The 288,358-nt window shown below is 28.7% G+C and overlaps 1 protein-coding gene and 1 long non-coding RNA gene across 3 annotated transcripts; one reads left to right on the top strand and one right to left on the bottom strand.

Annotated features, from left to right (window-relative positions):
• Nucleotides 1-75,196: 75,196 nt before the first annotated feature.
• LOC139907040 (uncharacterized) lies at nt 75,197-77,202 on the bottom strand. Its single transcript, XR_011783352.1, has 2 exons — nt 76,421-77,202; nt 75,197-76,365 (listed from the first exon to the last, which is right to left on the bottom strand). It is a non-coding gene; the product is annotated as an uncharacterized lncRNA (long non-coding RNA).
• A 59,836-nt stretch (nt 77,203-137,038) lies between these two features.
• Nucleotides 137,039-261,169, top strand: LOC121128022 (putative receptor-type tyrosine-protein phosphatase mosPTP-1). 2 transcript variants are annotated; one of them, XM_040723599.2, is made up of 11 exons: nt 137,039-137,363; nt 208,583-208,957; nt 235,176-235,784; nt 236,138-236,329; nt 247,160-247,449; nt 247,505-247,818; nt 247,879-248,153; nt 248,226-248,437; nt 258,877-259,178; nt 259,612-260,203; nt 260,271-261,169. In XM_040723599.2, exons 1-11 carry the CDS (start codon nt 137,285-137,287, stop codon nt 260,817-260,819), a joined length of 3,789 nt encoding a protein of 1,262 aa, XP_040579533.1. In that variant the 5' UTR covers nt 137,039-137,284; the 3' UTR covers nt 260,820-261,169. The 2 variants fall into 2 exon arrangements, with proteins under 2 accessions (XP_040579533.1, XP_071748929.1); XM_071892828.1 differs by lacking the exons at nt 137,039-137,363; nt 208,583-208,957 and adding an exon at nt 235,057-235,121.
• Nucleotides 261,170-288,358: the final 27,189 nt, after the last annotated feature.

Raw genomic sequence — 288,358 nt, 5'->3', positions numbered from 1 at the left:
ATACGTTTAGCTATCATTTGTTATTTCCTTCGTTTTTATATTCTTTAATCCTAACTAGTAGTAAAGGAAATTAAAAGAATATTAGGACTGTTGAATTGACTAGTCGGTCCATAGGACCGTTAAATTGTAAAAAAAAATCGGTGAAATAAAAACAAAACTGAAAAAAGGGGGAAAAGACTGATTTTGAAGTTAGTCCAATAACCGATTCAACACTACTCAAAATTATATTAAAAGGCTTAATTGTGAAATGAAGGAAGTTGTTATTAGACTATACTATAAAATAAAATTTAAAAAAGATTACGGAAATGTTAAAAATCTACAAGAACATTGCAATATAATTTAACATAACAAAAGAGCTAGCCAGTAAGTTTTATAAGCTCTTAAATTAAGAACTGTTCAACTTTGTATATTAATACATATATATGAGAAATTTTCTCCCATTATTGCTGTAAAGTTTTATAAAAGTTTAAATACTTTTGAGTGAAGGTACGTTATAATTCTTTCCCTTGAGAAATTATAATATTTAATATCCATTCTAATTTGTTGAACAATTATTATCAAATATGCTTAAAAGTTGATCTTATTTTAACATATAATGGTTAAAATGCGTGATAGGTAAATTTTCCTCAAAAATTCCGCTCTGGTAAATTTGTCATGTACATTTTACCGTTTGGTGTGTTTTTTCTAAAGGTAGTTTTGCTGCAGAACATATCATTGCTGCCTTTGCCGATCAAATTAATTATATAACTTGGAGAAGAGGAAAAGACAAAAAATAAAGAATTAAGATTGATTTATAATTAATTAACTATTAATTAATTAATTCTATAGTTAGATATTCCTTTCTTTAATTTTAAATTCTATATATTCAGTCTATCTTTCATATTTTAGGATTTTAAGTATTATCCCAAAATGGAAGAGTTTCTTAAAATACCACCTGATATTGATATAAAATTACAGCTAAGACAAATATTAAACGTTTATAATGGTACTAAGCACAAATAGGATGATTAACAGTAATGATGTTTTCATTCCACCAGGTTGCGTGATTGGAAATTGTGCTCCTCTAGATAGTTTTAAAACTCATTGATTATTCCTTTTTCATTATTATTTATTTTAGTGTTCTTTTTCTTTTTTCTTCTATATATAAATTATCTGATCGAGATACAACAGCAAAGTTTGAAATGATAGTACAAAAGTAAAAAATGGAAAAAAATTATAGATACAAAATTATTAAAAGCAAAAATGTAAGCAGCAAATTTACCCCTAACGCCTTTTAACCTTTACACGTTGAACATTGAATATATGAGTGCAAATATTATTTATTATATTTCCATAACGATACTTTTTCTCTCAAGCACTATTTTGAATCATTTCATAACTAAAAGGAAATGCAAAAATGACTTGATTTTCACGATAAGAATATACTTTAATTTTGGTAGATTTTTTATATGCTAAATTTTTAAAAAACCTTGAACCTAATTTTCCTACTTCTTTACATGAGTTGATAAAAAAAAATCTTTGGAGCTATGATATATTCAAACATAGTGTGTATAGTTTTACTAGGGTTATTGTATCAATGAAGCATCTACATGCTTGTATCAAAAACGATACGTAGTAATAACCATGTAAAACTCCTATTTTTTAATGGTCTGTTTTGATTAGAATCTGTTGGAAAATACTAAGAAGGTGAAAAATGCATACGAAGTTGTATTTTTCCTTGTAAAAAAACATACCTTAATAATTGGTAACACCCATAATATCGTTAGAAAAACATGGTTTTCACTTTTGCTTCATTATCATATTTCTGTATCTATAATCAACAGGATAAACTTATCTTTTTGAAAATTTACCATCATAAAAAATAACAACAAAAAAACCCACATTGACCCATGCATTTTTTCGGAATAATGAATCATTCAAGGATTTTACACATGTCAAAAATACATTAAAGGAATGAATCTATTAAGGGAAAATTCTATAATTTGAAAAAAAAATCTCATAAAATTGCTATAAAGCCATTAAACTGACATCATGGATTGTATAGTAGATCCAATGCGACGACAATAACATTACTAGTTATTTAGGAAATTGGAAATTATTTTTTTTAAATATTAAGGAAACTGTATCGGTTAAGGTTTTAAAATGGAAGAAAAACTAACTTTTTAAAGTATATTATTACAAATTTATGAGATTATATGCCTCTACCAAATTGGTGACAATCAAAATTTTATATATATTTTCTGTAACACTAATTTCAGTTTCCAAATTTTAATTCCACAGACTGGGAACCCAAAACTTGTAGCAGTATGACTAAGTTATGACAATGGGATATATATATGGAATCAAAAAAAAATAACCCAAAACAAATTTGTGATTTGTTTATAAATTATATTTATATGTATTTTGTATTTAATATGTCCTCCTTCACAGGTAATACAAGCCAGCGAATAGATTGGCAACTCTTGACACTGAAGCCTGTTTCCATAGAATACAATGAATTTATGATGACAACTCAAAGCGAATACAAATTTGAATGAGAGGTGCGTACAAGACGTACTATACTGCAAAGTACAGTAGGTTGAAATCAGGGCTTGAAAAGGGCTACAGCAGGTAGTCCAAAAGTCACCCATATTGTGGATTTGCTTTATGGGAACTTTCATAACTGTTTCAGTCCTTTTTGAAATTCTTGATATTGAAGACAGTTCGGAATGATATTCCAATGTATGCTGAACCCAAATGGAAGCTATTATTGAGTCACAAAAAGCGTACATTAAGTAATATACATCCTTAATGTTTTTATATGCTGTTTAAGATTTTTTTTAAATGTTTCTTTAATTGTTAAGATGGAGTTGCGCAGATTAAGTCTAAGTAAACATTATAATATTACATTTACTCCATCTGTGTTAGGAGTCTTGATTGATAAAGTGTACATATTTCTTTCTCTAGGAATTAACTGGTTGCAAACTTAGGCAAATTGAGTTGAAGAAAATAATTTCTCCAAAGGCCTTTGTCCATTGAGCTACGTTGATTACTTTCAGTAGTTCTATTTAGATGAAATCTTACGAAATGACTATTTTATATTAATTTAAGATAGATAATCAAAAGGGTCGTCTTTTTTTTTTGCCATATACAATTAGACCAACAGTTTGATAAAAGAATGGCATTGACTACTTCATAACTAATGTTTTGCCATTTTTCTTTTTCTAGTAAAGATTGCAGGATACATACAGATTATTGTCTTTAGATTGATTCATATCATCAGTTATTTTAATTACTCAAGGGCTTTTTATATGTAATTTTACATAATTCTAAAATAATAATTCGTACATTAACAGATACAGACTACAACTGTCATTGTAGCCTTTTTAACACTAACCCCAGTACAGAGGAGATTGCACCCACGCGTTTTTTTGTTGTTGTTTGCTCCGAGGTTGCTGTTGTTTGGTTGCAATCAAACCTCGTAATCAAAAATAATAGAGATATAACTATAATTATATGCTACTGCAAATTTTGGGCACCCACTTTGTATGCTTTAATATTTCTTATATAACAAAAAAGTTTTGTATTCTGAAAAAAAATTGTAAATATGTTCTATACGTAATAGTCGTGATATGATTTGTATGTACATATAATTATTATCAATGTTGATACATGCTGATAAAACTAACAAAAAAATAAGGGAGGTACCACAAAAACGATAACGATATCTTCATGGTTTATCGTCTTGGTTGTTACACAGAAAAATGATGATCTATTTAGAAACATAAAAACATAACTACAAAATGGGCGAGTCCTCCCTCGCTTTGATGTAGTTTATCATTAGTTGTCATAATGAAAAAAAATATATCTTTTTAAGAATTTTGTGAAAGTGAAGACAGATTAATGAAAAATGAACTCCATATATCATCATTCTATTAGATAATATAATAAAATTTTCAAGGTTTTTTTTTTGTTTAACGGAAATTACTTTGATTACTTGGTAGATTATTTTTTTTCCTTTTTTGGTTATGTTCTAATAAGAAAACGTAAACCCACAATTAACAGACTTATGAAATGACAATAAAATAACTTCCTCCAAATAAAAAATATATCTATATTTTTATACAGTGGTATTATTAAAGTAATTGCTATATACATTATTTATTTATACCAAAACAATTATTTATACAAATCAACCAACCCACGATTAATTTTACGACTTTAAAAAACCTTTTGAAATTGTTAATAAAAATTTGGTAGCAACCATTGTTTAATGCTTATAACATGAGGAGACTACTAATCTTCGACTCCAAATTTGGAAAGAAATGTGCGTTCGTTTAAAGCAATAAAATAACTTTCATGTATTTATTTTTTTTATGTTTTCAGTATGCACATAATTGAATGCTTAAAGATTTTTATTTGATTTTGAAAATGTTTTAATCAGCTACCATGCATTTATGGACTCAATCAAATGTTTTGAGTAATTGTTTGCCACTCCTTGAATGTCATCGTTATTCTGCAAATAATAAATAAAGAAAAAATATCTTTATTGTATATTTTGTTCGTTAAAAATTTCAAATCAATCACGCTGCTGCTATGAGTTTTTCCAAACACCTTCCTCTGTTTCTGCAAAAAGGATAGTCTTCTATATACATGAGAAAAAACATGGACGATGTCTTTTAAAAATTGAATTTCAGTCTTCATATTTTGTCAAATAATGATTCTATCAAATATTTCCCACCCTTCATTTGAAATATCAAATCCTAAAGGTACTTCTTATTAAAAATCTATAGTTTTTAATATTTGGTTATAATCTTCAACCAACAATACTCTTCCCGTAAATAATAATAAGAGACTGAGTGAATGCAGTAAGAATACATAAGAAAGAAAATATCTGCAAAGAATTCTTTAGAGTGGAAAAAAAAACCTTTCATTATCAACTAACGGTAGAATTCTTATTCACAAAACCTCCTAATATTGAAAAAAGACCCCAACGATGACCTAAATATGGAATATTTGTTTCTAGTTTGCTATCAATTCTGTCACTTGTATCTGTATTATTCAAATTAAATTTTATAAGTACCGAAAAAATATCATTACAACAAAATACATAATCAGAAAAATGACAATTAATTTTATACCTTATATCTTTTCCTTTTCGAAAAAGAAAGATTTGAGAGTTACAATGAAGATCTCAATCAACCAAAAATAATATAATTTGATGTAAAGAACATAATTAAGTAATTTGTACAGACCGTTGAGAAAATAAGTATTTGAAGTCTTGACTATTTTGTAAGTTTGCCACTGATAAATATTTTACACATACTTAAGATCCAGAGCCTGGTCATGCCACTCTATTACCTTATTGTGGTTCTTTTTGAATGACCCATTAATTGGTCAGATAGAGTTGTACTGATTTAGCGTACGTAAACATTATTGTATTACATTTACTTCATATGACCTAGGAATGTTCTTTGAAGTCCATATACGTAATGTATATTTCCTTCCTTAGGAATCACCAGGGAGCAAACTTAAAAACATTGATCTCGAGTGAATAATATCTCTCGGGTACGTTGTCTATTCTCTTCTTGAGCCATTTCTTTCTAGCTTTCATTGTATGTATTTGGTCATTGTCGTGATGGAGTATCAATTACACGACCCATTTTCATTACCTTGCCCCGAAAGATGGAGGTTGTCACACGTAATTTAACAGAGGATTTAATAAAGTCTTCCTTTTCATTTAGCAGAGAAATACGACCAGAACATAATGTTTCTAATACAGCACTTGACGGTTGGGATGGTGTTATTGAAGTCATTCTGGGCATTTTCTTCTTTCAAACACAATTTTTTGTTCATACAATGTCTCTCCCTTTTCACATAAACCTACTATTATAGATCGTATTATAAAATTATATTATTGTAAAGAATGATTAAATTATAGAATTTCGTCTCCAATGGAAACAAAGTCGATTAAATGTTACTGATCCTCTAAACATCTATGTTTTATTATGTTTGTTGATTCAAGTTCGCCTTCTTTAAAGTTTTTGAACTCTTTACTTCAACTTCGAGCATCTTCATGAAGATCCTAACCTTAAAACCCGTTTGTGATTGCAGAAGAGAAAACTCCTAATTCCCAAACCATTGTCAAAATCTTTGATACTGCGAAACCGTCATGGTTCTTATAAACAATTTGGATCAAACCCTCACATCATTGACCTTTTGAAATCCAACCACCAAATCATTGTTCTACCACAGGTAAATAAAATATATATTCGATATTTTATTATTAATATGTTAATGTACTCATATATTATTGATATATCATTTTAAATATTCCTAGATATAAATTTTAATGTTTTTATTTTTTGTGAAAGTTTAAAAATTCTAGAATATTGTTTCTGAAGAGGTCTCCAATGGAGACAATATCGATTAAATGTTGCTTATCCTCTGAACATCTATGTTTTATTGTGTTGGTTGAGTCAAGCCCGCCTTCTTTAAAGTTTTTTTGCTTTTATAACTATATATAAAATGTTCTTTGTTATGATATTTTCGCCAATGTTTATGAATAAAAAAAATTATATAGAGATATTTTTTTAGGTAAAGATACCAATTTCAATTTTTCTTTTATTTTATAAAATTTCTTTCTACTTTTTGAATAAAGAAAATTTTCATTCAAGAATCAAAATATCATTACATGTGTAGTTTTTTATAAGTTAATAGTTATATTTCTTTGAATTAGCTGAACAAAAATAATTACATACACCCATTATTATTCTCAAAAGGAATAAAACTTTTCCATTAATAGCAATTATAAAATATATTATGTAAAAAATACGATTTGTACATGTTGCAACTTGAACAGGCAGACTGCGCAATTTGCAAATAAAAACTGAAATTTTAAATAAAGATATTTTATAATAACAAATATACTAAAATACTATATAATATACTTGGTACTAAATTAGTTACTTGATATATTAAAAAGTAATATTATACTTTTCTAATGAAATTTTTTAATTACAAATAATTCTTTTAATATTATGTAATCTGTGGCACATTTATAAAGTTTAAATCACCTCAGATACATTATTCGTAAGTAAGTGAATTAAGTAGATGAAAATGAAATAATTCAAGGTGCTATAACTAAATAAAACGTTTCATGACAAAAAAATTGGAGCTTGTCTACAGTAAATGTGGTTCATCAGCACAAAAGCTTGTAAGAATGATTTTTTTATAAAATAGATTTAGGAAAACATTTGTATTATTTCAGAAAATGCCGTCAATTTTTTTCTATTAATTTTATCTATAAAAGCTTTGTACTCGTCACAAATTGTACTTAAAGGAACCAAAATTGATCGTACAATAAAAGAATAAGAAAGTTTGTTTGAAAGTGTTAATTTAAGTTTCTTAAATCAAATAAAGTTTATAATCTATAGTTAACATTCTTTTATATCTTAATTTATCGCCCAAATTTGAATACAATGCCTATAAATTACTCAAATATGTCAATGAAATATAAGGTTGTATGTAACTGAAGTAAAAAAATAAATTTTCTTGGTTTTTTTTCAATATTTTTTTATATATGGCTTTAATTTATTTCAAATATTTTGAAATACTAGAAGCATGATTTTAATGTAACAATATGATAATACAAAAAAAAATAAACACACACAAATAGTAATAAAACATTTGAGACCTATTTAAAATTAACTATTTAATATAGTTTTTTGTTTAAATATGCACGCACCCGTCAAGCTTGGAGCCGGATACCTTCATTAAATAGATACACAATTAAATTTTAACTATGGATTAAATTTGTCCTTTGAAGCTAGTATGAAAGAGTCCTTTCTGTTAATTGATTCTTCAAAGCGTGCCTTTACCAGTACTTCAATAACAAATTACATAGATTTTAAAACAGGACACTCTCACAGAAAGTGTGAAGCTGTTTATTTTTCTCAATTGAACAAATAACAACTAAGTTTTGGATAGTTATCTTTATATCTCCAGGTTGTGCTTATCAGCCATATGCAGGGGTAATACTAATTTTAATTTTAGTATATATACAGAAGAAGTTAATTGTTCAAGATTGTTTTTATGTAGACGGAATACATATATATACATAAGTGAAAATTTTATTATGAATTATTCGTTAAGATCTTAAAAATGTAATACAAATTTTGTTACCTTGTTATTTATCTGGTTCTAAGCAAGCCATGCACTAATGAATTTTTATGCCCCATGGTTTTATTTGAAAAGCAGAATAGGGGCCAATATAGTATTACCTAATGAGATAAAGGTATTAAACTATAGCCTAAATTTATAAGTATCATAACTAATTCAAGGAATTTGAATGCAAAGCTTATATATGACTAAAGTATGTCCATGAAATATTTGCCTTTATATGTTAATAAAGTAAAAAAAATCAATGGTAGATTTTTTACTTTTCTTTTAATCTGTTCAGTATTATTTTTATGTTTACGCACTAAATATGCATATATATAAAGTCAATATTATCAAAAACAGTCAAAAATTCAAAACATGAGCTTCTTTAGACTTACACTTAATTGATATGACATTTAATAGAACATAACTCTTTGTAATAAAGTATTCATTCAAAATAAAGCAAGGGCAACAACTTATTGTATCATCCCTAACACATTACTTTGTTATCTCTTTTTCTGTACTTTATGGCATACCAGTCTGTCACATATACATACCTTGTAAAATGTATACATAGATTAATTGTCAACTTCATGATAGGAATACATATTTAATAAGTGAAAAAAGGAAGAGAATTCCATATTTGACAGAGATAAATGGTTGTTGCTCTGCATCAGACAAATATGAAAATATGTGTTGTTTTTTTTATTTCATCTTTCTTCTCACAGTCAAGAAAAAAAAAGAATCAGTGTGACATCTAACACCCTAGGTTAATTGCAATTCATCTGTTATGATGATGGTTATAAAGGAATAAATATAAATCATCAAAAATAGTTATCGAATTATCATTATCTGTCTACTTGTGTAGCCAATAAGGTAATAAAAATGTGTTCAATTGATTACTTGACTGATCCATGATGGTATCAAAACAAACTAAAAACCAAGGATCTTAACAATAAGCTTCAAATGAATAACGAGCTCCCCTACGAAATACCATAAAAGAAATTGTGTCTCCAAATTTTGTATGTTTCATTTGGGAACAATGAAATAAAGCTTTAGGGTACAATGTCAAGATTAAGTTTTAGTCCACCACAATTTTATTTTTCTGTTTTTTTTCAATATTCATTTAATTGTTCAAATTAAGTTACACTTAGGTATTAGGTGTTAGTTAACATTATAGTCTTACAATTACTCCATCTGACCTAGGAATTGGCTTTGAAGTCTATATACATTAAGTATATTTTCTTTCAAGGAATGACCGCAGCGCGAACATATGCCAAATAAGGTCATAAGAATAATTTTCCTGAGAGTGTTGTCCATTGAGCTACGCCATTTAATTTAATTTCTCTTAATGAGTGCATATTGTTTTAGTTATATCCTACTTTTTTATTCATTTTATTTTAATCGACAGAAAGGGGACCCAAAGTAATACAGTAGCATTACTTAATTACCAAAAATGAGATTTTTAAGGAATCTAAAGAAGACTACGCAAAACCAATTTTTAAATAGCATACTTAGGTATATTTTTTATACAATATGTTCTCCTTCACAATAATAATAGACTCAACACACCGGCAAACAGATAAGCAGCTTTTGACAATTAAGGCTGTTACATGGTGTACAACACTGCCATGATGTGAGCCTTAATGTTGCTGTATTTCTTGGATGTATGGGGTGGTAATACACTTTTTGAAACTGTAGGCTGTCCGGACGGAGATCCAACGGTCTTTGCTTCCTTCTTTGTACTGACATCAGCATAGAGGAGATTATACATACTTTTCCGTTTATACTCTTGCATGAATATAGATATGCCGGAGTACATGTTTCAACAAGTGAAAATCGTTAGGTGCCAAATGATTTTGCCGTCTATTAGCGTAGAATAAACTGTTTTTGGATAATTAGAATGACTATGACTAAGAAACTTTGTTTAGACGTAGAGTTCACATCCTTTATAAGATACATTTTTTTGAAGACTAGGGTGTGTCAAATAAATAATAGTTTAAAAAAAGTAAAAAAATTATTTAGCGTTCAATTTTGGACAAGAAACAAAATCATAAAAGTTATTGGAACACGTATAATACCATAATTAATTATGCTACGGAGTAATTGATCCTATTAAATATCCTGTCATTCAAAACTTTGAATTAGTCTAAATCAGGTCATTCGAACCATAAATTTTTGTAGGCATCAATATTTTTATGACTATTGTGAATTACCCATGAGAAAAAAATATCCATACAAATATTGAATGAAAAGTATATTTTTTGCCTATAAATTAATTATTTTTGATTGCTTTTTACCCTAAAAATTTATTTATAATTAAAAGGATAAAATTTAAGATCCTTAACCAGGGAACCTTGAAAAGACTTTGACATTTATACTATAAATGTTATTTTTTTTCCAGTACGGTAAAAATGTAGAAATACTCATTTTTTTCTTTCTTTAAATTAACAAATATATGTTAATCCTATATAAAATAACGTATTTTTCAATTTTGTTCAAGTTGTTAAGAGTTTTTATAAAATGAAATCAAGAATAGAAATTATTCAATGATGAAAAGGTTTATTTAATTTTTATAGACATATATCTCAGTAACGAATTTAAATAAGTTTTTAATTTTATTTACATAATATATATTCAATTATAATAATTAGTAGATTTCATTAAAAACTTTAATTTTTTCTCTCTATAACATGGCTGTGTCTACGTATATGTAATCAAATTTACTCATTGTATTAAAATATTAAAAATTTGCTTTTTATATTTTAAAATAGAAGAAAAAAGACAATCGATAAAACTATATATGGGACCCATCAACACAAAAAAAACCTAAAATTATTATTCTCAAAGTAGAGTATGTATTATGTTAGGAATAATGATCCATTTCTATAATTAAATTATACTTATTAACCCTTTTTAGGCGTCGCAAATTGCACTTACACTAACTAAAATTGATTGTCGTAATAAATGAATAAAAAATTGACTTTATTGGAATAGATATATCGGGTAAGAATATAAATTTCTTAACCATTGCTAACATTCTCGGGTATCTTGAGTCATCCCATAATTGTGAAAGAAAGGGATGTGAATTCAATACAATTTATAGTATTTATTCACAGAAATGGTAACAAAAAATTTGGGATTTCTATATCTGTACTTATAGTGCTTATGTACACAAGTAGTTATAGTTTATTAAGACCAAAATGTAGATTTTTCTACATGTCTACATATACCAGCTTTAACATATAATCTCTCAGTGAATATTTAATTTATTTGACTTTTTTTTTCTAACGACAATCAGGATGATCAAGATAATACCTTATTTTATATTTTTTTACATATGACGGACAAATATACAAAAATATTTAAAAATCTTGTTAACCAATATTTTATTTAAAAAAATTTATTTCAATATACAAAATACATTATCATTTTTTTTGTTTGGACATCAACTATAAAATTTTCTTCCATAATTTTTTTAGGCATGTAAATACTTAATCTATAAGTAATATTAAGAGAAATAATATTATGTGCAAATTTTGAGACTTAAAGATTCTTGAAGTCCCTTTAAACTTAGTAGTATTTCAAAAAATATTGTTTTTAAACTTAGTTTGGCCCATTATAAGCTCCTGCGTCCTCCCTTTGACGTTGCGCGAGGAAAAAAATGTATTACAATAGAGTTATCTAGGCGTCTGTAGAATTATGTATATTTTTAGGGGGGGGGGGATTGATTTTTTTTAAATACTCAAAATTCCTTGATTGTTTTAAATCATTTATTTTTTTTGGGGGGAGGGGAGGAGGGGGTACAGCATCCCTTGCGGTCTCCCCTAGGTATTGTCCAATGTTAAAATAGAAATACAAGCCCATAACATTACGCTTTTCCCTCCAATTTTTGACCTCAACTGACCTTATAATTGTGACGTTAAAGATAATAACTGTAACTAACAGTAGCTATATATTGCCTCCCTTGGTTGTTAGAGTACTACTGTTATACTGACAAATGGCATAACTTGTTTGTCTTGACAAGAAGTCGTTACAGTATATGAAATTAAAAATTCTGGTAAGCCCAATTACATGATGGCATTACCTTGTATTTCAATTAAACTTGTTCTGTCTGTGGTTTATCACTTTTTTTTATTTCTAACCACACAATTTTTAATTTTTTACGAATGTAACATGTGTTTTTTCTCCCTCTAAAGGTAGGAATTCCAATTTTAATGAAATATTTACCAATTATAATTAGAAATGAATAAATACTTTGAAAATTAAAATTTTACGAAAGCTAGAATACTCTATTTCATAAAATGAGGGTCAGGCCTAGCAAGCTGTTGATAATTTACTATTACAATATCAAATTCAAATCACTAGTCTTACACTATAATTCTTAGTTACGAGTATTTGAACACAACATTCCCATCGATTTTATTCTATATCTTCGATTTTGTTAGATTAAGTTACTCATTATAGGGCTTCAGGAAAAGCCAATTTAAAAAAATGAAAAAGAAAATGCATATTGGTATTGGGGTTAGCGATACAATCAACCAGGGCCATTTAGAAACAATTTGGCGCCTTATGCAAGATATTAGTCAATAATATGTGTGTTCAAAATTATTTTCCAACACCATGCTGAATATATTATTTGCCTAAGACAATTATTATATGTTCAGAAACAATAAAAACCTTAAATAATATAATAAAAGACAAGTGTTAAAAAAATTAAATTATGAATATAACAACTGCGCGAATATATGCATAACGTTGATATACACTTATTACTCTTATACAAAAAAAATGCAGTTCTAGTCATGGTAGTTCATTCAGGTCAGGTTGGGGCCAAAAATATAGACAAGTGATTTGGACTCATTTGGTCCTCTCACATGGCAAGTATTCAACACACCAAAGTCTTACATTAATTTTTGTAGCTATAAAACAAAAACAGAACCTCACTGTCTGGAGAGGTTAACATTATGAACTAACTAAGAACACTGTGTCCGTATAAGAGATAAGCTCACATAAGGAATATACAGAGTTTTCAAAAATTAGCAAAGCTATTAGAACCAAATTTTTATGTATTGAGAAACAAAAAAACCTATATGTTAATGAGTAGTTTTTAGGTTGGACTATTTATACTACATAAATATTCAAATTAATAAATGGGTAATTCAAAAATGAACGATTCAACAGAAAATTGAACGAATGAACGATGAACAGAAAGTTATAAAAATATCAACAATGGAACAGGAAAAGGCTGAACACATACAAAAAACTAGTTTATTGAATTATAATCGTTTTTATTCTGTAGGATTCAAATAATAAATCAGCATTGGGCCTAGATGGTAATAAGTGTCTAGTCAATCATCAGAAATTCTATGGAATACCCTTAAAAAGATCAACATATTTTGTCTTTTTGTAGATACTAACCATAACAGACACATTAAAATTATATATTCAAATTTGAATTCCTATTGACATAATATTAGTCTTTTATACTAACAATAAATATGTCTAATTGTATTGTTATACTGATCACCTAAAAAAAAGAACCCTTTTTGATCCTCTACGGATTCCTAAAAAAAATATTTTTATGGCAATTTATTGAATTTTGTATGTAATTTTTCATAAACTTTTATATTTTATATAATTTTAATTCACTAAATACAACCAAATAATAATATACTTAAATCATTATTTGACATCCATGTTAGAAACAAAAATTGAAAACTTATACAGACTTTAAACCGAGGGAATTAGTCTATTTTAAATATATAATGGTATATCTGGTGTACCATAGTATGCTATGGGCAATGTGATAAATACAGTAAAGTTATGATATACAAATGGATAAACTATATTAATAAAACAAAGTTTGTATGTACATAGTTTTCAGATTTGGGCATTTTAATAACATCAACTCATGTATTTTTCAATCTTAGAATATATTCCATAAGGGAAAAAAGGGAATTTCATTATTTCACCATGAGATACGATTTTAGTATACATATATCAAGTTGATACAGTTTGATTGTTCTATTGCAAAAAGAAATTGCTAATTATTTGGTTAAACTTAAATTGATTCAACTTCAGAGCCATCTATCATGCTAAAAAAATGTCTATATGTGTGTAATCAATGCCGTATTTTTGAATTTGAGAAATAAAAATATGGGTATATTCATTAAATGTCAAGTGCATTTTATATGAGCGTTGTTTTTGTATAAAAAAAAGTAAAGACGTTAAGTACATTATATACATCAAATAGTAGACATAAAATATGTCTGCCGTATTAAAGTCATATTTTATTATAAGGTTTCTATACATAGCTAATATGATTTTAGATACAGTTTAGGAGCAGGTGTGTGTACCTAAAACTCATTCAGGTACCGTTCTAGAGACTAAAATACACTATAGTACATTAGGTTCTATTTTTTTTTTTTTTTATTAATTTATCCTTGTAGAGAGAGCATCTAAGTATTGTGTGTTCATGAAAAATGGAAAGTATCATTGAGATTTATTGGGAAGTTATCTTTCTTTTGATTTAAGCAAAGTGTCTCTGTTTGTGGACGCCTAATAACTCCAGGCAATGACAGATAAAAATTATAAAAAAATATATTTACTACATGTATAACAGAGCTTAAAATATTAAACAATGAAAGTATTTTTTTAAATATTGAATTAATATATTATGTTTTGATATAAAAGTGTATCTATTTATAAAGCATAATTTTTTATAACAATTCAAATTTTATTCCATATTCTAAGGATGTATAATTTTGTTTAAACTAAAGATTCATAGTGTATCAGCTCAACAACTGCCAATTTTGAAGTTCTAAAATAACTGTTATTGTTTTGCACATACACCAGATGGGGCTTGCATTTTTTTTCTTTCTATTTTTAAGAAAAAAATCAATACACTTAATGTGTTTAATCAAATAATAAAAAGCTCAACTTATATCGTTGATAAATTAGTGAATCAATAGTAAATATTTAAACTTTGAACCTTTGCCATTGACGTATTTGTAACACAATAGCGGAAAGTCAAATATGTACAACGAATTTCTCCCTCAAAACTTTACAACATAAAACTTAGTTCATCACAATTTACGAATTGTGTCACATATTAAAAAATAAAGAAAAGATAATTATAATATATAATTTCTTCTGAATATAAGTAAAACTCTAATTTTAAGTGTACAAGGGTTATAATCGTTTAGTTTAGTTTATTCCTCTTATCCTATTTTATTTTTTCTGCTGGAACATCTTGCTCCATACGAATTCGTTAAGAGCAGCAGAAGGAAAAATCTTCGTAGGATAATTAATATGTTAATATAACAAGGTTAGTCATCTACCGCATTCAATTTTTTCGAGATGAGCAGCACCGTAAAATGGTAGAAAGAATGATTAAAGCATTTAATTAGAAAAAATTTGACCAAACAGAAGAATAATTTTTGGAGGAAGAAAGTGTTACAAAAATAAATCAAAAAATGAAAATACTTATAAAATCCCTACCTCAGATTGAAGAAAACATAGAATATTAAGAATTTGTAAATTGGAAGACTTCATTGGATAATTATGTGTTAGCTCTTTGATTTGTGAATCAGAATAGAATAAAGAAAAAGGTAGCTTTTAAGTGTTTGTGTTGTCCGAAAATACTGGATAAGATAGAACATTCCATGTCAATCGAAATGGATGGAGAAAATTCTTTAAAACAAATCATGGATCTTATTGAAAGTTACCTTGAGAAGCAAATTAATGTAGCATTGGAACAAGTCAATCTAGTTGGAAAGAAGCAGAGTGGAGATGAATGCTTTGATATATTTTATACAGCTTTATGCTACGAAGCAAAAATTTGCTGGATTAAGGGAGATGCCATTTGAGAACTGGATATATACAATAATTATAGTTTAAATTAATGGTGAAGAAACGAAAAAATTCTTGTCTTAATCACCTGAGTTGTCACTTTTAGAAGTTATACCCATTTGCTGGAGCCAAGAAAAGTTTAAAATTCAAGAGGATGCATGGGCAAGAAAAATATTAAAAGCGTAGTGGAAGTCAAACATCACTCTTACACAGATTATGGTATAACCTTGTATTTCCATTAACCTTTATTAATTATTAGAGTGTTATAATACAATATAGTATAGAAATAAGATAATAATAAGACGGTTTCATTATTGGATCGTTCTAAATATAACAATTAATATCCCAAATACAGGAGTATAGCTGTTGATAATTATTGAAACTCTCAATATAATGTTAATAAATAAAGAATCAATGGAAAACAGCACATTTCAATTACTACTTTTTTACTTATTATGTACTACATTTACGCAATCAAATACGCCCAATGACGTCACTACAAAGAGAGAGAGCTATTTGATAAATATGATGTGTTTGTCCTACGATTATCTTGATGCCTATTCTTTTTCTAACAATAATCTGATTATCATTTTTAACATAACTTTTGAGGCCACACACTGCAGATCGCTAGTTCCCCCAAAACCATATAAGAGTTTATGGTTCGATGACGTCCTACCCAATTCGGACTACAGACCCTGGCTAATTTCCTGTACTATACAGAGGATCTCGGCTTATCACGGTTTTCCGAAACAAGAAAAATCCTCGTCATATAAAATCTGTCTTGTACGGGAATTTTTTATGTATTAGATCCGTAAAACAGGATAAATTATTTTTCAATGTCCCCTTTTTATTATTTTTACTTTATTTTTAGTATAGTTGGGACAATAACAACATTTCACTGATTGTGCATTACTCAAGATGATGTATGCCAGACAAGATACATCTAAAATAATTGTAAAATTTTATCTTAATCGGGTGTTTACTTGTTTTTGAATCCAGTCATTTGAATACTGTAAACTTTAAATAATTGGAACTTAACCCATATTTGTACAGCAATCCTTTCAAATGAAAGCGTGTATAATAAGTAATAACATTAAGTTTAAGTCTAAAAATCAAATCAAATACCTACAGGACACTAACCCCCCTCCCTTTTTCCCTTTATGCAAAATTACACTTCTAATAAATGAATATATAGACATACTATGAAAAAACTCATCCACAGCTACAAAAATTATTCTTCCCCTTAACTTATAATTTTTATAATTGATTATCATAATATAAAAACCACGATATGAGAGGACCATACCACACTCTATGGGGAGTCTAAATAATTCAAACAATGTGTTATACGAGATCCACGGTGTTAAAAACCTGCGTTATGCAAGTACCCCTGTATACTTCAAGGAGCTGTAGTCCATAAAATCATGCAATACTGTTTTTTTCTGAATTACATTATTTAAGGATGGGTGTTCGTCCTTAAAAAGACTTGTGGCTATAATACAGTGGTTGAAAAAGAAAACAATACAAGGAAAATGTATTTAAGTGCCACTAAGTAAACTAGAAACTTACAGACGTGGAGAGAATCAATAGCATAACCTACCATTCTTAAACTATAAGTGTAAAGAAATATCTTTATATATATTTTTCTGATGCTTAGCCAATGTAATATTAATTGAAATTGACCGTCATTGGCCTCACAGATGGTGACAAGCCTCTTGTGAAAAGAGTTCCAAATATTATGAATAAAGTTTGGGACCATGTTACCCACTCTTCGTCGAAAGCTTCAACGTTCGAGTGACGGATGATACAGGACCTCTTCTCAATGTCCAACCAGAAAGAAAAGTCGAGGGGTTTGATATCCTGACTGTATTTTGGAGACATTCTCCTATCTTAGAAAGCAAAGTTGTGACCATGAGCCTGTTCCCCTCCGGGTACCAGATCAGGGTCGTCCTTGAGGGCATCTGCATTTATAATAGGCTTATTCTCTATGGGTTTTCTTTGTGGTCTGCATTATTTTTTCTACATTGTAAAAGATCTTACGTGCCATTCCTATCAGCCCACAACATGGGCTGGGGTGTGATCTACATAAAAAAGAATTGATGCCCTTTGCCTTGAATCTCGCTTCGATGACCTATCTCGTCCTATTTAAAGAATTCATAAAGTAACAAGTGCTTGATATACATGGCTATCTATACAATTACATACACTTTTATTTTCCTCAAACATAATTTCTCAAATTTATATAACACAAGTGTCTATGTTTGAAGTTTCCACACCATATAAACAAAAATTCATTTTCAATAGTGGAAAAAAGTGAGCTGAAGTCTCATGGATATTTGTTAGATCACTTTATATTTAGAAATAATGTAATTTACATATTTATTTATGTAAAAATGCCACATTGAATAGGTATAAGTTAATCCAGGGAACTCAGGTAGTGAATTGTAAATAAATCTAAGGGGAGGTACCAAAGTAAAAATATAATTATTGTATAGAAGGGGAATGCTTTATATATTATATTACTTCTATAACTATTGGACACGCCCATCAGGGAAAGATGGAAAATCTTCAGGAGTGGAGGGAGAACAAAAAGTTTTTGAGCAAATATTTTATAACCAATACTCAAAATTTACTGTTTAAATGAAAAGTACTAGAGGTCAAAAAAATTGTTGGAAAACATTGCTTTAATATGTGAACGGGACAATTAAAGTTGGACATCATCGGATTCAAAAATTATTTTTGAACTATATTACTCACTCAGTTTGATGTACTTGAATTTAGTTATCATTTTCTAAAAGTTTTTTTTTTGTTATATTATTAGATTATTGTTTGTCGTTTAATCTATGATAAAAAATAATAAGGTATGTAAGCCACCATTAGTTAACATTCTTTTTATTACGTGGTTAATGACTTAAGTAAAATAGAATTTAAAAAAAACGTATTTAACACGATACACGCAGCTGATTTATATTAAAAGGGACATCATAGAAATTGTATACCTTGTTTTCACTATTGTAAGCATTTTAAACATGTAAATATCAAATATAGTAATTATAACACGTGTATGAACATAAAACATCGAAAAACAAATCTTTATTAGAAAATAATCATAAAAGTATGAGTTTGGGGTTTCAACAAGAAAAAATTTCACATTTCTTTAGAATAAAGTTTAAATTTATATTTTTGATCAAATGATAACTATTTGGGGGAATTTAGTGACTAAAATTAGTACTTTTAAGTTGATGGTGAGAGTATTTATGTTATATGTCTAAAATAATAGCTAAAATATAACAATTTTGTAAATATTATTACCCACCTCAGTCCTTAAATTGAAAAAAAAGACCAACAGATTAAAAAGAAAAATAACACTCAATTAACCTTGATTAAAATGTAAATGTAATGCATCTACAAATAAAATCATAAACAAGACATTATGAAAAATAAATAAAAACTTGCATATAATCACATGGAATGTTTCAGGTGCATTCTAAAGACAAAATGTAGATTTAAAGAAATAAGAAGCATTATTATAAATCACGTGTTGTATCAAATGAATACCGATCAGCTTGTGATGTGGTTACGTATTATTCATAATTATTTTTTTTGTAGCTATCTTTGTACTCATCAGTTTTCACATTCTTGAAACAAAAGAGTCCAAAAAATCAATAGGAAAAACTAAGAATCTACTTTTAACCAAAAAGTGAATTTAATTCACTCAGCCTGAATACAAAAAATAGATAAATATATGAATACATACAAAACAAGGCCTTACCATTATGCAATTAGAATTACAAATAAATAGATGGAGTATTTCCAGAGCATTCTGAACATTACTGCAACATAATGTATATTCGAAGGGTAAGACGCATTTTTATTTATTTCATTGTTTAGAATGTTGTTTTACTAACGGTGAGTTAGTAAAAATGTATGTATTCAAATGTGGTTGGTTCTTTCTTACAAAGAACTCCTAAAGAAAAGTATATCCTTTAGTCACAAATGTATGCTCCTTAAAAGGCTTTTAATATCCAATAAGATAAGACAGCAATGAACAAGAAAAATAAAAAACCTGACAGCGATAAACTCTAACATGTAACAGCATGTTACTACTTCCAACCATCTCCCCCCCCCCTCTTGAAATAAAAAATGGACAAGAACACAAGATAAAAAGTGTGACTTGACACAATGGTCTATTATCATTGAGTACCATCAGTATACAACACATACAAACACAAAAAAGTCCAAGGATTTATTTAGAATATTATTTTTTATCTGTCTCGGTGTGAGGAGAATAGATCGATGGGAGTCTGTCCAAATACTAGCATGACTTAAGTGCAAAAAATAAAGAAGATTGGGTAATGAATAATATATATATATATGTACATACTGGGTGTGGTGCTTAAATCTGAACATCTGGGTATACACAAAATAACAGGTTTTTAGAGACAGAAATACAAAAAGTAAGGCACGTTGAAGATTTCATAAAAACTACATAGGAATTTCATTTGTGCATCTTTTTTTCAAGTGATTAAGAAAATTGTATCTAGACGTAAAGATCTCTTGTGAAGATCTGACCGTTTTTTATGCAGAAAATAAAATCTAAAACGTCACTTCTTTCCATGGGTTTGAACCAACTTCCCAGATGATAATTTGGTCTTGCGCCAAATTGGTGCTACTTGCCACCCTGACAAAGCAGCTTAAAGATGGTTGATCACTAATATAAGTATATACCAAAAATAAATATGGCCTCATATTCACCCAAATCCAACCCTTTGGACTACACCTTATGTTATAAGTAGCGTCTAGAGCATATGCCTTTAGGCAAAAAAAAAATCATGACCAAGAAAGCAAGGATAATTGTACACTGGGGACTTTGTTCAAGGTATACAAAAGAAATACATGCCATGTCTCGTGGATATATTTTGAGGTCATTGTCAAAGTAGCCTATATAGATGATTAGATAAAAAAATATAGCATTACGGCTGGTCTCAAATTTAGTGTCTACAGAAACTAAGGAAATACAGGCAGATAAGAGCATTGGGGTACAATTTTACGAATTAATGTTAAAAAAAGAGTTCATTTGATGTCTCCAATTCCATCATCCATCACGGCCTATACCCAGGGCTGGAAGTAGAAGCAGGCAAAATGTTAGTCATTTTTTTTATTATAGGCCATCAGAGAGTCATTGATGGCATCATATGTTCTATTTGTTGTGGATTCAACGTCGACCCAAATAAACTAATCCATCGGATTAGGATCCTGACTTTAGAGAAACCATATTTCCTTCTCCAAAAAGAAGCCACTCTTCCACGTCAGTGACCTGTCTCAAACATAAAAAAGTGCTTTGTCCTGTTGTTAGCTTAAGCCTCGGGATTCCAGTCGCATTGAATACATCCTAATTTGAAATATCCAAGTTTTTGTGAAAAAAATCATCGTCTGGTCAGAAAATCGTTCCACTTCAATAAATTCAATCATTAATATCTAAAGAAGCTGTTGCCATGATTCCTATAACTTTACTAAAGTTCATTGATACATCGTAGAGACACCGCCATTAGACAGCTCCATTATAACAAACTCTCCAGAGCTCGTAAGCGCAAATTTGATCTTATTGTCCTGTATATTTAGTTAAAGATAAAAGTATTGATGTTCCTATTTCAACGTCACACCTGGTATATATTATTTCAATTCTGCGCCTATCATTGTGTTTTTTTTCTTTTTGTATTTGGGTAACACTCTTTTCATATTGCGTGTTTTTCGTTTATATTTATGTACTAACATTTTTTTTATGCTTGATAGAGGTTGGAATATTTGACTATCTGATATGTATATATTAGATACATTGCATAATTAATCTTTACAAAAAATAATAAAAAAATAATTTTATATATCATAGTTATGATATAGTCTTTTTATCCGACTAATTTAGATTCAAAGTCATCTCGTATATAGATATACTCAGAATTAAGAAAAGAAATAAAATATAAAAATAAACTATACAAATATTTCAAAATTTAAATTTTGTTGTAAATGATGACTCACAGATTAAATCATGTATTGTTTTTTTTATTTACAAATAATAATGCTTTAGCAAGAATGTTGTGGAAAAAAAATATCTCCCTAAATTTTCGATAATATTTTTAAGTATGTGACTTTATATTTTACAAAGTGGGGACCAAAATTTGTAGTAGCATTTAATTATAATTTTTAAGTACAAGGTTTCATTATGCAACCAAACATTAGCTGCATCAAAAATAAAAAGTTTTGTTTTTATTCCACCTCCTTAAGCGTGAAAATACTAGAAACAGAAAATCCTACGCGCCAGTGTCCGTGCCGAGAAGGTTTCAGAGACCATTGGCATCGCCATCCAGACTCCTTAAAACCTAAAAAAATATTTTACAGTCCATACAACTACGAAAAACCAAAACTCTTGGAGTAAAACTGTGATTTACTTCTATCATACTACATGTGGCTCTCCTCCAGATTTCAACCCCTTTGACTTTACATTTTTGAGCGTCTTTAACAAAATTTATACCACACCTCTCATTCAAATGTGGATTATCTCCAAGTTACCATCATAACAGCCTGGTCAACGACATTCATCGTCAAGAGCTATCAATCTGGTCACCGGCGTGTTGAGGCTGTTATTACATGTAAAGGAGGGCATACTGAATAAAAAGAAAGGATTTAAGCTGATTACAAATTGGTAATGAGTTATTCTTTCTTGATTCCATACAAGTTGCGTTTTTTGTAATTTAGTTATTCTACTGCAAGTTTCGGGTCCCACTTTTGTAGACTTATACAGGAGTAAAACCTATTATTAGGTATAAATAGATTGTATATAAAAGTATGGAGCAAGAAAAGAGAAAAACTAAAGAAAATTTCGATCTTTCCTTTCTGAAAGTGTACAAAAATGATGCACGCTATACACGGATCATCAAATTTTCCTAACTTTTTTTTCCAAAGGAGAACTTTTGAAAAAAATCTTGTTTTACATTTTTTAAAAGTTAAAAAAATGTCTATCAAAATTATGGTATGGAAAATAACTAAACATATCTTCTTGGTATCTATATTTAATAAGTAAAGAGTTTTTATCTCTCTTAATTATTTGATCGAGAAGTAGGACAATTTTACTATATTACAAGCTTTACGCATAAGACATAATCGAAATTCGTAAAAAATTGAAAAAAACTGCCTTATGTTACAATCTCTATGTACAAATTAACACTTGTACAAAATTTTGTTAAAAAAGATATACTTTTCTTATATTTTATTAAACATTTTTGAAACTGTAAAAGTACTCGAAGTGTTAATGACGATCTTATATTAGTTTTTTCATTAATAAGTTTGATTTTGGATTATTATAATCCTTCTTATTAATATGAGACAAATTACGAGTAAGCAAAATTTTTGTAAACCTTATTAAGATAAATTCATATTTGCAAAGTTTGATGCTAATTTTAAAAATGTACATATTATTGATGAGGAATTCACGAATTTTTAGAGAAAGCAATTTAAAAATTAGGAAAAAGGTATATGAGTTTTGTTTGAAAAATATAAACATATCGATTTTTAATTGTTTTTACGTCAAAAGAGTTCATTTGAAGCGTAGATAATACAAATTTTATTTAAAAAAAGAATATTTGATTATAAAAGATCCAGCTCACCTGTAAAATTAATTTGTTTTGAATTATATTGAGGAAAGAATGAAATAGAAATTGATAATACAATATAATAAAAAAGCTTTATTTATTACCAATTTCTATTTGAATTAATATCCTTCTTTTTTTTTAAAATATATTTGATTTGCACGATACTTCAAAACTATAACTAAACAATGAGTAATATTGTCGGATTATCACAAGGCTAAATCAATTTCTGAAGTGTATATGCTCAACAAAACTATATACTAGGTCGTGCAAAAGTTTTGAGAATATATTCAAAATTAATGCTTGAGCGTATACTATAATTATTTAATTTTTTTTTTTTTTGCTTAAGTTAAATTTAAAAAATTAGAATTTATTATTATGTCCATGAATAACTAAATCGAAAAATTGCAACTTTGCTTACTGCCGGAAATGTCGCCAAAAACAGTTATTGCAGCCAAATATGATACAAAGTCCCAATATAGCGTATCAGAGAGCGCCTAAATGAGGGTGGGAATCTCGATAAGTCCTCACGAGTGACCATCCAAGAAAATTTAGTACTAAAGTTTTATTAAGAGCCTTTAAAAAGCAGGCGAATCTCTTTATGACAAGGTCCATTGGGGCAAAGTACAAAAGAAACTGATGGTGTCTCTCTACGAGTCCAAAAAGTACCACTCTTGACAACAGAGATGGTAAAAAAGTAAACAATCTACTCATTTCAACTTTTATTGGTGAACTCTTGGCCTCCAAAGTCACAAGATCTGAATACCTGGGATTATATTACATGGTGGCATGTTGAGTCCCAGGCCTACAGAATATTATCCCCAAATGTTGAAGCATTTAAAGACTCAATGGGTTACCATGTCAGAAATATTTATCAAAAGCACCCGTTACAAATTCACCCACCACTTGGAAGCTGTTATTGTTACACAAGATGGTCATATTCAAGATGAATTATAGATAATATCCTTATAATAAATTTTGTATAGATATAAATTATATACAAAACTAAACATCATAGTTTAAATTGTTCTTTTTTTATCTCAAAACTTTTGCACGACCCAATAACTGCATACAAAGTGGTAAACAAGAGGTTTAAAAATCATAAAAAAAGCACATTTAACTTTTACAGCTTTAAAATAAAAATTACTTTTGAACAATTTACAGATATTCCACAAATAATTTTTATTTTCATATACAATGTGATTATAACAATTTTATTTTCTTTACATAATTCACACATAAACGTTTAAATAAGTTCAAACAGGATTTAATTTCCGTGAGAAATATAAGTAGCAATACTTATCAGATAGTTTTTTGGTTTTTTTTTGCCTTGTATATACAATTTAGAACAAGTTTTATTTTCTTTGTTTTTAAGGTATCTAAAAGTTTGTCCTTTAAAATTTATTTTTACAAATATCATCAATGGGTAAAGGTTTGTAAATACAAAAGTTGTCGCAAAAGTTTCAAATCTTAACATGATTATACAAAAGTTATACATGTTAAAAATATGAAATATATTTTTTTGATTACAGAAGAATGTAACACTTGTCTTTCTCATAAAAATATATTTTTGTATTTTTTTTTGTCAGATTTCATCAAATTTTTGGCCTGAAAAATATATTAAATCATGGTAATAATTCTTTTGTTACTTAATTTGTATTAAATCTTATAAAAAATTACTATAGTTTTACTTGTCACTCTGCAATTAAGTTTAAAAATGTGATTTCCCTATAAGATCAATTTCAACCCCCCTTTGTTTGTTTACAATATTGATTATGAGGGTATTAATTAATCTGTGTTTTTCACTAATACATTTTTATATAAAAGACAGGCATATAAATTATTTTTTTGTAAGCCTTCTGAATAGTTTAATGCTTAGTTCGTTCTGATATTAACCTAGGTAATAGCACATATGATATTATAGCTTTATAATTTAAACCAATATATTAAGCGTATTAAAAAAATTCAATTTGTTGATAAAATACTGTTCCTATAGCTTTGATATCAAAGATATATCATACTCTGGAAGGCTAATTGTCCAAAATGCGGATAAAATAATGGAAAACTTCCAGCCATGAAAACACTGTATTGAGTGCAAAGGAGATAAAAAATTATGATTTTTTTATTGTATAAATTCATTAATAACAAAGTATTTCATTTTAATTCACTTTTTAAATATGTTACTTTCAGAACGACTTTTGTACATTTTTTTTTACAAAAAAAGAAGAATATACAGTACAATATTTTTGCCCATACTTTTAGATAGTGATTACTGGTTAGTGGTAGTGCATATTTGTCCTGCCATATCAACGCAATTTAGACCAATCTTACTAACATATAATGCATTTTTTTGAAAAGTTTTCATAGGCCTCATAAAATGCAGTTGAGGGCCGGACTTGTCCTGTGGGCTGCCGGTTGAGAATATTTCTCTAGGCTGCCTTTTAAAATCCACTATGAGAAACATTATAGTGTTTGAAACTTGTATCTATTAAACAAAAATATAAATCAGTAATTGTCTTGACAATCAATTATGTACACAATTTCCAAACAAACACAATACTTAATAATCATTGAATAATTTTAGTTGAAGAATAAGGTGGGAGAGGGTTATATGGTAAAACTGAATGAAGACCCTTGTTAATATCAGCTGCATGTTATAAGATTTTAGAGTGGGATAAAAACTAACTTTTCATTTCTTATCGTTTAACTTACTTTTTTCTTTGGATGGATCCCTTCTTTTATGATAATTTGAGTTGTGCAGTTTAATAAGACTGATCTATTTAATATAATATATATGTACGTGAATAAAAAAGTGTTTTTTTACAATATAAATATTGAGGAACTGTTAATATAATTTCATACAAAATTATTAAAATATCAATAAATGCTTTATATACGAAGAAATGATTTCTGTATGGATAATAATGCATAAAAAATAGAGAATATATTTATGGTATAGCTTATATACCCTTAATTATGAGTATTATTGGTATATTTGTTAATGTACTCTTATAAAAAACTATATAAAATAATCTACCTTTTCTACCTAACAAAAAGTAATATAATTACCAAAAAGTTTTGTGGAATAAAAAACTTTTTATTTTTAGAATAATAGGAGGATATGGATTAAAACATCAGATATTTTTATTATATTTTTGTCTAAAATAGAGTCATATGTTAGTAATTAGTAGAGTAGGACCAAAAACTTTGTGTAGCATGAGGAACATTATATGTCAAGTGTATACATTTTTTGGAAATTTTTGATATGGTAATCACCGATTTTGGTAATTTTTCCTGCCGGCGTTTATCCCAACAATTAAAACACAAGGACTGAAATTATCGACTTATGGGAGCATGAGGAGCCGTTTTGGAGTTCATCAATGGTTGATCATCTTCGAAGGATCCTCAAACTTCAGTGGGACATAATCCCACTAAAAATAAGTTGATTTAAAAAAATAAATCTTCAAAATACACACAAATCATTATTACGAAAGATTAAAAATGGTGCCCAAACCAAGCTTTAAGTTTAATTTTGCCAATTTTTTGTTAGAAGCTTAATCTACTCATTGACTATGAATGTGCAAATAAAAAAAAAGTGGGATCTTAATGAAATCATATTTATTTGAACAATTATATAATTCCATGGTTTATCCTTTTTTCCTAACTTTTCCCTCATATTTATATAATCATGTTAAATTTGTACCTTATTATGTCATTATTTCATCAATATAGGACCGTATTATATGTTTAGCTTTAGCAACTCAGATTAAATTTCGATTTGAATGAGGGGTGTGGTAGATATTTTTCTTCAAACCCACTAAAATGCAAAGGCTATGGGGTTGAAGTTAGGTTTAGAGGAGGACCACATGGAGCTAGGAAATAATTTTAATTTTTTGTTTCCATTGGCGATGAAAAACTCGCCATTCAGTGCTACTACAAATTTTATAGTCTCCACTTTATAACTTTGTAAAACAGTATTCAAACTAAGTACATCAATGTATAAAAAAAAGTTTTTATTATCAATGAGCTTTTATTTTGATAATTGATGGTTTTGTTGTAAGTATATATATATATATATATTTAACACTACGGTTGCACCAATCAAGTTATATTTGACTGATAAAACTGTGTTTTATTAATATATTAAAACAACTATAGATACTTTAAATTAGGTATAACATAAATGAATTTACTTGCCCTAGTTTAATATTTAAACAATAATTATAAAATTATATTTTAAAGATTGTTTGAAAAACTATTAGCTGGTTTTGTTTATAAAAATTTCGACTAAATATATTTTTTGAAAAAATTGTTTAAAGTCAAATTGAACATTCACTATTTTTTTACTTCTTTTGATTTATACACATAAGTATAATTACTTGTGCCTCACAAAAATACAAAAGAATGGAGATTGCTGCTCTTCATCGAGCAGAACACACACCAAAAGAGATCCAAAACTTGACTTAGGCAAGCAAGTAGACGTCAGGAAGGCCATTAATAACGCCATTGGCATCAATACGAATTTCAACAAGATGCTGCACCGGCACAAACAGCAAATTTTACACAGCCATTTTAAAAGATCCAGAATACATTCTAGGGGGGGAATGTGTCCTCCATATTTACCGGATGATATCCAGCTCCACTTTTACATCTAGACGCATGTCGAGATCAGGGATTGTTGGTCATGAGCCAAGAATATCAAGCTCTTATATTGAAGAGCATTGGAACCACATGAGCACTAATTATTTTATTATCACCTGTCAGAGCGTCCACCGTCGTATTCAGGCTAATATCGAGTCTAATCGAATATAAAGTCGAGTGAGACATTATGGAAGATTAAAATTGAAACACATATTTCAATATGTCTATAAAGTTAAATTGATAAGCTGGAAAATCTAAATCCAGAAATATAAATTGTTGTTAAGCTAAAGTTACTTTTTTCTACTTTATTAATCCTCTAACTAACAGATTCATAGTGACATTCATAAATTTATATATATCTAAGTCCATAGTTTGGTTATATATTTTTTTTCTGTTTGATTATTTTTTGCTCAATAAAAAATTAACATATAGACATTTCTACGAATAAATATAAAATATTAAAATTAATTTGGTTGTCACGTTTTTATTCTTTCTCACGACGTATGAGTTGGAAAACAAAAATAACTATTTATAATTCATTATCAAAAAAGGATTTAAAAATTTACAATAAGTTTTACTTGTTGTGTATGAAAGATATAAATAAAACAATTGATATTTGATTGTTTCTATCTATTTGGAAGGTTTGATTTGATCTTAAGTGTATTCATCAAAGTTAATAAATAGCACATAAACTCCAATTAATTTATCGAATAAAAAAATCTAGGATCAACCAAATCATAAATATTAGACTTTAAATTACAGTGTCACAAAATGATCCACTGTCTATGGCAACCAATTCCATCGCTAGGACTGGATGTAACAGTTGAAAAATATTTATTGAACTTTAAACGATAACAATATACCAAAATTGAATTAATTTTTTCAACAAGACTTTGAAGTATAGCTATATTAAATTTCGGGTCAAAGAAAGACCATACACAATTACAGCTATTAAAAGTAAAAATGTTACAACAAATACATATATTCCACAACTATTAGCTTGGGCTTAAAATATCTTGATATTAGAACTATAGATCTTTGCTCCCTCCAGTTATTTATCCAATTAAAAACAATTTCTATAAATTTTATGTGCACTTATCTAAATCTGATATGATTTTTTTTTAAATCTTGTCTGTTTTCACGGCAAAAGCAATGAGAGCAGTAGCATACACATCTGTGAGATTACCACAAGAAAATAGTGTACGATTAATATTACTAAGATTGAGACAAAACCACTCTTCTTTACATAATCATTTTCAATTTCTTTCCAAGAAATAATTCAATTAACTTTCTGTAAATACTCAAATAAGAGTGGATTATTATTAAAATATCCTTCTAAAAAAATAAATAGGCATCATAATTGATACAGTTGAACATAATGAGAAGTGCTTTTATAATTATAGTTCGGAGTTGAAGTGGAGTTCTTGTTTTTTGTTTTGACCAAAAGTGTACAATTAAGTTTATACTTATCATTTGGTTTTAAAGTAATAGAATATGGCTGTCCAATGGCATTTTATAATCATCTTATATGCACTTCAACATATTCTAACTTAATATTTCCATTTGTATATGGCTATTAATTTTTGCTCCTTAGTGTTATGTTTCTTCCAAGGTCTTAAGCTTTTTACTAAAAATAAATTATTTCAGAACTGCCAAGATGTCATGTTCGCTTCTCTTCTTAGCCTCCTTTTTCTAAGATTATGATGTACTATTTCTTATTTTAACCAAAAATTTAAAGGGAAACGACGTAATATTTGAAACTACTCCTATTGAGGTTAAAATGTGTACTTGAAAAAAATATTATATTTCCTGTATATTGATTCAAAATTAAATCACTAATGAAATACAATCTAAGCTCTCTGAGTTCAATAAAATAACATTATCAATGCTATCTTTTTATTGAATCTTTAAACATTGTAATATAAAACATAATTTGGACGTTCAAAATTTAAAAAAATCCCCTTTGACTTTATGATGCGTAGTGTATCTTTTAAATATCATATTGCCTTAAATTTAAAGTATATTTTATTATAAAAAATAATGGCTACAAAATAAGAATATTGTAGCTATCTTTGTCCGCCTCAGTCCCCACGTTGAAAGAAAGAAGAATCTTAGAAATGAAAAGTAAAAATAAAGGAACGACTTTTATGCTAAACAATTAAATAAATTTACTAAACCTCCATTAAAAAGGGCAAAATATACATCAAATTTTAAACAAGGCATTATCAAAATAAATAAAAATTGCATAACATCAGATTTAATATTTCAAGATCTTATTGAGAAGCATTGATGATTAATGGTTAGTTTAAGGGACTATTAATATTTTTATAAATCTTAGGGTATATAATATCCCTGTTTACTATTGGAAATATAAACGGTTCATAAATGTTTTCAAATTATACCCCTTATTTTAATTTTTGGTTGATTACAATAAAATGTTGAATTTACAGTAAAGCTCGGATATGGCGAAAACTTTGACAGTTTTCAACAAATATTATATATATGTATATAAGATTTCAATCAATGAAAATATCAATAATAAGTATTTATCTGCAAAGCCTCATCAAACATACTTTAGCTAATTAAAGAAATCAACTCTAAAAGAAAAATTATGTAAAAGAGAAATACGGTTTTTTTATTTCTAGATATTTTTTGTTGTTTTTTTTTTATGAGAAAAAATAAAATTACTCTTCTGAAACAAAATTTGAACATTTTTATATAAAAGTTCTACAAACTTTATAAAACTTCCTATTTCTTGGAATCTTTAGTAAATTTTGAATGTATTTTTTAAAACTATACTTCTTTAGAGGATCTTAAAGATGGTACAATATTGCATTAAAATGTAAGGATAAATAAAATTTTATCTTGGTAGGATTAGGTTCTTAACAAACTCATCTGAAATGAAGTTCTTTTCCGTATTATTTACGGAATTATTTATGGGAATGAAGAAAACGAACATATGATTGAAAAATATCTCGAAAATGGCTCTTGCTGATTCATTAAGAAACATAACTTTTTGTTTAATTATGTTTCTTTTCGGCAAGATCAACACTTTTAAATGTCTTTTTTTTTTTCACTGAATAATGAATCCTACCATCTGTTTTTGGACATTGTGTTGTCCTTGATAGGGAAGAACGAAAGATCAAATTCAAAATTGGTTGATGGAGTATTTAGTTCACAACTTTTTTTTCCTCATTACTTTTTGGGAAATACAGAGTTCAGATACATAAATGTAGAATTTGTAAATATTGCATTATAAAATATCTTTAATAATCCTGTAAAAGATTTAAATGGACGATAAACAACTGATAATCTCTGGATGGAATTAGTTTATTTATTATGTAAATAAGATATTGGTTTTATGGTATAGTTTTTTTATAATTTATAAATTTTTATAATTTTCAACAAATGGTATTTATCTATCCATATCAGTCAGTTTGGTTTTTTCTCTTTATCTACGTACTCTGATTTAAGATAGTTTAAAAAAATTGAAATTCTATGGAAAATTACTCCTCAATTTACTTTTGACATGTCATGAGATTCTAATTCATCATATAATGGATTAATTTGTGTTAAATACATTTTAATTTGTTATTTTTAATAAGAAATATGGAAAGGAAAATAACATTGAATAAATATTATTGCAGATAATAAATATTTAATTTATATTTTTTAAGTTTATTTCCTTAAATTATTGTGAGGTTTATATTTTAATGAAATCTTACCATTCGGGATATGTTATTATAAATGGAGAAGTTAAACTGTGCAAGAAGAATTCTACAAATATTTTTGTTCTGATGGAAACAATTGGAAATATTTTATTTTATTTAATGTTATTTATCATATAAAATATAATAACTAGTTGCTATTAAAAATAAACCAAACATTTAATTTGTATAATTTATATACCTTTTTTTTTTTAAAATTATTTGTAATTTTTATTAAATCCAAGAATATACCTAAACATAAATGTCAATTGATTTTTCTTATTGAATACTTAATCTAAGTGAACTTATTTTTATACCTAAGTGGTGATAAATATAAATTATATTATCATGCTAAAAAATTATAGAAATTAAGAAAAACATTTCATATAGATATTTCAAAATAATTCACAAAATATAATTAATAAAATCTAAACCTATTTTACCAACTATTTAATTAATACGATGAATCATGTTAAAGTTATGTTTAATGTTTTGGAATTATTTATTAACTGATGAATCATAATCATTGATTACTAATTACCATCATCTTTTGCAGCCAAACATAAAAACCAATTAAAACTAGATTATAGTATAAAATTATTAAAATTAGATAAGAATATAATCGATTATTGTTTTTATTATAAAGTATAAAACCATTTATTACAGATTTCCTTAGTTTCAAATAAAATATGTTCTGAAATCAAAATGCATGTTTAAGTAACTATGTGACTTTAACATATCAGTAAATTTGTATTAGAAAACTAAACCAATATGACATAGAAATACACTGCTCATTTTTATCTCTAATACATGGCAAGGGGGAGGAAGAACTCATATTCTGATCCTTCCAATTATTTATTAGGCAGAATTCATACATGGTTGTCAACTTTATTACTAAGTTTAAATTTACCAAGAGAAAATAACTCTAAAAATGTCAATTAATTGACTAAGAGTGTTAAATTTATATTTTACTGATAATATTAATCAGATAGATAATCATTAAATGATATAATTATAAAAAGTCAAGAATTGAAATTGAGTAGGAGTAGATACAAAGGTAAAGCCATATCCTCTGATAAATTATACGAATTCCATTATACTTTATATTATATTAAAATACAAATAATGGATATTATATTCGGATAGAGGAGGGTTAGCCGACGATTTACATTAGATCTTATCCGTTTGGAGTATTGATTATATTTAGTCAACAATATACGATTCTGGAAGAAATGGTAATACTCGGAAGCAAAATGCATTAATCTTTGAACAACATAAAAATAAATTTTGAAAAATACCACATAATGGGTCTGTGCAAGGCGCATACGTATTCTTTTAATTGAAAACAAAAGACTTAACAAATTTAAGTGACGAATTTAAATAATGTTTATGAAATTTGAGTTTTTTGCAGTTCAATTTAAATAAGACTTAACATGAATTGTTGTTATTTCTCACATTCATAATAAAGACACCTCCTTTTATGTTCCGTTGTATCAATTATTATAGCTACATTATTTTTAGAGATATATTTTTTCAAAAAATTAACCCTAATTTGCACACTCTACAAAAAGTCAATTAAAATATTAATAAAATAGAAATTGTTTTACATTATGCAAAAAAAAAAAAACTAACTTTCTCAGTTTTAGGGAAAAAAATTGTATGATAATTTCGTGTGATGGCCACATATATTAATTGTTATGTATTAAATGTTTCTAATCTTTCATTTTCGATACCAAAAAGGTCAACATTACAAGGATACATTTTCTATTTGATTAAGCTTTAGAAAACTGCATAGTTATAAACGTAAAATATTCTTGATGATTTTTGGGGATATCATCCTTTGTGTTGTAATTTCTGCGTTTACTTTACCCAGGGTACAAGTCCTTCTTAATAATATTGTCAATATTTATTGTCCAATTACCTGAAGTATTATTTTCATTCATTAACTGAGAAATGAGGCTATTTTATGAGAATGATGCAGTTTATGAATTAAATATTTACCCATAGTCATGAAAAACGAAAACAATATTCTGACAAACTCTCCTTCCACTAATTGTGAACTGTAGCTTTTGATCTTCAATTTATAGAACAGAAAAATGCTCCAACACATTGGAATAAATATTTACGAGAAACATGTCAATTCTAGGTACTTCCTAAAAATCACGAAATGTGACGTTTGCATGTTCCAAAGTTCAGATATCAGAAATACTAAAATAAGTTTGCCTGGTGCTGTGTAGATATTTAGATATTAAAAATAATTATGTTTTTTTTTATTTTACTTACAAGAAAAAATATAGAATTATTCACTTTGCATGATTTTATTTATCTTTGCAAATTTTTTTAAAAGGAGATTATAATTTGTATAAAAAAAAAAAGCTTGAACTGTCATTCGCTCAACTTTCATATTATTGTGAAAAATCCTTTGTTTTATGCTCTCTTCGTCTTTTTTTTTTAAATCCTTATAATCTCCTTAAAAAGTTGTACAAATATACATACCAACATACAAGAAGAATAGTTCTTCAAATTTTACGTTTCGTAACGGTGATCCGCAGAATTTTGTCCTAGGGAAGTTTTGCCCAGGACGACTGTCCCTCATAAATATGATAAAGCAAAATTAAATTTGGATGTATAGAATTTATATTAAATACATATAATTTCTTATTATGATGATTTCAAATCGTTTTTTTACAATTGTGCTTTAGTTTTGAAGGAAAAGAGGAAGAAAAAACAGAAGAAAAAAATTTAAAACAACACGGTTTTTACTGCTAATTCTACTTTTAAGATTTTTTTGACTCCGACTTTGGGCAAAACACTTTTTTTCTTTCACATTAAGACTTTATTCGTGATTTTGATATGCAAACAAAATTGCATTTTTTTGATAAATGATCGGATGTTTATTTCAATGTAAAAAGAAAGATATGCCATTTATAATAGCAAAAAAATATTAGCCAAATTGCCCTCACTACTACACTTAAAGTACCGTATCCTTTTTATGAAATTTTCTATCATCAAATTGCAAAGTGGCAGTTGTATGCCCTCAATTGCTTCTCGAAATCAATTTTTGAGGTCTTGTATCGACGCTGGGATATTCGTGTAGACCTAATCTTTCACATGGACTCAAAGGAAGAATTCATGAGGTGTTAAATCACGAGATCTCTGTGGCCAATAAGATAATACGGTTTAGAGACTTTTTCTGTAAAAAAATGAAGGCTTTGTTGATTCTGTGGCACGAAGCTCTATCTTGATGATAGTAAACGTCGTACAGATCAATACCATCTAATTCCACCCATTAAAAATTATTAAATATCTCTAGATAGCTAAATCCACTCACCGTAACTGTTGCTCCAGCCTTTTTTTCGAAAAAGTAATGTACAATTACCCTTCTGGACGAGAACCAAACCATTACAAGTTGAGGGTGGAGAGACTTTTCAACAACATATCTTGGGTTTTCCTAGCCCCAGATGAGACTGTTTTGCTTTTTGACGTATCCATCTAACCTTAACTAATAAGCATTAACACAAAAGCCTTTATGCAAAATACGGTGTGATGACGTTTATGGAATGACAATTCCATAGAATGGCAAAGAATGTAAAAATCTTAGTTTTCTTCGATATAGTATCAATATTCTCAGTTTTTCTTGAGCGACGTGTACGGGGGGTTTATTCTTCACATCTCTAACTTGTCCAAAAAGCTAGAAATTTTACACCAATTTGGGTATTGCAGTCCGACATGGTACTTTAAGACGACCAAAAAATGTTTTAGTTTTACAAACCGTCTCTGCCAGTTTTTCGTCATTTTTATAGTGACTTTTACTCATTTGAATGAGTTGTTGAAGCGTGTATCGTTCCATTGTTATAAATGGCGTAGTTTGTACCTGTCAAATGTAAACAAATTAGAGTTTTAAAAGTGAGGAGATCTGCTGAAATATCGGGCTATCCAAAATAACACCTCTTATTGGAAACCACTTTACATAGACCTCCTTCCCACTCCATAAGTTCTTCTTTTCTCGGCCTTCTTTGCACCCACAATGTATCTATATAATCTAGATAGGTATTTATCGTAACAATGACTTCATTTTCGTCTCCATGTGTTTTTCCTACAGCTTTGACCTCAACCCTCTGAACTTAGCCTTTTGGGGCGCCTTGAATTTGCTTCGAGCTGCTATTATAAAACATTTCACAAATTAGTTTGGAGTTGTCTGTTATAGATTCTGTAAAAAAAATGTCATGTTTTCGCAATTTAATTATGCTCTTGCAAGTTTTGTGTTAGAACTCTGTATATTTGAAGGAAAAAAACTATGAAGCAAGGCTCAATTTATACATATCTATAGAATTTAAGCAAAGTTAGTCTACGTGTAGCAAATTTGAGTATGCCAGTTGCTCGCTCTAGTTCCATAATACAATTGTGAAGCAGTTTACAAATGTATCATGTTTAAATGCGTTTTAATTGGTGAGATTTGAAATGCAGGGCGTCATCCTAGGAGTTTTTAATTGGCTATTCAATTTCAATAATGAAACTGAATAAAAACATAATGAATGGATTTAACTCATCTCTACAAATTTACAATTGAGACCTCTGCCGTCCCAATTAAATAGTTAAAAAGGAGATAAATAATTGACATTTTATCATTTCAAAAATGTTGAATCAAATGGCATTAGCACAGTTACTTCACTAACTAAGGTATTCAGTACTGTTTTTAAGCGATAAGAAAAAATTGTACGAAAAACTAAATAGAAAAAAAAAAAATTATAGGTTACTATGTGCCTATAAATGACCGAATTAATGTGATCGTTTCATACTTGACTTTGGATATAAATTAATTGAATTATTTTGTATATTAAAGCACTTACATTATCAATACTAACTATCTAGAATGGGTATCTTTTAAAAGTAAAGGTCTAGGCTTATTTTCATTTAGATTATTGAAATGATACCTTTAAAAAACATATTTAATAAAGTTAAAATATTCTAATCATTGACCGAATAATCTTTCTATTTTATTGTTGAACATGACATTTTTAAAAGTACATCTTTTTTTTGATAAATTTCGAAAAAAAGAAAGTGACAAACAATTTGAAATTATCAGCTCAGTACCGATTTTACCCGCGATTGCCCGGAGTAACTAAGCATCCGCTAAAAGACTAACTTTCCTTTTAATAATATTGAAGATAACTCTCCAAGAAATCATCAGTGTTAATTTCTGTTTTTCATGGGCACACTACCCAATACTTATATAAATTCATTTGTTTTCTGTCCCAAAGAATGAAAGAATTATGATAAAAGTTTGAAATTTTTTTAATATATATATTTGGATGAACACTGAACACACCAATAAAACAGATAAGTTCACTTTAACATACCAACATTAATATTTTAGTCAAATCTAAGTGGTATACTGAAAATGCACATGAATTATGATATTCATAATAAAACAATAACAGCACCAATGAGAAACAGTGCTGTAGTTATACAAGCAATCACCTTCAATATTTCAAATATAAGACTACAATATTATTTCTTATAAAAACAAAAATTACCTTATTTACATCTGGGAGCACTATATATAGTCCACGTATATGCACGTTGGAAGGTATTTGCCCACGCTAGTAATATTTCATTAATTGAACAACATTGTTTTTTCTGCGACCCAAATATATCAATGATCTGTGCAGAAGAAAGGCCCTTGAGAAAATTGTCCATGGAAGATTGCCGCAGAGGAAAATTGCAAGTTAGAAAAATGCCCCGTATTTTGTTCAGACTTCATGATGAATTATAACACATTAGCGATTTTTTTTCATGTTATTTTATTTATTAAAATATGCATAAATATTTATTAATTACAGTACATATAGGTGCCATAAATTAGCCATGGTATTTAGTAATCATTAGCTAAGTCCAGAAAATATAAGAGCCTATACTGTTTTGCTTGGATTTAAACTTTTAGTTCATAATGAGGGATCCCTGGTTATCATACAGTTTGTTAGCTATCTCCAGGAAGTCAGCAAATACTCATTACCAAATTGTAATATCTTTGATGTCATCTCCATCACTTCTTTACTGGATGGGCGCTTCACTGGCTCTTCTAAGTAAGCTCTCTATCTGATTCATCTTCTGCGCTTGGACTTAATTCTAGTGCTGCATTAATAATGTAAATTACTTTGTCAAAAAATTTAGAATGTGTTCAAAGTGTTAGAGTGTTAAAGGTGTGAGACGACCAGCAGAGTAGTATCAGAAAACTATAAGGGCATTCCACTTCTTCCATTGATTTAATTATTTAGTTGTATTAAAAAGTACCTGCCTTTTCCCTGATGAGAGTTACAATCAGTTAGATTTTTTCTGAAAATAAGCCATAAACCATTCCAATACTTTATTTTTCATAGCAAAGTATTTGGAACGACAATCCACGAAAAGTTTATGCTTACCCGATAGGGAACCATAATTTTAATCAAGGATGATTTTATCTTTATTCAGAGCTTCGTATTCTTTTGTTTTGCAAAGACCGATAAATTCTTGAGTTTTTGTAACCTTAAACCTTGTGACTCTCTTCATAAAGTTTGATGCACTTCAATTGCTGTTCCACCCATCAAAATAATTATCTTTCATGTATTCTTTAACGACATTTCTATAAATTTTAAAACAATTTTCTAAATAAAATTTATTTGTTTACTTCAAATAAGTATGTTTGAAACAAAACAACAAGGTCATGGGTTTATGTATCACGTTATCTGGGTTAACTAGTTAATGACAATCTAGACACATAACTATGAGTTGTTAATGCATCTCATCCATTGGTTCTATAAATACATGTGTACTTAAATTTAAATTTTAAATAATAGGTGGTTCACATCTATCTCGATATTTACTCACAAAAGTTTCAGCCATTTGGGACTCGCAATTGTTAAGTTAGAGTAATTCGAGAGCGTTGATGTAAAGATTTTGTGAGAATGGACCAAATTGAGTATCGTGCTTTAGGCGCAGTTCAGAAAAAAATAATTCATTTTTTGCCGCCAATTAATCACTGTACCAAAAAGTCTACTTAAAAACAAAGTAGCCTGGATACTCCATTGTACGCCTGAAACAAAAATACAGTCCAAACAGTGGAATACAATTGGGGAAACCGGCTCCTAAAAAAGCACAACTTTTTTTTGGGTGCAATAGTGATGATACTATTCGGTCAGGTTACTAAGATGGGGCATAGCTGAGAGATGTGTGATAAGATACAAGGATACTATGATGAAAAATAAAATAAAAATAGGAAAAATGTTTTGTATCCTTGTAAAGTAGAACACTTTTCAGACCACCCTCATACATCAAAAGACCCGTAAGAGAATCTTTGTACTAAAGTCATTTTAAGTAAAAATGTAATAATACCTATTGATAATTTTATATGCTTCATATTATAGGTGTCTATTTTGGAAAAGAAAAGATGTTTAAAGAGATGTCTTTGGTATCCATACAGTCACAAATGTTTTCAATTCTATTTTATTACTCAATGTTTTTTTTTTGATAACTGATCTGTTGTATCTAGGGAGGGAGAGAAAAAAATGTAGGAAGCCCGAAAAGAAAATGATAAAAATAATAAAATTACCATTTTAAAAACTAAAAATTTCTTAATTTTATAAACGTATAAAAGTTTCTTAGTGAAAATGAATGCTATTGTAGAAGTTCCTTTTATTATAATTTAATTTTTGTGTGTTTCAGTATATTTTATTATTAATTTATTTTTTGATAACGATTATGTTTGCTTGTTTAGGGTAAAAATAAATAATTATAATAGTTAAAAAAACCAAGTCTAAAATAAATAAATAAAAAGGTTTTTTTTCGTAGTTTAAAATTAAAAACCTTACAATTTGACCTGTAAAAGGAAATGAGGCTTAAAATTATAAGTTAAAACAAGTAACTATATCCCCATTTAACTAGTTACTATATAGATATGTTTAGATAGTTAATGTTTAATACTAAAAGAAAGGATAATCATCTTTAAGCTATTATTTAACTAAAGCCTATAATATAGCTTTAAGATGCGCATGACGAAACAAGGGCAACATTAAGAATGTATTATAAAGAATACAGGAGGTCCCAACGCCACGTTCTAACTGAAGTAACGAAGACCAGGAGGATAGAGAGTCCACTTATTGCCCTGTACACTGTATGCAAAAAAATAACAAATTTTAAACAGTAAAAAAAACTCACTTTACATACAATAGAGCTTTTTAAAGACTTATTTTCATAAATATTATAGTCTATAAGAAGGTATTATGATATTCTTATTTTGTTTTAATGAGGGGCTTTGAATGAAATAATAATATAATGAAACAAAGACAGTTCACCCCAAAAGAACAAAAAATTATAGAACATAGTTGCATAAATACATATATTCTCACTCTTCCACGATACACTTTAATGTACCATGTTGATAACCAAATATTCTCAAAGAATAATACAAAGTTAATTAAGAATCTTATTGAGTTATATAAATGTATATGTATATTGTATAAACTTAAACTATTTATAATAAGAAATAATAAATTAACTTTTGTTCTGACAAGACATATGCATATACAGGGTGCGCACGCTATGTATGCTGTAACTTTGGCCCGCACTCTTTAGCAAACGCGGACGCTTAGACAGCTGAGTTTTTTAAACTTTGCACCATTTGGAAAAATTTATAATTAATTTACGAATTCGTTGTCTTAAATATTTGGAAAAATCACAGAGACCTACCGTGCGCGACAACATAACGATTGCTCGACCTCTGCGACTCGTTTGTAAGTTTAAGAGGGAATTTGAGGCCTCTTAAATTGATTTTGAGGCAACTACATAGGAAGGTGAGATCAAAGGTCAAAGTAACAATTTCTACGACTTTATCTGGTCAGAATGTTGACTTCCAAACTTTGGTGAATTTATATCCAATTGATTTTTTTTATGTTGGGATCGATTGAACGAAAAGCAACCGAACCTTTTACAAAACCAAAGACGATATTATCAGTCGGATCAATAATAAATTCCAATATTTGCAAAAATAACCAAATAACAAAGACCTTCTTACACTTTTGGCCTATTATAGAGACTGTCAGTGAGGCTGGAGGTGATTTTATTGAAAACAAAAATCACATTTTTTAAAATCTAATAACTGGTGTGAGAGAAAATTGCGTTCGGAAAAACTATTTTTTTGCGGTAAAGACAGCTTGCTTACCCTTAAATAATTATCAAGCATATATGAATCAATTTTTAAATATCAGTAAATCAATATGTAAGGGTATATGCAGAAACGCTCTTGTTTTTACTATTGACGTCCTTCGTATACCAGATGGAAACTAAAAAAAAACAAAATTTAGAATTTGATTATTATGATTCATTTTCTTTACATTAATAATTTAAATTTATTTTCGAAAGATAAATATTATAAATTTATAGCATTACTTATTACATAATGATCGAACAATAATGTTAAATATAAATAAACAATAATTAACATTTCAAATAATGGATATTGTTCCGTGCCTTTTTGGTAAAGAATGAAAGAACATTGAGTGAGTACTTTGTGTATAACCTGGCTACAAAAATTTAACAAAAATATATTTTACATTCCCTTTTTTTCTCTTAATCATCATTATTAATAAAGGAAATTATGTCTGTCTGCATCTATATATGACAACAAGTCACTTGGTACACTGTATATAGTGTTGCCTGATGTTTATCATAATTATTGCATGTATAATTGGAGCACTGTTTCTGTTTGTTTTTGATATTGGTCTCTAATGTTAATCATAACTCGTATTCAATTACAGAAATGGTTAATATCCAATCATATTTTTTTTCTCAAATTCCGATTATTATTATTTCATTCATTTCACAAGTGATTATTAAATCTAAGGATTTCAGGGACAGTTATTTTTTAAATTATTCCAACAAAATTTGTCTTTTAGACGACGCCTAATTACTCTGACCAATTTCGGGTACAACTGTAATGATATAATAACTGAGAAAATAGTGAACTCTTATAATTAAACTCATTAAAATGATTAAATATGAAGTTTTTAGCCAAAATTATTGTTCTATTAAAAAATAAAAATCCTTAAAAACAAAAAATTATAAAAGATCTGAAATAATAAATAATTATATATTCGAGTGAAGTAGGAAAATTATTTATTTACGCCTGTTTATCTTTTCTCTCCTCTTTTCAGAGAGTTTATATTCCCCTACACAAAAATGGTAAACATTTTATAGGAGAAAAATAAAGTATAAATAAAATGATAAAAATATAATAAAAACTTTAGATAAGAGTATACAAAAAATAAAAGATTGAAATGAACAAATTAGAAGAACTAAGAAAAGCAGATAAAGTTTGACAAAAATAAAAAGTTTCTTGCCTTGATATGTATATAAATTTCTTATGTATATTTATTAAGAACACAACATCATTGTAAAGGAGAAAAGATAAACTTTGTTTGAGGGATACAAATATATGAATGATGTATATATGTGTACACATATATATTAGATACAGATTGACACTTTAGAGCCAGGGATTTCTTTGTTTCATTATAGAACATCCAAGTTCTCACTCATCTATAAATAAACAAGAATTTTATTTATAAATGAAGTATTGCACGCATTGTTGAGTTAGTCTAAAGGAGCTAAAAACATGTAGTTCTATAAGTCCAGTTTTAATAAAATGGGGCAATTCAAGGAGCGGTCTTAATTAGTTTTTTATGCTAATTAAAGAGGTAAATACTTTAAAACTCAAGGGAAAAATATTCATTAATTCAAATGAACTAGTTAAAACATTTTTATATTCTTATAGAATCTTATTTCATATTTTTTTACTTAATGTTTGACCAGGGACGCAAACTTTGTGTGACACTTCCAACCAAAAAAAGACCATTTTAATAACTCAAATTGAGGGGGAAGTCCCAAATTTTTTTTATTGTGCCAGCCAAATGTTAAGTGCTAGCAATGTTAGTTTCTAAAGTACAAAGATGTCTATCATAAGACCAATATATTGTTCTTGTTCAAGCTCTAGATTAGTATTTTACCAAATAATACTAATAATGTAAATATACTCTAAGAATTGATACAAATCAATTGCCCAAATTATTAACTTAGTTTCGTTTCAAATTTTACCCAGACAACACAACTTTTCATAGTTCTTTCAATTTTTTTAACAAACATAAACTTTCTTTTTGGGGTGTATGTGACGATTTAAAGAATATTTTTATTTCCTACATATCTCCTTTATAACAAAATAAATACACATATATATATATAGACGAAAAACTTTTTTTTTTGTAGTTTAAGCCTTATGACTTGAATTACTAAGATAATCTATGTACGAACATACATACATATCCTTGTAAATCAGATCTAGATTACTGCACTTAATAATAAAAATGAAAGAAAAGCTTGAACAAAATAAGAAAAAAATATGACAAAAAAATTACTACATTATAAATCAAAGTACAAGTCAAAATGCATTTGCTTAATCTATTATTGTTATAAAGCATTTCTCCGCCCTACCAAAAAAAAAAAAAATATCCCAAATGCAATGATATCCAATTTGCTAACAAACTATAGTTATCTTTTTCTTCTATTTTGTGTTGTGCAGCGAGAGCAGACTCGAGTCAATGATTGTGAGACTTGACTGAAAACGTGATTCAATTTTCAAATTCAAATAAACCTAAATCGATAATATATATTTATTTTTTTTATGTATAATTTGTATCACTAAACACCATTAAATATTTCGTGTTTCCAGGTGCTGTTATAAAGTGATTTTATAATCATTCACGACTTCCACTGAGATTCTTTTAATATCTGAGAAGACACACTAAACAGACATATGGAGAAGAACCACACACCTTGAGCAGGAGCATTAAATCATCTTTTCATTTCCATGATTTACGGGGTTACGAAGTTTTATTACGCAAACAAATGACTGCTGAAACTAAAATACACAAGTTATATATATATATTCCATGTCTCACAGTAATAAAATGTTTGAACAACAACAGAAAAGGCACCGCCTTTACCTCTCTTCCTTGCCGAGAATACAGCCGAGAATAAGTTTAACTTAAGCAAAACAATTTAGATTACTTTTGGCCTGCCTCCTTATACCTTGTAACTACCTAGACTACGTACTTTGAAGGGAATAGGAGACGAAATCTGCTGTACATTTAATCCAAATTTGGAGTCATTCTAAGCTGCCGTATAACAACGTTGGACACTGCATTCATTGTCCAGCCGTACAACTTGGTTCGTTGGTGTGTCAAGGCTATTATTGGTTGTTAAAAAAAATATTTTTGATAGAAAATATATATAAATTTAGTATTTAAACATATCAAAAATTGGTTTTGCGTTGTTTTTTCTCGTTTTGATAAAAATCAAACATTGTTCATTTAGTCCTGCTTCTGCAAGTTTGGGGTTTCCAATCTATATGTTACAAACATTATGTTTTTCAAAGATTAGTGAATAAATAAACAGTTAGTTATTTTAATATGTTATATATTCACCAATAATGTCTGAAATACTTAAAAAATATATTATATGCAAGGTGGTGTAACATTTTAAAACTTATTTTTTGCACTAGTTCTTTAAAAAAAGATTGACGTATACCTTTCACAGAGCTCTCTTAAAGAAGAAAAACATTTATATTTTATACCAAATAATTCTATTACTCAGTGAGTTGCATTACTTTGCAGCAAGATGGCAAGATGATCAAACTGTTTGTTGCTTTTTTCATAAACTAATGTAAGTAAACAACGTTGAAGATCTAGTGGAAAAGATATCATTTTTATAAATCCAAAAATTAGGAAGATATTGTTCCTTAAGATTTTTCAAAAATTTCATAATAACTTGACAACTTTCTCATACAATGTTTTATAACTGTCTTTTGGTGAACAGATACTTTTTTCAACCAGACTTTGATAAAAAAAAAACTATTTATTCTTTTTCAGCTACATTTTATCAAACCAATACTTAATATATAATTAAATATGTATTCCTTTTTTTCCAGTGTGAAGACTGAAGTGTATAACAATACCCAAACAAAAATATATAAAATTTAAATGTATTGTAATAAGCGTTACTATTTATCATAATATTAAATAAGTTTTATTTTTGCAGTTTAAATTTTAAACAGTTTACAAACTACATTATAAAAATGATGTTTAATACACGAGGTTTAAGCTATAAAACACGTTCTATTAGTGGATTTTAAGAGGAATTTTTCTAGGAAACTTGGAAAAAATTATCAGCTTTCAAACAAACAAGACTATATCTTATATGATTAATTAAAAAGTTAAAATAACATTTTCCATATATTCTTTCATTTGGCTATCCTTAGAAAAAAGATTTGAAATTATCTGGACAGATTGAAGACGATCGAACACAAATGCTTAAATGCTGTTCAATGAAGTGCAACTGAAGTAGTTTAAAAATCACTTTTTGTTTTGTTTAGAACATTATACAAAATATTTAAGTCTGTGATTTCTTTGCAAAGTCCTTCACACATAAATAGTAATAATTGTAACAATAAATTATTTCGTTAAAAATTGCAATATTACATATATTTTTTATGTTCAAATTGTGTTTTTATTGCATTTTTTCCCCTCTGCTTCTATATATTTATGAACAAAGATTATTTTTCATAAATCAATAGTCAATAAATTTGTAGTCCTATACTAATAATGAAATATATTGAGTTTGTTTATACATCGTATCTCACATAACACGATGTTTACGTAAAATCGAACGATTATGATAATTTATATTTTATGCAATATAAATAGACCCTTGATTTTTTTTTTTCAATTCTTGCATTATCTTATCACATTTTAGCTTAAATTTAAGTAAATATTTGTGATATTCATTTATTCCAATTGTTTTCCAAAAAAGTATTATTATAAACAACATGGTTTTTGACAAGTGTAATACTTTTTGTAGTTACAACCTCAACTATTTTTTTGAATTTTCCGAAGCTGTTATTGTTATTCATTAATTCTTTAGTAGAAAATATCTAATTTTAAAGTTTGTGGATGTGATCATGAATGAGAGAGATTAACACTGATGATTTGTTGGGAAATTATACGTATAAACGTTTGTGAGGCTCTAAAAAGAATTGAGGATTGACATCAGAATCATTCCTGTTTATACATTTACAAAATTAAAGAGTGGAATGTATGTTTATTTCTTTCTTGCTCTCCCATAGCTACTTCAAACCAATGCAATAAAACGTCATGACATCTGCAGTACTCACTTCCTAAATATTCTTCAAACTGGAAGGATAACCTCATTAATTTTAGGTTTTTTAAGTGGTCATATAGAGTTGCACTGATTAAGTATAATTAAACACTATAGTATTACAATTACTCCACCTGACCTAGAAATTTATTGTCGTTGAATTCCATCAAATAAAGATATATATTTTCCTCGCTTGGAAAAAACTGAGTTTCCCACCAACGCAACTTGTGTTCATGAGAAAAATTACTCCCGTGTGTGTTGTCCATTGAGCTATTTTGCTCCATTTTTTTACATACCAACTGGTCTCATTTTTACAACTCGAAATATTTGTATGTGAAGGTATGTCTAGAGTACATTATAAATCACGAGGCACTTCAATCTGTAGATATATCTCCCTACATATTCATAATTTTACAATCTTTCTTTTTCACATACATTATTAAGATGTAGCTTTATATTTTTCTGTTTTTTTAAATCCACTGCATTTTTGAAAAATACATTGTGAATATTGTTTCAGTTTATTTTAAAAGTATTATATTACTTCATACCAAATTAATCTTTCCCAAGACAATAAGGCATTGAAATCTTGAAAATATTGGTAATAAATAAAAATGTTTATTAAATATTTTACGTACACTAAAGCTAAATAAGAGAGTTTATATTATTTTTATGTATCTTTCAATTAAATTTGAATTATATATTGTTTTTGGAAATAATCAACTAATTAGAGTCTTTTATCAGCATTAAAAAATAGTTTTAATCCTTTCGAATTTTAAGATTATATAAAAAAATGTTTTTAAGTACAAACACATGTTTCAGTTTTCGTGTACAACTTGTGACTATAAATATTAAAATTAGTAAAAATAAACCATACAAGTTGCAACTTCTACAAACATCTTGCAGTATCTTATTTCATAACATTAATGTTATTTACTTTAATTTCAAATAATTATTTTTATTGTGATCTATTTAATTCAATGTAGTTATTACACCTGCAAAGGAAGTCAATCATTGGTTATGTTTTTGACTTGGTTTGTTTTATAGTTAGTTTGATCACCTTATCAAAAAGTACAAAATCTATAAAGCATATATTTCAAGTTTAAGAGAGACATGCTGTTCAGTATTTGCACACATCAATGATTAACTTTGTCAGCAAACCAGTAAAAGTGGAGAAAATTTGCCATCATTATGTGATATAGTACCTTCATATTGAATGACCTTAGTCCAATCAATACTTAAGCTGAAATCTATTATAATGTAGATGAGTTTGCTCCTTCGTTTACATACGTAAAATGTTGAATAGCAGAGTTTTAACAAAGACGTATGAGTTGCCAGAACGAGTATCGTAGAGTTACACCGAATGAGTTGATAAACCTAAATATTGCAAAGAAAATTCATAATGTATAATGATGGATCAATTATGGATCACTGACTGAAAGTGTGCGAGTTAAAATACATTGTAGGCATTCAAAAAAGTGTGGCACATTACATATTAAACAATACTTCGACTTAAGAAAATTGTGTGAAGGATGGGTGCCACTTTCGGTCAAACTCGAGCTAAAACAGTGTTGTGAAAAAGTTTCAATTGAGTATTGAGTGAAATTTCAGAGACATCAATTCAAAAAAAAAAAAGTCATGTATCACAATTTTTTTTTTCTAGAATGTATTGAAATTATAAATTTTTTTTTTTTTTTCACAAATATTTTGTAATTTCTTTGCTGAGTCGAGTACTTCTGGGACTGCACTCGTATGCTAAAATAAGTGTCAATTAAATCTTCAAAGATCAAGGTCACCCAAAATCGTTTTTGTTTAAAGAAGGATTACGGAAAAAGTAACAGATCAATTTTGGTGAAATTTCGAAAGAAATATAGGTATGGTAACAATGAGAGGCCATTAAATTTTGAGAGGTCAAGGTATCACAAAATTTTGAAATGCCAAATTAAAAAGTTTTAGGTAAAACATCTTAGGGGATCTACAGAGTCCAATTGTAGTTTAATATATATTTAATAATAATGGAACTGTAGATCCTTAGGTTATGTTAAATGCTTATCAAAAAGTATTTTTAATCAAAACCGTAAACAATTCTTCTGAACAGTGTTATTTACTATGAACTATATGTATGTTACTCCCATACAATTGAGTACATGCAACAATTATTACAAAGTGCCTGTTTATTTTTCTTTCTGAGTACTTTAAATAATTTATATATTGAAAAAATATATATAAATTAGGTACTGCGGTGCTAGATTACCCAAGAGTACAGCTCTAATTGATAGTGTAGTGCAATTCAAATTTTTTCTTTCCAGGGAAATGTGAATATCTCGTAAAGAATAATACTTCAATATAAAATTTCAAATATAAATGTTACTCAGAATTATTTTTTAAATCGTTTCATGTAATAATTAATTACAAATGTCTTAAAAAAGTGAGCCTTGTTTGGTTTTTACATTAATGACAAATCGCATCTGCAGATGATGTAACTTTAACAGTAGAACTTAATTCAGAGTTACAGGTTCCTACAATTATCAATTTCCTGCTGGACTTCTTCGAAAAGTATGAGAAAATATCTGGTTTAACACTCGACAGACAAAAGACTTTTATTCTTTCTCTTGATTCTTGGAAGCCCTGTGAGGATCAACAAATAAAAAGTTCTCAAGTCAAAAGTAAAATTGAGATCTTGGGCATGATTTGGGAATGTCAAGGCGCTCATATTTCGAATTGACATTTTAAAAATTGTGATATTTAACAAAACCTCTCTAGTTGGAGAATTCGAATCTTGAGAGAAGAATTCATCTACATAGCACAACATGGGTTCCCCTAGTTATATTCAAAGCCACTGCTTTGACTCAATTTGTTTTGAGGGAGATGAAGGAGGAAAAAGAGTCACTTAATGCTATTTGACCCCATAAAAAGGCCTAAATCTCTCATTGTAGGCGGAATTATACTTTTAGTAAATATAATTCTATGAAATATACTTAGATTTTTATTAATACTTCAGGAAACTGGACTTCGAATGGAGGTGACAGGTTTTTTTCCAGCGAGTACTACCGTAGATTCATAATTGGTACTGACCTCACCAACGAAAAAATTACGTCTCACTTCCTGGTATGGGATGAAGCTCAATTCGTTATATGGTCAGCTGTTCCTATATTCAATAAGTATTCAATTCTGGATATAATCCGAGGCGAGGTGTAGAATTTGTTCTTCTTTAGGAGTCTTAGCATTCCAAAGAAATTCAAGGAAAAAGGCCTAGAAAATAAAATATTTTAACTCTTCATTACCTAAAGGCGCAAGCCCCCTTTTATGATGTTCGTTTTTACTCTACTTTAAGAAGAGAGACAAAAAAAATTATTGTTCCTGGACTCTGGCTCCTTAACATGACTTGTATTAAGCCAACAAACGAAGCTCAATTTATTATTTATAAACTATGTCCCAGAAGTTTTTTCTGACTATTCTAACTATTTATCGCCTAGAATGGGTTAAAACCTGAATATTCTAAGTTTGAGTCTCCCCCTTACGTAAATGAATATCCTGGAGACTCTCTAGTAAGGGCATCTGAAATTGCCCGTACCAAAATTTACTTTTTAATTGTTTAAAAAGTAAATATGTTACTCATTTTGGTAATAAAACTGCTACATAAATATTTGTATATATTATGGAATCTCAGAATATTTTATTGGAAATTTGAATATAAAACATATTATATTTCGGTATATAATTTTAATGAAATATGAAATAAATTAAGCTCATCTGGATGAATTTCCCATTTTTATAAGGGTTATAATGAAAAAAGTACAAATCTGAGAATATACTAAAACAATATCGTATCCTTTACTTTCAATTAAAAAAGATATATTACATATAAACAAGCCTCAAGTCTCTACTTCAAGTCAAGAGTGTTTAATGATGAACGAAGCCTATGTAGTTTTTGCAATATAACACAAACATTGGAACACGATTTCAGGGAATTCAAAAGACTAAAGAAAGCGGCAAGTAGACTTGAAGTAGAATTGAGGATCGACGTCGATGTTACTCCTGGCTTTATCATTGATGAAAAACTAAAATATCTTGTAAGTAAATTCTCCTAAAGATACTTTATGTTTTTAAAGTTTGGTTCTTATGGCTCCTCCAACATGGCCGACTATCAGTGAGATGAAATCATTTCAATGTATTAAACATCATAACATTATTTCTTTAGTATTAACAATTTATATATTTTTCCTGTTGTAATGTCTGTGTTTAATTCCTTCCTCTTACGGCTGCTTGCAGCTGATCCAAAATAAACTTCATGACAGCTAAGTTGTTCTCTTCCCTTAATTGACAGAATTACCACGTTCATTTTCGGTGTCTTTTAATTTTACATACCGGTAGGTTATAATATTTAAATCTTTGTCAATATGAACATTATGTAAACAATAACATGAATTAAAAGAGTTAAGATTGGATATATTTACCTACCACCATTACCCACATTGTTATAAAATATTAGTATATATGAATTTAAAAAAGAAAAAAACTTTACTGGATCATAATTTAACGTGACAATTTATCCAATTTTACTTTTTCAAACTATGAATCATTTACAATTTTTCATCATAAAAAAATATATAAAGTTTGACATTTTGACATAATATATTGGTATTCATTTATGTTCATAATTCAAATGTATATTTCGATGCAAATATTTTAAAGTATTTTTTCATTTTTGTATGTGGCATCTTTAATCATTACTTGTGAGTAAATTTGTTTTATTTGAGATAATGTTTGGAAAAACATAATACAAAGTTCCATAAAGAACATTACTTGCATTTTTATAATTTATGTAAAGTTGGTGCAATATCCCAAAAGAGTTCCATATCAAAAAGAGGGTTATTAAAAGGTATGTCTAACGGTAGGAAAAGTTTCCAAAATTTAAAAAAAAACTACCAAGATCGTATGTGAATGCCCGTAAAGATATCTTTAAAATTATGTTTTTATGCTTCCTCCATGATGGCCCATTGTCAGAGTGATGACATCACATTAAAGGAATCTATATTATTAGATTATTTCTATAATATTGACAGTTTCAATTTGTTCCCTGTTGATCTGTCTTGTCAAAGTTCATACTAATACACAGATATTTGATCTAAATAACTAAAATTCTATTTTGAATATATAGTAAATGACCATAATTCTAAATAAATACAGAGAGTTAATCATTCTTGCAACACCTTACATATCGTACTTCATTTTAATCTAACTGAAATCAAATGCGTTTGGAAGTGGGAGACTTCAAAGATAGATTAATTCAATATATACATATATATTTATAAAGGAGCATTATTTGTAAGCCATCAAGAGAAATACAAGCCTCCAAGTATTTTAGAATGTCATGCGAACAACTAAGAGATATATATAGCTTATATTATTAATCCCTTTATTATGGAGGACTTGAGGTAAATAATGGTGCTGTGGCAGACTTGCCAGGCTTTGTACTTCACTTACCACTAGATACTGTAGTCTAGTGATTTGAGGATCGGGCTCTGGGGCTGCCAGAAGTAAAATAAGAAGTCATGAAGAATACACCTACAACACTCCATACATAATTTTCGATGCTTTTCAGTCAAGTAAATTTCTCTTAGTAGTTTTGATCATCTTTGTTACGGTAAAACGGTCCATTCTTCTTGTCTCCACAGGTATCATTACCAACATTAAAACGCTGAAAAACAAGAACAAGAGCCTCGAGAGCTCAAAATAAGCCTCAAAAATGGTGTGAAGGCAAGTTGCTAAATTTCTGTCCTGGTTAATGTTGCTTCCGTCTTTACTAAACTGCAACCCTCTGGACAATGGGATCTGGGTGGTCATCAAGAGTAAGGTCTGTGCTACTTTCCATATGAATGAAGAAGCCCGTAAGGCTGCAGTCGAGAAGGAGTGGGCTAATATATTGGATCAATACGCAAAGAAGACCAGCAAGGCCTTGAGGCATAGGATTGATGCTATGGTGGATACACCATTGATATTTAACTGTTGATGTAAAATAAAATAACTATAAACATTTTCTTTCTAGTTTTACTTCTTGAGAATCTTGATTAAGTTGAATTTAGATAACTTTGTTCAGGATTCGCAGGGACATACTGAATTGTTGTAATGATAACTAAATCTAGTTAAAAATATACAAGTAATTTTTTAAAATCCGCCTATTTATTATCTACTAAGATTCTGCAAATTTAAAAACATTCCCCGGGATCCCACTCAAAGACAATTTCCCTGTAAATAAGAAGTCCTAGTATACAAGTGTGTATATAATTACTTTTTCACAACTAAAAGGTTTTTTTTTTGCGTTCTAACCAAATACAAAAACACATACCTCTGCACAACTACATACAAGACACAGCAGTTTAATAAAAATAAATGCTGTGATCTAAATAAGAATCTTGAAGATTTATGTTTGTTCCCAAGAATTTTTTTTTTCTTTTTCGTTTCTCTTTATTTTTTTTTTACTTTTTCTTTTCAACTCAACATTGAGAAGAGTATTTATGTTGATGTTCAAATTAATGTGAGTAAAAGTTATTGTCGAACTTTGTTAAATGTGACACTTACATTTACTTACGTGTCAAAATTGTGCACAAAACTTTGTAGACAGCAGTATCGATTAAAAAATGTTCTCATAAGGCATTTTAGCTTTTGAATATGATCTGGAGTATAGAGCAATATCAAAACCACTTGAATATGGGATCACTAAGAAGTAATCATTATTATTTTTTCTTATTATGTCAGGTTTGAATTTATCAACAAAACTTATGTATCTATTTTGGTGAAATTAAAATGAAGGCTCATTCCAATAGATGAAAATAATAATATAATAGAATTTATATCATAAATTGTTTTATAATATCAATGGGATTAAAGTTAGCAAACTGAATTCTGATACAATATGGTTATATTATCTTTGCACTCTATAAAAATTCCATCTCTAGCAACTTTTGTGGGATTGAAGTTACATTATTAAGATTCATGTTGTTGTTTTTTCATTATTATTTCACATGGCGTTAGATCATAGCTATATCATAAATTATTATTTTTTAGTAAATAATCAAAATACTATGTTGTAAAATACTAATGCTTTGTTTTCCTAAGATCCGTAAAACAATTTCTTGTTGATCCCTTGTCATATAAAACATGTGCTGAAAAGTCTCGGGTTCAACAAAGATAACACGTTTTTTCAGTTCAATTTTTTTTTTAAATTATTAAATGATTATTTATTATATTTTTTATTCACTTTATGGAACGGAGTTTATCATTGCCAATAGAGTAAAAATTAATAGGATTTTTGTCATAAAGAAAGTAATGAAATTATTGTCTTTCAGAAACATGGATAAAAAGTTCCGGGATTAACAAAGAAAACAAGTTCTTTTCCAATATATGTTTTTTTTTAATTATTTTTTTTATTCACTTAATGGAGCGAATTGCTTTTCTTAAACAGTATATTTTCCCATCAAAAAAGGCGAATAAAGTTAAAAAATGAAATTGTTTTAGATCCATTGTTTTTGAAATAACAAAAAAAAGCGTCACACTTACTACAATAACTAAGAAACTAAACAACATATTTTCATGAAATTTTTAGTTCTACATCTAAAAATTGAATATGAATAAAAAAATGCCATCTATCAGTAATTTTATATTAATCTCTTGTTGTATATATATATTTATTTGTCATTTTGTTATTATTGTTTGGATAAAAAGTAATTTCTTATTTTTCTTATTTTATTTGAATGCTTTAAAAGAAGTGTTATAATCATCCAATTTAAGTCAAGTATTCCCCTTTCTGTTCGATGTCTTGTTGCCAACGAGAATTCAACTTCCTAATGATCTTTTCATAGAACAATTTGTCCTTATTGATAAAAACTTGGACAGCCAATTTTCATAGGCCTTTATTGAGGCCGAATTCGTACCCAAACGCGTTGCTCATACATATGAACAGCTGGTAAAACTAGGTATTTAGTCCAGACTAAAGGGTTGATGAAGAAGAACTTTTAATATGATTTTCTAGAGATTTTGGCGTGTCATTAAAGATATGTGTGACTCGGCGTTGTCTTGATAATGTCTTGTTGTCTCCTATTTATCAATTATATCCACTTCTGTTCAATCGATAGCTTCAAACGGTCAAGTAGAGGGGATAATTGAAGAGGGGGAAAATAATCGCTCGAACAGCTGTTGCTCAACACAAACCGAAGGAGTATCTATCCCGTATGCATCACCAATTTTCTTGGCTTTTTCGTTAGATTTTTCCCCTTTGCTTAAAATGCGAATTTCTTCCTTTGTGACCTCTATACTTGACGAACAATAATTCATGACTAAACCGGTCAAGTGCAATATTGCGTTTGTATTATACACTAAAAAGTTTACAAATACCTTACTTTTATGATCCGATGTGACCTAAAATGAAAAAAATATACCTTGTTAAAAAAAAGTAACTGGAAATACAAAATTACTTTTTCTTCTACCAAATGATACGGTCAGGATATTTCTAGTCACAACTTGACTAAATGTTTTTTTAAGCTTTTTCCATTATTCCTTCATTCTTGCGGGTTGCAAATATGTTAGGTATAAACTGTAGAATGTCTTTCCTTAGGATGACTGAGGGTAAAGCTGAGAAGTTATAAATGTAAGTGTATATTTTACTCCAAGTATAATTATGGATATACATCGGATTAATTCTTCCCTACTTTATTGATGGATACAAAGCTGGGGATTGTGTTGATTTTCTAATGAACTGACATGCCAGCTAAGCTGCACTCCTCCAAAACATTAGTCAAAGTGATAGGTAACTATGTTAATTTTTGGTTTCCTTTTTTTAACATACCGGCCGATCATTTTATTTTTATGACTGTTAATCTACATATTATAATGACCATAGTGATCTTTTAAAGAGTAATTGTTATACCATACGTTTTAGATGCAGGCTAATAAAATAAACAAACTAGATATTCGTTATTTTGGAAGATATGATTTCAGAACAACTCCCAATCAATAGTAGTTAATATAATATTTCAACATTTGCAATGATTCAAGGCACGGCTGAATTCTGACATGTTCTATAGTCATTTCTCAGTTACTCAAACTCATAAGCATGTTGACTCAGACTTGAATTGGTTTGGAACAATACGAAAGGACAATTTAATCGTACTCGAAACCATACGAAATCAGAACTACAGTCATTTGGTTGTGGTGCTCAAAGTTGTTTTTAAATAACTTATATTTTAAGAAAATATTTCGTAAGAAATTTTATCTTTCATTTTCTCCAACATTTATGTATAAGGTATGATTAAGCTAATCAAATGTATATACTACAGGTTTATATTCTAATTTTTGTCCAAGTCAATGTAGATCTATTTTTTTTAATTGGTCGCACTCAAAATAAAATATCAAATATAAATTTGTACATAATATTTTATCTACTTAGAACTTTTGTAGTCGAGTTCGGACTCGGAGAATGAGGGATTGGATTTGACATGAACACCTATGTATGTATAAGATCTGATTTAGAAAATTAAGAAGAATCATCCTTTGTGTTGAAGTGACAATTTGTTTACACTTTGAGAAATAAGTATTGTAAACGAAATAAATTAAAGCCTATATCAAAATATTGGTAGGCACATAAATAAATAAATTATTTTTAGAACATATAATAAAATTACATTACCCTTACCCTAAATCAAATCTTCATCCCACCATTTTTATTGTATTTGATGTATTTTGGATGTGTTATCGATGCTAATAAAAATTGCATGTCAACTCAATAAAGAAGAATATGACTAACGATCATCAAGTTGTTACCTTTATAATACAGAACGGGAAACCAAAATTTATTATAACATTTTATCAATATTTCATCTGCGTTATATTTAGTTACAACGTTTTATTATGCAACCAAACGACAGGTAAAACAAAAATAAGATTGTGTTTTATCCCATTTCTCGAAGTTTAAGAATTTGGAATATTCTTTGCTCCAGTGTATGTCCCAAGAAGGATGCAGAGACCGTTTGTATCTAATTCTGGACTGCCAACAACATCAAGAAATCCATTAAGAGTGGAAATGTTATAACAGAATAAGTAAATAAAAAACAAAACTATACACCAAAAATATGGCTGACATCTGGCCTGCCTCAATATAACCCTTCTCTAGCTCTCACCTTAACCCCCTGGATTTTGCAGTATCCAGACATCTTGGAGAAAAATATCGGCCTTACCTCTCATCCAAATTTGGATTCGTTCCGAGCTGTTATCATCATATGCTACACCATCGACACTACATTCATCTTTAAAAGCTTCCAATATGTTGCGCAGCGTCTCGAGGTTGTTATTTCATTTGAAGGAGGACATAATGAATAATTAAAAAGATACATAGATATAGTATTTAAACATATCACTAATTTGTTTTGAGTTTTTTCTTCTTTATTACATACAATCAAGTTTTTGTAATTTAGTTATGCTATTACAAGTTTTGGGTTCCTACTCTATATAAGGAAACTTTTCCCAGAAAGAGAAGAACAAACTGCACAATATCATTTGGTAGTTAGCCTACTATTCTTAACTACAGGTTTATTTGTGGTTGTATACATCTAAACAAGAACTAATTTCAATTCAACCAATCAAATTTTAAAGCATTGATATGGGAAAATAAGTAAACCACTCTAAAGCTGTCAACAACATCCGTAGTAATTTTTTATGTTAACGAAGATATTGTGGAAGGATTGATATTATCATAAATTAGATATACATACTAGTTCACATTAATTGTGTACGATATCCACTTATTAAAAAAATACTTAAATTTTCGTGCCAGATATTTTTCCGTGTTCGTTTATCCCCCTACCTCCTCCTCTCGTTATCAACATTTGCATCACTAGAAATATACTATGTATATTCCTAATCCACATATATGTTGTTGTTATCTTGGTTTGAGAGACATGCAAACACTAAACATCCTGCATACATATATTTGTTTATCCTTCTACGTACAGTTTAATCAAACATCATTACCCCTCCGTTAGTTCATAGGAATATTTTACACTTTACACAATTACAATGTTTCTTATTTCTTTGAATCTACATTTTATCGTCAATACAATATGCTTCTTAAACGTTCAATCTGGGTACATACTAATTTTTATATATATGGCTAATGTCTTATTTAGAATTTACTGTATATTTAGCAATTTTTAAAGAAGATTTAGTAAATTTTATACTAAAAAAAATTTCACTTCATTCTTTGTTTTTTGTAATTTTCTTCAATTGATTATTAATACTATATGAACAACAAATGATAGCCTGTTCAAACCTCCAATCCCATCTTGATAAGTTTATTTTGAAATAAAAAATAATTTTTTCTCAATTTCTTCTCAACTTCTTTAATTTATTCAAGTATTTTGGGCATTTAATAAATAATTACGAGTTCAAAATGGATGGATTATTTTTTAAAAATGATACAAAATGTGAATCACGTAATTATTTATACCCTTTAACTGTTCATTATGTAATTAAATGCATTCTAATTTTGTGATTTCCTATTTAATTAATTTATTAAGAGAGTAATAAAAAGTTTGTTTACTAACAAAGGGTTAAACTGTTTTTAAAATTTTTTTGAGTGTCAAAAAAAGTAAGATTTCAAAAATAACAGGTCTAGGCATAATTTTTTTTAGAGGGATTCCACATTAATAGTTAGCAGTTTACTGATGAGCTTTTTATCACTAGTAATTAGCTACGTTCGAAAAATAAGGTAACAACTTTGCTAAGTGACTTTTAGCGAAAATATATTATTACAGTAGCAGAAAGATCCGGGCTTTTTCGAGATATTCGGACAAAAGTGTGCAAATCCATCTTTTGGGATATTTTTCTTCGTGGAAATCGATTTACTCGCTAAATGAATAAATTATGAACACATTTTAAATAATCATGTATCACTTAATTGCACTATTAATTTTCAGATTAAACAATAATTGAAGCTTGTCTTTAGATATATTTTTTAATTTTAAAGTAGTTTTAGGAGTTAATAGATATGATAGGATAGAAGTTCCTCTCCATGATATCTATTAAGTTAATCCAGTCATTATTTAGTAATGTCTGGGATCATCTCTCCATCCACGGATCCACTCCGAGAACTGTAACTCACCCCCGCCAATACATATACATAATAAGATACAAATTCACAACTTTTTCATCAATAGTATTCAATTATAGTTTTTCTGCTGTTAGTTTTTATTTCGAGATTTCATAATGCAACCAAATATTTTTTGTAATGTAGTTATGCTTATACAAGTTTTGGGCTCACAATGTCTGTATGTATATTTATGATCCTCCAAAATTTTAGTTTTCCAAATATCTCGAAAAAGTGAATATCTCTCTTCTACTTTTCATAAAATATATTTTTAGCTCCGCTTTACATTGCAAAGTGATTTCCCTATTATAAAAGATCGAGATAATTGTACTTAAAAAATTCTCTGTCGTTGTTTCCTATTTTTAGAAGGAAAAAGAAAAACAGAGAGTGAAATTGAAAACCGAAAATAACTGAAATATTTGAGACCGAGAGTGTTCGTCGAAGATCCTCCTTCTCGTATAATGACAGATTCATTCTCCTGAATTCATACAACGAGAGTCTTTAGTTTTATGAAAAAAGAAAGTGGGTTCGGGAGTCAATAGAAAAAATGACGTGCGAGCAAACTTATACAGTGTACCCGAATGAACTTTGGCAAAGATAATATAATGAGTAATGAGATTTCCCTTGGAAAAAAAAGGAAAAGTCCGATTTTCCATCTCAGCCAAAAAATATATACAATGTAAGTATGATTCATTTATATTGTCATTGTTTTGAAGGGTTAAAAAGTAAGGAAAAAGGGAGTCCATCATAGAAAGATTCCTTCCAAACAATAGAAAAATAATCATTAAGTAACGATCGAAACTAGGGTATAATAATACACACATTGTATGTATATATGTTTCTGGGGGAAAGATCATCATTTAGATGATGATCACCATCTACTAAATATATTAAGTAACTAACAAGGGGAAAAAGTTTTCCTCATTCTTCTTGCCGTTCATTCTCTCCTCCTGTTCTTTCTTTTTTGTTCATATATAAATATAGAATGTACAAGTGAGTAAGAATGAAAAAAGGATCAAACATCAATAATATTATTAATGAATAAAAGTGAATGTATTTTTAGAACTGTACAAAATGTTACACGGAAACAAAAGTTTGATGAGCCAAGTGAGGGGAAACGAAGGAAGACCAAAGAAGGTGAAAGGAATTGGTGGTCTTTATTTTTATAAAAAAGGCAATATGTTACATATATATTATTTCGTAGAATGGTTCTCCATCTTTTTCAACTAGGGATGCAATATTAGAGACCAACCAAGGTTAATAGAAATACAAAGGTATATCATAGCACGTGTACGACTGATGTTTGACTTCCAACACGCTTTGAATATTGATGTCATAGTAGATGAGTCGTAGTATGTTTTGTCAAAATCTGCGTATCCTGCCCAGCAGTAGGTACAATTCATCAGATTGAAAATTCTAGGAGGGCCAATTGTATCAAGGTCTAACCTTGTATTTCCATTAACCTTGGTGACTAACAAAACATTTTTAAAAAAACTTCTTAAATAAATGAGTAAAAGAAGTAGAAAAATAAAATTATTTTTTATGTACCCGTAATTACTTTATATTCATAAGTTGTCTCTTTAAGAATTAACGAAAAATAATAACACCTTTTCAGTTTGCAGTTACAAAAAGTATTCCATAATTACAAACAAATTTTCCATCAATAGTTATAGAAAGTTGTGACCCAAAACTTGCAAATGCATGTAATTAAAAATTTAACCCTGTTATTTTTAATTACAAAGTTTTATTATACAACCAAACATCAACATAAGAATACACCTAAACTAGTTTTGTTTTTTTGTCCCATGTCTTTAAGTGATAAAATATCTGAGCAAAAATATCACTTGCAATCTTCTTCGATTTGGGTTAAGTACCGAAAAGGCTGCAGAGACTGTTGGCTTATCTATCCGGACTGCCTACAACATCAAAGAGTCCATTAAGAATATGAATAGTGCTGAAAGGTGGTTAAAATCAAGACAAAAACAAAACATCTGAAGCAGAAATATCGATAACTTATTACCTTTTTCCATGTTACCCTCCTTCTGCCCTGACATGAACCCTCAAGTCTTTGCAGTTTGGGATGTCTTTGAGAAGAATGTATGCTGTACCTTATATCCAAATTTATATTCGATTCAAGCAGCCATAATGATGGTGTAGTACGCTGTGGACTTAGCCTTCATTATCAAGAGCAGCCAATCAGTTCGAAGGCGTGATGAGGCTGTTATTCATTGTGAAGGAGGACAAGTTGAATAAAATATAGCACTTAAACATATCACAAAGTGTTTTTGTGTTATGTTTTCTGGATGTCTTTGAAAAAAAAAAAATTGCATCCTCAGTAACCTATTCTTAAATCTTAATTAATAAAAAAAAGTTTGTATGCCTGTTTGATTGTCTGAAAAAGACTTTTGTTGAGCAACAAGAAAGAGTAGCAATGATTTATTACTTCATATTAAAAAAGAAAGAAAAAAGAGATTAAATATTTTATTTAGACTTGTAAATACTAAGCAATCTATAAATATATAAGTTGTTTTTTATTGTTTTTACCTACCTGAACAAAAAATTTATGTTTTTTCCAGCTGATATTGTTATTATTTTATTATTGAGGGGGAGATCATCTCAGTATTGAATATTTACGTAAAACTTTACTAATGAAAAATCGAGAGCAATACTGAAATTTTTTGAGGAGATATCTTTTTATGATGAAGCAAAGGTTTGTCTATTTGTAGATACGTAATTACTCCGTTTAACGTTAGTTATTCCCCTAAGTTTTTTAATAAATTAGAGTCCAATGAACTAATAATTTTCATGTAAGGTTTTACACATAATTTTTATTCGTGTATATTACAATAATATTACAATCGTAGGAGAGGATACCAAGAAAGTAACATAATATTATGCACTGGAACATTGCAATTCATCACAAAGTTAAGGTTCCCTATTCAATTTGAAAAAAGACAATTTCTGTCCAAACACTCATAAACTTAATTATTTGCCATGACAGATTTACAATTTAAAATAAAATAAGTAATTTTCTATAAATATTAGTATTATTATCAACACCATATAAGTCGACATCAAGACTTTGAGAGCTCGATAATAATTACTTTTTTGGGGGGGGAGAGTGGTGAAGAATTCAAGAATACTATAAAATTAATTTTGTAAAAAAAAATATATAATCACTAAATTGATATATATACTCACTTATTCTCATCCATTCTAAATAAGTAAATAAGATATTCAAAATAATTTAGATATTTTGAGCTGTTTCCTGATCATATTTTAATACTATCTATTATTACAATAATTTTACAAATACTGCTCACATCAGTAATAATTGTTTTTCTTTGGCACTAAAAGGTATTTTTAGAGCTCACAATAGTAATGCAAGTAGGTATGATTGATCTAAATTTTTGTGTTGTGAAGCAATGTTATACGAATTCTCAAGCATTATGATGAAGCTTTTCCTTATCTTTGAGGTTGTGGTATGTGGCACATATACACAACAATGTGGATAAATATGGATACATTATGTAGAAATAGGATATAAGTAAATTAAAAAAAAACATTCAAAGCTCCAAATAGTCTTTAGATCCTGAATTAACTGTCTATTAAACAAACAACAACCCTATGCTGACTAAAATATAATTAACAAATATGTTAAAAGAATGATTCAACAAGAAACATAGGCAATGTTATGCATTATCGATACAACAGATTTGAATTTGATATACACTACCTTTTTCTTAGAGACAAGATACCTGAAGGTTAACGTAAGAATCGTTTTACTATATTATATTATTAAACTGTTTAGTATTGAATAGTATTTTCGGAGAAGGAAAAATGTGTATCATAGTTGTTATACAACCAAGTCAAAAAAATTTAAGTTCTTCACAATCAACATAATCAATTATTTTAGTCCTTGACAATCTGATTTTTGATTTGATTTTTTAGTTTTTTAATAAATTTAGAGGATAGAACCAACTTTTAAGAATAAAAAAATCAATAACTGATAAAAAAAATAGTTTTTTGTTTTTTTTCAAATTTTATATTAACCTTAAATATGTGAACAATTTTGAATTAATACACATTCTATCCTGAGAGATGCAATTTAAAGATTAAAAAACATTTTTTTAAACATAACGGGAATTTATATTATTTGAGTCTATGGGGATTGTTATGTTTACCTAAATATACAAATAATGTATTACAAAATGCAAATTGTACCATTAGACTAATTGATTAAGCATTATTGTTTAAAAAAAGCTGTTTGGTTATACTTTAATCTTTATTTTGTCAAGTCAAGTCCAGTCCCCCTTGTCACACTGCTAAGAAGATAAAATATATCAGTTGTGACATCATTGAGGTCTTTTTTTTCCTTTTTTTAATCATTCTATTATAAAATATAATAAATTATAGAAATGAGTAAAACAAATTATGTTCTTATTACATTGTTTTATAAGGAAAATAGGAATAGTTTCCCAGAAATGAGACATGATCTTCATACATATCTCATATATCTTATTTGGTTAAATAAACCATCAACATTTTAAGGGAAAACTCCAGGTATAGACAGTTAGGGATTGGTCTCAAGGTCCTTTTAAAATTTTATAGCCTTTTACTGTCAACATCTTCTTTTAAAGTTTTACCTAAGTCGTAATCTTGCTTAAATAAAGAAAAAAAGTGACCTGGATCTCTTAAGATTTAATCCCTTTTACTGTTAAAAAATATAATCTTACTCTATTTTTTTGTTAAAATTAAGTATGTAATTTTCTCCGTAATCCTGCTTACATGCTTTTCCTACAGCCCTGGTTGTATCTAAAATAATTTCATGGACACAAATTTTCTCGAGACGTCACATGTTTTAACTTTTTGTTATCTGACTGTATTTAAAAAAAAAAAACTATACCAAAGTTCGGAACTGAGACTGGGACCGTCGAAGTGAAAGAACCGAGACGGGAACCGACAGAACTGCTTTACCTGAACCGAGCACGACCTTGCTAAATACAAAATTATGGATCAAAAGTGCCATGTTTTTATGGTTATTTATATTGTCCTATGAATATATATTAATTTTTAAAATTAACTCGTATAATTTTGAACCCCTAAAAACAATAGTAAATGCCACACATAATGAAAGCAAAGGAAAGTCAATTGTATACCACAATTAAGTTATATTTTTTCGAATCTAAATATGTAAAATGGAAATTGATGTTAATAATTCAGTTCTAGTCCCTACATAATGGAATTTTCTTCTTTTACAATAACTGAAAAAGTTTGGAATGTTTCGTATAATATATTAATGACTCGTTTTTTTTAGTAATTACTTTACATTCTTTACTCACAAACAAAAAAAAACAATTATATACTAAAAAATAGAACTTTACTGTAAAGGAGAGGGAAAATATAGAAGGGACTTAAAAACACATTGGCTTTAAGAGATTAGCAGAAAAATAGAGATACTCTAAGTAAAAAAATAAGTACGCTTGAAATATGCCTTTTCTCTACTGTCTGCCTACTTTATCTCTCTGCATTAAAACAAATGTACTTTTACCTAAATAATTTACTTGCAGATTACTAACATATCAATAAGATTTTAGAAAAATTAGAGTTAAGGTTCGGTTTTATTAAAAGGACTCGAGGGAAGAAAAATATTATGATTTTATTCATCATAAAAAAGTATTTTCTTCTGAAAATTGTTCGACTTAACCTTCCATTTGTCAATTGAGTTTTTGCACTCCAAAATATACAAAAACGAACTGTTATTCATTATTTTTTTACAATTATTAACCTTTTTTCCATTTGTACATGGATTTTTTGGGGGAAAAAATAAATTATGTTCGGTTATCAAAGCACCCATAGACAGTCCTGAAAGTTGTGTATATGCTGGGTATATTAAAATAAAACAAAATTCAATATGGTAACCCTGGCATTTCAATAACATTAAGGAGGAAAACAGTTACAATTACTTGTCACAAGGGAAAAGAGAAAGAAGGAAATAAACAAAAATATTTGAAAAAATGACTCTAACGTAAATCCTTAATTCTTCTTTGAGTCCAAAAAGGACTTACAATTGCAAATCTGTAAGGTTACTTGCCATTTTTTATGAATAAAAACAAATTTTCAATCAGGTTTCTAAATTTAATTGAATATATAATAGGAAATAAATTGAATAATAAGAAAAACTGTTTAAGAAAATAAAATTCATTCTTCAGATTACCAATTCAAAAAAAAAAGGCCAGCTAAAAATTCACAATATTTACATCACTACCCATAGATTATGATTACTTTGAAATATGGTAGTAAAGAGAAGGATAAAGAAAAAAAAATGAAGGGAACAGAAAAAGATAAATGGTGAAATAATTAGAAATGAAATCATAATGATTTTGTAATCTACTAAAGATGAAATTAAATTAAAATAAACTTAATTATAAATAATTTCTATATATTCAGAGGTATTCGAAATGTTAATTGATTAATAAAAATTGACTTGGTATAAAGATTCATCAAAATTATTGTGCCTAAAGATACATTTTCTGACAAACGTGGAAAAATCTCAATTTTGACTTGTGTTTTAGTATATCAAGTCAGATTCACCGAGGTTTACATTTTATTTTCTTCAAACAGAGTCATAGATTTGAATAATAATGGATGTGGACATCCATAAAATATTTTGCAGGAATTAAAGGTATTTCCAAGTGTATTTTTTCTTTTTTTTTTAATACTTTACGCTTTGTTAGTAAAAGTCCATTTTATAGCACTAATTATCAACTAGGTACAAAAAGAAACCCCAAAAATAAAGTGTATTTATTTAAATAATTACCAATAAAACCATTAAAATTTAGTATTATTGTTTTAATTATTCCGTCCATTTTGCAATCGTAAATATCCATTGAAATGCTTAAATACTTGTATCAATATAAGACATTAAAAACTAAAAATAATAAAATAATCTTAATCACACGGTTTGGGTATTTTAACATGATATAACGTAAAATTTATTGTTGTGGTAAAAATAATTAGTGTTTATTCTTGGTAATAATTTTGTTGAGGTATTCAGATTAGTACTCATCAGTTTTTGATGCAGTTACATGTTTTATATAAAATAATGGTAACGACTAGCATGAACACGTTATTTTAATATAGTTATTAAATTTTTTAAATTTTTAGTTACCTTGTTAATGTTAAAATTGTAACACAAAACGATCTACATACTATAAACTTATTCTTTATAGGTAAATTTCTATGATAAAATATCCTTTTATACAACATTTTTTTTGTGCATTTGTTGTAAATATAATTTAACTTACGCCCCCTTTGGACACTCTTGAAAATCAAACATATAATTGAATATGTCAAAATACTGATTTTGGTAAATAAAAAACTATTTTTTCGAATGTTTTACCTCATAATTTATTAATTGGCATTGCAATTGCTAGCTTGTCATGTTCCTTCTTCAACCATAATGAATATTGAAAGTGTATACTAAGATTAACTTGCTAATCGTCTTCTTCCTTATCCAACCAGTTCCTTTTTTTAAATCTTATTCACCATACGTTTTCCCATTTTCTGTTTGTATATTAATTCGTTTTTTGAATTTTGAATTTTTTTGGTGCATTTTCGAATCTTCACCCAATAGCTTAAAAAACTTTCAGACACTTGTTCTTGTTTCATTAAAAAAAACCAACTTATTTACAAAATAAACAACTTGGCCACTAGAGCCCATGAATTTAATCACACCAGAATATAACATAGCCTTGCTAACGTAATTCAAAACAACTTTTATTATTATGTTTACAGTCTGTATGTGTCTCTGTTTTTGAAATGAATGCGGGTTTATGATGTTTTTTAAGGGGGCGTACATCACACTTACAAAAACTCGCATAATTTATTTTAATTATATAGGATATTATTATAATATTTTAGCTAATGTGATATGCTTCATTCCTCACATTGAAAAAAGAAGAATCCAAGAAAAACAATGAAAATGACTTTAAGGAAACCAGTTAATTATATTTACTGAACCTTTAAAAAAATTACAAAATATACGAGTAACTCTTGAAAAAGAAATTATCGATATATATAAAGAATTGTATGAAATTCAATTAAATGTTTTGGATACTTTAAACTTTTAATACTTTAAAGTATTGCCGTTAAATTGTAGATTCAAAGAAATATAAAGTATTTGTATAAATCTTTGGGTGTATCCAGTTTACCAACGGAGAATTAAAAGTTAACCTCAAACCTACAAGGAGCACAAATGGGTACTCAAATCATTATTTAGAATTAAGTCAGGATTATTGTTATCTTCTCGAGTCACATAAAAAAGTCACTTCTGATATATAGACCCACTTATTTCTACTTATAAGCCGTATCTCCTAATTATAAATTTGTGAATCGAATCTTGCGAGTTTAATTTTAAAGAGATAGCCCATTTTTCATTGTTTTTAAGCTAAGGATACAAAAAAACTAATTACAGAATCGTGTTTAGTGCATTCATTCCTGTTACAATTATATTTCGAGTATAAATTTTTTATTATTGTAAATATGCCTAAATGACGATTTTTAATTTACTTATATAATTCAGGTATTAAATTCGTTAAAATCCCAAAATAGACGTGATATAATTTGCATCTGTTCCCCACCATCAAAATATCAATTATAGTTAAAAAATTCCTTCCTTTCCAAGTCAATTTATGAATCTTTTACCGTATAAATTTATATTCAAAAGAAAACAAAAAGCTTTTTTTTATAATTTAGCATACATGAATAGACTCTATTATAAATATATTATAATTAGAAACGATCACTGAATATATTTAAACATTATTATATATACTTACATACGCAGCAATTGTAAAAATTAGGATCATGAATTCTTAGGGTGAGTTGTATTTCTGCATCTTTGTTTTTTAATATTTTGGTATACTATTACTTGTCGTTTATTTTCCTCTTCAAATTTGATATATTCATCATGTGTTATCTCTTACTGTATATCTACACCTTTCTCAAACTTAAATTAAATACTGACTTACCATCTTTATTAATTTCTTGGCATATATTATTTATTTTATTTATATTCATTCTCAAAATATGACAAAATATACATATATTGTCTTAATAAATAAATAAAATAAGATTCACAATCGCAGTTAGTTTATAACGATAATAAATACTTGTTACTAATATTTTGAACCAAAACATGAATAACATGAAATTTTAAACATTTAGATGTGATATAACATTTCGTGTCAATAACTAGTGATGATAATGGTGTGTATTTTGGGCATTTAAAAACAAAACAAAAATCAACATAGTAATCTTGACCCTTTGAAAAATGGTTAGGGGAAGTGCAACTTGTGATAAACAGGAGGTTCAAGAAATAATAAATATGAACATTGGCAAGAATTACTCTGATGTCCATTCTCAATGGTACTCTGAGTCCAAGAAGGAATTACCAACTTCCCATAAATCTATATGATTACTCTCTTTTTGATATAAGCACACAAAGATGTTTTAATCAAGTATTAAATATAAGTTTTTGACTACTCAGGGAGAAAAGGGATTACTAATTTAAAAAAAAATAAACAGTTGATTTACTACTCAACTAGGAATTAAATAATAACAGCTTAAGAAAAGAAAATTCATTCTTGGGATTACTAATTTAAAAAAAAAATAAACAGTTCACCTAAAAAATAAAACGATTTACATTACTATCAACTATATAACCTAGTTCTTATAAGAGAAGCTTTGGAGTATACTATCTCAATATACAGCAGACACTTTTCAAAGATTGAATCTGATCTAATTTAACTGCCTCAATGCTAAAAAAATATTTGTGACTCTACAAAAAAAAGTTTACTTCATCTCATCTTATCCTCTTCTTTTCTTTCTACCAACACGAATCTATTATTTTAATGCGTCGACCCACGTGAGATCCAATGGTCATGAACTGTCTCCAGTTCCTAAATGAGATTTATATGTTTGCTCTTGGAATGGAAAAAAATTAACAAAAATAACAAATATATTTTTTGAAGATGAAATTTAATGGTTTCACAGTAAAATGCTGAACCAAACTTTTACTTTTTGAACGACCCATGATAAATTTCAAATGTGGGAGACTCCAAAAATGTGGTTATTTCTATATGTTATTTTCAAGTAATTCTGTTTCCAAAAACTAGCTTAAATTAGTCATATAATCCATATAAATTATTGTACATAGGTATCGGTGGAATCAGCCTTATTGAGGCGATTCCAAGAAACGATTTGGTTTCTTTCAACAAGACTGATTCTTGCAGATGCCGATTTTGATGCATCAGTACACCCCTACCCTCAACTTTTCCTTCTAAAAGAGAAGTGAAAATGTCTAAAAAATGTTATGGATGTACTAATAAATAATTTTTTTTTATTCATAGTAGTAATTTACCCCATGTTATTAAACTGTGATTTTCTTTACACAAAATAATATTTAATTATCTTTAATTTCTGCAAATATCCATAAATCACTTATTTGTATTTTCCCGAAATGTTAAATGTCAAACACAAAACCAATTCTGCTGTGTTTTAAATCTAAAATGGTTTTTCTTATAATTATTTCGAATTTCATATAGCTGGTTATTTTATGTATGACACACAAATCCTCATCAAAATTAATTGTAATCAATAAAATTGCTGGTGCATTTTCATTGAGTTCTCTCTGGACCAAGGCTTACATATTTTCAATGGGAGACAAATCAGGACTGTTGGTAGGCCATGTGCCTTTGCCCCAGAAAGAATCCCAGTTGTCTGAACTCCACTTGTGTGCCTTAGAGTCAATGTGTCTTTTGGTTTGTGATGTGGAAGACAACATTTTCCTCTTCAAAAGAGGTCTAGTTTCTTCTGTACGAGACAAAGCTGACATCAGTGACTTGCTCAGGATCTCCGTTACGCAGTACTCGTCCGTCACAGTTTAGTTTTGTGGAATCTGGTGAAGAATTGACACTCCGTGGTGGCTAATAACGGCCCAAACTTGAATTTTTGAGAGGAAATTTCACAGTGGGAGTGGGTTCCACATCTCCCTGATCTCTTTCCCAAAAGAGATATGTTTGGGGATTTGGGGCATGAAATAGCTCAAGTGGAACTTCATCACTAAAAAAGATACATTTCTTGTAATCTGCAGTCCAGTGTATCCGCTCACTACAGAATTGAGGCCGGGCCTTACTTTGGTTTTCTGAAAGTTTGGGTTGCAGACGAGGTTTGTATGGCAAAACATTCAAAATGTGCCTCAAGTAGTTGAGTACAGATTACTTGGATATTGGATAGCCCTTTGAAGTCAATTTTGCTGCAAGTTTCCTTGTGGATCGGCTTTTTTTGGTGAAAGATTTTGAAATCACCAGTTTGGGAACTTCCCTAATTTTTTCTTTCGTTCCTCGACCCTTCTGATTTGCAAGGGTTAGTCCATCCTTCCTTTTCTTACAGCTATTCTCAATGGTCCTTAAGAAAATTTAATATTCCCTAATGATTGTATCAGCAAAATCTCATTTTATTGTTACCAATTTTTTTTATACTATAAAAAAGATATAGTTTATACCACCATCAATTTTTGGAAATACTGTATATATAATCCTGCGGGTGCCCCTGATTATCTGTAGAAAAGGTTGAGAGATGCAAAGATTATATTCTTGTATAACAAGAGGCAACAATAGAATAATCAACATAAAATACAAAGTAATTCCGGATGTTTTAAGAAAACCATTGTGTTACAAACATATTCCTACGAGAATAAAAAGAAGTTGTGAGTCCAATAAAGTAATCGAGGTTATATAATTTTATAATACATGTATGCAAAGTATATTATTACAGCATATACTAACATTGATAAAACCACATATATTAAATATCTCTGATAATGGACATAACGTTCATTGTGAAAAATTGTCGTAACCATAAATGAGTGTAACTTGTTTCTTAAAAATTAATTTCCTACGAATATAAAGATTGAATGGATTAATTAGATTAAGAGGTCTGACGTTCGATCCATGAGACGGTTTATGTCCAGGGGGATCTTGGACATATTTAACTGGGGCAACATTTTTGCGCTAGCTATACTTTGCTAATATTAAAATTGATCTTAAAATAATGCAATCGCATAGGAGATTTATCAACACAAGCCTTTAACACATAGACACTGTAACGTGGTAGAGCTTTTCAATACGCTAAATAAAGCTCTTATTCCTTAATTGAAGAGAGACTAAACAAAAATAAGGATACTTAATTTAGTCCAATGAGGCCAAGAAAAATTTATACACGTAAATTGCCGAGTCCCTGTAAATATTTCAACTTCCTTTTCCCCTCATAAAGAGGGGCAATCTCAAAAACTTATCCACTGAACTCCTAATCTTTGCAACCAGACAAATACAAACATACTTTAACTGAATCCTACCTCTACTAATATGAAGAGCTGTATTATAAATCTACTTAAGACAAACTTAAAAATATTAAAAACACGTTAGGGTTAAGTCAGAGTCTAGAGAGGTCCCGTAGTTGTCATAGAAGACAGTGAAGACGTATTTGAATGATTTATTAAGAGACTGTTATTTATAACGACATCAGCAACTGCTTTCAACAGCAGCTAAGACTATTTGGGTCAAGGGAGACCAGAAGTTGTTGACTTGGTTAGATCATAAACGTCGGTTTGACTACCTTCCCAGAATATTCCCCCCTCGACTAGGCAATTTAGTTGTAAACTCGACATAACCGAAATTAGGATGAAATTAAGACCTTCTTCGAACTACAACGGGTTTCCAAATCCGAGGGTTGTATAAAGAAATGCTTTTACAACTTTTAGACCCAGCTGTTGTAGCGACCAAAGGAAAAATATACAGATATATCAATAAAAAAGTCTGTGATAGAGCCTCAATGTTTTGCTCGTGTTCATTATTACAAAAGTTTACCTTATTTTTTTTATTATTAAAAAGTCCCTAATTGTTCCTCGCAAACTGTATTTATGAAAGATATAGAGTAAACCTGAAGATCGTAGGAGAATTGTAATTGTAAGTCCTTATTTAACTCTGTTTATACTTTGAGGATTGAAGTAATAGTCTGTCTTCGTATTTGTCATTTCTTTCTCATCCTCCTAAATAGCAGCTTGTAACTCATATAATCAAACATCATGGCAGATCATCTGGTCTCCTCTCTAACAATATTCAAATATATTATTGTTAGGGTTACAAATGTCAATTGTTGTATTTTTGACTCATCGAAAAGGCTTTAGATTTACAGCTCTGGATAGTTAGAGCATATCAGTAAAGATGCAAAAAATACAACCAGTCCTTATGTAAAAAATAACCAAAAATAACCTTGTCACCCTCACAATTGGAGATATGTTTAATTGAAGAGCAGTTTGGAAGTCTTGCCTTTTTTATTTACTGAAAGTTGCAATACGATGGCAAATATTTTTTTGTACCAAAATCCCACGTTCTCTATTTAGTAAGGTAATACTTATTACTCAGAGGTCGAGTACAACAAGGGAGTACACTTGTAACTAGTGTTATTTTGGAACTTATTTAGGCCCGAGGACCGCAGTTAAGTCTAGTCTTGTCCTACTTGACGGTCCTTCAAGAAGGTAAATTCAATTCCATGTGACGCCTATGAGGGTTTTTTTCATTTATATAAATGCCCTGGCATATAATATAACAAGTTATAGGACTATTTCAAAATGTAATATCTTCTTTCTATATTTTCATTATAATGAAAAAATGAATATTTTTTGCAAGACATGTGCAATATTCTTTATAGGTTGGAGAGAAAGTAATTTCGTATTCCAAGACTCTTTTATTTAAGTAAGTATATCTTATTCATTATTAGTCATATCGGATCCCACGATAAAGTGTTTTAAAGTTGGGAGTGTATACTAAAAACACTTTTTGGACAGTATTACGCTTGGTCGATTCAGTCGTGAATGATATGATGTTACGTCGAGAATGGTAGTGTCATAGAAAGAAATACAAAATATTTACTACTGAATAGGAAAAAAGCGTTCAAAGCGACCAAGAAAAAATATTGTGATGAATACTGGACAGATACTCTTTGTGTTTCTATTGCACTACAGTGGTTCAAGCGATTTTTTACCACTGGCCAATTCTGACAGTAAATGTTCTGTGAAAAACTCGACTGTTTGAGTAGACAATCCAACAGAAGGGGTCTGTATTGGTGAATAAGAGACAACGAGACATTATCAAAACAACACCAGGCTGCATATATATTTGATGACGCCCCAAAAGGGAGGTCGGTTAGGAAGTTCTAATGCATCTACTCTACAGAGCAGTCCTGGAACCAAGTGAATACCACCTGTTCCTGACCATGGCCACTGCACTTGGCGGTAAACATTTGGCCTTAATTGAGGCTTATGAAATTTGGATGTCCAAGTTTTTTGCCAATAGAGACAAGGACTTCAACAAGAAGGGAATTATGAAGTTGGATCCTCATTAGCATCAAGTTATTGAACAGAACAGAACATACTTGATTTAAAGTGAGGGCTTCTAACATTTCTTATAGAGCATTAAAATAAAGCCAAAAATACAAAATTAAAATTTCCCCCACCAATTATAATTCATACTTATATCTATTTGGGTTAATAAATTATCGATCTTTTTTGGGAAAATTAAAAAGAACGACAATTAAGGACCCGTACTAAGACTGAACTAGACTGAATAAATAAGGACCGATACAACTAACTTATAAATCCCGAACAAATAATTAAATTCACTTTTTTTCTTTTATAATCAGGCCAATTATCTTTCTTCTAGCAATTTCGATCCGAAGAAATTAAATAATTTAGATAACAGATTTGGAAATAAAAAAACTGTTAGGGTAGCAACTTCAAAAAATAATTAATTTTATTTTAAATCATATTTTTAACCACTCTATGTATCAATGTTTTCTTATGATTATCGACATAATTTTATAAGTAAGGATTTAAAAAAATGAAACTAATACACTTCATGAATGAGTAACAACTTTTTTAATATTGGTGTAAAAGTCATTCATATTATTATGACAATTCATCATAAATCTAACATTTTATGAAGAGGAAAAAAATTTCATTACTTATCATGATATATATGTTTATATTAGCAAAAATGATTGGACAAGAATTCTTCATTATAAATCAAATCACGTTCAAATGTTATACTACAGGGCAACAACATATTAAAACAAACTTGCAAACAAAGAATCATTAATTTAACCTGGACATTAGACAACATGGCTCATTCAAATTTTATGAGTTAATAAAACAAAGAAAAACATTTTTTAATGCATATATATAAATATACGTTTATATTAATCGTTACACACTCATACAAATGGTTCATTTAACTGAGCTACACATAAATATTAGACAAGGTGCGCAAGCTATCTATTCCACCACATTACCGCGCTTTTATGTACTTAGACAGCTCATTTTTTTGTAACATAACTTGTTCGAGCGTGTATTAATTGAAATATGGTAATCAATTGAAAAATTTGTTGTCCCAAATATTCAAAAAATAACGGAGCCCTCTTGGAATCCGTACCGGGATTCAACGAGATGGATGTGAGGCCTCAGCATGTGTTCCCCCAAGTACTCAAGGTCAACACTGATGTTGACTTGGACGTGCTAAAGACCAAAGTGAAACCCTGGAGGGGCATTGTTGACAATGGGAGGCCTTCTATTTGGATGCAGGACTCGTATTCTTAACACACTACGAAAATAAAATAAGTCTCAAATGGCTCTAAAACAATTTTGACGAATTCCTCTTACCAGGCAATCGGTCTCCAAATTCTATGATCTGAATCCGATTGAGTTTTTTTTTTCGTGGGGGTGGGATCAAACTATAAACCAATCGAATCCCTTCAACACCATAGACAAACTTATTAATCAAATCAAGAAGGAATTCTAAGATTTGCCAAGTGGCAAAGGCCTGCTCGCAATTTTGAACTCGTATTAAGACTGTAATGGGGACTGGAGAAGATTTTATTGAATCTAATATATCTAGATCCATCAAGCTCTCATGTTTAGTTTTATTTTTCTAATTTGATAACTTGTTGAAGAGAAATGTGCCTTTAAACAAATATCATTTTCGGTGTATCGATAGCTTGTGCACCCTGTACATATATTGATATATAACGTCTATGTGTGTAAAATATGACCTAAAAAGTATTTTTACTAACGGAGTCATTAATCTTTGTCATTTTTATTTTGCAATGTGAAAAAAAAAAATTAAAAAGAAAAGGAAAAAAACATTAGTAGTTTTAGCCTATAGATAAATCGATCAATTTGAAGGCATATAATAGTTAGTCATTAATGATATAGATGACTTTAAACTACATGATTGAATTTTCTTATATAATTTTTTATGCCTGAAATGGGTACTTTTTTCACGTGAATACAAGTCACTATAAAATATGTGGTCTCGTAAATAAACAAACATTCGAGTAATGATTGTGGGTACTCAAGTTATTTCCTCTGGAAATAAATTAAACAAACTGCTATTGAGGCTAACGTGTCAACATTTAGTGATGTGATTCCAAAATGATTTGTTGATATTACTAAAGAGTTGAAGTTTGTGACAAGTCTACTATTTATAAAGAGTGACTTGAATCATGTGACTCCAGTATCTATGGCAGCCAAAAAGTATTGTTAATTTTTAAAAGGTTCTTCTTGACCGAGAAATAAATGTATTTGTGATTGTACAATAAAATCGATATTTTTAAAATGTTAATTAATTATTGGTGGAACGAAAATAATTTCATTATTTATAATTGATGTGTTATTAATTGCAGTGATTATGTTTTTGTACTTAGGAATAATTGTTCACTTCTCGAGTTACTTCTTTATTATATTATCTACACATGATTAATATATATGAAAAAGGAAATGACTATTCATAAAATGTAACGCAACTTAATATACATAAATAACCGTCCAACTATTCACGCCCCCTTTGTTTTTATGGGTAAGGTTATAAATTACATTAAATCTTTAAAAAAAAACACAAACATACACAATTTAGAAATTTATATTAAATTTAATAGTTTTCTTTCTATTCTGGTCAATCATAATCAACATTCTATATTCCATGTTTTCTTCTCCGGATTTGGGCTTTTCAGTCTATATTGCTGATTTTTTTACCTTAGGAACTTCCAATTTCGAATCAATTCACGATTTTTTTATGATCTTGGATATCTTTGATCACGGCTTTGGTGTCCCAAAAATATAATTTTGTGCTAATACACTTTTTCTAATCTTTAAGTCTGGTGCATTTCCGTTTGCATTCTCGGTACTTATTGTTTTTTTTTCGATTCTCTTAAACATCCTTCGAATCGATTTTTTCATGAGTATTAGGTAGTGTTGTCAAATAACCGTGTTATCATCTACTGAACCTAATTTGTGCTGGACTGAGTACATCTGCTCCGGGTGTATTTCTATACACAAATAAATATGATTCTATATTTGTGTGATCCGTTTTCTTGATGATAGACATGACCGCTGGCTCTGCTAAACCATTCCTTTTAGGACTATGTGGTGAACTTATGTTTGTACAAATTTAGTTACATAACACTGAATTATCATCAAATTACCCATCTGACTCTTAAGGTGTGTCAAATACTGGAGCTCTTGACAAAGTATCTGCTCTCTTTCTTGGGATTTACATAGACCCCATTCCAATTCCAAATTGTAATCCGTAAATTTCATTGTAGGCGTTTATTTGGTATATCCATAGACTTTTTTTGACAAACCAACCAGTGGACGATGATCACTAAGAATAAGAAATTTAGATAAGCCGTACAAGTAATCCTCTGAACGAGCAACTGCCCATTGCACTCCCAAATACTCATGTTCCACAGTAAAATATCTGGATTCTGTTGAAAATAAGCTTCTTTATCCATATTGAGTTAGTTTTAAGCAGTTGTAGTTATCTCATAATAATAGAGGAAATCCTATCCATTCAAACGTGAACCATCTGTTAACAATCGAGTACACAACCTGCAGATTAAAATAACGGGCGATTAGCCTTGAAAAAAGTAAGGCTTTTGTTTACTTGTTCTAAAGATCCTGTGTGGTCTTGTACCCATAAAGATTTACCATCTTTCATCAGCTATGATCTTAAATTAGTTGTGCTTGAATAAGGATATCATCAACTATCTTCCAAGCATCACAGACATTTTCAATTGTAGGATCGATAACACCATTCTTATTAAACTAGCATTTAATCCCGTAGGTGTGCGTGTAAATCGATATTGTCCATCTGTTAATATAAATGTAGTGAGATTCTTGCTTTCCTTATCCAAAGGGGATTTGGAAAAAGCCATGAAAAAAATCCATTTTTGCGAAAAATTTCGAATCAGGCTTGACACCTCGCATTATATCTTCACTTGTTGGAAATGGATGTATTGGGCGTTTGACATATTTGTTAAGAGGTGTGTAATCAACTACTAATCGAACTCCTTTGCCATCTTCTTTGTACACGAAAAATACAAGACTTATCCATTTTTGTCGGGTTAGAAACTCGTTCAATAATATCATCTTTAATTAATTAATCGATTTATCTTTGACATGATGTAGCTGCCTCGTAAACACGACCTGCGCCCTTGACTTCTTCCCTGGAGGGATTTTTTAAACTTAGCATTTTTTTTTATATTTCATTGTCTGTAGTTCCATTAACGTAACAAAAAACGTAATTATCAGTAATTAAGAATTGCACCATGATACTTTATTAATTGTAGTGATTAGGTTTTTACAAGTAGGAATAATTATTCACTTCTCGAGTAACTTCTTTATAATGATTACACATGACTAATATATACAAAAAACGAAATGACTAAGCATAAAATGTAACGCAACTTAATATACATATAATCACGCAACTCTTCAAAAAATTATTAATTTCTCTTTATCTTCTTGTTAATCAAAACAGTGCTAACATAACGGTTGCATACAACGATATCTATTATTTTATCCAGCTCTTCGACTACTGGCCTTTCAAAATTTGTTCCTTTGTTTACATCCAAATTACTAAAACCGAGTAGATAAACTATGATTGGTTGTTATCTAATCATGGACTTTAAAATAAAGACAAATATGGTATATATTTTGGGCATGTTAAAAAAATCAACATTTTTGAATCAATTAAATGAATCTATTGATGGGGAGCACATAAAATCCGCTGTGACAAGAGATGACAATTTGCTAGAATGTCCGATGTGGATCGTCAATTCTACTCTGTTTCCAAGAAGAACTTCAAATTATAACACCCTAACATATCCTTAAGATTTTTTATGAGCATACACGAATGTTCAATCATTTAAATATTATTGAAGCTAGTAAGAAAGGGAGTTCACTATTTAGAAATAAAATAATAATGACAACCGCCTGGGAAAAGAATATTCATTCTTCAGATTACCAATGACAAAAAAAAACGGGTTCACAAGATTTACATCACTTCATAAACAGTATTAACAATTTCGGCTGCCGGCTTGCGTTTTTGCCTTTATCGATAAGAAACTGTAAATATGTAATATTTTCTGTTTGCTGAAGTCCATTTTTGACAGTCGCTCATGCAATACTGAGTTAAAAATTACTAAACTGTGTAGTTTTAGTACAAAATCAAAGTGTTTTTGTAATTTTTTTAAATATGTCTCATAATACTTTAATTGTAACTTAATCCTCATCTTTGGTAGTATATTTTTTTAGTTTTCTGAAACATAAATTCTGTTGTAATTACTCTTATGCATTCGTTTCCATATGTCTTACTTTCTAAAATTTCAAATGTTATTTTATATTGATAAACTCCGTAAAATTGATTACACCGTTTCACACCCAGGGGACACCTGTCTTCCATATATTCAATTATGTTTTTGACAGTTTTTTTACCTTAATTTTGTTTGTTTGATGACTAAGATGTCAAACTATATTTTAAAGAATAATTCATTAAATATATATTTGAAATATTTTGTAAGTTTTTGTTTATTCTCGCATATATATATATAAATCAACCCTAAACTTTTATCATTTTTGAAGAAACTAATTTTTAATTAAAACAAATGTTCTATAATAAATGTATATATTATTAAATATGTGACAGTTTAAGGTAAGTTATTCATGTCTGAACCATTTGGGGGAATGGCGTCTCCCTAAGTGGAAAATGAGTTTCTTTATCAACTGCTACATTATGATTACATATATAATAAATTCAGTTGAATTAACTATAAAAAAAATGGCAATAAAATATATTAAAAAAAATTAATGATTGTCTTGCAATATTTTTTTGATATATTGAAAAGTCGTAGATCATTTGTCTAAAAACTTTATTTCTTTAAGAATGTCAAACAAAAAAATATTTTTAAAAAGTAGAAGAACAAAATTAACTCTAATGTAACATAAATTGTATTGTGTTTTTTTTTTTTTAGATGAAACAAAGCTCAATGCAGTTTTATTAAAAATTGATAACATATTTTTATCTTTTATATTGGGATTTGGCTATAAATTCTAAGATATTTTTTTATCATAATTTAATTAATTTTTAGTTTAAAAAAATATCAACTTTCATGTCAGCAAACATTAACTGTTTATTGAAAAAAAAAATAGACATGAAATTTATTTTGAAAGCACATGTTAGAAATTATTTTGTATGGTAGTTTTCTTAGATAAGCATTAACTTGCCTTATCACATAACTTCCTATTTGTAAATGGTAACCTTTGTAGATTAAAAGATAAAAGTTAGAGTTAATATGGAACCCTTGGGTAATATGTAACAGCATAACGCAAAATTTATTATTCATTTTAGAGGTGCTTTCTTTTCACATGCTACAATAATTCACATCATTTTTCAGTCATATTACATTTAAGCTAATTGTGCCACCCATTTGAAGAATATATGTAGATATTTATTATTTTTAACTTTTTTTCATAGATTTTTTTAATTGTACTTCATTTGTGGATTAAATTTGTATTAAAAAAAGAAAGAAAAAAAAGGTGTTCAATTTTAAATATTGAACACAGTGTAGACAACTAGTACTCATAAGCTTTACTTTCTGAGATGATACAAATTTAAGTGAAATAATAAAAAATACAAAATAAATTTGTAAGCTAATATGAGATACACTAATTGTGATATTATTAGCTATGGCTTTGTGGATATTTGTAATATTGTCATGAGGCTTTCAAATACGAAATTTGTAAGAAGTTCATCCAAACCTGGAACATAAACACGTTAAATGTACTACTACAACATTGATGGTTCATATTATACTGTGCTTTATGGGGCTAATTAAATCAGTTTTTGTAAATAAAAAAATCCAAAAATTGAGGGTTGAAATGCGTTCCCTTTGATAAAAAAATACGATTCACAATGTTTGAACATTTTTTATGAATCTTTAGATGTAGTTCAAATGTTTTAAAGATTTGAAATTTTATATATTTTTGGAAAAAAAGTGATTTTGCTTTATTGTCATCTGTATAATACACATTACAGAGTGTTCAAAAATTTACAGAGTTAAACTTCTATCAAAAATTTATATAAATATTTATGATAAACCATTTTTTATTTCTCTAAAAGAACAATAAAATTGTTTAATTGAAATATTGTCTGCTTGCCTATCTGTCTGTCTGTTCATCTGAGTATCAAACAATGAGTGGCTACTAACATCTAAAAAGAATTGAAGATTAATTTTTTTAATTAGATTAACAATAAAAATGCCAATTTTGATGACTATAACATTGATGACCTTTTTTGTGGAAAAACACCTATATAGGCAAAATTAATAAAATAAATCAAGAAATAGTATCTCATAAATAAATATTGTAATGAAAATATAGTAGTAGCTAATTTTACAAAAAAATGACCTCTGAAGTCATTTCATGCCAAAAATTTAGGATATGCTTTCATTGTTCAAAATGCTTCAAAATTTGCAGATTATGTTTCTATACAATGACAACATTTTTGAATTAAACACATTAACTATTCAAAAATTAAAAATAGCAACATTGACCTACTAAGCAGTAGATTGATAATCTAAACAAATGTAAAAGGAATGTGTTGTGACATTACAATTTTAAACACTGGTGGGAATGTCATGCTCGAAAAATTACTTGAAAAAAAAACTCTTTCCATTAGCATGTAGGTACCAACATATCGTGGAATTAATTATTGGGACTGTTTTCCATGAGTGCTGAGGTGGCACATCTTTTCCCAAAGTTTCATGATTTAAAAGATTAAGAATATGAATACGGAATGCCAGATAAAGAGGCGGCTAGGTTAGTTGAAGACAAGGACAAAGTACAATTGACTTTGCTAACAATCATCTCAAAATTATATTCCCAGGGAACAATAATAGAAAATTCTTTGAGCTTGTTATAATATTTAGTGGTGCTTCTCCTTGGTGAGGAGTTCAATTTATTATATCTGGCGCAATGTACCATATACTAGACTATCAAAGTCTTAAGTCAAAGTTTAGATCAGTGTATTTAAGGCCTCAGACAACCATCTTATTTTAAAGAAGTCATTAATAAAATACTTACCTATTAATGGTCAAACTTCCAAATTTACATCTGGCAAGCTATCCAAGCAATTAATGGTACTTGTTGGAGGAACTTGTAGGACTCGCATTTTTAATGGTTGGGTAAGTTTGTCATCCAAAAGGGGAATGCTGACCTCAATAAAAGTAAATAATAGAGAGCAACAACACTTATAAGAAAATATGTATTTAATAATTTAGAAAACTTTGTCACAGATAGAAAATACATATAATGACATTTTTGGAGATTCCTTATGGATCCTACATCATGGAATGCTTTTAAGTAGGAATAAGTAATAATGGTCTTTCGATCTTATTATACGAATTTGCCAAAAAGGCGGTTGTGATCATACAAGAAGATAGTGGCTTGTTAATGAATGACTAATCACAGCTGTAATTTCTTCTACAAGTAGTTGAAGACCATAATAGATTAAATCCTGACATAAAGAAGAAAAATTTAATAAATATGCACTAGCTTTTTTAAAATATCATATATATATATATAAATTTTAAATATGAAATCAGTATGTAAATATAAATATTTTATTAATCAAAAATAAACAACTTTAAGAATAACAATCAATACTTTTAATTTGTTATTAAATCATTAGATATAAGACAATGTGCTACATTGGAATATTACTTATTAACTTAAAAATGGTGATTGTAATTTTTTTATTTGACGCAATTTTTTTGATTTATTTTATAAAACTTGGCTATATAGATGTTTATCCTCATAAAAACATCATAAAAGTGATCACAGTTAAGATAATCATAATAAACACTTTTTATGTTAATCGAAACATTTGCAGATATCAGTAGTCGCTCATTATGTGTGATACGCAGATGAACAGACATACGCATAAAGGCTACGTTATATTTAAATATTTTTATTGTTTTTTTAGATAAGTCAAAAATGATTTAATTATCAACATTTATAAAAAATATTTAACAGAATTTTAACTAAACTAAATTTGGCAATTTTACTAACAAGCTCTAATGTGAAGTATACAGATGATATTAAAGCAATATGAAGTTTTTTTTCCAAAAAAATGTAAATTTCATAACTTATGGCCTTTGAGCTACATTTAAATATTAATAGAAATTTTTTAAACTTTGCTAAACGTATTTTTTTTATCATTTGAACCCTCAATTTTTATTTCACGCAAACTAGTAAAATTGGTACCCTACTGAGCAGAAGGTAATATGGCCCATTTGCCGGCTTTCAAAAAAGGCATCTAACTACAAATATTTTGTGCATTACAGATAAGTGATAAAAATCTTTAATGCACAATATGAAGCTCCATCTAGTGTACATTATTCTCGAAATTGTACAACTTTTTAGATTCGCACCATACTCTGAATTCATAAGGGTAAAAATAGAAAGTAGTAAAAAGCTTAAATGGGGATGATAGTTCTATCATCGACTCATTGCTCCAAAGGAATGTTTGGGTCTGGATTGTGTCGACACAGAAGTAATGCGGATATGTATAAGTCTTAATTAGTTGAAGCATCTCATTAATAGTATTTACGCATGGACAAAAAGAATATTGGCTAATTCTAGAAAATACACGGCTTATAACTTTACTTTAATAATTTTTCAGGGCCCTTGTGAAATATTTAAGATCCTGAAACTGGCAGCAAATATTTTTTCATTTTTACAAGATAGGAAAATCAAAATTTTAAAATGCTATATTCAACTGTAACCCTTTTATAGCTAATGGTTCTCCATTTTAATGAATGTATAGCTGCTAGTTTTTATCTAATTCTATATTATAAATTCATACGAAATAGTTTGTATAAGATTTTGTTTTTTTACTTTGTAGTCCGAAGGTTATAATGAGTTAATTTTTAAAAAAACACATCTAATGCAAATTATAGAATTGCCGCTCTGCACTGCTCCATGTTTTTAGTTATAACGCTCCTATTTCTTCATTGACTTTGCTTATTTTTTGTTGACAGTTTCTTTAAACAATTATTTGCAAGAAAATATTTTGGTAAATATCGAAATATAACTAATAGAAAAAATAAGCACCATTTAAAAAAGTATTATATTTTAGAGGGACGACCTTGTATTAACCCTGTTACCACTACTAGTAAATTATAGTTTTATAAATCAAGATACGATGCTAATAATTAGCGCAAAGGTAAACCTAGACACTCCCTTCTACTACAAATCATTTTAAAATATGTGAACTATTTTTTTCTCCATTGCCTTATATTCTAAGAGAGAATTGTTTTGGATTTATTGTTTTTATGGACTACATAAATAAACTCAAGATGCTTGTTTTCGATAAGTGGCTTATTATTTATTTTTCCGATGCTATAGTTTCAGGTATTACCTACATATTATGTACTTCGAAAACTATACATAGAAGATGAAAAATACAAAAATAATTCAGTTTGTCTTATTCCTTTTCCAAAACACTTTTCTGGTAGGAGTTGAAGAGAAAAACAGGAAATAAAGTAAGGAGGCGAGAAAATAAGATGAATGTTTTCACGGTCATTGATAATGTCAAAACATGTTATGTCTATTTACACTAATGTACAACATAAGTTTGTATGTCTTTAAATGTATTTACTAAGGGGAAAAAAATTAAAGATAACCAACCAACAACGTATGCCCCTCCTAGAAAGTCAAAATTATATAATATAAAATTAAATTCTTTCAATTTAGGGAAATCTTTTTTGGGTCTCTCTCTCTCTCTCTAAAATTACCACCATATTCATGAATATAATTGTAAATAATAAGATCTGCCACAATGATAAAAAATAAGTCCCTAATCAATAGTCTGAAAAGTGATTACAGCCCTTTGATTCAGATTGGTGATTTGAATGTAAGCCTTGGGAAGCGAAAAACTACTTTTGAAATCCATGATCTTAACTTCTTTCATATGTTTGGGAATTCTAACAAAAATGAAAATGTTTCGAGGATGTCTGGCAGACCGTCGTCCAAAAATGATCATGTCCTAGCTTCAAAGATTATTTTCTAATATCACAAAAAAGTGACCTATAGATTTGAACCTTCAACTGATCATAAATTGATTGACTTGGAATTTTATAACAAACCTTCTGTTGTGTATTACAACACCCTCTTTTATTATTTTAAGCCCTCATGTTTATAAGAAGAGTACATTGTATCAGCATATAAATATCCTGGCAGGAAAGTCACTATTAGATGATTATTTAAATAAAGTCTTATAAATATTCTAAGTCTCCTCCACTTATTTTTTCTCTCTCTGGGTTAAAACAAAATTATTCACTGTAATATTGTGCCTTGTGTGTTCCTTTACTTATTTTATCTAGAAGAAAAATTGTTTGATTTATTGTCAGGGTTGATAGGATGTAATTGTTTTCTGTATGCAATAAATAAGACACATCAAAATTGCATGGTACCATGACAATTTGAAAAATGACTTAGATGAGAGCATTTTAGTTATTTTTGATGTTTAATAAGGTTAGCTACACGTACCAATGAAATGGTTGATGTTTATAATTACAAATTCCTTATTAAAAAAAAATCCTTAAAGATTACAAAATAAAGTATATTTTGTTATTGAAATATTATATGTAACAATAACTTTGTATTCATTTACTTGTTTGTAATACACACTAGGTACTATGAATAGATAAATAGTAAGAAGAAGAAGAACAATCACACATCATGAGAGAAAAAATAAAATTAATTTCCACTCCTTATAGAGCAAAGAAATGCGCAAAAGTTACTTCATTTTCGCTCCATCTCCATTTTATTCAACGTCCGATAGGGACTGTAATGCAAATGATACAATATAAATAATGGTAAAGTTCACTGCATTTTGATGGTCTGTATTTGCAAACAGGAGTTTGAGACAGAATAAAGTAACAACTCAACATTTATCTTTCTTTATTTTTCAGTGTGGACATTAATAAGATATAGATACAAACGGATGAAAATACTCACTTATCATTTGAATGATGACATATAACAGTCCCTTCGACTAAATGTAATAAAAGAGACAAATTTGTTGGTTTTATACATATATTATGATGATAATAAGATTTGAAATGTATACTTACATATATATAAACAAATGCTGTGTATACTTTACAGAACTTTTTTATGAAATAAAATTTGTTTTTAACAAATACAAACACAGCATCTAATGTAATTGTATTTGCTTCTATCGTGTTATATTTATTTTTGTATCAATCTTCTATGGATAAGCTGAAATTTATTTATTTTTGTTTTCTTCTTCTGATTCGTTAAATCCTAGGTTTACATGTGAATTCTTATGTTTACAAAGTGGGGACTCAAAAATAGCTGTACCATTTAATTACAATATTATTCGTTTTATTATTAATTGCAATATTTCATCATGCAACCAAGGTACAGCTGAAACAGAAATATACGATTCTTGTTTTAGCACATGTCTACAAGAGTAAAAATGATGGGGAAACACCAAAAAAGACAACACTTGTGAATTCCTCCACACCAAGAAGGCTGAATAGGCCATTGTCATCTCCTTTCGGACTTCTGAGGCCATAAAAATTCATTACTGTCCCATATAGCCTTATTAACAAAAATTATTATCTGTTACAAATCCATAAATATCGCATTTTCTAACAGCAACTGATTTTATTCTACAATTTGAACAAAATATTTCGCTTATTACTCTTAGTATTTTATTTATATTAAATTGTTTAAAATACTCAAGTCCATACAATGTTTACTATTTGATTACAAACAACTCCCCATAACAACAAAATATATATATTTTTTTTAGTTTTGAAATTTGTTGTATACTTAGATATAAATGAAACACGTAACAAAATTATGGTTCACTCATATATATCATTTTTATTTGTTGAAATACATAATACAATTGAGCAATCACTTTTTGATGAAAATAAACACCCAATATATATCATTCAAAGTAACATATGAGCGTTTTGATATATTTTTGAAAATCAGTGTAAAATTTCTCCTACACATATAATTCATTAAAAACACAATTCTTTATTTTATAAAAGTAAATATCGATGAAAATAAAATTAAAATAGTCAAACAACATTACAATAATTGTTGATTAGAATGGTATCATATAGGTTGAGAAAGAAAATTTTTTTTGGTACTCAAAAAAACAACTTTAAAATTTTAGAAACTGATTTAAAAGAAAACAAAATTTGTAAGCAAATCACAGAGACTGCATCTCATTCGATATGACCTCCTCTAGATGCAATAACAGCCTCAATACGATGCCTAAGCTGGTATAGGAATTGACATTTTGATCTCAGCGTAGTTGTGCCGGACGTTGGAGATAATTGACTTCCGGTCATTTTCATTTCGGCGTGGTGTTTTATTTCTAATGCTGCTGTTGGCCCTCCACCAAGAGTAATCAAAGGGGTTCAAATTGGAGGAGGACGGAGAGCACGTTTCCTTAGTCCACAAATTAGCAACGTTTGGGGTGTAATGCCATTGATCAGAAAGTTTTCCTTCTGCACCTTCTAGTTAATCCAATCCAATTTATTATACTTGTTTTCCACATAGTATTAGAAGAACTAATTGGTCCTGGGATTTGAAAGAAACCTCTAAAGAGATTTTGGGGTCTCTCTTTCTCTCTATAAATAAAACTGATTCGAAGAATAAAATAAGGATTGTCCAAGTAGCAATTTCAATTTTAATTTATTAAAATCTATTTAAATCTTTAAGTCATTTTTAATATTTAAGGTAGTGGTAAGCTGTCCTTGCTGGTTCAATCTATATATTTATGCGTAATGTTATCTTAAATTATATGCAACATTCCTTCTATAAGGTTTCGTTAAATCGATGACAATGATCAATGTGTAAGGGCGCCATTAAGGTGGTTCTTATTTTTTGTTATTTTGTTAAAACGTCTGGTTTGCCGGGTCAAATCTGTTCCTATGGATAATAAATAAGATTGGCAAATCAGGGCAATTGAAAAATATTGAGAGGTAGCTCAACGGTCTCAAAATGTGAAAAATTGCCATTTTTTTCGAAAAAAGTCACTTCTTCTTCAATTATCATGAAAATGGTTCAAGATACAGCTTTTTATAAACTATGTTTTTTAAAGATTAACAAATTTAATATAAGATATAATTGTGTATTATATGGGTAAAAATATTTTTGATATGAGTTATAATGAAAAATAGTTTTAAAGAAAAATAATACAAATGGAACGTATTGTATGTAATGTTATATATATATATATAATATATATATTCCCTACAAAACATCCAAATTTTATGACATATTTTCATTTGGTTGAATAATTAGAGATTTAGAGTGACAATTAGTTTTTTTAATTAAAAAGAACACCATCGGGAAAGTGGAGGTTTAGAGCGGTTTTTTATATTAATAATTAAAAAAATGATCTTCTATTATCCATAATAGTTATTTATTTTATTTTGGTTTGTGAGATATATATATTTATTAGTCTATGACTATGTTAACATAAGATAATTTATACCATAAAAATTATAGTATCTAATCTATTCAGTATCATTATACAATTCCCATATTAATTTTTTTATAAAAGTTTAGAAGACATTGCAAGACTTTGGTTATCCTTGTTTCTGAGTAATATGTCTAATATACTAGGGTATCCTAGATAAAGATTTTTTTCTGAGTCCGGATACATCTTTCGATGCTCTTCAACAACTTAACTTGTAATAAGAATTGAAGCTGCAATTTACCAGCTGTTAACTATTCACTGCATTCTTTATTAAGTGGCACTTCTTGTTCAGCTTAGTCATTGACAACTTGAAGAACCTCAATTATTTCAAAGGTTTTTTTTATAATCATTGTTACATAGCTACAATTTTGGATCAACTTTTGAAAACTGTGTTGGGAGTTTCAGCATCGCTATTTTTTTTTTTTTTGTCTTTTTCGTTGCAAACTCTTTTAAACTTTTATAAAAAATTTCGTTGAATGTTGCTTTTGTTTTTCCATATTTTTCTTTTGATATAATATTTCTTTTTTTGTTACCAAATTAACCACACGTTCCAATAAAGCCAAATCAACAACCTTTTCACATCAATACAATAAATGGTTTCAAAAAATTTGAAATGCCACTTTTGAAATTAGTATATTAATCGTGAATAATTATTTAATGGTTTTATCAAATTCAAATCATTAAATGCAATATTTGAAGCTGTTTGAGCAGAGATCCATCCATTCAAATATATTTGTACAATAAAAATACAAATATACGATAATTCCTGTTCCTCTTTTGAGGATATTTTAAATTGTAACATAAATAACCAAATTTTTAAACAAAAACAATACTTTAGACACCAACATGTGTGGTGTATTGAACCTGGAGACATATATACATTTTTTTGCCAAGTATACCCGATAAATATTACTTCGAGTTCCAAAAATTCGTTAAATTATTTCTTGGAAGATTCCGTTGGAAATGATCGTTGGGAAAATTGATAACTTTTTCTCGTATATCTTCAGTTTAACATATTTTTTCACTATTTACATTTTCAGGCTCGTATTTAGTTTTGTATATCATTTGCCCTATTTTTGAAAACTTTTGAAGAGTAAAACCTCAGTAGAAGTCACCCATGTATGTTGTATACACTAAGCTAATTATAAATTTTATAATATTGTGTCTACACGTTAGTTACCTTTAATCATACAATTTCTCTGATATAACAAAAGTTCCAGCTTTTCTGCATGTGTTTCAGCTGGTTGTATCAAAACACATAACTTAAATATTATTTGACTCTCCCCAATCTAAAACGGCTTCAAAAATTACAGTGGCTTGAGCTTAACTTGTACCAGATTGAAGAACAAAGTATATATATATCCAATGTCCTTACAACGAATAGTACTTTGGTTAGAGAAACTCAATTATGTTTTCACCCATACTCTTGACTAATTTTGCTAAAATAAATACAGCTTTTCGATTAGACACTTTTTTGTGATCAAGAGAGGATGCAACTTCTGGAGTACTTCAACATTTTATTCCTCCTTAATGTTTTCGTTGTATAAATATAATAAAATTAGCCAACACATGTCAAATAAATTTAAATTGTAAAGAAAAGTACTCCAGGTGACTCTATCTAAAATTATGCTGCATGGAGGGTGGTGTGATATTTTCGACAAGTTCAAAGGATCGATAAGGACCAATAGGAAAATAGTAAAAATGTAAAAACATTGAAAAAAACAAGTTAATGATGTATTAGTTATCTCTTTAAAAAATCTGCATTATAACTGATATTATGACCTTTTCTTTTCATAAAAACATTAATATATCTTAAAGTATGTTACACCATCTTTAAAAAATTATAAAACATAAAAAGCTGTTTTATTAACTCTTTTCACGATAATCGAGGAAGAAGTCACTTTTTTCAAAGAAATTGGAAATTTTGAAAACTTAGAGGCCGTTGACCTAGCTCTGAATATTTTGCAATTTCCCTGAAAATTTACCAATTGTACTTTTTATCAAAAGGAACAGATTTTGATCCAGTGACCCAGATATTTCAAGAAAATGGAAAATAACAAACACCCTAGTTCCCACTATCCTCGAAATGTATTACAAGTTGTACAAAAATAAATATGAATTTTCTAATTTTTTCTATTTATTTTCGGGGGAAAGGTTGCGTAATACAAATAAGGTTGGACCTTTTTCAATGTGACTTTTTTCATCAAACCTATGCAAACTGATACTCTTCCCATTCTCCAAGATCCAAACTTAATTCATTTGAAAATTATTTTGATTTTGGACATTTGGCATGTCTCCCACATTAACAACTTTTTTCTCAAGGAAATTGCTTATGTTACAATTGTGATTGTGATTTCAAGTCATTTTTAACTTGTCCATACACTTTTGGGCAGCCCTTATCCTATTTTTCTCACATTTAGTTCAATTTTAGAACATTCCCTTGTCAGGACTACTAATTTTAACCAAAACAGCCTGCCATGCAACTCCAATCATTGCCTCTTATATGTAATAAAGACGATTGAATTAGAAAATATATTCTTTTGTTTTTCGTCAATGACCTTCGCTGTACCTATATTTCTGACTTTTTTTGTGCGTTATGGTCTCACGTACTATGACTCCAATTTTGTGAGTAATACCCCAAGTTTCTGTCAGCTCCAATGTGCATTGGACTGTTGGATTCTAGTGAACATCTTTTGAAGGGTACGCCAAGAGCTTTTCTCTTTTAATATTGTAGAACACAAGAAACAAGTACCACAAGACTTTTTACTGAGTATTTTTAATCAATAACATCCCTTTCAATTTGTTCCATCCCACTGTTGTGCAAAATAACCTGGAGTATTTAAGTCTTTCATGTAACTTTGGCACAACTTACATTGAGTATTCATTTTATTATTTTTGTATTGGAGTCTCATACAATCCAGTATTCGAGATATGTGTGTCCTGTATTCAACATAGGATACATCGTGTCTCTAATCTGGGTTTCATAGAGTAACAGCCAATTTGCAGTGATACATCATCAAACAATTTCATCCTTTCCTTGCATACAAAATAGGAGTGTTGGTGCATTAAAATAGTTGATTTTTATTTGCAAATATTGATTTTTTTATAAGCTTTCATTTGGTACTATCTTAAGTGTAATAGGACCAATCTCTGTATAGCTACAATGAAACAAACAAATAAATCGAATTTTCAGCATTTAAAATAAAACTTCTATACCCTGTAAATTAACTTGCTCAAAGTTGTTAATGAATTGATTAAGGTTATAGTCAATTGATAAACGAGTTAAAGTAACTACTCCAAAAATAAAATCATTAATCAAGGAGTATAACTATTTCCGTCATTAATTAAAATGTAAATTCTCCTCAAATTTATGTATTCTTTTTCAAAGAATATTTATATAGTTAGCTGAATCAATGTATTTAAGTACAACACATCAAAGAAAAACATATATATGGTATAAAGTATGTATTTTGCAACATAATTGTGTAAACAATATTTTATTTCTGTAAAATAAGGATATATTGCAAAAAAAAAAAAATATTATAAAGAAATAACTGCATCATCCTGAGAAAAAAACTTTAAAATATTTTTATAAACATAGTTATATATATTACCTTAAATAAGAATAGAGCTAAATTAATGTCTTATTTAGTCTTTGTGAGTAAGGAAAGTTTATTTCAAAAAGGCTTCATTTTGTCTACTGATTATGTTAATCAATTCTTTAATAATTTAAATCTTTATTTATTTATTTTTACTGTGCCTTAATTAGTTTTATATTTGCAATTATTTTGTATGTATACTTACTTACTAAGTATTTTCTTAACTTTTTTTAGTATTGTATAAAACACTTTTATTAAATAACAAGAGCCTTATTCTATCATTTACAATTTTCTTGTTCACTCTTGTAATGGAAAAAAAATCAATATGGGTTTTAATATTATTTACTTATAAGGTAGAGACTTCCATTAAGAATAAAATTAATGAACAAACTACCAGGAAATTCTAACAAAGAAAGTTAAAGTAGTATTAGCTTTTAAATGTGAGTAAGCTTTGAAACTGTTTTTGTCATGATTGATGTTTATAATACATCTTTTTTCGAGTAAAGCTTTTTACGTTAGACTTTCAAAAATTAATTATAGTATAATTAAAATATAATTTATAACTAATTTGAATTTTTTTATGTACATATTTTTAAATTGAGTATAGAAATAAATAAAAAACAATCAATTAGGAATTATCTATTGATAAAATTATGTATGAATGTATATATTAAATCAAATTTAAGCTTTATTGTATATAAAAAGAACTGAATTTTTACCTTCTGTTAGTAAACTATGATATTATATACCCATAGATTAATTAAAATGTTTATTATTCCTTTGAATCTAAATTTAATTCAAATAATCTAAATTATGTTCCTGAAACATTTAATTTATAAAATTGTATGCAAATCTTGATTTATCTCGATAAATTTTTGTTTTGGAACGTTGTACGCTTCAGTCTAATGTGAGAACTGAAGTGTAATACGATATCAACAAAAATATAATAATGAAGCTACTATATCATATATTAACGCAATCTCATCATAAACTTAAGGTTATGAATATTTCATAGAAATATTTAAGAAAAGTATTTTTTTTATGTTATAATAGCCAATTATATGTTATCAGACTATACTCATGTTGTTAGGATTATTTTAAAATAAAGACTATTTTTTCTTGATGTCTTATTTATACAATATTTTTTATCAGTTTAGTTGATATTTCCAAATGCATATGATGGATTAGTTAAAATAAAAAATAAAAACTTATTATCAAAAACGTTTAACTGTTTATTGTGTAGTTAAAAACGTATTATTATTTTTTTTTTAACCAATGCAATAAATGTGTATAAAATTGATGGTTACTAACAAAGGGTTAAATGTAAACATCCCAACAAAAAATATGTCCATTGTATTTACATTTATACGCCGTTAATAGCTTCTGATTAATTTTGACTATACATACATATTTGCGTAGTCAAGTAAAAGAAGCTTTCAGGGCTTTTGATTTTCAGTTGTTAATATATTATCGTTTTTGAATTATTTAATAATGTATAGTCAATAGTAACTTAGTAAAATAAATTGAACTATATGATTACTTACACTATATAACAGCATTTTCATTGTCTCAAATCCACATTTATTATTGTTATTTAAGTCGTAAAATACGAGAATGACCAGTAAATATTTTAACAAACATAGTTTTGGCCTTTATAATTATTTTTTAAATAATATTTTTAAGTATACTTAGTAATGATTCAATGACATAATTCAATTTTCCACGTGAAATAACAATATAGATAAAAATTAAGAGTAATAACATTTGAAAAAGATCTATACAGAATTTACAAGATAAATTATTTATTAAGCTATTTTGAATAAAATTCCTACAAAATGTATACAAAAATCAAGGAAAATGAAGGTTCTTATTCAAAAAAGAATATTTTTTTCTCAATTGCTTGTTGTTATGGCAAGATTTAAAAAATAAATTTTATATAACTGTCTAAAAAGATTTACACAAAAAAAGGTCGAATGTTATTAATTTAAAATTAAATATTTTAATTTTTGTACGGAATAATTAACAAATAAGCAATTTAGGTTGTGTGAAAATTTTTCCAAATTAAATTTAAATAAGTCGATTGTATGACTAGTTTCAAAAAATATTAATATTTAAAATATATGTATTTTTAGATTTGGAAGGAGAGGCTGAATGTAATAGTAGTTACCAAGTAAATTCCATTTGTTTCCACGCAACAGATGTAGAGTAAGTTAATTTTAAGATTCCTAGGTTAGATGGAGTAATTGTAATACTATAATGTTTACTTTTACTTAATCAGGGCAACTCCATCTAACCAATTAAAGGAACATTAAAAAAAAGTTAATTCTAAAGTTTCATGAAAAAAAAACACTTTTAAAACCTATAAATTATTGAAAAGGTATAAATTGAGTAATTTACACAATAACTGTATGTATAACAACGTGAAAAAGAAATCCTTTGATTTTATTGAATATTATTTTTAACACTTGGAAAAGGAACAAAAACATTTTTTTTGGACCGTAACGTTCATTTTTAGATGAGTATTTCTTATTTCAATATAATTTACACTAGGGTTGAAAAAGAAAGAAAGAAACATTATAATAAATGTGCTCGGACTTAGAGAGAGACTTTTTTGACTATGAAACAAAATACATGATAAATAACATGCTCAAAAAATTATTATTGCTCCCAATGTTAATATTAATTTTAAATATGAATAGTTATTATAATTGTTGTACTTATTTTGAACTTAAATCTGAAGTCTTGTCCATTTTATTAATGCATACAAGTTATAAAACTTATGAAGTCCCGTCCTTGATCACTTCCATCAACTTCATTTTCTCTTTTTTTATCAGCTCCAGTATTGGCAGTCCAATGATCAGATTATATAAAAGAATGGTTTATAAGACTGATAGAATTGGTCCTAAGACTGGACCGAATGAATAGGGACCAACAAAACACTACTTATAATACGTAATACTCACGATAAATATATTTTTTAAACTTCACGGATAGAACGTATTTTTCAAATAACGGTATAATAATTCGTCTGTGAAACAAACACATGAATAGACTAGTAAAATAACGCGTATAAATTCATAAGTAATTTTCAGTAGCAGTTAGAGTGACAATAAATTGTATTTTTTGTACAATAGTATTTTTAACAATTGCATTATGAATATCGAGGATGTGTGGATACTAAAAAATATTAATTGTTTTCAAACTCCTTGGGTATAAAATTTTTTGAAGGCAATGTTGATTCCAGAAAGTCATTTTATCAGGTGTAATCCTCACCAAAATTTCAAACAATCTTACTAGTTTGTTTATTCAGCTTTTACACTATTTCTAATATGGAAAACATTTTTGTTAATGCTCGTTGTATTTTTACTTAGATGGATTAATTCCATAGCTTGTATTAAACCCCTTGGACATAAAAAAAAAAATGAAACCTATATAAAACTTTTTAAAGTTGGTGGATTATAGAAGTATGGTAAACCTCAACTTCCTTTATGAAGAAAGGATGTGAATGATTTCATTATATGATTATACAAGGTACTCTTAACTCTAACCGTTTGACAAAATAACATAACATTTTTTTTGACAAAATATATCAACATGAACAATTTTGAGTCTTACAATCATAAGACTTGAAATACTTTTTTTATATACAATCAAAATTGACGATATTGAATCCAAATATCAAAATTATCCTTTTTAAACTCTTTTTTAATCAAAAATAATAAGACTCAGTAATTATCCTGAACTCAATGACCATAGGTTCGATAAGCAGTTACACCAAATCACGCTAAGTTTGCTGGGGGTCCCCATAATTAAATTTATTTTGCAGTTACCATCCAAAAATAAACGAAATGAGAAAAAAAATATAACTAATAAAAAATTCTTCCAGCTTTTGTTTTGAAAATGCATATAACTTGTTTAATTAAACCTCGACCCATCAAATTTTAATCTAAAAATTTCCCAAAAAGCTTTAATTTATACATTTTCGAAAAAGTTTGAATTGATAAATTTTCACAAACTTTTTTGTTTCTTCATAAAAGTTAAGCCACAATCCAAATAAAATTTAGCGGATGCTCCTGTTATGAATACTTATATTAAATCCCCATCTGACCAATTAAAGGAACATTAAAAAATATGTAAAACTGTCACGTATTGAGTAAGAGCTTTTACACCAAAAATCATCAAGTATGTGATATTTTGTAATTTTAATTAGTTGAATTCTCCTTTAATCATAAAAGTGTGGCTCTCTACTCTTTCTGAATAAATTAATATTTTATCACTATTACATTTCGGTCTGATACAAAGCATTAAGTCTGAAATATTTTATTTTTCATTTATCTTAATAATGCCTTGTTCAGAATTCAATCGTATATTTATGACTTATCATAATTGAAATTTTGTTAATTTAATTTACTATTTTCCTTAAAAGCCGTTCTTTTGTTTTTCTCTTTATTTCTTGGTGTCTTCTTTTTTCAATGTGAAGACTGTGATGTTTAAAAAACTAACCTATTACACAATTAATATGAGACATGGTCATATAAGTTCTAAAAAAATATAGAATTTTTTTTTGCCGAATGAGATATCGACAAACGACCATTTGGGATATTTGTGTAAAAAAAAATGAAAAAGAAGAAAGAGAAGAAGAGTGACTAGTCATAATTTTATTTGGCGCTCTGATTTTTATTCTTCAAAATCTAATTATAATGTGATTTTGCATTGAATTTGTGTATAAGTGAGACTCTAGATATATTGTTTGTATATTTAGTGAGATACACATCGTACAGTGTGGAATAGTTGTGAGAAAAAAAGTGATGATGTAATTTCCGCATATCATCATTAATTTCTTATTGACATCGATCAGGTAGTAAGAGGTTGCATATATTTGTTTATAACTTGATATAAGCAAAAGTTCCGAGAAATTTACATTTTAATAATGAAGGAATCATTTGGTGGGCAACATAGCTATTTAAATGCATTAAAAAAAGATTTGGCTACAATAGCAATTAGAAGAAAAATAATCATTGATATTACAAGCAATGATGGAAGTCGTATTCCTAAACGGCCAACTGTTACAGAAGTTGAGCACTTAATTTTTGGAACGTTGAAGATAGACACATTCCTTCTTCAAGGAATTCATATTTGTCTTGTTTTCTCGCCTTATGGTGGTTATAGTACTGAAAAAAGAATTAGATATAAGTATTGCCTTTTCTCACGTAGAGGATACCTTTCCAATAAGGGAAACCAAAGACAGGGATAGGGGAATTAAAGGAGTTTTAAGTGTGTTAAGAGCCCAACGTAAAGACGAGTCTGGAAATCCTATTGTATTTGAAAAGACGATGTACTTAAAGATTTTGGGAAATTGTAAAACCTGCAAAAGAGACTGCTTTTATTGATGGAAGATTAAAAGGCCTTAATAACCGGAATTTTGTTATTAATTTGATACAAAAGCGTGATCTTCCAGAAATTATAAGTTTTAAATGTATAAAAACTGGATATAGCTATGCAAGTCAGTCAATTATATGTGCAAAGCGTTACGAAACAGGTCACTTTGCAGAAATTTTTATGTATGAATCAGTTTGTGAAATGGTGAGATTATCTTAAGTCAGTTAAGGAAGTTTTGCCCAAAGACAATGCAATTGATAATAATAAAACAATTTAAAAAAATTAATAATGGCTCCATTATTTTGACATGACTAAAGATAACACAGATAATGTGGTAGATTCAGATGGGAGGAGAAGTACAACTTTTGAAGAAAACATTCCAGTAAATAAAAGTGTAAATACTAACCATTAAGAGGTTACAATAAGTGAAAATACAAATCCGACAGAGATGTCATTTTTTATTGAATATTTGCAAAGGAATTAGTACAATCTATGATGATATTAGTAGCTCTAAGGACCCAAAAGATTTTTTTTTAAATAAACCCCCAGAGCCTCATATTGATATTGATAAATAACAAATTTTATCTCAGCGTTTTCATTCCAAATCAGTTGGTAAACGAAATAAGCCGGATACATCGCCATCACCAAACAAAAGGGCGTATTGCCTTAAGCAATTGAGGAGCTCCGATTAAATGACGGGTGTTTTTTTATTGATTTTGTTTGTCTTTTCTAAATTCTTCTCTCATGAGTAATACAAAAATTACAGGTAATAGTAGTTTTAATAATAGTAATATTGAAAAGAATATTGGCATTGGCAAGATCCTGTCGCTAAATACGAGATGGGGCAAGATTCGCTTATCACGCCATGTTTTAATGAAAAGATTATTATCATTTTACCCAGATGTTATATGTCTTCTGGACATCAAAGCTAAAGTATCCTTGTGCTTTAAGGATGATCGCGCCTTCTGTCTTCTAAGACAGTTTAACTATTTTTTTACCGGCTCAAGTTCAAATAGAGGAGTTCTGTCCTTGGTTTCTAAATATCTTATTGATCCTACATGTAGCAAATCCTACTCAAATGCGAGTGACTGGCATAAAATCTTAATATCCACTGAACAGGCTAAATTTGAATTAGTTAATGCTTGTGGTCCTAATGTAAAGAGGCAATCATTCTTCCAGACCATTATTAACAATTGTAAAGGTAATAATTTACCAATCTTACTCGTATTAGACCTTAACGTTGACTAACATTTTGTCAGCAAATCATATCAAAATAAAAAATAACTAGAGATACTTATATGTGAATTAAATTTGATTGGCTTAACAGTCTATTTTAGCCCCAGTGATAATGTGTCATGGAGAAGAGGTCAATCAACGTCACGAATTGATTTAGCACATGCGTCAAAATTCATTTATAAAAATACTAAGTATGCCTTCTATCGTTTTGAACCATTGTCCGATCCTTGAACATGGATTCACTTTTTCAACGAAATATAACTTCTAAGTTTTATAATTCGTTCAGGATTGCGGAAATTGCCGAGTTAGAAGCGAAGGCTAAAATAGAAAATGAAAATAATCCCCTTCGAAGGACTAAAAGGCTTACAAACAAAAATAATTCTTCAGCCTCAGTAATAAAGAGAATAGAGCAGGGGAGTAAAACTTTAAAAAAGCAAGAGGACATTGCAGAGGCATTTTGTGAAACCTTCCAGTAGTTAGTTGGTGGGTTCAGAAGTAATTTCCCTGAAAGGAAAAAGAAAAGAACCTCCATAGTCTCTTACGAGATATTATTTGAATATATTACGAAAAACTTTAAATATAATAAGGCCCCTGGTCCAGATGGGATGGGGAAAATGTATTTACAACATGCAGAGAAGAGATTGTCCCGTATTTATATAAAATGGGAAACTTTATGAAAAAAAGGGACTTCTCCCGGAAGCTATAACTGATAAACCAATTGTTTTAATCCCCAAAAAGGGAGTAGCCTTAAACCTTGACAATTGGAGACCAATCACTGTACTGAACAAAACATACAGAATACTTTCAGCAGTGATAGCAAGTCAGATTGAATCTATTTTAAATAAAAAGATAGACCCAGAGCAAAAGGGTTTTTAAAAGGAAGAAAAATATTTCACATTTCGCAGAATATTCAGACAGCAATTGAAGCAGTGGATAGGAACAAGCGTTTTGGAGCTATTTTTGCGATAGATTTTTCAAAAGCATTTGATTCCCTTTCTCATTTTCACATTTTGAGATCGCTGAAAAAACTACTACTAAGCCGTTTTTTAACCCTGTCAGGGCATTGCTAGCTACGGAATCATCGACAGTTACTATTGGAATTTAAAAAAGCACACCAATTCACAGGAGCAAAAGTTGTCGGTGGGTTGTTCTTCGCCCCCCTGCTCTTTATAGCTGCAATAGATGAGCTAAGAACCGTCATGACAAAAAAATATCTAGGATTCGGTGTCAATTTTGGAAATATTAAATATCTAATACATCCTTATGCTGATGATGTGACCGTGATGATAGAAGTGAACTCGGAAGCTCAATTGCAAAGAAGAATATAAATTATCTTATCTTATTTTACTACGTTCGAAAAAAAGTCGGGATTGAAAATTAATAAATCAAAGACTACAATACTCCCGATTGGCTTATGACATCCGGGAAAAGGTTTAAAAATTTAAAATTGATTTACCAAAATGATAACTGTTTTAGGCATTAAATGGGTGGGCTCTGGTCCCTAATAATTAAATTGGCTGGAACTAAAAACGATAGTCAATAATTTTATCAAAGGCGGACACAATTTTAACCTTTAAACAAGAATTGACCTTTTGTTATATTTGTTCCACTTTTGTTGTTCCAAATGTTTTGTATAAGGCTATCTCTTAACCAACATTGGCGGAGGATGCCATATTGAAGGAAATTTTTTGGTTAGAGAATCTTTTTCATCGGATTTACATTTCTGCTTTAAAGAGACCAAGAAATCGATTGGGTGGTGGGCTCAAATCTTTTGTAGACAAAATCACAAAAATATATTCAAAAGTTTTTGTTGATATAACGAAGAATCCCAACATGGAGCAGAGATATGTGATACCATCAAGTCCATACTAAGAATATGTGTGTGATACTTGGAACTGACCTTATAAATGGATTTATCGACGACTTTTCTGCTATGTTTTCTGCAAAAAAAAAGAGTTCCTTGGAAAGCGACTCCCAATTACGACTGTGGATATAATTCTTAAGAATCTTGGAAAGAAGAAACCTTTTTTTATGAATTTACGTGATCCTGTGTCTTATGAATAGGAGGCACTTACAAAAACTCGGCTAACAATACTTTATATTGGTGTTCACTCTGGTTTTTTTTTACCGGGAAGTTTAAATTTTCTCTCATGGGGCATGCCATGCTACACAATGTGCCGATCCCTTGGCATTTGAAAATGACTTTTTCTAATTCAGAAAATGTTTCTGCGTCTTCAAGATGTGATGGATGGATTAGGAAACTAAATATATCTCGTAATTGGATGCATAGGATTATGTGTTCGACTTCCCGAATTGCTGATGGAAGAAAATTCTCACCTCAATTACAGATATCGACAGGAATTTTGCTTTTCAACACTCCATGTAAAGATTGGGGTAAATTATTCAAATCTATTAGACACGCTTTTTCGGAGTGTCCACAATTACATATTCTGAGATCAATAATTAGTTTAACCCTAAAAGGTCTGGAAGACAATAAAGTTAATATAATAACGGCGATAATTCTATTCGCCATGTCTTCAAAAAGAAAGAAAGTACTCTTAAAACTAGGTTGATAGGGAATACTTTATTAAATGTAAAGAGTTACCTAGCTAAGAATATAACTGTAGGACAACCCGTGGTTGCAAAGGATATTCGTGCAATTTTTAATTTCGGCAGTGTCAAGATATGGAGCGTTCGAGTTAAAGATACCCGGGGCGATTGAGGGTACTTGGGGCTGGGCCTCTGATATCATTAGATATCATTCATCAAACACATCTAGACATTTTCAGACTTTACAGAAGATACTCAAACTTTTTAGAAAGAACAAAAAAAAAGACAAACTTGTTGTTGGTTTGAAAGTAAATTTGCTATCAATATTTTATGTTTGTATTTTATTGATTTTAGATGCTAATCTTTTTAATTTAGATGTATGAACATTTTATGTTTTTAGGCCTTAATATTGTGAAGAAATTTTAAACTATAATGTTCATTGATATTTTTGTAAATGCATCTTCACCAAAAAATTTTTAGATAATTCTAATTTTTTATAAATTATTTTCTGTCTAAATAAAGGTTAAAAAAAAAATTATATTTAATTTAATGAAAGATGTGATGATTTATTTTAATTCAATATAATATGATAGTGTGATAAACAGGTTCAATAAATAAGGAAACAGCTCCCAAATTTTTTTTTGTCAATTCCTCCAATCCTCTCATTTGGTAAATCGCGATATGTATGATCAAGGCCAACTCTTTGGGAAGGTCACTACTCTTACAAAATATTGTGCTTACTTGTTAATCCATGGGTATTTTCCAATATGAATAATCATTTATGTCGAATGGTGACTAATTGATAATTAAGACGTAATTAGCACTATTTCTATTAGAAACGTTGTCGTGTTTATAAATTATTTAATTTATTAAATTACTACAAAGGTAAAGATACAAACCACATTTGGACATACTACAGTGTAAGCATTCAACAATATAATTAATAACAATAATATATTCTGCAGAAGAACACTTAATAATTTACCTATACAACTTATATAGTAGTATAGTAAATTAACAATACATATTTATCATAATATCATATTAAATTGAATTAAAATGTACAATCCTATATATATAATCCATTTTAATAAATATTATTTTTCGGCAAAATGTCAGAAATGGTCCTTAAGCGAAATTTCCGTTCAGTAAAAAACAAAGGAAATCGGCCACAAGTCCGCCCAAGGGTAAAATGATATCATTTGGCACTCTTTAAAAAGAAAAAAATAAGCAAAAATGCAATTAAATTACTATGTGTGCGTGATGCATTGTTGTGAGAGAAATATGACTTTTGAATATGTTTCTTTGTATCTCTACAAATATTTTATGCAATCTATAATATTTATTATTTCATTGATATTTTAAAACACAATAGATATTGATAATACGTATTGTATGGCCACAATATAAAAAACCAATGGATTAAGACATTTATTTAAAAAATAATCTTTGTTATTGTTGATACCTTTAAATGCACAATTATTTGGCTATAGGAAATCAATCATGAGTGTTATGGACAATTTCTGTTACCAAGTAGGTATTTAATATTTTGGAATGTGTTCATTTTTTTAATATATATAAATGGTACTTGTAATTTATGTACATGAATGGGCAACCCAAATAAAGAAGTGACTTTTTCCTTTACTCTTTTTTTTAATATATTCACATTATAAATATCCATTATGCATTTCCTTCAATGAAATTATGTATATTGTATGTAATTAAATTGAATATTACTAGCGCAGGAGACCCTATGAATTAAACAACCTTTTGATATGTTTATGTTCAAAAGGCTAAAATTTTATTTTGCATACATATATGGGGTGCAAATTCGTCCTTGTAAGATTAGAAGGATTTTTTTATATGATTCCCTTAAAAAACCAACAGTTTTATTATGTTTACCTTATTCAAATTGTATTTGAACAATTCAAATAAATCTTATAAAGTTTTTATTTATTTAAGAAAATGTTAGCAATTGAAGTCTTGAAAAGCTTTTTTTTTTTTTTTCACGTAAATACATAAAGTCATCCTATTATATGTATAACTCATTTCCAATCTTTGAGTATTTTTACAGATTTGAGCACCTTATTTCTCATGATTTTTGCCTTATTAGTGCAGAAAGATTTTTACAAACGGAAAATAGAAAAATGAAAAAAAAACTGTTTGAAATGTATACATAAAAATAATTTAACAGTTGAATGATATTTAATAGTTCACTGCTTAATACTTTGATAGGCATAATGGTGTAAATTGTATTTATTTTTTAAGAAGCCCATTTTTTATGGAATGGGTAACCTGTAGAATGAGTTTTCTTGTCTTCAGCTGTTGTCATTATAATATAACTCCTGAGTAGTGAACTTCTTTAACTACTACGTTCAATTATATTTCAAGTCTGAATGAACATTAGTGTTTGCTCATAAAAGACGGAGAATAACCTTGAGGATTTGTTGCAGAATTTTAATTGAAGTCCATATAGAACTCAAAATATAAATGAGGATCAGCATTGGAGTAATGATTGCCAATGCTCTTGTTTCGTTCCTTCTTCACTTCTTTCCTTGCCATAGCTGATTGTAGCTGATCTGATAAAAAGTCATGCGAGCTATGCTGCTCTTATCCAAAAAATACTTCAAATTGTCATGATTACTATCTTGATTTTTATCACTTAAAATATCAAATTATGAAGCAATGAACTATTAAATATCCCTCAACCATGAAATGTTTTAGAGATAAAGTTCAGTCCTTTTTTTGCATTTAAAATATAAATCCCATTGTGAGAAATGTTTCTGCATTTTAATTCGTTTTCAAAATGGTAAAGTCCAAAATTAATTTTCATGTAGCCCATCACTCAACTTTGTTATTGTACTAGCGACAGTACCCATACTTTTCCAGAGTTATTATGCGTTGACAAACTGATAAACTTTGCATAAAGAATATAAATATGTTTTATTTATATATGTAGAATATAACTTCCCAACAAATCATTAGTTCTACTTTGCGTTCCAGATACTAAAGTCAAGAATGTTTCTGTCTGCTAAGGATGGAGGCCACATAGACCAGAACCATAAATTTGTAAATTTGTCCTTACACCACTTATGAGTTTATTTTTGGCTTTGTGGCTTACAGGGCTCCTCTCAAGGCTATTTTAGTTGTTTTTCAGCTTTATAATCTTGATAATGAAACCCTAAGAGAGGGGTAGATTTGAAAGATCTTGTATTCATAAACTCACAAACTCTAGTACCAAGAAGCAATAAACATACTATTTCTTTCGGCCTCCATCTCAGATGTTCTTGGTCTGATGAATTTGTTTTGAATGTTTTTTTTTTGTTGATCTACTACATGATATTACGGGGGGATGTAAATTATTAACAAGGAAATTAAAATTGTCTAAAGCTTCAGCAACGATTCGCTGGGACACGCTTTAAATCATTTTAAGGAAATATTTTAATTTGACAGCATTTTTATTAAACTTGTTACCAAATATATGTGTTTTTGTAGATAATCTTCGAAACTTGTAACTAAATGTAGACAAAATTAAAAAAATAATGTACAAAATAATCTATAATTGATTATATTCCATCGATATAAATGAGTAGAAGATTTAAAGAACCTACTTTCTTTGAAACTTTGTACATATAATGATTGTGTTAGGTTTGTATGATTGATATTTTTTTTTAATTGGCATTATCCCTTTGAAGATTTATCCTTGAGGATAAAGTATTATCAGCCTGAGTAATCAATAAAGTTCTTCATTATTAACGAGGTTTGATAAAAAAGAAGCCGTTATTTTCTCACTCTGAATTAAATTATCATTCAATTGGCATTGTTTTGTTGCTTTTGAGGGAATGAAATATTGTATATCTTTTTGTGTGCTCTGCTATTTTTACTATTGCGGATAATGAAAAGAAAAAATCAATTTTTGGGCCAAATTATTAAAGAAAAAAATAGTTTTTCTTTCCAACTTTTCAATTATGAGAAAATTGTTAAGTACACAAATTGAAATCTTACTTGTTATGTGTTAAAAATAAAGTAAAAAATGCAAAACATGTTACCATCTGTTGTGGATATAAGTACAAAAAAAAGAAATGGCGAATCGATTGATCATTACGTGATCTGAAAAGCTTATGAACTGAACGTGAAAATGGTAACAATAATAAATAATTGCTATTTTTATGAAATTAGCATCTGTTGACAGTTATTCACCAAAGTTTCGGCCGCAAGTTGGAAGTGTAATTGTTATGTTACAGTTGTTTTCGAGTTAGTTGATATAAGTGTTTTTTGATAATGGACAAAATTGTGCTTTCAAGCTATTATCAAATATATATTTTTTAAATATAACATTTAATAGATTCTAACAATAACACACATTTAAAAACTTGTTGTTTTAAAATTTCATGCGTCTAAGTCTATCCACCTCGGAGTAATTGATACAAAAAAAAAGTTGTGAACAATTATTTTGCGGAAAAAACACAAAGTACTATTTGGACGGGTTACAGAGATGGGAGCATCGTTGGGGGAAGTGTGTCGAATTGCAAGGAGACCCTGTTGAAAAATAAAATAAAAATCAGAAAAAAAAAGTTTGACTAGACTTAAGACTAAAACAACTAGACCGAATTAATAACTACAGAGACAAAAGTAGTAATAGGTAATTATTTCCATCATTTTTTACAGTTTTATATATATACTTTTTAATTTATACACCTAGTTATATTTAAATTTTGGTCAACGTTGTTTTACCATCTATGCGATATTGTATTCTGAAAAATCATAGTAATGAATAATGTAGTGGAGAAAAGGAAAAGGTTATTTATGTCGAAAAAATTAAATTACTCTGATTAGTGGAATAAATATAAATAGATCTGACGTTCCTCAAGCAAACAGAAAAAGTTATTTGAAATAAAGTTAATTCGTGGCTTTAATTCTAAATTATTCAAATCTTTTTTACATATCTAATATTAATAGATCCCACATATAAATATATATATATATATAGTACTAGAACTTAACCGTATTATATATTTTATTTTGAATTATTTTATTAATGCTTTAAATAACTCCCGAATTTAGTAAAACTTATCAATAAACAATATAAGAATTTAAATACTTTTTTATTAACGAACCAACATTCAACTAAAATAAATTATAAATTAATATAAAAGAGAAGCTGGATATATTGTTTTCATCAGTATTGAGGTTGCGATATATATTTTTAAAAAGTTCCGTTATTTTATGTCTTTTCTAAATTAGTTAGGTTTAATAATATTTATTGATCACTTGTATTTATACCTTCTAACTTTTAGTGACAATTTTTTTTACTTTTCAATTAAAATGGAATAAATTATTTCAGTGTATATTTAAATGTGCGCGTTGTTTTTTTAAATGCTATTTAATGCAAAAACTTTAGAAATATGAATTTATCAACCTATTATAACAAATAATACAAACATTTAACATCTACGAAAAACAATTTGATCTGACAAAATATGCAATAACACTTATTTTCATTATTTTTTGTTATTTAGTTCCTCAATGTTTATTTTTTGAATTTCAATAGAAGGTTTCAATGAAATAACGATAGGATTATTTTCAAAGTTTATCTTTTATAAATGTTTTTATTTATCGTTGTAATTATTTTAAAAATATGGCAATTGTCAAAATACTTTTTATTTATAAAGACAGTGATCTCTATACAAAACTATTTTTTCTAAGAAACAATATTTTTAGTACATAGCGCCTTTATATAAATGCATCATTTTATTATGAATTCTCGGAATATGATTTACTTTTAATGAACAAATAACATAAATTTATTACAAGATATCTATATTCAAAAATCGGCAAATATACTGATGAGTTTTTTTCAAGCTTGTGTTTCTACCATGTATTGTCCGTATTAATCCTACAACCATCCTAGAACATGCACCTTGGTTAATCCAGATATGATACTAGTTACATTAATTTTAATCTCGTTCAAATATTCCGTTTCGTCATTAATTTAGATTTACTAGATCTTATGTAGAAAAAATATCTTTGAAAGGATGAAATGATTTGATAATATTTGTTTCTAATACAAAAAATAGTTTCAACTTGACAGTTCTTAATACAATAATGCATTTATTTATTAACTGTAATATACAGAGAATATAATTTATATTTTAAAAGAAGAATTTGGTTCCATACGTTTTCATTTTATTCAAACTCAATTTTCTCTCCATACGGTTACCATGTAAAAAATATAACCTAATTCTGAAAAGTTCATATATTTAGAAATATTTTATTTAATAAAATCCCCCCCAGCCTCAATTACAGACTTTATATGAGGCCAAGAGTGGGAGTAGGCCTCCTCTATTTTGTCCCTTGCTAAATCCTGGAATTCCTTCTTCATCCGACATATAAGGTCGTTTTCAGTGTTGCAAGAGTTTGGTTCGTTCGTTGTTTGGTCGCATTACAAACAAAACAATCCATCAGATTCAGCAAGTTTGGAGGCCAAAATTACGGCAACATGAATTCATTTCAATTGTCATGGAGACATTTCAAAGCCTTTTTTTTGAATTGTTCTTGAGTTAAAATCACTTTTAGAGGCCTCTAATTTCCTCCTAACCTTGTAAAATAACTCCGAGTTCGAGAAATTGTTATGTAGTCCCTCCTGGCGCAGATTCCAAGGAGGGTTCAGTAATCAGTGCCTTCCCCATATATTTGGGACAATGACTCGTCAATTGATTTTATTTGTTTTTAAATGATGCAGGTTTGAACTACCTATCTAACAAAAAATCGACTGCCTATGTGCCCACCTTTATCTAAGAGAGTGCACCAAACTCAAAATGGAAGCATATATAGCTTCTACACCCTGTGTATTATTCTAGCAAATATGAGAAACTTAGTAGGTACATGACTTAACATAAAATATAGTTAAAGTGAAGGTAGATTAGTGAAAGAAAATTGACAAATATGGCATGTTAATAAATATTTTATTTAAACATATTTGTCAAAGTTGCTAATGACAAAAATTTATCGACATTAAATTGCTCAAAACTGCAAACAAATATTGAAGGATTACCTTATGCAAATGTAATAATTTTCAATGTTGGCCTGTATCAGGACCAAAACGATTAACAAGTACCTGCCTATATAATATTTATTCGCACACATATATCGAAGTTATTAAACCCAGTAAAAATTTTGAATTTTCAGAATATATCATTTTATTAATTATGAATTGAAAAAGTTTTTAATTTTAGAGCTCTAAAGTAGAAATTCGAAACATATGTAAGGGATTTAAAAATGGGCCATGAGTGTTATTTACTTAATTTAGTCCGTAAATAAAGTAAAAGAGAGTCTTATGGAAAAATAATAAAAATATCATAATGACTGATTTAAGCCAATTATGAATATTTGGTCTAACCTTTATAAAGACACTTTGATTGTGTCAAGAATGGGTGCAATTAAAATAAAGCAGTTTTTGTAGATAATTGTGTTATATATATATTATTGTAAAAATAAATCCATTATTTATAAGGCTTATCTTCTTGGTATTCAAAACAATGCTTGCATGACTGTCGAACTGTACGATTTTTATTATTTTATCCACATTTTCGACAATTGACATGTCTATCATAAAAACTATCGGAACGGAATCAAACATAATAAAATTATGCTGCAATTGGATGTCATAGTATCAGGAAGAAAAACAATATTCATGCCTGTGTAGCATTTCAGCTTGTTCGAAGAAAAACTGTAAAATATGGTGTATTTTTGTTGGTGTCCATCTCTGAAAATCGCTCTAACAATACTTAATCAAACAATTACAAAAAAATAAAAGTTTTTCTTTCAAAACAAAACTTAATCTTTCTAACGCTATCAAATATAAACCTACTGCACTTAAACAACGAGGGATACACATTAATTAAACCATCTATTAAGTAAATATTAGATTTCTGTATTTCATTACGTATTATTTATTTATTATTTAAATGATTTATAAAAATATACCATACTTAAAATGTATCATTAACAATAAAATACGAAAAGGAAGGGGGATGGGGTAGGTAATTTGAACAAAAACAATTTTGGTACAAATTATTGAGCATTGTTTTGCCTTTTCCCCAATTTTAACTTTCTTACTTTAGAATTTATAGAATAAATAAATTATAAAGTATAGTTTATATGACTTTAAAATGTAATATTCGTTTCATTTTGATACAATAAATTAACGTTAAGAATCACTTTTATGAAGAAACTGCAAAGGATCTTCAAAATTGGCATTGTAGAGTCAGGTCTTACTATCATAAAAAAACCATTTTTAATACTCTTTACATTAAAAAAATAAGGAAAAAAGTACATAAATTGATGATAAATAACGCTCACAAGTAGATTAACTTATATCTATGTATTTCGAAGAATGAAATTGACAGCGTATCAGTTTGGCTATTCTTATATTTAGAATAAGAACATTTCATGTCAAGTGTACTTTAAATCTCAAAATCTTAAAACTTATGACTCATAACGCAGAAGGTTCTCTCACTTTAAAATCTTCTCTAGTTCTTTCAATTCTCAAAACTTTGCTATCAATTTGTCCTTAAATTTACATTTTAAATTATTTATACTAATGTTATGATTTAAGACATTTTTGGTTCAAATTATTAATGAACTTGGGTATTGGCTTTGAATTTCATATGAACAACAGTAATAAATGAGTTAAAATTTTACCGAATTTTAGAAAATAATCCATAAATATTATATTAATTCAATTAAGAATATTGATAAACACAATGGGAACAGGTAATATGTGTGAAAATGCTCCCAAATAACGGAAAATTTTACATTTCAGTTTCTAAGTCTTACATTGTTAAATTTATATTAAAAAATATAATATAAAACGTATAAACAAGATTTTGGGACTAAAACATAAGATAATATACGTATTTATATATATATATTGCGAACTTAGCAAAAGTTTAGCTCATTTACTCATAAAAAAAGGACATTAGATTATAGTAAAGTTATTTTTGGATTTTTAACGAAATAACTATATCTCAAAAAATGGTTATCAAACTGCTTCTTTTATAAGAAAAGATCATCCAAAAAAAGTTATAAACATTTAACTGACATAGGTTGGCCTATTACACTTTTATAAAATAATCATATTTTCTAAATATAATTTCGATTCAGAGACATAATTCGACGTTAAATAACTACAAGAAGGGATAAAAAACGTGGATTGTTAATTAATTTTAACTTTTTCACGAATAAAGGAAGGTTGAGTGATTATTTATGACTTTCTGTTTCAGCTATCCTTTCTGCATAAATAAATTATTATAAACTTTTCGTCATCTCATCATCATGAGTGAGCAAGAAGCCAAAATGAAGCCTATCTCAAATCTCCTACATGTTGAAGTTAAAGTGGTGAGAATTATTAGACATTGTGAAGTGCCCCTTGAGCTTGATTTTCAGGGTAGCTGTAATGAAAAACAATGAAGGAGACCTCTCCATGAATGCAGGAAGTGGAGGGTACAATTTAAAGAGGGATCCATAGTACCTGTAGAATTTGGAGAAGAAGATCAAAGAAAACTCCCCGAAATCGATGAATTACATCGCTAATTACTAATCTGTTGCTGTAAGGACCGTCAAAAGGGCCGTGAAGGGTGACTTGGGATCGTCCTAATTAACAATGATCCCCCACCACCTGCTGAAAGAGGTCATAAATCCCAAGATTCCCTCAAGTCCTCTTTTTGCTAGCATACTCCGTATATAGTTAAATATAAAAGATTATAACAATTCATCAAAAAACATGTAAGCATTTAAAAAAATTAACTATTCATTCATTAATCTTGAATATATTTCCTAAAAAATGTGTCTAGTCATAAAAAAATTAAGTACAATAAAAGGATATATTTTGAAACTAATAGTTTTTACACTAGTATTATATGCAAAATTAAAGAAAAAACTAAAAAAAATTCTCTAAAAAGATCCTGATAATAATATTCTCTTGATTTCTCTCTAAAACAATGGAGTGGGGAATTGATCATATGTTATGCTACGTTATTGTTGGCTCTTGTAACCTTAATATTAGTATAATGTGTTGTTGTTTTTTTTGGTTTTTTTTAATATTGTGGTATAAACTGCAAATAACAAACCAACGTTTATGCATCAAAAAGATTGTGCAGATGAGAAGTCCATATTTTATTTTCTTCACAAAATTTTCAAATCGAAATTTGAGAAGAAAATTTAAAAAGAACTTTTGCTTAGAGCCTATTTATGTTTTGGTTAGGACCAAACAACAAAGTCTTAATAGATAAAATATTCAGCCAAACAAGGGTTAAATATTGAATACAACTGAGGTTACTGTGCACTCTGTCCAGGTGTTTCTTTATGTTAATTGTGCTATTTTTAGCCGTTAACAGTTCCCTTGCCCTTCCACCAGCATATAAAGTTCACCTTACTGTGAGGTTCTTATATATTACTCTGATAAATTGAAAATAGTGCTAGTATAATCACTTAGAAAATGTTGAATTTTCCGTCGTCGTTCCCATTTTGAAGTCTCCAAACCAAATTGTCTTCTTTTTTTCTTTAAAGCTCGAATTGTAACACGTGCTACAGGAATTAGTAGCTGTAATACCGTAGTAGTGTTAGTAGCACGTTATATTATTACGTTACTGCCTAAATATAATATATTAGGGTAATGCGTTATTTTTGTAACGCTGTACGCCCAGCATTGAGCATGAGCCCCCCTTATATGACCCCCAAAAATTAACACAGCTGTGTTAGCCTGACCAGGTTAAAAAAAGGGACCCATGCAGAATTTCAGCCTCCAAGGCCCTATAGTGTAGACAGGCACAAAGGATACACAAATTATCTTTTTATATATATAGATTATTAATCTCTTATAAATGTTGCAAATAATAGGTTTATTGAATTATTGTCATTTATGTAGATAAACTTAACTTAAATCTGTTAAGAAATTCGATAACTATGTAACCTAACTCTAATCTCCTTGTAACCTTTTGCTACGACCCGTAACAACATGAAGTGACTGATGTCTTTCCAAGATTATATTCTTTAAATATATGTTTTTAACATAAATTAGTAAATATTTATTTTTTCTTAAAAATTATCATTGTGTTCAGAAAAAAGGTACATGATTGTTAATTAAAATAAGAAAGGTTTGTTTAATTAATAAATAAGAAATGACAAATATAACAATTTTAAGTTAAATGAGGTGAAAATAAATTTTAATTTTCAATAAGATATTTAAATAATAGTGAAATATCTGTCATATCGAGCCCACAGAAAAAGAAACAGCTTTAAATATAATTTTATAAGGGTGAAATTATTAAAAAATATTTAATCAATTGAAACTTAAGAGTATTTGTTCTCAAAACAGGTTGGCCCATTAAATTTATGTTTCTACTATATCAAGCTTTGTATCTCAATCAAAATTTACATGACAAGCAAAAGTAAAATTCCTTCAAAATTAAAACGTTCAAAAATTATCTTACTTTCGTTCTTCCCTGAATTGAATAACTTATTCACTTTGTAATATCCAAAAAAATAAGTTTGGAAGTTTTTTCATCTTATTATTTCTTAAAATTTTGAATTCATAAACAATGTCTCAAATATATATAGTTTTATAATTAACTTGAGTTATAATTTTAACCAAATATTCTCCAATTTCCAAGAAATTTAAATTTAAACAAATTAGTGTATATAAAAATAATATTTTTCTAAAATGAAATAATTAATGTTAATGGTTTTACAAAATTTAGTATGAGCCAAAAAAAATTCAAAATATGTTCAAAGTTTCTTTCAGTCTATTAATTTTCTATTTAAACTTTTTTTTTGTATACTTGTTCGGCATAAAGGAGCTAATATTTATTTATACAAAGCTAATAATATTTCCTTTATTTTTCTAGGCTCTTAATAATTTGAATTAAAAAAAGTAGATACTCACAAGGTCATGCATATTCCTTATTTTATACTTTATTGTGTACCATTCGATCAAAAATAAAGTTGACAATTATTTATAATTTAAAGTTTTTGTTTGTAAATAAATAATTTTAAGTTTTAACTTTTTGTAAACTAAAATCAATAAGAATTGAAAAAAAAAATCACCAAACATTTAGGATAATTTGTTTCACAAATGCACCAGACAAATTGATACTGACAACGCTAAGAACTAAAATGTTATTATTTTATCAAGAAAATAATCTTCTTTTTTTTCAGACTTAATAATAAAAACTATAATTCGTAAAACTCTGTCTATGGTTATCAAATATTGATGAAACAGAATCTTGACGTTCATTAGAATGGTTGGATTTTCAACTTTTTTCGAATTGTGATTAAGGGTAGAGTAGAAAATTTGCATTGTTTTACGAGGTAATTTTTAGGTCAAACATCTTGATCAAATTATAAAAAAGGCAAAAACTCTTTACTTAGTAAATATAAATAATAAGAACACAATTTTTGTTACATTGGATAAAATAGTTTTGATTGACATTTTCTAACTAATAAAAAAAATATTATATTTTCTTTTCTGAAATTGTCTAATTGAGCAAAAAAAAAAAAGGTTAAAAAAGTTGGATGATCTGTTTATATTGCAAATCCTTTTTTTTTACATTTTCAGACAGGAAAGATCACAAATTTCTTTTGTTATTGTATCTGTTTAGTCCGTTGAGTAGCTTTAGAATAAAATTTTATGCATAGTTTCGATTAATTTCTTTTATAAATAATTTTTGAAAAATAATTCATGGTACCATATTTTAATTCTTATTGGCAAAATAAAATAACTTTTGTCTCTTTACAAAATTTGAAAAAGATGAGCAACTTAAAAATGACGTAGTAGAAAATTGGAAATTTGAATACCATGAAACAATTTTTTTGCAATTCTCATAATCAAAATTTGATAAAAGTTAAAAATCAAGCTGGTCAACTTCACATATTATTTTTAATAAATATACTGTTTCTAATGTACATTTAGGAGTACATTTTTAAATATTAGCACTGATTTAGGTTAAAAAACCTTATTGAAAGGAATTATAAATTTACCCATTATTAAATTTGTTTGATAATCCTTTAATTGCAGCTTTCACTAGCAATAAAAACAATATCTCAACAGACAACAATCCGTCAAATATCGATTTAACGAGCTTTTCTGCCAGGGTAAAAAAGTTTCTAAAATCGAAACAATAAAAAGTAGTGTGAAATAGATAAAATAAATATTATAATCATTATTTCAATTAGGAGTTGGCTGTATAAGACAAAAAATTTATTTTAACATATGTTGTATTTTTTTACCCTCCAAATAGCCTATCTAGAGATATTATGGCAAAAAATGGTATTTTTAGTCAAACTTGGAATCAAATAATTGAGAAATACATGATACTTGTAATTTTTTTATGTTTATTTATTTTTGTTTATTTATTTTTGGCCAGAAGCGTATCTATATTTCAAATTAATGTAAATGCATCATAAACAACAAATATATAAATACATAACAAGAGTTGCACAGCAAAATAAGTACATCTTTGACTAGACTTACATCAACATATATATACCTATAGTAGAATGTCAATAAAAAGAGGAGATATAGTAATATGAACGCCATAAAATCTGTTCAACAAATTATAGAAAAAATACATAGGCTAAAAATAAATCGAAGGAAAATCATTATTAAAATAAAAACAGCTAAACACATTACATCATTTGAAAATATTTATGAGTAGCTTCACAACAGATAATACACCAGAAAGGTAATTGTCAAAGAAGCTCCGCTTAGCATTTAAATTTTGGTGAACCTTTGGGACTTATAAAGCGTTTATAATTTTTTGTTTATTTCCACTGTTAAAGGTAATAAAATGGTAATCTTCAAATTATAAAAGCCGTAATGTTCGCGTAGAAGATTTCCAACGGCTTTGTTCAAAGGTTCAAGTATGGTGCAATCAAATAAGAAATTGTCACTTGATTCATCATCGATTCGTCAGAAAGAACAATTTTTTTTTCTCCGATAAAAAGTTTGGCTCCTACCTCTTGAGTACCAGAAGAATCCTGTACTTAAGCCATTTCTCTACTGAAGACAAAAGCAAACTTTTGAGAACATTCATACTTTTCTTGACGGTGATGTTAATTTCTCTTTAATCTAAATAGTTGATGAAAGGAGTCATTGTTGGTATCTGATTGTTTTTCGTCAGTAAGGAAGCAGTTGTAGAGGTTAATTGAAACTGATAAGGCACCGCGGTTATTGAAATCTGTACAAACTTTCCGAAAATTACTCCAAAACGTTTAAAAGTCATTTCGGTTATTATGCTACTTGAGCCAGAAGTTTCAGCAGCGAATCGACACCAATGGTCGCAACTCCAATATCGTAAATATAATGTTTGATTGGGAATTCGGACTTAAGATACTTTTCATATGATAAAAGTATTTTACAAAAACTCTCTGAGAGTGCTTACATCCTATCTGAATATACGGACAACTTATGGAGTAATACTTTGAAGCCAACAGTGGGGGCATCTCTGTATTTCCTCCCTATGAATCCGGAAAGGTGGTGGGAAACCAGTAATTTTAACTAACAGGAAAATATACTTTTTCATAATTTCATATCAATATCCATTTAAACACTAAGGATTACTATTAGTTGTTTGAGGTCAATCAGTTGACATGGAAAAATCCTGAGTTAAATATTCCATGATAGACAAAGAAGGATTTCATAGTCGTACGATAAAAAGTTTAAAAATTGTAGGCCATCTATATATCATATTTTAAAATTCTAACTGTACAAATTTAATTTTTTGTAACATTTCTACAGATTATTCATAATATAATTGTTTTAAAGTACCGTGTTCCTGATTAATGGTTACCATAGCAACTTATTGTAATAGAAGTCATTTTTAATGGATCCCTTTATTAGTTTTTCATTTATGACGAGTAATGCTTCGTGCACAATGATAACTCAGACAGTTTATATTTCCTTATTTTCAGAAAAATTTATAAAAGTTTTTCTTTATTGGAGTTTTTGATCAAAAATTATATCTTTATTTTATTTCAGTGGTAGAAAATGGGAGAAAGACATCAAGGAAGTTCATGGATTGAAACCGATATTTTACAATATTATACAAACCATATTGGTAATGAGCAGGGCTCATATGCAAAACATGTAGAGGTAGTTAGCTATCGTTTTTTTCATTATAATAAAAAATAAAATTATGATTTTTTTTTTTGAACATTCCGTCATTAATCTTTCTTGATTAAAAGAACCAAAAATAAACATTTCACAAGTTCTTCATCATGAGTAAGCAAAAATAGCGGATCTCTGATCTCATTGACACAGGAATTAGTGTGGAGAAGATTATGGACATTTATAAGTGCTCAAGAAATCTCCTTTTCAAGATTAACAAAATTAAAGTTAATGGAAAAAACCTCTCAAGGAAAGCCGGAAGTATAAGACACAATTTAAAAAGGGATTCAGAGTTCCTGGCCATTCTGGTGAAAAAAATCAAAGACGATCTCATAAAATCCTTGAATCACCTTTCCAATGAGTTCTTTGGGGTTGAGGGGACCATCAGGATGGCTGTGAAAGACAATTTAGAAATTTTCCTTATACACGAGGATTCCCAACACCTCCAGATAGAATGTTTCAATATCATAAGGCTTGAGAGGTGCAACAAAGTCCTCACATGTATCAAGAACAATGAGTCCAAGGTGAATATTTTTTTAAGCAAGAAGATTTTCACAGTGGATCAAGTTTACAACCGGTGCAATGACACATAGATTGCAAAAGAATATGTTCAGGGGATGTACCAAACCAAACATCTAACCCAAATAATGGTCCTCTGGAGTTGTGGCACTTGACGGCAAAAAGATGCTCCCTAATTTTATAGCCTAACAATTATATTATTATTATTATTAATTATTCTAGTATCTCCCCGGGGAGATATCGCCAAGAATTCGTACTATAAGATGGATGCTCTGCTAAACCATATTAAGATAATTGAAGGAAAAGTACTTAGAGAGTAATTATATATGAACACCGGACGACATACCGTCACACACATCAGCCAAATGCCCAAAGTTATGTACCACAAATAAAGCCTTATTTTGGTTCAAGGATATGTGGCCTTCATCCTGTCCAGACTTGAATCCACTGGACTTTGTTGTGTGGAGCACCTTAGAGTAAGAGACTAACAGAACTCCCCACTCAAGTGTGAACTCGCTAAAGGGCTTTATCGTAGCTACGTACTCCCATATTTGCATAGGCTTTGTCAACAATTTTTTCTATTAAAAAACTTCATTATTGTAGAAAAAATTAATATTGTAATAGGTTATCCTATGCCACTTCATGAATCAACGTTTTGCTAACAAACCCTGTATTTACATTTATAAAGAAGTTGCAACTTGATAGAATTTAGAATTTTATCCCTAGCAGCAAACAATAATTTACAAAACTACAAAATGAGCTTAATACTTTTTTATAGGAGTGAAAAAATAGTACTCTTTTTTTATTTCAAATCTTCATTTTCTTTATTTCTCAGTAGTATATATTATGTACTCTATTTGACTAAAGAAATTAAAAGCTTCCTTAAAAAAATCTGATTTTATTTGGAGATATAATTATCAAAACAACTATAACAGGTACAAAGAAGGGAAAAAACATGTTAGTTATTTTATTCTGTAGATTAAAACTTTAGATAAATGAGAATATATATTTTATTATTAATAAATGTATACATATATAGATATGAGTATATGAATTTTTTCCTAAAACCTTTGTAGTTAAAACATTCTTAAAACAATATGATGTCATAATAAAATTAATTATCATTTTTTTTTGTCAAAGTAAAAGTATGTTATGTATAAAAGAGTCCCCCCACACACACTTCCATCAAAATATTTTATATGTTCTTACTTCCTACTATGTTCTATATATAATACGTCCTCACCTTCATTATATCACGCAACCTTTTACTCGAAAAGAAACATAAAAAGTCCAACAAAACTTTAGAGTCCCCATAACATTTTTTAACCAATTGTTTAGTTTAAATCTAGTTTTTACTGTCAAGAAACAGGGTAACATTAAAACATAAAATTCTTTTTGATCTATTGTTTTGAAAATAACAAAAGTAGGGTCACACTAAGCACAACAAATCACATTCTATTAATTAGAATGTCATGAAATTTTGACATCTGTCTTTTGAAAGTTGGCACTAACTGAAAAAGTATATTACAATTTATTTCCAAAAGTTAATTAAGTAATTTACACAATTTTTGCTCTTACATTACAAGGTTCATAGTTAAGTCAATCGCTCAAAACAACCAACTCTAGCTTCAGATACAATCTCCAACTTGGCCCTGAATCTGACACAAGTCTTGATGAGGAACTCCTGGTCCATATGGGCTAGTAACTTTAGAATGGAAGTCGTAAATGAGTCAATAGTGTTATGTGTACGTAATTGTACTTTTTTCCAAGATGCCTTACATATAGAAATCCAAGGGACCTGTCGACCTAGGAGCACACATTTCTTTTGCCCTCAAACGTAAAGGTCTTAAAAATATTTGTTTTTCCGGAATAAATCCTGTTCTGATTACCAAATTTGAACAAACTGCCTTATTTTGACATTAATTTAAGCTCTCTAGTGTCATTATCACTACAGTTATTTGCATCTTTTGGCGTGTGCCCCGGCACAGAGTAGCATAATAATGGCCGCAGGCCGTATATACGCTGTAAATGTCTTAAAGATTTCGTATTTATTTGTTATACGGGTTTGTCAGATAAATCTGATGAGCACTTTTTCATAAACATAGATCTCAGGGCTGCCAGGATATTGAGGTCTAAACTTGTTCCATATTTAAAATCCCCACCCTGCATATATTTTTGTACGCGTAAAGTAACACCATGAAGGATTGAATCTTCATACATCTCCTTCCATAGGAGAAAATATTATAAGACTAAAAGTAACATATATTTGGGTACATTTTGATCATACTTTTTAGTTTTCCATTGTAGTCCGCCCCTTAATTTTTTCATTATATATATAAAACTTCTATACTTCAACAATCTGAAAATACACGAGTTATGTTTTAATCCAATGTCTCTTAATGAAAGAGTGAAAACAAAAGAACAACACTTAAACAATATCTACTGCTCCAGGAGGCAGTGCCCTACAAAACTGAATACACTGTTGGCATCTCTATTCAGACTGTCTGCGACATCAAAAGTACATTACATCCCCATAATCTAAGAAAACCCAATATTTTACAACATTTGTATGGCTGACTTTTTGCCTACCTCCATGTGGCTCTCCTCCAGCCTTACCTCAACCCCCTGGACTTTTCAGTTTAGAGTGTCTTGGAGAAGAGCATCTGGTGTACATCTCATATAAATATAACTATCATGAACGTGTGAAATGCCATGGGCATAATCTTTATCATCAAGAGCTGCCAATCTGTTTGCCAGCGTATTTAGGCTAGTGTTATATGTGAAGGACGAAATATTTTATACAAAATATTGTATTCAATCATACCACAAATTGGTTTATAGATGCATTTTCTTGAATACATAAAAATCACCTTATTTGAAATTTAGTCAAGCTACTTCGTGTTTTGGGTCCTCATTTTGTAGAATGCCTTGGTTTTTGATGGTAAAGTTATAATCCCTTCTCTCCTATATTCACCCTACTGATGTGGGGATTGTGTTGATGTGTTTTCCCCTAAATGTGCTTATAATACAGGTTTTTAGTATAAGATCTTAAACCAACAAAAGTTTCTTTTTATTTACATTCATACAGTGATTTAACCATAAACTACCAAAGCCACTGACATCTAAAAAATATAATTCAATATGTCCTCCTCTTCAAGGATTTTTCAGATGAAAAAAGAAAAATAATTAGAGGACTGTTGCTACATAGACGTTCAATAGGGTTGTCCTCTAATGGCATTGTCTTTTTTGTTTGGAAGGGCATAAATTAAAGAGAAGTTAAATGTGGGTGTGTTTTTACCCTCTAAATTACCTTTTGATACTACTCCAAATGTGAAACATTAAAATAAAGTAACTTATTTCGAGAGTGACCCCCTATTTATAAATAACATAATATCATTATTGTGCATAAGTTTTTTTGTTGGAATGTCTGATTCGTGTGATTTTTAAATGTATTTGAGGAATAAATGAAGAAAAATAATAAATACAAAAATCGTGAATATTAAAATGAAAAAGAAAAAAATATATATACATATAAAACAATAAAAATTATTTCGTTTCTTATGAAAGAAACGAAAGGAAAATACGTGAGAATTTAAAAATAATCATCATATAACAAGAAAACACGAAGAAAATCCGAAACAATAGACTTTAACGTTCATCATACTATAGGGTACTTAATAACTCATTTGTGGTTGTCTAAAATGTGCTTTATTGTGTGGAAACTGATAATAAAAGAGTAAAAGAAGGGCTTTCTTGCAATTTTTAAACAAATTTTGGGTTGATTAATGTCATAGATCCGCAGATTTTATGACTCAATGTCTATTGCTTCAACACTTGAAAATTCTTCATGTTTTGCCCTTATGAAACAACTTGGTGAATTTCGTGATTTTGAATATATTTGATTTGATTATTATGAGTATAAACCCCATGGAAGGTGTTAAATTACATTTCACTTCATTTATCAAATATAATATGAACTTAAAAAAATATATTAATATAATACATGAAAAGCCAAAGGTTCCCTTTCATTGCTCCACAATATGGGATCACTTATATCTAACTAAGATATTATTGCCTTACTCTGTAAAAGGAAATACAATCGTTAACTATATTATGTATGTTTAATTCGTGATTATAAAGTACAAATTAGTAGCAATATTTTTTGGATTTTTTCTTTGTGAAAAAGTAGAAGCTGACCCTATATTTGAGGGAATTGTTTTAGGACACTCTCCAGTTTTCATGACTCTTGTAAGTTGCCCTAAATCAATAGATATTGCTAACTTAATCCTCCATTAGTGACAATCTTTCTTATTACGCAGTTTGTGAACTGGGTAAACAAATCCCAAGAATAAAACGTATTTGTAATTATTGCAATTTTGAAACTGTAGTTAGTTAAGAATTTATAATACATTATAAAATAGTATAGATGCGCATACATTACAAAACTATACATACATACAGGAAAGAACATAACCACACATACGTGTATCTGTGCCGACTACAGAAGAAATTTATCTTAAGTCCTACTTAATTTTATAGTTAATATCAATAATTTGTCTCATTCTTTTATATTTCATTAATTAAAGAATACAAAGATCTTATTCCTCTTCTTCCATGGATTGGTATCTATCTTATGAGAACGATGGGCATCTGTTAATAAGGTGGTCTGCACTTTGTGGTTCTTCCAAGCCAATATTGCGCATTGCACTTTTATTTTTCCATTTGCTCATATGGACCAAAAATGACCACTGACCTGTATAGCCTTGAGCAAGTAAGTTCATGTTTTGACATGAAAATTTGACACTCTTTTGTTTCGGTGTCTTCAACATGTGATGTATATGTTTCATTCCTTTATCTTGCCTGTATCTGTTGCACTCAACTTCGAAAAAGAAGTCTCCCGCCAACTTCTTTATGTAGCTAGGAGGCTCTGCACCGCATAAACGATTATTTCACATTGTCTGATGTTTAATATTTCTTTACACTTCTTAAATGTATCGCTTTCTGTAAACAGATTTAGAATAGGAGCAATTGCAAATTGAAAATCGGATCGAATTATTACGTTTTGTATGGTATGTCATGGTTAAGAAGAGCTTCCTCTGATTGTGGGATGGCAATTATTTCTGCTTGGAAGACCTATGCTTTGTTTATTTAATAATGCTGATGATTTATGAATTGATACATCACCTCAAGCCCAATCCACTCCTGTGTTGCCTTTGTCATCTTTGGATCTGTATGTATTTATAATTGTATGAGGTTGTTCAACTTGACGGTTGTACGATTGCCGGTGATATAGTCACTTTATTCAATTCAACTTGAGCAATTATTTTATTAAAAGTAAACGATACCCACGACGCCACGACGCCTTGGGAAATCACTGAGCTATCCCAGATGCCCCGGAGAAAATCCCTTGTTCTCCATCTAGACTTCCTTGTTTGTACATTTATGTACAGGTTGGGGGTAGTGGTCCCCAACACTGCCTCTATTCCTGTTACTGGTGTTGATCGGAGGGGTATGATTTTGAAACTGTAAATATCAGGTAAAATGTTAAAAATACTTTTATGAATATCAAACATTGAGAAAAATTAAAACCTTTTTTTACAATAATCTTAACAAAATGATTTCGGGGTTTTTGCAAGATAACATTCGTTATTATTATAGATTAAAATTTTATTTTTAATCAACATTTCTATTAAATAATTATTTTAAACAAATTTTTTATCAATGAAGTGCACATAAGTTTTCCTTGCATCATAAAAGTAATAGTTGCAATCTTATATTTTTGTAGCTATCGTTGTACCCTCTATATCGTAGCAAAAAAGACAAAAAAATTACATAATTATAAGCAAAAACAAACTTTTAAGCAAAACAGTAATTTAATTAAGTGAAACCTTGATTCTGACAAATCGTATTGTTTTTGTGTACATAGAACATTTAAAAAAAAAAATCCTATTATCGAGAATATATATTAATAAAACAAAATTTGTATGTATCTAGAATGAAAATAAGTCATTTTAGAAAATGGATACTTGATCTTAGAAGTATAACTCTAATTGTAAGCGTACATCACAATAATAATGAAAAAAAAAAAAACAGGAGGTGGGCTAACTCTACTATCTTCTAGTATCCCCAAGATATATCAGAAGATTTTTAGTGACATAACGAAAAATCCCCTCTTGGAATGGAGAGTTACTGTATCACGTACTCCTCTATACATGCTTCTGATGATGGCTACTATTTTATCAAATGGATCAGTCGAGAAAATCTCATTTTAATGGAGTGCTGTTCATCCTGTTTTATGGTATGGAACGCCAACGTATAAGACAAACCCTACCATAGATATATTTCATCAAAACGTAGCAAAGAAACATATTTTCAACAATACAGAGGATCCGAATTGCCTAGAAGGTATTGCTATAAATAAATCTATTTTGACTGTTGATGAACGTCCAAAATACCCTGATTCGGTATACGTGAAGGGTAAATTTTGTTTTTTGGGTTTTTAGGACTGCTAAGAACCACACATTCCTCCAATACCATGGTATTTGAAAATGTTATATTTGAGAAATTTAAAGAGGATTGTGACTGTGATATGTAAAAATTTTATAAAATTTTAGATCTCCCGAAATCTTGGGATAAAAAAATAGAGAAATCTTTTCTATATATTTATGACGAAAAAAAATTTACGTCGCAGTTTTAAATCTTGGCTAGTCTTTTTTTTTTTTTTTTTTTTTTTTAAATGCTCCATGTAAAGACTGTGGAAAAACTTTTAATTCCTCCATTCACGATTACGTAGATTGTCACAGTATTCCAATTCTAAAAATATTTATTTCCTTCAATATAAAGGGAATAGATGACCATGAATCAAAATTCACAAAAGTACTGGTTTTGTTTGGGCTTTTAAAACGAAAGGGATCTGCGGTAAATACGAAGGCTTTGGAATTAGCGCTATTAAATTCCAAAGCTCTTATTGCCAAAAAAATTAACAAATTATGAAACGTTAGCTGCTGAAGAGATAAGACCTGTTATCATAACAGATATTGCAAGGTATGCTTCCTTCTCTTTGATGGTTCCTGACACCTCTGGATATGGATGGAACTATGGAGGCAATGTTACAAGGTACTACCCCCCGATGTCTGCAAAATATTTAGACTCTTTAAAGTGGATTGTAAGATCTTACAAAGCTTTCAAAAGAAATAGTCTAACTATGGAGACTGTTTGCACTTTTAATGGTGGATTGCTTCTTATATTATTCTTATTTGCTGCTGTTTTGGTTTTAGTTTTAGGCTTGTATGTGTGTTTTAAATTATGTATGATGCAGGATTTTATTTATTTATTTTTTGATAATTAATATGTATAAAGTGTTTAGGTAGGTTTTTTTTTGGTTTTTTTTTTTTGGCAGGGATAATTTTAAACTAAAATGTTTATTTATGTGATCTTTTTACGTCATCCATCTTCCTTCATTTATTTCTTATGTAATTTATGCATAAAATAAAAAAAGCTAAAGTACTACCTGACTCATCATGTTATATTATTTATTTAACATCTCATGCAGTTATAATTATTATTTTAATATTCAGGATAGAACATCTAAGCAAAGATGAAAAAAGTACTTTAATAGAATAGGGCCTGGCTTTTCGTAGTTCCTACCTACATTCATGTTTTTTTTTAAATTTTCTAAAGCTGTTGTCATTATTATTTATTTTTGAGGAGATAACATCTATGTACTTTAAACTATAAAGTGTTTATACGAATGTGCTTGCTTATGAATGAAAGCAAGTAACGCTGAAGAGTTTTAAGTCTAAGTCCTTGTTGTACTAGGAGTAGAATTGAGGATTGAAATCAAAATAGTTCCTACCTTTATCAGTGGTAGATACGGAGTGGAGTCGTTGTTAATTTTTTTTTCTTATAGGTTCTCTGAGCTTCTTTAAGGTAACATAATTATAGCTTTGCTGCTATTTCTCCTGCTTAAATATCAGGGTGATCACGTAAATTTAAGAATTCGTATCTTAACAAAGCTCTCAATAATTTATTTTTATCGATGGTGTGTATGTTGTAAATAGAAAAATGAGACTTTAAAGAGTGAAGGACTGTTTTTGTTTTTAACACACCGCATATATTGTTAACATACTTAAATATTAATTTCAATGTTCTTAAAATTGATTGGTTGGATACTAATTAGTTCTTATAAATCAGTCAACAATCAACAACTAATATTGATTAATAATTTTATTGTTGGAAGAATCGGATAACTCCTGGGTCATTTCATGTCAAAATAACCTTCAAAAATGGTTTCCAACACTCTCAGAAATGAATAATTTTTGGGACACAAACTCAAATACATAAGTTAATAAAGTGTGCCAAATTTCAGTACATAATTCTTAGTCGTTCATAAGATATAGGTACTAGACCCTGTCCAATTTTGGGACATAAAATTTTCAGTGTCCACAAAATTTTTTATTACCAGACGCTACAGTTTCTTCCAAAATGATTTACTGGGTAGTCCACTGACATCTGAACTTTTACTAATTCAATAATTTATTAAGGTTGAGTGATTCAAAATATTTCATATTTGGATACATTAAAGCGTAAACAAATACATAGTTACAAAACAAAATAAAAATGAGCTAACAATAATTTCCATTGTCCCACTCAAAGCAGTTTTGTGTCTCCGGGACCAGAGTCTATGTTGTCAGCAAGTCCAAAAGGTTAGAGAGGAAAAAGGAATCTGTCAAAAAAACCATACTGAATCCTGAGGAGTATCCCCTCAAGCCCACGAGGGCCCATGCAAGAGATCTTGGGATTTCACACTAGATTGTCCAGAGAGCTAGCAAAAAAGTTCCTGGAGAGAGCCTGGATTGGTTGGAGAGGCCACTTTTGGCACCAGCAAAGAAAAAGAAACCCATTTCCTACGTTAAACTCTACTAAATAAATTTTTTCTGTTCTCTTGAACATTTTTTGCCTCCCTACAGCCCTGAGGCCAACACTTTGTCTACACATTTTGGGTGAATCTTGCAGAGAAGGACTGTAGTGTCTGTCATCCGAACACCGGGGCCCTCAAAGCACTATTATCCAGAACTGGGACGTCATGACAGAGGACTACATATGTCTTCCACTTCCGCCTGGAAGCCATCATTACCGCTAACGGGACTACATTAAGGATTAAGAGAGCTTTTAGATACACATCTATTCATAGTGATAATATTGTTGGTATTTTATCGTTATTTAAAAAATTATATCTTTTTGAAATTCAATGTGTTCTTTTAATGCACCCCTCGATGCCTTTTGAAATTTAGTACTTGACTATTCTAACGTGTGAGGCTCCCAAAAATAAAGACAAACGTTGAGTATTTAAATGTCTTGTCAGCTCAAATTATAGTAAAAAAATTGGGTTCACTGGTAATATTTAAATTAAAAATAATTGAAAAATTTTGCTGTAAAAAGTGACTACTACTAGTATATATATTTCATTAACAACTGAGAATTATGTGCTAAAATTTGGTAAACTTAAATAACTCATAAATTTAAGGTTGTCTCACAAAAATCATCCACCCCTGAGTGGGTCGGGTGACATGCCATGGTCGATTTGGGCATTTTTTTTTTGTTTCTTCAAGGAGGATAGGGCTAGATATACTAAGTGTAAGGACGTTTCCAATGTTTTAATTAGAACAATTATAACAAGGAGTAATTATTACGTTATAATAATCCGCTGTTTATTGTTTGGGCATCAATAATGAGTAAGAATGTAACCTTAGTCCGGATCCTATTACATTAAGGTCAAAACTTTGAGTAAAATGCTTATAAAATTTCAAACAAGCACCCAAAATTTAGTACAGTATTTACAACTAAATATCTCAACCGAACCGGATCCGAGAAAATGTGGATCCATCCTACCATCCTATTTACACCCATTGATCGAATAGGTTAAACACCTTTACACTTCTTGATTTTTTTAAATTCTTCTGTTTACAGAAAATTATGTACCTCAGCAAAATCAGACTAAAGAATCATTTGCTCTGCTAGACTTATGTATATCATTGATTTTAAACACTACTCTGGTGAGACATGACGTCTAATAATGAAGTCAATAATAATTAAATGTTTATTAATTGAAAATGTCACTAAAAAGAAGCCATCTCTAATAAATTCTAGCTCAAATAAATTTCTCTAAAATGACACTCCTTGAAATTAACCTCACTTAAATGACCGGGCACAATTAAAAAGTAACAGAAACACAAAATATATTTTACTCCTTACATAATTTGATATTATTTAAAAATAATATTTCGAAAAAGAATAAAAATAAAACTTTCCTTAATCTTAATCTTTCTTTTTTTCCAAGTTATTTTTGGCAATGAAAATTAAACTCAAATTTATAATAAATTACAAAAAAACTGAAGAGAGATTATTTTAGTAAATGAAAATGATGACAAAGTAGTTATAATTTTTTTTTTTTCATATCAAATTACTTTTTTAATTGTTATTTCATAAAATTCAAAAGCTTAAGACTATATAGTTCAGTTTATTTGATTCATTTGATAATTTATTCACTCTTTTATCTTATTCGAATGTTTGAATAACTTTTTTCGGTGATGGTAAATATTGAAGTAGTAATATGTATTCCTATTTTAAAGTATTTAAAGTTGATGTGCTAGAGCTTCTCTACCAAGCTCTACTTTTTTGAGCCTTTGGAGCAGCCAAGGGGATTACGTAAGTTTTTATGACAAATATATTTTTTTTACAAAATAAATATATAAGTTAAACAAGGCATTATCAAAATAAATAAACAATGCATATAATCTGACTTAATTTCTCAAGAGTAATCTGGAAAGTCTTGGCAATAAGATTGCCTGTAGATTCATAAGAAAAAGAGACAATTGTATAGATTTCAAGATGTATAATATTCCAGTTCATAAAAGAAGGCTTAAATGAGGATAATCTTCATTAAAAAAAGTTTTTTTAAAGACTAATTTGTGTTTATGAATAGATTACTCCAACTCAGAGAAAAGCTATACAGGGTCTACCACAGGATTTTACAATTTTATGGCACTTAATGTTCTTTCGAATTACAAAATCAAAACGGCAATAATTAATTACTCAAAGGTCGAGGACCCATCACTTATAGTTCAGAAAAGAATAAAAATTTAAAACCTTCACAACAATGTTAGGTTAATTTATCATTAAAATTATTTTGAAAAACCATTTCAAAGACTCCCACCAAAAAAGTTTTGCTAAATAATGGTAATATACTTATTGTTCTCAAATAAGACTTCTTCCCATGATTGTCAAAAGGTTCTACTGTAATAGAAATGGTAAAGAGTTTAATAAGAAGATAATATGACCAAAACATAATTCCATTCTGTGTGGTCTACAAAAGTATTTTTTGAGATATATCGAAATATATAGTACTATAACTTTAGACACTCTGTGTCCATGTTAACTAACATAATTTATTCCAGACTGGTAAACAACTTCATGATCATAGTGGTCATGTGTGTTTTAGAGAAAAAGAAAATGGTACAAACTAGAAGATGATCGTCTTTGCGTCAGTCCATTACTTGTTTGGATTAAATAATAATAAATGTGTGTTCAAAAAGGTAGATGCCTTTTTAAATTTAGCGGGCAAGGTATATTTGGTATGCTCGATTTTTTTATTATGTTATGTTACTATATTCGCAAAAAACATATATTTACTGTTTCAGTTATGTAATATGTTTAGTTTGTTTGGAAAAAGCATAACGGTTATTTTACGCTCTCTGCGATTTTTTGCTATTGAAAAATATTAATCAAAGAATTTAAACCAAATTTTGTTTTAAAAAAATTAAGTGATTCAAAACAATGTTGACAATAGCATAAAATAAAACTGTACTGAGTACAAAAAATGTTTACATGTGTTAGTAACTCTTCCAAGATGGTCGGGATGATGCCAATGACAAGCCTTACTCTGGGAACCAAGAGACGTCAACAATAGATAAAAATGTTGAAGCAGTGAAGAAAATTGTTTTGGAAACCCGTAGAATTACTATCGGAGAAGTTTTTGAGGATATTGACATATCAGTTGGCTCGTTCCATAATTTTTTTTGAACGTTTTGGGCATGAGACGAGTGTCAGCGAAGTTTTTTCCGAAACTGCGTAAAACAGCAAAAAAGTTTGTTACTTTTTAAACACAGTTCCTTTATATAATTATATAAATTTTTACCGACTTTCTCAAACAAAAATTGCGCTATTAACATATAATTTACATTTATTCTTGAACTACAATTAATTTTTTGTTTTAAAAAAAGACACAAAAAATGCATTATACAGTACAAAGTCCCTACATAACGCAATTTCAAACATTGTAGTTTTTGTATAAGGCGGTTCTTGGAAATATTCTATTATATAGTGCAATAAATTCACCTCATAACGCGTTTTTTTATATCATTATTATAAATTTTAAAAAAACTGTTTATTGATGCAAACAATAATTTTTGTAATTGTTGATGCGTTCGATCATACCATGCTATATATTCATTTTATAGAATATTAACTTTGTATAGGGTGGAGAAACGGTGTCTTGAAATAATTTGATTTGATACATACACATTTTTTTTTTTTTTTTTTGGTTATTACTTATCATAAAAGTTTAAAAAAAAATGCAGAATAAATATTGGTTCAGTTCTGATTATTGAAATTTTAAAGTATTGACATAAACAAATAACAAACATATTTAACAAAAATTTTCTTTGGCATACATCATCCTAAATAATTTATGATTAACTAAAGGTTTTAAATAGTCATAATTGAAAGCTTTAGAGAATGTTGAATGGCTCTCTTCAGGCTTTTAGGATTTGACCGGATGAGTACATATTTTTAACAAAACCATAAGGAAAATATATAAATATTGTAGTACTGTTAAATTAGGGAAGTTGGTCAAAGGTACACAACCTTTCATCTAGTCTCTCCAGGAAATTTTTTTCAACTTTCAAAAAATTCTTTTAAAAAAACCCGTTAGTTTTTAGGATGTATAAAATGCTACTTTTCACTTATGCCGACAAAGTTGAATGGAAGTTATATTTCCCTCAGTTTGTTAGGTCTATTTTTAAGCAAGATTACAAAATATGTTACTGACATATTTTGATAAAACTTCGTAGGAAGACTCTATATTTTAAAAGTAAGAAACAAAAAATTACAGTTTTTAAGTTGGTAATTTGATTCTTCTAAATCATTTACAATGATTGAAATTTTCTTAACTGGTTCATAGTATGTTTTACTTTCATTTTAAACATTTTTACCTTTTTTTAGATATTTTTTCGACAATGACTCTTAAAATTCGTTATTGTACACAATGCCAGATTATTTTCATAAGTCATTGACGGTCTACAAATCTCGGTTAGAAAAATTTCTTTAATATTCACAAAACTTATAATCATATTATGTACAAAAACTGATCTGCATTTTATTAACTAATACTAAGGTTGATGTGAACTATTTTTTGCCTTAAAAAGTTTCGAACAATTTTTACATTCTTCAAAGTACGTGTTGGCAGTCCTAATAGGAAAATCCCTATCGTTTTCTTTTTAAAAAATACATGTTATTAGCTTTTGAAGTACATTCACTTTGAAAACTATAATGATTGTCATCTTAACATCCAAACTGTAAGGTAAATACTTTTTGATGTTATCAATAAGGCATTTAAGTATATAGAAAAGCCAGATATAGATGAATCTAGAATTAACTATTTTGACCTACATCAATTTAAAAAATTTAAAAGGCAAGCATGTCAGGTCCTATTTCATGCTGTGGTGCTCATATGCCCTGGCATTAGAATTTATTTATTGTATTCTATCTGAAGGGAAAGGGACAAAGGTGTAACTGGTACTTTGGACAAGGCTGAGAATTATTTAACGAGATGCCACATCAATTGAAATTGTCACCTTGTTAAAATATGTATTGCTTAAGATAATTTAATTTTTTCGTTAGGCCTATGGGATAAAATATAAAATGAAGGTATTGGTCTAATTGAAACTATGGGCAATAACAGCCTTAAAGGACTGGATATATAGCGGAAAGGAAAAAATAAAGTTACATCCAAGGAGCTAGAATTGAAGTCAAATAAGGGAAGAGGTATGTTCTAAGATGAACTGATTGCATTCCTTAAACTACATGCCCATGGGGCCTATGGACGTGAGTTGATGTTGATTAAAAGTATTTATTAATCTTAATTAAGTTGAAAAATATAGACACATATTTTAATTTTAAATAATGTTTGGGGGGCAATGAGTGTTTAAATAAGTGCTATTTCGAAGGTATAATACAGGCATTTATTGTCCAAAATAAAATTAAAGGTAAAGGTCATAAAAAAGGGCAAAAAAAATTATCATTGCAAACTTTTAACAAATAATATGGAACAGAAATAAATGACAATTTTTAATTTTTAGGGAAAATAATTTTTGGAGGAGGTTTGCACTTTACTGAGTGCCCATGATAGTTATCGTTATTTTACCCTTAAAAATATTTTTTGGGTAATTTGTTTCATAGTGTGAGAGAACTATAATAATTTGAGTTTATTTGGTACTTCAAACCGTCAATTAAACTGTATAATAGAACGTAAAAAAACGTTTAAAGTATATGCATTAATAGAAATATTTTTGTTTCTGAAAATGAAATTATTAGAAATTAAATTTTTGTTTCTGAAAATGAAATTATTAGTAATTAAATTACATCATTCTTGAAATGATGTAAACAGTCATTATTGAAAGTTATCTGTCCTTAAAATTAATTAAACGTTTTATACATAGATTTTCTGTCTGAATGTAATAATAATTATAACAAATTAGATAAATAAAAAACTTTGTGCAAAGTTCCAACAAGAAAAAGCCAATTCCACTTTCTAGGAAATATTTTATACACCTCTTCTAATATCTGTAGGATCTATTAGTAATCATTCATAATTTTTATTTTAAACAGATTTTTTAGAATTTAATTAATGAAGTGAATTGTTTAAAAATAATAAATTCATTCATTTTGTAATTATAACATATTATGATATGATAATAATTTTGTCCTTATCATTTGAATAAATTATTTCCAAATACTATTGTAAGTATTTTTAATATACATGGTTTGATCTTTTTTTTAATTAAAAGTTAAAATACAGGACTACGCCAATTTCAATTCATGAAGGAACGAAATCAAAAATATGTATTACTAACTATTTGCAATAATATCTCCAACTAAAAGTTCCTTCATTGGATATGATCAATAAATTATAAAACCTGTCAAAATGGTTGTAACATTTTGAGAATAAACAAATCACAAGCTACTTTTTGTGTTGATTCCAGTATCATTCAATGATATGTATAAGCAGCTTATAAGAAATACATTTGTGTAAAATTCAATCAATTCACCGTAAAGGTGGGTTACTACATTCATATTGACTTAGGACGTATATGTACATGTATATACAATTTATTTTTATAAAAACTTTGTTTTTTATATTCTTCACACCTCAACAAATTGCCTAATAAACGATTTTGTGATTTAAAATGTATCTTGTTAGTGAGAGTGAAAATACAATAGTAATAAAAAAATTGAAAGTACGAAAAAATTAACTAAATTTTTTATTTTCCCCAAAAAAGAACATTTTAAACTTGAAAACCTCTTTATTTAGACAGAGAGAGCTGTTAAGGTTTGAAGATTAAATATGCAAAGTTCTATGAAATAAACTGTGTGTAGACATATGATAGATTTAGTAACCTACTTTTAGTAGTGATTGTTTAGCTATATGTAGTAAACGCCAATCATTTTCTTCGCTATTTTCTTGTTACTCTAAGATTATTATTTCTTTGAAACATTGTCACTCTATTTTACAAAAGTGAATTTTCTTTGTCGTTTAACATCATTTTTAAAGATTCAGTTTTGATATTTTCATTTTATTGTTCTCGGTTGAAATATTTTGGGATTATCAATTTAATTGACATATTTCTTTAATTTGAGAAATTGTTCTTGTTGGTAATATTTTCGTCAAACATCTTGACTGGCAGGATCAAAATAGATTCGGCTTAGATATATTTTATTGATCAAATACACTTTTGAAGTATTTACCATCTTTACTTATACATCATAGTTATACTAACCAAAAAAAATATATTTTCTAAATTTAAAGAAAAATATGATTTTTATCTAAATTTGGTAAACAGTTAATTTTATCAATAGAAATTTAGTTTTTTAAATAAAAAAAACTTTTTTGTCAAGTTGATCTATGCTATCACTGCTTCCACTCATGTCAAAAATGTTTTCAATTACTTGAAAATACTTTTTTCAGTATCTTACTTTAAAGAAAAGGACTATGTTTTTAATATAAAAAAATATATAACTCCAATCTATAAAATTTAATCCAGATTTGTTTCTTGAACTTATTATAGGATAAACTATTATTTTTTATAACTGGGTCAAAATGTACTTAGTGTAAAAACTACTATTTACACTTAAACATTTTTTCCGCAATCAAATAATACGAAATATAAAAAGTCTAAAAAATACCAAAAAAAAGATTTTTGTTCGTAGTTTGAAGTTAAGTAGGGGTTGCAGAACGACATAGCTCAATGGATAACATGCATTGAGAAATTATTACACTGAACTTAATTTACGTAGGTTTGCACTCTGTTCGTTCCTAGAAAATGAAATATAACATACGAAGATGGACTTCAAATATGATTTCTAGATCTGATGGATTAAATGTAATACTATAATGTTTCCTTATTCATTACAACTCCATCTGACTAATTAAAAGAACATAAAAAACGAGGGATTTTAAGAGTAATATTAGTATGATATTTGATAATTTTAGAAAAAATTTAAACCTCCCAAAATCTTTACTTAAAAAAATAGAGAGATCCTTATGTATATAATAATAACGACAAAAACTTACTAACCAGATTAAAATCTCGGCTGCCCTTATTTTTTATAATGCTGCGTGTACGGACTGTGGAAAAACTTTTAACTCCTCTATACACACTTTTGTGGATTTTCCACTTGTTCGAATTCTAACTCAATATATTGCTTTCAACGTAAAGAGACTGAATGACCCAGAATCAAAATTCATAATGGTGCTTATTTTGTTTGGGCTTTCGAAACAAAAAGAATTTCCTGAAATGGCGAAGGTGTAACTGTCATCAAAACTACGAATTATTAACTCTTAGCTTCTGTAGAGATAACAGTTGATATCATCTCAGCTTGTAAAAACTGTTGCCTTTTCCTAGAAAGTTCCTTACACCTCTAGATCTAATTGGTCAGATTGGCTGACTTTCTGCGGTACTTAAGCCATTCCTACAAAAATCATACTGAGACTTTAGGAGATCGATAGCTTTATTATATATTATGTCATTTATTGTACATAATTTTTAAAATAAATTACAAATATATATATATCATAAATTCAAAATTCTTATTTTATTCAATACTGTATAATAACAATGATTAGTAATATTTTATTGAAAGCTTAGGCCTACATTTAGATTTTTGATATGATAACCACTTTTTTGCATATAATAGTCAATATCTATACGACAAAGGATCAACAAAGAATTATATTCCTGTCCTTTTGACAACGGAGCATAAGTTTAGAATTACTTACTACTTCGTTTATTTCTCAAAAAGAACAAATTATGAACTACCCATGACATAACGAGTCAGATGAAGGAATCAACAGCTGATAACCAAATACATAGGGTATTTTTTGTTAGTGAGGTAACGACGTGATAGATCATTGTTAATCATGTAAACGTGGTGTTCGTTCCGCGTTTCCTTATGAATCTAATATGACTTTTGGAATTCTTGATTCCTTTAAAATATGATGGATTAGAAAAAAAAAGTATGTTTCATTATGAATATGTAAATATTTTCAAATAATATGAATAATCGAACTTAATTGATATATCTATCAAAACATGTACAGATAATTTACAATGTAACATGTTACAGAATGGTTTTCTCAAACACCCACATTGCTTATGAATCAGCGGCACCGGAATGGATTTTTATTCTCCGAGTGTGTGGAAGGAGAGGTTGAATATGGAAAAGTCATTTTTTCGTTTTTTCTTGGAGGGGTTGGGGGTCTTTTTGAAAATTATAACATAATATTTTTATTTTATAGATGGCAAATTTCAAAAAAAAATAAAAAAATGAAACACTAACTTTAAACGAATATCAATTATTTAAAACAAAAATAATATAATGTTCGAATTGGATATGCTAAATTTGAACAAATAAGATTCTTTTTAAAATGACAAATGGAAGAAAATTCAAAAAATTGGAATTTCATTTTTGTTTTGACAATTTAAATTTTTAAATTACAATAACAATTTTATATTTTGTAAAAGTAGGAGGGTGCAATGACCTGTTTGCTCCTGTGGTTTTGGCGCTACTGCTTCTTATTATTCTATAAGTTGTTATTTGGTTTATTTGTGTCCTCAACATTGATTAACAGAACTCGAACCCAATCCTGTTAAACTATGAACTTTTACTTACTACTTAAAAAAGAACAGTCCACTATTTGGAAAACTGAAGTATATAATTAAATTCTTTCTATTCGTATTGTTAGTTATATTCTTGTACTGAGTTGGTGCCGCAATATTTACTTATTTAAAAGGTGTCATCAACATATAGTAAGAAGGCAAAGTTTGTCTCTCTCTCTGTATGCATATATAGAACGATTCGCCGGGTGCACTCTATATGTTTATGATATACATATCATATTATTTTATGATGTTGTATAAATGAAATATTTCAGGTGTGTCTATATAGAATCAAAGGTCTATATAGGGTGCACTGTAAAATGTGATCTTTGATGTAAATCATATAAATATTTTGATCTAAGAAATAGCAATGTAGTTGTATTAATGAAATATCGGAGGCGTGTGCCCATAGCGTGGGACGTGTATACAGGGTGCACTGTATAAATTGCTCCCTGATGTAAATCATATAAATATATAGATATCAGAAATAATAACGGCGTCTGCCTGTATACCAAGAGCATTGTTTATGTTTTTTTTCTATTATTGGTCTCTTATGTAGATATGTTTTAATTCATTTGCATTTTCAGCATGTTTTAAGATATTATTAAAAATTAACAATAGTATGTTAACATCATTTTTTTATGTTCTTGTTAGTGAGCGCTATAAAGACTAAAGTACTCATCAGTCATCTGAACATTTTTTTTTCTCAAACTCTTATCATTATTTTTTTGAGGAGAGAACACATCTTATGAATTGATATAAGTTTTATTGTATTGTGTAGTTACGTGTGAGTGTGCTCATAAAAAAAAAGTGATACTGAGGATTTCTTGTTGAATTATTATTCAAGAAAAAATTAATTTCTTCATGACCTGAGGAGTATTTGCCCATTTTGTACTAAGCGAGAAAGACTACTGACACAAATATATTTTTCGTAAATTATTAGCATTGTTGAGCGTGTTAGTATTGCTGTTTTTGTCAACGACACCAATAATTTTTTTTTGTGTTACGTTTTTGAGAAGATAATTTCTAAGTATTGAGTAATTACGTAGGAATGTGCCTATGCAAAAAATAAATTAACATTTAGGATTTGTGGGAAATGTGGGCTCTTTATTAGTAAATCATCTATATATTTAAAGGAATCTGTCTGTTACACTGTTGTAAAATATTTATGTTTAGTTTTAAGAAGTCTATTTTTTTTTTTTTTCAAAAATGAGTCCATTGTACAAACTATTTCTATTTTTTTATTTTTTTTTATTTAAAAGAAAAATAAGTTTTGTCTTTTTAGTTAAAAAGTAGTGAAATACCAAAAACAATTATTGTACCATAACAATTTATTCCTGTTTTAAGAAATTTTTTATAGAGGTTTGGTACTAATAATCAACTAATTACTTAAAATTCGTTTCTTTATGTTTTCTTTTGATTTCTTTGATTCTTTTTTTTAATGTGAGGACTGAGCACATTGTTACTTTTATTGTAGCACACAATACATCCTCCAAAAAGAAACAAAAAAGTGGCCCAAAATCAGTGGGTAGTTAGGCAATTCTACCAACTGTGGAATTATTATTAGACAATTGCTGTAGTCTTACCTGAAGATACAATCAATATATTAATATCCCGTCTTGTCGTCAAATCAACGGATAAAAGGAATATAAAAGAGGTGACTCCGGACGAGGGATAGTTTAAATCATAGGGATACACTTAAATGCACGACTAAAATACTTAGGAGCTAAAATACAGGGAAGCAACCCGACCCACGGGTAAAGAGGGAGTGACTATATAAAAATTTATAAATTTGAAACCATAAAATATTAAAACTTACAAAAGGATAACTAATTTATAAAAGGATTGACAAGAAACTACAGTAATTGTTTAAAATTGTTAACAACTTAAGAAGAGCTAATTCTAATTCAACCAATCACTGTTCAAAACATTGAATGGGAGGGGAAAAACCAGTAACATTGACAGCTGACAACAAATTACATTATATACGTTGGTTTCAGTGAAATAACGCGGTGTGAGGCGTATATATATATAGCTATATTAATGCAATATTTCTGCATCCTTTTAAATAATACAGACAATCCCATCAAAAACTGATGGACACTAACTTGTTTCCAAAATTCACATAAAGTAATACCAATTTCATCAAAATTTATATCGAAAATTTAAAAGTAATGTTTTAACTATAAGAATACCAAATTATATCTTTTTGAAACCCAAACTCATATTTTTAATTAACTATTATTTTCCACGATATTTTATATTGATACAAGTGTTTTTGTTATTTTAATTAATTTTTACGAGTGCAAAATGGAGGGGGTGGTTATAAAAATGATACTCACTAAAGGAGATTTATTCATAAAAATAAGAGTAAATATATTTATTTCGATGAGTTTCATATGTAATTCATTTTACTTTATGTATGAATTCCCTCCAATAAACTTAAGTTCAATCAATCAAATATCAATTCTTTTAAAAATTCCCATATTCAATCGAAAAATAATTAATTTTTTTGTTAATTATTGAGCCCTGAAATAAAATCAATAGAAAACAAAATTTGCTTAAAAATAACATATTAAATAATGGAATTTATTTCTTCTATCATTTCAATACACGCGCTCACTTTTATGTACTGGAAAAAATATAATTTTATGAACTGAATATATACGAAAATACACGCCCGTGACATCTTTCTTTTTTCCCTCCCCCTTACTCCTTTTCTATAGAATCTGAAAAAATATATATTCTTCACAAATCAGTATGATATCATTCATCGAGCCGCGCGCCTAACCCTTTTTACATCTTCTCCTCAATTATTTTTTAATTTATAGTTCTATAAAACATTCTTAGCAATGGTAGTCCTACATTCTTGTTCTCCCAGTTTTTAATGAATATTAGACGCATTTCCTTAGTCTTTGCGAATAAATTATTTTTTTAATAAGAAAATATTGGGAAAAAAAAATTACAAAAAAAATATTAATTAAAATTCAATATGAATTTGTGTTACTTCTATGTGTTATTTTTCATCATACTCGGGAATTGGTCCATGCTCGTTTCAACATTTAAATACGGTAAGATACTCAAACAATTAACATAGTAAAGTATGGTTCCAATTGAATTATTTGTGGACATATTATATAAAACAAACAAAGTAATATGACAAATATAGTTTTGAAAAAAGATTAAAGAGATTTGTAATACATGGTTTAGTGGATCGAATAAAACAATAATTTGTTAATAAAAACGATAATAAGCGCGCTACTTTTTATAAATTCATTATTCACTCAATACTGTTTTTTTAGTCTTTTTGAAAAAAGGATCTTCGGCTTTTTCATTCCGTAATATTTACAAATGCTTGAAAATAAAATGCGACAAACTGTTTTTTTCAATTAAGATATCGATGAGTTGTCTTAACAGGACTTTAATTTATAAATAGCTAACTTATTCTCTTGTATTTATTATTCAACCCTGTGGATATATCATTTAGATTAATTGTTTACAAAATCGTCATATCTTAGACAATTGAAAAGAAAAAATACGTATTCTTATTCTTGTTTCAGAAGGGGAAAATTTTATTTTCCCTCCATGTCCCCTCTATAGTTTTCTCCCCTTACTACTCTTGATAAAGATTTTTATGTCTATCCGAGTCATTACAATCATAACTTCTTACGAGCAATCTTCTTCTTCTTTTTTTTTTTTTTTAAAGGGGCTTATAAGATTTGACAATTTTTCAATTATATATATACAGGGTGGACCCTAAATACTTTAAAAAATAACTTTCAAATAACTCAAAGAAATTCCGAGATCTCATTGTAAAAAAAAAATTCTAATATATTATCAATATCTTTTGCTTAAAAGATTTAATGGTTATTTTTCAAGTACAAGATAAAAGAAAGTAAAGAGATGCAAAAAACTTCTCAGTTTTTTAAAGACATTCAAGCCTTTTGAAATTGTTTCAATGATGCTAAATTTTTTTATATTGAAGCTCTATTCAATGCCACAAAAGCTTCAGATTTTGGTCAATAAAAGATCTTATTCACCCTTTATAATCTATTGGATGTAAAAAAAAACAAAAAAAAACAGAGTCAGTAATGGTATATGTGGCCAATAGCTGTTTTTGTATCTTACCTTTGTTTGTACAAAATTAACAGCATTGAGTACGTGTTTACCATATTTGAGAAAATTTTCCAGCGATATGGCAATTATCATTTCGGGTAAGAGATTTAAACCTTTCAACAGGATGGTACTATCTCTCACACGTCAAATAGGATACAAAAATGGTATGAGACTCATTTTTCTTGCTTTGGGAGCAACAACTGTTAGGTTTCATCCATTCTGACTTTAAGTCCGATGTTTTTAGAATCTAGTTCATTCTGGAAAACAGCGTCTCCAAGAAGCCCATCTTAATTAAAATGCACTGAAAGCTTCCCTAATTAGGGAATGTGACATTATTCCCATGGAAATTGGATGTGCCTAGTGTGATACCTAGCCTTACCTACTCAAGACTGTAGTTTCTGCAAAATGGAACCACTTTGAATCTATTTTTCCCAATTATTGATTTTATATTCCGTTTTATTTAAGCGAAATTTTATATTTTATATAACTTTTATTCATCAGTATTTAGGGTTCACCCTGTATGTATAAAATTATTTAACACAAATTCTACACAAAGAATAAAATCTCAATTTTTGTTCTTTACAAATTACATTTGTGAAACAAAAAAATTAACTGTTTCGTATATTTATTGATACAATCTAAATGGCATCTTCATATATATCCAGCCTAAAAAACTCTATAATGTACTTACAAAGTAGCTATATATTCATTAACCATAAATAATTAGAGAAAAAAATACAATTTAGTGCTACAAATGAAATGTACGATAAGCTAAAAAAGAGTGTTTTCTTTCAAATTATATAATTAATAATTATTCGTTATAAAATATTTTTAAATATATCTATATTTTATTAATTATTTCTACATATTTGATGGGATACACTGTATAAGTTTTCCAGTACATCATACTTTCTCTTTCTATCTCGAAATTGGAGACTGTGTAAACACAAAGTTGAAATTTAATTAGTGCAACAGTTTCGACGAAATAATAACTTGAAGAAGTAGTGAATTGGTATTTTATAGACTAATAGGGTGAGGAGAGGGACTCGTAGTCGATCCATGGACGCTGGGATGGGTTCAATATACGAGAAAAAGTCGTAGTGCCTTCCATCATGAGATGTGATATCCTCTGTACTCGAATCCGAGTCCCTCCTCCCTGATAATTCATAAGAAACAGCTCACACCTTCTCCTGATTATGAGGCCAACCATTTACTTATCCTCCAAAGGGATAATTCTCTAAATATCTCTATAGAGTGAAACTAGCTCTTCTCCTATTCCAATAACATATTCTTTGCTTTGCTTATTTTCTATATTTCATTTGGCCATAAATATAGTTTCCGTAAAAATTCAAATGGCGTCTTAGTTAATGAGATGTGATAACCTCCAGCCTCGAACCCGAGTACCTCCACAATAATAGTCCTTAAGAGACAAACTCACAACCTTCTAAATAATGAGGCCCTCTATTTTCTTAATTGATCCTAGTTATAAGAGTTCAAATATCTCGAAATATTCAAGATCCTTCTCCTTGCACTCATATACTATATTATTTGCTACATATTTGCTTTACAACACTTTTTGAATATAATTTTTTTATAATTAAAAAAAAAAAATCACGGAAAAGAAAGTGAAGACAAACTTAAATAGTGTACTTATTTTATGCCTTTAGCGAGTGCATCGATTTCCATGAAGAAACATTTAGAAAGAGACGAATTTACACACCTTAACTTCCGTACACGGTATTCCTGAAAGTAACTTTACAATAATGGTTCATGATAGATACAAGAAAAAGTCGTTGTGGCTCACATAATTAAATGTGATCTCTTTCAGCCTCATATCCCAGTCACTGGATCTACTTCGAGTAGAGACAAACTTACAATTTCCTCCACATGATGAGACTCTCCACCTCCTATCATGATCCTCCAATGTATTGATTATCGGAATATCCTGTAAAAGTGGATATCCCTCTTCTCCTTCTTCGATTCACTGTATTTCTCTTAGCAAAGTTAAAGAGAAAAGTATAACGTGTACGAAAACTTATACGGAGTACCATTTTTTTATTTATGTAAATATCCTATCGGTCTATTTTTTTATAGCAGTGAAACAAAAATTTATAGAAGGGAAAATATTTTTAATGAATATCTTGATTTGTTCAAAGTTTACAAGCAAATGAACAAAAATGGTATGCCCAATTCTTGTTCATATAAATGAATAGATCTAATGTTTATTATGGTGAAAAATTTCCAGACATTGATTTTGAATGATAATCAAGTATTATGAAATCAATTCAAAGAAGCACGTAGGCAATTATTTTTAATCTGTTGTACTGTACTTTTTGAGTGGTTATTAATTTAAGTATATGCATGCTTTCTTTCATTCCCAATGATACTACTGCATTCTCCTAATAATAGCATGGTACTTATTTTTGAGGTGGTCATTAACAACAAAATAAATTTACATTCTCAGTATGGAAAATTTGTAAATACAAATGGCTGAATTCATGCAAAAAGTACAACAAATACTGTTTTAAACACTTCCAAAGTTAAAATATTTGTACTGCATTCAAAGATTTGATATATTAAAAAAATATTAATTCTAATATTAAATTATCAGCCAGAAATAAAGTAGATATGAAAAATTTTCCTTTTGCATTGAAAATTAATTCATCATTGAGTCAATTTAACCTTCTATCTCAAAAATTTTTAATTATTTTCAAAAATTTTTATACAAAATATAGTTTTGTGGGAAGGATCTTTTTTTAAATTTTAGTATACATACAATATTTACATATATAAAATTAGTTTTATATTAATGTTCGTCTATTGTATGATGGAAGATAAATAAAACCCAATTGTATCAGCATATACGTCACTTTAACGTAAATAAAAGGAACCAGTGCATTTTCTTTTGCGCTTAAATTTACAGAAATATGTCACATTTTTGAAAAAGGAAATTTTAAGTGTGTTTGATATATATGCATAAAACTATTTATTGTATCAAGGGGCGTTCACAGGGAGTAGGATGGAGGGGTTTTAGCCCCCCTTCCAAATGTTTTTTTTTGTTTTTTTTGCTTTGCAATAGAAAATTTATATTTAAAATGTTTTTTTTTTCATTTTTATATTTAAATTTAATTTTTGAATTTTTTTTCCAATTTTTTTTAGTGAGCAGCTGTGAGTGTGTAATTTTTTCTTTCTTCAAAAAACACAATATTTGACACTTAATTTTTAAAATTTGTTTACAAAAAATTTAACTTTTTGAGAAGGGTTATGAATTTTTGAAATTTTTTTCCAAAAAAAAGAATATTTTTATTGTTTTTGGTTTAAAACTTTAATGTTTTAAATTTTTTCTTAAAATTTAATAATTAGTGAATGAATGTAAATTTTAGAGATTTTCTTCTAAAATATTTAGCATTTTTGGTGAATAACTATGAATTATGGATATTTTTTTTGCAACATATTGTAATATTTAAAAAAAAATCCAAAAATTTCTAATTTTGGAGTTTCTTTTCTAAAATAATTCTAAGTAGTTCCATTTTTACTTTTTGATGTAACTAATAGCTTGGGCCGGAATACTCAATCAATGAAGAGGAACGTCCTTCTCCCTTTATGACCCAATGTGCCAAATTTGGCATATTTGGAAAATTACTTATAAATCAAATAACTATGTATGTATCTGTTATAAACTGATCATACAGTTTTAGTATACGTTTGGAGCAACACTGACACTGTGTACTGTGCAAAAATACTGCGTGGTATTTCTGTTACATCGAAAAATCAATAGTTGTTCACGTGTTTTGATTGCTCCTTATGTGCTCTAACAATTTTTTGTTATGAATCCTATGAGCTATGTGCTCATGTAATTATTATTTTAAATATTATCAACAAATAAATACATATTATGACATTTTGCATTTTTATCCCCAATGTGATATATTTGGCAATATAATTATATATATTTGAGTGCTTGATGTACCAAATTTGGAAAATATCAACTAAATACGCGTTAATATCAAAAGGAGTAAGTTATACAGAATAAACTTTATATATGCGAGAAAAATTTAAAAATCTAATTCTAAGAAAATTTGGGTCATAGAGAGTTATAATGCTATGAATGAAAATTCATAACTTTACGGAGTGATATAGTTCCTTAGATGAAAAACTACAAATTTTGTCAACATACAGTAATGTATATTTATCTCCTTATAAATCGGAATCCTTGGGATAAAAAAATATTTAAACTTGAACGTCCTACTTTAGTACTGTAAATCATTACACCTTTTTATTGTAGTTTCATCTAATGGGATTCCAACAAATAACAAAACAGCTTAATTGTGACGAACACTTTGCTGTTTTCGTTACTGTCGTATATTACAAATAATTTATGAAAAGATGCATAATTACCATCGACTTTAATAGTATGCACGCTGATATTACAAGGGAAATGTATTTTATTATCCTCTTATATGAAGTCAAACTCTTTACTAAGAGCTGGTATGGTGGTTTGGCGTCTTTTTGTATCAATGGTCTTATTCACTGTCTCAACCTTTTTCTTTGGTCTTTAAGTGCTCTTTGAGATCCTTCAATTGGTCACTTAATATATAGTAGAACGATTACCTAATTAATTTTTGAAATTTATGTTGGTATTTGGATCTGGGCGTGAAGAACAATAATTTAAACTCATCCCTGATCCATTTTTTTAAATTATTTTTTATTTTATGATATAAATATAGATCAAATTTACTAGTGGTTAAAAGTTGATAGATTGAGAGTAAAAAATACCATTAAATGACCAATCGCTGAATCGAGAATCCAAAAAGTTAAAAAAACATTTTACCTGTGTCGGCTTGTATTAATCAAACTCCTCAAATATGGTATAAACGATTTTTGGCTATAAAATAAGTACTATAGGAAATGAATTGGGTAGATGTAATGATTTAATGTATACTTTCATCTATATGGTATGACGTGCAATTCGAATTAAATTAAAGTCACTTCTCTTTGAAATGTAACATGGATCATTACCTACGTATAATAAAACGGATATATATATATAATTGCTTCAAAATGCATTTGTTGCGGATCTTATTCCATAAAATCTGATGATTAATAATTTTGCATCTTATTCACACTTCACAAAGCTGTACATATTGCAAATAATGAACACATAAATCATAGAAAAAATATTATTATTATTTTTTGTGACACGGATGACTAAATGAAATAACATATTTACAACTTGTAAAAAATTTAAGGAATGCCGGAGATTCAATGCACGCTCATACCTATGACAAATAGGTTCAATAATTGATGAGGCTTTAGTCAGTATGAAAGGTAATAGAAAGCAAAGATTATGTCTGTATGTTTGATACCGGGTGCACTCTTTTGGCGAAACACAGGCACCTGAGTAGCTAACTTTTAAATATATATAGATTGTTTGAATCTACAACAGTTGAAAAAAAAGAGCAATCAATTGACGAATTAGCTGTCTCAATATTTGGAAGAGGTACGGAGCCGTTCTTAAAATCCCCCTCGGGAGCGAGAACACCACAATTGATCGAAATATGGGACTCAATGAGACGTTCGTTCGCAAAGTTAAGAGGGAATTTGAGGCCTCTAAAGGCAATTTTGAGGCAACAACAATGCAATATGAAGTCAAATTGCTCCAAAAAAAAAATTGACGACTTCATCTTGCAGGACTTTCGGTTCCAAACTTCCTCATATTAGTCTGATGGATTTATTTCTCTGGAGTACCATCAAACGATAACCCAATCAAACCCCCTGCAACACCAAAAACGGACTTACCAGTCAGATCAGGAAGGAATTCCCGGATTTGCCAAGGAATTAAGTGGCAAATACCTTATTTCGCTTTCAGCCTCGTATAGAGACTGTAATTGATGTTGGAGAGGATTTTATTAAATAAAATAAATAGAACCCATCAAGATTTCAGAAATTGATTTGATTTATTTAATTTCATCACTGGTTGGAGTTAAAGTTTTCTTGGAAAAAAAAATCATTTTAGAAGCACAAATAGCTTGTGCGCCATGAATAAGGTAGATTTTTTTTGTGCAAAAAATTAATAAAAATTAGCATTGCTAATAATTTGAATATACGTATACATAATAGGTACTCTAATATGGTTCTGTATATATTTTCATTTATTATTTGTCAATAAGTTTTATTTTATTCAATCAGAAATTCAATTGAATAATACATATAAACATTAAGTATACAGTGCATAATATTTTTAGATCCCTGAAAAAAATTTCAAATCCATAAATCATTGTGTATATACTAGTATATATTTACAAAATTGCTTGCAAATCAAACTACACACGAAATGTAAAATATATACAGACACAAATAATGTTATTATTAAATTTATTATTGTTTAAAGATGGAATTTATGACTGGAAACATTCCAAAATGCTTTGGAAAAAGATAGAAATCACTACTTTGTACATACTAGTATTTAAAATTTGCATAAATTCACATAGAGTAAAAAAATACATATATTTGCTATAAACAATTTCTTTGGAGTGAAATAAATCTAAAGGATATTTTGATTTGAGATTTTTGGCATGATATTAATTTCCATGTTTTCTAAAATAATTATAATCATTTATTTACATTTTCTTATAATGTATCTTTTGTACATAATATAATGAAATATTGAGAAGCACAAACATTTTGTAGATTTATATCTTAAGTCAAAACTAATATTTGCACATTTTGGCATGCACAGTCTTATATGTACATACATATGTAGATCAAATTAAAACGTCATAAATCATAGTAATTTGTTTTTGTATATAAAAAACGGCCAGGGTTAATTAATTATAAGAAAAGAAAAAACCAGACTACCATTGGACTATGAGAATTATTTGTATTTTGGGTATCCTAAAATAAAATAAATCTAAAATCTACATGTTAACCCAGAAAATTTGAAATATGATAGCTTAGCTGTCATGATGTTTCATTAGATCAACTAGATTCAGTTGTGTGCTACAGAGTGTGCCCGTTGTTAAACAACAACTTTGTTTAAGAGGGCAAGTAAGACGTTGTTGTTGTTTTAGTGGCTAACCAGAAGTTTTTAGCGTCAATTTAAAAAAAAGCATCGATTAGCGAAGTATTTATTTTATTATCTAAGGATAGGTAGTTTCCTTGTTACCATCCATGCCAAACCATGTCCTTTGTCTGTAGAGTCCGGAATAATTAGAAAAGACGGAGGCGATGAGTATTTTTGTAAAACTTAATTAATTTCTCAAAAATAACTGTTAAGACTAAACATTATTGGGACTTGCTCTTTCTGTTTTTTATGAACAGAATCACATGTAACTACTCAAACCTTATTTCAATTCTTACGTGATCTTTTCTCATGAATAAAGTAATAATAATAACAGTTGTATAATTTTTTTGTAAATATGTCTTGAAGACTGATAGGTACTTTAGATTTTAAAGTGCTCAATAATAATAAAAGAATCATTTTTACAAAATAATACTAAATTTAGCAAACGCCTGCAATATTTTATTTATTTTAACGACAATTTTTATTTCGTATATCAAAATATTTATATGATTTACATCAAGCAGCACGTTTTTCAGCGCACCTTGTGTACACGTTCAGTGCTTTACGTACAACCCTTCCATATTTGAATAATACGACTATACATTTATTTCTTATATCAAAATATGTTTATGATATAATCATCAAACATTATATACAGTGGCCCCATTAAATTGTTTTTATTCAGATCTTCAGACATACATACATAATCATAAAAAAAACTAATAATTAGTAACAAAAAATATTACTACTTATTTTTATATAATAACCAACTCCAACATTTAAAGTCATGTCCAAAAAACAACTTTATAAATATGTTTGTACAACGGTAAAAGTGAAATTCATTATAACATTTGAATAACAAAGTTTTTTATTTGTTTATACAACTACTTAGTTTTTTAATTATAATTATACAATTATAGAAAAAATACAGTTGCAAAATTCATATAAAAATGTTCAGAAGGATAAAAAAAATATCCTTCTTTTGTATACCATGTTATGAAAAAAAAAAATACCGAGTTGTATACATAATTTCTATTTAGAGTTCTTAATTAATTTATATAATATTAAGAAAATATTACATTTTTCATATATATATAAATAATAACAACTTCTACAACTATAAATAAAAGTCAGCTGTTGTTATTATTTAATATAAATGTATATATTTGCTTAAAATTCAGTGTATATGGGCTAAATGCAAGGATCATCATAATTTATAATAAAATTTCTCACAGAAAATGCAATTTTTTCCACAAGATTTAATCCAATTTCAGATATTACTTACTATTTGAGATTATTAATAAGAATAATGGAAACAGTTTTTGCTAAGAAATAGTTGTTGTACAAAAATAATAATCATTTATAGTTAATAAAAACTCTGATTATGGTCTCATGAAGGTTGATTAAAAGTTAAAGCTTGTATGAACATATCGTACAAGTTATAATTTCCATGTCTCATTACATTTTCTTTAATTACCTACATCTTCCATTATTTGAATGACAACTAGTAACTATCCATTTATTTGATATATAAATATGACTTGTTTATTTTGGTATTACGAGTAATATAACATTTTATAACTGGTCAATTTTTACTTATCATGTACGTATTTATTTTATTAATTTTGATTAAAGAAGTCACAAGTTAAATAACAAATATCGTGACCAGTGATTTCATACGCAATAAATTAATTCCCTTGTTTTTTTGTTTGTGGGGAGGCTCGGGCAGTCGGCACTGGAGATGAATGATGCCAAAATATTAAAAATGAAGTAGGTTTAAGGGCAATTTTCTTTGAACGCAATATGCATGTTTTAGATGTGGATGATTTGAGGCAAAGGATTTGACAAATATTTTAATAAAATTATACAAACTTTTAAGCCTTATTTGGTGCAATTTTTGAAGAACAGTTAATTTTTTTAATACATAAAAATGATTTTTTAATACATTTTTATTATTTCAACGAAAAAAAACCAAAAAAAAAAACCCAAAAAAAAACCATTACAAATAAGTATACTGAAGCTTTTAGATTGATGCCATCAAATACAGAATTATGCAAGAACTTTAAATTGGTACAATTTGTTTAAATCAAGTAATTAAAACTATATTTATTCTGGAAAGACCAATATTTTTAAGACCTTTGCAGAATCACCATTTATAATTATTTAATCAATTAATCGTTAAAATTTATATAAAAAGGTACAATCCTTATGATGGTTTGCATTTTTAAATATCAATTATGTATACTTTTAAAATATCTTAGAAAATTTATTTTAAAAGAAACAAAAAAAAAGTGAAAAACCACACTAGGTTTTATAAACCAAAGTTCGGTTTATTCAGTTTATCGTCATTTGGAGATATCATCTGTTTGGTATGATTTCTAAAACTTTAATTTTAAATATGTACTATCATTAAGAAAAAAAAATTCTTATGATTGTTAAAACTTTTTTATTTTTTTTTATTTTGAAAAGACAGTTTTGTTTTCACATTCTGTATATTTGTAGATTTAGTGTTACCTTGGACGTTGAGAAAATTAAAAGATGTGCATCTGGATTACATGAACCATGGTTCCATTTATACATGTAGGGAATCTTGTCTTAGAAAAAAAATAAGTTAACTACCTATGGTTACTCAGCTTTTGCAATTAATGACGATGATATAAATTTTCGATTTGTAGCATAATTGTCGCTACGTTTTTAAAAGTGCATGGAAAAAACAAGAAAGATGTACTTTCAGCATATAAAGGGTGATTTAAAAGAACAAAAACATTTAAAAAATAATAAAGGTACCTTAAAAATAATTTTTATATTTTCCAAATGTATCTTTCTAATTTTGTCGCGTCTAAATTCTATTTTTAAGAAAATTTTAGTCAATTTGTTTTTACGCCTGTACATATTCAAAATATTGCATCATTTTTGTTAAAGTTAACTTTACTTGTTATGAATCTCCATTTCATAGGAAATAATGGGATTTATACAGTACAAGTGGCATTCTATGAAACAGCTCTTTAAGATTGATATACATACAAGAACCAAAAATGGAAACCAACAAATATTGCACCATTTCTGAAATTGTTTACCTGAACAAATATAAAGAAAAATACAACAAAATTAAATAACAGTCTTTTTAAAACTTTTAAAAGGGCTGAATAGTATTTTAAAACGAAGGAGGGACCAGTATCAATATGTATTTAAACAAGACGAATAAAAAGCGGAACAAATATTTCGTGTGTTAACATTAAAGGAATCTTGAACAAAAATGAAGAAAATAAGTCGATTTAATATTTTTTTTTTTACTTATATCCTACTCGTATATATAACCCAAAATTTTGTGGACATATTTGCAAGAGTTAAAGGCTTTGTATTCAAATTTGTGCCATGAACTATGATATCCTAGAACTTTAAATATTTTTTAATTTGGCTTTTTGAGAATTGTGCCCCTTCAAATAAAATCTATCAATTTTTCATTCTTTTATTGATAAATTCAATTTTTAGATACCTTCAATGGAATTAGCGGGAGGCACATAGGGTTATTATGAATATTTTGATGAATGCAATTTACAATAACTTGTCAGTAAATACAAATGTGGTCTACACTCAATTGTGAAAACAAAATACCAATTGCTTTTGCGTTAACGATCCATATATATTGTAAAAAGTAAATGGACAGATATTTTTTATTACAAAATGATTCAGTCTACATAAATATAGTACCAAGCAATCTAAGTAGATTTTTATATGGGAGGGTATTGGGCCTATAAACAATGTTTCATTGTTTTTGATCATCCTTTAATTCATTTACTTCTACATACTTTGATTAAACATGATAATACATTATTCATAAGAATCTTAATTAAGCGTAAATAATTTATTTATCATCCCTTCAAGTATAAAAATTATAATTAAATGAAAAGTAAAAAAGGTTGATAGTGACTCAAGTGAATCAGAAGAACATGTACAACGCAATTTTTCAAAATAAGAATCATAATTAGATAGGGTAACAGAATTAGTTACACCTTTGATTCTCTGAGGAGTCTGACCTGCCGCATTGATACATCTCAGATATTTCTGTGGCGTCATTATTCGTTTTATATATAAGCAATACAGGATGTTAAAAAGATGTTAAAACGTATCTACTTATCTATTGATTTCAACTAAAAATCAAATGAGTTTGAGATTTACAAAAAGCCGATTGTCAATCATTATTCGACTGGAACATCAATTTCTTCAATTCTTTAAGGGTAATTTGCCATATACAGATTGGGCTCTAAAACTTGTATTACAATGCAATTTAAATTGTATAATTGTTTCATGCATTAAGATGTTTCATTACAAAACTAAAGGACAGCTGAAAATAAAAATAAACAAATTTCTATTTATCACATGTAAATACAAAAACTAAATAAGCAACGTTTGTTGCGAGAAGGCTGCAGAGACCCTTGAAGTCTCAATGTAGACTTTTTACAAATCAAAAAGTCAATTAGAGCTCTGTACAGCCAAAAAGAGCAAAACTATTCCAGCGACATCCAATTGGTCATCCTCCAGCTCAGCCCTCAACCCACTGGACTTTGAAGTTTGGGAGGTATTTTAGATGAAGTCTGTTCATCCAGAACTGACAATATGATTGCTTGTGTTTCAAAGATGTTATTGCTTTTGAACGAGGATATATTGAATAATTACTATATCTCAATATATAGTAATTAAAAATACCACAAATTGGTTTTAAGTTGTCTTTTTGAGATTCTATAAGAGTCAGGGTTTCGTAACTGAGTCATGCAACTGGAAGTTTTGAGCCTTCACTCTGTACTTATGTTATATATGTCACCAGCTATATATTGTGAGTACCGTAAATAGTACCAAAATATGACTCGTATCAGAACAACCCTAAATCTACTCAAAATCAATGAGACGTTGCGTGGAGACTACATACATTGTGTATATTATTTAAAAAATTCTGGAGATTCCAACTCTACAAAGGATCTTAAAAATGTAATTAAATAACATTATTAAAATACAACACATTAAAACAAATAAAAAATACTTTAATAAATAGTATTTAGTTAATTCTCTTAATTATAAGGCTTACATACACAGACATATATAAATATGTATACATGAATGTCAAAATATATAAGGCACTATTAAAGTATGTTGCATTTAGCAAGAAAAGTAACTTTATAATATGTTCTTAGTATTTTTATTCATAGTACTTTAGACTATATTTTGATCATTACTGTGGAAATTGATACAAATTATATTTTAACAAAACTTTCATTTGTTACTCTAAAGAAGAAAAATTAATACTGGTTGAATATTAATCAAATAACTTATGATCTGCAAGTAATTATCTTCTATATGTTTAATTTCACAAATGAATTAAAAAATAAAACATTTTAATATTTTTCAACATATCCATTTTTGTGTGTTTTTTATATATTTAATCATAATCATTGACGTTGATGCTAATCATAAGCATTTTGGACTTGGTAAAAAATAAACTGAAAATCAACATGCTCTCCCTGATAATTTTGATGAATATTTTGGGGGAGAGCAGTTTAAGTGTCATGCCGTTTCATTAGATTAACGACACACTGCTGTCAAAGGGACATGAGAAGATGGGAAAATACAAGAATATAAGCGAGAATTACAATTATATTTCCGCAATTAATATTTAAGACTATCAGCCCTTGCAAATTTTCAATTCGGTTTCGTATGTATCATAGATATATAAAATGTTGTATGACAATAGCTTAGGTAAAAAAAGTTCACTGTTCAGTTTGCCAACTCCCAAAACGGGCGAGCTAAAAAGACATTCTATTATTATCACTTTGGCGCTCCCAAAAAAAGATGGTGTTAAGATTTCAAACATATATTTTAATTTTTAGAAAAGAAGGATCGAAATTTAAAAAATAAAAAATTGAAAAGTAGAAAGAAACTTTTGCAAATTATTAATTTTCAAAAGATAAGGTATCATTTACATTTTTCTAGAATGAAGGAGGAGTAACATTTTTTTCTTAAATAATATTTATGGGAACACTGCTCAAAAAGTTCGAGAAGCACTGGTTTCACAAATCTAAAACTCCTAAGCATTTTATTATAAAAATTAGACAGAGTAACAGAGTACAAATGAGTATACAAAATGTTGGTTTCTTCATTTTTTTAAAGCAAGATTTTTGTATACAAATGAAAATTATTCACTATTCTGACAAAAAAACTGCAATTATTTATGCCGAATGTGATTCTCTAATTTACTTTATTATTATATTGGTATACATGTCCACATCATATATTGGCAATAAACACAAGCTAATAGGGTTAGTTTGTATTTCACAGATAAACAGATTCAACAACTTTTGGTGTGCTCTGCGATTTTTTACCTTTGAAAAATGAGGAATATATTTAGTTACTGGATTTTTTTATAATAAAGATTCTTGATTCTTTTTATAAAGTAATTCTTCATAAAAGATTAAATTTGGAAATATAACTATACAATTTCTTAGCACTTTTTTTTTTTCAATACTATATATTTGCATAGCTTACAATAAAACTTCAAGACTTTTTATTTGTCAAAAACATACAAATATTGCTAACGCTGAAAACATGTTTATAAGCAAAATACACGAAAAATAATTGGAAAATTGAATTTGTAAAGAAGAAATAACGGGTTATGTGATCGAATATGTGTAGCTGAAAATTGATAAATAAAATGAACTATGTATTATAATACTTGTATGCTCAGGTAGGAAATCATACTAAAAACCTTTGAATGATCTATAAATTGTAACTTTCTGTCGGTAATCATTTAAGACTAAAATAGGTTCTCCCGTGTTTAGGCAAGTTAAGTTACTCTTAAAATTTACAAAGTTCGGTCCTTAATAACGTTATCCAACTTTATTTCTTCTTTTTATAATTAGTTTTCGTACTGAAAGTCTTAAAAGCCAGTCCTTAGACTGGACTGAATGAACACACTGACACACCACTAATATATAGGGGTATTAAAGCTTTACTAACGATCATTTATCAACCAACTTCATTTCGAGATTTTTATGAATTTGACATTTATTATTTGATCATTTCGTTGGAATTCTCATATATGATGTTATTTAATTCGTTTTTTGACAAACGAATATAACCTGTAAAAATTGTATTAGCATGAGAACTCTATTTTAAAGTAAGTTAATAAAGCCTATCTGTCATAGCTTTTCGTAGGTCAACAACCATTTTTGCATATAATCGTGACGAACCATAAGCGTCATACCATGAAATCATATTCATAAACATAATTTACTGGATTTTTTCCCCTTCTATATAAATATTTAGTATGATTTAAGAAAGAAGCTTTTAAAAAATGCATTCAAGTTATCATCCATTGTAAATCGTTATATAGTGGGCAAGGAGTGAGTCCAGCCATAGATAGAGAAGTAGCCTTTTTATATTTTATTATGAACGTTTTATTATTTATGTTAGGCATAGCCCATTGTATGTAGAATGTTCATACATTAGATGCTAAAACAATGTCTGTCGTGCCATAACAGCATATTTAAATCTTATTTTTCATGTTAAACGATACCACTATATTTTATTTTCATTTTTTTCTGTAAGAAAAATGGGTAAACATAGAAACCGAGAATTTAAAACAAACTACATAAAAATTAGTCGCATTTATATTTTGTACAAATTACAACTTATATAAGAAATTGTAAAAGTTGCGACCAAAAAAAATAGATGAATAATTTTAAATGAAGGATTTACAGTACTTTGATGAGGATAATGCATAATCAGGGCATGAACAAACTAAAAATTATATATTATCCGCAAGGTGTCGTGTCAATGTTCAATTAAGTATTAAAGAAGCAATTAACAAGCACCTTTCTTCATCTTATCCTTCGTAAAGAAGAGTTGGTAGGACAAGATTCTGGATAAGAATATTGATATTTGTGTTTCCACCTTATAAGGGAGGTTTTTCTTTCTTATTATTCTATATGTTATATTAAAATTAAAATAACATAGGGGGGGAGTTGATGGATATATGAATGAATAAGAGGTGGTTGTCAGGCTACTACAACTAAGTAAACAAAGCACATTCCCTATTGCTATTATCCTTCTTAGAGTTGTATTTTTCCACACAACACTGCACAACTCAGTCTTCCCTTGTTTACAAACTAATATTAGTAAACATTGCTCATATCTTATAATAGAGAATTTCATGGATGATCGATATACTAATGGTATAATTTTTGGCCATTTAAATACAAATTATTAAAATATATGTATTTGGTCGCACATTATAAGTTCAAATGACCAGTGTTATATTACTCATAAATACATAATAACCAGGTAATTTCAATTTATCAAAATGAAATGATAGGATCAATGTATCGTTGGTAATTCGAATGATCATTGTTAAAACGAATATATTGCAGGTTGTAAAATTTGCTTATACAAGTTACAACTGCTACAAACATGTCAACTTGTACATAATATATACATCAATAATTTATTTCCATTAAAAAAGTAAGAAAAATAAAAAGAATGCGTTGTTATTTAATTTCGGATTCAATTTTCATTCGATTCTCTAATTCAGTTTTTCATTATGTTGGTACACATTTCCACGACGTTTGCATTCTTTGTTTCTTTCGGGCGGGTGTAGAAATTAGACATTTTTTGGTATCCGTTATGATTTTTTTTTAAATTTATTTTAAAGGAACATTCTTTAATATTTTTTAAAAGTATTTTAAAAAGATAACTATTTTTAAAGAATAAACCATTTTATAAAAGTTATAAAGAAACATTCCCCTAAATTGTTTTTTTTTTCAATAGTTAATAAGTGTGCAGAGCACGACAAAAAATGTTTAAACTTTTTAATTGTCAATAAAAAATTAACAATAAAAAATGGCTTATATTGTCAGGATACGTTATAAAAGTGTGTACCAAGAAAATGAAAAAGTAAATTTGAGAAGCATAAGAGAAATGATTTCGAAATTATAAAATAGCGGATTATTTTCATGTAAGTGGTATTTATTATTCATATATCAACTACGCGAAAAATATATTCATTTCTCAAAATGACACTTTAACAATGACTAACTGTGATTAACTGTTTGCAAATAATTTGAACTTTGACCTGTGATTCTAAAAAAATTGATAAACACTAATATAAAAAAAATGAGTAATACTTTTAATTTTAAGGAACATAATAGTTTGATAAATATTTCTCATCCAAAACGTTCGTAAAACAAAACTATTTGCATCTGAACCCACTGTTTCTTCCTTTGGGGTGTTTATTCACTCCAGAGTGTGATTTTTGTATTGTTTGACACATTTTTACTCTAAATTTTATGTTATGTTTTTATTTATCCAATAAAGTCAAATCCGGATATAAAAAATTCACATGTTATCTATAAATTTTTGAATAATCAAGATTTTTTCCTACAAACAATTTTTTACCAAATGAAATACCTCGCATAGAAGAAATATCAATTAAAAAATCTGCATTAAGTAAACCTTTTTTTTCTTTTATGTATCAACTTCATTGGAATTCACAAGGGATGAAAAATTCCCTTGATAATTATTTTTCCTTCTTATATAGTTATAGGGTAAACTTAAATATGACGTATGGCCCATAAGGATATACTGTTAGGTTTTATAAAGAAAATCAATAAATTATAGTATTCACAGAATTATAATAAAATATTACTTACCTACATATTTCATCAGTTGTATGTACACTATATGTTCAAAAAATTAGAAATTTGACCTCCTTAATTATAGGTGATTATGTATTAAATAGATTCGAAAATCATAATAAATCATTTTTTTATTGTACCTTTTCCTCTTTTTTTTTTATTATTTTCTATTTATTTTAAATTATGATTTATTGCATTAATGTAATTATAATCATAAGAAATAAAAATTCGGCAAAATGTATTGAATAGTAAATTAACCTAATGATTTTCTTTTTCAGGTAAGGAATGCATGAAAACAGTAAGAACAACAATCGATTAACTGCTGAACCATCTGTAGTAATGTTTAATCCTTTTTTGTTAATGACCTCTGTTCGTACAAAACACTTATATTTATGTTTTCAAAACAGGCTGTTGTAATATACATACACTAGAGGTATCACTAATTTAAAAATGAAATAGTAAGGAAAGTTGCATGGTTAAGGATTACAAAAATTTATATTTTCAAAAATTTACATTTTGGTTATTTTTGTGGAATGTTGTAAAAATATTTTATTTTTGACACATATAAAAAATAATTTTTATATTGAAGGAAAAAAGCAGCTGTGAATCATTGTCAAATGGTTAAATAAGTTATCAAGTAGTTAATTATTTGTGTAAATTATTAGTTTGCTTTGTTGACTATTTATCCTTTTTTTTGCAATGAAATTTAGTTAGGGCACATCTTACGTCTGAAATACCAAGGGAAGACCCAAAACATTCCGTTATAAAAAAATATAACTTTATCCCTGTTATTGTTAATTCCAATTTTTTATGAAATGGCTGAAACAAAAATAAAAAAGTTTTGTTTTTATTCAATGTCTCTTAGTGTAAAAACGTCTGAGTAACAAAGAATAAGGGAATGCTGCAGAGACTGTTTGCATCTTCATTTGGACTGCTGTCAAAATCAAATAGTCCATCACAGCTCTGAGCTGCCATCATGACAGTATGGTACGCCAATGACACGTACTTCTTCGTCCATACCTGTCAATCTGATCTCTGGTGTATCAAGACTTTTCTTGCTTGTAAAGCAAGACAGATTGAATATAAAATATTGCAAAATACAGTTTTTAAGCATATAAAAAATTGGTTTTTCGTTGTGTCTTTTTTTTTTTTTTTTTTGCAAGCTTATTCAAACATTAGCCCATTTCTTTAAAATGACTCTGAAGAGTTTTGAAAAGAATAGAGTAAAGACAAATCTATTTTTGCAATTTTTAGACATCCTACCTTCATTATATATTATGACATACATATAGGCATAAAAAAATTAATATTAATAAATTAAACACTTTTTTGTATAATAGCAGCAGCATTATCACGGTAATTTGTTTTGTGTTTGTTCACAGCCGAGCATTTAATGTATATGTAGGTACATACATATTTTGTTCAATACTTTATGCAATCCATTAATGGCTATTAGAACAAAATGGCTGTAAAATTCTTAGTACCATAAATTAAAAATCATAACACTACTAATATAATTATTAAACTCTTATAAAAAGTTAGGAAAGAAAAGTGTTGGTTAAACCTTTGTACGTATGTGCATTACAGCAGGGGAAGTTAATTTGGGTAGACATACATATGTTTATTATCACAATGTTTATCTTATACAGGGTGTTGCACGGAAATAAGAATACTTTTCAAATAAAATTTAAATAACTAATATTTCGAAGTAAATAAAGAGATTTACAGTTTTTTTCACATTCTTTGAGAACAATAAATTCTTAATAGGGTATCCAATGGTGGCGATGATGACCTTTAGGCAGCGTTTAAAGTCTGTACAATCGTTGTAGGTAGTGTGTTGCTCATTTTCTGATATTTCGAATTTGAAAGTGGCGATGGTTGGGTAGTGGATGGGCTTTTAAGATACGAATACTTTGTCAAATGGACACTTTGGCAAAAGAAAAAAATATATAAGATGATGATTCAGGTGGTAATACTATATAGTTATTTATTAGGCTACTTCAATGGCAAGCACAACTTGATATTTATAAGATAAGAGATAATCTTGGGGTAAAGGAGTACTTGACCATGTACATAGGACCTTCAAAAATTCAATAGAAGCGATCGATTCAATTGCAGAGTCCATTGAATCTCAATCAATTGATGTATTTACTTCTTCTCATCTTGAAACAATTTTTCTTTTTCTAGTGAAGTTGTTTAAGTAATGATTGAATGGTTGTCATATTTTTTCTTCTTATGGTGGTTCAATCCAACGATTGAACATTGCTATAACAAGATGAATCAAGTAGTAATTAATCAACACTTAATCATGGCGATTCGTGGTAAATAATTAAATATTTCATCATTTAAAATTAGTGTAAAGAGTCATAACTCGTCATTTGGCAAAATGGCAATCGGCAAAGTGGCTTTTTACATTAATTTTTATGGAAAAATCTTCTCACATGGGTGGATGGTCAACACCTTTGACTCTTCTTTTAGCTAGAACGTAAAATCAAGTAGCTTAAAAGCTGGGAAATTTATTTGCACAACCTCAAGTTCAAAGGAGTGTCATAATTTCCATGAAACACCCAGTATTATATCTACTTATGTTGTAAACACAAAAAAAAGGGGGAATGCAAATTATAGGGTAATCAAATTAAGGCTGATTAGAAAGTGATTTTTCTACGCTACTCTTGCGTGAAAAAATAAATAAGCTGGTATTTAGTGGATATTTACATTTTTTTCTTCAAATAATTGATACTGTGATGCACGAAAAGAAATAGAAAAATGTATATAAGTTGTAATTTGAGCTCTCAAAGCATCTATAAGTAAATCTACGTCATTTTAAAGGTACTTACGTTTAATGGTGTGTACAATTTATATTTTAATTGTCATCAAGAAAAAAATACCTTCATTAAAAATAACATTGAATGATAATATGGGTTAAAGGTAACTTATTGGTTTTTTATTGTGTTGTTCAATATAAAATTGATTTTCGACATTTTTAAATTTTTTATAGCTTTAACCAAAATAAAATTAAGCGTCATAATTTAATTAAAATCCCGTTTATTTGATCATATTTAGTATCTTCCAAAAAATTACACCACAATGTATTTTAACAGAAATTACTTTTATTTTTAACACAGACAAAAAACGTTTTTTTAGATCTTGTGCAGAAAAATCCTCTACAAAATTCACAGCCACTAAATATGAAATGACACTAAAATATTTGCATATTTTTATATTGAGTAGGGCATATCATTACTATTAATCAAACATCAAAGAACCACTACAGTATCAATTCCCTTTTCGTTCCCCGGCTAAAACCCACATTTAGTTTTCTGATATAATGCCAAATAATACGAATATGACGATTAAAATTTTCAATCGCTGTAGGCTTGGTTTTTCAACCTTCTATTTTTTTTTTTTTTTTGAAAATCACATTTTTTGAGCATAATTGCAATTTAAATCATAATTTGGAAATGAAATAACTTCAATTATACAAAATAAAGGTAATAATAATTGAGAAAAACATTATATCATTCAACTGAGTGAAAATGTTTCGAAATTAAATATAAAGAAGTCCATTATTTGACTACTTGTAATAAGTAAAATACTAATCAACATTTAAGAAGTAGGAAGATTTATTCCAATTTAAATATGTTTCGCATCTAATGTGTTTGATTTGTATTGATTGATTGAATTTAAGTAATCAAAAAGACTTTTTTGTATTTAGTTTCAGAACTTTTTCTGTCTTTAAAATATGAATAACTTCTTAAAATTAGTCAAATAATAATCGATTAAATTTTATTTAATTTCCAAAAAAAAATCACGAACAAACATTACAAAATTTATTAAATATTTCATAAGAAAATTAAAAGTGAAACAAAAGAAAATCTATCAAAATTGATTTTTTTTTTAAAGTAACCCTTTTTCAGTCGAATTTTAAAGTTTATTCATTATTTTCAGTTATAATATAAAAATTACAGCTACCATTTATGATTTTTCATTTGACTCGATTTTTGTAAGATTAAATCAATTTTGTAGAGACTGTATTCAAGATAACTTAATAAGTATTTGGTTTTTCGAATGCAAGAATGTTTTTTATCAATTGTTACTAGCTTTAATTTTTATATTAATAGTTACTTTATTTCGAAATATGGCTCTGAATCCAAATTATACTCATAAAAGAAGTATTCAAAGACAAAATTTACTGCAATTGAAAGTTTTAAATATAACTTTTGTGTTTTATAGCAAGCTTAGGTTTTAGCCAGTGGGCGTTCCTAGACTTTAATTTCGTAGCATAGTGTTATTGATCAAACAGAAAAATCTATGAAGAAAAGTAAAAATTTTTGATAACTTTTATAATAAAAGTTATTTTTATAAAAATATGGTCTACTTAGCCACTTAAACTTATTGTCAATCTGCTAGTTGGCGTTTATATATTTGATGTTTAAATAAGGAGATTCTATAATATTACAGAAACTATAACTTTTGTTTAAAAAAAAATAGTCTATGTAAACAATATTTTATTGTACTGTTGATAGCCAATCTTCATCTTAATATATGCATTCTACTTAAATCTTCGTTTGTGAACTGATAGATTATGATATAAACCTGAAAATTTATAAAATAGCTTCTTATTCATTTGAATTTTCATTTTTATCCCCAATACTTTTCAGTCTGCTCTTGAAACATAAAATTTGATTACATGGATTTATTAATTTATATCATCATGCCTTGTTTAAAATGTATTTGTATATTTATCTCTTTTTTCGAGGTTTAATGAATTTAATTAATTGTTCTACTTAAAATTCGTTCTTTTATTTTTACTTTTGATTACCTGGATTCATCATATTTCAATGAAACATATAAATTTAGCCATACACTTTAGAATATTATAAGTATTATTATTTTATTTATTACACGCAAACTAATCAAAACACTAATTGGTACTACGGTGATTACCAAAATTTGCATATCTACAAATATTTTATATCAACGTTTATCATGGATAAAAAAATAATATTTTTACATTAGGAATAAAAAATTTCATCTTTTTGTAACCTCATACACCTGTTGTCAAGATTTTTTGGATAAAAGTTTATTTTTTATCGATGTCTGATATTTATAAAAGTATTTGTAGCATTTTAAGTGATACTTACAAGTGATAATTGAACAGAATAGTTAACAAAGTTATGCAAAGTTTAATTAACGTAATTATTATAATCTTTCAATTATGTTTATGAAGTAATAAATTACATTTTATTTTTGGTGTATATCTTCTTTGCTAAGTTCAAGTTTGCCATATTATAAAGAGGAGGCTCACCAACAGAGTGTTAATCCATTACTTAGTTACCTTGGTCATAAATACTGTACTATGAAGAGAAGTCTAACCACACATTATTTGTTATACTTTACAGTAAACAGCTTTGATCTTCAAGTTTTACCTCTGTCAATCTCTATATCTTTTGGCGTCTACCATCACTTGTGTCCCTCATACAACATCATACAAGAATGTATATTATTTTAAAAATAGCTATTCTATAGAAAACATCAGACCCACGTGTCTCATATTTTCAACTTATTTTCCTCCATGACTCGGATATGTTACAAATCATGGAGAGATGAAATTGATTTACACTTTTTTCTTACCCTTCTTCTCCTTTATGTATAAACAATTCTCTGTAACTTCAATTTCGTCGCCAAATCAGATAAAAGGAATTTATTTTCTAATTTACTTTTCTATTTTCTGACATGAGCATAAATCATTTTACAACCTCACATATAAGTCACCATTTATATTAAGCACATGGCTCTCATCTTCATATTAGGTAACATTGATACGCAAATACCTGCCTACATATGTATAAGTATATGTATCAACGAATAAGATGATAGTAAACAACCAAAAACACTTAATGAAGGCATCTAAGCACAAATAAATAAAGTTAAATGTTTCCAAGATAAAGGCTACGGTAAGATAGCTTCTGTATAACAAATATAGGATGAATTTCTTTAAAGCGGTCATATACAAGGTGCAGTGATGGGCTATAGGCTCAAATATAACGACGTCATATTTCGTTGAAAGACAGTTGTGTGCTTCTACAGTTTTAGATGAAATGTTTACAAACAATTATTTATCTGAACTGGGTCGACATCCTCTCCTCCCAGCTATGTTACTCACATAGTAACTTGTAGTCAGACCTCTAGCTGGGTCAACCGGGTTTTAGTTTATACTCCCTATATTTGTCATTTTCGTTTTGTTTCGAACCCTCTTCTTTTCCCTTATTGTAAATGGGTTTAAGTGATTATTCTTGGATTGATGGATTATCCTTCCATATTAAGTTTCTTCCAGCACCGAAAAGCTTGGTGTTTTTTTTCTTTTCTGTTTAACCAATTCCTATAAAGAAGGGGATTGGCAGACTTGTTGTAGAAAATTAGTAGCGCGAGTCATGGAAGTGGCCCCTGTGCCGAGAATCCAATCTGCGATATTTCCTGAGAATCTTTTTAGCTCGCCTGTTCAAGTTAGAGCATGATATTTATAATACTGATCGACAGTTCTAAGGCGAGGGTTAAAGTTGAACCGTTCATCAGGACCAAGACAATGAGAGTATCAACAATTGAACTCTCCTAAGGAACTGTCATTCTCTACCAATAATTACACAAGGTTTTTATTCATTTGAAACCTTCATTCGGCCTAGAAAATATTTTGTATGAGAATTAATATACCATGAATCATTCGAACATGTATTCCATTTTTTCCCAAAAGTCTTTGATTTTTATGAGTCTTAACATCCAGCTAAGGTTTATACTTTTCTAGGATACTTCTGTGTCGACTGAACTCAGTCCCCAGCTATTAAGAGAGTGAATAAATTGGTTTAATGTTATACTCTATCAGTTTGCTACGCATTCTGATGAGAGACCCTCTTGTTTTGTATTCTAATATAGAATTCAACTCATCTCGAACAGTGATATCGTAGGTGTCTTGAATGTATTTTAAGAGTTCTTGTCTTTTTAAAACTTATTTCCTGATTGCTGCTGCTTCAATTCCTTTCTTCTTCAATACAGATCTAGAAGACGACTCAATTTTCTATAAAGCCATAGAAAGTGTATATTATCCTTGATCAAGGTATCTAATCATTTCATCAATGATATTTTCAATTTCTAAACGAGTTGATATATCCTCTAAGAGAGATATATTCAATTTCCAAATTGACTTATAAGTTCTCCTTGAGTAAAGGAAAGAGGCATAAAGTGGAGAGTGGTCCAAAATGTTTTATGATAGTTCTTTGAATTCTGCGAGAGTAAAAGTGATGGATCGAAAAACCAGAATACAGTTTAATTGTTCTTTTATTTGCTTTGAAGACTTCGGTTTACAAGAGAAGGTCATTTTTAGTGTTAAATTATTTAAATATAGGCCTAGATCTTTTAGATAATAGTATTTCATCAGTTTGTCTAAATTTGCTACATTTTTTATTACAAGATCCATTGTAGTTACTTGTATATATAGTGGAGTCTCGCGTGACATTTAAATTGTCAAGGATGACAATCCGTCTCTCTGGGAATGTTAGATCCTGATATAAATTGTTTCATATCTATTTTTGATTGCAACTTTTAAACAATACTCAATATAAATACTTTAGTTAAACATAACCACCTATTGGGTCTTTGTTACACTGAAATAAATATACTTTTGCGTATATTGTTGCTCCTTTTCATTCTTACCAGTTTATCTGTGCAAAGACACCAAAAATTATTATTTATTATTACTTATTACGCCAACACTGTGTAACTCAGTTGTACTTTGCAATCTCAATAAACTTATTTCATTATTTTTTATCTTATTATCGCCAATGGCAGAAACATTGCCTCTATACATTCCAGTGGGACCTTTCGAGTCAAAAAAAGGGTCATCTAGTCCCTAAAAATTGGATTTTTATTTATCCAGTCTATCTCAACAAGAACAGGCCCCCAAAGGAGGGTCAAAATATCGAGAAAAACATTTTTGTGGAGAATCCAACGCAATAAATTCCTCATTCAAGACAAAGAATATCTGCATGAAAGAAGTCGAGAGATGTTATATCTTTGAAAAATTAAGGTTCTACTCAAGAACGAGAAGGGAGAAGCTCTGATGGAGGAATATCCCAAGAAAAACCTTAATCATTCATTATCTTGGAAAGGAAAATACTAAAATACGAACCCAAAAAAAAAGCTCAAATGTCCATGTCCATAGCTTATCCATCTCAATTAAGTTTCAAGCAATTTCGAGAATAAAGTCAAAGAATTAATTGAAATGTCTATCCTAATATTTTTTTCTATTTAAAAAAAATAAATTGATAATTGGCATAATGATAGCATATAAAAAAATCATAATATTTTGCCATTGAAAAAAAAAAATTAAATTTATGAAAATAAAGGATGTCTTTTTAGTACACCTAGTAAAAGTACTTGCTTTTATAATACTCTAAATACAAAAGATTTATGTTGTATGTACAATGGTTCCATAAATTAATTTTTTTCCACGTTCACAATAAAGCAATAATAAATGCAGAATTATATCCATAAAATAGTTTTTCGGACAAGTTATTTATTAAGAATGACCTAGATTGTAACTATTAATATAAAACATTTGACTTATGAAATTGTACAAAATGCTTTCAAAGTTTATATTATGAACCTAAGTTTCCTTTTTCCACATAAGTTTATGTATGTATATCAATTTTATACTTAAATATATATACGTATTTCTAATGTGCTTCACTCTAGTATAATAAATTTCCTTTATGATATTTTGTAAAAAAATAGAAAATAAATAAATTATATTACGCATAAAAAAATTTAAAAAAAACAATTGATTTATTTGAGTTATATTCTGTCATAGTTGATATAATTTAAACACACATAAAATAAAAAAAGTACTTTTAGTTACATTCAAAGTGCGATTTCACAAGGAAATCATTTGTGCCAATCTTTTATATTTATAAGAAAAGTTTATTTGTATGTATGACTGTGCCTTTGGATATTAAAAAATGCATATTGAAGTTATAATCATGAAGTCTCACATATTTTTTCATGTAGATTCGAGATTGTATACAGGATCTACTGTATATAATGCTCCCTGATCTAAATTAAGTTCATATTTTGATCGAAAAAATGACAATGTAGTCATATTAATGTTATGTTGCAGGCGTTTTGCAGTTAGCATCGTGCATGTATACATGATGTACTATATAACGTGCTCCCTGATTTATATTATTGATCTAAGAAATAATAATGTAGGCATACTTATGAAGTCTTGGAGGGGCTTGCCATTCAGCATCAAGCATGTATACAGGCTGCATTTTAACCTTTGCTCCCTGATGTATAACATATACAAATTTTTGATGAAAGCAATAACAATGTAGGCATATTGATGATCTCTTGCAGGTGTTTTGCATACAGCATTGAGCATATATGCTGGGTGCTTTTTATATAGTGCTCTCTGATGTAAACATTATAGATATATTTAACCTAAGAAATAACAATACACTGATATTAATGAAGTCAAACATTCGTTTTGCATGTAGTATTCCTTGATTTATATTGTATATTTCTATAGTATAAAGCAAAAAACTGGGAGTATAATAAATAGGAAACTGGTTAAAATATTACTCTCTGATGTATATAATAATATAAAATTCATAGATATACATTTTCAGTTTTTGTTAAGAAATGTAGAACATATGTATCACTCGTATGTAAAAATGAATGAAATTTTGCAGGCGTTTATTTAATATTAAAAAAAAAAAAAAAAGACATACTTTATATAAAATTTGAAAAAACTGAATATAACTTATAATATATTTTAGCAACGCGCTTAAGTATTCTCTAAGCTCATCAACTCATATTATGTAAAGAAATCATGCTGTAATTATTGATTTTTTATTCTTGATGAGAGAAGGTACAATGATTGAGTAAATACGTGGGATTGTGCTTATGAACAATGGAGAATATTACTGATAATTTATTAGGGAGTTATCTTATATTCATTATTAGAGCAAAATTTGTATGTTCATCTACGTTTAATAACTCAAGATAATACTGGCTACTAATGCAAGTAAATATACCATTGGTTTGCGCTGGATAAACTTAGAATAATTAAATGTATAAATCTATTGATCGAACAATAAGTATATATATATATTCGATTAATTTAATTGTACATCTTTTCAAATTAATGTGTTTTAATAAAAATGTAATGTATACACTTAAAGAATCAATATATTTATACCTCTTCTACAATGTATTAAAAATACAATCAACTGAGTTAATGATATAGTCTGCAAAATTAATGATCCAACATATTAGTGAATGGGTTTCCATTTTGTTTGACGAAAGTTTTTCTACGACTTTTATTGATAATCCATTTCATTTCTAGAACAAATTCTTTGCATGTATTTAACAAAAATATAACATGCAAAATACATATTTAACGATGTACTCGTACTATCATGTCTGTATATGTATGCAAATTATTGTGTTATTGCAGCATTTAAGTTATGGTCTCAAAGCTTTCTCTCAAGATCCATATAAATGCTAAAGGTCATATTAAGTAAGTCAATTAACAGAGATATTAACTGTTTAAAAGTTCATTATTTAAGACATAGAAATATATTATGAAATCATCGTCATGGGAGATATGTTATATAAAATGTATCTAAGTTAGTGTAAAAGGTTATCCAAGGTCAGGATCATTTGTAATATGCATTTAATCAAATTAGTTTTGGGTTTTTGAAGTCATCGAGCTATGAATTTCTCTTTAAATTTATCATGAATGAAAATGCCAACAAGGATTGCAAATTGGAAACTATGCAAGTCATATTAAATATATTTTATGAACATGAGTACTTATATATATAGTAAGTGAAGGATGGTAGGTCGTTTATGGGCCTAAGGGGATATATTTTTTCTAAGAATTGTAATTTTACAAAATAATATTTCATTTCAATATCAAAGATAACTTTATTTAAAAATATTAATTTGTTTAATTCACATTATATACTTGATATTTTGAATAAGTGAACAATTAACGAGTGTATATTTGATCTTTGAAAGATTTAAGTATCTATATCAGAAGTAAAAAAGAAAACGTAGTCTTAAGAATTTATTTTAAATAACTATTCATAAGATGTTGAACGTCAGTCTTGATAGTACTGGACTAAATAATTTCACCAGATTTAATGTTTCATAAATTTAAATCAGACAATTACTCTAGGTTAAAAATAGATTCACAAGATGAATCAAACTTGTTCCCTTATTTAGACATTTTCAAAATGTATGCAGCCGATAAATAAAAATTAAAATGCATCTCGGATAGTTGTATATTTTGAATTAGTGATTGACTAATGATTCGATTTAACATATTTAATAGGTACTTCGTAGATATGGGCTGATACAAAAACATTCCAATCTAATACCAGATCCGATCCGATATTTAACAAATGATTAGACGTACCCATTAAAATTATTTAGTTTGGTTTATTATAATTGCATTGTTTCGTTTATTGACAAAATCATATCCTAAGGGTACACCTTATCTAAACTAAAAATTTATTAGTATTTATTAAGTGACAAAATAAACCTTGCTAAGGATAAATATATATATTTAACTATGAAATATATTTATAAATTGATGAGTCCTAAGCCATATAATAGCTTTTTTGAAATTAGGATTTTTTTGTATCACTGATTTGGTAACCAAAAATATAGTGTTAAGTTATAATGTGCACCAATTTGATCCCAATTTAGTGATATAATACTAGAAACCTGTAAACGAAGTCATAAGCGTCCCCGCTACAAATAAGATAGAGTAACTGAGAAATTACAACAATTAACATAAGTTCAAAAGGCCATTTTTTATGTTTTTATAGAAAAAAATGTATTCCTTAGATTTTTAAAATTAACCATGTACCCATATATAAAAATTAGACCTGTATAATTAATAAATCACAGTTTTTTATTAAATTATTTTTTTGCAACATCAAGCCTAACAGAGACCTGTTTTTAGATATTGGTATATATTTGACCATTTGAATCTAATAAATGAGTGTTTTAAAAATAAAAATATGGCACATGGTCCTAAAAACTTATGTTATGTCAGTGTAGTAATTTATCAGTTATATAACACTATTTGTGGTGGGCCCACTTGAGCCTTAGCTTAAAAGGTTACTAGTATTATATGTTTTAGTAACGCTTATAAGATTGTATAAAAAAAAATATTTTTATTGAAAAAACACTGGACAAGCCTTGTTATTAAATAAATCTTAAAACATTTGTTTTCAATTTTCAGCTTTTTTCTGATAGTATCTTTTTCGAAGAATTTTCCCGATACTCATTTGATGCAAATATGGGATATTTTGCCCGATATATCAGTTTTCCAATTTCGATACGATATATTATCTCACGGTTGGTATCCTTGTACACACCAAATCTAAACTATATTTTTGACACCTTAAATATTTTCAAACAGCTTGGGGTTAACCATGTACGACAATTGCAATAACCTGGAACATTATTCCAATCTTAAAGTAGGCCTGCAGACCTGTAAGTTAATCGAGCCAAACTATGAAGCTGCCAAACACTCTTTTGAGGCAAATCCGGTCAAGCCATTAGCCTATTTCTAAAAAAATCTGGTTTTTTATAATTTTCATCATTAATTTTTGAATTAATAAAAAATTCCAATCAATATCGCAGCTTTACTAAACCAGTGAAAGATTTTGTGAACTGGTCTATTAGCCATACATATTTTTTAAAGGCTTCTTCAAACAAATATTGTCTGATTTTTCATGAGACTGTGGAAGCTCCAGTTTGACTATTGATGGTCATTGAAGAAAACATATTTGAATCATTGTCAAAGCGGCAATAAATGTCATTTTTCATTATAAAAATAAATAGAATAATCATGAGTACAGTATGTTTATACATCTCTTGAAATATAAATGAGAACTTTACCTATAAACATACCCAAGGTAACAAAGCAATCCCGCCTTTTCTTTCTCAAACAAGACATGCATAGATATGTAGATATATCTCAAGAAATATATATATATAAATATTTAATAGTTTTTATAATGAGAGTTCACATCGCTTTTTATCTTGTGTTTTGAGCTTCATAAGGAAAGCTACAAATCAGTGTATTTTTTTTTTACTTCTTTAAAAACTTTATAACTTTATTTATTTTCTTAGGGATTTAAGATAAAAATAATTATGTTTTTGTTTTCATTAGTTTGTTTATATAGAAATGTATGTATGCCTTAAAGAAAAAGTTACATTGACTTTATCTGTGAGTTGTTTGTTGTTGGTTTTTTAATAATATCACTTCATTTTTTAATGCAGTAGGTAAATATAACTTTTACATTTAAAAGACTCTTGTTCTGCGGATAGGCATTCCCTTCAAGCTAACTTTACTGATAAAATCATAAAAGTAGCTTGTTATACTTACGGAGTGGGTACTCAAAATTTATACTTGATAGGATAAATAAACTAGAATGCATCTTTTACGTTTTGTGATACTTTGACCATGACCTATCAAAATGTAATGTTCTCTTACAGTGACTATATATTTTCTTCGTCCCAAGTTTGATTTAAATCGATTCCTTACTTTTGTGGTAATCCTGGTGACTAGTAAATAAACTAAAGGAGGCAAAAACATAATCTCCATTGAACTTCCCTCCAGAGGTGATTACGAAAAACGTAATTTCTATAGAATTAAAAAAAGGCAACTCAAAACCAATAAGTGATTTGTTAAAAATTACATATTTTTAGATTGGTTTTGTATTGAGTTCTTCAATAAATAATAATATCTTTGATTAGCTGTCAAACAAATTGGGAGCTCTTGACGATAAAGGTTGTACCCATGGCATACCACGCTGTCATTAAAGTAGATCGGAGTGAATGAAAACTTTGATGAAAGGTACAATAAACACTCTTCTCACAAAATCCTCTATTTTATATAGGAGCAAGCTGAGGTTAGGGCTGGAAGAGGAACACATAGAGGTATGCTAGAAGTCTACCATATTTTTACTGCATAAATTTAAGTTATTTTTGACAGTATGGACCTATAATAAACTTTTGCTTTTGTAGGCAGTCTGGATGAAGATTCCAACGGTCTCTGGAGCCTTTTCAGCTCTGACACTGGCTTGGAAAATATCAGACATGCTTTGCATTTTTTGAATAATGGATTAAAAATAAAACTTGACCATTTTGGTTTTAGCTGTTATTTGATTGTGTAACTAAGCCTTGCAACTAAAAATCACGGGTATAACATATTATAATATAATGTTGCTGCAATTTATGGGTCCTCACTCTTTACAAATAGTCTTAAAAGGTTCATTCATAAAAAAGTAATTAATTGGACTAGTAATTTTAATATCTTTTGTTGAATGAAATTATCATTGTTAAACCTTCTAAATATAGCCACGCTAAATACAGACATATATGAGAATCTCGTATTATTTATAATAATATGTAGAATGAATTTGATAACGCATATTTCTTTTATAGTGGACATATTTTTCCAATCCTTTCAGACCCGTCTTAAATGGGGTCTCCTGTATTTATGTAGAAAATAATGAAAATTTGATAAAAACTATTACATAAATACTTTAAAAGAAATTAAATTAAAATATATTACAACTATTTGCCATAGAGATCCTCTGTTAGTATATTACCTTTTGATAACACAGTTAGTGCTATGGTTAAAAACTAAAGTCCAAAAATATAACGTATTTTATTATTATATAACGATACTATTAATTATAATGCTTAAATTTTATACCAATTTTTAGTGATTACATCCATTTTGTACTTTTAAATATCAATTAAAATACTTAAAATATTTCAATGAATATGAAACATTGATAAAACTGAATCCTTATTTAAAAGTAATAATAGCAACATTAGTTAAGGTTTTTTTACAAGATATAATTTATTTATCTTATGGTAAAAACAGTGGAATTTTGTTTTTTAAATACATTTTCATTTTCCAAGATCCAAGAAATAAAATCAAACTTTTATGCAAAATATTTAATATAATAAACTAAAACTCTATTAAAAATGGTTAAATACATGAATACAACTTAGACAAGACATTATGAAAATATATAAAGAATTGCATATAGTTGAACCAAATATTTAATCGATCATACTGAAAAAAAGCTATTGCATAGCTTGACTAGTATTTTTCCTACCATGGAGCAGAGTCAATTTAAAACACGAAATTGTTTTAGATCCATTGTTTTGAAAGTAAAAAAGGATCGTCACACTAAGCATATTAATTTACAAACTAAAGAATAAATTTATATTAAATTTTGACAACTGGCTTTTGAAGGTTGGTACTAACTGAAAATGAGGTAATTTACAAAAAAATAGGGGTATCTATTAGTGAATCCCAGGACTTTTAAGCCCATGTGTTTTTTCACTAACAAAGAGTTAATGGAGGGGAATTCTGAATTTACAAAGCATACTTCCTAAATTTGTAGGAAAATTTCGTTATTTTCATTAACAGTGAACCGCATCATGATCTTCAAATAATACCCCAAGTAATCAATTATTTTTGTTGTAGCACTTGGGCCTTTTTAAAACATAATCATTTTTATCATTTTGATTTTTTTAACTTTAATCAATTTATTATAGCATTGAATAAAAATTAATAATACTGTTTGTAAAATAGATTTTTTAATGTTGATTTATAAAATTATTAACGTCAACAACCTTTTGGTTAATGCTTGTACTAACCAAAAACAAATACTATTATTTATCTCTTGTTTTATGGCCTAGACATATATTTCTTATTATCATAGTGAAAATATTTATAGGAAGCAGCAAAATTAATTAAAATGTTTATATAAAAATATACAATAGTTTTGATTATATCAAAACTGTTAAAATACCATCAAATTTGAGTCATGGTGTCAAAATAAATTATCGTTTTAAATTATTCTACCTTGCTTTTCCACACCTTTCCTTATATAAGCCCATAAATATTTATTTACTTTCTCAGCTTGTTAAAAAATTAGTAAAAGTTCCTGTCTTCTTATCTGTCAATATACCCTGTGGGTCCATTAATGCATGTTTAATCCTTGTGGGAAACAACTAGAACAATTTTTGAAGAAATATAATTTTTTTATAAGAATTTTATAAATGAAATGCAATATTTGCAGGTTTTATATTCTACTTTATTTAATTTTTCATATTTAATTAGTTGATAACGCACTTTGATAAATATTTTTTTAAATATATATCAAATATACCTATATATATATATAAAATATATTTTTTAATGATGGCCTTGGGTCCTAAGATTATCACTCTGCTTTAGTTATTTTAAAACAATTTTATGAAATGTAAGTTATTTAAACTATAGAAGAGATAAAGTTGGAAGTCCAAGTGATTAGCTTTATTGATTGCATTATAATTTAAGTATTATAGAGTTATATTTATGTGACATTGAGGGGACATCACGTAAATTCAATTCAATAATATTTTTTTTATTTTTTGACCGTATTGATTGTATTTTTGCAGTATATGAATTATTTTTTGATAAAGCTAAATCAGTAAGAATTAAATATTAAAAAATATTTGATACTAATAAAAATAAAGAACAGGGATTTTTTTACCACATTTTGCTCATGCACACTGTATTAGAGTGGTTTTAAAAGTTTCCGACCTAGACATATATACATTTTTTTTTTTTCATTTTTTAACATGGTCTGTCTCCATTTAACTCTTTACACTTATGCCAGGGATGCTCCTATCTCTGTAACCCGTCGAAATAGTACTACGCGTTTTTATCCCCCAAATAATTGTTCACGAGACACTTTTTGTTCTTTGCTGAATTTCTCCGAGTGGGATTGACTTTGATCCGTCAAATTTTAAAACAATAACCCTTTAAATGTCTAATATAATTTGAATATTTGAAAAGTTAAACTTCAAAAATAAAAATATAATGAAAGTTCCATTGTCGATTTTGTCCATCTTCACAAAAAAGCTTACATCAACTTAGTCAAACGACTGTTACATAACTACTATGCGTCTAAAATGGCTGAAACTTAGTTTAGTAGCAATCAACAGATACTAGATAAATGGTACAAGCTTTTATTTACGAGTGTTACCGTCTTCAAGTTTAGTTCGGAAACTTTTCAGACCACCCTCGTAAAAACATATCCATATACAATTCCGCTTTTTTAGAATTCAATGCCATGTGACTTGTATTTATTAAAGAAAAATGAAGTCCTTAAAAAATATATTCATACTGACATAAAATTATGTTTCTTTAGTATATATTTTAACATTTATATGTGCACATTCAAATAGTCCTTATATAAGACAAACAGATGTGTAAAAACGCTGGTTCAAATGTACTTATTTTGAAAGGGATTTTTGCCTTCTGTTGGAGCATATGTCTTTTGCAAATATATTGAAATGTAAGAATATGAAATTGACTAGGTTATATGTAAAAATACATCCACAAATGCCAAACATAATTGTACACAAGCTATTTTAATCATAACTTAATTTTTTAGAAGCTAACAAAGCAACATCTTTGTATGGTGACAATTTTTTTATAAAAAATAATGAAAAGAAAATCCATTTCTATTTTTTTTTAAATTGAAAAGGAAGGGAGTTAAAATGTTGGTATAAAAGGGGATTTGCAATGGTTCACAAATTGTAGGAAGACTTTCAATCCGTCGTTTATTTAATGGGAGATAATTTTTTTTCAAATATTTATTCGTATTATGATATTTTTTACTATGTAAGGGAAAATAAACAGGAGGCAAATGGTCATTATCAATCAACAAAGAAGGACAAAGTAAATCTCTCTTTTGACAAATTATGACAAAAGTAAATAAATACTCTTTGAATATAATGATAAAGTGTGTTTCATTGGAATCTTTGTAGATTGATCGAGGCAGGTAAAAAAAGCAAAATATCCAAATATAGATCCATCTTAGATTTGTAAAGGAAAATATATATTCTTTAAATTAGATTTGTAATAGACATATATTATTTTACACTCTTTTTGAAGTTTTGTATTAAAGATCTACATTTTGTATCATCATTTTTACCTTTGATTTTGAAAAAACAAAAACTACTTTTTAGAGCTACTACTCACTTGTTCAATAAAATATAACACAAATATTTTTATATGTATACCAATATTGTCTCACACTACAAGTGGCATAAATATATTTTTAGTCCTCGATATTATTTTATGTATTATTTTGAAATCCCACCTTTCTGCTCTAAACCAAAATTTGCCAGCCACGTACACATATGAAAATATGAATTTCAATAGTTTTGAGAAATTTCTATTTTTCCTTTAGCATTCTCTGCAAATAAATTTGTTTGTGCAAATATGACTTGAAAACAATATTTTCTAGATAACAGAAACTTAAATCTATTTCAGTATATATCCTCACAACCAAATGTCTATATTCATTTGAGATCTGGGCGTTGCTTCATATAATATTCCTTATTGTTAACATAAATTATCATTAAAGTTATAAACTGTTCTGTTCTTTGTCAGTGCTCAGTGCGTAAAAATACAAAATCAAAGGGATCAAATACTTATTTTACTTTGTATTTGACTATAATTTGTAAGTTATAAAATTAGAGTGAAACTTACAGTAAATGCAGATTTGAAACTTTGATGAAGTAGACTTTGACTCAATTGTATATAAATTTATATAGTCTGGGTGTTTGAATCAGATACATTTAATATTTTAGGAGTTTCTTCTTCTATAAGAGATATCCTGCAATTATGTTAGCTATGTTATTTTATTCTGCAAATCATATACGAATTATTATTCACGACCATTATAATGTAAAAATCAAAAGACTAAACAAGGGCAAAAATATAACTATATAAAACTAAAATCCTCTACACATTACATTTCGAATACTTTAAACAAAAACCCAACTAATTAAAAGTCTTAGAGTCCCTCTGGATATATAATTGCATTATTTATGTAGTCTTGATTTAATCTTCATGGCTAAACAGTTTTTAATTATAACGTCAATTTCCATTATATTTTCCACGAGAGAACATGCAAAAATTATTCTATTCTAACATCATAACTATGCAACTTTAGTGTTGAAATGGAAGACTAAATAGCTTTTAGTATTTTGGGTCAGTGCCGCAAAAGATGGTCATTTTATTTATAAAATGACCATATTACGCAAAACCTTGATATAAAAGGTTTTGATTCTCCTTAACAACCTTCGAAAGACCAGATATTAATCTATCAAAAAAAATGCCTTTAATGTCTCTAAAAGTTAGAAATGTAAAATACTTTTGGATTAAGACTGCAGCTACCTGAACATATTGCTTTCTTTTTGCAAGGAACTGTTAGATTTGACTAATTCAAAAACCCTATTAGAGGAAAATCTAGATACGGAGTAAAAATGACGTTGATAAAAGGATAATTGAATAGTAATAACTTATTAAACTATTAAATTATATGGAATTTCAAAATTTTGAACAAATATAAGTACAAATATCTTTTAAATAATAGAAACTTAAAATGTAAACCAGATCTTTTTTGGAATAGTAAATTTTTCTACAAAAATATAGAAACATATGTAATCCATAAATATATTTGGGGTTGAAGCATGTTCATATGGGTAGAGTTTTTTTCTTTTTTATAATCCATAAAAATGTTGGAAAGTAACAAAAAATATAAGTAATCATATATTTCAACTATGAAAAAGTACCTAGAAAAATTTATAAAAGTGATTCTTTATGTACGAGTATTTGAATATACATATATAGGTAAAAATGATATAGATGGTGAAAAAACATTCTTTTTTCTTTTCATTTCCTCTAACTCTACGCAATGAGCTAAGTGAAAAAGATCACTACTTTTTTTAGGTGTTAAATTACTATTTTTATAGTTTATTTTATTCTTCTTTGTTGAAGTTTCATGTACAGAGTGCAACAGTATTATCCTTATTTTTTATGTTACGATGGCGATAACCATTTAATTAATAAAGATATCGAATATATTTATAGATATAATTGATGGATCATTAATTTAACCTTACTATTCAAAATAGTCCCTTTTAGCAATGATGTATTTTTCGAGACGGGCAGAAAGCTTCATCATTCTCTACCCATTTGATCCCAAGGAATTTTGGCGCATTTTTCCAAGGTAACAGTCTTGAAAACATTAATATTTCGATGACAAGATGTCCCACGCCTTCTTTCGATTTCGCTTGAAAATAAAAGTGCAATTAATTGGCATCAGGAGGGGAGCCATTTCCATTTGTTTCATAAGTTTTAAAAATTATGGCTACACCATTGATGATTACGGCCACTAGTATTATATGGATCCCCTATTCTTTTGCCACAAGTATCTCCCATTGTGATAGTTTGTGTCGACTTAACCCTTTACACCCTGTATTAAGTATTAAATGAAATTTAAAAAAAAAATTTAACATGAATATTAGGATGTGGATAGTTATAAATAGTATCTATAAAAAAAATTTAATTTTCTGTGAATCCTATTGATTGTCAATTTTTTTGTTTAAAAATTACGATGTGATGAATTAGTCACATATAGGCGTAAAGGGGGGTTCACGATTTCTAAAATAACATTTGCGTTGACTTTTGGGCCATTCACTTAAAAAATAGAGATATATTATTTCCCCTTCTCTAAGAATGACCCAAATGATCATTATCCAGACCACAAATTTTGTTTTCCTAACTATGATGATGTCATTCTAATTTTGGGCCAAAGAAACAATAGTTTCGACGGTTATGAGAAGGGTAGAGCATAAGAAGATTCTTGCCAGAGAAGTTATTTATGATCGATTACTTTGGTTTCGTCTAATTCAAAATTATTTTATCTTGCTCCTACATCTTGATTCGAAATGACTCCAAAATCAATCAGAGAGCGCACTATTTTTGTCGGCTGGTTATTACAACGTATAAATTTACATTGTCCGGGTAACTAGCCGTAATAATTAATAAAAATGAAGTAACAATAATACAGGTGCACCCTGTATTTATGTACCCCTATATACTTTTTGTATGTTTAAAATAAGTTATAATCCACTCCAGTGATGACAACACTTAGAAAAGGGGTAAAAAATCTATCCCAGACGATGATTTCTAATCTTTAATACTTAAAAAAACTTATTAAAAAATTAGGAGTATCTGTTTAAGATGTTTATAAGGTATATTACGTAATTTCACCGAATCTTATTTTTTCCAATTTGCAAACAAACAAGTCATATTAATCATAAAAGATTTATTTATTTTGCATAATGATGGTACACATTTATGCTTTGCACAGTTTTGAAGATCATAATAGATTGACAATGTCCCCCATTCTTGAATAAACTAAACTTTGGTATTTAAAAAAAAAGGAAATTTTTCATTTTTATTCGTTTATCTTTAAAAAACTTTTTATTTGGAGGTTTCAGAAGGATAACTTTTCATTACAAAATGATACAAAGTTAAATTGACAACATATTTAATTTTTATTTGTTGATAATTAGTCGAAAAAATAAATAGTAATTGACGATTTCGCATAGATATTAAAATGCTGGGTTTTCCGTTATAAATATCTTATATGATCAAATTGCACAAATTGAAAATAATTGCACAACATCAAATTTGATAGCACCATTTTTACTTCTTTTACACTTTTATCTTGCGAGTTATTTGCGTTCAAATAATTTAGCAAATTTCAAAATTGTGAAAAAATATTGCAAAAAAATATTTCCTATTTATTGGAAAAGGAAGCAATTAATTGATTATCATAAATTCTACCAATAAAACTCAGGAGCTAAATTGTAATTAACTAAATTTTTACAAAATATTTTTTGGCAACATTTGTTTTTTAATATAAACACATTCTACTATTCACAATGTTATATCATTAATCTGTCAGGGCTCATAGTCCCTTTGAGATCAATATAATACATTTTTAACAAGTGATGTCATAGCCAACAATTTCTAGACTTTATCATCACTAATATGTATGTATATACTTTTAGGGACGGTTTATTTAAAATACTCTTTTAGTAGATGAATTAACATATAAATATATTTCCAACAAAGAAAAAAAAATATGGGCCCTAAATAGTCTTTTACTGAGTTATCTTAGTGCTAGATAGTCTTTGCACAGACTAATCTATGCATAATTTTATTCAATGAAATAATGGTTGTACTGTCAAAAATCTATATTTTTAAAAGTTTCTTTTGTTATAAATAACATCTTTATTTTTTTTTTCAACTGAAGTGTAAAACAAGGTTATTTAAGGCATAGCCAGTATAGGTTTTTTTTGTGAAAAAGTATTTTTTTCTTAAAGATCTAGATTGGACATCAATATTTTCCACTATTTTGAATTTTTGTTATGTATTTTTTGGTCAGCTATCGATTTGCCTATAATTATCCCTCAATTGTGTTTCATGGTTGAACTACTGAAAATTATACTTTGTAACATAAGGAAGTTTATTTAAAATCTTTCTACAGCTTGATTAATTTTCAGGTGTTGCCATCATTATTGGCGCCAGCTGGAGGCCAAAGATCCATGTGTTTTAACAATGAAAACCCTTATTTTGATTAATATAAAGAAAAATATTGAACCATTGTAGATCAAAATGAGACCAATAAATTAAGGGAGTATAGCCTTATTCAAATACCTCTATCAAAATAGTGTCCCTCTATTGCCTAGTTTTCTTATTTATCTTACCCTAAAATGTATTTTTACATTATAATGTAAGATGTTTTCCATATTGTAAAAAAATAACTTATAAATTGGAAAGAATAAAATATTTTCTTAAACTATTTAACTCACCGTGTCTTTAATAAATAAATTCAAAAAAGTTGTACACATCTATCCATTTTTAGTACATATTACATTGGTTAAATTCAAAAATGATTGTTTATCAATTGCATTCATTAGTATTTAATACAAATGTAAAACATTTTTTTTCATTCTGAAAGAAATTTACTGAAATTTCATCAAAGATTTTTGGGAACTTTGTTCATTGTATGTTCTAAAAATATGAACTATGATCCCCCCAAAATGACGATATCTCTTTCAACTATAATGCAATTTAAAAGCCCCCCAATTCATATAACAGACAGTTGATATTAACACTTGTCTTAATTTAGTAACATCATAATATCTCGCTCTTGCCTTCTCATCGTGCTTTTACACAAATGCATTACTCTACTTATTTGCCAATTGAATGAGTATCAGTTACAAAGTCAAAAAAAAAAAAAATTCAAACAATGAGGGTGACCCATTATTTATCTGTTTCTTTTCTGTTTTTGATTACCAGCGGTACATATATTATGCATCATTGCTCATATAGAATCAAAATTACGTAGATGAATAGTCAAAATTACTCGAATTACGATACTACATAATATACAAGTTGAGACAGTACACACTAAGAAGAAGAAAAAGACCAAATTTTATGTAAATAAAATACAAAGCTTTATATAAAATATGATTTTTTTTTCAAGATACATAATGTATTTGACAATTTACTAAGTTATTTTTACAAAAATAACTTTTTATTTTATTTTATTTTGACCCAATTTTATTTTCTCTATTTCCAAGTTTACTCCAGGTGTTACAACTCTTGTTGTATAATAATATTTAATAAAAACTTAACCCTTCTCCTTTTCTTCAATAGGGGGTTTAAATATATGAAAAACTTTTCATATTAACACCTTATTGTAACATTTGCAGATCGCTCTCTGAAGAAGGAAAAAATTATCAAGGCATCATCTTCATAAATATTTGTTTAACTTATGTATATATTATGAATAGGTATGACGCTCATTTTATTAATAAAATAAACCAGAGAATGAAAAATGACATGGTCCAAGAAAGGAAAATAAAGATTTATTTCAATAAGAAGTATATTTTGGCTTATTTCATATTTTTACAATTTATAAATAAATAAATGACTTTGCCGCTTATATGTACAATATACACATCTATTCACCTTAGGCATACATATTTTTGTAGACTTAATGACAATGATGATAAAGTAAGACCCGTCAATGCCATGATGAGGATGCTACATCCCTTGGTGACATAAATTGAAGAAATAAATAATAATGAAGAAACAATAAGGGGTTAAAACCTGTGGCTTACTAATACAACTATTAACTTTTTGTGTGTTACAAAAAAGAAAACAAAAATTATAAATGGTCACTTGAAAATTGAAAATAATGCTTTGGAGAAGAGCACTTATAAAGCAAATAAACACAAATCCCACTTCGTATCAAATAAGGGCATATGCAGGAATTCATCCAGTGTAAATCCTCAACTCTACTTTTGAGTTCACTTACAACTCCCCGACAACAGTCAGCCTACTCTCCATCTTTCTAGATGACACATCATACATATTGTCTACTTAATTATTAACCAATAATCATACCAACTGTGGAACATATAAAATAGCTAACACAAGGGCTGAAAAGTCCCGGGCTTCACACATAGATGACGGTATGTTTTTTAATTCACCTCATGAGTTAGTAAAAGCCTTCAAAAGAAAACTGTCAAAATTTCATGACAATCTGCTCTTTAAATTTTGAGTAATTATGTATTGTGGGACGTTACTTTTGTTTTTCCAAAACGAGTTGGTGTTTTAATATATTTAAAGTAAAAAGCCAATTTTAACACCAACAAAAAAAAACTTGTTTTCTTTGTGAAGCCCAGGACTTTTCTGGGCATGTTTTATAAAAAAGTTTATATTCTGGTAAAACCTGAGAATGTACAACTATAATCGTTAGCATTATTCTCAAACTTATAAGATAGTAAAATTGGCTTTAAAGTAGTAGTGGATTGCTTAAAAACTGGAGAGTCTGCAGTACTTATAAAATTTTTCAGATCTAGGACCAGTCTTAATCCGTCATTTTTGGTATCTTAAACAGCTTAACTGACGTAGTTACTAACTATGGGCTTTGATATTTTCAACATATCCTCCTTTAGAGAGACAAGGCACCTGAAGTTTAAAGTAGGGGAAGTGTGCCTATAAACTTTATATTATAAGTTTATAGCCGCACTTCATTATTTTTGATAGTATTTAATCCAATCTTGGAGTGAATAAAATAGCTTGGACAATAGGACTGAAAAAACTTTGAATAGTAAAAAAGTTCAGACGATAAAAAAAGACTAGGAAATCAGTACTAGGGCCAATCCAACACTACTTCACAGTCATTTTAAATATCAATTAAAATAAATTATTTTTTTATAGATTTATTGATACTAATAATTGCAATATTTATTGTTACTCATATTAACAATAATTAATTAATCAATTATGAATGGATATGAATATATTGACTAATGTCCACCTTATTTCTGCAATAGTTATTACCAAACTTATTTCTTCTAAATTGCTTACAGGAGTTAATCGTATACAAAGTTGTTTTAGTGCATAGTCCAACCATTTTATAAATATTTGGGTAAGACATAAAATTTTCATTACTTATTTTTATAAAATATGTATACCTTTTGATAAATTTATGTCAGAAATACTTGTCAGTATTTCCAAATACAAATATGTGTAAATTAAAAAAAAAAAAAACATGTAAGAAAAGATAGTATATAAAAGAAGAAAAATCATCAAGTATCAAATAAATCAGGGCTTCTCAACAATTCTTGGGAGGTTAACCAAAAAGAGTTGAAGAAATCATTTTTTAGAGCTCACTAATGAAACATTGGCTTAACCTTTAATTGGACAGTAAATAATATAAACGTGATAAAAGTAATTGTCGTTGGAATAATTATATTTATAAATATAAATACTCTAATCGTCTTGAATTATTTGCTTTATTTTTAATGTGTGCATACATACTGCATATGGTAGTACTGAATATCTGATCGAATAGGTTATGAGTGAGTTTCGTACAATATAGACTTTTCACCACATTCATCTAAGATGAAACAGACATGCAGAGGCATGTTAATCCAAACATTTTACAAACAGAAAAACTTCATTATTTTAGAACCTGAAATCCTAATGAGAATCAAATCCAGGATAATGTTTCAGTAGAAGCTGTTTACTTGAAGACGTTTTTCAATTCTTCATTTGATTGCAGGTCAATCAACTCGATTTGTAGTCCAGTAAAATCTGCATTTTCTACCAATTGAGCAATCTTCTTATTCCATACAATACTTATCAGGGATAGCTTACTTAACCAGTTAAAATACAATATTACGATTATTAAAGTTTTAAAATCTTTAATTAATTCTCTGATCAAGTCTTTGGTAGATTATTTTTTATTTCATTATATAATTTTTGTAGGATGTATGAAATGCACTTGTAGGCAGCACTTGGACTGTGGGTTGCCTGCTGATAATCTCTGCATTAAATACAAGGGAATTAATTAATATATAATGCTGAAAATAGTCAAAATGAATGCTCAGCAGTTCTACTAAATGATATAAATCCTTTGTTGATTTTTAATATCAATAAATATGGTATTATTTTATTTTTTTACAATTTTATATTGTTAATCATATTTAATTATGACTGATTATTAATTATCCTCCAATTGTTTATAATAGCGGAAAACCAATGACTTGGTTTTTATGAGAAACATTCTTTCTCTTGTAATATTTTCTCATAAAATGTCATTATATAATCAAAAGTATAAGCTATTAATTATACTATTTTCGAAAAAATCATAAGGAGTATTGGACATTATTTCAATAAATAAAACATTATTTATCTAGAAAGTTTGTGTCTCCAAAAAAGTTATAGTACTCACTTGAGTTAGCCCAAACAAATGTTTTATTAGATTTTCGGTCGATGACCAACAAAATTTATATTACAAAATTCTTCTCAGGTGCATTGATTATGTAACTCAACAAAAAACTTTTCAAGTTTTAAATATCATTTAAGTAGTACATGACGGACTGATTACGAATCTTTAATTAGTTTATTTATACCCAACTGGTTTTTGAAAATTGTTTATTTGAATTATGAATATTTTTACTTTTTATATGTTTGAGACAACTTTTGATGGAAATATTAGGAATTATAGTTTTGTGGACTTGCGGTATTCGCCAGTAACAAATATTATAGTGAATCATTAAAGTTGGCATTTTATAAGGAAATAAAAAAGTTTAAAAATTAAACGAGGGTAAAAACTTGTTTTTTCCTTTGGTCGTTGTAGTGTTATCTTTTTCCTCTTTAGCGAGCATTTTGTATATCTTTGGTATTAGTTTTTTTAAATGTATTATAAAATAAATATATATGAAATAAAATATAATTATAATATTTTAGCTCCACTAATGTTATTTTTAATATAGAAAGTTATTACAATAATTCATATCCCCCCCGCAAAAAAAAAAAGAGAATAATAATAATCATCATCGTATAATATCTAGCTGTACCATGTTTTAGTAGTTTCATATGTTTCGCTTACGCCTTCTAATCACGGTCTTTTTTTCCTTACAAAAATGTCAACTCTGTGTATTTTATATTAGCGTATTTTTTTCATATTATAAGACACATTTTAAGAAATACAGATTATCTTTATACAGAGTTCTCAGTTTATTTCATGATTAATATATGAAGGTTTCTTGATTATTTTTGGTATTATGGTTCAGTCATCTTTTGTGCAGACAAACGGTATCATCCTGTTGTCATGAGTTATAAAAAAGCCAAAATGCAGCGTATCTCAGATCTCCTAGATGCCGAAGTTGTCTGCTAGGACCATCAAAAGGGCTGTGAAGGAAGAATTGAAACACGATGACTCAACAACACCTTCTGACAGAGGTAATGAAGGCAAGGAAGCTTGAGAGATAAAGGAGATAAGTAACAACTAAACTTTGCTCTTTGAGTCACTTTGGAGAGAGATACGAATAAAACTCTACAACCAAATGTGGACTCTCTGAATTACCCATAGTGGGTGAGTGGGACAATTTGTCGGAGGAGCTTGTCCTCAACTCTTGCAGGGACTTTCAGGAAGTTTAAAGGCTGTGATTAATGCTGAACGTGGCCATATTGAGTAAACATGTTCAAAAGGCCTTTATTTTGTTGATTTTTTAAATTTTTGTTATTATTGAAAAGACAAAATTATTCAAATACGTTTATTGAAACCTCTCGAGTCCACGTTTTTCTGTTCAACCCTTAATAAAACATTATTAGATGATAGAGGAATATAACTTGTTTTTTTAAATTAACTCTTCACGTTAATTCTAACAGATGAAAAAAATCCTTAAAACATTTGCTGAAATTAAATAAGTTAAAACCTGTTTTCTACAAAATATTTATTTATGGTACTTAGATTAAAAAAACTTTTTGTGTGTCTAGAGTTGAGCCAAGGATATTTTTCTACATATGTCTAAAAAAATGTATATAAACTTTATGACTCGATTTGTTGAGTATAATTTTTAATCTCATAAATTATCTAATTAAATATATGGAAAAATTCATTCTCTGCCGGATTTTTTTTTCTATACACATATAATTTTTTAAATCTTATATATTTATCAGATAAACATATATATATATATTTCGTATAAACCATAATGAACCGTGACAAATGTTTGTTTTGTACTCATGCCAAAAGAAGACAAAAAAAAAATACAATCTTTAAGAAAGAAAGTGTGGATAAAGTATATATATTTATAATTCAACACATTCATCATCGAGGGTTCAAAAGTTCTTATCAAAGAAATCTATGAGTGAATGTTGGGTTTGGGGAACTCCCAAATAAATGACACGTGACTGGGAAGATTTTTACTTATCATGTCGTTACTTTACTTTCATTACACAACCTTTCATCCTATAATTTAAAAAAAGGCCGGAAACCAGTAATTAGTAATTATTCAAATAAGTTTATCATTCCAAATGCTTTATATCTCTTAAAAAATCCTTGACTATCTTTGACATTTTATTTATCCACAATTTTTAAAATGAATTATGAATAATAATTATTTCATAATATTAAAATCCTACATAGCATTTTCTTCGATACTGTAAATATATTAATGATGCTAAGTAATATTTTATTAAAAGTGTAGCTATACATTTATATATGATAGCCAAAATTTCATGAAAGAAATAATAAGATAGGCAATATATACAAATAAATCTTTACAAGGTAATATTCCTGTAAATTTTGAGTACCAGTACCTTCAGATCTTAAACCAAAACTTGATGCATAACTATTTTCAAGTTTATGAGTATTTTTTCTGCAATTTGGACCTAATTAAAAAATATCCTGATAAAGGGTATATTTTTATAGATTTCGGATGTCAAAAAATTGAATAACTATTAGAACATACTTATTTTAAAATAACCATTAGGAATAAACAAGCAACGTAACCGTTTATGTAGATGTTGTTCCAAGTACTAATCAACATATAGGTTTCAAAGTAATACGTTCATAATAGATAATATCTTATTTTGTTAACTAAGATTAAGTACTTAGCAATATTAGAAGCTTTTTAAAATCTAAAAAATCTCCATAAAAAAACATCCATAATCATTCGAGTACACGAAACAAGTTTGGGATACGGATCTTTTTTAATAATAAATAACTACCACTCGGTATCTGAGTATATCAGATTCGGATCCAAGACGTTTTTATCTTAATTGAACTATACTATAATCCTTTTAAGATCTGGAAAAGTTTGAGTACCAGGTGCTAGTTCGGTTCTCATATTTTGTAGATAATATACAAGTTTACTTATACTATAGACAAGTACTTAGAATCCGTATACAAGGGATGTCCCATCTTTATTAAGCAATATTATAATCTTTGTAAGATCTGAAAAATATATCAAATCTTTAAAAGATAAAGTTAAAGTTCAAATACTGGAAGCTGGTTCTAGTTGAGGCTCATTTTGGGTAATACAAGTTTAATTATACCGTGATATTGGGTCAGCCACACCTTTGGCTAATCAAAAGACCTGACCCTCCTTAAGGAATAATTTTTATATTCATTATTCTATAGACAATGATTAGAAATAACTTTTTTATACATGTACTTTGTAAAGATTTACCATTCCAAGAGGAATTTCGAAAAAAACAATAAATTATAATTTATGTCTTGTTCCCTCAGGGAATATTTATATTAATATATTTGAACAAAAAAATAATAAAAATTAACTCTATAAAAAGTATCTATCCACATAAGACCTAATGTATACTATTGTGATTAAATTATGATCATTATCTTTAATGTTGATAAGATAATTATGGTCTTGTTACGTCCATACAAAAATAACTCTTTTCATAACTCACGGATTGAAAGAATCTCTTAAAAACATCTTCATAGACTATGTATGTACTTAGAACTCATGCACGTCTTTTTGAGGAAATTAATAAAGACAATGGCCCGTAACAATTAATGTTTTTAAATATAGATAGACATTAAAAACCGAACAAAAAAGGTCGATTGGGTTTTGATGGATCAAGCGCAAAATATTCAGTTTTAATTAAATTTATAGTAAACTCATTATATAAATGACATGTCATTAAAAGTTGAGGGGGGTATATGCATAAGATCCTGCTTTTGCATAAAAAGTGCATGTCATGCACTTTGAATTGCATTTTTTTAATTCTACATAGGTATATTGTAAGTACAAAATATTTTGTTGCAAAAAGGGTACATTGATGTTGGCAATATATGTAACTTTGTATGTTATTTCTTTGCTGAGGAATTGATGTATAATTTTAAGAAAAACTGAGAATGCCTCCAAAAAGTATAAATGCAAATATCTGCGGTTGTTATATATTTTTTTTATTTTCTCAGGTGACTTTCAGAAAAAAAGTAAATAATACTATAATTACTTATTTTTTCTTCAACAATGGCCTTTTTGTATTCTTGTTATTTTTCAAACATAAGCATAATATGTTTGTGAAATAAGTAAAAAATCATTGAGACAAAGGAAATCTTGGATATCATATTTTTGTTTTTTTATTCGTCTAATCTTTTAAAATAACATAGAGACATTCCAAGTATACAAAAAAGTGTCCGTGTATTCTTTATAACAGATGTATATTTCTCATCAAGCACTAGATACATCTTCTTAAGGCAAAAAAGAAGACTGAAAGGCTGTAAGACTGTATTGCTTTAGTCATCCTTTATTTAAAGTGTTTTACTTAAGGAAAAAGATTGGATGCATTTTTAAGCTTGCCTGCGTTTTAATTTTTTTTTATTTGACTGTAGAGTAAACTTTATTTTCCTAAGCTGTTTTTATTATTATTTAATTCCTGAGGAGTTCAATTCCTTTACTACTAAATATAACATATAATTGATGAATCCGAAACCGGATTGAACATTTGTGTGTGGTCATTTAACAAGGAGATAAACCCGATGATTTGTTTCAGAAATATAATTGTAAGTCCTTGTTGGAGGAAGAATTGAGTTAAGGATCGACATTGGAGTAATTGCAGTCTTTTTCTTGTTGTATTTCTTTCTCCCCTTTCTTACAGACACATAACTTCTGCAAGGATAATTTTGCTGATTTTTGGGAGATTACCATCCTGTCCTCTACCTGTGCTTATCTCAATCCCCTCCACTTTAGTTTGTGGAGCATCTTACAGTGCAAGATTGGGAAGACATCCCTCAAACATGTGCAGAATCTCAAGGCCAGCACCAAGAAACAATGGGCCAATATGTCTGCAGATTATATTGTGGCAACCTGTACCAAGTTCCAAACTTCGTGAAGAGGCTGTCATTGTGGCTAAAGACGACCATATTGAATTACTCTTGCAAAGATTTATTGCTAAAAGTTTTTAGAATAACATTTTCATTATACCTTTATAACAAAAATATATTATTGTTTAGGTTTTGCATCTTGGTAGCAGAAAATTTCCATGTTGCACTCTATAAATATAAAATTGGAAATTATATGCATATTTTAGTGTACAATTTTTATTGCTATGGGCTACCTGAACAATGTTTTTTTATGATCTCAAGATGTTATAGTTATTATTACATTCTTGAAACATCCTAGTGTTGAGAAATTATATGTGAGTGTGCTCATGAAAAACAGAAAGTAACACTGAGGCTTTATTAAGGAGTTATGTTCTACATATGTTAATAAAAAAATCTATTTTGTTCAAATAAAATTTGACTTTTTGTAGATGCTGAAAAACTCCGAACAATACCAGGTACTACCTCCTGTCTATAAGCAAAGTATGTATGTATTTTTGTTAAAAATATGTCAGTTTTTAGAGTAAATACTTGATCTAAGACGTAGAAATACTATAGAGTAACTTCAAATGTAGTTTAAGAACGAGCTAAAGTATTCTCTAGCTCATCATGTCATGTTAATTATTTTTCATTAAACTATTATTATTATTTTATTCTGGAGCAGAAAACATTTACGTATTGAGTAATCACGTTAGAAGAATTTTATGAAAAATGGTGAGTAAAAATAAAGATTTTTTAGGGACTAAACTTTTACATTATAAAAGGAAAATGTGTCATTTAGTCGGAAATGGCGGATAGTGTTGTATCAGTCCTTAATTATTTGGTCCAGTGTAGTTTTAGGACTAGTCTTATCATTCTTTGGGACAGTTTTTGTATGAACATATATCCTTCAGATTGTTATAAATTGAACTGTTAAAAAAAGTTGATTGACTTTATCAAGGACCGAACATTATCATTTTTGGACTAATATTGAAGACTGAGCTGGACGTGAGGGGGACTAAACTGGACAGGACTGCATTCGTTCATTTTGAATTAGGAACAACACACCATTAATTTGTAATTGTTATCTTTGATGGAATTTAAAGAATGTGTTGAATATGTGTTTCTATATGTTGGATAACTATGATAGGAAGAATAGATCAGGTTCAAAATAATATTTGTCGATGATAACATCATAAATAAACTTAAAATGTTTACCCTACAAATTTGCACCCATTGATGGAAACTTAAGTAGCTTATTATAAGTTATTTTAATTTTAAGCGTGGTTCATTAACACAATAAAACATCACTCAAGAGAAAAACTTTGTTCCTCTTTAAAAAAAAAATCTTGTATATATTTTTTTGCCTTTGTATCTCCTTAGATCCGTTTTTTTTTCTAACCGCAAAGTCTCAAGTAAGAGGAAGTTTTTTTTTTACAACTTTTATTGTTGTTTTGTGTCATCTTTTAAGGTATAAAACTCTTTCTAAACTTATTTCAAAGGTGATTACATACCTATACATTATATTTGTATATTATGTTCTATAGGCCACTCGATTACACAATAAATATGTAAAAAAAAGTTTTTACCTATTGTTCACATTAGTGTTTATCGGTACAAATCTGGATTCTTCTAATAATACATTTATATATATATTTTTCATTCTTGACTGTGACAATGATATGAGATCATATTCACGCCTAAGGAAATTGCAGATATGCGAACAAAAAAAAATATTTATATTATTTTAGGAAAGCAAAAAAACCTTGTATGAGAAAAAAAAGTGGATAGTTTTTTATCAATTATATATAAGTAGGAAGTTAGTCTCTTATTTAGTCAATATCTTTAATGTATATAGAAGCATAAAGTAATGCAGAAAAAAAACGTTGCATTGATAATTTTTTTAAATAAGTTATATATATAGATAATGCAGACAAAATAAGTATTTGATCCCTTTTGATTTCATAATTTTCCCCACTAATAAAGATTATATATCGTATTAAGAGTAGTGGACAGGCTAAGCCACTCCATTGCCTCATTGGAAGTATTCTGGAGCCACTTCTTTGCTACTATGACCATATGTTTGAATTGAATAATTGTTGGGCTGGAAGACGTATTCATCTACTGATTTTTAGTTCCCTGCCCTGAAGGATTCAGGTTGTGGTGCAAGATTTATATCACTTCGATGTGGTGAAGTAATCTTTTCCCTTTAGCAAACAAACATCCCCTTATTAAGAAATAGATTGTGACATCTGTATTTTTTGTGAGGGGGTATGGTGACCGAATAACCCTTGGAATACTTTTAAGAAAAATTTCACAGCTCTGCCATTTATAATTTTTCTTGTAAAGCAATGGTTTTTGGGTGAAAGCAACAATATTTCCCTGTTTTATATTTTTTTGTTTTTAGAAGGTTGGGAGGTTTAGGTTCCTCTGGTTACTATTATGTTAGTCCTTATTTACGTCCCATGATCGTAGTCTAATCTAGTCCTATCCTGTCCCACTAGTCGGTTCTTAAACTAGGTTAAATCGATCCCCCGTGACGTCCATGAGTGTGTTTTTGCTTTTTTTAATTGTTCAGTTATATAATATAATATGTTTGTGATATAGAACATTATAATGGTAAGATGAATATATTTTCCAAGATATGTGTACTTCTCTAATTATTTTACTCATATATCTTCTTTACCTTAAAAAACCATTTAAATGTTTTGGGAAAATACAGTTAAGGACTGGTCCCAAGAACTGACATTCCTAAGGATCCTTAAACTTAAACTCCTTAGACTAGACTGAATGAATAAGGACCGATACATCATTACCTCCAGCCCACTCCCTACAAATACCCTGATGCTTGACAGCATGGATAGTTTTCCTGGACTATCCTCAGCATTTGTCTTCCTCCCAACACTTTTTTTATTCATATGGTATCTCTTACTATTTAAATAAAACTACCATTAAAATTATTGACATGCGTGACTAGTTCCAACGGGTACAGGTTTGGTGAGTAAGGTGACCACATTGTCTAGTACCAAAAGCGATGTTTTTCTAGAGAAAGGACTGGGTCACTTTTGCAGTATTCTGTTGGAGAACCTCATTGTTGCATAAGAACCAGGCATTAAACCATAGCGTCAACTTAGAGCTCAACTGGATGATGTAGTTAGCCACGGTAAGTCCGGGATCTGATGTTCTTCCTTGATGCAGCCATGAAATAAATTTAGAGAATTGGATGGGTGTTTTTTTATTATACACCCACCCCCAGGCTTTCTGTTCCTGAATTTTTCGCCTGCTATACATTTTTGACGTTGTATACGGTCTTAAGGTCCACACCAGTCAGATTGACAATGTTTTTTTTTTGTGACTCCCACACGGAGCAAAGTGACAACTTTTATGCTATTCACCTTGGTTGTGAAATAACAAAACAAAACATGAAAGATCAACAGCTCAGACTTTTAACTATCCTCTCCCATCGGAAGGTTTAAAATCAATCAACGCAATCTCAAGATGTTGGTGTTTAAAGTGATCAGTAAATAGTTTTGATATATACCTGGTATATAAAAAAATTAATGTTCTGTTCGGTTTTTTTCCTTAGATTTTTTACAAAAATGCTATAACATTATATTAAACTATAACTACTTTTTTTATGCAAAAATTCTTAGGTCCGATTTATGTTGTATGTACAGAGTATTATATATTTTGTAGTTACAATACCCAGAGTACCATTTACTTGATTGATATTTACAACATTCAATTTCCAATTTAATTTCCAAATATTTGCCATGGGAGCATCACAATTACCAAGGGTTATATATTTATAAATCATATTAATACTGAGGTACTCTCAAAATTCCTTTGAAGAAACAAACAAATCTTTCCATTTTGAGAAGAGTATTGTTCATTTTAGCGAATCAAATTCTCCTCTATTTTTATACATATTTTTGTATCTTTCTAATTGTTTATGATTAACACCTACAGGGTTCGTAAGCAAAATGTGGACTCAGGAAGTAGCTTTGGACAAATACTATTAAAATTTTATATTTTTATTCTTATTACTTATTTTTTAAATAATAAAAATTGTTTACAAAGTCTGTGCGAACTTCAACAGTATTCACAGCCTTCACACTGCGCCGACATTGCAAGAGTTTATAATAAATACTATTTGGATATGCTATCTAAAACAGAAACGATGGAGGCCTTCAGTGAGTCCAAACATGAGTGGCAAGTTCTCTTGGTCTCCCTTTCCGACGCAAAGTCCAGTAGATTCAACTCAGGTGGGAATGAAAGGTATATGATCTCGGTAAAAAGTAAGTAAATTTTAAAAAAATGAAATTGATGGTATTTCCTTAATGTGTGTGACGGGTGTACCGTCGCGTGTCTATACATTATTTATCTCAGGGTAGTTTAACTCCAACCATGGAAAAATGTTGTATTACAGTATCTTGTAGTAAGCGTCCTGGCAGATTTTTTCCAAGAAGTTGAACAAGAAAGGGGCCACATTTTTTTCATTAGCTACCACAACCCTAAGAATAATTATTTAGTCTGATTGTTTTGTTAAATACACCCTCCGAACCATTTATTTTACTTTTTGCATACTAGTAGTCATTGTGCCGGTTGTACCATTGATCCAGTCTGAAAATATTTTGTCTGATAAAATTTTGACCGTTAACCCATTATTCCTGATCCATGTGCAGATTTTTTGCAGCTCTCAAGCCTTCTGATCATCAAAGATTCTGTCAGAGAGTGGCAAGGGATCCTTGTGTATATTGTGTACAAAAAAAAATTTGAGTGCTAATTCATGGATTTTGTGGAGCCTTGCTTGATTTTCTTCACCAGACTGACCAGGAAATCAAAATTCCTCTTCAAAAAGGGTCTTCCACTTCCTGCTTTGCTTAAGAGGTTCTTTCATAATTTTTCATTTTGAGAATTTTGAAAAAAAGGCCCCATGAGCACTTCAAAATATCTATATTTTCCATACTAATTCCTGAGTCAATGGGATCATAGATCCGCTGCCTTTTTTATCTTCCTAACACGTGACAAATTAAAAATTACAATTAAAAAACAAGATTTAATTACTAGTTGATGTTTTGCTTACGAACTCTATTTATATATGTTATGTAATATAGGAAGGAAAACCTTCAATATGTATTATAAATAGAACAAAAACCTGGGGTTTTTTCTGTTAATCGTTGAATTAATATTTAATGAAACCCGTACAATATCATCATGGTTTCCCTACTTATTTTATTATCAAATTTGGGAAGGATCGATTAAATAAATAATAAATGAGGTTTATTTAGCAATAAACATATTTATTATACATAATGTGTGATGGAGAAACACTACAACAAATTAGTTTATATTAAAAATGGATTCATAAAAAAAAATATTTTTTGTATTTATAGAAAATATATTCATGGCTATTTCAAAATATTTTTGAAGTTATCCTTGTTAAAGACATAGTTTTATTCAAAAACTGGTAAATTCATGTGTATTTTAATTGTCTATAAACTATATTTGTTAAAGTTAAGAATGTCAAATCAATCAGTCATAGTTGTGAAATCATCTAAGGGAAAAAATTTATTTATGTAAATGATTCAGCAAAAATATTTATTATGCCTTGACAGGAATTGTAGTTTGTATTGTTGATTTTTGAATTTTACATAAATCGCCTATAACTGTATATACTTATGCTTATCCTATTGCTGCCCGTCCACACAAAAACAATATATAGACTTTTTTCTCAAAATTGAGTTATTGTTTTTTCCCTTGACGAACTCTTATCCATTTCTATCCATAAATTATTCTTATTACTCTTTTTGTATTGTGGTTAGTAAACTGGGTAAAGAAGAAAATGCATTGAATTGCATTATAATGCTGTTGAATCATCAAAATAATTACATCATTGAAATTGTGTATAATTTTTTAAGCTATTTCCTCCATTTTGAACGCTCAAAATATTCTTGTCAATATAAGACATCGAAAAAATTAATTATCTTTATTTAAAATCTTTTGAGTCATATGAGTTTGGGATTTCAACCAAATATAATTGGTTATTTTATAGTACAAAAGTATTGATGATTTTTTTTGTATGAATATTTTGTTGAAATATTCGTAAGTTTAAACGCATTTTGGGAGTCAAATTAGTACTCATCTGATTTATATATGGTTGAGTTATTATATAAAATAATGGTTACAATTTTACATTTCCTCACATTGCAAAAAAGAAAAATGAAAAAGAAGAACTTATTAGCAAAACAGTTAATTAAATTCACTTAACGTCGATTATAACTGATAAACAAGGAAAAAAGTCCTAAACAAGACATTATAAAGAGAAATAAAGAGGTTTATGTCATTAAATTAATGTTTCAGGAGCCTAATGAAAAGGATTGGTAATAAAATATTTTGTTTTTTACCTAAGATTGTTTTGATGTTGATATAACCAGTCTGAAAGTAATTAATTTTGAGACATCAAACTTGTGAAATATTTTGAAATTTAATTCCTTATATAGTATATACATATATGTATATGTATATTTGTTTACCCACACAGAAGAAATGAAACTTCATAGGTGATTACAGCTTAAAAAATATTTATATATAAAGCAATAAAGATCTTAGGATAAGAAAAATCGTAAATTTTTCTTTAACTTCGTGTAATGTTTACACAAACTCCTAAAACATACACACACATACAAAACTCCGACAATCTAACTTCCCATTCTTTTTTTATTTTCCTGTGTTTGTTATTATTCAATCTTTAGCACATATGTACATAGAATGTATTAGGTGTTGCAACTGATGGTAGAAGAAGAAGCTTTGCAAAAGAATTTAAAAAAAACACCCATAAATTAATAAAAAAAAATCTGCAAAGAAATATTTGTTATTTTAAAAGTAAAAGAGAGATTTTGATGTATGGGGATTTTGTGTCCCTCTTAACTACTTCAAGTAGCACTCTAAGTGATGTTTGCAAATATAAATGATTTTATGTACATAGTTTTAAGGTCAATGGAGGGTTCATCTACTCATGCGATGTACTAGGTGGGACTAAAATACACTCTACAACTCACTCACAATTCAAAGACTGTAAGTGACTGATTTAAAAAGTTCAAATGGAATATGGTTAGTAGTGTGTCGTTCCTTATTTAGATCCGATGACTGCTGTCCAGTTCGGTACGTCATAATTGTAAGTTGTTAAAGTAGTTAAAATTGATCCCTCGTGACGTCAATGAAGGGCCCCCCTCCCTTTTTTTAATATTTTGTTTTATAACAGAATCAATTATATAACTTATTAAAAATATAGTGCGAGCGTTATATATTGCAATATAATGCAAACATGAATATTTCTTGTACGATATGTGCAATGCTCTAAATACATTCCTCAAAATAAGTTCATTTTATATCCAACTATTTCTGAAAAAGAGGATTACTACCATACAGGATCGTATCTATTATTCTGATTCTGTCAGATATTTAAGACCATGAAAAGACTACAAAAATCAAATATCTGATTTTTATTATATAAAAAAAATATATACATTATGGTCAATCAGACCCCCCAGTAAAAATGTTCCCTTGGCGGTAAAATAAAAATGTTCTACCTTGAATAAAAATACATGGTTACAAATCTAAAAATATTGCTTTTATGGCTTAAGAGAGCCAAGTGAAAGAAATTCCATCTCTTTAGCGGAATTTAAAACTTATGGGTGCTTCAAACTCCTATGATTAAAAAATTATTATGACGGTACAGTAATAGTGTTTTATCTCATAAAACAAATAATTTTCTATAAATTTCATATATTTTGATGAACATTTACTGTCCCAAGTTCTGTTGAAAACAAATACAAGTAGGAGTAACATGCCCTGTATTAGAGGCATTTTTGTCAAACACCCTCAATACAACTAATTTTGACATTTCCATGCTTTTTCTAATTTATAACTTTTCCTGCGCGTCGCTCAGTGCCTGTTTTGTAAAAGTGAATCCCTAGGAGCTTTGTTCACATCATCGATTGCTTCAGTCAGCCTCCCTTCATTAACATTCTATTTTGTCAAAGTACCCATAAGTCTTGAATTCCCCTGAAGTAATGCAATTTCTTTCAGTTGGCTCTTTTAAGCCACTAAAGCAATATTTTCTAGATTAGTAATCATGTATTTTTTTACTAACTAAAATTAAAACAACATATATTCGAGGAAGTGCAAGTAACAAATATAATATTAGACACAAAATGATAGTGCTGCTTGCAACAGTAACATAACCATATACTTCAATACTCTAATCATAAAATGCTTCATGTGTGTCTGGCAAAACTTATTCATATTTAAAAGTATTTTTTATTGTATGTTTTTATTATAGTTAGAACATTTTTTATCATAATGCCAAGGTAGTATTTTTTACTTGAGTGGGGCGGTGGGACCAGATATGCATATTTATATATGTGGTTATTATATTTATTCAATATGACTCCCCTCTGCAGTCTCAATGCAGCAGTTTGTAAAATTCCTTACAGCACTGTTGCTAGTCTGAAACGCGATATAACGAAGGGATTTCTCAGATCAGCCCCGAAATTCCCCCTCTATTGAAATCCCTGTGTAACATCATTAAAAGTTGTCTAGGCATATTCAGTAATATTGATGATATCCTTGGCAGTGCAACAATTCGACGATCTTTGCTCTTTTGACTTGCTCTATTGTGATTGATAGGAAGTAGGAAGCTGACAACCCAACGTCTCACTGGAAATTAAATTTTTATATCCAAATACAAATTCAATCAACAAAAATTATTCATTGTTGATATAATAAATGAAGGTTATAGTGATTATAACTTATATATTATACACAAAAAGTTCAATAAAATATATAAATGAAATAGCAATACGAAATAAAAACTTTTTGCAAAATAAAATATTTGTTCATAATTGGCTTCTAAAAGTTTGTTTTTGCGTTTATACAATAATATATATCGTTGAAGGATTTGTGTAAAGAACCATTAGAATGGGCATTAAAACAAAAACTTATATTGGCAGCAAACGTATATACCGGGTGGTTCATTTAAATCTGAACACTTAGAATTTTAAAATATAACAAGATATAATTTATTAATTAAATTCCAACAAAATTTATACTATAAATGGATTTTTGTCTCAGCTCTTTTCATCATAAATGTTGCCACCTTTAGTGGCAATGATTGCTTCCAGGCGGTGATGGAAGGTCTGGCACCCGCTGCGGATGCATTCTTCTATCATGGTGTTGCAGTGCTGGCTGACGATGGCTTTAAGGGCCTCAGTGTTTAAATGACAGACACTGTAGACCATCTTCTTGACATGCACCCAAAAGGTGCAGTGGAAGAGGTGGGCATCAGGGCTGTTGGGGCCAGAAGATCATAAGAACTAAAAAAAAAAATTCAAATGAGTAAACGGAATACATGAAATTATTTTACTGTTAGTATCAAAATTGACCTCTCCACGCTGACATGGCTCTTTTAACACACTTTTTTATAGCTCTACTAACATTTTTGTGTGAAACCCAAGATCAATTCCACGGGCTATCAAGGACTTAAGGGGATTGACATGGGTTGTTCTATTTAACTCCTCCGGATTCAGTTTTGCCTTTTTGAAAAATCCCTTCTTCCTTTCCAACGTTTTGGACTTGCTGAAGGAGTAGACGGTGATCTTGGAGGCTCACAGGTGCTTGGAGTGTACGAATGGAAATTATAGGGTCATTTTCTCATCTTCTACTTAAGCTAAAGAGCTCAGGTTTTGTTTTGTTTTATAACTTATTGCGTATGCTTTAAAGTATCGAAATATTAATTAATTTACACACTCAACTATAATAAATTATTAAATTAGAAAGGATTCAGATTTCCATAGAACACCTAGTATATATTCCCTCATCATCCCGACTTTAATATGAAAGTTAAATATTTAATTATTTACCTTCATGATAAGGCATTAATATTTCTCTAGAACTAGGACTTTTGAGTGATTTCTTTGACCAAAATGATAAAAAAAGGAGTGCCAAAATTTTGAATAATGTTCTCCCTACGTATCTAAATTGAGAAAAATTTATTTATAGAAAAATATAGTTTTATAAGGATGCTTTATAGTAATTAGTTTTGTTTCCCCTACCATGAATATATTTTGTTACTAAATCACAGGTAGATATTAGGTTTTCATAAATTCCTGTGCTATTGTTTTTGAGCAGGATTCTGTTATTTAATAATAGATATTCTGATATTTAAGTATTTATTTTTGGATTTAAAAATGAAAAAAATAAATTTTAATCTGGGCTGACCTAAAATAACCACAGTAAATTAGGCAACAAAACGGTTGAACTAATAATGGAACAAAAATCATGTCTTTTAAAATCCACTATTATACACAATCTCAATTTAAACTAATTTTGTTGAGGGCAAGGAGATTAAAATGTAACGTTTCTTTACAAAATCCCATCCCCAAAAATGATTTGAATTATTCTTAGAAGATTCATAGTTTAAAACAATCCGATTGTTGTTTATTTTAGAGTTTTTTGATCCGATCCCTGTACCAGAAATAAATTTGTGTTACGATCAACATCCTAAAACTAATGGGAGATATTTATGTCTCCTTGAAGATGACAACAAGTTTGAGGTATTTCCCTACAAGAATTTGGATGATAGTCAGGAAAACAAAGCAAATAGTAATGTGTTGGAAGATAATTGAGACGGTGGAGGATACCTTTTCAGTCCAATTGAGCTCCAAAATTCATTCAGTAACATTTCATTTATAAATATTTTCTTTTTAATTTCAATAAAACATACATAGTCCCAAAAATACAAAAAAACAATGATATGAAAAATAAAAATTTATATAGTATGTTTTAGAACACTGTTTTGAATTTTATACGAGGGTTCCGCACACAACGAAAATGACATAAATATTAAGTCATGAACGAGCTCAGATAAAGCAGAGGATTCAATAATTGTAAAATATACAACAGGATCTGTGAACTAAAATTTACTCCTGCTTCAATAGAGCTCCACCTTATTTATATCATTTATAAGAGATTTGCAATGTTGCATCTCATACTTAAATAAATTATTAAAATTAAAATTATAAGGTTTTAATAATTACTGTAGAATTAAAATATGCTAATGTATGATGTTCTTTGTCATTATCGATCAACATGTTTAGTGATAACATAAATTCCAGCTCAATTAACACTTTTTAAAACAACATCTAAGAAGTTTTAAATATTTAACTGCAATTTTATACCAAATTACAACTTGAACATTTTTAAATAAAAGACCGGTTTCAACGAGAGCCTTGGGTTTTCCATGGAAAATCCAGCTGCCACTCCTCCTGTTGCTGACAGCATCGACAATGAAGGGTTTTTGTCAGAGAATAATTTTGACGTATCTTCAACTGCATCAAGTTGCTGGTACAGAAATCCATGTCCTTGGAAGTGAGTCTTATCCTTGGGATAACAGGCGACGTCCAAGTCCTTGACGGTCATATTTACGTCGTTGTACTCACACAGAGGTTCATGGCCAGATTCAATATAGACTTTGTTGTATTGGACTCAATTGACCTATCCAGGTCGGGCAAAAATATAAAGGTCTTTATCTAGTTGTTTTGGCTATTGCTGCTTTCTGGTGACTTTGTTGAATTGTTAAGGGGTTTATTAAATCGTAGATAGTCGTCCTGGGGTATCCGGTGGAGTCGGTGATACCCTTGGCACTGCTATTTGCTCGAACTAATTCAGCAAAAGTTGTTCTTCGCGGCGCTTCAATGGTTCTTGTTGATATTTTTGAGGCAATAATGAGGCCAAATAGTTGTCAAGACTCTAAATATCTATATATGACCACTATTCGACCGCAATACCCGAATTATATACATATCTTGATAAAGTCAAATTTTGTGAAAATTTATCTGTTTGACTCTATATGGTACATGGCTCAGACTAAACAGTCCATTTTTAGCATCCCAATGTATATTAAAAAAAAATTAAATGATTTAAATTGTCATGTGACACTTTGACTCAAACAAAGGTAGGGTAAACTCTCTGTGTGCCTTGCAGTTAGTAAAGAAAGAAGAGATTTATTACATATAGATAAAACATTTTTTTTTTTGGCATCTCGATCTTTTTTTTTTCATCTATATATTTAGTTAGATTATTATTATTATTGTATATATTTCATATCTTTACAGAAAAGAAAATTATATTTATATAGATAGATCGATAGATATAAGTAAAACAGATTTTGTCAGTGTCTAAAAAATATCATTATAAATTGTGGAAAAATTGTTATTAGTTTAACTTTATTTTTTATATATTAATTATTTTAAAAAATGGAAGACAAAAATTATTATATCTTGGATGATTGGTATATATATACGGATAAAAAGAGAAAGAATGTGCTGCTGGATTTGAAATAATTAATTATCTCCACACTAGGTACCTGCATATTTATTTTTTCTAGAGGGATTTAAAAAAAAAAATGTCAAAAACTCTATCAAGAAATGAATAATTACCTTCATAAACTTGTGTGCTTTTGTTATACTTTTTTTTATTCAATTTACCTACAATAGCGGACTTTCAGAAACTGTTTAGCCAATATTGAGCATCTGTTGTCTACATAAATGATGTTTCTATGTAGATATATTTTGTAGAACCGTCTTTTTACTCTCATCTAAAGGATATTATATTTAACAATATGTACTAGTGTTGTCGCGATACCAAGGATTTGTACCAGTTTTTGTACGAATATTTCGGTTATTTTCGATACTTTTTTTAGCAAAAAAATATTTTTTTCAAAAGTGGTTGGGAGCACTTACAGGGTTGTTTGTTTAAAATAGGAACTACCTCAAAAGTTTGAAAAATTTCTTTTTAGTATAAGTTTATTTATTAACCCTCTGCAACTAAACTGCAGGATTAATAGAAATGCTCCATATTCCTTTGAATCTACAATTTATTGCCACTATTGTTCAGTATGTTCTTGAAAACTTTAATCAGATTATATAAAATATTGAATTTATCTTTACTTATGCCTTGTTTAGGATTTATTTGTCTTTTATGTATTTTTAATGGAACTTAGCAAAATAGCTATAAAAAGGTAATATTGTAGCTATTTTCTTATATAATACACTTAACCTCATCGATCACGAAATATTACTAATCTTATTCCACAAATTTGCATAAAGTTATGAATAATTCATAAAAATGTTTTTATTAAATATTAAAATAACAAATTATATCTTGCAAGTGCTATTTAAGTATAGTATCGTTTTTAATGCGTCAGTACTTGTGTTACTCCAAAAGTATTTCAACCTTTTAAACACTCAAACTTGGACCAAAGCTAAAAAAGAAAGTAATGAACCGTTACAACTTTTTTTTAAATTAATTTTCAGCTAATTTTCAGGTATTTGCCACATTACTATACGTTACTAACATAAATTATGTAACTTCATTTTTTTTTACGTTATCTAAATGCAATTTGTTCAACTTCTTAAAAAATTTACCATATTAATTCATGATAGCGGTATAGTTAGTTATGGAGTCGTTAGCAAGCAAATATTTCGTCTTTTATGTTATGTAATTATTTTACTGCATGATCTTAATTTCATCACTATCTTATTTAAGTTTGGCCAGAACTAATGATCTTATTGAAGCTTTATAGGCATTGGGCATTGATGAATAGTAAAATTAATCTTAACATTAATTTCTTTTTTCATTTTTTTTCTCTTTGGCTATAACAACAGTACTTACATGACAGCTATTCTCGACGGTTTACATTATATTATGCAAATTCTCGACAATTGCCTTGCAGAGCGTGGTGAATATTTGACATCAGAATTAACGAAACGTAATCGATAAAATCTAAATTGCACTTCATTGGCTGTTATAGCTTCAGAGTTCTAAAAACTAAATACATTTTTAGCCACCTGGATGGCGTTTTCGCTTTGTTCGAAGACAAACTGTAAAATATGGCGTATTTGCTCATTGCTGGTGTCCATCTTTGTAACCCAATCAAACAATACTGAGTCTAATAATCACAAAAATGTTTAACAACTTTTGTATACATTTTTTTGTCTAACGCCATCCAGCGTAAACAAAATTTACTTATACAACGCGAGATCCATATTACTAAAGCCATATATTTGAAAAATAATGAATTTATTTTTACTGGACCTATTGTTTTTAAAGAATCAAGTATTTATCTTGATTTACTTACATTTTATTTCTTCTTTAAACCTTATCTGTAATCCAAGACAAAACTCTGTTGAAATTATTTTGTATAAAAATAATAGTTTTAGGGATACTATTTTGAAGAATTAAGAGTTAAAAAATAGAGGTGTGGTAAAGCTACGATCTTCCAATCGTGTAGTTTGTGTACACAAAGTAAGATAGAAATACATTTTATGGATTATATTTGTACTCTTTGACAAATTATAGTGCAGTTATATGCACAATTTAATTTTATGAGCCTTAAATTTCACTTATAATTACCAAAATTAGTGGGTCTAAACTTAAAAGGGGCAATTTTGGAACCAACATAAGTACATATATTTTAAATCAAATTAAGGTTCTGAACTATAGTCAAAATTATTAAGTATCTTAAATCATGATTAATAAACCTATGAAGATAGATAAACATATAAAACATTGGGATGTATATATATATATGTTTCTGATATTTTTTCTTGATTGTTTTTATGCTGACATACTTAACATTTTCAAAGAATAACAGAAGTCAACAAATAAGGTATTTGAAGTTTTAAATATAATTATAGAAATATTTGACGTGTTGGTCCCAAATCCCCTATTAAATAACTCCTTTGCCTTAAAAACTAATAAAAAATTAAGGTGTAGTACTTATAGAAGCAAAAAAATTATAAAAGTTAGTTTTTTAATTTGAAATTGCATTTTCTCAAGAATGGATACTTGCATATGAAATATAAACCCACATTTGAAATTAAAATACACTTTAGATTTAGTTATTGATGCTTTCTTGCTCAAAATTTGTCTCAGGCTATAAAGTGAATAAAAATACACAAAAAATATAAATGAAAAATAATCGAAGATCAAATTAGATATGAAAAAACTAAGAACAGATTTGTTGTTAATTTATCTATCAGCCTTTGATATGAAAATCTGAAAATAAATTATTTATGCATAAAACTATTTCATTTATTGAATTTTGAGATATCGTATCCTACCATCAAATAATTTTTCCCCTTACTCTTCAAAATATTTAATATTTTGATGTTTCTAACCAATATACAATATTTATGTTATATAACGGTTCTTACACTTATTCCGAAAGTTCAATATTTGCTATAGTAAAGATAGAAAAACACTTTACAATATTGTTAATTCAATAAATATTAAACTTTTTTAATTCTTTTGGAAAAAATCTTAATATTATTCATAAGAAAATAATATTTTTTTCGTCATCGTAAAATTACTTTTTTTTTATGAAAAAAAATTCTTTTACAAACCAATATTAAATTTATCAGTTTATTTATATAAATACATTCGTTATGGGTAATCAAAACATTTATTTTACAAAATTAGTAGATAAATAATATTATTTTACCACAAAAAGTTATATATGTCATTGGGGATACGACATATTTTATATCTCATGAGGTTTGTACTTTTTTAAATTTTTTTGGGAAAACGTTCATTATTATTTTATTGCGCATCAAAGTCTTTTTTTTGCAATTTTGTGATTTTTTCATAAAACCAGTTTTTGTACTTTACGAAAAGTTTTTTTACATTAAATTGTTGTTTGGACAACAAAATCACTTAAATGACTTTCATAAAAAAATATTTATAGAGTAGGGATATAAAACTTGTAGTTAAAAGAATTAATTACAATAAACCTAATTTTTACGGAATCAAGAAGAAACAATTACAAACTTATTTGTAAAATGTTTAAATACAATATTTTGCTATATTTTTTATTCAATATATCCTCATTTACAAGGAATCACCAACTGGAAATGCCGCCATACAGAACACTTGAGAGTGAAGGCTGTGTACATAGCGTACAACACTTTCATGAAGGCAGTACAAAGCAAATCCAAATTTAGGTGGGAAGTTTCAAAGAAGCCCCAACTGCAAACTCTTGGGGTTTAAGGGCATGTCTCAAGGAGGGCCCCATGGTGGGATTCCATTTATCAGCCATATAGTTTATCTACAGTTTTTGGTTCTTCTGGGCTGTGTGGGCCTGTAATTGACTTGTTAATGTTTCAAGCAGTCCAGATGGAGATGTTAACAGTCCCATGCAGTTTTTTTGCATTCAAGTTTACTCTTTTTGTAGTTGCTCCAACATTTTCGTACTTATAGACATGGCATAAAAACCAAACTTGTTCATTTTTGTTTGAGCTACTGTTTGGTTGTGTAATGAAATCTTTTTATTAACAGTAACCCAAGATACATCGTAATTAATCATACTGTGAGTTTTGTATAATCTGTATACCTTCATAAATAGTTGTTATCATCTAATAAATGTTAAACTTTCACTTCCAAAATAATATATAGAATTAAAAATGATAAAAAACATTATAAATATTAAAACCATCTAAAAAAAATTGAATTTGTTTAGTTCATTCCACAATTTCCAAAAAAAAAAGTAACTATACTGAATTTCTACAATAGACATCTCATCAAAACATTTAATTAAAATATTTTCTCTGTGGGTTTGAGTAATAAATAAAGAATTTAAACAATGAGATAAAGGTTTAAGAGAAATTCCTAATCCATGCAAATAAACTCTCCTTAATTTATTTGCATGTTAAAAGGCCGGAGAAATTAGGCCTCAAAAGTTAATTCACTATTTTTATCTTCATACATTTGAAGAAATTTTGTTTGCTTTCATGTAAACATTTTATATAAAGCCAAATATAAAAGTTGCAATAAGCCCAATAAATTACCATCTAACTCATCTACTAGTATTTAGTCATTAATTCTACCTTTTTAAGTAATAAAATAAATTACATCTTATCGATGTTATGCCTTATAGAATGAGACAAATAACTAAAAATTAACAGATATTTTTATCTTCTCAGTAAAACCCAAAACAAATTATTGGAAAAATATAAGAAAATTATTTGAAACTATTTTAAAGGTATACCTTAGCTGAAAATTCCTAAGAATCACTGGTAATTGGCGCTATTTTTTGTATAATTTGCCTCATTTTCAGTCAGTAACAACCTTCAAAAGACAGCTGTCAAAAATTCATGACAATCTGTTCTTTAGTTTGTGAATTATGTTATGGGGACCCCACTCTATAAAGCAAAAAAATAAATAATAATAATAATTTTTCGAAGAACATTTTGCCCACAAAAAAAATATATTTCCTATGTTAAGCCCAGGACTTTTTGCTCTTGCGTTAAATATGTTATCAATCTGTCAGAGTATGAGGAATATGTTGGTTGGAAGTGTTCTTTGCTGTTCCTTTCAAATAAGAATATAAGACCAAAATGTGATTCTATTTTTAAGACAATAATATTAAAATGCAAATAAACTCTATGGAATCCTCGCTTCCTTATTTTTTATTTTTTTTTCATTCCCCCCTTATATTATATATTCAATTATAATATTTCTTTGTCTCCTTTTTTCTCTCCCTTTTGTCTTAACATATCCTTCCAAAGTCAAAATCATGATGAGAGTAAGGGATGATATTAATACAAGGAAATCATAAGTTAGAAAAAATTCAAAATAAAGACACACAAAAAAAAATTGTATGGAAAAGACAGTGGAATAGAGTAGGAAAAACGAAAAACACAAAAACCGATTTTTTTTCATCTATTGAATAAATATAACAAGAAAAACATCAATATTTTGTATAAAAGTTAAAGTTATCAAAACACAGTCTCTTCTTTTGATAATGAAATTATGTTTTTTAACTTGTACTATTTATAAAAATGAAAGTATTTCTGATAAAATGGCCACTTTTAATCTGATAATGATATCACATCCAAAAAAATGAGCCAAAATCTCCCACATTGTCATTATTATGCATTTATTAACCTTTATTCTAAAAAAACAATGACATAAGACTCTTAATTAAAGGCTAGTTGGTTTATAACAGGATTTTATAACTTTCTTAGGTTTTCTATATGGTTACACTATCGAAAGCATTTTCTAAGTGTTGTAGAAATATTTTTGAATTAAACATCCTCTTCTGCTTTTCATCACAAATTATATTTCTAACATCAAAAATCTATTTCTTCATTTTGTTCGCTGTAAATTTGGTGATTTTTTGAGCTTTGATCTACTAAATTCGTATTATTTTGTTAAAAAAAGTACATATACTCCTATAAGAACTGTTTGATGTAGAACAATAGCCACTATGGTGCCCTCCACCTAGTCGAAACCTGACAGGAAATTATATTTTAAACACTAAGGTAAAGTAAATTTTTTGTAGAAAAATCAAATAAATCCATGGTTTCATGTTTTTAGAAAAATTTGCTTTGAATATTTCACATTTCAAAATATTTTCAATCATAACTATCGTTAAGAAATCTATAAATATTTGCCACAATATTAGCGCCTTATATCTTTAAAAAAAGTAGAGCCGGACATTAAACAGTACCAATTAACACAAAAAGAGATGTCTAACTGTTTATGACAGTAGCATTATTTTTAAAATCTACTAATTTGGAGACTTTTTTTTATTATTAAATGAAAGATAAGGAGATGTAAAGAAAATTCATTCTGTGTACGTTTTAGAATAATGCTTATATCTTTATCAAAAGGATGAAAATCAGCTGATATATCATTCGATTAAAAAAAGATGTTATAGGATATATTAATGCAAAGTCATTGAATTTACGATTCATCATCAATCCTGTTTCTATTTGGGAGGTATGGGATACCCCACTCCTTGAACGCATTGTTTGACGAAGTTACAGTAAAATGATGAGATATTTTTTTTATAGATAGTATAAAATCAATCAAATATGAAGTTCAGAGGGGGGGGGGAGATCACCTAGTTTAAAAATCATTGATATCAAAATAAGGTAACGATGGGGAAAATAAAATAAAAAAAGTAAGTCCCTCTTGGACTCATAGTAGAATCACGGATCAAAAACAGAGTAATTCGAATCTTCCTTTATACGGAAATGAGCTTGTGTTTATTTCTTTTCTTTGATACATAGTTACTGCGTGTACTAACTAAATAAACGCCATGACAGCTGAGCTGATACATTACCAAACATTCCTCATCTGAAGGTGATTTTAGGCTTCATTTTTTGTACATGCCAAAAAGGCTTACGATTATAACCCAACGTCCACTTTGAATATCTTTAAACTTGTATTATTGTTATGGAGAACATTTTTAGGGATAAATATTTAAGTTTTATTCACCTTGCATTCTACAAATATATCCCATTTTTTGATCAAAGGTGTATGCATAAATAGTGATGTAAATTACTTCTAATTTAAAGTGCACCTGTTTTTATGTGTTTTTTGGAATTGGTAATCTGAAGAATAAATTTTCTTTTTCTCACATGTAGTAATTGTTCTTTAACACCTGAGCAGCATTGAACTTCCCTTTTTATTATATTCATAACCTAATTGACATTCGTGTGTATTCATGAGAGATGGAAAATAACCTTGAAAATTAAATGCAGAGTTATATTTGTAAGTCCTTGTTGCCTCAAAGTAGAATTGAGGATCTACATCCGAGTAATACTTTGCCTATGTCTTCGTCTATTTACCTCTCCCCCTCGTCATAGCTGATTGTAACTAATCTAATGAAACATCATCGCAGCTAAGCTGCTCTCTTTTAATCCATTCTTCAAATTATTAGGGTTTTCATGTTGATTGTTGGTGTCTTTTATTTTAACATGACCAAATTACACACAATTTCCATGACTAACATGAGGGAACAAATTGGATCTCTTTTTTTTTTTTAAATGTTTAATTTATTTTAACCGACATATCGCCTATTTTCAAGGAGTCTCTTTAGTAGAGCTTGACTAGATACGAAAATAAATAAAATTTAATTAATTTTGTTAATTGATTAACTACCATGAAAAAAACGAAGTTTATTATTACATATATCCATTACTCCTACTTATGTATAAGTAAATATCAAGATTATTTTTGTCATTAATTACAAAGAAAAATTGAGAGTAGTGAAGGCGCATGTTAACCACTCATGAATAGAAGTACAGTACTTTCTTGAAGTTAATTAATGTTTCTTGTTTTTCTTGCTGTTGTTGTTTTGAAAAAAGGTAAATAAACAAATGAATGTAAACAACCTCCAATGTTAAACTCTTTTTTTTTTCTTTATAATTAGTTATTAAGCATTCACACATACTTGTATGTATATTAAAAAAAAAAAAAACATTTCCAAAATATGCAAACGTATAGCAAAGGAGCTATAACTCAATTTGGAATTATTTAAGGTTGAAAAACATGCTCAAAGTGTCACTTTAATAATACATAACTATAATAATTTATTATGTTTAGGTTGGTTTTTTTTTCATCGTGGAAACTTTTATAGCTTATCTTACAAAATAATTTCTATATAAAAAGTTCAAAGTTTTTGCTGCAGAGAAACATTTGAATTTATTATAATGGGCACAGTTGTATATATTTTTTTCTGTCATGAATTGTAGCACTCCAGTTTATTTTTTAAATTGTTTAACTTTAACATTAAGTTTAGTAATAAGGCATTAGTGATGGATATCAGGGGCATCCATAGGAGAATGTTTTTGGTCGGGCTCCGGTTTTGAAATTTATATATAAAAAAAGTCAATAATCCACAGTTATTTAAAAAAAGAATAATTAAAAAAAAAAAAAATTGTAAAATTAATTTTCAAATGTTAAATTGTTTGGAATAAAATTTCAAAAAATTACAGGTTTTTACTTATAATTTTAAATATTTGATTTTTGGGGGAAAAAATCAAAAACCCATAGCTATTAACAAATAAAAATGCAAAATTAAATTTCCAATATGCATTTTTGAAAATTTGAAAAATGAGATTAAATTTTTAAAAAAATACAAATACTAAATTTTCTGGAAAAAAAGAAAAAATCCTTAATTTTCGGGTGGGACTATAGCCCTTCAGCCCAGCCTCTGTGGATGTCCTTGGATATATAAAGGGAGGTTTTAGCTCCCTTAAGCTCTTAGTATTATAGATTATTTATACACATATTTTTTGTTATACCCTGTATCATTTTAAGGCAAAAGCTGACGACGTCTAATTAATCTAGACAATAATAAAATATTACACCAAGGGTATATATAAAATCTGATTAATGTAGAAAATGACTTTTAACTGAATTATTTAATACCCAATTCTAAAGAAATTAATCATATATGCTCTTATTTTCAAATACAAAACGTAACATAAATTGAAATCAAGTAACTTTGAATCAAAACGTAAATTTTTACAACAATCATGATAAATATGTAGCTTTGCTACATATCTACTTAACAAACAAAAATATATAAATACACATAGATGGATACATAATACATTTTTTCTATGCAACATAGAATAATAATTGTATGAACTCTAAGCCATTTCATTTTTGCTGTTGTGGTTATATTTAGGAAGAAAACATATGTTTGCCTATTATTATATGTACAAAGATCAATTTATGCACTAACAAATTGTCCTTTTTTTTATGGATTACTAATTATATTTTACGTTTTAACATAGGCGACCATGTTTCAATAAAATGTAACTATAAAAAAGTAACTTAATTTGTGTATATTTTATAGATTTTTATTAAAATAGTGTGTACTTATCAACATAGAATATAATATTTTTTATCTCCTCTAGACAATGGACATTCCCCAGGAAAATCCTCTATTCAAACAATCATTGTTGATTCCGGGATCTATGATTTCAACCTTAGCGCCTCAGAGGTCTTACTAAATCAAAACACACGTCTTAAACTAATCGAATGGAAATTCCGCAAACTAGAGGACTCTCCACATGGGGATCGTGGAGACTATGAGTCACGAGTGACACCGGGATTACTAGTATCTTGGAGTCCTATTGATGGCCTATCTGTTGGAGACTCACGCTTTGGTATCCTTGTTTCTGCCGTGTATACACTGCGATTCCTTGAGCCGCTTCAAGTTCGTGATAGTGGAGAGTACTCTTGCTACGTCAATTCGCAACTTTTGGAAACGTTTCTAGTTAAAGTTCAAGGTAAGGGTACAGGTGATGTACGCCACATTGTAATACTTATATGTAGATTTGTTTGTCAAAAAAGGGGGGTAAAATTGTTATGGTTTAACAATGGTTCAAAAACTGCTCTTTGTATTTGAAAGATATTTTGAATGATCAACTACGTCTTTATTTGACATTTATTACTTGTATATATATATTTTTTAAAGTGTCTGGATAAGGCATCAAACCGATTCATCAAATAATCCAAGTTATCAATTCATATAAATTGTATCTTTTCTTTATTTGAAAATGAGAACAAAAAATATATATCTATAGCTGGCCCATTGTTCTCTTTGCCACCATTTTTGGAAAAAAAAATATTTCCACTCATCCTTTGCTTTTATTTTTAAAAAGAAAAACTTTCAACGCATTTGTATGAAATGTTCAAAAATGAAAAATTATTGCAAAATCTATTAGGATAAAATTACAAAATCAATTATTGATGAGGGGGAAAAATATTTTGTAGTCAAATAATTTAACTCATTATATATGAGTAAACTTTAATTAAATTACAGAAAATATGTTTGGAATAATTTATATATTTTTTTGTAAGACGAGAAATTTAAAATGAATATAAAACACTACAATATTAGACTTTTTAAAGATTTATGCATTTAAATTTCTAATTGTAGATATATTTGTTTCTTTGGAATAGATTTATGTACATATACATGGTAATAGTACAAAATATAGATACAGCCCCCTCCGTCTAAAATGTAAAAATTTTTAAAATGGTATGCCTTTGTACTTTTTGTTATATTTCTATCTTTAAGCCAAATAATTTATGTTAAATAATTGTCAAAAAAAAGTCAATCAAGAAATAAGAGCGTCATAACTAAAACATGGAAAGTGAAAGGCTGCAATTCTGGACCTATCTTTGCGTGGAAATTACCAGCTGAGATCTCTAAAGTGTACGGGTGTAATTGCTCTACTTTGTACGGGTAAACTCGAGAGGCACACTTAAATATATGCAACAAGGTCCAGATCAAGGCTAAAGATACTAAAATAATAGTTTAATCCAGTTAAAAGCACCTTTGAATGCAGAAGAGGCAAAGTTACCGTCATGCCCTTACTCATGCATTTGAAAGAAGCAAACCACCCTGCACCCCTTGGTGAAGCAAGAGTTAAAACTTAATACCTACAGAAGGACTCCTTGTCAGGATTTGAAGACATTGGATCGATTAAAACGTGCGACTTTGTACTAAATCCTCATAAACAAGTTGGAAAAGCATGACTCTTGACCTCCCGACAAACCTGACTGCCCCCCCCCCCCGCCACCTAGACTTTGGTATTTTTTGGACCTCAAGGGAAAGCATTTCAGAGTCCGATACACAACAAACGGCCAACTGAAGGCCACTTTAATCACTGCTTGAACCAACCTAGAGATAAGCTATGTAAAAAACTGATTTACAAAGTTGAGCCTGTCAACATTCACTTTTATTTTTAAAGAGTTTGTTGAATATAAATTTCTAACTGTAAATCTATTGTTTTATGGGGAATGGATTTATGTAAATATACTAGGTACCAGTACAAATATAGATGTATACAAAATGAAATTCTTTTTGGTGAGAGTGAATAAGTATTGATCAGGTTAATGGAGTTGGAACTGACACCAAAAAGAAATAAATAAAAAAAATGTCACAGAGAATCCATCATGGTTCATTATGTAGGAAGTTCTTTATTCAGTTATTTTTGCTGTCGTTTCTTCTCAAGATAAATTGCCTTATTCTTCTTGTCTTTTTTCATCTTGAAGGAGGTGGAGGGGAGAGGGAGTATTACTACCCCCATCTCGCATCAATTACATATATAGAAACTAATTCACTTTGTACATACATAGTACATATTACATAAACTATACATTTACTAGGTTTAGTGATAAATGCTACAATATTTATTTATAGTTTTTGTAATAACGAGAATTTTCCTACAATGGTAACAAACTTTGATGTTATCTAAATTTTGAAGAATTTATTGGTTTTATTTACAAAAAAAATGAACAATATGAACCTTGCAAGTATTGTGACCGAGTTGGTAATATTGATTTAATAATCTAATTATACATTTAGCATTAGTTGATCTTTTGAATTTACAAAGTTTTAAATAAAAGTTTGCATTATCCTGCCAAGCTCTCCATTTTTCTTTGTATCGGATTTTTTCAAGAAAAGGTCACTAAATAAATTTGATAATTACGTGAAACCATTACTATTACTGACATTTTAACCTATTCAACTCATACATGTCAATATTTGATTTATATTTATTCAATATTTCAAAACGATCGTAACAATTTTACTACATAAAAAAAAACTTAAACCAACATAAGCGGTTCCAGAGTTGATTTCAAATACTTGATCTAAGCCAATTGAATAACAAAAAATCAGATAAACCTACTGTAGCACTCCAGCATAATTAATTCGTGAAATATTTGACTTCAAAGAATTTTAATAATTTCAAATTAGCAAAACAATACTTGATGAGTGATTGTGTTTTTCCATCTTGACAACTGAATAAAAATGAAAGCAAACATGTATGCTTTTTATTAGCCACCTAAACTAGGATGCCTATGAAAAAATAATTTGTGATGTGCTCATACGAGATCTGAATGACATCAAATTTACTTCCAAATGTAGTGCACGGCCATGTATATATATTTTAAACATGACATGACGCATATCTGACTATTTTATAGCTATTCATTACGGAAATTGATAGCCAAAAATTACATAACCACATAAATATAACAAAGAGATCTTATCTTAGAGGAAATATTTTTAATATTGAAAATAATATTCAGAAATACCTGGGACAATGAAGATAGTTCGTATCAAAGAAGTCCCCATAGTTCAAAAATATCATTCTTATTTAAAAATGGACTACTAATCTATCGTTAAGATGAATGTGGTTGTTCACAAATAACCTGAATAATTCTTATATTGATGACTTAATCCATAGATCAAATGGTTATTTTCCTATATTAAAAGTTACTAAAGTCAGAAACGATCCACACAATGACTCAAGACATCACTGGTTATAGCTATGTACAAATTGTAGTGTTGGATCGGTCTGAAAAAAAATACTACGACTACGGTCCATATCAATCTTTTAGGCTAACCACGACAGCTTAAATGATGTAGTAACTTACTACGTCATTTCAGTTGTTGAAGTTCATCATAATCTCTTTTAAAAAGAAAAAATACCTTAAGTTTAAAGTAATGTGCAATGGTTACAATTTAATAAAATACGTTCTAGCTATAATTAAAGTATTTTCTTTCTTTTTATCATTTCTATATTCTTAGATCAGAGCTAGGTGTAAAGAAAGTAAAAAATAATGGCTAGGACTGAAGGAACGCCCGATTGAAATTAAGCGCCATTGAATGGTAAAAAAGATAGAAACAATAAAAAAAGACTGAAAGGAAGGTATGAAATAACGTAGCTCTATGGACAACGCACTCGGCAGGGATTATTCTTTTGACCTCATTGTTCGAAGATTCTTGTCTCCGTCGTTCCTTGTGAAGAAATATACTTACCAGGTCTTTCAAAACTTCTTCCAGATTAACTTAATTATAACTCCGTACTTTATGAGCCTAATGCTTTTACAATTTTTTTTTTTTTGGTAATTTTTAAAATATGGTTTAAATTTATTAAATCGGAATATTACCTGCGTTAGCCTTAATGATGCCCTCTAACCTGGGACTGAAAGCAGAGCATTATCTCCTGACCCATTCCTTTTCCATATTGTACCAAATCTTATTGACAGAGGCTTTCAGGGTCTCGGTGTGGGGGTAGTGATTGCCAGAAGCCTTGTCCTCTTCATATGCCCGGAAGAAAAAGTCCAACGGTTTCAGGACTGGTGAGTATAGTGGCCTCATTGTAATATCCAAATATGACATATTCTTCTTGAGAAAGGAAAACCACATTGTTGTAGGGGAAGAGAGATCTATAAGATCAACTTGGACCACCAATCGAAGTCCGGCAGATTAGATCTCATGGACTTCCGTGGTGTAGTAATGACGATTTTTTTTATAACTGATGAATACTTTTTTATAGGATTAACATATTTAGGTTTCCTTTCTGGTGATTTTTCAGCTTCCAGACGTTTTTTGACATTGAATACAACTTTGTTCCGCATATGTTTATTTTTGTGTATCCCGCCCGGAGAACATTGGGAACTTTCACGCAATTCAATTGTTTCAAAGTTGTAAAATAACAAAATAAAATAAAAATTATAGTATTAGCTATCATCTCCCGTCAAAAGTTTTAAAATCAGTCAGTACAGCCTCCAGATATTAGTAATTACATCAGGAAAAAGTTTTAATACACTCACTAATGTATATGGACTTCAAGAACAATTCCTAGATCATATGAGTAATTGAAATACAATAATGTTTACTTATACTTAATAAGTAAAACTCCATTGGACCCATTTATGGAGAATGATTGAAAAGTATTCGATCCAACACAAACAAATTGTCTCTATGTCTAAAACACTAAGTAACCAAATATCTCTTTATCTGAGGTTTTACTGTATTTTTATACATACTCGACATACAATATCTATCTTAAGCATATTCAATCTTCTTGTCTTTTTCATTACCTTTTTTTGTTAAAATAAATAAATAAATTAGAAAGACACCTGAGATGAAGGTAGGTAGGTATATTTTATAAAGTAACTCCTCCATTCTACTGATTGATTATGAGAAAAACAAAACTTAGACAAAGATCCAATTATTTCTTATTGATTGAAGACAAGGCTGACCTTTTGATATAATTTTCTTGTCGACGATAGCTAAATATATATCATTAGTTATGGGTTGCACAAAATATTCTATATCTTTTTACTTAAAAATCTTATTCGTTGACAAGTTGTTTCTTCTTTCCCCTCAAGAGAAGTGACTTAATTTACTTTCAGACGAATCTTTGATAAAATATTAGAAGGACTTTGTTTTTAATTTTTTTGAAAAATATCCAAAAATAAAAACTTTTTCAAAATAAAGTTCAAAAAATTAATTCTTTTCAAGTAAATTTCAAAATTAAATATGTCTGTCTCTGAAGGACTTACGACTTTATTTAAAATTTACAAGTTTACAAGAGTTACAAGTTGTCCTTCTTTCAGTTGGTACCTCAAGGACAATGTATATATACGCAAAAAGTGTTAATTTTGTGCAATGAACGAATTATATGCAGTAATATTTCAATAAACGCACTGATATCTTTGTTGGTTTTACCAAATTCTGGTGCATCTAAGCTGGGTTTTTTTTATGTCACAACATGTTTGTGCAAAAACAGTGAAAACAGCATAGCCAAAAAAATATAGTTATTATAGCAAAACAGTTAATTTGCTAAAACTTGATAATAAAATTTTTAAATATACGAATAAATCCTAAAGTAAGCATTATCAATATAATTAAATATTAACATATTATCAGATTTAATATTTCAAAATTAATTAGAAGCATTTAGTATATACCTCGGGATGTATAATATCTCAGTTTACAAATACTGGATTAACATCATTGGTATGACATTTGAAAATAAATAAAAAATTATATTAGTCAAGAGTTTATGTTGAACAAGCCATTCTCTAATCATTTAAATTAGCGATAAAGCAAAAGTTTTATGAACATGAAGAAGTAGTACTTTATAAAAACTCCCATTTGTCAAAAAGTTCTTTGCCCATTATTTATACATTTATTAATATTAACCCTCTTAATTGTTTCCTCATGCTATACCTTACATGAGTTCTTTTTCAACTCAGAAGTACTTTAGAACAAAATATAAAAAATGTTTTCATATTAGTACAAGTGTTTTTATTTAGTTCAAAATGACCCTAATCATGTATAAATATAATACGATATTATTGAAGCAGAATTGATATTCATATACGCCAATTAAAAAACAATAACAAAAATACAAGGACTTCTGATGAATGAATCACTAAAATGCTGGCACAAGCTTTTTTCAAGGTTACAGAAAATTTATAATAGTAGCCTATAAAATGTAAGATGAATATCAGACTAGTTATAAATTTTTTAAGGCAGTGTATATAAAGCAATCTATCTATAATATAGGTAAAAATGATATTAGTTCTAGTTTTTTTTTAAATTAAAATATTTTGAAAATACCTACAATGTTGGTTTTTGGACAAAAACGACGAATGATAAAGATTAAGCCATATTTAGAAGATGCACATGACTCTAAAAGGCGTATATTTACTAATTTTGAAAAAAAAAGGTTTATTTCCTGATAAAATTGTAAAAATATTTTCAAACAAATCCATTTATAAATAAATAGTATTTCAAAAGTTTAATCACTAACTTTCAAAGACATTAAGAGTAGCTATTTGACAGAACAATCTGTATTCTTTCAAAGGGTTACCAATAGAAATGGAATAAAAAATGTAATATAAAGATGATTTTTGAATAATTATAAAGCCCATACGCAAGCCTTGCCAAAAAATGACTGAGATATAGAATCCTTTCTTGCATTTTAAAAGTGTCGTGTATTTTTGACCAATACAATGTGCGATTTTTTCAAAGCTTATCTTAAGAAGTTAATCTATTTATGGTGGGGATGTCAAACATACAAGTGTCTACTGTAGTTACCCTAAAGACATTTCATTATGATGCTGAAAAAAAATATTTTTTAGCATGGTTTTTAGAGGAAAATAGATTGTAAATTGACGTTACAACTGCAAATATTAGGTATATAACTTACAGAATGAGATATTAAAAATATAACTTGGATAATTCAATTACATATTTCGATACTTATCTACAACCTTTCAAAAATAGCTGGTATTTAATGGAACTATTCGAAATATAATGGGTACAGGATTTGTAACAAAAAAAACTTAATTTATAAATTTATTTTTTGTACCGTTTTCCTCCACAACGATTGTTTCTTATTAAAAAATGTAAATGAAATTTGACATCCTGTCTTCAGAGAGCACTTCATTCGTCCCCTATAAATAACAATTAATATATTAAATTGAATGAAAACCATTTTTATATATTGAATGTATACCTTATGGAATCAACCTAGCATGGTCTATTGTTTAAAAAGAGCTAAATGGTAAGATAGTCAGAGGGTAATAGTATAACACCTTATAATCAACTCATTTATTTTTTGGCTTTTTATTCTCAATTTTTTAGAGCCCTTTAAAAAAATGTTGAATTAATTAATGATGTATTCCTTCTCTGCCATAAAGGGGTTGATATTGTGACATAGATGTTAAAATAACAACATTTATATACACTTCAATAAATGCAATTTTTTAAATTGCATTTATTATCTGACAATAAACCCTTTATTTGAGTGGTTATATAAATATGTATTTGTTTTAAGGGAGAATGTAATCAATTTATTGTTTATTTATTTTGATTAGATGTGATTGTACGATAAATGTAATACAAAAAATATAACAGAATATACAGAGCTGTTTGAGAATAAAAAATTCTTCATATATTTAAGTAAAGATAAATCATTCTGTTGCTTTTGTGGAAACGAGTAGAAGTGAGGAAATGAGAGAATATATAAAATATATATGTCTCCTTATTCGGTTGTTTGACTATCAACAGAAATATTAGATTTTAAATTCGATATGAGTCAAATATTTTGTTTTTAGTAATCAAAGAAGATATAGTCATTTAATCTACAGGGTGACATTGTTGCTCATTTACAAACTCTAGCAACCCGTGTATTTTAATTGATCTATATATAAGAATACAGTATAGTTATTTTTATTTGCCTTAGTCAAGTTTCGTTCCGATATCTGCAAAAATAAATTTACAAAAAAAAACGAAAATCTTTTTACTCTTTTTCAAGTTCAAATTTGTAAATTTATAGGATTGAGATAGGTCTGGTGCTGAGGTACTTTGTTTTTCCCTGATTAAAGGCCAATCACCACAAGGGTAATTATTTAATGCAGCAGAATGGAGCTCCCTCTCCCACAACAAAGAAGAACCAAGTCGTTTTCAAGTCCAAATTTGCAAATTCCTTCGCCTCGGACTTCTGACCCCTATTATCTCCCAACTTCAACCATCCGGAATATTATTGGAGGAACACCGTCAAGAGCAAGTACAACAGCAGCTATTACAACAGCATTGACTCCCTCATGTCATCCATTAGGGAAGCAATTAGGTCTTCTCCACCGAAGAGATTATATCAACTTGCTCCTGATTTAGGCGACATCTCGTTGCTATCATTGGAGCCTACATATTTTTTTTTAAATACCTCAAATAGTAGTTATTGATAGTGCTTTGTCAGTTCTTATTTAGGACTCAGGACTGCAAAGCTGTCCAGTTTAGTCCTATGCATCACTCCTAAAAGCTTATAAAGTTCAGTCCTTAATGATGTCACTTAATGATTTCTTCTTTTATTATTAGTTTTAGTACTGACAGTCTGAAAGACCAATGGTCTTGAGGGTCCAAAAAACTGGACCTAATAAATAAGCACTGGCATAACACTAGTTGTTGAACTCTCGATTGACCAATTTCCATATAAAAAAAATAATACATTTATCTTTCTGAAACCATTTCTTAATTATTTTTGATTTTACGTCATCCTGTATACATAGACTGCCTCTTTGTCAATTCCATCAATAGTACTAATACAAATACTTTCAAATATGCAGTATTAAGTATGTGATGTACAGGGTGAAATCTAAATACTGTAAAATAAACAATCACATATAACTTTTATGTTTCTATAAGTGGTAACCTAAAGTTTATAACGAATACTACTTAATATCAAACATTGTATAATAAAGTCAAAGTGGTCCTTTTTTGCAGAAACTAAAGCTTTGAATCTGTTGGGGTAAGGCATCACAGTAAGGACTGGCCATCTTCATAGCAATATTCCCCCATTGCCTAATTAGGGAAGCTTTCAGTCCATCGAAATTAAAAACCTGTCCTCCTAAATAAACTCGATTCTAAGATTTTTATCGATTTCTAAAATGGATTCAAATTCAGACTGGGATGGAAACTATGAGCTGTTACTCCCAATGCAAAGAAAACGAGTTTCATTCCACTTTTGTATGATATAATACTTGTGAGATTCATTATCATCCTTTTGAAAGGTATACATCTGTTACCTGAAGTGGGCGCTGGAGATATAGGTGGAGAATTTTCTCCAAGATGGTACTCAAGTACTCCATGCTCTAAATTTCATCCCTTTCGGGCACAATTATAAGGTGCACCTTAACTGATGTTCATTTATACGACCACTGACTCTGATTTTTGTATCTTATAGATCCTAAAGATTGAGTCAGACATTTTATTGATCCAACTCCCATCATTTTGTGAGGTTGAATAGAGCTTTAATAAGAAAATTTTTTGGCATTGCTTAAACAATGTTAACAATGTATTAAGCAAAATTTCTATGAGTTAGGTAGCTAAATTGGAAGTTATTTTTTTACAATATATTGCGTCCGCCCTATATATTTATCTTTTTTTAACATAAAAGAAAATCAAATTTACTCTCTTCATAATATGAATATTATAATTTCTTATCCGTCCATCTGTTAGCAATATTTAAATTTCAGTATAAGCAAATCTGTAATTCAATTTGTATAACTGGAATCCATGGCTAAGCGATGCTTTGTACCTTCTTGATTACATATTATGTACTTAGGAGGAATAAAAAATATTTACATAACAAGGGATGATTAAGGTTCACATGTTTATAGGTATATATCTTTCAATATTTGACAGAGACGGAGAAAAAGTGATATCATTTTAATTTGTTACGGGATTTCTCTCATTTAAAAAGCATTGTGTAAATTATGTTTTACGTATATCAGGAATTAATAGACGTTTGACATCTTAGTGGTAAGAACATTATAAAAAAAGATGTATGTACACAGGGATACATTTATATGAATAACATATAGATTATAATATAAAAAAAAAATATTTTTCTTTGAGAGTTTTTATACTTCTCGACAGGAAAACATTTAATTATACCAGTGATTCAAATAATAATAAAACGCCGGTATGTTAACAAAAATAAATCGAAAATGAACGTGGTCATCCTAACAATTTGAAGAATGCATGGAATGAGTGTAGATTAGCTGTCATGGTGTTTCATTCATTAAATTAGCTACTAGCAGATATGAGATGAAGGAAATAAAAACAAACACTGTCCCGCATTTAGCGATAATATAGGCAGGAATTATAGCGATTTCGATCCTCAATTCTACTTCAAGTCGACGTAAACTTTTAACTCTAAAGCAAATCATCGCCGTTACTCTTTGTAATTCAGGCACCAGACAGGATTTTATACTTACTTCTTTTTATTTTAGAAAAAAGGAATAATGATAATACATTTGGTAAAAAAAAAAATATTTCAGGGTGCAATTACTAAAAAAAAGGAGCTATATTGAAAATTAAAATTTTCCAACTACTTTTTAATGTGTTGTGTTGGGTTTTTAGGACTAATGACTGCAGTGATATCAAATTAAGTCTCGGTTCAGTCCAACATATCCGTTTTAAAATATATATAGGTCGGTTCTTGATGACGTCACTCAATTTGTTTTAAATCAGTCCTATTACTCATAGTACTTGTGTAAGTCCTTTACAAGCTCTGAGTAGAATTGAAGATTAACGTTAGAGTAATTCAAGATTACATAATTGCTAGACATAGAGTGAGGTTTGTCTTTATTTTCTCTTTTAGAGTAGTAAATAAAAATAAAAAAGATATATTAGTTAAGAGAAGGCAAGAATAAAGAACTTGATCTTTAAAATTAGGTTACAAATAAATGGAAACTCAATAAATATCTATGTACAATATAGATGCATTCAACAACCATTTGGCAATATTTCAAGAATGCTGACTCTACATGGGATTGTTTTTTTACGTAGAATGAACAAATGTCATTTCATTTTCTGCCTCTCTGTTATTCACTTCGTCTTCTTTTTGATGCGTAGCATGTGGAGACTTCTTTAATTTGTTGTTTTTGTATGCAGTTTGTTTTTCTGTTATATATTATGAGATATCATGGCTAATGTGAACTTAACTCTGTTAGGATATTCATTCATTCATTATAAATACTAACAAACCCTCATACACACACACTTCATGGTTTTAACTTGCATTCATAAATTATTAGCACTCTTTGGGCTCTAGGGTATCAACGTTTTTAATGAACAAATCAAGGAGAAGCAACCAATATACAAAAAAAAATGGAAAAAAATAGGCAATAGAAGAATACCTGAGTATGATATCACAAAAATCCGGTCATGGATTGAATGGCATCACCTTACAGCAGTAAATCAATTATATTCTTCCCCTAGACGGAGTAAGAAGTACAAAAATTAAGTTATGGATTTGTCATACCTTTTGTTAATATGACTGAATTATGAGATATACCTTTTTATTTTATTGAATTTATGTTTGTTACAGTTTTAAAAAAAAAATATGGAGCAATTCAACTCAAAGAATGCCAGATAATTAATATTTGTAAGCCAAAACTGATATAATAATACTGAGAACTTGCTATCATCGCATAAACAGAAGTGGACTAATAATTTGTGTCCAATAAGAGCTATGGTAGAAAAAAACCTGATAGCTGGATACAGGTGAAGTCAATATTATTGAAAGACAACATATGTTCACTTTTTGATATCGGTCTTGTTTTGAAGCAGAAACCAAGATTTTAACAGATGGAGAATAAGAGAAAAATAGTGGAAAAGGAAAATTTTAGTTTAGTTTATTTGGTCTTGGTCATGACAATGGGAAGCACACTTGAAATGATTAAAGAAACAATGTTCTTCCTGTTAGAAAAAACCTTCTGTTTGATGATAATTGTAGTCATTGTTATTGAAGGACTACATGTCTCCAATCCTTGGTCTCATTCATGCTTTGAGGTGGAGATCAATATTTTAAGGGATCAAAAACAAAATAAAAAAAACTTAAAAAAATAATTTTGTATACTGGTTTCTTTGGTCTTGGCAACAACAATGATAACTATACTTTGCAATTTTATTTTGACAAATTTCCAAAATTGGTCACTAAATGTAGCCACCTTCAACATCAACCACAGCCTTTAAACATCACCAAAAGGCCTTGTAGGAGTTGATGAAAAACTCTTGATTCATATTGTTACACGCAACCACTAAGCGGCCTTAAATCAGTCCACATTTAGGTATGAAGTGTTGCTCATTTCCCTCTCCAATGTACCCCATACAACAAAATCTATCAGGGCTCAAATTTGTCAAAAAAGGCCATATCTGTTATTGATCATCCTCGCCACTTCAACTTTAGCATCTAAGAGATCTGAGATTCGCTGTGAATTGGCTTTATGCCCACTCATTATGACGAGATAACAAATTTTTTATTTTAATTTATTAATACAGAAAGGATGGTTGAATCAGAATACAAAAAAAGTCTGTAAAACTTCCTACATTAAGTAAAAATTAATATTATTTAACAGTCCATCCTGTGTATACATATCTATATTGAAAACAAGTACTTACTGGTCAGTATTCAAAACATTCCCAAACTTTAAGTCTAATAGTCAAAGGCATTACTTTACTGCATACAGGGGTTTAACTATATATTCCCTATTTTTTTGTTTTTTGGCAAAAATGAATTGATGAAATATAATATGATACAATTGGGTTAATCCAATAGTTGACTGTATAGAAGATATGTATATAAAGTTGAAAACATTGACCAGGTAACCATTTCATTAATTAGTCAAAAAATAAATGAAAAAAAACTCACTAGAACATAATTTATTTTTGAAAATAATAGACTTATTTAAAAGATTCTGTACAGACATAGAGTATTTTTGCATTAATGAAATGAAATGCGCAAATAGACACCTAATAAATTATAAGTAAACACATTGCAAATATTTCAATTAATACTTTCTCCTGCAATTTATTTAAAAGAAAGAACGAACAAGCACACTTGATAAACGTTTTTCTATGTTTGCTCCATGTCGGAATTCATTGCATATACTTGTATACATATAAAATATACATGGATATCGAAAATGAATAAATCACATCTAATAGGCCTTGAAAGAAAAACAAAAATCGTGTATCTACATTCACATATATACATATTTTCACTTTTAAACATTAAAGGGGGAAGATATTGTTTCTTTAAATTGAAAAAATGACTCACAAAGAATTAGAATCAATTTGGATTTAAAAAATAATTAATTAGTTTTTGTTTTGTTCAAAGGGATTAATATAACTAATACGTTCCCTGGGAGGTCCATGTAAAATTACATACCCACAAAAAAAAAACCAATGAATGATTGATTTATGGGGAGAAACAAAAGTATTTGTATTCCTTTATCTTTTCAAATATGTTGATATAAAAAGAGTTTGTGCCACGATCCTTTAATATAAACAATTGAGACGGGACAACTTTTAATAGATAATTACGATTTGAAATTACTACGAAATATAATTTTGCTGTCTCCTGTATAAAGTATTCCTGAAAGTAATTATACTTCCGTGGTCCGTGATAGATATACACAGATATATTCATTATATGGCAAGTACTGGCCAATAATTATTGATACGCTTAACCTCCGGGCTCATCAGTCCATTGATAGACTTCGAGTCATCTACCCTGATACTCAATAAGAAGCGAACTTATAGCCTTCTCCACTGTGTGCGGACACTTTTACGAATTAACACTTTGCTGAACGTACACTTTGCAAAATGAGCATTTCCCCGAATTGATACTTAGTCGATTGACAACTTTTGCTGGAAAATAATATTTGACAATAATTTATGCCACAATATTATGAATGTAATTATAATTTTTATTTTTGTTATACTAATTTTAAAAGGTGAAATGTTTAATTATTCAAATGATTAATTATTGAATAATTAATTTCCTTTATTATGCAAATGCTTCAACAGTTTGCTAGAACCGCAAATAAGTCTGTTTTAACCAAAATTATGGAAACTGTTCACTAAATAAACTATTTCCTAAGAGCTAAAATGTTCATAAAAGAGAAGGGGTCAATCAATCAATGATTGAGATTAAATCAACAATGCAAATGAATCAATTTTTTATATCAAGTGTGTGGATTTTATTTTTTGCATACATTGGCCACAATTTAGAAATAGAAAGAGAAACAAATAATGAAATAAAAATATGATCCGCTGATTTTAGAAAGCATCAATCTGCCCAAGATTTTTATCGTTGGTTTTATAAAGGTACTGGATATGGAGATAAATATCAAGTTTTGTATTGTAAATTTATATACTGTTACTTTGTTAGAAATTAATTTAAAATAAAAAACACTTTTATCGTTATTAACAAATTTACTATAATTGATTTAGCTCTAATATCAATAATGTATTTATAAAAATTTAAAGTTTATATGTCATCTTGGACAAATAATTAAATTAATGAGCGGTGATAAGAATAATCCTATTAATCTTAACATAACAGATTGAAAAAGGAAAAATATATGATATTAGTAATAAAATGGTATATTCCCTATCAATGTGCATTCAAATAAACTTCATTAAATGTGTAATAAATAAAATTAGTATCAATGATTACCATTCCAACAAAAATTTTATTAAAATAACAATAAAAAAACTAATTTGTTGGATCATAATAAGGAAACTCCTTATAAATGTTTGCGCATTTTGATTTCTATTAATTTAAGCTAACATTTGTCAATGAATTAAGGTACTGACAGGCATATAAAATGTAATGCTTATTGTCAATTACATCTATTTATGAAATGAGCCAATCATAAACAACAACTAAATTAAACACAGTTTTCCAAAAGGATAACTAACATCCTAATTTTTTATATTTACAAGAGCCCAAATATTATTTATTAAAAAAATCTTTTATTTCGAAAAGTTCATGTATTCATAAAAAACAGTGGCTTCATATTTTCAATTGAAAATTTATTATAATAATTTTGAAATAAAAAAAATAATGGAAATTCAAATCATTGTAATTTTAAAACTACAATCAAGTATAAAACTCAATCACAATGTAAACAATTATAAATTATTGAGAAAAAAAGGGTTTTCCATCAATTTAGAATCTGTACAAATTTTAGTCTGTTCCATCGATCATTTATGCAAAATTTTAAGGCCTGGTACTTTTGCTTTAAAATATATTGAGTTTATACATTTAGCTTAAACCATTTTACCTTAAGGTATTACCCCCTTAAAGACATTTTATCTCTATGATATATTAACTTAATATCTTTTTTTTATGGTAAAAATTGATGTTTTCTTTGTATTATGATTGCTTTTTGTTAATTTAATTATGGGATTATGCGCTTGTCTCATATTATAGATGTTTGTCAATCCATGAGTCTCATTTAAGATGAATAGTTTATCATGTATAATGATAATTGATAACAAAAAAGTGACAGGCACTTCTTCAATTAGATCCGTCGTAGTGTTTCTTTACTTTTATTTTTCAGTTTCTACTAATTTTATTACAAAGTTTGTCTCTGGGCTGAACAAATTATAGTTTTATAGTAATCGATATTTTGATACAATTAAACAGATCATCAATCTCCATCAAAAATATACAATAAAGACGCATATAACTAAGGCGAAATCATCCATGACGATATTATTTAATTTATTAGTACCAAAAGTATATTTGTAAAAAATATAAATATATCATTAGAAACAGGTTAAGTCAACATCTTAAAACAAGTTTAGTTTTGAGAAAAGTACATTAAAATTTATATATTTTTTTTTCTTATTACTATTTAGTCCATACAAATAATGTTCCGACACAAAGGTAAAAGGGTGTCACTCACATCCGTCAGTCCCGTTTCGTCCTTCTTCTCTAAAATACACATGACAACTAGTGTTGAGTTAGGCCTTATTTAGAATTGAAGACTGCAGTCCTATCAATTTCAGTCTCGGTCTTGTACAGTTCGGTACTTATAAAGTTTGGTTTTCAATGACGTCAATATATATATTTTTTTATCAGTTCTAGGACTGACAGTCCGTAGAACTTACTGTCTTAAGTATCGACTATCTAAGACTGGAAATGACCGAATAAATATGGACTAACTCAACACTATACACATGGCCAACATGATTATTAAGTTATTTACCAGTTTTAAATAAATCATTTTATAAACACAGAATACTGTTGGATCGGTCCATGTTCTGATTCCATTATCAGTCCCCCCTCCCCCCAATTCATTATTTCTTATTTGACACTCCGATCTTTTTTACCATTTAACGGTGTTAAGGACCGATAACCCCGTCCTTCAGTATACGATCCTAAACATCTTTATAGCTATTCCATACTCATAGATGGAGATTGAATAATATAAGAATAAAAAATAATTAATGATAGCTAGAACGTATAATTAAAAATTCTAGTCTCTCATCTCCTTTTTTAAACTTGAGTTCTATTGTCTCTTAAACATCTGAAAGGAAATAATTAGTAACTACGTCATTTCAGCTATTGTAGTTACAAAAGAACGACGAGAACCCGTCCTAGGAACAGATATTTTATACTATTTTATAATATTAGTACTGCATGCTTCTTTTTCTTTTTTTAAAACGATCCAACATTAACACATACGTAAGTTTTGATAAACCTCGAAATTACTTTATAGACCAGACGGAACATAACTAAGTCTAATCCATGAAGCATAAAAGATCCTCTGCACTTCGGATATGAGGCCCTCAATCGTTCATGACTCCACGTATCTTAGGGATATACCCATGAGCCAAATTGAGCAGGAAATATTGTATTGGTGAAATAGTTCCGTACTGTGTCCTGAAATTTTAAATTCAAATTATATTATGGTAGGGTGAATAATATTTTATCTTACACTAACAAAGATAGAGAAATAAAAAACACTCCAATCTTTTTCAAAATGTACCCTACCCCATGATGGGATTTTTTATATAAACATATAATTAAAGAACAACAAAAAATACCACATGAATGACCAGGCTCAATGTATGTATGTATAAATGTATTGTCCACCGATTCATTAACATGAACAAAACCTATGGCGTAGGGTGAGAGACCCCCTGCAGTTCATGGTTCGTATTTCCTTTTACTCATGACTCTTCATACCCCCTTTGATTCATTCCTATGAGTAAGGTGAAATAAATAAGGTAAAAATTCGTTACACGATTTTTTTTAAATTTTATATTTGCGTCATAGTTGATTATGAGGACCATTCATTGAAAATGAGGGGCATTTATTAAGAAGTAAATATCATCGATTTAAAATAGTACATATATGGTTTTTATTATATTGTAAAAAAAGTGTTTGTGGAAAAAGTGAAAATACGTTTATAATTACACGAAATTGTAGAAGGTTCTTTTTTTCGTGAGGAAAAAAATACTCAAACAAAAAAGTTATTTTATCTTATTAGAAACTCTATCTGTGACTATATTTTATAAATACATTTGTACATATATGGTATCTAAGTATTAACATACTTGACAAAACTTGAATAAATGGTTGTGAATAGTATAATACATTTTGCAATAATATAAGGTCCCTTTTTAAAATAAGTGGCAATCATACTGTAGAAGTAGTTGCGGGGTGCAAGTACTTTCATTCTAGAGGCAAAATCTATAGGTTTTTTTTTGTTTGTTTTTTTTTTGGAAATTAGACGCTATTTATCAAATTCTGTAGTGAAGAAGGAGTGATTGCCATTGAACATAAATATTAGAATAAACGATTGGACAGATTGATGTATCAAATAAACTAATTAATATTTAGCTCCTGAGTTTTTATTCTCGCAATAAGGTATGAAAGGTAGTTTATTGTTTCTGTTTCTATTATACATAAAATATTTTTTAATTCATTTTGATAATTTAAAATTAGCAAAAAAATTGTAACACGAATAACTCTACTTGTAAAAAAATAAAATTGAAGCTATCCGATATAATGTCCTTCAAGTATTCAAAATTAGTCAATTTGCTTAATTAATACTTAAGAATTTTCATATTCTTTGATTTTATTTTGTATGAGTAAAGTAAAATAAATAAGTTAAAAAATATTTACATGATTTTTTTGTTAAATAATTTTTTTTTTTCGTGTCATATTTCATAATAGGATAATTCATTTATAATAATAGGCTATATATTAAGAAGTCAAAACCATCGACATAAAATGGTACAAATATTTACATTATATATCGTTCAAAAATCTGTGTAAAATCTAATTAAAAAAGTGTACTATTGTTATGAAACAAAAATAAAACTTTTCTGATTTATAAAATTTGGAAAAAGGAATTAATGTTGGGTCAACATGTCTAAGTTATATAATTATTAGTATAATTAACAGAAATTTGAATAAATGGTTGTGAATGGTAAAATAAATGCAGTACATTGGATTTATCTAGTACTTTTTTTTTATCATTTAAAGCCGAAAGGATGGAAATTTTTGATCAAATTTATTATAAAAAGGATATCAGAACTCAGAACTATAGATTGGAAGTTTAATATATTGTGTTTTCCATTAATAGGTTATTTAAAAAAAAAATTATACAAAAAAGAATAAAATCGATTATAAAATTTTATAGAATACCTATATTTATACTGAATAAGCCTGGAAACACCTTTTGAACTGAGTTTTGATAGGGGTAAAGAGTTTCAATCAATTTTGAGAAGACATTCCTTTTCTTACTGAAAAGGAATGTCTTCTGTACACACCAAACCCAAGAACTTTTTACGTCACTACATTTTATAACAAAGTGCAGGAGAGCTCAAAACTGCAATTGAAGTTATGTTCGACACAGAGTAGATCTTCTACACAAATCACAATTCATAGTATAGTATGGTAAAGAATCAGCTATACTTGTAAACAAAAAAGGGGCACGACAATGGGATAATGTTACTCATATTAATGAAAAAGTGTTGTAGTTATGTTTATAAAATAAAAAATAATTAAAAATGTCAAATTTATTTTATTTTTGTCAGTGTAGAAATACCACAACTAAGTTATAGATATTTTGGATATCAAAGTTCATAACTTATTTACCTATGTTGGTAGATAATCAATAAATTAAAGGAATATTCATTCATTCATGAGAGGCAAAATATGAATAATCAAAAAGTAATTTAATTTGCCAACCTTAAACGTATATCGTTTTGTGTAATACGTTTTTCTATGAATAATTATATTAATACAAATTTCTTATACAAACAAATATTATTTTTGCTAATAAAAATTAATGTATATTTTTTTAGTAAAAAAGGAAAAAAGGTTCTCATAATAAAAGGCAAACATTTAACAAATAATAATAAAAATCCGTTAGAGTTGCCTTTGAAGAAATGATTAAACATTTATAATAAAAAAACGTGTCTTAACATAATATTTAGATTAATTTATCAAAGATTGCTCAAACATATATTTAATATATATATATAATGCTATCACATATTGCGTCCGTTCCTTTGAGCAACCTTAATTTTTAGAGAGTGTCATCTTAGCAATATTTATTTAAGCAATATTTTATTTGATACAAGATGAAAGACGTATATACCCTGTTACTGTTTTTCAAGTATACATACTTTGTTTTATGAATTATTTATCTTTTACAATTATTGTTCATTATAATATTTTATACGGAACATATTTCTTTATACAATATTTAAATAAAAAAAAACATTTTCTTTTTGATATTAAAGTTAAAATAACTTAATTTTTGGAAACATTTGTACACGCATCATATTTGTTACTCCGTATAAAAAAACAGACATATTAAATAAATTTAAACATGTAATTATTTCATCGAAATCAATACAAGCTATGACAAAATGTGCAACAACCTTTCCACTGTTATTTTATTCATACTTTCATCCACATTACACAAATTTAAGTTGCAATATGAAACAATTTGAGGTTTGTTCTTTTTAATAGAAAAAAAAATTACGTGAAAAAAAAATCTAAGAAAAGCAATTATTTTTTTTTTTTTCTACATAAACTTTGATTATTTTCCCAAAAAAAATAAAGTTTTTGTAGAATAAATACAAAGATTTTCATTTTCCTTGTAAATTAAAGTACTTTATTTATTTTCTTTGAATCAATATTTTGTCACACTACAGCGTATCAAATTAGATTGATAAATACCTTTATAAAATACATGTATCCAATGATTTGAAGAAAACAAAAATCGTGTATTATAAATATAAATTTTATATGGGGAAAAAAAGAACATTATTCAAGTGAGTACAATAAGAATTGCTTTTTTTTTTTAATTTCAATTTTTTTTAGAAAGTGAATTATGTGATGAGTGTCAAAATATTACTTTTTTTCACTAATATAATAGTGACGAAGGTGTTTTTTTAAGGAAAATAAACCGTATTATTTCTCTTTTAAAAATGGTATTTTAGAGTAGAATAAACAATGGTTTTGCACAGTGGACTTCTAACTCCATGAGTATTACTTCACATATATATTTAACATTTATGGATCCCTTGCGTCATAAACTACATTGTTTTTTGTATAGTATTCATGACAATACGTATTAAAAAAATGAATGTCCATTTTTGACAAAAAAAAAAAAAATTTTTAAAAGCTTCAAAAAGAGAATATTTTTTATTCTCCAAATAAATTTATTGCAATAACTTCAATGTATATCCTTGATAGGGGATAAATATTTTAAATACCTGCGTGTACATAAATGTAAATAAATTGTTCAACTCCTACTACTTCTACGGAGTGGGTCTCCCTCTATAAATTTCCAATAAATTTATGGCCGACATCCCTTACAAACATAAAATATATGACATTTTTCTGAAAACGTTATTTTTTTCCCTGCCTTTAAATAAAGACTTCACGCATTTACATTATTAATTTTCCCGCGTGTCTTGTTTAGGAAATCATATCTATCTATCTCTTTATGTGCATATGCCCATAACTTGGTAAGTGGTGTGTGTGTGTCTTTAACTTGATTGGATCTTGAGTTAAGATAAGAATTTCATCTCCTTTACACATGAAGTTACATCTCTGTTTTTTCTCTTCGTATTCTTAGTCAACATAAATTAAATGTAAAAATGAAAGTCTAACTACGATTCATTTTGAAGGAAAATATATGAAATTATAAAAAAACTTTGTCATGACCCGATGAACTTCGTGTTTTCATACATTATGATCATGTTGCAGCAACGTATTTTGAGTGGGTTGCTCATTAAATGGTGACATTTGTTTTTGAAAGTAAAGTAACCATTTTCGTCAAATCTGGATATGGGAAAATACTGTTTTTCATATGAAAAATTGACTATATCTGAATTGGAATAATTCCAAAGTATGTAAAAAACCCCAATTTTTGGATACTTTTAAAAAACTAACTTTAAAGCTCCCAATTCCGAGTCAATCGATAATTCATCATCGATAATTTTTATTTTATCTCTCGGCGAATGTACTTTTCGGGGGCACTAGTCTTGTGTGAGTCCTTATTTATTAATGAATGCTGCAGTTCTGTCCAGTTCATTATCGGTCGAGTACAGTTCATTTCTGCATACCAGTACTAAAAATAACACAGTTTGGACCTTGATGACGTCACTCAACTTAACTTATTCTCTCCTTAATCAGTTCTTGCCCCCACTGTCCGAAAGGCCGACAGTCTTAGGGACCAGTCTAAAGTACTCATAAGAACGGTACTGAGATGGTATTGGACCGAATAATAAATAAGAACTGACGCAACACTAAGCATATATATCTATTGATTGAAAAGCAATGTGGAATGAATTTAAAAAGGAACATACAAAACAAAAAGGTTACCGGTAGCTTACGGAAAAAAAATTGAGCCCCCCTACAAAAAAAGATATTGATGATATTGTCTAGACTATAAGCGTATTTTTATTGATTTGAGATTTCACCATAGTCTATAATAAATCTATTAACAACAGAACTTCTCTAGTGGTATTTTTTAAAGCTTTTAAAACTCAGTGGATAATTGTTTTTTCAAAACAAATTTATGAAAATGTAGTTTTTTAAATATTTATTAAAACATTTTCGATTTGATTTTGTGATTTTTTTAAATCCAAAAATCATGAAATGGTGTGATTACATTTCCATCGAAATATCAACTCCTATTTTGACATTTTTTTTAATATAAATGATCCATTTACGCCTTTTATGATACGAAAGAAAGATTTGAAATTTTAATACTCGCAATTGACTTGACTTGAGACGTACATGGATAAACTGAATCATTTGAAACACATTATAAGAATATATCAATTAACCGACATGCATGTTAAAGAAACAATACATGTGATTGAAGATTATGACTTGTAAGCATACGGATTACTTGATCCCATGGATGATATCCATACATCAATAATAAAAGGTTATTAATTAATCATTACACATTTAAATATGTACGTATAACTATCGATTTTAATTGCATCATTTGAACTAATTTTGAAGGAGTTGTCACTGTAAAAAGTGGTCGAATAAGGTTATAGTAATGAGTCCATTGCCACTCCAACAATATTATAATGAAATGATAAATTGAACCTCAAATGACATTATTTACCTCCCACATGTTATATATATAACTTTCTTTTTCTCAAAAGACAATAAAAAAACTTATTTAAGTCAGAACAGTTTTTGTTTTGTTTTATAATGATAGTACAAATTGAAAGGATAGTTTTAAATAGTTTTGAAATATAGTTGACGTCCCTTATTATTCATACATTGAATAAACCAAATTTCAGTATTTATTCATTTCTTTATTTCTTTTGAAATTGTTTTTGATATTTGAAAGTGATAATTCACTTTTAAAAAAGATGCCAAGTTTAATTTGCAACATGTTTCAGTTCATAGTAGTTGATGATTAGTCATAGACAATTTCTCAAAGGTCTTAAAAGTGTTGGTTTTTCCGAAATTAATCCGGTTTCAACAACTTGATTTAAACAAACCTTACCAATTTAGAGTTATTGCATAACACCAATTTGATTGCACTCATGTTAGCTCAATAGCAATATTATTTGTGAATTTATTTGCCTTAAAAAAAATTGATTTATTTCAAATTATGTAAAATAATTTTTGTATTTTAATAAATTTGAGAGAATTACAGATCTTTTTAAATTCTTCTATTAAAAACTTCGAAAATAAATACTGCCAAAAATGGTTTGACTAAATATTTAATCTGATTTCAACTAATTTACGAAGACAAACGCATGTTCCTTATTACTCCGATACATGATAGCAACCGACTATATTTCCATAAAAACTTTAGTATCTCACCTGTAGAATAAAATCATGCCTAACCCGGCACTACTTCTACAACCTGATTGTTATGCATAATAAAAAATGAATTTATGTTGCCACTTTCGGTAAGTGCATATATACTTCAAAGTAAATAAGGTAAGGAAATATAATTTCAGTTCAGATATATTTACATAATAGATGAGGTGCTAATTTATGGTCATGGAAATAGAAGTAGAAACTCAATGTGACAGTGCAATATATACTTAGTATAAATGAAGTGTTAATTTAGACTCGCGTGACTACAAATATTATTAATTATACCATTTTAAAAAGTGATTGGTGTCAACACATAATACAAGTCACTTTTGAAATAAATTAAGGGAAGACTGGACTAGTTTCAATATTAATTTATTTTCTTCGCAAATGAAAAAAGCAAAGACAACGGGTAAATGGATATTATAATTCAAAACAGATATCCATTTAATTTTGGTTTAAGATCTGAATCCTATAATTACAATCCAAAAATTACTCGAATATGTACGACTAATGATCCAAATTGACTCGGATCCGAGAAAATGTGAATCCATCCCATTTCTATATATAGCTACTACTTAGATAGTGAAATGATTTATAACTATTTTCTTCCCAAAAATTATTTAATTATATATATTGAAGTGAACTCTTTTTTATCATATGAAACAAAAAATACACATCGTAAAATTCTAAGAATTATTCTTGCTGCATGTTAGTCTGCATCTTTTAATATTTATTCAATATTCAAGCACCGACCGTTCAACTGTCGTTCACTCAATTCTTATGTTATGTTTAAAAATCCTTTTTCTCATTCTAGCTACTTTTTTTTCTCTCTATACCTGATAAAGACCTTTTAAAAAAGTGTTAAAAGATACATACTGACATGCATCAAGATAATTGTTAGAATTTTACGCTTTTTAATTTTTGTTTCATATGAAGTAGTTGTCTGTTAGTCAAAAAATTAGTTTTTAAAAATGCTATTTTAAAGCAGCCATGGCGTTTAACGCCACAACAAGAGTTAGCCAACACGTCTCTGGAACTTTAAGAATCAACATAGAATCATACATTCCCATTTAATATATACAGCGTTGGTCAGCAAATCACGGCTAAAAAAACCAAGTTTATTGCCTCGTAGAGGCTGCAGGGGGGAAGGGATAAAAAATCTTTTTTTAATGCAAATAAATATTTACATATTAAACTCTAATTTTTCAAAATGTACAACTTCTGCCTCAACCAGGGTATCATTTCTGTCCCTGAAAGCACTGTAAACCTTTTAAGATAGGTGTCAGGAATGGCAGCCTAATACTCCTCAACAGCAGCTTGAAGGCTGTTGACAAACGAGTTAGATTGATACAGGCTCTATTTTCTACATAGCTCCAGATTCCATAGTCTAGGAAAACATAATCAGGGGATGATGGATGCCAAAAGTTGGATGGCCAATTAATGACATGTTTTCCTCCTATCTAGTCTGCTGATTTTGGCGAATTCAGTAAGTATTGGACGTTTCCTTCTGAAATATGAGGGCATCCCAAGGTCCCCCACTACCCTGCACACTATGGCATACGAGACACTTAACTCATCTCAAAGTGTTTGCATTGACCTTAATGGATTGTCCTTGATGGTGTTCTCAAATTGATACAACAACGCATCAGTCCTTAGTTTATTCTGCCCTCCACTTTCCGCTTGTTTTCTAAACACTGTCCCTCCTTCATCTTCTTCTGCAACTTATAAATAAGTCTATTTCCACTAGGGACAATCTCATAAATGTTGGGTACTGGTGGTATTCCGGAGTTGAGCAAGTTAGCAACTCCTCGTCTTTTTGTTTCCATTTCAAATTTTTTTTAGGTGTCTAATTTGAACAAGACAAATATCATTTGAAAGCTTAACTTCAGAATTTTAAAACCTCTGTTCTACAAGGCTTAGAAACTTCACTTTTTTTTGTCGTAAATTAAGATTATAGATATTTCTAAAATTTACTGATGCACGCTAGAGATTGAATATTATTTGGCAATTTTTGTAAAGGAAAAAAAAAATATATTGAATGAATATTGAATTATTTTTTCTCAAGTTTTTAAAAGAGAGGTGCAAAGATGTTTTTTAGCGTTTTCCTTTCCACTGCATTTTTCCATGCCAAAAAAAGGCAGAAAGGAATTATATATACTTGTTTTAATATTTATGGGTGGGTATACATATGAATAGAGATACAGAGAGATCTGCAGTTACATGTAAATCTAATAAGCACATACACATATTACAACATAACATACACATAAAGTTGTTTAAGTGTACACAAATCAAAAGTATATTTTTTTTTTATCATATAGAGATGTATATTAGAGCGGTTTGATTTTCAACTTTTTCAAATTTTGATTACGGCTACGGTGAAACAGTTGTCCCATGGTATGAAAATTGCATATGCAAAACTGCATTTCCTACGAGATAATCTTTAGGTTGCATATCTCGCTCAAACTATGAAAAAACCAAAAACTCTTTCATTATGGATTGTAGACTAAAAAATACAAGTTTAGTTAACTTACACTTATTTTGATAAATGTTTTTATTAACCAAAATAATGATAAATGCTTTTTTTTTATATTGTTATAGACAAAATATTTAATTTTTTTCTCCTTTTAAATTTTGAACTAGATGTGCTACCTAAAGATGACATTGTAGGAAAATGAAATTTTGAATAGCTTCTTCTCCTAATATATCACATCTTTTTCGAACTTACCATAATCAAAACTCGAAAAAAGTTGAAAAACAAACCACCCTAATGCATATATCATATATATAAATTATAATATGCCTAATGCAAGCATATTGTAAATAATACAAATATGTGTTCATCTATTTATGAATTTATGACTTGAAATATTTGCTCATTCACTACGAAACGATCTGCTGCACTAAAAGAGACAAACCATTCACTTATAACAGTTTTATTATTTTGGTCAAACAAAATATATATTTTGTCATTTTTTAATAATATAATTTTTTCTTATAGCTGTGCCAGATGCGCCTGGAAAACCCCTCGTCATGGCATTTACATCCCGCTCCGTCAATCTCAGTTGGGCACCACCTCTCAACAATCACAACAGTCTCATTTCCCATTACCGCATACAAATCCGTGAAGGTGAAGGAAAAGAATGGGACGACAATAAAATCATTGATACTCCAGATAATCGAACTGTTTTCCAAGTTCGGGGTTGCCTTCCTTTTACTACCTATAGTTTCCGTGTCATGGCCGTGAATGGAAAGGGAAAATCACACTTTAGTACTGCCTCATACTACATGCTCACTCTAAGGGAAGTTCCCAGCGGGAAGCCCAGTATTACATCAGCACATAATATGAGCTCCACTTCCATACAGCTCACATGGGTCTCTCCACCCCTTTCTACCATTCATGGGGAGTTTTTGGGCTACGTACTACGATATAAACCTCGAATGGCAGATGAAAGTAAAGCCAAAGAGATTCGACTCAAAGATTCATCTATAACAAAGCATACAATCACCAAACTCAAGGTTTTTACACAGTACTCAGTCTCTTTGCAAGTTGAGAACCCTGAAGGTCAAGGAAATGTCACAACTGTGATTGTTATGACAGATGAAGGAGGTAAGATTTGACATACTTTAAGATGAATTATTTGTTTCTTAATTTGATAGGGAATAGATTAAAAAGATGGATGGGTTTTGAAGAAACATTCACTATTTTTATTTGGCATTCCAACTTCTTTAATCAGATATAACATATGTTTTATATGTCCTCTCTGTTAAGTACATTTATATTAAAATATTTCAGTCCATCAGTCATTGTGCCTGGTCATTAGTCAATCCCCATGGCGTCCATAAAGATAGATGACTCCCCCCCCCCAAAAAAAATTACATTAATGTATAAATGCATACCTTACATTTGTCTCATGTTTTTAGAATTTACTGCTATATTAACTATAATCATATTTTCTGCAGTTCCAAGTATGCCTGTCAACGTGTCCCTTCGTAATATTACAAATTCATCTATTCTCATCCATTGGAGGCAACCCACAAATCCAAATGGAATAATTATTGGTTATAGGTTGTACTATATGCATAAAGACTTCACAGATGTAGAAACCGTTCGACGGCCTCAAGAGCATATGCAGTATCGCCTCTCTGGACTAAGTAAGTTCTTTAAAAATATTAACATGATTAAATAGATTATCTTATGAATATTTTAAGTGCAAGTTACAATTTGTAATCCCTTTTAACAATTAATTTGAATTACTAATGTTAGGAAAAACAGTTTATAATTAAACAACTTTGGGAGAAATGGGGAAAGTTACCCTAAATAATATTTTTCAAGAGGTAAAAGTTAAATTCTATGTTTCAAAATGTGATCTGGTAAATGTAAAAAAAATCAAATGAATAACAATATTAAGATCATTAGTGTTGTGTTGGTCCTTATGAAGAACTAAAGTTCAGTCCTGGATAACAAATATTTCAAAAATATTGATCCTCCAAAAATTTACTCAAATCCTAAGAATTAGTTAGTTTTCATTCATTCAAAAAAAAAAAAAAGTTTACAGAAACTTTTGACTTTAAAAAATATATAGTTAATGAAACACTGGTAATGTATGTTTAATGGTTATGGTTTTTTTTTTATCCTTAAGAAAAAAAGCATGGTGTAATCTTTCCCTTTACAATTGTCTGCATGATTCTTCTACATATTTATAATATACCGACCCAAAAGTTGCAGTAGTCTTTAATTACTAGGTTTCATTATACAGTAAAATAATGATTAAAACATACTTGTTTTTTTAAATTCCGTCTTTGTTAGTGTAAAAATGTAATAGCAACAGCAAAAGAGGTTACGTTTATGCAATTGCCTCCATACTAGTGTCAGTGCTGAAAAGGCTGTCGAGAATGTTGGAATTTCAAAGCAACAATATGGCTCACTTTTGGCCTGCTTCCATGTGTCACTCTTTTAGAACTTAACTCAACTTCTTAGACATTGCATTTTTGAGCGTCTTAGAGAAGAATGTCTGCATTTTCTCCCTCATAATCCAAATTTGGATTTGATCCGAGCTGCTTAGCACCGTGGTACGCAATAGACACGGCTTTCATCGTCCATATATGCCAATCTGTGATAAAGCTGTGATTGCAAGTAAAAGAGGACATATTGAATAAAAAATATAGCAAAATGTACTATTTAAACATATCACAAATTGGTTTGGAGTTGTCCGTTTTGATTGCATAAAAATCACATTTTTAATGCAAAAATTGCAATAGAAATATGATTAGTTACATACTATAATGACAATATATGTTTCCATTATTATGTTCAACATAAATTCCTTCCATTGTGTGTAGTATTGACATTGTTCATTCCAAACAGCCCAAGCTAATAAAATGTCTTTGCTTTTAAACAGTATAATATCCCATAAAAAGCCTTACCTTTAACCATAGACAATGGGTTTAATATAAATACTTATTTATTTTTCTGTTTTGATAGAAAGTTCGCCTATTAATACAAGAATGTATTATAAGAAACATAATTGTAGACAGGAATGTATAAGAAAAGAACTTAATATCATACGTTAATGAAAGAAGCATTTAGAAAGCTTTATAAATAAAAGACCTTAAAATATATTATTTAAGCAGAATAATATTTAAAACTATACAAAACAATTTAGTTTTATACATTTATTTATGTGTGTATTACTTTTTTATACACATCAAAGGTTATCAAATCATTTTAATGAATCATATGGTCTGCATCATTACGGAATACTTTAGATTTTAAGTCTCTAATAAACTTATTTCTTATTTCAACAAAATTGTATTGATAAGCAATTTTTTAGTTTATTTTATACATCGTAATACAAAAATGATGAATACCAAATAGCTTTTTATAGTTTTTAGATTTTTGAAGTATCTTCCTATACTAAACTATAAAGATGCGATAAATTACAAGCCTATAAAGTAAAAATGTCCTTAGTGAAATTTTTTCAAGGAAAAAGTTCTATTAGAAAGATTTTCACCAACAATACATGCCTTGTAGTATTTATTTTCTGAGGAAATCAAGTATTAGATTATTCCTATTTATAAGTTTTTTTTTTAATCACACATATATAGTGTATGAACTAAAGGGTGATTCAAAACGAGCAGTTTTATCCAGTAGGGATTATTGACAGGCGCGCGCGAGTTTTGTCAAATTCATACGTCATTTCTACTCAGTATTTTTTTACAATTCTTCATGAAATGATATACGCCACAACAACGTGTACAAATTGTTCAATTGTATTATGAAAATTAGCGTTCTGCGAAAAACTTCTTTCACAAAACGCTGATTTCTTGCTTGAGCTGCGAAGGAAAACAAAAGATTAAAGAAATTTCAGTCTTCTTCTGAACTGGTTCCAAAAGAAGCTGTAGCGAGTAGTACTGCAGGCAAGCTCAACCAACATAGGTTTAAAAGAAGATGAGATTATTTTTTCCAAAAAAAAAAAATTCACATAAAGATCGTGTGATATCACCTATCATTTTTTGGGGCTACGTAAAAGCAAAAGTATATGTGGATAAACCAGCGACGATTGAAGAATTGGAAACAAATATTGAGCGAGTTATTCGTGAGATTTCGGTCACAATGCTCGAACGCGTCATCGAAAATTGGCGCGAAAGAATGGACTATTTAAAGGCCAGTTGCATTTACATATGAAGGGGATTATCTTATAGAAATAATTGTACAGGATTGTTTTTAGGTTCATAATAAAGTTTTGACCATAATATAATATTTTATGGGTTTTATTTCTACAACCAAAAAAAACGCTTGTTTTGAATCACCCTTTACAACATTAGATTGTAGTAGGGTGGAGTCAAAAAGACCTATTCTATTTTCGTTTACGGCTAAAAAACTTTACATTTCTTCAATTTTATATTTTTCTTAATACTTAAAAGTAGCCCATAATTAGATTTATATAATTGATTAAACATTATTTGGGAAAATATTTGCTATAAAAAAATAATAACCAAAAAATATCGTCACCCAAACTGAAGTTCCGGAAACTCAAAGAAAAAAATATATATAGTAGAACTTTTTATAAATGCTTATTTAAGACAATTAATCGTACACTTTCAGAAGATACAAGGATTTATCGAAATTCAGTAACCATAAAATCACTTATCTAATTTCAGGTCAAATTTGTTAATATAAAGTTTTTATTTATCTTAATAATGTCTAGTTAAGGATTTATTCGTTTAGTTAGTAATTTTTAGTCGAGGTTTAGTGCACTTAGTTAATATTTTGCTTAATAGGCGTTCCTTTATGGAATAGTTTCGTTTCACTGTTTATCAAGTAATTAAATTCCCTTTATTTTAAGGCCTCTCTTTTTTACCCAGTTTCCTAACGCATTATAAAAAGGATGTTCACTAACGGAGGGTAAAAGAAAAAACAAATTGATTTGCTTTCAAAATAGTTTCAACTCTGTCACATTTTCCAACCTCCTTCCTTTGCTAATTTCATAAACACCCTGTCTCACCTCACAGATTTACTTTTTACGATACAGCCTGGGAATTGCCACATGAGAGCTAAGCTGCCCTGTAGCACATATTATAATTATACTTATATTAAAATGGATGTACAACAAATAAAAAAAACATGCATAATCCTGCAAATCCTGGAATGACTTCTTGATGCGATTAATAAGTTCATCTTTGGTGTTGAAGAGCTTTCGTTTGGTTTCTCCTTCATTTGTCCCACACGTAAATATATATCAGACTCAGATGTGACGAGTTTGGAGGAAAAAAGTACGACAAGATTGAGTCTTCAAAATTGTCTGACACAGTCACAACGACTCTTGACCTCAGCCTACATTGCTGTTGCCTCAAAATTACCACCCAACCTTGCAAACGAACGTCTTACTGAGTCCCAGAGTTGGATAAATAGTAAAATTGTCGCTCCTGGCACAGATTCTAAAGAAGGTTTTGTGACCTTGCCAAATAATTACAACATTGTATTTGTAAGTTATTTTCAGTTTTGTCTACCTGTTGAAAGTTTGAACAAGGTATCTCACAACAAAAAAACAAAAACAAAGCTCTCTATTTTCTTGCGCTTGCCAAAGAAATTGAACTAAAGTTAGCCTGTGCACCTGATATAAACTTATTAGTATCTGAAATACTCAATAAATGTTCAACCAAAAACAGTTTCTGGAAGAGAACATATATATATATATGAACATTTTTATCTGCAATATTTTTGTTCACAAAACAATAACAATACATAGAAATATATGTTTCGTTATTTCTTTAATTTAATTTAACCCCCTTAAAAACTCCCAGCTTTCACTTATTTTTCTACAAAAAGATATTGTAAATATATATATATATATTTTTTTTTTGAACAATCAAGACGGCCTTTTGTTTGTTTACTTTAAAAATGAGGTCTTGAAGGATGTATTTACTTTACATTTGTCGGTTATATAAAGGGTAGCAGTAGGCATCAGCCTTTTTTTAACAGCAAACTGGTCAACGATTTACAACTTTACTATAAACCGCGGGGGAGGTTGAAATAATTATAAGAATTATAGACGTGAATCCACCGTGTGCTCTTATGGAATTGAATCTCCACATTATATCAAAGTTAAAATTATATTATAACATTAGGAAATAATAACTTTATTACCACATTGCTCGAACGGAATAATCTAATTTATCCTTGATGCTAAAGAAATTGTAGCCATGAGCTTATTTTTTTTTTTTTTTTGCAGCTAGATAGTACCATCTTGTAGAATATTCTTTACATATCTTTACAGCTGGTTTAAACTTTCGAGTGCAAGAGAGGATATTACGATCAATTCAAAATATTAGACCACTCCAATTGGAATATGAATGCAAATAACAAACATTTAGTAGGCATTGTACCTTGTTGCCTGTAAAATCTGATGAGTCAATTAAAAATTATTAAACCAAAATTAATGAACAACTACCTTGCACAATTAATTATCCTTTGTAATTTTCATTTATACTTAGTATTTGTGAAAAATATATTAAGTTTCCCTTTATTATTGTCTCAGACTTAAAAAATGAATAAAATATAAATAACTAATTCATTTTTGTGCAGCCCGGTACGGATTGAGCAACTGACCGGTACTACTGCAGTAGAGGAAATAAGTATTAGATTCCTGGCTAGATGGACTCTGTGATAAAGATTTTATATGGGATTGAGGTTTGCTTTTTGTAGAAAAACTCTTTTGTTGCCGTGGCCGTATGTTTTGGATCATTGTCGTGCTAGAAGACCCACTACACGAACCATTTTCAGTGACCTACCCTCACAGAAAGAAGGTCATTTCGATGTGGCGAAGTCGGTATTCCCCCCTCAGCAAAGAAACACCTGTATAATTGACCGTAGGGATTCTAGGACCGTAGGTGTTCTAGGATTTTACTCAGCATTTACCTTCCTCCAAAAAAAATTTTTGTTCATATAATGTATATCATTGGTAAAATAAACCAACGTAAGGGATCAAAGACTTTATTTCTACTTACTATTACTTGATGACGTTATTCAAAAAAATTTTAAATTAGTTCTAGTACGGCCAGTCCGAAGGACTGGTCCCTTGAACTGATTAGATAGGTCCTAAGACTGTACTGGATCGAATAAATAAGGACTTACACAACACTACTGGTTAATTGTATTATTTTCATATATCGTGATCTTGTTCAATTTCTGAGGCAGTATTTGTGCTATCAATGATCTCTGAAAAAGAGACAATTTGTAGTATGCATAACACTTAGTAAAAGATTTTATTGCGTGTATGTTGTATCCTATCAAACTCTTTAAATCTTGTTTTAATCTAATTACAAGAGAGAGATAGAAAAAAAACACATTTCTAAAATGTTTTTCATATACCTAAATATAAAGAGGATTATCGCCTAATCCGTGTATGTCTATTGAGGCATTGAATGTTTTTTAATCCTGCCAACTTTTGTAGTTATTTCTTGCTACCAAAAAGAAACTATGAGATAAATTGTTTATTTTATCTCAATTCATCATAGGGATGGAACGAGCCATATAACTCTCGATAAAGTTATATATTCAACCTAAACGTTATGTTTAAAAAACTGCACATTTATTCTTAATCTTTACGGAATCAAGAAAAGACAACTAAAAACCAACCTATGATACATTTATATGTTATAGTTAGCTTTTATTAAGTTCAATAGTTCCTCCCTTACAATCAATTACAGACACGACACGCCGGATTGACAGCTCATAATGATAAAGGCCGTGCCCATGGCGTAACACGCTGTCGTGATAGCATCTCGGAGCAAATTCAAATTTGGATGAGAGGTACAGAAGACATTTTTCTTCAAGACGTTCCTAACTGCAAAGTTTACGGAGTTGAGTTCAGGCCTGGACATGGACCATATGGAGGCTATCAGAAGTTAGCCATATTGTTGCTGCAGAAGTTTTGGTTCCTATTGGCTGTATAGGGATATAATGGACTTTTTCATGTTGTAGGTAGTTCAGATAGAGATGTCAACGGTCTTTGTAGCCTTATCAAAACTTACACCAACACAGAGAAGATAACAAAAAGAAAACTTGTTTACTTTTGTTTCCAGTTTCCTTAAGTTGTTTCATTAAACCTTCTAGTTAAAAGAAATGATAATAAAATCATAATTTTGGTAAATACAACTACAACTTTTGGCCCACACTTTATATGTGAACAAAAATGTTTTTTGAGGAAGAAAAAAATGCTTAGTATAATCCCGATATCTACATCCCTTCCGTCATGTATGGTTGCAAAAATTAATGTTTCTGTAAATGATTCTTCCCTAAGATGACTTCACCGCGTCATAGGGAAATCTAAAGCAAAAAAACCCCTTCGTTCAAATATAATACTAAAATGGTTCTTCGAGTACAAGAATGACACAAAACATGGTTTTGGTAATAAAGAAGTTGATCGAGAAGAAGATGAGTGGTCTATCCATTGTCCAGATCCCAATCCCTTTGAAAATCAGTAGAAAAACTTAGAAAATTGTATAGAGGTCTAATAATGATTTCCTTTAATATATGAATGAAAAAATCAAACCCTCTGCATGCTTGAAAACATTTTTGAAGCAACATCTATCGAAGGAAGCATCATGATTATAAATTAAAATTTATTAATGCCATCTAACGTATTATATCTACATATATGTAGGCACTAAGAAAATTTATTTTCATGCTTAAGAAAGTTGTTCATAGTGATATATAAATGAATTTCTATCTTTAACCTTTCGAGACATGAAAGAAGAAAGACTACTCGTAAGAAATGAAATTAGATAGGCTGTGGGTATTTTGAAATGAGATCATTTGTTCAGGAATGTTTTAAAGGTTATTCCGGGGAAAAGAACATGAGTTGTTTGATTTTATTTAGCAATTTTTAAAGTCTCAAAAAATACATTTGAAGTATTTTTGAAAATAAAATAAAAAAAGTAAGAAAGGAAAACACTAAAATTAAGTACTTCAAAAAATAATAAATAATATGATACTTTATAGTGATTGAATTTTTAGTTATTTTGGTGTATAAAAAGAAAGAATAAGACATTTGTATCTACAGAGTTAGACCCAACACTGGCAGTAACATTCCATTACGTTTTTATGGTTGTTATTTTTAATTACGAGGTTTCATCAAGAAGCCAAACTTTAACAGAAAAAAAATGTGTTTAGCCCTTGTCTGTATGGATAAAAATATACTGGCAACAACAAAAAATCCAACACATGTGCCATTTCTTCTGCAACGGTACAAGTGCTGCGAAGGTTAAAGAGATTGTTGGCATCTCAATTCCGACTTTCTACAGTATCAAAAAGTTCATTACAGCCCCATTCAGCCAAGTAACATCTGTAGCAAAAATATGGGTGACTTCTGGCCTAAGCTTAAACACCTTGACTTTGCAGTTTGAGACGTATTGGAGAAAAAAGTATTCACACTTCTTATGGACTCACTAAGAGCTTCCATCGTGGTACTGTGGTACGCCAGGCACACAACCTTCATTATGAAGAGCTACTAATCTAATCGCCTGGATATTGAGGCTGCTATTCCTTGTGAAGGAAGACATGCAATTTAGTATTAATGTTAACCCATAATGGCCAAGACTGAAAATTTATTTACACATTTGAACACCTCCTTTTATTGAAATGATATTTTGTTTATTATAAAAAATAATCTATATTCCTCTAAAAAACCCACAAAAGGAATAAAAAGTATTTTATGCGTTGAGGTCCATCATATTTTTTAAATATATTCTATGAATAAAGGTAAAGATATTAATTTTAAAAGTACTTCTTATATAACGAGGAATAAAATTGAATATTATATAATTTATCGTCGTTTGCATTTTTTTTTTAACTTAATGTTTAATCTACTTTGAATATTGGTTTGTTAAAACACACCATCGACACCAACGGATTAATTATGAACTGTAAAGAGGGGGAACCCAAATTTGGAGTAACATTTAACTATATAATTATGTCCCTATCATTTTTATTAGCGAGGTTTCATTATACAACTAAAAGAAAGCAAAAACATACAAACAAACAAAAAAATGTTTTGTTTTTATCCCATGTCTCTAAATGTCCAAATGTCGGAGCCACAACAAAAAAGGCAAGACGTGTGCGATCAGTTCGGTGTTAGTATCAGTAACGAGAAGGCTGCATAGATTATTACAATATATATCCGGATCTACAACATAAAGAAGTTTATTGCAGCCCCACACAGCCAACGCAGGCCAAAACTTCTACACTAACAATATGGGTGACTTCTCGCCTGAATACATGTGGCACATATCCAGCCAGACTTCAGTTACTTAGACTTGTAACTTACCTCTCATCCAAATTTCTATTTGCTCTGAGCTGGTGTGTTGCGGCTGTTATTAATTGTAAAGGAAGACATATCCATAAAAAATATAGCTTATATAGTATTAAAATGTATCACAAGTTTGTTGTAAGTTGCTTATTTTTATTCCAAAAAGATCAGCTTTTTTGTAATTTGGGCATGCTACTTCTAATATCCTATACCCACTCCGTAGTGTTTGGACTTTAACAAATACATGGATTGATAGTGAAGAAAGGAAACTTATCACAACTTAGCCTCTATTTAATCAAATATATAGCAAATGAAATGAATATAACAGCAAACTCTTAAGCCATATGACAAATCATCCCCTAAAGCTCTATATCTTTAGGGCTATATAGAAAGTCCTTTTCACAAAAAAAAAAAATACTCCTTTTCAAAGTGGTTCAAGCGAAGAAAAAAACCATTGGTTAGACTCCTTTTATTATTTATTCACATTAATACAATTTCAACGTTATATGAAATACACCACTCATTTTAGATCCCAAAAGAATTTTCTTTATTTATTTACATATATGTTTGTAGTATGAAACAAATAAAAAAAAGAGGAAATCTTCATTCCAAAGCGCCTTTTTATTAAGTTATGAGAATAAAATCTTCAAAATGTTGTTGTATTTTCATTCTTGTCTTTTTTTTTTTTTTTTTTTTGTTTTATGATTATATGTATTGCAGTAAAAGAAAAAGTTTTTAAGCTGTATTTCATTTAGATGTATGTATGGGCGTTAATGTATATAGTTATATTTCAAAGTTCTTATCTATTCAACTACTACTTGATATAAAAATACTGCAACCATTGGAGGCGAGAAAAAGTGGATTTAAATCTAGGTTTTGAATAATGAAATATATACTATCACGGCATAAGGACTTGAGTTGATCAAATGAAATTCTTCAATTGATATTTGTGAATATTTTAAACTGCTCTTCCTTTTTATGAATACTGAATACTTTATTATGAAGAACAAGATTGTCACCAAATTAAATGTAAATTTTTGTCAGAAATGACTCTAAATCACATACTTCCTTGCTCATCAACTTTAATTATTTTATGCATAGATATAGTAAATATAATAAATAATCGTACAAAAGCATCGAAAGATGCACTTATACGTCGCAACAAATCTTGGTCATGATAAAAAAATGTAATATGATTAGAGTTGAGTAGTTTGTAATTAAAAAAAAACTAATTTTATAAATTACAAAATGAAAACGTGTTTTGGATGTGACCTTTCTTCTTCTTTTTTTTGTTTATTCTTTATAATGTTGACGTGGTTATAAGATCTCCCTTGGAAAGAAAAACGATCGCTTATCTTTATTGTAAATTGTTTTAAAAATGCATAATAAAATAAATTTAATGAATTGAAGCATTTTTCTGCCCTAATACTATTTAAATACAAAGGTTCTCCTCCTTATAGTAGTAATACATGTAACGGGCAGCTGATATATGTCTTCTTCTTGCACTCTTTCTTTCCTAACAATAAACTTCACTTTAACTATGATATATAATATTTAAAATGCAATATCAGAATAAAATAAAATGTCATTCATTATGTAAAAGCTCTAGACTAGATGTTGTCAAACTTCTTCTTGCGAGTACTGTGAGAAAATATTAAGATCAGTACTGGTTGCTCCGACATTCTTATACTTAGAGACAAGGAATAAAATGACAGCTTGTTTATTCATGTTTCAGCTGTTGTTTGGTTCTGTAATGAAACCTCATAATTAAAAATAAAGATGATTAAAACGTAATTTAATGATACTCCAAGTTTTTGGTACCCACTCAGTAAAACTTCATAATTAACATAAGTATGCCTATGTAATATTTGATTGTGTATATTTAGGAAATAATAAGATATTTTTGCTTAATATTGTTTTTTTTTTTTTGAGACGCACCATTTATAATAAAATGTACAAGTCATTCCTATTTGATCATAATTTCCTTCTTTTTTTTTTTTTGACAAATTACTTTTTTTACTAATACTCTTACTAATGGTATAAAAATTATGATATAATCAAAACTTTTTGTCGCTTCTAAATATACATATAAACAATATTTATTTCCCAACTCTCCATTGAAAGTTATTTCTACTCATGTTAAACAATACAAACACTAATTGATTTTTTTTAGAACCATATACCAACTATAAACTCTGGTTAAAAGCATTTACCTGGAAAAATGAAGGAGAGCCCTCTGAGCCCTTTACAATGATGACAGACGTTCGTGGACCTTCTCCTCCAACTGTAAGCAACTTGACCTGTTGTAATGAAACTTCAATATTTGTAGAATGGGACAAACCCAAGATTTTCTACAAGTCCGTTGACAATTACTACATTCATTATCGTAAGGAGAATGCTGGAACTTGGAAAGAAATTGAGGTCATCGTAGAGAGAACAACTTTCACAACACGGCCAACTACGGTAACCACTTTCAAATAGTAATGACTAACATTAGACAATCATCATATATCTTTAGTATATTCTGACTAATTTAACAACGAACTCACTCTATGAGATCAAAGTACAAGGGGCCACAAAAGGAATTTACGACTCCTCCAAACTCTTTAAAGGTCAAGAAACAGAGATACAAAAGTTTCGTTTGCGTCAGCATTGTGATCATGTAAGAGCCTTTACAATGGTCTTGTCAAAAGACTCCAGCTCAACATCTTCTTCTTCAACATTACGACATTTAGAAAATGCTTTGGGAAGTAGTGGTGCTGGGGCTCTTGCAGGTGTCTTTGTTGTGGCTTTGGCCCTGTTTTTTGCCGTAGTTATCCTTGGGATTTGGAGGTGATTTTTAATTTGATCATTAGGGCCTTCAAAAAATTATTAATTTTATCTGATTTAAAGGCGATATTTCAACGAAGCTTATTACTATTTGGATGAAGGAACTGTTACTCCTGTTCCAGCGAGTATTCCTGATTGGGATATCATTGATGCTAAAAGAGCAGTTCCAACCCATGTATTTATTCAAAGAGTTGCTGCTATGCATATGGATATCAACACGGGTTTTGCAAGAGAGTTTCAAGAGATTGAAGAGGCGTCCAAAGGGGATATATCCACTTCCAACGCCTCAAATGCATCTGAACATATAGATAAAAATCGATACAACAACATTTTAGCTTGTAAGTCTTCACTCAGAAGATTAATATTGAGTAATTTAACCATTCTCTGTTATTATTTTTTCTTCTTATTAGATGACCATAGCCGAGTTCAACTACGACCCCTTCCGGGACAAAAGAAAGGGGAGTATTTAAATGCAAATTTTATTGATGGATTTCAAAAGGCAAGGAATTACATTGCAACTCAAGGACCTCTTCCATCAACCTATGATTCCTTTTGGAGAATGATCTGGGAGCAAAAAGTATATGTGGTTGTCATGATAACAAATCTTTTGGAAAGAGGACGAGTAAGTACTTTTAACTTCCTGGTGTTCAACTATTCGACTTGATTTAAATTTCCCACAAAGTTATTTGTGTATAGTATATATCTACATAGATATTGGATATTCTTGTACAAGGCTGATTTACGTATTTATTTTCTCTGACATAGATGAAACTTTTATTTTTCAATTATTGGATGAAGAACAACGTGAAAAAAAAGTCTTGCTTAATTAAGAAACTGACATGTAATTTATAAACTTGAAAGCATCGCTTGTATTTATTTGATTATTTTTTTTTCACAGGCTTTAACAAACACCTCTTCCCTTCTATCTATGTAGATATAATCAAAATTAACACTCTCTCTAAAAAATTAATTTACCAATCAAATCCTATAAAAATGAAGAGTCTCATATAAAGTCTATAAATTTTCATTATTTTTTAAGCATAATTTTTTTTTATATAACAGCATTTTTAGTCATTCTTAACGGATACACATCAAGTCTAACGTGAAATTAACAAATAAAAAAATATTAAATACACAAAATGTGAGAGTTTTCCTCATGTTATATTTCTTTCATATTTCCCTACAACAAACTAAAAACTTGTTTGTTTTTTAAGGATTTTTTGAAGACACAAATTGATTGATGATCAACTTTATAATACAATCGACAATAGAATTTAATGTTTGAAATAAAAAAAATTAGTATCCATCGCATCTATTGAGTTTATTATTATAACCATTGCAAATGCAATTGTTAATGACTTTTATAAATTGTATGATGCAGCTTAATTGATATAAATGAAATTAGTTTGAACTTTATTATGTGCAATTACGATAAATAGTTTCTTATAAAAATATATATATACTATAATTTGCAACTAATTTAAAAATAATTTTCCATAGACCTTCTAAGAGTTTCCTCTTCTGTTTTGATTATTAACGGATCTAGCAATGAAACAGCATAAACTTTGTCAGCACACAAAGTAAAGGACAGTTATTACATTTTTTTTTGTTTTCGACTAGGAGCTGGTTTTATTTCGAAGAAACCAAAATTTAGTTTTATTGAGACTCGGCTTGCCACTAAAAAAAAAAGTTATAAAGTTATATGTACCAATATTTTGGTCAAGACCTTGATCTCAAATCTCAGACAAAAAATAAATCTTTTTCAAAACGTGGACCAATTTTTTCGGTCTCAATAAATTTAATCTTCTTTTTTTTTTTAATATCGATTTATTTTGTGGCTTATTTTACTTTATGTATTGTTATTTTAAACCAAAATTTAACAAAGTATATATAATTGTGTTAAAACTCCGTCTAAGACGATTTCTTTTTATCCGATCTGATGCAATTTTTTGGTTATGACCCTGATCTTAGACATACAGAGACTCTTAAGGATCACAAGGCAAAAAAAATTTCATTGAAACATTTTTAGTTATTTTATATGTCTAGATACTAAATTTTATAGTGATCTTTTCACCCACTTTAGATGATATTTGTGATAACAACTAAAAAAGACCTATAAATTAATATAAAAGATGTAAAAAAACTTTGTGGAGCTGAAGTACTCTGAAAAGGGGGGCTACCCACCACGTCACTGGACAGAAGGATATTGTATCCTTTTAAACATAACGGCAAGTCAAATAATTTACAACTTTACTGATGAAGCTTGAAAAATATGTAGCCTTTCTCGTATGTTAAGACAAATATTATAGTTTTATCACTTTTACCTATCAAAAAGCACCGTCTTTCTTTCTTTTTTCTCACATAATACATGATAATAACAATGATAGTCAAAAACTAATAATATTATAAGTCAAGGAACTGGAACATTCAAAAGCTCATTTGAAAAAGACTGACTTTATCTCTCCATCACAATAAGAATACATTCAATCGAAATGGCGAAATAGATCTTGACGACAAACCATTTATATGTATTGCCAATCATAAAAACAATGTACCTTTCATAAAACACAAGGAAGAAAGGGCTTAACAAAAATATTATATTTTTTTCGTTCAGCTTTCTTTACATTTAGTAATTATTTTCATCCATTTAATGGAGCAATGTACCTATACCACTTTTTAAGCCATTAATTAGATACCGCGGTGTTTTTTCCCATCAAGAATAATTGTAAAATTAAAGTACAAAGCTGTTTTTGAAATAACATAACTAGCGTCACATTTACTGCAATAACTAATGAGCAGATTGTCATTAAATTTTGAAAGATTGTCTTTTGAGGGTTTGCACTAACTAAAAATATTGTAATTTTCTTTTTTTTAAAAAGTCCTATCTCTGTGTGAAACCCGGTACTTTTTAGCCCATGTTTAATCAAATATAAATGCACCAAATTTTCAAGAAAAGTGTGCTGTGTTAGGTTGTCATTTTTTATTTATTTAATTAATTTATAAAAGAAAATAATATTCTGTAAATGAAGTTGAATAAATATTACAGTCTTCAAGGAATCAAAATTACTGTTTTAAAAGAAGGGAATTTCTTTGTCCATTCGATTTTACAGACACAAAATAAGAAACTTGTATTTTCATAATAGAACAACAAAAAATAAATAATAATAATAACTAAAAGAAAGGGATAAAACTTGTTTTTCTTATCTGCTATCATTTTCAAAAAATAAACAAAAAAAAAATGATTCTGCCAAAAACATGACCAGTTTCATTGAAGTATTTCCAATACTTTTTGTCCTTCAATACCCACAAAAAAATATATAGATTTTATGTACAATGTGCGTTCGAAGTCATACTTTTTTGATTGTAAGATAAATGTAAACTTTGTCAAAACAACAAAGATAAATTATCAAAAGTGTTTATTTATTATGATTATACCATTTGTTATCAGCATAAATTTCTCAAAATGTCCTCCTTTTGTGTTTACCATGGCACCCAGTTAGGGTTTGAAGGCCTTTTTCACCATGATGACGTAATTATTGTACATATTAGCCCATTCCTTCTCAATGGAGGCTTTCAAAGTATCAACATTGTAGTACAGGACTTTAAAAGCCTATATTCCAATGTCCAGTGATGAGGAGGGATCACAAGTTTGAGAGCTAAAAATTGCTGAGGCTTTCCTTGCATCAAGTTTAAGTTGTTATAACTTCATTGCTAACTAACAGTTGCATCGAAATAGGGATTCACAGCCTCTTTCAACCTCCTTTACACAGTGATGAGCGTGGAAAATATCCGTACTTGGTTTATTTTATTTGCTTCCATCGAGGTTGCTTGTTGACATATTGCAATCAATAATACAGTGCATAAAAGCTACTAAATTTATACAAAAACTTATAACCCAACATTGATTTTATGTCAAAATGTATATTTTATATAGCAAATAAAATTAGAAAAAAGGTATTTAACAGTTCAAATAAACGTCTTTTTTAAGTTTGTAAAATAATTTTAAAAAAAGAAACATTTATTATCCTAAATCTTTGTTGAAGAAGTTGAATAAATACTTTCTATAAATGTTAAAAACCCTTAAATAAATATAAATTTATGGCAACAATTATCTTTTTTATAAAGTCTTGATTAATACTTATCGTTCAACCACAATAGAGATACTATTTATACTCTTTTATCTGTGTATGTTTATATATAGTTTTAAATCAAAGCTTTAAATGCTTACAAAATCTGCGGTACAATACAATATTTATCTAAAGGTTTGCTGAGTAAATATATAAATTATTCTTTGAACGATGATTAAATGAATTCTTATCTTAAAAGTAATTAAATCTATCAAGTATTATATAAATGTAGATTTATGTTAAATAATTCAGAAGAACAAAAGTTTGTTTCTTTACTTTAGAAGATGAATGTGTTATATTGTATACAAAATTAAATAAAACACTCAAATATTTATTGGATAAGCGTATAAATAAATATTGCATTCAACCGATCTTATTTTTTCCTCATTGAAAAGTAACATTTTTTTTTTTCATAAACAAAATGAAAAAAAAAAAATATATATATAACCAACTCATAGAATATTCAATTTCGTTAAACTCAAAGAAAAGAAAAGCTTTCTCCTTTAATAATAAATGCATTTTGGTCATAAGGGAACGACTTCATTAATAGAGTGATAAAATATTTTTTTTTTGTCAGTATACTCAAAGGAACAAGGACATGGTGAATAGAAAAATAGAGCTGAATTGTTAAAAGTATTAACTCATTTAGACAAATGAACAGTAATGAGAGGAGTAACTTAAAAAAATATAAATTTAATTTAATTAAATATAGGAATGAGCATTGTAATTTGAGCTGTTTGTAAACTTTTTGTTAGAAAAACAAATATTATTATCAAAAATATATGAGAATTAATCAATTCGACTGAAAATAGTATTCACTTTCAATAGAGATCATACTTACTTGTATGGATTTATGTATAAGTAGTGAGGATTTGTATACTGGTACTGTAGGTAATGTGGGTACTTCTGCATTTACTGGCCGTACAAAAGTTTTGAGAGTTTTTTATATTTTAATTCTACCCTCTGGAGTCAAAATTAAAAGCTTAGGGTACTAAACACCATGTTGGAGAAGGGTCTTCTTCCTTGGAAAACTCCAAATTCAAAGAAGGGTCTTAAGTATTTCAACGAGAAGGTGCTCCTTTTTGATACGTACAATATGACCCAGGGGTGTGCAACAACAGCTTTTGAAGAAGTGAATTTTAGCATCCATCAATCTGTATTTGTACACGAAGGATTTTATGATCTCCTTAATTTTAAAGGACATGGATTGCAGGAAACATCATTTAAATTTGAATACACTAACAGCCTTGTTAATTTGTGAATATGAAAAAATTTCCCATGGAGATAGTCCGTCTCTGTGACTCAAATTTTTAATTTTGGTCAAAGGATACAGTTTTTAATAATATTTTTGTTACTTACCTTTAAGATAGTCGGTAGTATTTATGTACAATTTTAGGTATCTAATAATTTAAAGAAAAAGGCGCATACAATTATTCAACTCACACTAGTACCCCTTGTAAAATTTCTTTGGACTCAGAGTAGAATGGGGGATCCATATCTTTGTAAGATAATAATATAATAACTTTGTTATAATATCTAGGCTGGAGAAAAATATTTTTTCTATTTTTCGCTTTATTGTAATGTTTTATAAGAAGTGTTACAATCATCGGATTTAAGCAAAATGTCCTGTTCTGTTCAATAAAGTGATGTATAGGAGAATCAGAGTTCATAATGTTATTTTCTAGGAACCCCTTGTCTTTATTGGCAAGTAATGGGATAATCAATTTTCACAGGCCTCTATTGATGCTAAATTTTTACCCACAAGTGCGTTGGCCACAGAAAGGAACATGTGGTCCTGGTTTGGAATGTAGGGTGGATGCATAAGAACTTCCCACCCAAGCTTCCAGAGCTTTGACCAATAATGAATAAGATATAATTTGTATCAAAAAGGGAAGGAAAATATAAAATTACTTTTCCCCATCCTAATATCCATCACAAAAATATTTTGTGATTCTTTTAAACACTCTATTTAACAGACTTAACTAAAATTAATAGTCATTTACAAATAAGAATGGAAATTAAAAATAATTACTGAATTATGTTGAATATAAATATGTTATCCTTTTAAAAATTAGTTAAAATGATTTTAACCTGTGGCATTCCTAAAAATAATAATCCTATTAATAATATTCATTTTATTGTAATTTAGAAAAAGAAAAAATTTAGGCTATTACAACTTATATACAATGAATTATATCCCTTTAAAGAGGAAATTCTCCTGAATTAGGGATTTTAATTTAATTGAAAGTAATGGAACAAGGGAGCGACAACGTGCTTGGGAGAAATTATTTTCTTAAACTCATTCTGCGTAGGTTCGTGCACCGGTTTTTCCTAGAAAATTCAAATAACATAATGTATAGGGACTTCAACGAAGATTTCTAGGTGAGATGGAGCCAATATAGTACTATACTGTTTATTTGTACTATACAACAGTGCAACTCCATCTGACCAATTAAAGGAACATTAAAAGAAAGTAAATCACATTTGTACTCTGAAAGAGCTTAAACAAATAATTAGGAGTTAATTTATGCGATAAACACGTTCAATACAATATATCTAGGGCTTGACTATAGTTCAAATTAGCCAGTAGCTAATAAGGTTAGTCAAACTAAAAATTACTAGTCAAGAATACAACAAATATTGAATCACTTTTAAATTTGTACAGGACTTGTCTAGAGATAATTTTATTTCAAAATAAAATATGGGTAGACGAAAAACGTTAATATATTTTTAATTGTGAAACACAACTTATACACATATTGAAAAGTAGAACTAAAAGTTGAACTTTAAAATACCAGTTATCATGTATGATCTATAGAATTTAAGTATTTCTTCAAACTAGAATAAGCTTTAAGTTCTTTTTTCCGAAATATATAAGCTGCATTGTTTGCCCCATCTTCATCAGAATAGTAATTTGATTTTTCTAAAACTGTTCAGGCGAGACATTTGATTTTGAAAAAAAAATTGGATTCTTTTTTAGCTCAGCTTTTAATGTAATACAATGCTAAATATTTGAAATATACTCAACTCCAATATAAAACAAAATAAGATAAAAAAAATGCAAAAAAAAATTAAAGTATTCTGATCGCTTTCAGGCAAGACATTTTTAATGAAATCCCATGGACCATAATTGAAGCTACAAATATCTATATTAAAAGTACAACAATATTATCTAGGTAATCATGAGTGTCGTTAGTTAAAAAAATATTTATTCATAGAGATATTTAATATTTAAACAAGTTAGAATACTGTGGTGTTACAACATCCTATTGACATTAATCCCCTAAGGTAACGCATTACGTAACCATAGAGGCTATATACATGCAACAAGCACTAGCCCGGATGGGGTTTCCTAACTGCATGCCAGCGTGGTTTTTGAGCCCTTATTATACATTATATGGAATTTGTATAAGTTACTTTAGTTTGTTTGCAAACTACACCCACACGCTCGTTGCTTAATCTCATATTGGTATTTTTTATTTTATATAACAAAAACAGTGTACCCTGTACACATGCTTGATACTAAACACAAAATGTCTGCAATATTTCGTGAATACGACTACATTGATATTTATGATATCAAAATATGTATCTAATATACGCCAGGGATCACTTTATATATTGCACCATGTAAAGATGTTCGATGCTATCTACAAAACAACTTTAAGATTTTAGCACGATGCTACATGCAAAACACCTGCGGTATTTTGTAAATATGACTACATTTTTATTTCTTAAATCCAAATATTTAAATAATGTACATCAGGAATTACACTTTAAAGTGCACCCTGTACACTTATTTGATGCTACATGGAAAAGACAATTACATTTCATCAGAAGGACAACATTATTATTTCATAGATCAAAAAAAAAATTTTTTGTTTTGAAACATTTATCAAAAGAAACTTTGTTTTTTCTGTATAAACTTTGACAATGCTGTAATTTTTTTTAAATATACGGTTGAATGTATCCTCCCATCTAGGAAAAATGAAATTAAAAGGTGATTAAACCACTATATTCAAAGGATTTTCTAAAGAAAGGAATACTGCCTTGATTTAGCAAATTTTTTTACGCCAATTTTTTTTTTTTTTTACTTAGAAATTCATTTACAAAAGTGTATTTTATTTCTAGAAGGGCTTGTTCAGCCACATTAATGATTCTAAATTTGCCTCCAACATATAAAACTGAAAAAATAATATAAATTTTTCAAAAAATGGACTTAAAAAAAATTACAGATTTGTACATAGCGCATCAAGAACTACTAGAATCAATTATTGAATGCAAAATATATTTTTATATTTTGACATTATCCTAAAAATTTTCGTCATATAAGTGATTTATGCAATTACTTTGATAAACAAAATATATAATGACTTGATCTTAAAATGACGTAATCATATGCTACGGAGGCACTTAAAGTCGCAGGAAGTAATACACATGGATTACCTTTAATATCAGTAAAAAGAAAGTATTTATTTTACCTATTATGTATACTATATTTTGATGTTTCTTTTGTTTTTTCAATGGAAAATTCAAATAAACACAAATTAGTATTAGAAGCTACATTTTCAATTGTCCCATAGAATTTTTGTATGCCTACAGCATGGGGACTAAAAACATGAAGGAGCATTACTTAGTTACAAATAACGTGATTGGTTGAATGATAAAACCTCATAATTTAAAAATTGCAAGGATAAACACTCAAGTTTTGGGTACATCCTCTGTATATATACAAAGGTGAATCAAAGATGAGATGAAAAAGAATGAAAAATGTATCATTTTCGATTCATTTATTTCCTTTGACAAAATATAATTCAGATTAATAGAAACATATATATATATCTCTCTGCTCTTATTCAAAATGGGATTCGATATCAATAAAAAAAAACCTTAATTAGATTTTTTTCTCCAAGGGTCTTTGATTTCATTAATAGAAAGGGGGAAACATCTAAAAAAAGTCTCTGATCTATTTCCAGTTTATTTTCTATACTTTTTTTATTCTTTTACCTTTCTACTGATTAGCATTAATTTGTTATTTTCTTTATGTTTTAAAGAAGGTGTCATAGAAACGTGGATAGTATATTATACTTTAAAATATAAAAACCTTTTCTTATTGTTATAAAATGAATAAAAGAATTTTTTTCAATTAGTTTTGTCTTAATAATACATAATTATGTTTGAGTTGGTTCAGAAAAAAAAAAAAACCCTTCTCAGTTATATATATTGAGAGCATTTAAAATAAAGAAAAGGGTTCAAGGATATAGAATTAATAATTCCAATCTAATAATTATTGACTCAAGAGTATATAATAAATAAACAAATACGCATTAGTTACTTTCTTTCTTCCTAATTTATTTGTATGTTTTTGTCATACCCTCAAGTTTTAAACTGATTTGAAATGATTTATTTATATAAAGGGATTAGAGTTTGATTTATAATAATTTAGAAAAGATTTTAGGACTAATTATGGAATTCTAGAAACACAAAAGTATTTCGAAGTAACTTTTTTTTTTTTTAATCCCCACATGAGTCACTGATCCTTCTTCTTATATACAGGGCTCGAAAATGCTATTTGGGTTGCCCTAGAACCAAAGAGAACCGGAGATTCAGTTCACAGATTAGAAATGAAGATACACTTTAGTTATGTTTTTAATTAATAATGAAGGACAAATCACCAGGCGTTACTTCTATAATATCACTGGGATGACAATACTTTATGTACAGGAAGAGCAGGGACTGATTGAACTATGACAAAACAATGATATTTGCTGAATTGGACCAATTCTTTAGCATAGTCTATAAAAAACGGGAGTAGGGCTTTATGTCAATAATTAAAACAATTATTCATTGAAACTGCTAGGTGGGAATAAAACTGTTTAATTGTACTCTCTAGAAAATCAAAAATGTTTTTTTCATTTCTAAATTGATTAAGCTTTTATGCTAGTAAAGTGTTTGGATCAGAAGGAAATAAAAAAATATGACACATTGTAAGCCTATGAAAATAATTTATGTGCAAAAAAAAAAAAATCCCAAATTAAATCTTCCTTCACGCATATTTTGATCTCTCTAATAAGGAGAGAATTAATCAAACAACTTACTTTCTCATATTTTTTTGCCAACAACGTCCAAAAGTACAATACATCTGTATACAAGCAAAAAGAACCAAAACTTTTGCACTAACATAATAGCTGACTACTGGCCTGTGTCCATATGGCCGTCTTTAAGCTCTGTTCTACACTTCCTTGTACTTTGCAAATTAGAAAGTCTTGAAGACAAATATCTGCTGACCTCTCTTACAAATTTGGATTCTCTATGTGCTGGCATCATGACAGTGGTGTGGTACATAATGGGCACGGCCTTGTAACGTCAAAAACAGACAGTCTGTAATCCAACATATTTAAACTGTTCTTTCTTGTGAAGAAGGACATATTGAACAAAAATTATAGATTAATATTGTATTTAAAAGCATATTACAAATTTGTCCCAGGCTCCCTATTTTTATTCAATAAAAATCACATTTTTTTATTATTTAGTCAAGATACTCAAAGTTGGAATATATGTATATAGGGATAAAAAGAAAATATATTTATAACCTATCACACATCTATTACTTTTATGAAAAAATAAATAAATCTTTTACCAGAATTTGTATAGATTTAAATAAAAATATTCCATACTAATAGGGCCATCTATAAATTCAATAAGGGTAATAAGAAACGACCCTTAGAACCACTATATCATTTTTGAAATATTTATCTGTAGGTATGTGCTCAAACATACAATGAGTGAACTAAATAAATAAATAAAACATGAATAGGAAGGGGGAGGTACATAGGATTTCCGTTTCTTTATTTTTTCATTTTATCCCTTACCAAAAAATAAAACAAATAATGATTTCCACGTCTCTTATTTTCATTTTACATTTCTTTACTAGCGTAAATGTGACATGTACTGGCCCAATGAAGGAAAAGTAATCTATGGACTCATGGAAGTAACACTTATCAAGGAAGAGATCATGGCTACATATACAATCCGTCAGTTCTCTTTACGACATACTCGTATGAAGAAAATTAACTCTGGAAAGCATCGACCCACAGAAAGAACTGTGTATCAATATCAGTATACAAATTGGCCAGATAACGGTATCCCTGACAATCCCTTACCTGTTGTTAGTTTTGTGAAGAAATCTTCGGATCTGAATCGGGATCGGGAAGGACCTCTTCTTGTTCATTGCAGGTATGAGAAAACTTATTATTTCCTTTTGTTATAAAAAACGTGTAGCCTTTGTAAGAGCTAAAGGAGGTGGTGAATTGTTTTATAATAAAAATAAATGCTTTTGACGTGGAGTTTGTAGGGGATGTTTGGAAGGGATTTCAATTAATATATGAGTGTAGTTGACCCTGCAAGGAATTGATCTATGGTTCTCTACCATTGTTTTGAATGGAGTTTACTATATACTTATATATAAACCCTTTTCTCTGAATAAAACAAAGTTGAGAGGGAGTAAAAACCAGACAATTGAGGGAAAAAGTCATTATAAAATTAGTGGAATTATAGAAGCTCACAAAAGTGTCACACAAAGATATTAGGTTGGGTAAATTAATAAAGCTAAAAAGCTTATTTAATCATATTTACGTATAAATAAACTAATTTTTTTAAATTCATATAGTGCTGGAGTGGGTCGCACAGGGGCTTATATACTCATCGATGCTATCCTTAAGCAGTTAAAGTCAAAGGGAGAGGCTAATATCTACACGTACCTAAAGCATATACGTACTCAAAGAAATCATCTTGTTCAATCTGAGGAACAGTATGCTTTTGTTCACGATGCAATGGCTGAGGCGATTGCCTCCGGAGAAACAAACGTGAATGCCTCGCATTTATCTCGATGTATTGATAATTTGCAGTCAAGCTTCACTACCGATGAGAATTCCATCCCTTGGCAATTACTTGATCGACAATTTAAACTTGCTACAAGTTATACACCACCTGAATGTCAGTTTGTGTCTGCATTGGGTGGAAATAACCGTTCTAAAAATAGAAACTTTGACTTTTTACCCATTGAGAAGAGCCGTGTTCGCCTGTCTAGCACACCAGATGGGTCTGATTATATCAATGCATCTTGGATCCCAGGTTTTCATTCCTTGAGAGAGTTTGTTGTGACGCAACACCCTCTTGAGTCCACTGTTGCAGACTTTTGGAGAATGATTTGGGATCACAGTGTGTCCACCATTGTGGTACTTTCATCACTTCAAAAGCCGGTAATTCAATTTTTTTCATTTGGAGTATTTTTTCCAGCAAATCCTTTAAATATATTATTATAAACAGGAATTTGGAGTTTTTTGGCCAGCAAAGAAAATGGACATGGAACATTTCCGAGTGGAACTCACTGAAGAAACAACAAACTTTAATGGTTATGAGTCTAAACAACTTAAACTAAGTTCCTTTCATAGTGGAAACTTTGTACTCAACGTCAAGATTATATTTCGTCCAGACTGGCCTCGCCCACGCTGCCTTGAGAATTCGACTGATGTCACAGAACTACCACGACTCATTTCTGCATTGTATGTAGAAGAAAAAGAGCAACAACCTTCTCCAACTGTCATTATGGATCGTTTTGGAGGGACTGAGTCTGGGATATTTTGTGCACTCTCAAGTTTACTTTCCCAGCTGGACTCGGAGCATCACGTTGATGTATATCAAGCTGTCAAATATGTTCATAATCAAAGACCAGGAACATGGAGATCCCAAGAGGATTTGCTGTACATATATAAGGTTTTAGAATCTGTTTGTACCTCCAGAAGTAGATATCCGCCCGAGGGCGTTGAGGAAACACAGATTGGGGACTATTATCATACAATCGTATCCCGATATTAAAACAAGCAAAAGTTTATTTTTGATTTTTTTTTGGTATGTATAATATACTCTTTTTTCGTATCAGATAAAATATGAAATAACTTAGACAAAGTCCATCCGGAGTTTCATAAATAAAATATCTGAAAATATTATTTCTAGTTGTATTTAATTGTATTTAGAAATATCAATAATACTTGTAACATAATTTCTTTTGAGTTAAATTCCATGTTTTTTTATAAGGACACATGTATTTTTATAAACATTTCTAGTCAACTGTATACATATTTGTTTGTTTTTTTGTATAAAATATGAATAATAATAAAAGTGTTAAACAAATAAAATTAAAAAAGCTTATTTGCAATATAAATAAATTGTACTTTTATTATTTTTTCATACTTTTTTAATCGATTGCTTTGACATGAAATAGGTTAAAAAATGATTGAAAAAGTAGTAAAATACAGGATGCAGCCACAAAATTTACTTTTTATAATGCATGACAATCTGGTTGTAGCAAATCGGGTGTGGTTTCATTCGGAAATGAAAATGATATAAGTTTTCTAAGAAATCTAGTTGGACGTTATCATGCGTTGAAGTAGTAAAAAACAGTCGTTTACAGTCAAAAATAAACATTGACAAAAAATGGTTCAACATTTTTTTAAAACTAAGAAAGATATAATTTAGTTCCTGAGTTTTATTGGTGTGATTTATGAATAAAAGTTAATTGCTCCAATTTGTAATCTACAAAAACAATTTTTTTTATTCATTTTTATAATTTGAGATCCAGTTTTTTTTTTAAACGCAAATCCCTTCACAACTAGTGATGCAAAAGAAATGGAATTAGTGCTATCAGATTTAGTCTAATGAAATATTTTAAATTAATGTAATTTGTTCAAATTGGATAATTCAAACTGGAAGACCTTTAGAGAATCAAAAATGACTAATAACTTTTTTAATTAATCATCCACAATAAACCAATTAAAAATGTTTTTTCCTTATCTTTTTATAAAATTAACTATTTTTCTTTTAACCCCTATTAAGGAAATTTATTCAAAAGTTTAACAAAATCCCCAATAATTATTATTATTACGAACAAAGGGGGACGTCACCTGTATAAGATGGTTTTCAAAACTCAGTGATACAAAACTTTCAAGATGATTGTTGCTAATATAAACATAGTAAACGATTATTCAATTTATTAAATAAATATATCAAACCTATAACTAAAAGTAAGAGTAATAAATACATAGCTATTAATTAACTAGAACCACATTAATAAAGTTAATATCCTATGATGACTGATCAATGACAGTTCTTTTTCTTCGCTTTTCATCTGGTGACAACAGGGATGTTGCTGCACTTGGCATAAAAACAAGTGATAAATAAGGCAATGAAGGAACACAATATAAGTTTGCCTGCATTTCATATTTTCTCTTTCTTTCTCAGCCGGTGACAGGCGGAAAGTTGAAATTCAGTTTTTCCATTTTACAATGATAATAAAATAACTAGAGGAGATTATGAATTTGTCGCGTATGGAGTATTAGGGGGAGAGAGGAGAGGGGAAGGATTGCCTTTCATAATAAGATTTGATGTGATTTTCTCCGTCCTAATTGACTCCAAGTCCCTATTCCCTCTCCAAATACTCCATAAGGGCAAATACATAAATTTAATGATCCTCCAACTTGCTAAATATCTAAGTCAAGTCAAGTTAATATGCTCTACTCTTAATCCAAATATTTCTTTCTAAAAAAATTATCTCCTTATTATTAAATATTGCGATGATTTTATTTTGACGTTTCGTTCGCGTTGTCACCGATTTCGAGATAAAAAGAATAGGTTTGACGTGCAAGCAAATTTATACAGTGCATCCGACAATTATACTCAAAAAATGTTCTCCTCAATTCTTGATTATGACGTATGGAATATCAAAAAGGCTTAAAATTAAAATAATTAATTTAATCATCGTTGGGTCAACTCATATTAATTCATTTGGAATAATACTTATTTATAATATTAATAGAAGTTATTAGACTTTGGTCTGTGATAGATATTAAGATAACTTTTTCACTATTTAACTGTAATATATAATTACCTTTTAGTAAAAATAGTCAGCTTACAAAGGACCGATAATCCAAAAACTATTCTTACCAATAATTTAGATGGTAAATTGGTTAAAGAAAGTAAACTGATTTAATAAATAATAAACTAAATCGTAAATCATATCTTCAAAAAGAAAAGAACCTGATATAAATAGATAAAATATTTCCTTCCATACTAAGATCGCTCAAACAAAATATCACACGAATATAACACCTTTGAGTAAACATCCTTCTCATTTACAAGATTTGATGGCAGTGTTTGCTTTATAAATAACCAATTAACATTATAGGAACATTATCCTTGATGGCATATTTTATTAACCTAAACAAACTCTAAGTAAATACCTTAAGGCATGATGAAAACATAAACTAGTATATTATGTGTGAAAGCAGTTTGTGAAAGTATCATATTTTTCATTGTAAAAGATATGCGGTAAACGATTTTTGTGTGATTAAAAAAAAAGGTGACAGTACAAATTCTTCAAGCATTGAACGTTCGAATACAATACCAAACATGCCATACTCAGATCGATAAAAAAAATAAAAATATATAATGTTATTTAAAGCAGTGGGAAAAAAATAATAGAAGATTGATGTCCGAAAGCTCTTCTTCATTTTGTGGATATAATTCAACAAGAGAAAATGTATTTTGCAAATGAAGAGTAGGTTTAACATTGATGGAAGATCATGAAAAGATCATTCATGCATTAAAACCTATTGGACTGATATAATAGATAGTAAATTTAGTACATCTAAAAAGGGTAATTATATGGAAATAGATATGCATATAATTGCTTTAAATTTATTTATTTATTTCAAACAACGTCTATAGTTAAAGTTTTACAATATCATATAAAATTTTAATAATAAATGGATCATTTTTTATGTGAAATTTTCTCAAGTAAACGGATTTTACTAAAATTTACCATGAGATATTGTTGGTAGTGAAATTGGTCAGCAATAAATTTTGGGATATGTAACTCAATCTCAATCTAAGTTATGAGATATTTGATTTGCGATATCTTGTAAACGAAAGTGATCATAAGCAAGTGTAATACATAATTAAATAACTATTAATTAGCTTAGTAAAACTATCTTATATATATTTTGCTACAAAAAATAAAATAAATATTTTTATCATTCACAACAATATACCGAAATCCATGAATTTTCTACTCTACATGAATAAAAAAAATATAATTGTTAAGATTTAAAAAAATGAGCATTGACTTCTTATACATTCTGCAACAATCAACTCTGTTTTGGGAAATCCAATTATTCCTTGGTTAAGAGTTGGTGATCAACCAATAGTTGATCCATCCAATGTAATGAAAGGTTAGAGAGTATTAAATACATCAAAACAAGTCCTTATTAACTCTAGTAAACTTTAATCTTTTAGCCCGATGGCGGATGAGGTCGTGTTTTTAAGGTCTCAGGGGTCTGACAGGATTACTCAGATTAGCATTATTTCTAAGGCTGTATGTTTATAAAAATTTTGTTATTGATATTGAAGATACATAAGTTTGCATTACTCTAAGATAATGGTTCTAAAAAAAAGCTACTTGAGTTCCCTCTAGTAATACTTGGAGTAGAGTCATGAAAAGTGTAGAAGCTGCAGAAAAGACTGCTCTAAAAATGAAGGTAATTCTGAACAATATTCTGAACGATCATCATTTACTGGTGGGACTAAAAGACGAAGGTGCTGATAAATACATTTCTATACAAAGTAGCTAAAGTGCTTAATAAGTTGAAGATCACAATTAACAGACAACTTCAAACATCTTTCACTTAAGCTTATATCCAACAATCCAAAGAGATGTATTTCAAATCAACTTTGGAATAGCTTTTTACAAACTTAGAAGATAATTGGGTCCTTTTTTCAAAAAATGCATTGTGTATTTGTAAACACTTTTACGTCTTTAAAAATGTTAAGGATGGAATGTGCAGAGATTTACCAACTTATATCAATAGAAAGTTTTAATGTGCAAATTTTTATTCTTTAAATGTAGAAAACTGGCAGTATATTTATATATTTTTACATATTGCGCAAAAAAAAAATGGACTTGGATTGTCACAATTTTTTTTTAGGATTTGGGATTTGCATTAAAAGTTGTGTGCTTTTCTTTTCGACCCACTGAGCAAGACAAAATTTGGCTAACGGAATAAATAATTTGAGCCAAATTAAAAGATTTTATTATGGTTTTTTCTTATGGATGTAAGAATAAAGGCCAAAGATTTATTGAAGAGTGTCCTAATTTTTATCTGCTGTAAATCAATTATTATAACAAAGAACTTTGCTTTTTAATGGACACGAAGATTTGGAAAAACTTTTTAATTTACCAGGTTCAACTTGTATAAAAAGTACAAAAGAAGAAAATCATCCAAAAGGAGGAAGTACAAACACTTTTATAAATGTTGCCGCTCTTTCCATATATTTATTTTCCATTTGAAAGGGCAGTTACATTGGTATAAAGTAGATATGTATAAGAGGTTGGGGAGTAAAATGTGGACTGTCAAGCCTCTTGGCCTTCATGAACTCCTTCAGAAAGTAGCATAGGGTCATGATATATTTGTAAAATTCTAAATTGTGCTTCAGAGCCCTCCTGATGGTCCTAGCAGAGGCGAAAATGTTGTTGGCTAAGCAATTCATTGATTTAGTAAGGCCTTTGTTGATATTTTTCTCCAATCTGGACAGGAACTCTTAACCTCTCTTAAAAGTCTGCCCTCCACTTTTTGGTTTTCCTAGAGAAGTGTCAGCTTCAGTATCAGGTGATACGCATATAATATATTATGTAGGCCTTTCACAGCCATTCTTCAATTTGTGATTCCTAACAGATCCCCCTACAAATAATCTATTAAGGATTTTAAAAATATATTTTTAAACAATCAATGACGCTTTTGAAACATATTTATATATTATTTTTAAACAAAACTAACGTTAAGAAAAATCTTTTTTTTTAATAGAAATATTCTGCTTTTCCATTGGTTTATGACAATTACTCAATGGAATACTAAATAAGATTTTTTTAATATGAAAAATGGGTTGAAGGGGAAATCCCTTCCAAGTGAGATGGATATTTTTAAAATATGGGTAAAGGTTTTAGTAATAATCAATCTGTCAAATATGATAATTATTTTTTAGAGCCCAATGGATAGTTATTCTTTCATAATAGTATTCAGCTACCCTCCCCTATCATTATTGAATGTAAAACAAAAAAAAAAGTACGTACATTCATTCATTTAGACTACACCGCTGACCCAGTTCATGCACATACACTCACTTATATAATAGTCATAATTCTTTAGAAAGATGGATGTGGTGAGAGAATTAGAGAAGGAAAAATGAAAATAATGTTGAAAAGGGTAAAAAATTCATACATCAGCAAAAGGAGGGAACAAAACTTTCCCTCCTTTTGAAGTATTAGCTCCAGCAGCAGAAGCACCTATCTATTCCCCCTTCCCCCCCCCCTCCTCCTTGATTCAACCTACATAACACTTTTGAAAAATACCATTAACAATTTTGTTTGCGTTGCAATAAATGTTATTCATATATATTTTTCTACAATTGAAGACAAAACCGACTTATCTTTCGAGGAGCATTGCATTTACCGAAAATTATATTATTTTTATATAAAATTCCACAAAATTATAATTCATATTTTATCCGATATTAAAATTTTATAAAAGAAAATAATACATTAAAGAGTTTAGTTTAAATTGTTTGAAGGCATTGTATTTGATGGTTCAATATTAATAAAAAAGCAGTAAAACAAACACATATTCCTCGTATACATCTCGAATTTTCTTTGTCGCTTTCGGCGCATTTTTCGGAGGAGAGGTACTAGGAATCTATTTGTGGACTGAGGATGTAGCCGAAGGAGATCGCATCTAACTTTGTAAAGTACTATGACTATTTTTACTATGTGATCTCCTCCGGGCTGTTCCTTCAGTATATGGATGGCCTCCGAGCCCCCCTTTTCCATGCCTTTCAGCCTGTATACTCCAGAGGAGACAAACTCATAGCCTTCTCCACAAAGGGAGACCTTTCATCTACTTTCATGATACTCCAAAGTACTAATTATCCAAATATCTCGAAAAATACGAGGTCCTCTTCTCCTACTCCAATGCTGATCATATATTTTTCGCTTCGCAAAGTTATTTCCTTAGTATTTAAAGATTACGATAGTTGAATTTCAGCTTTCTACTGCCCCTGTCTCTAATTTCGGGATAGAAAGAAAAAGGTTGACGCGTGGGCATTTATATATACATAAAAATTTGCAAAGATTAATTAAGACTTTAGTCATTAATTACTCTATTTGAAGGAGAAATCTTGATTTAGGCAGTGACATTTCAAGAAAATCTTCATTCGTTATTGCTGATTCGTAACATTCCCTCAAAACTCTGTATTCAGGTTCACTAAGTGAAACACTTTTGTACAATTCAGATGTCTATAAATCTCTAGACTAAAATAACAAAATGTGTAGTCCCTCTCTGTATCATTGACTCTTGATTTATTCGTCAAAAGGGTTGAAGAAGTCTTACTCTAACTTTATTAAATATCCTTCCTATGTTAAGAGAAGCATAATTAAGAAACCAAAATTGTTTTTGAAACATTCGGAGCTAAAAGGCCCTGATCATACATCCTATAAGGCTTTAAGGGACAAAGCGAGCAAATTAGTAGAGTTTAAAACTCCTAAAAGTTCCTGGAAGATGAAAAGGAAATCATTTTGAAGGTATAAAGGCTGTTGGATAGGCATTTGTTTAAATGAGAACCCAATTGGTTTCTAACCTTTTTTAACATTTTCTATTTCTTTCTGTACTATACGTTTATATAAAAAAAGTAAGGAATGCAAATGTAAATATTTTTACAATTCATTTTTAACAAAAATAGAAAATAAATATAATAACATTATCCTCCAAAAATATCTCCTGAGTAGTGATCTTTCTTTCTATCAACATTCAATTATGTTCAAATCAAAAAAAAAAAAAAAAATGTGTGTGATCACAAACAACAGAAAATAACCTTGAAGATTTGTTGCTGAGTAATAATTGTAAGTCTTTATTGGACTCAGAGTAGAATTGAGGATCAAAATACGAATACTTATACACACGATTTGCATCAATAGTCATCATACAATTTCATCTCCTTTTTTTAAGTGGCATACCGTTGTTTTGCCTTAAAATAATATCCATTTCTATGTACATACTATTGAAAACGTCATTATATCTTAGTGTCATACAATTTAATTTGTTTTTGCAAAAACACAAATGAATTCGTTTATTTTGTCACGTTTAACATTCAATATCTGCAGGAATTTTAATGCAAAGATTATCATTCATATTAAAAATGAATGCATAAAAATATGAAAGTCTGAAAAGCAAGTCATTTAGTAAATTTTTGACTGCATCAATTATTCTTTTTAAGTTTTACATTTGTGCTGATGGAGTCTAGGAGTATTGTTAATTGTATTACATTTTTTTCGATGCAGTCCTAACTTATGACCGGTACTTTGTTGGACCATCCTTTAGATAGGCCTTACAGCTGTCAGTCCTGAAATTATTTCAAAAAAATGTCCATAGATGGAGCGTATTAAGCCAAACCAGAGATTTTAAATAACTATCAATTACATTTCACATCTCTACATATATTTAATGTTATGTCAGTCCTTATTTAGGACTGAAGACTCCAGTCCCGTCGATTTCAGTCCTGCACGTCAGTGTTCAGACTTATAATGCTCTGTACTTGATGACGTCACTCAACTATAAATATATATATATTTTTTTTTAATCATTTCTAGCTCTGATAGTCTGAAGGACCGAACGTATTAAGGAATGGTAAGGACCGGTCGGAATAAATAAGGACATTCACAACCCTACATATGTATATTAATCAAGTAAGGTTTGATTTTAATTTTTGATTGCTACCACTTGAGCTAAGAAATAACAATATACCAACGAATGTTTGTAGCTATTCCACAATTCCGCATAATAAAAAATAAAATGAATGGTGAATACATATATGAAATAAAATGTATTAAATGTGACTTTAGTTGATGTTTAGCCTTTTGTTTATGTGGCTCAGTATGACATATATATATATTTTATAGAGTGACAGCTTTATTTACTTTGCTTTTTTCATTGTATACTTATTGAAAATAATTTCACATATTTTTCTTTTCAGAAAAAGTATATCAGAGAGTTGCGGATGTTCATATTTTGTATCCTTATCTTTTAATACCTGTCTTTCAATAGTTCAAAATTTTAGAGCATATTTTTGACTTTACAAGTATCCAATTAAACTATTTAGATTTTAAAAATTAAAAATTTGCTCCCCCCATCCATAAATTTAATCATCAAGGATCATTACATGTTACTAATAAATGTCCCATAAGCTCAAAAATGATTCATACAGGGAGCGGGGATTTTTTCTACAAAAAACAACACAAAATATACATTTTTAACTTTTTTATTCAAAATCAAAACTATGACGAGCATATAGGTATAGACTAGCCATTCATTCGATATAATCACCGTTGGTATCAATAACGGCCTCAATACGACCTCTGACGCGGCCGCAGGATCTTCTGACCATCTCATTGTCTATGTTGCCGAATACCTCCTGGTGGAGTCCATCAGGCTGGCCTTGGTGCTATGGAGATGTCTGTTGGTATGTCTCTCGACATAGCCCCAGACAAAATAGTCCAAAGGATTAAGGTCGGGAGAGTTAGGAGGCCACAAATCCTTGGTTACGACGTCATAACAGTTCTCGGTTAACCACTGCATGGAGATTTTGGACACATGGCAGGGTGCTGAGTCCTGTTGCCACACCCAGATCCCTCGCCATGGCCTTCATGGACCTAATAGGGTCATCCTCAACCATCTCTTCACCTTGTCGACAAAGTCGGTGTCCCTGACCTTCCTGTCGGCGCCATCCTCCTTGGGTGCCCTCTTTATGGTGGCATCAACATCCCAGGTGTCCCCTAGCTTCTTACGGATACGCTGAATAGTCCGTAAATTCACTCCTAAGGTTGAAGTAATCATTGAATTGGAGATTTCACCTCCATTATTAACCAATGTCATGACTACAGCGGACTTGGAAAGCTCCTCGTTCCACTTATAGCTCTTTATCTCCTCATATGATGACGGCATGATGCTAACTGAACTACGAATCGTCAGCTGACGAGAATAGCTTTCCTATTTGGTAACCTGTTTTTTATTTGATAATGTCGTCTTCAAGTTATCAAGGTTTAAAGTAGGCGACAATCTGATCCCCGCTCCCTGTATATATGCTAATTATAAAAAATAGATCTAATAAATAATGTATGAAAATATCTTTTAATTACTAAATTATTTTACCTTGTGTTTTTTTTAATATTATTATTATTTATTTCTAACAGCAGCGATACTAAAATTCTATAACCATCGACTTAAAAAAAACACTCTCGTAATTTTTTTTTCTTTTATGTCAGTTTATTAAATGAATTCAAAACAAATTCAAGAATGAAAAAAAGATTAATTATCCCTCAAAATCAGCTTTATTTTCTTTTCGAAAGTATAATTATATTGAGTTTAGTTGTAATAAAATAAACTCTATTTTTAAAAATGTCTTCATTGGGCTTAGTGTAACAGATATTGTTGCATTTAAAGAGTCTCAATCCGTTGTAAAGGTTGCCAATTTTAAATTTTTTTTATAAGCATGTGTTTGATAAAGACAATAGTAATTTACGATTTTAATTAAATCTCATAAAAAAATTTTACGCTTATAAAAACCGATAAAAGAAAAAATGTCACTTACCATGGACAATCTTAGAATATTACTATTATCAGGTATCAGGTTGCCGATATATTGGTCAAAAGCTATTTAAAATATATCAAATAAGCAAGAAAAAATTTTTCGACAACTAGTTTTTGTGAATATAAAAACTAACATTTAAATTAATACATTTTCTTGAATTTAGCTCAGAAGTTATTGAAGATTGTTTTTTTCTCATGAAAGAAAATATGAGTAAATAAATAGTTATTGGCTTTAGCAAATAGTCAAGCCTATCATTGTAATTGTAAAGTTTTTATAAAATCATTCAATAACATTTACGACCTACGATACTTCTATTCTTCATGTTTTGGAACACATGAAGAATATGCCTTGTCATTAAGGAAGGAACTTATGACCCCCACTAAGGTTTTATGAACTCACTACGAAAAAATTGATATTACATATAAGATCAAGTTTTGTTTTAACAACACAACAAAAATAGTTCATGGTTCGGACTCTCTGGAAACGCTTGCCAAAAATTCCATTATTGTCTCCTGACTTTGATACTGAGAAAAATAGTCTTTTATCCGATGTCAATAATTTGGTTAATTATCCAGTATCAAAATATTATTCCACCATGTATAAATTGAAGGGTATTATATTTATATTTTTTTTTTATATTAGATTTCAAAATATTGATGAAAATATATTCCTTGTTGTATTTTCTTTTAGAAAAATCACTGAAGCAACATTGATTTTTTTTATTTACTGATGAGTACCCAATCAGAGTATACAAGAGAAAGAAAGCTTGTGAGAGCAATCAAAAATGATCTCTTTGGGTGATTTTAAAAGTATTGAATGCAAAATCCTATAGTTATCTAATCAATATTGAAAACAATGCTCCCAGAAGCAAATGCAAATTACACACATTTATTATAAACTTTCAATGAAAATAGAATATGAATTGTAGTTGAGTTTTATTTTTTCAATAAAATTGGAGGAGATAATTAGCTTCATAGTGCAAGGAAAGAATTCGTGGAAATTAAATTAAAGTCTTCTATTTAGAGCAATTAAAATGTTTTGAAGATTTACTTTCTTCAAACTATTGTTATTTAAAAATATAAAAAAAACACTTTTTATCAAAATGAATGATTTTGACCAACCATTTATGAAATAGAAGCTAAGGAAGCAGTGTATCAGCTGTTCTTAACACCAGACTAAGATATTTTGAAGTTACTAGTCTCGTCCAGTATTCTCTAGACCTCATATGTCAAGAGACTGGTGGATGAGGACCAAGAACAATATTAAGGTTCCCTTTCAGAACCAAAACCATCATATAAAAAAACCTTCCCAAGAACTTCAGGATGGATTCAAAGACCATCAAGATAGCTATGAGGGACTTAAATACTTTCTAATGACAACTATTTTTTTCAGCAGGACTCACAAGACGGGCACATGACCAAGTCAAGCCCAACATGGTATCTGTACAACCTCACCAGCTTTTGGCATTTAACAATGTGGCCACCTTCTAACTCAGACTGTAACCCTTGGAATACAGCATCCGAGGCCCATTGAGAGGAAGAGTTCCTACACTCAAGTATTGAAAACTTCTTTTTGAGAAAGAATGGCTGATATGTCTGTGGACTTTGTCAAAAGCACTCCGATGGAGGCCACTTTGAAAAATATTTATTTATGTACTTATTTATAAGTAAATATTAGTAGTTTTAAACTAAAACTTTTTGTACTATTTGAAAAATTTGAAGAGGTTGATCAGTTGTGCAAACTTTGCTTCCACACACTGTATGTCATTAAACTTTATACATATAATCAGAGGCGAAACTAGCCTTTTTTGGGGAGGGGGGAGTGGCTTGAGCACCATTTAAGTTTTTGAAGGTTACCCAAATTTTTATCATTCTTATATGTATTTATAAGTCTACAAATCAGTCTAAAATTTAGCAGGTAGAGTTATAAAATCACCAAGGATGCTCCTGTGATATTTTTATGGGCCTTTGAGGTAATAAACAGCCTGTTTATGGAAAAATTAAATATAATTTTCCTTCTATCTTTCTTTATCTATCTCCTTCTCCTCGTTTCTTCCTTCTTCACTTCTCTCCTTCTCACTTTTTACACACCTCTATCATGCTTTTTTGTTCTACCTTTATCTTTGCTTCTATTCCCTTCTATGCATCCCTGCAACACGGCACCCTCTCCTATTATAAATATAATAAACATATTTAGAAAAGTAATTTTATAAAAGTGTTGATACTTTTTGAGGCTAAGCATCCCCCCCCCCCCAAAAAAAAAAAAAATAATAATAATAATATGTAAGTTAGAAATGCCCTTGCATATAAAAACGCTTATTTTGTTATATTAAAAGTCTGTTGTAATCAAAAATTTCTATATGAGCCAAGTAAAAAAGAAAAATTAAACTCTGCAGAAATGAATTATATTTTTACTTCTTAATGAGAATCAATTAATTAACTTTGATGTTCCATTGCATAGTACAAATTACATGTTCATTATATTAACCTACGATGTTTATTTTGCCTTAGGGTAATAGTTCTTCATCTCCTGCTTCAGAATTATTTCTCAAGAATCATTTATATTACTTAGCTTTACCTAGATATTTATTTTTAATAACTCGTTATTATATATGACGAGTTATAAATTAATTTTAATATATTATCTACAAAGCAATATTATATATTACAAAATTAAATATATGCTAAGTATAAGTAGATACATATATAATATTTAATATATTAAGAAAAAAATTATTGTAATCAAGAAGCAATGCAAAATTAAAACATAAAATTGTTTTAGAAATAACAAAAGTTATTAAAAAATGAGGTAAATTAAAAAACAAATAGCGTCATCCTTGTAAAAAGTCTAGGACCTTTTAGCCTATCTGCTATATAATAAGCCAAATTTGTTTGTATCTATGCTGAAAGTAAGTCATTTTTGAGTGTTTATTCTTGACTTATGAAATAACAAAACCATTGAGTATACATGTGAATTTAATCATTGTTTCTGAACATTCTTTTTTACGTAGTTAGTGAACAAAGATTATACGTTACCCCAAATAATAATCGAACTGATACACCCTCAAGATAGACTTAAAATTAAACTATTTTTTTTTTATATTTACCTAACTATTTCATTCATTTTCAGGCCGTCTCAAACTGCAATGTGCAGGGGTTGAGGTCAAGGCTGGAAGAGAGCCACATTGAGTGAGTCAAAAAGTCAGCCTTCTCGGCACTGACATCAGTTTCGAGGAGATCGCTCATGAATTGCCTTTTTGGATGTTGCTCCAACATTTTTACACTTAGAAAGAGGGGATAAAAACAAAACATATTTATTTTGTTTAAGATATTTTTTTGGGCAATCAAAAACAATGAGAATCGTAATTCAATTTTACTACAAGCTTTGGGTACCCAATCTTTATTTTAAAATGCAGATTGGAGAGGTGTTCATATTTTAGTCTGAAAAGTTTTGAAGGGCGATGATAAGAACAATGTTTTTGGGTATTACGACATCATACTCTCAAATATATCAGAATAGTGAATCTTACCAGGTAAAGGATGGTAAATTTTGAGTAAGATTAATAGAGGAGGAATGCATTTTTATGAGTTTGAATTGAATTTATGAATGGGAAGCTCAAGTAATTTTTTTTTCGTACTTAGGACAAACGGAATCTTTGTTGATCCATGTTCTAAAGTTATCCGAGCTGGAGTAAGACTTGTTGTTTTTTTTAGTACTTAGTACATATAGGTATGTATTAGATTTAGGACTTTGTAGGACGGTTAATTTTGTTAACAATAAGAGGCTATTATTACTATTATAAGAGGTCCATGCTATAAAAATCTTAAAAACAAAAAGTCAAATACAAATTTTGAACAATTTAAGAAACATAACTCAAATAAATATTAATATTTTAAGAAAAATATTTTAAGCAGAGATTTTGTGGTCTAACAATTACTTGGTCTCATTTTATTTATTTTTAAAGTGTAAAATATAGATTATTTATAATTTTAGATAAATAATTTATTGGATGGTTTAAAGTTAGAATATTATCTATAAAAATAAAGGGTAAACATTTGAAAAGATTTATTTATTTATGCATTTAAATTTAAATATAGATTTGTTGCTCAGTAATAAAATGATTTTTTTTTGGAAAAGTAAGTGGCTTTAATAAAAAATGGTTCTTAATGCACAAAAACATTTCAAAATGTTTGAAGGGTTTAAAAAATATTTAGAGGTAGCGGCCCTAAAGCTTTGAAAATTTACATTTTTAAAGAAGAAACTATCTATTGCCTTGAATACTGTCCATATATATCAAATTAAAAATTTTTTATTTAAATAATAAATTGAGTTTACTAAATTTACAATAAAATATATTGGTAATATTTCTCTTTCAAGTGAAAGTTCTTCCAGATTTGGGCCTAGAGAGCTTTTAGCTACTTCTGATATTATAAAAAATGATTTTCTGTGGGAAACTTTCGTTCGATCACGGGCAACTAAAAGATTTGAAGTAAAAATAGTTTTTTCTTCTGCAATCTTTTATAATATATATTGGTATTTTGCTATTTGCTATTATCATTTGGAATTAGAGCAACTACCTGTTTTGGAACTAGTTGCCATTTTTTGCATTTGTTTAAAAAAACTAAATATCCTTCGGTTACACAGGACTGAGGTTGTAAATAAACCTTCAAAATTATTTTTCATCAAAGACAATTCAAATTTGATTAACTTTCTGGTAGATACAGAAGCACGAGTATTTCTTATCTCATAAAAAAATATAAATGTTTTGTTCGAGAAAAACATTCCCTTAATATTAGATATTGAGGAGCCCTCGTTGATGATATTGGTACAACAACTTTAAACCTCAATCTAGAAAATTTAGGAGATTTCCAATGGAAATTCATTGTGGTTCAAAGTTGTCGTCCAATTTTGGGTGCAGATTTTTAAACAATTTTAGATTTAGAATTGAAATCTTAAATAAGAACTTATTCCGAGATTAACTTTGCTTCATTACAGAACTATCTAAGACTCAATAAATCAAATCAAAATACAATGATATCCTTAATGAAAAAATTTCACTGAAACTTATCAAGCCCATGGACTTGAACACCATGTCGAGACAAAAGGTCCTCCCTGTTTTGAGAAATCATGCAAGTTGTATGGTGAGAAGTTTAATTTTTTTGCGATCTGAAATCTACGAATTGGTTAAGAAAGGAATGTTTCGATCGTATTCTTATAATTTTTCATCCGCTCTTCACGTTGTTCAAACCCCAAAGGAAGCTGGCGAATGTATGGTCCTCTAACATTAAATTGCAAAAATTAGTTATTTCATATTTAAGTTGTATGAATTTTGCTATAATTATCATCAAAACATTGTAAATAATCAATAGGACACGCATTAGCTTTCCTTAATAAAACTATATTGCTTTCATTGGATTTATAGAACCTCTTGTTTTTCATGACATAGTTTTTTCTTATTCTTAGTTGATCCTCATTATTCTACATCTAGCTTTCTTATAATATTCTAGTATTGATCGATTACTCATTTTGATCCGGATATTGTGAAATAAACATGGAGTATTGTATTTAATTAGATCTTGTATGTTGAAATTTAAAGAAAATTTGACGTTTCAAATACACGGTGAACCTACATATGTTCCTTTTTCTAAAAAACAAGTTGAATAAGTCTGAAAAGTTTTATTTTGTTTCATAATAATGGTACACATTTCAAGTGTTTTTTTACACAGTTTTGAAAATCATTTTAGATAGATGATGTCCCCTATTGTTCATGGACTAAAATCCCCAACTTCTGGTGTTTGCAATGACCTTCACCAGCGTATCAGCAGGTGTATTGCAATTCCAAACAGTTAGAATTTAAACAGGATATTCCATGTCCCTACAAATAAAAATTGTAAGAGGTCACACTTGGAGAATAGGCTAATCACTCCATATGGACACTTATGGAAATGAGCTGTTCCGGAAAGTGTGTCCTCAACAGAGCCATCGATACCCATGTGAGTCGTTTTCGTCCAGTTTAACAAAATATATTATATGTGCAATTAATCAATTCGCGGAATAAAATTTTCTCCAAACATGTTTACAAACCGATCTGAATTAGCTTTCACTATAACTAGGAGGTGTAGGGGCATAACGTGACCCTCACTTTCAACTACGCCAAGAATCATGACTTACATTGAATACATGGAATTCATAAACCTAGAGACGTAGTATAGTCCTCTTGCAAAACACGGATGGTTCATTGAGTTATAATTCTGGATTTAATAGATATTTTTCTCATCTGAGAAGAACCAGACAAAATCTTCCATTGGAGGCTTCTGTTTTAGCTTTATTTAGCTTGGGTTCGCTGACCCTTTTATCCATTTTCGACGGGATTAGAAGTTGTCCATTTGAACGTGCATAAATGTAGTACCTTAGGTCTTCATTGATGACAGGATGGACAGCTGAACAGAACGTAACGGCGATGCTGTCAGCGATTGCATTCATCGATTGGCAAGAATCTTCTCAGTTTGTTTCTATATTTTCATCCACAAACTCACTCTATATGTTAATTAATTTAAACTAAATTTTACCAAAATTCCTTCCTCTAGTTTTCTACGAAAAAAAGAAGAAATTATTTTAAAAGAGCCAAGGTTTGGAGTGTAAGAAAAAAAAACTAATAATTGATCTGAATGAAAATAATATAATATAAATTAGTATTAATGTTTTGTTTAATATTAATCATCATTAGCGGTAACAAGCCTTATAATGAAGCATATTAATAATGATGTGAAAGATACAAAATTCATATATAGATATAGGGTAAGTTATACAACGTTAAACATTCAAATAAACACATTGATAAATATTTTAGTAAGAAGTTTTGTATCAAAATATTTTTATTAAAAGGTCGAATAAAGAAATTATTAAAGATTTAATAAAACTATTAAAAATACACAAAATTCATAAATTTTGACAAGTTTCAAAACAAAAATTTTAATTTTGGACAAGTTTCAAAACAAAAAATTTAATTTTGGACGTTATTCGAATTATATTTCTTCATTTTGAATATTTACCTCTTGGGTGGATAAAATTCAAAATACAACGTACCTACTCTTGTACGCAGGGGAATCACGGGTCATTTGGTAATCCTTTAGATGAAGGATCTCATATTATTTCATGAGAACGAACAGACACACAGTACATAAATTGGAAGAATAAATTAAAAAAAAGAGAATCCTCCCTTCCTCCTTTTGTCGTATTAATATAATTTATAAAGGTCTGTGCTTCAAAACTCTGTCTCCGTATTCCATGGATACCTCCAATATCCGATTCACTATTGAATTTCTACTTGGATTTTAACTCTAGCCAAGTATCTATGGAGTCTTTCGGAGTCCAAGTCGCTTCACTTCAACTCATGGAACCTCGGGAACTAATCAACTTTGCAAAGATGTTCTATAATTCTTGTGTCTTGTTTGCTCCTATCGTTTACTCTAGAAAGTTAAATCATCATTTCCAATACGATCCTATACTTCTTTCAGACTCTTCATGTCAAAATGTATAATATCTTGATAATATATTGAATAAATTATGAAGATAATAATCTCAAACTCTTCATCCACTTCAACAGTCAAGAGTTATCATTTGTATTTCGATATATGATGTTGATGTTATAGCATTTTACATTTTTTGGTTTCCTTTATCAATATTAATAATTACTTACTACACCTTTAGACATCTTGGCATTACCGTTCTACAAAATCCAAGCTATTCTCTTTTCTGAAGAAGGCTTCATTCACTAACTTGAAACATTAATGTTCGATTTTGTTCTACTAATTAAAAAGCGAGGAAGTCAATAGACTACCTTGCACCTCCATAACTCTACTCTATTTAAGAATGCAAAACGGTGCTGACCTCCTACAGGATTAAGAAACAAATAAACTACAATTTACCACTCTGTTATTGCTAAATTCAATTTATCATTCATTCAACGATTAAAAATTGTTTTCATATTTTCTCATTTATAGTCTTATTAATCAATTAGTTTAATATTAGAATATACAATTCATATTTGAATTAATTTGAGTTCTTGATTGATTAATTACTTCGAATATATAGCCTTGATTGGGTAATAAACCATTTGGAAAGGTGGAGCATAATTTTAGGCTAAAGGTTCTTCTGCCATCTTCTCATATCTTACCTTCAATAAAAGTTATTTATAATTCATCAAATTTGTTGATCCCCAAATTCAGCAGCGATTTAACCACTCCCAAACTCCGATTTATTTGTCCTAAAGGTATTTGATATTTTTGTAGAATGATAAATTAGGACTTTTTTTTCAACTTCAATTTAAAAATATATAATGTGTGCTTTTTGTTCGTTTATCATGAGAGAGTTGAATGCGATTCAAATGTAAATATATTCAAAGTTAGAATAAGTTTTCGAAAACGTTTTTTAGAAATTTCCTACTGTGTATATTTTTTCATCTCACCATTATCTATTTTTAGAAAATAACATCTCGGATTCATACAGAAATATCGAATCAAGCAAATAAACTTTTTTGTTCCCCTTTCTTTTTTCTTTTTCTTTTTTTATTATGAATTTGTATTCTGTTAATGTGATAGGCATTCCCTAAGTTTCTTTATAATTGCAAATATTATATATATTTTTTTTTTAAGTGGAAAAATTTAAATACATTTTGCATATTCAAATTATGTGTTGGAAGTCTAGCCAAATTTTAATTGATTTTATTCTTCAATTGGAGGAATGTTTTTTTAGTAATATTGATTATTTATGTCAATGAAATGAATGGAGAATGGTAATTCCATGGAAGTTAACTGTGAATTCTAGTATTTTATTTGCTACACCAAATACTTTTCATGCATAAAATTCTAAGTTAATTATTTCCTCTCAACTTAAGCTTTTAGTTCAACTAATAGATAGGATCGACATTGTTTTCGAGTCTACAAAAAAAAAGTTTGCAGTTGTATTTTGTTGAAGATATTTTTTTTTCTTCTAACGCAGCACACTAACTTATGATGAATTGAAATCTTCGGAGCGTTTTTTTGTTTTGTTTTGTTCCTTTAGAATGAACTATTTTCGGAAAGACTGACTCATCTCGATTCAATTTTATAATATTTTGTTTGCTTTTCTTTTTTCATTTTTTGATAATGATAATTTTAATGAAAGATATAATGTCCTTAATGTATTTCATCATAAGTGAAATCCTGGAAAATATAAGTAAAATTATTTTCTAAAAATAAAAATAAAAGTTATTCATTCAAATTACTTCAAGATTCAACTCCCCACATTGATAATGCTTCAATTGGAAATGAACTCTTGTTAGGGGATCCATAACAATTAGTTATGCTTGAAAACGAAATTTTGATAATTTCCCAAGGTGATGAGTTGAATGGAGCGATTCGAACTATGAGCGACCCCATACGATACATAGATAGTTCTAATTTGGAGAGAGATTCAACCGTCAATCAAATATGTAATAGAGGTATCCCAGGAATAAATGACATTGTCATGCCGAAGTGGATCCGTCATATTCCTTCCCAACAAGTAGTTGGATGCACGGATATAAACATGCTACCTTTTATAAATTATTAATATGATGATTGTGAGGCGTGAGGGAGTTGAATAGACCGTACGTCTGTTACTCCTTTCCTTCTTCCTGATCAACAGCTGTTTGAATAACTCTCTTCAGTATCTAGCTATTTATTTGGCTATTTGTTATTTCATTCAATTTAAACCCCTGTTCGATAATATGAATTTGTCAATTATTTGGATCATATTACAAGACAGCGATTATTTCGCAAATAATATGGTACAAATCCAGAAAATAAATAAAATACTAATGCCAAAGCTCCTATTGAACTCGATCATGGTAATTTTGTTCTAATATAACCAAATGGAGAGGGAATATTTTCATATTATCATACACCATAAAATATGGAAGTGTTGGATTTTAACTACAAATAATTAAAACCTCGAACTTTAAACTTTTGTGTCTCAAAAACTATACCATCAATCAGGATTATCTAGAAATGTGTGGAGATTACATAAGAATCTCTGTTGATATCCTTGGTTGAAGTTCGAAAGAATTGTTGCAACTGAACTGTTAAGTGTCTGATAATTTGAATCGTCTGACGATGCGTAACTTGCCCTAGTATATATATTCAAAAAATAGTTTTTTGTTATTAAAATATAATTTTTGTTAAATAAAACATAATTTTTGTGAAATAAAACATCAATTTATTAAAAGATATATTTTTTTATTGTTCAAGTAACGAGACAAATTAAGTAATTTTTGTTATAGTTATTTGGTAAAATTTTTACATCAATACTAAAACTTGCTGAATTTACATACTTACACAATACTTTTGCCTTCTAAATAAAGTCATATATTTCCTAGTTTTTCTCTAAATTAACAAGCGTATAACATATATCGCATTACTAATTTATACATCCGCCATTCCAAGTTGATATCTGCGTTTTTTATTTTTTTATTTAATGGGATATCAAATTGATTTCTATTGATCTATGTAGTTTAAAACTTTCACTAAATGTCAAAAAAAAAATACTCTTCAGTGTTTTTGTAAAATATTTTAATAATTTTTTTTTCACAAACAAAAAAAAATCAAGGATTTTTTTATATTTATTATATAGAAAATGTGTTATGAACTAAAAAATGTATCAAAAAATAATTGGTAACTATATGAAATTTATATGAATAACTGCATTAAGCCAACATATATTTTTATTTTTTATAATTATATTTGACAAAAATATGTTTTCAATGGAAATGAAAAAACATATCATTGAGTAGACAAATATAATAATCATTCTTATTAGATGTGATGTTTATAATAACACACATATTTATAAATATTTATCCATCCCTTTTTACAATTGTAATAAATTTGGGGGCTTAACAAGGTTTGTTATTATTCTACGAGTACAAACATAACTCTTTCTTTTTAATATTATAATTTTGCATCTACTGTTGTATGTTTAGTCCTTACATTTAAAAAAATATTTAAAAATCAAAAGGAAAAACAAAGGCACGCCTTATAAGCAAAATATTTCGTCAAATTAACTAAAATTTTACAAAAAATTAAAATTATATGAATAAATCCTATACAAGGTATTATTAAACTAAATGAACGATTGCAGCACAATGAAAAATATTGGGTATAAAATGTAGAAGTAAAGGAATACGAAGTATTTTTATAACATTCCAGTTCCTAACAGAGGCTTATTTATTCAGTTTTGCATTCCTATCAAAATCTTACATTGTTAATATTAATCTTTTGACCATCGATTCCATTCCTTAAAGTATTGGCTTTTTATTTGTTCTTGCAGTGTACATGACTGTTTGTATTTTTTCTTTGAAGGCATTGATTTTGAGCTTATGTAGGTGACTTAACGATGTCACCACTAGCCAATCATTTTTGTGATTTTGTATTCCAACTACTGCTGTACCATTTCCTCCACTCCATTGAGAAATTAAGTTAAGGTAAAATTTATAATTTGTGACCCAAGCCAAATATAAATCAAACTGAAATCTTTTTGTCTAAAAATCTAGTTTTTTTTATCCTGGATTAAGTGGTCCACAAATAATCATTTTAAATTTAAATAAAAGAGTTTGAGTTGGGAAAAAGAAGCAAAGCCATTCTTCAATAATTCTTGCCTGAGTACTATCAAAGGGGAGTATGTTCGTAATATCGGGTGGTCCATTGAAACTTGTATACTTAGAACTTCAATAGTAAGGAATTTCGAAAACATAAAATAAATTTATATTTTGATATATTAAAGCATAAACAATTACATTTAGCAAAAGTGTCAAAGACTGAGCTCTTTACTTAGATCCAAGTCAAGAAAATTACAGTTGAACGTCATCGACAAATTTCCATTCACACAGTCCAAGCAGTTGGGCGTCTCCACGAGCACCGTCTGCGCCGTCAGTAAGTCAAAAACGTTGAAGAGGAAGAAAATCTTTGGCAATAATTCCAAACTTGACCAGAAGGGAACTGTCCATATCAATCCCCTCAATTCCATGAAAATCCAATCAAGATATCTTGGGGTCTCACAACATACAGTCAAGAAAGCTATCAAAAATTTGGGTTTAAAGAGTCTTTTGAGGGTGGAGAAGCCACATTTGATACCAGCAATGACCATCTTATCTGTTGCTAGACTGAATGAGCCTTTTGAGTACTTTTGAACTCTTTTTTGGCAATTTTTGCCCCCCCCCCTTACAGTTTTGATTTCAACCCCCTCAAATACGTATATTGGATACATGTTGACGGAAAGGACTTTAGTGTACATCATTAAAACACTAAGGCCCTCATAGACACTGACAGACAGAACTGAGACGCGATAACAGAGAACCACATCGACAGCAAACCGCCGCCAGCTCAAAGCCATCATTACCGCTAAGGTTCTCTATAAAAAGTTATATGCTCTGCGCTATTATATAAAAACTTTGGAAAATGAGTTTACTTTTCGTCTTTATTTATCAAAAAAATTGCCTATTACAGATACAAATACAATTTTTAGTTTAAAAATACTTTCTTATAAAAAAACAACGAAATACTTCAATTCAAATCAAGGAAACAGGTATATGATGACAAAAAATAACAAATAATAAGTTTATCAAAATTAAAAAAGCAACAATAAAATAGTATTAATTAACAACTATTAGAAAAACGAAGAACAAAAATAGGCAGAGGACTATCACAATATAAAATGGTCTATTTTACTCGATAATTCAAACAGTCGTGTTAAAGAAACCACTTTTTCTGTTGTTCATTTTAGAGAAGAAACTATAGGAGCATTTGCTGAAACTGAGAATTGCTAAAAGCAAGAATCAGAGTGTTTAATAGTTAGGCACGGTCTTGACAAGAAGAATTGAAATGTATGCATTATTTTATTTATTTATCTATTTTATGACATATTTTCACTTTCCACTAGAAAAAAAAATTCAGAACAAGTAAATACACAAGTTTTACATATTGATTTTTAGCTATAATCCAAAATATTCCAACTTTTATTCTTTAATGTTTTTAACAACCAAAATTTAAATTGGCTCCCTTTTTAACATAAAACGAAGTAAGAAAGTTTTACATTTAATCGAATAAAATACACATTGGAGAAAATAATTATTTGATCCCTTGTCGATATTGTAAGTTTCCCACTAGCAACGAAACAAAAAGTCTAAAATGTAAATAATATGTTTATTTTAGGAAAAAAAAATGTTGATTATAGTCCTAAGAACAACATTCACACCCTTAAGCATAGGATTAGAAACATAATGTACTTGGGGGGGGGGGCATTTGCTATGGGGAAATTTCGACTTAACTGCAACGAAATGAAGATTGACTATCATCCAAGAAATTTTGTGTGACATCCTCCTTCCATCAGGGCAGGGTACTGAAAATGAGTCCTTCGATGTGTCTTCAGGCACAACAATGATCCAAACATATGTTCACGCAAAAAAAAAAAAGGAGTGGCTAAAGTAGGCAGGCTTATAAAATCAGCAAGTGATCAAATACTTATTTACTTCAATTAACATAATATAATAGACATACTCTTTATCGATTTGATATAATTTCCTTCCAGGAACTGATGTTTTTGAACCATCATCAAACACATATAGGGCAAACTACAAAAAAAAAATCGACAAAAGTAGTGAACAAGTTTTGTTTATTACAAACAACTTTATGTGTCTTATTCCAACTTTTTCTGATAATAATAATAATAAAAATTATAGACACCCCAATTCTTTTAATTTAAGTCCAAACTTCCACTACAACCTTTGAAAACTTATTTAATAGGTATGGATACAAACAAGATTGTTTTTATCTAGAACTAATTTATTTTCTATTAAGAAAGAAACAAGCTGATATTGACAATGTGTATACTTTGAGTATATAAACTTCATATTGTTTTTAGGCAACAATGAACTAAATAAACTAAAAAATTTAAATTAAAGTGTATATTTTGCTTAAAGTATATCAACAACTAAGAATATGAAGGTTCTTGCAAAAAAAAATAATGAAAAAACATCTAATATTACATAATAATCAAAAATATTTTCAACAAATTTAGCAAAAATGCATAAATATTACAAATATATATAGCGTACGGTCATTGTTTAAAAACAAACTTTGAGCTAATGCACAGATTGAGCGTTCTTTGTTGCTCTGACTGCTAGGCAGAAGAGGCGTCTAAAATAAATTACATCGATCAACGAAATATCAATTCAGCAATCGGGGTATTTTTTTTTGGGATCTGTGACGGACAAGACAATGTTGAGATAATCCAACTTCTTAAACATAGACAGGTCCTTTGTCTGGCGAGTCAGGTATAGAGGGAGGGAAAGAAAACAAGATTTTCTTTCTTATTTTTACTTTGTTGGAATCAGGGTATAGCCTACAAGCTCACCAAATGTGCAGGGCACAGTTGAGCAGTTTAAAAAACAAACATGTTGCTTCTCGAATTGAGGGGGCACCTAGTACATTAGAGGAAATAAGTGTGTGATCCCCTGCCAATAATGTAAGTTTTACCACTGATAAAGATTTTCTATGGGATTGAGGTCCAATGACTGGCTTAGCCACTCCATGGCCTTAATGTGCTTCTTGTTAAGCTACTTTTTAGGTTATTGTGGACGTATGTTATGTTTCATTGTCTTGCCATGAGCTCCATTAAACTACTCATTTTCGCTGGACCCCCTAGGGCCTCCGCCTTTTTTTTTTATATTTTCTTTCCTCTCAAATTTAGTAGATTATAATTGAAAAGTATAAGAATGATATGTTATAAATTTGAAAATTTCAAAACTGGCCTGTAAAATCTAATACTCCAATAATAAAAGACAAAAAAATATAAACAGGTACAGGAGATTAGAGGTTGATGGTAGTGGTGCTGCAATATGTATTCTGAATCTAATAATACTACATTTCTGTAGGCAACAATATGACTCACTTCTAGCCTGCCTCAATATGTTCCAAGTCTAGCCTAGACCTCGATATGGACTTTGGATTTTAGAGCTTCTTGGAGAAAAATATTTTTTGCACCTCTATTTCAAACTTAGATGCACTCCAAGCTCTCATTATAACAGCGTGGTATGCCATGGCCACAATCTTTATTGTCAAGAGCTGCCAATCTGAAGCATATTGAATTAGAATATAGCTAAATATATTACACATATACTATATATAAAAATATTACAAATTGATTTTGAGTTGTCTTAAGTTGATTTGGTAAACCACTCTGTATTATCTGCGAAGTCTTTTATTGTTTTTGAATTTACAAATTGTACATTTATGCCAGTAGAAAGTTTGATAACAAGCCTATTTGTAAACGGTTATTATATTTAATAGGTCAACATTTTAATAAAATGAATTAATTGGGAGACGCAAAGATAAATGTTTTATTAATATAAAAATAAATAAACTATCTATATATATATAAATAGTGAGCCTCAATCTAGATTCTAGAGCAATATAAAATAGATTTATTTATTTATCCATTGCCTTTAAACGCTATATTCTCTTACACATATACATATTACATGAACAGAATCAGTTTATTGTATTTTTATTTACTATATTATATAACTTAATCTGTAATGAACTTTTGTAGATCAGATATTGTTTATTTCATAATACAACACTTTTTATTTGCAATTACTTACATAGATATAAGGAGTTGAATGCAATTAAATATAATGTTTATACAAAACAATTAAATAAACATATTTTGGGTTCCCAAATTTATTAACTTATATCGTAAATAGTTTTATGATTAAATCCATTCATTGTTTTTATGACCAGAGGGACTAATGACCTCGAACCAACGAGGTTGTTAATTCTGGTGACTTCTTAGGATTCCTAATAGCCTAAAAAATTAAGAGAAAATAGAAAACAAGAGAGAAACAGCAAGAAAGCAGAAGATTTTAAAAATATTAAGTTTCCCATATCTCGTGAAAAATTTTTAATAAACATATATCAATACATCTAAAAAAGTTTAAATCTCAATATAACTTAAAAGTTTGACCCATTCCTCAGTCTAATACTGGCAATATGTTGTTAAGAAATTTTTCAAATAGGATACATCCCATCCTTTATGTGCTCGGAAATATTGACATTAATACATAAATAAGGAAAGGATACACTTGATTTAAATAATTATAGTCCAATATGACTATTAAATACATCTTTTAAAATGCATAAGGGAATATTAAAACAAAGACTACTTCACATGATACTAAGAATAATCCCTGAAAATGAGGAAGGATTCGTGAAAAAAAAGGCTCACTGATGATATCTCGAGGAGTGTTCAAGACGCAATTATTGAATCAAATAAAAAAAGATATAAATATGCCGCAATATTTAAACTTTGATAGGGCATTTGATAGCGTCTCTCACGAATTCATCCAAGAGCAACTTATAGGATATTAAATTCCTGAAAATTAAATAAATATGATCTCAGGTCATTACTAGCTACAAGATCATCGACAGTAACAATTGGAAAGCGACTCCCACGTACGATTGTAGAACGACCGTTGATATTGTTCATAAGAATCATGGAAATAAATCTTTTTCAAGAATTTACGTGACCATTCTTCTTTGGATATACATGAAATTATTATTAACTCTGTTTTTATTTCCTTTTTTACGGGGAAGTTTACTTTTCCTCTCATTAGACATGCCAAGCTATACAATATACCCGTTCCTTTGCATTTGAAAATATTTTTTTCTAATTCAGAAGAAAACTCTGCGTCGTCAAGGTGTGATGGATGGATTGGGGAATTAAATATATCTAGTGATTGGATGCATAGGATTATGTACTCGACTTCCTGATGGAAGAAAATTAACAGCTCAATTTCAAAAAGTCACAGGAATTATTTTTTTTCAGCACTCCATGTAAAGGTTGTGGTAAATTATTCAAAACTATTAGACATGTTTTTTTGGAATGTGTACAATTACATATTCTTAGATCATTAATTATTTTCAACCTGAGGGGTCTGGAGGACAATCACGTTTTTATAATAACGGCGATAATTATATTTGGCGTGCCATCAAAAAAAAAAAAAGGAAGTACTCTTAAAGCTAGGTCGATAGGGGTTGCTTTATTAAATGTAAAGAGTTACCTAGCAAAGAATATAACTGTAGGACAACCCGTGGTTGCAGAGGATATTTGTACTATTTTAATTTTGGCGGTGGCAAGATATGGAGTGTTTGAGTTGAAGATACCAAGGACGATCGAGGGTAATGAGACTTGGCTCTGATTTCATTTATTAAACGCATCAAGACATTTTCTGACTTTACAAAAACTTTTTAGAAAGAGCAAAAAAAGACAAACTTGTTGTTGGATTAAAAACAAATTTGCTTTCATTATTTTATGTTTGTATTTTATTGATTTTAGATGCTAATGTTTTTAATTTAGATAAATCAATATTTTATGTTTGTAGGCCTTAACCCAGTGAAGAAATATTAAACTCTAATAATCCATTATTTTTGTGTAAATGCATCTTCATTAGAAAATATTAGATAATTCTAATTTTTATAAATTATTTTTTGTCTAAATAAAGGTTTAAAAAATTGTCTAGATGAGAAGACAAATCCCAAATCGAAATTTGCAAAAAAAATTTCAACAATTTTTTTGCACTAATTTTGCAAAAACAT

Source organism: Lepeophtheirus salmonis, chromosome 13 (genome assembly GCF_016086655.4).
Source record: "Lepeophtheirus salmonis chromosome 13, UVic_Lsal_1.4, whole genome shotgun sequence".
NCBI lineage: Eukaryota > Metazoa > Arthropoda > Copepoda > Siphonostomatoida > Caligidae > Lepeophtheirus > Lepeophtheirus salmonis.
This window is presented reverse-complemented; position numbering and strand designations above follow the sequence as displayed.

What these genes read in the sequence shown, in the direction of transcription:
- LOC121128022 (XM_040723599.2), top strand. Translation starts at nt 137,285, where the DNA reads ATGAATTTGTGTTACTTCTATGTGTTATTTTTCATCATACTCGGGAAT. An exon ending in CGTTTCAACATTTAAATACG is followed by an intron (nt 137,364 to 208,582) that starts GTAAGATACTCA and finishes TATCTCCTCTAG; the next exon opens with ACAATGGACATTCCCCAGGA. An exon ending in ATACAACAACATTTTAGCTT is followed by an intron (nt 248,154 to 248,225) that starts GTAAGTCTTCAC and finishes TCTTCTTATTAG; the next exon opens with ATGACCATAGCCGAGTTCAA.